Source organism: Dermacentor silvarum, chromosome 8 (genome assembly GCF_013339745.2).
Source record: "Dermacentor silvarum isolate Dsil-2018 chromosome 8, BIME_Dsil_1.4, whole genome shotgun sequence".
NCBI lineage: Eukaryota > Metazoa > Arthropoda > Arachnida > Ixodida > Ixodidae > Dermacentor > Dermacentor silvarum.
In genome coordinates, this window is record NC_051161.1 from 36,573,566 (window position 1) to 36,814,815 (window position 241,250).

The window sequence follows — 241,250 nt, forward strand, 5'->3', positions numbered from 1 at the left end:
TTGCTCTCCGCTGTGCATTCGCTCTCTGTGAAGGCGCGCGTCCCCCGCGGGCTTTCACTTACACCGCGCGGCGACAATTTTATCGCCCTTGGACTCATGCTCCACGTCTCATGCTCCTCCTCTGCATCGCCCTCATTGATCTCCTCTCCCATTGGTGGGCACACCTCATTGAGAAGTGTGCTTGCTACCGCCCTTGACGGCGAGATTTTCCCGCGGAAGCCGCATTATAACCGGTATTTCGTCTCACGCGGCTGCGCTGTAAGCGGTATACATATACATGGTGTGCTATGGGGAAATTAACGGGAGTCTGAAAAGACTGTACTATATCTGGTCCTTCACTATAAGTGGTTACGTTATAAGTGGTCTATACTGTAGTAGTGTGATTTCAACATTCTGATGTCATACATGTAGAGTCGGAAAGTGAGCTGAATATAAGTGCCTCCAATAGGTAAAATGCTTATTCACTCGCACTCATACATCACCTGGCAGAAGCATTTCACTTAGGACTTCTATTTAATACTATACTTGGATACAGTATTTGCCCCCCCCCCCCCCCCTCCCTTCCCTTTCATCCAGAATAAATCAAAATTACAAGCTATGTGTGGCGATGCCAAAATGGAAAAAAAAAAAAAATAGCACATGCAAAGCTTCTCAGTGGAAGGAATAGCCATGCTGTCTGTTCTACAAGGGCAAAGTATCTGCTCTTGTGAAGTTAAAATGTGGAGCAGCTCTGTTTTTCTGGTGACAAATGGTGCCGATGTTGCTTCTGCTGACACAATCTATCTGTTCAGTGAAGCTGTTAAGGGAGTTCCCCGTCTTTAGTGCCATGTTAGTGGCTGGCAGCGTGGCTGGCATTGAACGTCAATCAGAGGATAGCCTACGTCGTCCCATGAAGTGGCCATATTATTGGGCATAGGGTGAAAATGGGCAGAATACAGAAACAAGTGTTAGCTATAGCATAGACTACAGTAGTACTAAGCTTGGATATAGACAAGCATTTGAAAAATCTGGAGTATAGCGGTGAAATTGCACCAGACATAGCAAAGTGTTTGCATAGTCTTGGGTAGATTATATGCAGTGGTAAATCAGATGCCTAGGACTTCCGAGGTATTTGAGAACTGCCTTATACAGGTTCACTGCCCTTGATGCATGAGTTGCTTGGATTTGCATACGTTTTTTTTTCATCTGGCATAACAATGCAAATAAGCAAGTGGTTTTGCTGCAAGAAAAATTTATACCAGGTTCTATTATTGGTGCAACATTAGGTAAATGAGCGACACCATCATTAGGATTCGGTGTCAGCAGCATTTAACACATCGGGTAAACTAACAAGCTCAACATATTGTACATGCTGTTAAAGGTCTTCAGAAGCATGCTTTGACTGCATTTTGCTCATGAGCCAAAACAGTTCACATCAACCAGACAGCATCCGGCAATCGCCTATTATTCAGTCCCTTTTGCAACAGTTCTTTTTGTCGGCCACATTAAGGAACGGTTCTGCTAGCAATCAATCATTTGCTAACACCACAAGTCTTGCACCCTGCCATTTGATTTGCAACTAACTTTGCAATTGTTCCATCACACATTCTCCCGGTGGGGCTGGTGCTGCTGGTTCCAGAGCATGCTGTAGAAACTGGATGAGTTTGCCAGAAGGCTGCGATGATTTCCTCGCTCGCACACTTTGCCATCACTGAGCACCAAGATCTCGTCGGCGTCCACCACGGTGGAAAGGCGGTGGGCAATGCAGATGGATGTACGACCTTGTGATGCCCGCTGGAGTGCCATCATAATTTTCTGTGTTGACGGGTTTCAACAAAAAAGAAAAGATATTGTCATTGTTATGTTATATTCAACAGGTAAAATTAATGTGCAACTGGGGGAACTTGTTTGCACTTTCCTTAAATAAGGTCTCGTGTAAAACCTGCACAGTGACTACTGAACACATGCTGCAAGACTGTTGGCATGCTTTCATTGTTATCACAAAAGCATAAGTGTCACAACACATTGTATCCTCCCTGAATTCATATGTGCGCATTGAAATCACATCATTTTGTGTGGCCTGAGCCTGTATCTTGGATGCGAAGGGTAGATTACCTGGTGGCGCACCAAACGCTTGAGGCTGGTTACAGTGCTCGTGGTGCATCTTCTGTATTTAAACTAGCGATAGCAAAACAACTTTCAAATGTTTGGGCATTATAATGATTGCGTGTCATGCCCACAGCCCGATGAACAGATGTGGTGTTTGTGACATTGTGCAGTAGTCAGATGAAAAATGCACGAAAACAGCGGTGACTCTTGACGCAAAAAGCTGGTCAAGGAAGAACTGCTGGCCAATCAATATGGTCTGGATTATCAAGGTGGTCATCATCCACGTACAACTATATTTGAATACTGAGGCTGGAGCAATACGTGTAAACTCGCTGGCTTGTACTCCAGCCTTGGTCAAGCTAAAGCCCCTCCATATAAGTTTTCGCCGACCAGGTTAAGTACCGTCAACCTACCCTCTTCCTCTGAGCCCCTCCCTTATTCTACCCTCGCTCACCCCCCAGTTTCCGGCGTCAAGCGAAACTTACATAGTCCCAGCTTCTGGTTTTAAGCGAAAGCGACGTCACTGCTACGTAGAGGTGCGTGTGTGCAACAAGCAAAAATTCTGGAACCAGAAACGGATATTGCTGAAGTGGAACTGGTTTGAGCGACAAATCAGGGAACAGCGGCACACATCAAAGGTTGGCGCTACTTAGCAAAAGCGGCGATGACACATGGAGGAGCTTTAGGTCAAGCTGTCTATCTGCTGCATCCATTATTACAACCACCAATGCATTGCCGTTGCATCACTGATACAATCATGAGGGCAAGTGAACTTGCGTACATTTAGGGCTTTCTCTGGTCGAATATAGATCAACTGCATTTTTTTTTAAAATCCTTTTCCATGTTTTCAATGTTACTTGCCCCATTTTTCGAAATATTTGTCAACCCTTTGACTGCTGTTTTTCTTTCTTACTCCTTAGTTCCTGCAGTTTTTTGTGTTTATTTTCGTTTTTTGTGTTTGGTTCAGTGGACACTTCCCGCTATGTACATAGAAGCTGGTTTTTCGTTGTCACTTTTTCCCATTTGAACAGTTCATAAATTCCTTCGTTTGTCATAGTCTGGACCGACGGACCTGCCACCATGGATGCTTATGCAATAATTGGCCCCAACCGCTTCTTCCGTTCTTTTTCTTTTAATTTTTGTTGTTCGAGTATTTGTTCAGTGGATGTTTCTTACTACATAAATACTGGTTCTCCATCATCAGTTTCTTCTGATTCAGAATTTAACAGTTCATAAATATCTTTGTTAAAGTGTGGACGGACATGTCACACTCGTTTGCCATGGCTGCCAGGCAGAGCACTGGGACATTTGCTCCACCCGCATTCGGAAATCTAACTCACAAGTTTTCGTGTGTTAAGTGACCTCTCCATAGATGGCACAACAGGTACACAATATTCTTTTTTGCACGGATTACTTCTGGAGGGACAAAACGAGTAAGTGTACTACTTGGGAGCGGCAGGGGTTGTGCAAGGATGGCTGGCCTGAGTTATCACGGGAGTGACAGTGAAAGGGTTAATATTATTATCTTTTGTAACAAGAGCTTGTTGGTGCTAATGGCTTTGTTGTTATAGGCACTGAGGTTCCGACACAGTGGCCCAACCCAATTGCCCACGAATCTGATACAACAAGGATGCATGCATCGGTGCACATTTTACTGCCCTGTCCAAGACTGAAGTTGTGTTATTTCTAGGACAGCCCTTGAGGAGGACTGTTGTAACAGTACTAAATCTTGTCACTGACCATAAAAATGATGAAATTGACATATTGCTGTCTCTATCGGCACCTTGTTCGCAAACGCGGGACAGTAACCACTGAAGCAGCTTGCAAACTAACTGCTACAGTGGTACCCTCCTTGTATTTCAAACAAGGTGTCCATAAAGAGGACACATGAAATTTAGATTTTTTTCATTCTTATGGTCAGTGAGAATAATCAGCTGCATGAAGACATGGAGTGGACAGGGTGAGGATGCAGAATGCGTGAAATGAACAGAAAGATGGAGCAGCTTAACAAGTCCCACACAATGGGCATGCTGTTAATTCATTCCTGAATCAGACAGGCAGCCACACCATACAAAATGATAAGTATACACAAGGAATGCTACCAGTCACTTTCAGCAAATTAAAGGAGAAAGTGTTGGACTACAACAGCTGTGATGGCATACATGATGTTGAAAACCTGCCACTAATCGCAGCTGTCATAGCTGAAGTGGCTGGTCCACTAACTGTGTAAGAAAATTTCAGTTCAAAGCTTACAAAAACAATAATAATCAGATTTTCCAGCACAACAATGGTCCTGCAACATTTTTTGAGCATGCAGTTCCATGCTCAAGTGTAAGAGGAAATAAAAACATTTACAACTGCTGCACTTGACCGGTTGATCCCAGATACATCGAACTTGAAGGGATTGCAAAATAGTTTGGTACTATATCGGTAATTAGAAATATAAAATCTGTCTATCTGAAGCTTATCTGAAAATTCCACGTCTCAGACTTGAGATCATGAAAAGCAGGAATTTAGCAATTTGTTTCTCCAAGGCCGTGCCGAAAGCATAAAGTTACCTTATTTCTTGCACATGAATATAGCAAGTTACTCAAACTGCGGAATGGTCTTTGATACTATACTGATTGCAGTGCTAACCCTAAAAGTTTGCCTCGCCTAGCCGCGAGACTGCAGTGCATCCCGGGCAAACTAAGTGCTTGTTGCAAGTATTTATTCTGGATAAGGTAGAAATGGATGCAGTGTGTAAGCAAATCAGCCTGTATGGACATGCATCTTGCCACCATCAGCAAACTGGTACTGCAAATAGCGCATGAATGTGTCCGGCTGCCCGTCCGTTAAAATACACACTTTGAATGGTCGTGTATCATACGCCAGCAACAAGTCAACCAGGCAGACACTGTTACATTCGAAAATGGCTTTCAGCTTGCGGAACATCGTAAATCCTTCCGACTGATGTGTAACCCTGCGAGCACGAATGAAATGCGTTCAGCACACACTGTGGGCCAGTGAATCACACAGTCATGAGTCTTGTGCGTTAATGTGGAATGTGGTGATTTTGGTAAATACAAACTGTAATGTATAAATCTGGCTAAATGGGGGTTAGGACTGGATTTGTTTTGGCTGCTTGCGGGAACCATGAAGTGCATTCGTGGAATCTGTTAGTATAAAAGATAAAACCCGGCGGTGCAGACAACTTCAGTTTGGCATTGCATGCTCAGTGCCACTCGGTGAAAAGATTGAGCATCATTCACACTTTTTTGTGGAATGTTCGGACCAGGAGGCCTTTTGCATTCTTGAAGCAGCGTTGTGATATTCTCTAGCCGATAACGAACTGCTGCAATTTGCGCGAGCCATCCATACTTGCAACGAGTAATACTGAGACACACACCCTGCTCATCTTTCCTCAATGGGACGTACTGACCTTCAGATTCAATGCCTTGTTTGACAGCACCTGCCACAACAGTGCTGTTTCTTTGGCATGGAATATTTCCAACAGCATCAGGAGTGATCGCAGCCCTGTTAGGAGAAGCGCACTAGCAAGGGGTGGTGGGGTGAAACGTTCAGTATATCGAATGTGTGAACGGGAGTTTGATATATGCATAGTACAGGTGCTATACTTTTGCATGAGATCTTTAAGGGGGTGTTATGACTGTTAGATATATACAACTCAATATGTCCAGGTTTTATTTATCCGGGATTGACTGTATAATTAAAGATGCACTTTCAATGAGTAGAAAAATTAATTTGTAACATATTAGAACATGTACAGCCAACGACAGATTTTTCAGGCGCCCGCTTTTTCAGACATGACCGATAATTCGGATGCCTCCGCGGCACCACCACGTACGTACCCCATAGAGCCAATGTATAAGAACGTTTGAAATTTTACACGCTGGAACTCTTAGCCATTCAATTTTCCGGACTTTTTGCTGCGACTGCAAGTCTGAAACAGCATTACTCAAAGCCACCACAGCCGCCATTCTGATTATCTCGCAGCCTTGAACCAGCACTCTCGCATGCCAATCCGCTAGCAGCCATAGTCACCACCACAGCAAAGCCGGCACTAGCTTTTTTGACATTTGCTACCAAGCTTTCTGCTGTTCGGTGCCATATTTTTTATAGAAAGAATTCTTGGCTGTCAGCAATGGCGCCAATTCTGCCTTTGTCATCCTTGCCGATTGTTTTGAAGCGTAGAAAGCACGGCAAGAGACAAACATAGCATGATACCGGTTTCGCCGCAATACAGCTGTGTTATGCGGTGAAGCATATAATAGAATCGAAAGGGGGCTTACTGTCATGGGACACAGTATGTATTCCTTAATTATATGCGCGTGCACCCGCTGTCTCCTGTCACAATACGAGCACCGACAGGCCTAGTAAGTATACCGGCAGTTCAAAGCTATTCGAGACGTGCCTGAGGTGATCTGAGCCCTTGGGGGCAGTAAAAGACACGCAATAATTTTTTCAAACTGCCCGATTTTTCAGACGTTTTCGCGGCTCGTTGGGATTCTGAAAAATCGGATGTTGACTGTAGTATGAATGTGTGAATGTAATGTGGAGATGCAATTGGTGATCTAAACTGTGCGGTTAATACAGAATGTTTCAGTACCATGATGCACAATTTGCTATGCCGCAACAATGTGTCGCTTTGTGGACCCACGTGTGCCCATGCCAGGGTCCTTGCAGGCATGCACCATGATAATGAATCACCCATCAACAGAGCCCTTGTACGCTGCCCTAAGGGCCCATATGGCAGCTGCATTCACACAGATGAGACTGTGAAATTGTCCACTGTGACAACGGACTAGACCAGCGGACAACTTCTCCTCATTGCCCCTCTCATTGCATTCTCCTTCCCATGCAGACAGGCACCCCCTCTTGCGCATGCACAGTTGTGCTCTTCCTGGATATCGAAATGCTGGCTTTTGTGTAAAGCTTTGTCGCTTGGTCACTGAGCCTGGTGCACTTCGAAACATGAAGTTGTAGAAAAAGAAATATCCTGGTTATATTCAGAGCACGGTTACAAATATGACATTATGCGCTTCTTCAAGCTAGTAATTTTACAAAATCCAGTGTGTTATATTGGTAACCATACACTGAAAATAACATGAGCATGACACGAATGCAGCATTTATGGTGTTAAAGTAAATATATCACTGCATACTTTGTAATTTCTACAAAAGTACATTGTGTTATATTAATTCAAACACTGTATATTCAATGTGTATATTGAAGGCATCTTTTAATTTGAATTTGAGTGATTCAAGCCAATTTTGTATGTGCCAACAATGTTCAAGCTTTCCACAAAGTAAAAAAAATTGAAAAGAGAGAAAAAGAAGCAGCGTAAGGGTACGACTCACATGCTCGGTGATCGAGTCGAGGGAGGAGGTGGCCTCGTCAAACACCAGGATGGGGCTGTTCTTGAGGATGGCACGTGCAATGGCCACACGCTGCTTCTCTCCACCAGAGAGCTTGAGCCCCCGCTCCCCAACCTGGGTGGCATATTGCTTGGGCCAGGCCATGATGGAGTCATGCAGCTCGGCCATGTTGGCTGCCTGCCGCACATCTTCCAGGGAGCGCGAAAAGTCGCCGTAATGCAAGTTGTACTCAATGGTGTTGTAGAACAGCACTGCGTCCTTCAATCGGTGAGGGAGAAAGAAAAAGTGAATGTCAATTTTTTTGTTCAAAGTGAAGTTGAAGCAATTTGCAATAATAATTGAATAATTGAATTATTTTTTAATTGTAATTGAATAATTTCAAAGCAAATACAAAATGCCTTGTTCATACGTAGTAGAAAGAGTAGAACCTCGTTCATACGTTCTATAAAAAAATGCAGGAAAAAACATACTAACCAAAAAATGTACAATCCGAAGTATCTAAATAATTTTACAGACTCAATCGCAGTTTACAGCTACATAATGCGAAGCGTTGCGTGAATCATTGCAGCATGAGAAGCCAATGCGCGCCGAGCTGGTTGGGCCTGAGCAGCCTGAGATGCGCATTGTCGTTTTGGCAGCTTCGGCAAGCGTAAGTTTGCGCTCATAGAATTCTGCCTGAGTCAGCAGCTTCTTCAAATGGGGAATTTTGGCAGGAAATTTTGACGTGCCCACACGGCGCAAATTGTTGCGGCACGAGATGCCGACACGTGTCCAGCTGGTGAGGCTCGAACAATTGGAGACGCACGTCCTTTTTCTATTGCGCAGTGTTCTAAGACTGTGATGAGAAACCAAACCGAAATCGAGCTGGTGGGAGAGCGGAATACGGTGGTTACGATGCCTCCAGAGGAAATCATGACGCTCACTTCCCGCCGCGTGCAGCAGGGAACAGCAGCGTGTTCGGGTTATCGCCTATGAAAAGCGTGCAGTACGCTTCCAACGGCACTATGGCCCATGTGCTGTGAAACAGATAGTTGAAGATGATTATGACAATAGGGTTGTCGGCGATGGCTGTCAATGTGGCGTGCAACGACCTGCAAGGAGATTTGCTGGTACCAGAATAGGAAACTTAGTGCGCGCCGGTATTTTCGCGCGGGACTGGCATGCAGGTATTGCGGGGAAGCTGCTGCAATAGCCGACTACTGCTTGCGATAGCGTGTGCCTTGCGTCTTTTATTGTTTACATGGGATCTAGCAGCCAGAAAATGTATCATACGATCGCAGTTTGAATGAATGAATGAAAAACTTTATTTCACGAGCTTTTCAGCGCATGCGCCGGATGGAAGTGGTTCCCACTTCACGGGAATCCATATACTGCTCTCGCCGCCTGGCCCCTGGTTACGAGCCAAAGCTGGTCTTCCAGGGCGGGGCTGGACAGCAAGATCTTCCACCGCTCTCTAAGGGGTTGGATGGGTAGGGGGATCATGTTGGGGTTAGGATTGGTGAGGAGTGGTGGGTGTTGTTGGTTAAATTTACATTCTGCAATCATGTGTTGCAGTGTACCTGGCTCGTGACACACGGGGCTACGCAGTTTGGCTATATAACGAATGTTGGTTCCAAAATATAGCAAGCTACTCAGCAAATGTGATCTCACTCAGCAACAGGATAAGAGGAAAGAGAAAAAGTGATGATGATAATTAGGAGAGAAAAGCAGGTAGACAAAGGACTGGAAGTACTTAGAATTGCAAACCAAGTTCAATAAACGAAAGAAGAAGGGGAACCGAGGGGCTCGATTTCGTTAATCATAACCACATAAAGCCAAGAGACAATGAAGCCAAGGAAAGCATCGGGGAAATTAAGTGTGGTTGAAATTGGAATGAAGAAAAGTGAAATGAAAGTGGACGAAAAAATAACTTGTCGCCGGCGGGAGCCGAACCCACAACCTCCGCATTACGCGTGCGTTGCACTACTAATTGTGCTATGGCGACGACCATCAATTCGTCCACTAACTTGGGTATTTATGTTTTACTAGATCTAGCCCTAGGCGTGTTAGCCAGCACCACTCAGAACCATGGTGAGCGGATGTGGAACATCCTTTTTTAGCCCGATGGCATCACGTAACATGTGATCTTGGGAGAGCAGGCACGTGGCTAATAAATCCTCGCATGCTACCTAATGACATCAAGGCTGCCAGATTCGAGACCCTCGATTTTGTTAATCATAACCACATAAAGCCAACAGACAATAAAGCCAGGAAAAGCATCGGGGAAATTAAGTGTGGTTGAAATTGAAATGTACTGGTGCTGGCTAACACACCTAGGGCTAGATCTAGTAAAATATGAATACCCAAGTTAGTGGACGAATTGATGACCGTCGCCGTAGCACAATTGGTAGTGCAACGCACGCGTAATGCGGAGGTTGCGGGTTCGGCTCCCACCGGCGACAAGTTATCTTTTCGTCCACTTTCCCCCATTTCTTCATTATTTTCTACATTCCAATTTCAACTACACTTAATTTCCCCGATGCTTTCCTTGGCTTCATTGTCTGTTGGCTTTATGTGGTTATGAATACCAAGTTCAATGTTTCTCAGAAAAGCTTCAATGGCCTCATGACCTGACAAACAGGATGTTTCATCCACAAAACCAAAAGAAGACGTTCAGAAAGTCGCCCGTCAAAATGCACCAAAGATGCAGTCATTGACCGTCTTTGACACAAAGCATGCATTTAGAGCAGTCATTGACACAAAACATGCATTTTACATGCACAGCACTTATTGCACCTGAATATGCAACAGTACAGCAGTTCAAACGATGATATGGAACAGCACCATAGATTATCTACAGGGATTGCGTAAAGGAGTCTATAGAAATCTGCACTCAAGCATTCTAGGTTGATGACAATGCCATTGCATACAGCCAATTTATCAGAGAAAGCTGCTGGAACAATTTTCACGTTGACACCTGCCATTTTTACATCAAGGCATGTGCGTCCTTCTTCTGCAAAATGTACTAATGTAGGCAAGAGAAATGTGAACAGGAAAATTGGAACATCTTGGGAGAGCAATTTTGCACAGCTGTAAAGCAGGATAGGAGCTGGGTACAGCAAAAATGACTACTGTTTTGAACAACAACAGCAAAATAACAGCACAAAACAGTCGGCTTACTTGAGGCACAACAGCTATTGCTTTCCTTAGGCTGTCAAGGTCTACTGTCTTGATGTCTTGGCCATTGATCAGGATGCGTCCATCTGATGGGTCGAAGAACCGGTACAACAGCCGGATGACAGTTGACTTGCTAGGAAGGAAAATTAAGAACACAGTGAGATGTCAGTTGCCTGCTACAGTCAACTGGAAGAACAATTAAACCACTTTGTGGTAAACACTGTGAAATAATTGTGTGGCACACCATATAGACCAGGGTACCTCAGCAAACACAGACTTTGAACAAAGACTTCACAGTATGGTGTTGTTACAGTTGCTACTGTCTTGTTGCAGAACTGGCTTTACAAATTTCTAAATAAATTATGTATTTCATGCATTACAGTCAACATTGTTGTTCAGTTGTACCACACAAACACCTGTATTCTTGAAGCTGTTCCTCCACTCCACCAGGTTGAGCACAGCACCGCTCCTCGACTAACAAGGACGCTACGCTTTCAAGAATTGCCATGGGTGATCATGAAGCACAGCGATCACTCTGCCGCGAGGCAGCGCTGCTACCTACTGTCTCGAGTTGAGGTGGAATGTTGAGTGAAGGAACATTCTAAAATACCGGGGAGAATTTACATTTATTTGATAAATACTTTACAGTTATATAAGTATCTTCTTCGAGCTTTCAATTTCTTGGCATTTCTTCGAGCTTTAAATTTCTTGACATTGTAAACAATGTTTGAAGGAAGAACATTGGGATTGTCTGGTGATGTTCCAATTCACCTTTTGCATCTTGTAAAAATGTTTTGGCCACAAGCAAACAGTGACAATCCACAGCTCGCTCCATTCCAGTTGTGATGAAAGCTAAATTATACACAGTTGCCTTTGGTAATTGGTGTGTTGCTCACATTATCAATCAATACTTGCTGCGATGTGAAACATAGCTTGGGACACTCAAGCACAAATTAAGGTGTACTTCTGACGAGATGCAGGCAGAAATTTCTCCTACTTAGTGCTAAATATTTTAGATTATGAAAGCGCCCCAAAACACATTGTTTACAGTCAAACCTCGTTACAACGAAACGGGATATAATGAATTCATGGATATAAAGAAGCAAGTGAATTTCCCCTATATAACTCATCATAGAGATTCATGCTGCAGAACACGCAAAATGAATTTAACGACTTAATGGATATAACGACGTAATTTAGGCTCCCCCTTCAACTTCGCTATAACGAGGCTCTAGTGTAGCTCTTTCTTTTTTTTTTAGAATACATTTTTCTTGGATATTTTAAATGAAAGATTCCCCAGTTCCTGCCAAGGCAATTTTCTTATTTATTTATTTACTTTGTAGTGAAGAAGAGGGACGATGCAGTGGGGCATCCTTACCAGCGCTGTCTAGTGGGTCAGTCTCTCCAGCGCATCGCTCGGACTATGCCGCTCGTGCTCGCGGTTCCCTGAACTGATCGAACGGTCAGCCCTAACGCTTGCGTGCAATAAACGCCTTTACAACTTATTTCCTTTTTTATTAGCTTACCTACAGCATCATTTAGGCATTACAGTAGGGTGTTACAGAAAAGTGAGCAAACTAAATAGCAGTACATATTCAATGCTCTGTAGAGAACAAAAAGAAAAGGGGAGGGAGAGGGAGGGGGGGGGGGACAAAAGTAACACATTTGAACAGTAATGCACACTTCCAATATAAAAAATAAAGGAAGCGCATAGGAGCTTTGGTAAATCGAAACTGCCATTATGCAACAATACAAGGACACTATTCAAATATACACGGTGGTCTCTAGATATATTGAAAGGAAAACATCAGCCACAGTCGAAGTCGGAAAGAAGGAAAATATGATTTAAAGAACCGCCACAAAAGCTTAATTGTTGGCCTCATGTTAAAGTGTGACTGTGGAGCAGACTAAAATGGATACACTAATTCCGAGCAGCATTCTGCTGGAAAAGCATCAGAAATATATCCCATGCAGTTGACGCTTTCCATTTTCCCTGAAAGATTTCAGGTTTGGGCACTTTGGTAAGCTATTCTTGCAGACAAGCATGCAACAGTATAAGAATAGCAAAAGGATAGATAAGGTAGAAGCACTGATCTAGCCAAGCCCTAAGAAATCCTATGCCAGCACTTTAAAAATGTGCTGCCTACCCTGTGCCGCTGCCGCCAACTAGTGCCACTTTCTTGCCAGCTGGGATGGACAGGCTGAGATTGTTCAAAATGGGCTTCCCCTCGACGTAGCCGAAAGACACATTCTCGAAGTCCACTGTGGCCGTGCTTGGAGTGACTACCAGTAGGGGAGCTCCTGGCTTAGACTGCAGTGGATGAAAACGAATTAGCAATGTTCATTCTCCCTTGGTGGTTCTAAGAAGTCTGTTGAAACTGATCTGAACTTAAATGTCACATTGTGCCTTGCATCACTTTGCTTAAAGCATGCCACATCGAAATGGAGAGCCGGGCATACCTCCATTTAAATATACAACCTACATCTATACTCACAGACCAACACTATGAAATTGGAATTTTTTTTAATATTTCATGCCTCAGCAAGTTTTGCCATTGTGCAAGAAATGCAGATATTCATAGGTTTTTGTTTCTTCAAAATTAAAATAAAAAGTAACTGAAACTGTAAACATGAAATTCTGTACTATATGTTCCACAAGTTCTTTCAGAGCTTTAGCAGTTTTAGTTGTAATCATGCTAAACATTTGGGTTAATTGACCTTGGCTGTCACCAAATTACTTGAAAAGTGAATATCATAAAAGTACTCTGACTGAATAAACTTTATTAAAACCAGCAAGAGGTGGTGGCTCTAGGCCTCCCACAAAACTTTTTCTACGTGCTCGCACAATGTGTATCCTTCATATACAAGCAAGGGGAAATCACTTAAAGGGCCTGCTTTACCTGAATTGGCGTCTTTAGCTTCATGAGAACAAACATTGTCTGCATGTCAATCAATGACTGCTTCACTTCCCGATAGACTGAACCAAGGAAGTTCAGTGGCAGTGACAACTGGAACAGCAGCCCATTAACCATCACCAGATCACCTACTGTCATAGTGCCTGGAACAATATTGACAGGGCAACAAAGTCGAGTTTGCATTCTCCCACAAAGTCACCTCATAGCTTTACAGAGTCTATTAGTGATATGCCTAACACCTAGTGTACTAATTATAATAAAACCTTGTTAATCTGGCATGAATTCATCTGAATATTCAGATAATTTGTACAAGTGAAATGGCCCCATCAAACATACATAGAGAAGTGCATGGCATTTCAGTGATGAGGAGCACATAAGATGCATCAATATTGCAGGTGGTAGCATTGCAAAACCAGTAGTTGACAACACTGCTGATGCAACCCAATGCAATCTAATATGGAGCATCTTGTACTGTGTCACACACATGAACTATGCTGAATAGGATATGAATAGCAGCTTTTGTGCATAGTTGATCAATTTTGGGATGCGTGCATTCACATGTAATGCAGCACTCACAAGCTGTCTGTGCAGTTGACTGCATCAGTTATTTCTGAACTTCTAAACAGTTACAGTGCGCCCAGAAGAAATTACATAACAGTCGAATCTTGCTAAAGGGAACCTCAAGGGACCGGTTAATATGTTCCGATTAACAGGAGTTCCCTTAACTGAGAAAGATATGCAGAGGGGCAGCGCTATATGTGATACGCCTTCTTAACACTGGTAGATATGTTAAGTGTGAGGAAGTGAATGTAGCAGCTAATTTGTCCCGGGTTTTGGGCATGGACGACAGCTGTTGGATCGACTAGACTTCGCTAGTTTCGATTTCGAGAAGGCACCGGCGACGTAACAAAGCAAAAACATAGTTCTTGCTGCTCCAGTTGGCAGTCGAATAACACATGCTCGTGCAGAGGGAGTCCCTATTATCGAACGGCATGCTATAAGGCATCCGAAATTTCGGTTGTCCTTATTTTGGTCGCCTATAGGGCGAGTGGCAGTGCTGCGAGGCATTCCAGGTCACATGATGTGCATTAAATATCAAATTCACTACTTTTTAAGGAGGGCTTTTTTAATAGAAGAAAGGTGAAGCCAAGAAAGATTATTTCAAATTCTGCCTTTTTTTGAAAAAAATTATTTAGAGCTTGCTTCTGTTCCGTTTACAGACAGTTGCAACAATTTTGGTTCCCAAAAGTTTTTTTTTTTTTTTTATGTTACCCAAATACAAAACCAACCAATTTAAAGGTTGTTCCATTTAGGCAGTAATTCCATTTAAGCGATTTCTATTTACCGAGATTCTACTGTATATAATCAAGTCAACCAATTCCTACACCTATCATTACTTGGTATAGGGCCACTTGACATGTTGCAAATTGTCTATAATTCTGTCCGCAATGCTGCAGAAACTGGTCCTGCATGACACTTGTGGTGGCTCCAGCCAAGTTCGAACTTGAAAGAAATTTTGAGTGTGGAGGCAGCGTGTGATGCAAACATACGTTCATGTGCCAGCACTTGCTACTCAAAAGAGTGGTGGACACTACAGTGGCGGACACTTGAAATTGAAACAATGTGAACCCATTAGAATACAGTGGCGCTGCACTGCTACTTGAAGCATTTTGCATCACAAAATTGCAGCATATGAAACAGGCTAATTAAGTGGTCCAAAATAAGTGCTGGGTTTCGGGCAAACGTTTGCGCACTCGTCTATGATGCCAGTGGTTAAGGCCCTGAACCACCCCTCTGGCTTGGTGAGAAAACACCACCCACAAATAACATACACTGCTGTGAACATCTCAGGCAAATTTTGCACTCGTGTTTGGCACGTGGGGCTCAGAAGTGGAGTGCAAAGTCATGTTTTTCTCAAAAACGCTCTTTTCAATAGAGGCCTTGTCCCTACCCTTTCAGGGCTGCTGGCGACAGCCTTTTGATGTCAGCGGGCAGATTCCGATAAAGTGCTGCCATTGGCTGATAGTTGACATCAATCAATAAGCATGTTTAGACCAGTGTGCTTTTTCATGCTGTTACTATGTGTATTTATTACTGCAGTTTACTAAACAGTCTGAAGTAAGTGAAAATATGCATTTTGAATGTCAATAAGAATTATGTGCTTCCTGCAGAAGCTATCATCTGCTCACGCTCGGGCGCAGCTGCCCGCATAGGAATTAAACTTTGGCAACACTGCTTACCGTATTTACTCGAATCTAGGCCGACTCCGATTCTAAGCCGACCCCCCAAAAGTTTGAGTCCGAAAAAAAAAAAAAAAACTTACCTCGAATGTAGGCCGAACGAAAAAGGGAGAACAGCATTCGCAAAATGAAACAGCATTTATTGAATTTGAACATGCCGAGCTCATTCTATGTCACCATCGCTGCTAGCCTCGTCGCTATCTTCCTTACTGCTGACATCTTCAAACAGTGCGCTATATTCAGTACCATCCAGCGCATTAGAGATGCTGCATTTTTGGAAGGAGCGCACGTTGCGACGCACGCAAAAACCATCTCCCGTGGCCCCCTCCAACGACAGACCGATGCCGAAGTTCTGCCCGGTTTGAACGTTTGACGATGCCTCTACGGCTAGCACAACTACCGTATTTACTCGATTCTCACGCTTCCTCGATTGTAACGTGCGCCCGTTTTCCGTGAGGAAAAATTTGGAAAAATGGATTTCCTCCCGATGCACTGATGTTGCGATGAATAAAAAAAGTTGCAGTTTCGCCCTAAAGGCGATGCATCGAATGCGGTAGCAAATTAGAAGACTGCTATTAACAAGCACGGTGTCACGCGCGCTCAAGCAAACATGAACACACACCTCGCTCGTTGACCGCGGAAACGAACTGTCAAAACGCTGGAGACGAAGCGCGCCTTCGTGCTAGCATGCCTCTCGCTTCAACGCGGCGAGAACACGGCGCGCGGCGGACTTTACCAGTCGCAGATTGCTTTCAACATAGGGCCAAGCCTGATCGTATCGCCGGAGTGGATCGTCGCAGATTACGTCCTGCTTCGGGCCACTGAAACCGTTCCGCATTGCTTTGCTGGCGAAAATCCTCTCCTTCTGTTTGCGCCAGTCCCGCTCGCAAGTTTCGGATTCTCCGAACGCCCGTGATGCGGCCCGATTTCCGTCCGTCTCCGCACAGATGATCACTTTCCTTTTAAACGCGGCATCATGATGAACTCGGTACTTCATGCTGATAGATAGAGCAGACGCTGAGAACGTGAAGACAGACGGTAGACTATTGCCTAAGCACGTGTACTGCAGCACACGGAGGAAGCTTCCGCATGCTACGGTAGCTAGGCACGACGCGCGTGCGAGGCGGCCATTTTGAAATGCCGACGCAGATTTAGGGTCGTGTTGAAAGTGCGCGTTAGATTCGAGTAAATACAGTATTCGTTTAGAAAGCGGCACTATAGTGGCATCGCCTATTTGGTGCCATTACGATAACGCCACACCGCGCGCCGATGCTGCACCATACCGATACTACCGATACGACGCAGGTCAAAAAGGCGACGTCGCTCGTGTACTTCAGCTGGCTACTGGCGCGGCTAGTAGCGGCTGCGATACTGACTTTTCTAGATGGCGCTAACTATGCACCATATTAATAGTCATGCACCATATTAATAGTCATGGCTAGGTGGCGTATGCCACCGCCCGGTTTAAAGGGTTCAGCCTCATCCATCCATCCATCCATTTATCAGTTTCAGTTAAAAACTGGCGCGTTTTTTAAAATCCTCGAATCTAAGCCGACCCTAGAGTTTCGTATGTGATTATTTGAAAAAAACTATCGGCCTAGATTCGAATAAATACGGTATCAGTGTCGTAGCCATCGTGTTTCACTAATTTCTACTAGTTCTGAGTACTCAACTAGCCTCTAAGCGCGAAACTTAAGGTAAGACCACATGTACACTTGCCAGCGTGTGCTCACTCGTAACTGCTCCTGGCTAGATGCCTTGGAATACATCGCTTTGTAGTGAGCTATTGACAGCACTTAAAAATGAGCAATTTGGATGTGGCTACTATACTACTATGTGGCTACTATAAGTTGGTGCAGGACAAAGTCAGTCCGCACTACATAGCACACCAAGACTGGAGCTCAAGAGCACAAACGTGCACTCAAGCCCTGTCGTACGCACTACAGTTAGCCACTACAGTTGCATGTAGCTGCCTAGCTAGATACTGTGGCCGCTACGGGGTGCCACGACGAGCCCGCTCGCTGAGCTCGCTGCGGCTCGCTGAGGACAACCATGTGCTCCGATTGGTGCTGAGAGTGGCACGTGCCCGCGTTAAGCCCGACTGTATCCGCATCTTTAAGCCCAGGTGCACACATCCGACATACTTGCACGAGCGAACATAAAGATGACACTTCCTTCGGCCCTCGAAAATTGTGTGATTGCTGTAGAGATAAGTGCTACAGGAAATAAGCTACTCATGCCACTCAGTGCAAGAAAACACAGCCACGAGTAGCTATCTCGCACACTGTAGCACAGCAAAGGGTGAGATACCTGTGGCGACACCGTGAGCTCAACTGTAAGTTGATGGATAGCCTCCGAGTTTGATGTGTCATAGGTGCCACAATCTGAAGTAATGTCGTCTACGTGAACATCCAAAAATCATTTGAACTGCGTGCTATAGTGACGTTCAGTAGGAGGAGAGTTATGGGCACCTCCCCGCTCCGCCATAGCCTTCGCAGTGCAAGGCATTGAAGGAACGGGAGCACAGCTAAGGGGATCAAAGGCAATATTTGACTGCTTATAAATCCACTTTTACTGAATGCATTGAAGTACTTTTTACTACAAGGTATTTCTGAAATAGTCTATTTTAAGTTAAACTGCATTTCTCCACTTAGATAAAAAGTGTTTCAGGACCCCTTTAAGATGGTGCGGATGGTATAGGCCTCATGCTTACATGTTACTATTAGCAGATATCAGCTCTGTGCAAAATATTTTCTTGAAGTTTTTTTTTTATATACTATTACTAAATAATTTCACATTTTCTGGGCATTCCGTGAAATACAAACTTACTGTACTGTGATTTTACTGTACTACCTAACATACCTAATCGTAGTCTGTAGTATGCCTTCCATCTTTAAAATATGAAAGAGATGGCACCGCAAGGCAGAACAACTAAATATTTTAAGCTGAGTGGTTCAGAAGTGCGCATAAACCGGACTACCAAATCGGCACTATGGCACAGATTAATTTAATACTGAGAAAAAACACCTGCTGTGATGGACATAATGACCTAGCAGTCCCTTTTGCTGTTCGACAAGATGAAGTGGTATTTGGAACACAGGGACTTGTACAAAAAGTGTGAGAGAAAGCGGGGAGGAGATGTTAATGTGTGGTGCTTTGTGTAACAAAACCCCACAGGTTTTCTCAGTTGACAATACGGTGACACACTGTACAATACAAAAAGAAGTACGTACCATTCAGGATGTTCTGACTTGCTAACACCATGACTGCCGACAATGATGCACTGAAAATGGCATTCTGACCAAAGTTCAGAAGTGCTAAGCTGGTGGTTGTCTTCAGGGAGGCCTCCTGATACTGTGCCAAGAGCCTGTCATAGTTTTCTACCTCGTATTTCTCGTTGTTGAAGTACTTGTTTCATGTAAAGGAATCAAAACACAAAGTTGTACCAGATGTGGATGCCATAGGCTGCGTAATGCTTGCCACACTTCCAGCTTCAGATCGTGTTTCAGTCAACACAGTATAAATGTATTTAGCTTGAGTACTGCGATCAGCTAGCAATAACTGAACTGACACCTATTGTGATGCCAGGTTTCATAGGTGACAGTGTGCCAGTTTGGCCTTTTTGGTGGAAAAATATAATATCAAAAAAATAAATGGGTAGTAAACAGTGCAGATCAGAATATAAACTCTGAATAAATAAATAAATCAAACTAATTTAGTGTAGACGAAATTGTATGCCTGCAAGTAAGCAGGTGGTTACCTAAAAAGGAGACTGATGGTCAGCGTACTAGAGACACCTAAGTCTGCAATAGGCATCTTTTGTAGTGATTGGACTACCAAATGGGTTAAAATGTAAGGCAAAGTACTAAAACAACAAAACAGATATGGTCAATATGATAAATACTACAAGGTCGTCGAATCTCACCTTCACTGTCTCGTAGTTTATGAGCGAGTCGATCGACTGTGCTCCGGCTTCGTTCTCTGCTTTGTTCATTTCTATGCGGAACTTTGTCCTGTTGACCAGGGTTGCAAACACATAAAATATCCAACTCAGTCTTTCAACCTTTTTTTTTTCTTTCGAACAGGCAAAAATGTGCGTAGAGTTTTGATTGCAAGAACCAGCAAACTAAAGAAACAACACTTAATTCAGTCGCAAAGAAACAGCGCTAAAATGGGAGAGAAAAAAGACACGGACAGACAGTGCTGCATCCATGTCTTTTTTATGTCTCCTTTTTGCGCTATTTTCTTCATGACCATTCACCAAATAGCTCACCTTTGCTACCCAATTCAGTATATTTTAATGCGATTAGCATTCTTTGGGAACTTCACCCAGTTTGCCGTATCTAACCCTTCTCACGCCAACTTGGGTCACTGGGTATTTGCCAGTAGGTATATTCAGACACATGTGATGTGCGGACTTCGCGCTGCCGCGGCTAGGTGCTGCAGCACGTCCAGAAGGAAGCAATAAAGAGAAGCCCGGTTACAGTACACGTGTCATACATGACGTGTTTCAGCAGTGGCAATACGGTGTCACTGCATTGCTTCAATGTTAATCACATTGATGTCGATGGTCATCTTGAGATGGTTTCTGTCGGAATTTTCTTAAGACAATGGTTGATCAATATACAGTATGAGGTTTCATGTCCAAAAGCACCACAGGGACCATGAGAGGTGCTGTAGTGGAGGGCTTCAGTTAAATTTTGGCCCCCTGCGGTTTTTTTTAATATGCACCTGATGCCATTGTACACCCCAGGACTGAAATTGCCAGAGACATGCAATCAGACTAGCCGCATGCCAGGTGGCCAGGAGCCCCGGAATATAAGCAGGGACCATATTTCATAGTATTTTTTTTTGCTTCGTTTCTATTCTTTTAATGCGATTAGCATTATTCGGGTACTTCACACACTTTTAAGGGGCTGTCAGTCTGGTGATGTCTTTCACCATTTTCCTGCCAAATTGGGTAATGGGTATGTGACATTGCATATGTGCCACTCATCCCTTAACCAGTTTCACGCCAACCTGTGTTACTGGGATTGGGTAATTCATAATCTAATGGGCAGAACGTCTGGCTGCTGTGCTGTTGGAACAGGATTCAAAACCAATCGTCGGAACAACATGGTTCCCTGGGTATGTGTCTCTGCATATGCGTCGCTCTTTAGAGGGACACTAAAGATAAATACTAAGTTGACGTGGACTGTTAAAATACCATTCCAGAAACTTCGCAGCACTTGTTTCGTGCCAAGAAAAGACTTAGTTTACGAGAAAATTGCGCCTGAAGGGTCCGCATACCTTTAGTGCAATTCAAATAGCCTGCCCCCAAGTGGGGAGTGGTGACGTTATATATGCCATCACGGCCCTTTACTGCCATCGGTGAGTAATACGGTGCCTGACAGACGGTGCTATGGTTTTCTGCGCAAAACACCAACACACGGCCACGTAGAAACCGAGCCAAGACAGAGCGTTGGATTCGCCACTGCAGTTGCTCTTGGTCAAGTGACATCGACCATTCGGGAATCCCACGACATCACGTGAACGTGGCATTCTCTGCTAATTGCAGTTTGTGCGAGTTTCGCGAGCCATCAAAACCAGCGCAGCACTATGCTATAACGAAACTACTGAAACGTGAAGGCGCGGGGGGCACAGAGTGGAGAAAGCAAAACCTTCCGACCGCCCGTGTCATTGTCAAGGGTAACGCCATCGAGTTATTTAATAAAGAAAATCAAATATAACTGGACAAGTAGCATTTTCTTTCGTCTTATAATGCAATACAATGATCTTTTTATTACGAGTGGTTGAGTAGCAGTGAAATAAAGATATAATGGGAAGTGCTTTCGTCATTGGGCTAGTTATACTTGAATGTCCCAAGGGAAGTCTCCTGATTGTGTCCTGCATTTACCTAAATTTCTCGATTAGTAAAGCTCTGTACGCGATAATATTAACGCCTTAGACGTTCTTGAGCACTAATCTATCACTTTAGCTTGACTTAATATTTGCCTTTAGTGTCTCTTTAACGAACCTGACCCTAAAGTTTGCCACTAGGTATTTCTTGCTCTTTACTGAATCTCTTTACTGAGTCCAACTTGGGTCACTAGGTATAAGCCACTCGGTATGTTCCACTCTTGAGTGAACCTCCTTGACGTCAACTTGGGACACTGGGTACATGCAACTGGGTATCTGCTGCTCTTCAAGAAACCCCTTTGATACCAGCTTGTGTAACTAAGGGCAACTTAGTATGTGCCATTCTTTTACCGCCAATGCTGGGTGGTAGTGAACCTGCCTTATAGTGCATAATCACACAAACTTGTCTGAATGTTATAGTATTCACTGAAGCGCCACGCGCAGGCTTCGCGGCGCTGAATGACGCAGCATGTCCGGGGAGAGGCGCCAGAGAGGAGCCCATCTGCATACATGCCCGATAAATGACATGTCTCTGCGGTGGCAATAAGGTGTGTCGCTACATCGCTTCAAAGCTAATCGCATTAATGTCGACATTCACTGTGAGACGGCTACTGCTGCAGTTTGTTTTTATCATCCGTAACTGAATGTGAATGTCAGCGATAATGGTGGTGTGCGAGCCAACGATAGAGAAAAAAAAAAGAATGGATAAAGAATGCAATTGATACATAATCTGGGCCACAGATTGCCTTACCCATCTTATGGCTTCTCAGACTGATGGCAGTGACATGGAAGTCTTAATGAGTGACATTGTGAAACGCTCCGCAAACTTCAGTTAAGCACCATTGTGGCTGGCACATTTTGCAAAGAATGTATATTTTGCTGTGTTTCAATAAGCACATGTACCAAATGGTCCACTGTTGAAGGAAACATTTAACCAGTAATAAAGCAAATATATAGTCTGGACATTTCACCTTTGTCGGAAAGAAATGTCTGATATGATCTATCGAGCATAATTCTTATATGTACATAAAAATATGAGTGCCAGACTTTGTACCATATTTCAGTGGTATCAATGACAGATTACTACTAAGGGCATGTTCCCTTTCAACAGTGGACCTCACTGTACGTAAGTCGGCAACAACAACGATGCACAAATAAGCATGAGACACACTCAAGTGTCATAGGTACCAGATATTATGAGAGGAATGGTTTCACTGGCAGAACAGCATTTTTAAATTCAGTGCTCTGAAATGCTCTCAGACATACTTCTGCATGCACCTGTAACCTACAAGGCACAAAAGAAGATATTGCAAAATTTACGAAATTCCTATGGGTGATAACTGTCTTTGTGCTTTTTTACATTTGGATTCCTGTCTGCACTTTCACACAACGCAAAACATAGGAATGAGTGGTGTAAAGGTGGAGCCTGTAATAATAAAAAAGTAGCTTGGTGTATTGCAAGCAACAAGGAACTATCTAATTCCGCTAAAACAACTGACAGTGGTGCCAGAACAACTAATTGTGTCAAGGAAGCTTAAAAAACGTAGTGATTGTGATTCCTCTAGTTTCGAACACATTTACTGCAACAACAGAAGTTTCTCGCAACAAAAATTTCCACCTCAAGAACAACTTTTTTGTGGTGTTCACAATGTCGTCTTAGTCTGCTACGGTAGTACCTGCTGTGGCCTTAGAAATGCTACGTGCTATTGCAGTAAAAGCAAAAAATATATTTTTTTGTACTGCATGACTGTACTGATGGGATGGCGAATTGTCTGTCTTAGTTCAACGGTACTTGCACATGTTCTCAAGGCCATAAAAAGAGAGCAAAGGTTCTACACAACAATGAGTGTCGCCTCGTACTTATAGAAAAAATGACTAAGGGAAGTATTTCTGAAGACAGCAAAGACACGCAACAAACATACAAGGCAGCAAACGGTGACCTTCATTTGGTGCTATTCAGTGAACTAGTTTCTGTTTGAGGGTGACACGTACCTCCAGTGGGTTATGGCGAACGTGAAGACGCTGTATGTCCCAATGCATCCCAGTGTCACCGCAGCAAACTTCCCTCCGCACTTGTAATACTGAACATAAAAAGAAACAATGCATAATCCATAAATATTTACTTCATTAAAGAAAGATACAGCTGTTCAATGTATATGCTAAGTCGCAATTTATGGTGAGCGTATCTCACTTAGACATAACATTTAATTACTCCTCCCCTGATTAAGGCCTAGAATAGCTGTGAAGGCCTGTTGACACGTCTTTCACTAATAGAACTGTGCCTCACGTATCATATCAGCCCCTTGTTCTTTTGAAGAGGTAAATAAAATGCTAATTAAACACTTAATCAGTCTAAATTCATTCGTTTTCAAAAAGTTCTATTTGTAATTTATAGCAGAATAAAAAATGCTTATTACTAAAGGAGATGGCATGAAAGCTTTGTTTTTGTTAATATTGCACTCAAGTGGTGCCGATGATGCCATGAATTTCACAGCATTTTTGCATATTCTGGACATTTTTCTCCAGGATCAGTTACCAAAAGCTGTCAGGTTGAATCTGATTATCCAAATGCAATTTAATCTATCTCCACTTATCAACGATTACTGACCTGCAAATAAATGCTGTCGAAGTCGATATTACAGGAAGCGGGTGCAGATATTTCTAAGTATTCTTGGTAAGCCCACCTTTATTTTGTCAGACCTTTCTGGTATATCAAGTTGCCCCCAATAGCAAGACAGGCCTGTCTAGGTGATACCTAGACAGGCCTGTTAACAGCTATGTTAAACAACTATGTTAAACCTTTACCTACCAAGATTTTTGGCCAAAAATAATATAAAATACCGATTTTTTTATTTGCCTAATTAACTCTACGTATCTTGAAACAACCAAAATATATCCCTAAAGACATTTTATTTCTAAGATACACGCGAAATATATATATTTTTTAAAATATGGATAGAGGGTTGGCTTCACTGCACTGCACGGCGGAGATTGTCCGATTTTCTGAAGTAATACCGCGCACAGTTTCCGTCCTCTATCATGGGTACCTTTATACCAGGCGTGGCCATGAAAACAAACCTAGGATGCGGCGATGGGGGGTTCTTTACATCTATCGGCGTCCACTGCCGACATGTCGAGACGCTGTTGTCATCAGAGTCCTATGATTCCGAGAAGATATGCTGCTTAGTATCCTCACTGCCACTCTCGGAGAAGAACCAAACTTCTTCACTGTCTGAGTCTGACAAAAAATCCGCAAACGAACGTTTTTTTTTTCCCTTTTTTCCGGAGTGGAACCGTTGCAGGCACGCGCACCCACAAAGCAGGACGCTATTTTTAAATCCCAGTTGCCAGCATCGATACATTTTTCGGCAAGGAAGCAAGCTTTGAGCGCAGTTTTATTTTTTTACTGCGCCATCTGTTGAAGCCAAAGAGATGTAAGCAAAATTTATCAGGGTAGCTTGAAGGCAGCAGTGCACAAGTGCTTGTTTCAGCGTGGAATAGCTCAGCTTGTCTAAGGTAGGGAAAGGGTTGAATTACCAATCTAGTTTGACGTTATATTTCACTAAACACCATCTCTTTAAACAGATGTCAGAGCATACTGCCGGATTCGAATAATGTGTGAACATACAGGATAAACTGTGAAAGTGTTTTACTACTTGTGGCTGCAGTGCGACAAAGGTCCTATATAAACTAATATACTTAGCCTTAGCAAATGAGCACGCGCATAAAAACATCCGTAATGTCCCATCTGTAGATGTAGAAAGCCAAAGGAAGCATGCAATGTGTTGGCTGCAAGAAGCACTTATGTGAAAGGCTCAAGATTAGTTTTGACAGTCTGCGACTCTCTAGCATGTGCCATACTTCAACACATTCTGCAACAATTGGAATCTGGCTGCTGCAGATGGGAATAGTATCTGTGAACTTATTCTCAAAGACAGTATGCCATAGCCACTGATAAACATAAGTGAGTGAACGTTTCTGTATTAATATGCATCGTTTGTACTAAGTATTATATTAAAAAAACCAGTGTTTGCTTCCAATGTTGTTTTGTTAGTGACATACAATTGCATCTCTACCCTGCGAACTGAGTGTGCATATCAAAAGCTGAAGGAAGCAAACAATGAAGGCCGTGAACATGGCCAACATTTCTCATTTCACAGTGCAATCATTAGTGAAAGTAACTGTTTTTCTTAGTAGCAAGAACTGTGACATTTGTACATGATCAAGGAAAAATTGTACCACTAGAATCAAGTGGACGAGCGTATCCTTAATAGTTATGTGTACCTCAATTCATAATTCCTTGTTTTCTATGCCGATAAGTATTTACATTTGCTGAGCGATCACTCAGAATTTGCTTCTTTTACCCTACAGATGCCCTCAACCAAATAAAAGCAGGGCTCTGCCTTTGGGAAATTTGTAGTGTACAGCCAAGGACTGAAGATAAACATCTTGTACGATGAATTAACTGTGTTCTCCTAGTCGTACTGGGCTTGAGCATTTGCTTTCAGAAAGTCCTTCACAAATACATTTTTTGGTTGACTACTGGCAATTTATTTCAGAGGTGGTGGTATGCTGTGGAAACAAAACAGGGATCACCATTGCTCAGGAGTAGTAAAAGTGGTGCTACAAAGCTTACCAATACAGTGCTAACGAGTGCTACTTCGAAGATAGTTGGCACAATGTTGAACAGCAGCGCAGAAAGGACAAAGTTGATGCCTCTGGAAAGTGGAGAGAGAGAGTGAGATGTAATAAAGGATTAAATAAAGTTCCTTTGATTTGGAAATACAAGAAAAATAGTGTTGTGTCTGCACAGCTACTGGTGGCTGCTGATGATTTATTAAATACAAAGAATAAGGAACATAGCAGCAGACAGTAGCTCAGGCGTTGGAACAAGCACTGGCTAGCATTTTTCGTTTGAGGCGTGCCTGTGCAAAAGTGCCTGTGCAACTAGCGTGTGCATTTCATTGCCGCCGTCTTCTGAGATAATACATCAAATATTAAGTGCAGATGCAGATTACTTTTAACGAGTACAGAGCCACAAGTATTGTTGCTTCCAAGTAGTGAAAATATGCCTGTATGTAGACTCAACTGCATTCTCTTGGAAAAAAAAAAAAAAAAAAACAAGTTCATTCTAAATGTAAGTACATTCTACACTTGGTAAAATAAAGCTCTTCTACAAATTTCTGTATATTGACACTTGTCGTCCTTCTACATTTAACTCTATAGTAACCGCCCAAAAGTTCCTTCTTATTGTGTCAGAGCTTTCTGCAATGCATGTTTGCTGAGCACTATACCTCGTCCCACGGTCAATGGCTTTGGAGAGGGCACCTGTCTGCCGAGACAGGTGGAAGTTCAGGTCCAGTTGGTGGAGATGCAAGAAGAGTCGTCGGGCCACCTCTCGTATGGAATGGTGGGCCACCTTGGCGAACACAGCATTCCTGAGTTCATTGAATCCCGATGCACCAGCCCTTGCCAGACCATCTGAAAGTGCATAGCAGGTGCTCAAAACAGATTTTTGTTTTTAGTTTTGACTCTTTATTGACATTGCAGCTGTTTAGGAAATGCCGCAGCTGCAAAGTATGTGGCACAATGTGGAGAGGATAGAAGTGTTCAAAAAAAAAATTCAAAAGACCATCTTCATAGTTTGAAATTTTCACGAGTCAGATTTCAAGGAATTGTATGGTCCCTTGAATGTATATAATGTAACCGACCACGGTACTTTGTTGACATCAAGCGACAGTAAAACTTACAGCCAACAAGAATTGCAAAAGCTGCTGACGTTAGAGTGCTTGATGCATCTTCGAGAGAAAGATGACTCCCCGTTTGTTCATTGAGGTAATCAATAGCAGCTTTGAAGATAAATGGCACTTCGATATTGATCACCTAGAAGAAAAAAAAAAAAACAGAAGAAATGGTTGTCTTAAATGAAAGTTAACACAAGCTTGATATCTGATGGCTTTCTCATTTAACGTCATGACACCAATACAAAGACATGTTTTATCTGTAGTGCTGCTTGAAATATTTTTCTGAACCTTAATACTATCCTCATATTCAAATTATATATATATATAAAGAAAGAAAGACACTAAGATATAGTTTCCAGTCATTTGGACAGCCCTTCATCATCACTTGAAATACAGGTTTCATGCTTTCCAGAATGATGCAAACGTCTAGTACCATTTGCATAGCATCGAGAGGTGTTATCCCTTCCTAAGGCAAAACTAACTGGTGTTGCAATGTAAAAAGGCAATAAATTCAGCAGCAACAAAAACATTTTGAAACAAAAACACAAAACGAAAGGCATGACGTACCTTAGCCAAGACTAATATACCCAAGGCTACGATGACTCGTTTTCGGATCTCCGGCTTATCCTTTGGCCAGAGATAAACAAACATCTGTTTGATGATGGACCAGCTGCTGACAGTTTCTAAAGAGACGCCGATCTGAGCGGGCAATAGCGTCGAAGCACCAGGGTGGAAGCATTTCCTCGGCTTGCCTAGCTGAACGTTTCTCTGAAGAAGCTGTGCACAATTAACAAAACAAACACGCAACTCAAGCAAAGACATCTAGTAGCAATTGCAAGCACTCTACTCGTTGTTCTCGTTGCATTCCGCAGTAGTTACAATTAATGCAGTTCTACGTTTAAAGTAAAGAACAAACTCGACTACACGTACTTGGATTTTACCTTAACGTGCGGCAATTGTTTCAGCAGAGGGTTATCATGATGACGACTTGGAAACTGCCATGACACACAGAAGGTGCACAGAAGAAGAAGAACGGAGAAAGAACAGAGATGTTAGATACACAGAAGCGATCGCGTTATTACGAGACAGATTAGACTGAGAACGAGGACTCAAATAAAACACAAACACAAAAAGCCATAACGTGCAATAAATACAGCAATCGTCATCACGTGATCCTTTTGCGGCGTTGATACAGATAACGAAAGCAGTTGCTAGCAGTATGCAAGCACCTGGCAACGTTTTGAATGACCTATCCAAGTCATTGAATCGAATCGAGATGACAACTTACCAGCTTTTTGGGGCAAATCAACCGTACCGCGGGTGGGTAAGAGAGCTTGTTTGATGAAACGTTTAGATACCTACGCCATACGTAAATAGAATTATTACCATGGGGCCGTAAGATCGAATTAATCCTTAAACTACCTGCAGAGCTAAAGCGACCGATCACTACATACGCCGCCATGCTGGCAGCAGCCACCTGTCGATCGCAGTGCCGCCTGCTTGCTAGCAAAATGCTTCAGTTTCGTTTTTCGACAGTTAGCGTTTCTCTCTCGTTAGGACAGCACATGTATCGTCGCTTGATATAGACTGATCTATACACCTAGCTTTCGATTATTTTGGTCATTCAAATATCTTTTATACTGCAGGTAAACCTTAATGACGGCTTCTTTTATTGTAATGATGCACAAAATATTTCACCACACGCGTACGCATGCGTACCAATGAATCAAGAAGCGCGAAAGCAGTTAAAGAATAATTATGACTTTGAAGCAGCGCCTGTTTAGTGTTTAGACCTCATAAGTTTATAAAAGCGTAACGCAAATACATCACTCGCACAAGAATGTTTGTTCCTTCTCCGTCGGAGGGCGACACGTGCGCGGTTTCGATTTTCGGATTCGCACAGGCGCGCTCCCCGCGACCCTCCCTCACAGCTCTTGCGCACTCCTTCTCCAATAAGGAAAGCGAGCAGCCCAGCACCTACTCGCGCGATGTCGCGCTGGCTCGGGATGCGGCCCGGCGGCAAGCGCTCGCGGCGGCACACCCCGCGCACGAAATGACTACAACAACGACCACAACCCAACCCGCTGCAACTCGATCCGGCCCCGCCCTGCGTTCTCAGACGACACCATGACGTCCGACACGGTCGGTCAAGTCGCTACCGCCACCGTCCAGCGCAAGAGCCTACTCCGCGCGCTCCGTAGTCGCCGTCGTGCGTCTAGGCCAAGCTGACTTCTTCACTACCGCTTCTGACTGGGGGATCGTGCGTGACGACGTGAACGTGGTCAGAGGGGGGCAGAGTGATTCCGTGCGTTACTCGGGAAGGCGTGCACGTGTGTGTGAGTGCGTCCGTGGCGCTTCCGGATCTCCTCCCTGCGCGACATCGGCCGGCGGTGCCCCGATGGGGGAAACGCGACCGCCGGCGTGTCTTCTCTTGACTCGGCGGCGGCGTTGGTGGCGGAGCGGGCCAACCTCGCCGCATTCGTCGTCGCGGGCTAGCGTGCTGCCGACGACCCGGCGAGTGGTGGCGGCGATCAATACGGCTCGGAGAAGAAAGACGGCCGGTCGCGGTTGTTGAGGGGCCGCACGACGAGCAAAGCGAGCGGGAAGAAGGTGGTCGCGATGCACCTGCACTTCGAGCGGAGCTGGTCGTCGCGCACCGACTGCTCGGTGCTGTCGCTCACGTGGATGGGCAAGGTGCCTGATGAGCTGCCCGAGGAGGACGGCTGGCGACTGAACCGCGTCAACTACTACCAGGACGGCTGGTTGGCGTCCGGCAACGCGCGCGGCATCGTGGGCGTCACCTTCACCACATGCCATTGCCGCAAGACGGCCGAGCACCCTCAGCGCACAAACTACAACCTCCGCGGTCACCGGTCCGAGGTGAGCGAGCCAGCTGAATGGGGGCGTACACGGTGCGCGCGCGCCACATCACGTGCGTTTCTACGGTTCGGACGTGCTCGGTGCGTTCGCTGTTGACGTGCGAGTCCGCGTGCTCATAGCGAAACTGTTCGAACATCGCCGCTCGTCGTACAGAAATCCCGTAATCAAACATATCATGGCAAATCAAACGATATCATGCTGCGTCAACTGAGCGCTTTTCGTTTCTCACACAACTTGTGAAACGAACGTCATGACATTCCCGAGTTTCTTGAACTGGCAACAGCCGAGCTCATTATGGCAGTATATTCTCTGAGGCACCGCTGAAATGAGAAATTCGGGCGAAAATATGCAAGCATGGCTGATTCGGTCACTCGATCATCAGGTCTCAAGTTATTGCTCCTGTCACATAGGTGCTTTCAAGCGTACTTGAGCCAGTGCAGGTCGAACTCAAAGCAGATCGAATGTTGCTACATCTTATCTTCAAGCATGCTTGACTTGGATAGTGCGCACTAAGCCAGGCTTGTGCGCAATAATTCGATGGATAAAAGTTTAATGTAGATCGACGTCGCTGTAGATTGACACTGCTGATCATGAGACAGTGCATGGTTCTTTGATATATTTTTTAATAATAGCTGACAAGGAAATGACAGCTTTTTAAGCACTTCGCTGAAATAATGTTCACATGTTTATACGCAGCAGACGATAAAAGGAAAAGCCTGTGGAATTGTGCTCGTATTGTACCATGGTATTTGGCTGCGCGCATGCACGCAGGCATATATGTTTCCTGTGGTCTGTTGCTCGCAGCCAGCATATGATGTGCCTCGTCATCTGCCTTCTCCAACTACGTCACTGTTTTGTACTGAAAGTAACAAGAAGACTGGAAATTTGCTCAGTTTATCTTTGATTCGACCGTCCCGACCACAGGTTTAGTGCACTGGGGACTCGCTGAATGCAATGGACATATACTTGCACGTGTGAAGATCTACTTTATATCAACTTCTTTGTTAGGGAAGAAGATGAAATGCAACTTGATATAAGCAACTATACCACGAAAGCTACAAATCAAATGTATTTTAATGTCTGTTCTTATAGACATATATAAGAAAAATATTGGTTATGCTTCAGGTCAGCCAGTTATTGCATCAATATTCAATGAAACAAGAACGGATAGGTTATCGCGATTGAATTACGTATCGCAGTTTATTTCGCTAGAGCATTTCGCTGAAATTGTTGCGCCACCGTTTCTTTGTAATGCTCCTAACGGCCCTGTTCGTTACTTTTGAATAAGTTCACCTTTCTATTTTAACTGTATACTCTTAATATATGATGATAGAAGGGGGACGACGACTAGTATGACCTCAGATTACTATAAATGTATTTCCAGCGTAGTGAGATGAGAAGTCACAGCCAGGAGGAATAAATGGCTTGCACTGACGTCATTGTAGCCGCCATATTGGTGCACCGACAGGATGATAAGCTGGGTCCGTAACGTCCATGGAGGAAGAAAAATATAGGAGGGAGCATTACGTCACGCAGCCAGCCTTGGCAAGCGAACGCTTCGTGTAGCCAGCAGTGGTGGCCCAACAGGTGACCTCTTGCGTCGAGATCACGGAGAATCGAGATTTGCCGAGACGTTTGGTTACCGGTAGTTTTTATTCGGTACGCGCTCGGCCGGCAGCTGCTTACATGCAGGAAGAAAAAAAAAGATTTTTCCTTGGTTTTGTTTTTGTTTATTTCAAGAGTTTCAAATGGTTTCGAATGGGCATTGAAAAAAAAAAAAAAAATCAACCGGGAGTACTGAAACCTACCGCGCGCTCTGACGTATCCTCCGTGCTGTGAGGTTTTTATCCAGTGCCTCCCCTACTAGGCGTTGTGTTTTTATCACGTGTTGGGCCACCACAGTCGGCGACAATCGCGTTGCGGTATGCTCCCTTCTATATTTTCCTTTCTCTATGGTAACGTCACATGAAAGCTTTAAATAAGATGGATTGGACTGAAGTGCTCGTAGTCGCCATGTTGGTGCCCGAAAACGGTGATAAGGTGGGTGCGTGACGTCACGTGAAAGCTATCAATTGCAAAGCCGTGTTTATTTCTTCTCCCTAAAGTTACCCGCATTCATAAAATAAGAGATAGTATGAATACATCGTCAAATGCCTGGTCACATAGGAGTAGAGAAAAAAAAAGTGAGCTTAGAATATTGCGAGAAAAAGCAACGAAAGCATCACCCGCCGTGGTTGTTTAGTGGTTATGGTGTTTGGCTGCGAAGCAGGAGGTCGCGGGATCAAATCCTGGTCACGGCGGCCGCATTTCGATGGGGGGCAAAATGCAGAAAACACCTGTGTACTTAGATTTACGTGCGCGTTAGAGTACCCGAGGTGGTTCAAATTAATTCGGAGTCACCATAATCAAGTGGTGGCTTTGGCACGTAAAACCCCATAATTTAACGAAAGGATCAGTAGAAATAGAGACAAGTTAGGATAATCCGTGAATATTATTTATAAAAATTGTGCAACGCTCTACACGGTACAACAAAACAGTCCCCTGTATCTACATAACATTTTAGGGAACTGTAGACCTTAGCGAAAGTCTCTTCTCACATTTCTTTTATCTATAGTACCAGTACCTTGGCTTATTTCCGATTCTTTAATTTTAAAAAGCCATCGCTAAAGTTGTGGCGACAACGGCGAGGTACACCTTGGGCGCTTTTTAGTTCATTTGAGCCGACTGACGTGTAGCTTCACAGTAACATCTAGCGAGCGACCCATAGACACGGATATGGGCCTCCGTCATCTTCGCTTAGAAGCAACACGCTGCGCCGGAGATCTTGGAGGTCATGTCGTAGTTGTCGTGGGCATGGGTTTCAATCCTGGCCGGGGTGATTTTTTTTCAGCGTGCGGCTGATATTGTGCGCGTTGTCACGTTCTCGGGTAATGTAAAAATGAGCAGCTGTTCTCAGTACATAATAAATGACAACTATGAAACAAGTACGTATGTCGAACGCTGAAAGTGGAAACATAAAATCAGGACAAATCAGAGAACGTCTAACACGACACGCTGTTGAAGAATATTAAATGCATTTAAGCAAGAGCCCAATAAGACCTAGATATAGGCTTTCCACTCGTGATAGGGAAAGCTTTAAGCAACAAGGTAGACTGGGGTCACGTGTCATGCGGGAAATGGGAATGCGCTATCACTGGCGCACGAAATAGGTACGAGAATGGTAATTCTGGTAATTTTGGGGTAAAGCTGTACGGGAGACAAGATAAATCTTACTGCTTTTCTTTCTAATTTCTCTATCCATCCTGTCTTGCAATGTGCTTTTAACAAGATATGACCACTGATAAAAAATATCACAATAAAAGCAAGAAACAAGAAGGCAGTAATGTTAAACACATGCTTGCTCATCCAAAAGAGACAAAAGTGTAATTTATGGAACTGCGTAGAAATTTATTGAAATAAAATTCATTTTTGCTTAGAGAAGTCAGGCATCAGGCTTCTTCTATTGCTTGTAAGCAATGCAGAGAAGATACATTTACAGAGCAAATGTCTTCAATGTGCAACTTAAGGTGGATTACGCTTACATTCCTCCTCTCAAAAATAAAGAACTGACCGACACTGTAAGAAAAAAGATAAGAAAACCGAAATTCACAACGATATATAGTGGAACATTTTATTGTTTGATTTTCTCCTTCTTAATTTGCTGCATACTTAACTTCTGGCGATGCAACTATGACGTCGTTAAGTCCACTTGGTGTTACTGTTTCAAGATCCAAGTTGGAACGAAACCAGCAATATTCAATTAATTACTAAAATCTCGCAGCCTGCTTTTGAAATGCTTCTCGATAAACTTTCGCGTAACCGGACATTGTTACTGGGAGGTTACGTTTCAGCGAACCGCTAGCGCGAAAATGAGAAGTTTGACAGAATGCCATTCTTCTTTTCTAAGCACGACCTCCTGTAATCCTAATTTGTTTTACAATTAAAGCACCACGAGCGTGATCAATATCATTTGCATAATGCAATTTCCGGCAGACCCGAAACGCCCGTTATGGGTCGTGTTTTTTTTTTTTTTTTTTTTTTTTTTTTTTTTTTTTTGCTAAGAGCTGCCCGAGTGCACGGGCTACGCCAGCACCGTGCTTTACCGATATAGCTTGTAGAGTTATAAATCGAGCGTATTAGCAGTTGCGGAGAAGTTCTTCGGTGTCTTTGACACTTTAGATAGTGGGATATGTGAAACTATGGTAAGATTTTTTGTTAACATGATAAGAGTCTCCTAATTTCATCTTGACACTACAAAAATTTAGAGATGCTTTATACAGAAGCACTAAATAAGCTCTTACTGGATAAAGCATTGTTTTCACAATTCTATTTGTGTTATACAGGGTGTTTCAGCGAACACTTTCAAAATTTCTTAAAGATTGCCTGTGGCAGATAGCACAATTCTAGTTCATGAGCTGGTCTACTTGAAGAGGCGGACATTACTTGCTCAAGAAATTGAAATGTATAATCAAATAATTAACAGAAATTCACTAATTAAGTTTTTAACTCATTACCTGATGGCCCATATTGCAATTTACCAATTGTAGCCGTGAAGTTCGCAAGGCGGAACGAATTGGAACGAATTCTCAGAATGACAGCAGTTTTGAGATATTAATTCCCGAACTTTGCGGAGAAATGCATTGGCGTTCCAGTTAGGTTATTAAGAAAACGTCGCTTTATGCATTGAAGCACAAAATTAACTGGAACGCCAATGCATTTCTCCGCAAACTTCGGGAAGTAATATCTCGAAACTGGTGTCATCCTGAGAATTCATTCTAAGTGGATCCGCCTTGCGACCTCCACGGCTACAATTTGTAAATCGCCATATGGGCCATCAGGTAATTAGTTAAAAACTTAATTAGTGATTTTTGTTAATTAGTCGATAATGCGTTTCAATTTTTTTTTGCTTGTAATGTCCGCCTCTGCGAGTAGACCAGCTCATTAACTAGAATTGGGCTATCTAGCCACAGGCAACCTTAAATAAATTTTGAAAGTGTTCGCTGAAACACCCTGCATAGTGGTAAGAGGTTTATGATTACAAGAGACATGAAGGCCAAACTTCAGTTTTTTGTTGCAGCTTTCACGCCGCAACCCCATCGCCGATACGTCAGGGTGACTTTATGCATTTCAAGGTATTCTTTCCCATCGTGTTTGAGGGCCATTGTCGCGCAGTAAAAACTTCTCGAAACTTGCTATGTTCAGTCTTCGGCTCCTTTGGAATACAGTTTAGCTAATCTTTACCAATGAGAAATTAACCAGGCCCCAGCAGACGCTGTGAAAATCTATGACGTCACGGCGAGTTCGTGCAGGAGGTTCAAAACGGCGTCGCCCTCTGTCTCGTTGTTGCGTCTTCTCTCGCTTACCAAGTCTCTTCTCACGGTAAGAGAGCTTTTCTTTTTGATACGGCAGAAGGACAATTTACTAATACAACTTATTTTTCGTTTTAGTGTCTCTTTAAAGGACACACTGATAGGTTAGTTGGTATTACATAGTTACCACTATAGCATACCGAACAACATACTGTAATAAAATAATGCTTAGCAACTACGATATTTATTCCTTTTTTTTTTTTTTTGCTGCATAACATAGCGAAATGACACCCCATGTGTAACAGAACAGAACACCATAGTCTGCATGACTTACATGTCGTACGGGCATGGTACCATGCCTAATGCAATACCGACTATCACAAGCAGTCTGTCGTTTGACTTCAAAACATCTGAATTCAGTGTCAATGTCTTGTATTTAGATGATAGGCTTATGGGTTAGATGGCATTGTTTTGAGTACAGTAACCTGTACTGTACACATCGCCCCGTAAGTTATGTACTTAACGCAAAAGTTTAATTATTTTGTCAGTAATGACACTCAACTTCTTTTGTATTCGGTCTCATTTGTGTGGCTACAGAATTCAGACCCATGGAACTACTTTGAATTTAATGTCAGGATAACTAGAGACTCTTAGAGCAATGGCCGAGTGAACTTCACGATTTCCTTTCTAGTCAACAGCGTCACGTCTTCTTCTGTTTACTGTTCCTTCTGTGAGTCGTATTTGCACACTACTCTACAAATGGCAAAGGCGACTGCGAAATGTGCGTGATTGCTTTCTGACGCAGTTGCTCCAGGTCTGGAAACAAAGCCTCCAATCGGCCGCGCCAAGTCCACTTAAGTCTGCGAAGATACCCCACCCCCATCTGCAGTCGAGAAAAGTGCTTGCGATTGCACAAACCGGCTCTCTCTACTTGTCGCCCAGGTTACAGTTCGAAGTGTTACTTTCGACATTTCAGATGACATTCCCAAGAGCATCGATCGCAGGGACGTTTGATGGACGTCCACCGCGAGCGTCAATACATTGTATGTCATTAGCTGTGCACTTTACGAAAGAAAGAAAAAAAGAAAGAAAGAGAAAAGAAGAAAGGAAGAAAGAAAGGAACAGAAAGAAAGAAAGAAATACTAGAAGTCAAGCACCAAAAAATAACGAATGAAACGTGATGCGTGTTCCTTGATGTAGCTTCAGTTCCCACCTTCATTATTGCCAGTTCGCAATTGTACCCACTCGTCTCTCAGCTGCTGGTATTCCACAGCGCTGCGCTGATGTCGTGGGATTCTATGGCTTTAAAGCAATCTTTTACCCAGATAGTCTTGGCGACAGACATCACGAGAACGTCCGTCATCTTACCTCTGTCATACCACTCAGGTTTCTTAAGAGATGACAGCTTGTAAAGGATAGCAAATAAAATCGACAAAATACCCGGGCACAGAAGGGTTTGGAGCCATATGACTCCTCCCAGTCAAAGATTGTAAAACTATGCTCTGTTTAGAGTCAGCTCTGCGGAAATCATGCCTGCACAGTATGCAGCTTGCATTTGACAATCAGATTTCCCGTCTTAAGACGGCAGGGTTTCCTTACTTGATCGTAACGCCAGTGGTGGAAACCCTCCTGCAGAAGGCAAAATGTTCTAGGAGCAAAGCAAGGGTAAGGACGACTACTATGGCCACTATGGCCTTAAGATCTGAAGTGGTACCTTGCGTTCATAAGGTCACTCACAACCTAAGGAAGGTGGCAGGCAGGTATGGCGTCCCCCTTGTCTTTTCAGTGCATTTTAAGCTGGCGTGGTTCTGCCCTCGCACCTCCAGAGAACCTAAAGGAAGGCAAGGCTGTGCCAAGAAGCATGCCAAGTCGTATGCCAAATGCAATGTAGGAGTTGTGTATGAAATCCACCTGACGTGGGGCAAGTCTTACATAGGGCAGACGGGGTGGTGCCTGAACGATCGGGCCAGGGAACATGAACAAACATTAGACGAATTGGCGCACTTTCCTGCACACTGCAATGAATTCCCCTGTGAACCACGTTTTGTGGAAAAGCCAGTACAAGACTGCACGCGAACTGATGAAGGCATATCATATAAGAAAGAAAGGCCAAGGCTGTGTTAGCGATACCTCCATTAAGCTGTTTCAATCGGCGATAGTTTTTTTTTTTTTTTGATAAGTGGTTGCCTCGCTAGGCTGATGAGCGGATTTGTTGCTGCGTTCTGCGCATGTCATATTTGTCTATATATTGCTACCTGTTGCCGTGAATAAATCAGTTGCAAGTTACCGCCCGTGTCGTCGTTTCGTGTTTTTCTTTCTCTGTCTTCGTCTTTTACTAGCGGTCAACATGACATGCAGTAAACACCAACTAGCTGATAACTTTTCGCAATAGGTGCTTCTTTCACGGTTTACCAAGAATAACACAGGCACGCATTTTTTTAGACTGTGGTGCGCATGTGCAGAAGTGCTGCATGTCAGTTCATTTTAGTTCCATGCTCTTTACAGTTATTTATGTTTATTAGGATGTACACTTTCATATTTTTGTGCATCTACAAATTCACATGCCTCACTTCGGTCAAAGCAATGTTTATATTCGACAAATGTTCTCAAAACCAATGCACTTTTATCTTCTGTTTTGATGTTTCCGGACAATGATGTCAATACGTTTACCTTTAAGAGCTGCCATGGTCAAAACATATCACTTTATCGAAAAAGAAAAAAAAAGAGAGAAGGAAGAAGCGCGAACAGACAGCAACAAGAAAATGGAGGTCAAGTACATACACAGTGTGGTGTATGTGGTTTTTGCCCCTCTTTGCATTATCATCTGCATGTGGGTTTACTTATTTTTTTTCTATTTTTTTTTCTCACAAAAGAGTTGCCTAATTGACTCGTCGAAGAATGGATCAGGGCACTACTCTCACAGCTTAGAGTCGACCATGGGTTTGGGTACCGTGCCCTTCTTGAAAAACCCATGGATCGTTCCAAGAACAGCATATAATACTGCTTGGAGTAACAGAGTGTACGCTGGAAAGTTCTGAAGGCTTCCTCCGCGGTGTGGCAGCAAGCAGAACTACGTGCGGACACGTAGTTCTTACCGCAGATGAGAGGTCGCACACTGCATCCCTTTGAGGTTTATTTCAGCATTCGCTGACATACAGTGGCTACATTTATTTCTTTCTCATAAATCATCTCGAAGCACTCCAAACTTGAGCCGCGACAATGATAAATTTCTCATAGTTGTACAGTGGCAACGCTTTATCTCCGAAAACGCTGTCTCGGCTATCACCTTCTTTGTTTTCGACACTGTATAACACCACCCGCGTTTACCTGTTCTACAAGTCCTTTATTTGCGATTCTTTAAGACAGCTTCTATCTCTTTCCGACGCACGTATCTCTCAAGCCACCCGTAACTTTTCTTAAGTTTCCTGCAGCTATACGAACCGTTATACATGTTCTACAAGTTCTTTTTAGGTAACTCATTAGCGCACCTCCTGCAAAAGGACGTTAAGTAACCGGTCACCCTTGCAAACTTTTCCATTCGCAGTTGTGACTTCCTGCCTTTTCAGTGTATTTTTCTGCTGCTCATTATTCTCCATTCGCCATCATTTGCCCGCTCTTATGTGTGTGTTAAATGGGACAGGTCACCTTATTACACATATGCGACAAAAGCGGCAACTTCTCGTTTTTTTTTCGTTTTTTCTGAAGCGTCCCTCACGCAACACGAGTCACCATACCTTTAAAGGAAAAAAATAACAGTGAAGTGACGTTCGCGCTAACGTAGGTAAATATGTTTGGCTTGATTAACAGTCTTTATTTTCTGATCTCGCACTACCATCGATTTCTTCTCAGTAGTCACAGTGATGTGTGGACGTTCTCTTCCACAACTGAACGAAAACAGGAATTGTTTATCGAAACGAGGATTTCCTAGCTTTTTTTTCTATTTTTTTTCCTTTGCACCACGTTGTCAATTATGAACGAACAATGTCATTCCTCGATCCGTGGTCCCAGCGACGATGACGAAGCTCGCGTAGCAGGGCTCGCAGTGGTGCGACAATGACTCTGACAGCTCCGAGTGGCCCGCCGCGCGTACGAAGCCACGACTTCGATGCGAGGCCGACAGCTCGCAGCGCTTGTCACACAGGATGGGTGCGGCCCACGTCAGTATAGTCCGCCCCGCCCGCAGCTGACGGTGCCATGCTGCCGGCTTCAATTATGCAAGAACAAAGCAACGTCCTTCTGACGTACGAAACTGACCGGTATACGTCGGCGCGTTCTCCGCGGCCGCAATAAGGAGCGCAGTATGTGTGAGACAGCGAGAGTGTATCATTCGGATTCGCACTTGATCGATGCTGCATCACGCGTTATTGCCACGGCTCTCGGGAATGGGTTCCACGCCGCGACTTATCGCAATGTATGAAATGCGACGACGTGCTCTATATACGTATACGCCTACCGCTATGACTCGCAGGTTATGATGATCTATACTGCCGAGCTACGGTCTCACCGATTCGATTTTCGGCGCCTGCGAGTTCCCCCTCATGCCATTCGGGGAGGCAGGCAAAATCGACCGTTTTCTTATACACTTTGGTCCGCATAAAACGGGACCCCGGGTGGTCAAACGTTGCGGATATTACAGAAGTAGCTTCAAGAAGAAATTTTCACTCGATTGAGTCGCGTAATGAGAAAAAGCGAGAGCTTCGTTGGTGTAAAAAGGCAGTGATCCTTTCTGACTTTTGTGGCAGGAAGAAACGTGGTTCTCTTACGATGAGACGACAGGAATACATCCACAGAATTCTGCGAAGTGGAAGAAACACGTAAGAACAGCGAGACCGCGCATAACGTTGGGCCATCACTGATATAATATGGAGATAGAAAACCTATGGTGGTTGCACACCATCATAAACTCATCTGTTGAACGCACACGCATAACAGCTAACGCAAGCTATCTTCAAACTTTCTTTAGAATTTCGTTACGAACTCGTTTTCATTTTCGTTCGATTTCTCTTTCTGCGGATGTGTCAGGCATGTGTTTCGCCGAACGCGTTATTGTTCCAGGCGTCATTTAAATACGTATAGCTTCCTCGATATATGCAAAACCGAAGACTCGGCTATTATTCGCCGGGAACAATATCGAGAATTATTTATGCAGAGACGCCTATGGAACCCGGAGTTAATCAAACCGGAGCCTTTTTGCCGCGCCAGACTAGGAGAGAAAGAGCGAGCGAAAATGAATTCTCTCGCGTATATATACGCTTCGCCACGGGAACCTCCGTGTTACTGGATCCTGCAGAGAGCCGCCGCCGCACGCCAGAAGATCATCACTTTCTCATTTCGCATACAGGGCAATGATCGACATGGCGTAATGGCGGGCGAAGGCAGGGCTGCCGCAGTTGAAGCTACGCGACACTGATTTGTCGGCGTGAGCTTTCTGGTTCGTCGCAGAAAAGAGAACACGTCGCTGAAACGCCGTAGTGGTATATGTGTGCGCTTGTCGGTCACGTCACACGCGCAGTTATATGGGACCCGAGCGTGAAACAACCCGAATCCAGGCTACGGAGGGCGATTGCGATCTGCGGCCTAATGGTGGCTTCTGCTGGACCGCAGAGTTTCCCAATACCAAAATGGCCGGCGACACGGCATCGCCGTGGCCACGGACAGTGTTATTAAAAATGGCGCTGTTTGATACCGACCTGTACCAGAGCATCTGCGGAGAAGAGCGTTTTTCTCGGCACATCGTTAAAAAAATTTTCGGTTAGCACTTCACTGCTCTTGCTCGAGTTTCGCAGAAAGGTCTCATTTTATGGTTGTGATTGTTATGGTTCTGATTGTTTTATGGTTCTTATGGTTCTGACTGTTACTTTCCTTGTTTAATACACTGCACAGTTTCGAGACGTTAAACACTACAATTTAATTTTTATTACTGTTATCATAGTACCATCGTACTATGGTACCATAAGAACATACCGTTGTACCATAGTACCAGCGATGCAAACTGGAAAGAATGGCCTTGGCGTCTGACATCTTGTGGCGTTTTGTGCAACCATGCAGACGCTTTCCGTGTTGCAGAACGCATTTTGAGAGTGAGCGCAAAAAATAAAGAGGACATATGTCCTTCAGAAAATTATCTAGCTGCGTACGCGAGCATATTTACAAAACATGCAGTCGTTTAATGCAATAAAGTTCTTGGGCGCTCTCATTGATTACAGCGCCATAATAGCTGTCTTCTTTCCGTCTTCTTTTCCCGTATATTGGTAATAGTGTACTGGCACAGGCGTCATTATAGAGCCCTTTGTCTGTAGAAATAATGTCATGTGTGCCATGTGCTTATTTTTACATAAGAGCGTGTAATGCGTCGCGTTTGCTTCAGCAATCTCTTATGCTTGTTATTTTATTTCCTATGAACGAACAGCTAAACTGAGAACTATAAAGAGATTTCTAAAACAAAAGCGACTCATGAGGCAAAAATAAACTAATGAAATACATGATGATGAATACGGACAGAGGGCTTTCTAATGACGCCTGGGTTCGTCCGTATAGGTAACGCGACGCCTGGTATATTTCCAAACCCATTTTCACGCCAGGCTTGTAACATAAAGCCTGCGGGAAATGTTGGTGCTGGTACGACTGAAAGACCTGACTCGTGCATGTCCAGCGGCGCCTATATATATATACATACAGGCTTGTTGGCAGGACACGCTTGCGAGAGGCAGCGCCTGCAGCGACATCCTGCACGGAACGCACGAACGTTGAGTTAGTTACTCGTGAGATCAGGTTTTTCAATTACGATAAATTGCCGAACAAGCGTTGGAAATACCACAGGTCGTGTTCGTTTCCTTTCGTCGTGCCTGCGTCACTAGGCAAGGTAGTGATAGCGCTAGTTTTTCGCGTCTTGCGTTCAGCGTGTAGTTGCCTAACTTGTCACCGTTCTTGCCGCGAGGAAAAAAAAAAGCATGCGAGAAGACGAGAAGAAGCGGAAACAAAGAGAGAAAGAGAAAAAAAAAGACGAAATATAAACACAAGCAAGAAAGTAAGTGTAAGTATACAGAAACGAAGATAACAGAGACTCACTGGCTCACAGAAACGGGCCAGAGCATTATACATCGGCACCATACTATATAGACACGCGTATTTCTCAACCATTTTCTGTCCACTGCAGGGGAGCTGCCTCGGGAAAAATATTTCATAGGCTGACCGGACAGAAAACGGCTTCTGTAATGGAGTCGGGGAGGGGGGGGGGGGGGGATTCGCGGACTGCGCACCAGGTTCGAAATAAGTAATACGCGCAAACACACGACACGACGAAAGAAGAAGGAAAAAGGACAGAAGCGGACCGGGAATACGGAGCGCGGACGAAAACGAGAGGAAATCGACTGTAGGAGCCGGTGCGTAGAGATAGCAAAAGGAAAGCACGAATAAGGTGCCATCAGCAGCGGACAACGAAGCTGCAGTGCACGAAGCCACCTCGTCCAGCGGCGGTTCGGCTGTTTGCGCAAGGCGTGAGCGCCCTTCCACCGGTCGCCTCTCCAGGACAAACCGGCCGGGGGCCAGAGTAGATTGGTTTGGCACGCGCGCGCTCCCTGCAACTGAAAGGGCTGGACCCTCTTACAAAACCAACGAGGTGGCCCGCGCGGTTTCCTCGCTACAGGCTCTCTCGTGCGCGCACGCGCGCACGCACGCACGCACGCACGCACGAAAACATACTATTGGAGAGACCTATATGTGGCAGGAGACCCGTGTGGCATGCCCGGGGCCTCGCCACACAAACACTGCGCGCGCTGCTACATGCAGTGCTCGCAGCGACGCCTCCGGCAAGTTGCGGTATAGGCATGAATCTTTCCTTTCCCATAACTTTTTTTCTTTCCCTTTTTCTTGTCTTCTCTCATGTCTCGTCATGTTTATCTTTCGTTCTCGCGCTGCTTGTGTGTACACGTCTCTTCCCATCTCCCGAACTTCCCTTTCTCTCTTTGCCAAACCCATCTTCATTCGCCAAGTAGGAGCGTTTGCCCACGGAACCTTCGTGTTGTGCCGATGTCTCCTTTATCCTTTTAGTCCCTATTTCTTCTTTCGATGTTGTTATTTCTTTTTTGTTTTTTAGCTCGGTCTTGCCAAGTCACTCTGGGCTGTTTACGCTCCCATGTTTCTTGGCACTCTCTTCGAGAAGAGTAAACTGCAACATCTTTTCTTCGCGTATCTGCCGCCACGTTGGGTGCCATGTTGGGTAGAGAACGTTGTAAAGAAGGAGACAGCGCGGTGAATTGGAGCGTTATTCGTTGGGCAAATGGAAGAACGGAGATAGCAACATACGCGACTTCTTTGACAAGTTCTGTAGACACCCAGTTGCGATGAGTTATGTTACCATTCCACCTAAACCGTCATATACGCACGCGCTCAACGTTGGGTGCACTATCGTGTACTTGGTGCTTCGTGTGATAGCCAATGCGCTAAGGAAGAACTACACGTGTATGATTAACGCGCTCATATCCCGGATTTGATCTGTCGGTACAGTCACTCTTCCAACATTAACGAGAGAGAAAGATAGAGATAAAAGGAATGGCAGGGATGTTAACCATTGACGAGTCCGGTTGGCTGCCCTACACTGGAAGAAGGGGAGAAGGAGAATAGATAAAGGTTTGCTGAGAGAGTAGGAGGCCGCTATACAGCTTCACAGCACAGGAGGGCTGGACACACCTCTTGAACGAAGTGAAAGTTGTAGCCGCCCAAAACGTCCCTGGTTTGTTGAATTCGCTATATTTCTCAAGTTCCGTCGTCGCCTGCAACGCCATAATGGTGGGGGTACGCTTTGTTGTGAAAAGCTTGGGCAGCGACAACAGACCGAATTATGGACCTCATTATGGCAGAGCGTAAATTAAAAGTAAACTTCGGTTTAAACTCCAGAACACCAACAATATCAAATTAAAACAGGATATCGTATCATGCATCTAACCTAACGCAGCGTAACCTACGCTATAGCGTAACGTAAACGACACAAGACAATTTATGTTTTTTACGATCCGATTGGATGGTAAATGCCTTTCTGATGTCCCCTCAATGCCTTTCTGATGTCCCCTCGACAGGTCTAACTCCAACAATGGTAATTTAAAGCACGTTCGTATCATGCAGGGACATGTAAAGCCCACCGATCTAAGTAAATTTAAGTAAAATAGGCATTCCTTAATTTTATAGTGTAAGCGCGACCCATGACTGACTCTTCATCTCTGTACATCATCATCACTTATACAAACTCCTCATCTGTATTTATCGTCATCAGCTGCACAGCTTGTTCTTCGTAGCTCGAGCTCGGCTGGAATAAACGGTTCCTTATAAGCAGTGGAGGTGCTCTTCTATAGTTATTTTTTCTTATTTCACATTAACGTTCGCCCTTCTGGACCGATTGTCATTCTACAAGAACAGCCCTTCTACTGTACGACGCGATGACATACGGATACGCTACCAGTGGAGCTGGAATGTCCTTATAGCAGCAGTCACTGTAACGTGACTGCGAACGAGAATCCACTCGACGGCGACAAAGAGCAGAAACAGTTGACGCGCGAAGTCGAAGCTCAGCAGCCGTGCTATAGGAATGGGCCAGAAAGCACCACGAACGCGATGTGAGAAGCGCGACATGTAAGAACGCGAATGACTCTCTTTTCAAGCGGAGGCTTGGAAAAAAAAAAGCAAGGAAGAAATTGATAGGGCCGGAACCGTTCCAGGTAGATAAAGAGGATTTAAGGAAGAGAGAAAGAAATATAAAATAGGCAAAGACAAAGTGCTAGACTGATCTATGAAGAGAGAAATAAATATAAAAGAGGCATAGACAAAGTGCTAGACTGATCTACGAAGAGAGAAAGAAATATAAAAGAGGCATAGACAAAGTGCTAGGACTGATAAATATCTATAGATTACTTGACAAATTTCTTAAGGCGCAAAAAATACACGGCACAAGAGGAAGGTCAAACGCGGGACAAGAGCCTGTCCTGTGTTAAACCTTCTTTTTTTGCTGTGTCTTTCTTGCGCCTTAAAAAAATTGCCAAGTATGCACTAACTAGGCCCACAGAAAGTTCTTCTATTTTATATATTACTTGATTAGCTCAAGCAGGCTAGGTGACTATTTGTCGCCGCCCCGTTGCGACGGGGATGCCAATAAATCATCATCATCATCATCATCATCATCATCATCATCATCATCATCATCATCATCATCATCATCATCATCATCATCGGCTTACGGACGGCTGGCTCCGCGCTTCACGGGCACGATGCGTGATCCACCTTAGCCCTCTTAACGTAAGCAACAAGTGTGCGCTGGCGAATTAATCGTTCACTTGGGATTCTCCGAAACATAATGGAACGAAACAGGCGGCGTCCAAGACGAATAATCCTTCGACATTTAGGCTTCCACATGTGAGCTTTGTTCGCAAACATCGACCGTGAACAATGGAGGCTCCCGTGCGTCTTCAGAAGGGCCAATTTGCAATTATCTTTTACGGCGTTCGCCCCATTTCATCACGTTTTTTTTTCTCGACTAGACGTGATTTCACCAAACTATAGACTTCATTCGTCAATGCGGACCGCCAAGTTTCTTTGAAGCGACTCGAGGGTCTTAGCAGAATTGATGGCTGGACTATAGATATTTGTACGGTTCTGATACACGTTATAGTTCTCCTTATTTCTTTTCGCTTCTCTCTTCTTTATTGTATGTTCGATGACTTCCTCATTAAAAAATTTTTTTCTCTCATATTTTTCTACATTGGGTTACAGCCATCAGAAAAATGACGCTTGATGCATTATAATATAGAGCACTGGGCGAGTTGGATTAGATCCATAATTGTAAATGGCGCAAAAACATTGGATAGTAAAAAAATATTGTACACACAAATGCGCACTACCAGCTGAACTCTACATACACACCCTCTTATATGTGAGCCATAGTCATATAATTTGCTGTGCGCAAACTGGCCAGAAGAAAGAACAAGGCAAGATAACCAATAGAAAGAACATGCACTGTGTGTGGAATGCCTCAGCCATTTATCTCGTGAATTGATCTCTGCGCTTTATTAAGACTTTGGTATCTTTGAACACAAGATAACGGGCGCGCTTAAGATAATAAATTGCGAAGTTAGAATTTTCTGCACCTTATAGCACATACTGAAGAAAGCATCGTCAATATAAATTCAGACTACCAGAAAGTACTTGCCACACGTACTAACACGGTTCTTCCTTCTTTTTTTCGCTATGCTTTCAATGTCGCAAATTGAAACAAGAAAAAAATGCAAAAAGACGAGTTACCTTTAATCAAGATTAATGGGTCTACTAGCCGATCGTCCAAATCGTTCATAGGGAACTGAGATGTGTCAGCGTTACGGCAGCACACACACGTTGCATAAGTTAACAAATTCTGTGAGGTATGATTACCGTGCGCTATACCGGATATGGCCGGTGAAGGCGTCATGAATTTTTGAATTCCTGATATGTTTCGTTGTGTCTTACGCTACATTCCTAATCTCCGTACAATTATGTTCCACTAAGTGGAACATATCTGAAAAAAAAATGGCAGTTTTGCCCAAACGGCGAAGCGGTGACAGTGATAGCAAGGTGTAGAATTGCGGTTGAACTCCTTGGAGGATGTTCTAAATATACTCGAACGCGACGTACGCGGGAGCGCCAAAACTTCTGGGACCTTTAAAAGCTACAGCACGTCGTGTAGGGCCTGTAATGGCATTGCACCGGAATCACTCAGCTGCCCGCAAAGATCGGCGCCAGTTAATTACATCACTTTAAGATTGTGAGTACTAGTAATGTTTCGCACTTTTAGATTGCCTGAGAAAACTTAAGATAAAAGGCACATAATCATCATCATAATCATCATTAGCCTATATTTATGTCCACTGCAGGACGAAGGCGATCTCCCTGCGATCTCCAATTACCCATGTCTTGCGCTATAGCTGATTCCAACTTGCGCCTGCAAATTTCCTAACTTCATCATCCCACCTAGTCTTCTGCCGTCCTCGACTGCGCTTCCCTTCTCTTGGTATCCATTCTGTATGTAACTCTAATGGTCCACCGGTTATCCATCCTACGCATTACGTGGCCTACCCAGCTCGTTCTGCGCTGTGCTCACGAGGGTTGCGACGGGAATTGAGGGCGCAGGCTCCTTTCCCAAGCGTATCACACCTGAAGGAAGCCGAACGCCAGGCCGGGGTACGCTTGTGCCCATTTGAACCAGTGGGTGCCCGGCGACGGTGGGAATCGAGCCCACAACCTCTTAATTTTTTCCTCTTCATGTCAACTAGAATATCGGCTATCCCCGTTTGCTCTTTGATACACACCGCTCGCTTGTTTCTTGACCGTTTGCACGCTGTCATTGTAAAATATTCTGAGGAATAATTAAGTCAAGTCTATAAAATCTTGTCTGAGCAACTATGTCGTTTGAATAATATAGCATCTACCTTGCATATACGTCATAAGTAAATATGTAGCATGCATATATATATATATATATATATATATATATATATATATATATATATATATATATATAGGGAAAATCCCAGCGATGCCGACGGATAAAGTTTGCCTAGGGTGTCCATATGATTGTTCCACTTACTAAGTGAAACCTGTATGAAACAAATGGCCTTGAGCCCCGACTCTTGCTTCGGTCGAGCTACTTGCCAGTGTTACTGTATATCGCTCTGAATGTCCTATGGCATAAGTTTCACTAATTAAGTGGAATATCTTAATGTAGTTTTTCATAAGCTGCATAGGCTACAACTGAAACAAGTTTCCATGAACGTTCCACTTCGTGAAATTTATGCGGAAGGAGTTTAAGAGCGTAGCAGTTTGGCCGTTTCGTATTTACATCTGTTCACGTTCGGCGACTGAAAAGCAACGGAAGCAGCGTGTTTTTTCGCCGCGGGATATCTTCTTACGAAGGTGGTGTTTACCTGCTCCAGGGTATTTGCCTACTGCAGGCCTTACTTGTTCAACGGTCAGAGGAAAACTACAAAAGACGATAAATACGGGCTCCCACGTGCTTTCCCTAAAGAACACCAGAGTCAAGACCAGTGAAGTGGCGAAGCCTGAACTTGCTTTTATACAAATTAGCTGTCCTTTGTCCTCAGAAGCTTCTCGAGTGCGAAGACGCGCTCAATTAGTCGCCTTGTCTCTAGAAGCTCTTCATTACGAAAGGCGACAAAGAAACAAAAGGAAAGCTAAGAGGTGGGGGACGGCATTAAGTGCACTTGTGAGTCGCCCGAGGTACAGGCTATTTCCTTTCCTTAAGGAATGGCGTGGCTAGTTTACGTACAGAAAAGGGGGAAGCAGATAGAAAATTGAAGAAGGAGGCTGGAATCTGGTAAAACAGGACGCAAGAAAAATAAATCACCATCGTAATATCACCGTCCTCATCGTCATAACCATCGTATTTTATGTTTACAACACGACGAAAGTTTCTCCCAGAGATCTGGAATTATCCTTGTGTTGCGCACGCTGACACCAGGCTATGGTGTCAGCTTGGCGTACCCAGGGTTTGTTACACACTGGCTACGCCACTGGCCACCCATTTCACATTTTCATCTGACCCATTGGATTCAATCCGTGAGACACATGCGGTTATCACGGCGACGTTGTAAACGTGTGCAGTTTATTAGTAATGAAACGTCTAGTACAGCGTTGTGATATTTACACTGCGGTTACTATAAGTCGATTATGAAGTTTACGCCAATCAAATCGGGTTTAGTAAATAAATGAGGTGGTCATGTCGCTGTAAAATTCTGACGGTTACTCGCTTTCACGTGGCAGTGATAAAAAAAAAAGAAGCCTCACCAGTTGCAATAATTTGTAGACGCACATAAATGTGAAATTATGCACCTTTATTGAACGTTAGCGGCGATAAGAGTACTGCGTGAATTTCAAGTACCACCATGATGCGTATGAGCGTGAAGGTAATTTCTAACTCGTTTTCTCTGTTAACATGGTTGCAGCGTGCGATACCTTATAGAAAAGCGTAGCTGCTGTTTCAAAGTACTTCATAAAACGTAGCTATTAGCCTACTTTATACCTATGTTGCGTAGCTTCTTCTTACGCAAAAGAAAAAGGAATCTTTTCCACGTACCCATATAGCAGTTCTTTCGGAGACGGGTCGTGTTCGGTACAAGGAACGAAGCTTAGCGGGAAAGAATTGTGCACCCGGCGACGAACCTGCTCGAAGCCGTTCAAGCGAGACTCGTCCCCAACCGATCAGAGAAAACTGCCGGGGCTTCGCACGGTCGAGGCCGCGCGCCGGGATTAAAGGCGCGCCGCGCACTTGGATGTCATCGCAGGCCCGTATATCCTCTGTCGCAAAGGGCGCAAGATTTGACCGGACTGCGACAGTGCGCTGTGAAGCCACCGCTGAACGTCTGTGTGGCCATTGCGCTTATAGAGCCCGCCGCGCTCCGGTTACGAAAGAAAGAAGGAAGGAACATGTCGGCTTAGGCTCATCTGTCTCAAATTCACTTCTATTTTGGTCGCCTTAAGCTCATTCGGTGACGAAGTAACGACAGAGATTCTGAACTCAAAAGCAGCAGTGAATGCCAAATAGATGAGAAGATAGAGGAAAAAGGGATAAGATTTTACACGTGCGCATGTGAACATAGGGTAGAAGTCTACAAAGATAAATGTTGTCTGATAGCGGTAAAATTGTACAAGTTCTTGCCCTGGCCGACTCTAACGAATGTCCAACGTCAGATTTGCGCACGTTTTCGTAACGAGCCTCTTAATTGGAAATATGTCTTGCCATTTCCCGCTGAACGCCATCTAAAACAAAGAGTATCAGTCTAGTCTGGAGAGCTTACGCTGCATTTGCGGAATTATGCATTATTAATCTGTGAGGTTCTTATTGAGGCCATATGTATGCTGTGCAAGCGAAATTCTAATCTCACGAAGGTAAATTCTGCAAATTTCTAGGTTTTACGATGATACCAAGATTAAAAAAGATATGTCAGTGCGCTTTATGCATTGACAATATGACCATACAAGCTAAAGGCAATCCTGGAACCCTATATTAAATTAGCGAAACAGCGCATAAAACTTGTGTGCACATGGTGACGAAATGAAGCCTCATTGCGGAAATACGTTTAAGGCTGAGTAAGGCTTGCCTGTGTGCCATAGAGGAACGTTGTCGTGGTATTCCATTGATATTGGATGTCTAACGGTGCGTAAAAAGATGCCCGATGTAACGACGCATATATCAGTGTTCTCATCAGTATGCCCGGTTTTTAAAAGAGAGGTCTTATTGAGGCTTTATGGTCTTTACGAAGTTCACGGTAAACACGGCAACGCAGGCAGACGTATACACAAAGCAAGGGAAATAGGACTTGCTCTGACCTGGCCTTACGTTTTTTACTTGTGCAGTGGTGTTCATGTCACTATGCACGTTAACAAAATCACCATGTTTTCTATTCTAACGAAGTTGAGTTCCTTAATGAGACATCTGAATAAAGCAATGTAATTTCGATGCCATCGCATTTTTCGTGTAACTCGTGTATCAGAAACTTGGCGGCTTCAGTTATTATAGCCCGTTGCGCATTCCTGCAGCCCAATTGATAAAACTGTATTGCAACTAGGGTATTGTATTTCAATCTAAAAAATCATCCTAGCGTCAGCATCCATGTGGTCCGGCTTGTTTTTTCTCGTTTTACACTTAAAAGGAGAACCCATGAAGTTAACAATACATCTTCCGCTCGGCTTCCTTTCTAAAACGGCTACCATTCAGCGCGCTCTCTGTAATCTTACCTACCTCAAACTTTCGCTGGCAGTTTTGTTTCATTATTCCTGTGCTTCATCTCTTATATTCGTTTCTTTTCGCCCCTCTCTACAGAATATAGAGATTCCCCAATCTACAGTCTACGCACGTTGCCCCATTGGCAGAATAATAATGCCAGACGGTCTTTCTTCCATCAAGGAAATTGAACAAATAACTAAAAAAGGGCGAATGGTGCGAGACAAGTGTCAAAGTTGGCGTGGCCTTCAGAGCAACCGAAACCCGATGAAGCGCACGGGTGGAACAAAAGAAAAAAAAATGAAAAGAAAGAGAAATGAAAGAGCCAATACTAAAGATAAGAAGGGAGACTCGCGCAAAGAGGAGAAACGGAAACTTTGCTGTTACTGCGGTAATAAATTAGCCTAATACATCGTGAGCAAAGCAAATAAGCTGACTTTATCGCGGAGCACGGAGAAGGGAGAGGGAAGAAAAAAAATACTATCTAAAACTCGACAAGACAAGAACAGGCTTCAAGCTGCAGAACTGCGAAGAAGCCGCCTTCGGATCATCGACGTGGTCTCGCCACGGACGATAACAAGCCAAGATTAGATTAGTCTGCTCGCGGCGTCGTTTGCTCGCGAACTTTCAGCGGCACCAGACGTACATGTTTTCTCCCTGCTTGGGTTTGTTTTATACGAGTATGTTTTCATGCCGGGGCGGGGTTAGCTAGGGAAGAGAGCTGCTGTTGCTCGTTCTTTCACGTCCGCTTGTTTCATCGCACCAGGCTGTATGGGAGGCGGCGCGTTTACCTTTGTTTCGCCTCAATTAGCCCTGTGTAATTACTGAGTCGGCGGTTGTTAATAAGATTGCCCGGCGGTCGTCAGGAGTCTGTCGGATGTTGCCGTCTCTGTGGGTATAAACGTGTCACTAGGTGGTTTCGCCTGGCTCACCCGAGTGGAAGCACGTCTGTCAGCATTTCGTGTTTTCCGGGCGGCGCGCAGCGTTCCAGACGCTGTGCGTGAGCGCATTGAGCTGACACGCCCGAGTTCTGGCTTAAAAAATTAAAGCCACGAAGGCGCTAATTGCCCAATCCCCTTCAGAATTGATAAAGCGAAGCGAGTACCGGTTCAACCGAAGCGAGAGCCTCGCTGCCTGCCAGTTATTTTTTTTTTCGTTTTTGCGTTAATACAAGGCTAATAGGGGGGCAGCTTCTGCCTTTAGAATACTTATACCGCACCGTCATTGCCAATCATCACGACATATGCACTGCAGAAATTAATGGCTTAGTGCTCGTTCCGGAAGAGCTGACTGCTTTAGGAAAACGAGGGCTCCGAAGAAAAACGTCGGAAAACTGCCTGTGTAGAGATAACGGTCAGCGGTTGTAAACGTCAGAGACGGTTGCAACTGCTTCTTTTACATCTCTTGATACCACATTGAGCAGAAAATGGTTTGTTCCGTGCTGTTATCACAGATTCTTCTTTTAAAGCTGTTATCTGGAGGTTGGAATTACTAACGAGTGTGCGGGAGATATAGCATGCGGTGGTGCCGTGAGAAAATAGAGCTCGTGTCCTTGCGTTTCAGGAATCGAGTCAAAAAAGTGTCTCGCCTTGCAGAACGCATATTGTTACGTTTTTGGTACGTCGTGCGCATGTTGTAGCTTCGCTAACTCAGTAATATGTTGCGATCTTATCGCCTGCTCGTGACGACTGCAGGAACCATAAGCTAGAATATTACTAGATCTTTAGCATGCCGTAAACGTTAAGAGACAGGAGGAGAGCGGTGTGGATCAGAGAGCAAACGGGGGATAGCCGATATTCTAGTTGACATTAAGAGGAAAAGATGGAACTGGGCAGGCCATGTAATGCGTAGGATGAATAACCGGTGGGCCATTAGACTTACGGAATGGACATCAAGAGAAGGGAAGCGCAGTCGAGGACGGCAGAAAACTAGATAGGGTGATGAAACAGGAAATTTGTAGGTGCAAGTTGGTGCTAGCGCAAGAAAGGGGTAATTGGAGATTGCAGGGAGAGGCCTTCTTCCTGCAGTGGACATAAATATAGGCTGATGATGATGATGATGATGAAACGCGCGAAAGAGGGCGTATACAGGGATGTCAGGAGCTTTCCGTTAAGCAGCCCTGACAATGACGTCTCGAGACGCACGCTCCATCCAAAGCGCACAGAACTATCATTTAAATGCGTGACAGCATGCCACTTGTATGTTAGCCTAAACTGTTTGGCAGAGACATAGTAATCGCGGGGCTACTTGCGAATCTATTCAATTTTTTTTAGAGAACGGGACAAGAAAGTGATTGATTTACTGGTTGATTGATTGATTGATATGAAAGAATGGCATGTACCCTGTTTGGGAAAGGGGTAGGAGGGGGAAACGGTATACCAAACCAGGAATGTCCATCTCTCTGGCGCATTTGAGGAGGAATCTGTCTTCGGCTCTACCAGCGTTGCGAGGTCCAGTCTACGTGTCTCCGTCTTCTGTTGTCTATGGCACAGAAGAACATTTTTGAAGTTTTATGATTGAGCGCATCGTCGAAAGATGTCGCCACGAGCACTGTTGCTCCCGTCTACGTAAACCGCTTCCATTCCGGTTCGGTCTTCGGGTCGTGTCTTGATTACTGCACTGGTTCTCTTCAGGGCATCGTAGTTACATAACTGTTATTAATCAATACATGGGAAGGAGACTAATGGCATCTTCGGCTGGTTGTGTTACAGCGCTCTGGTAGCGCTACAAATGTCGTGTAAAACGGTTACTAAGTGTTACCGTTTGCAGAAACGGGTCCCTCTGATGATAACGAAGCAAGATCATCCCTTCCATACCCGGTTATTGTCGTAATACAGCGTTAAAGTCGTTTTTCACCACTTTTGTAGCACGGCCAGAGCGCTCTGAAGCGAACACTCGAAGATGCCATAAGTGGACTTTATGGCGAATGCTGATAGCTTCATGCCGCGGAATGAGTGCAAGGCCCGCATTCACAAAAGACGTTCTTACGCTTGAACTGCTGGCAAGACTAGATGATTAACAGTGGTATAAAACAAGGAATGTCGCTGGAGCCATCGTTTTGACAAGGGGACTTGCCATTGGCCTTGATAAAACGCTGCCTAGAGCGGTATTCGTTGTTCTACCATGTTAAACTCTTCCAGACTCCTGTGTACGTTTCTTGTTCGCAAGAGTCAGCCAGTCAGTCGTCACGTTTTGGACATATTGCCAAAGACAGCCGGCCAATAGCAAGCAGCACTTATGACTGAGAAGTTTTGTGAATTCGGCCCTATCTTGCCGCCTTGAGCGGGATTGTTACGGCTTGTAGCAGCAGGAGATAGCATCCTCTCACAGCACTTAAAATCACCATATATTTCTCTATTCGTCTACACTTGTACGTCAACGCTGCGACAAAATGCATACTAGCGTAGTTAAAGTTAACGCAAGAAAGCAGCCAGGATTAGAATGCAAAACAAAGCTTTGTCCTCATAGTTTCGTATTTATGGAAAGCTCCTATCAAGACACTATGCATTGCAAATCATTTGGCGACTGCATGACTCGCAGTTATGCATAGATGGCTACTTGACGTCTGATGGACGTCGCCTCTATATGACGCTTCTAGAAGTCATGTAGCCATGTCGCGCGCGGGCGCGCCGTGCTTTTGGTGGCCCGACTTCACTCATATCGACACGGTCCCCTACTCTTGCTCTCAATGAGAACGGGTAAGAGGAGGCAGAAAAGAGATAATATACTATAGTGATGCAAGGAACTAAAAGATCGCGCACGTTTGCCCATTCCAGCGCGTATCTCCAGAATTTTTCTCGCCTCGCTGCTCATCCTATACCTTTAGACAAAGTGAGCGGAGATGGCCTTTCTTCGAGCGACGTTTCTTCTTTCATAACGTTCTAAAAAAGCTGAGAGCTCAGCGCAAGTGGCGGAAGATTCTCCTCTGAGCGCAGTCACTCGAAAACGACGGGATCAGACGGAGGCTTTTCCTGCGACGCGCATGAAGTGCTCTAATGTGCCATGTTATAGCGGAACCATCGTAGTGGCTTTATCTTATAGTACACTTTGAAAGAGACAAGACAGAACAAAGCAAAAGTACAACGACAACAATGCGTTTTTGCTTCTTGCTTTGGCGTTCCTGCGTCGTAACACGCCTGGGCTCGAGAACTTCAACCCTGGAGAGACGTCAACGCATCACGCACAAAAGGGTCTCTCATTGCCGACGTGATGATTCTCCGGCCGGAAAATGGGGGGCGTATTATGAGCAGGTCGCCCCTGATTTTCATGCTTTTGGAGTTGATCTTATTTTTCATCTCTGCGACTTTACGGTTCAGAGAGTGGGAAGAATGCTGGCCTCTTTTTTTTTAATTCTCTTTATTTTACACGCTATGGTGGATTGCTTTTCAACGTGGTAGTCGCTCGTGCGCTCGGTATTTAGATGACCCTAATGATAGGAATATGTCCGCACATTAAAACGTAGCCTGCTGCATAACGCGTGTTGAAAGAAAAAGAAAAGTCGAATTGGCTTTTGGACATTCTTTTAGCCTAAAACCATGTACATCATGCGCCAATGTATTGCCTGTGGTCCCGATTACTCGCTCATCTATATTTCGTTTCCAAGTTTCCACATTATCCTTGCTTATTCGATCGATAGCAGGATCAACGTTTGATCAAACACATCGAACGATGTGTTTGATCATAAGCGCTGAATCTATTTTTGGTGAGCGGCACGCTTCTATAGTGAGCGGCACACTTTGGAGGTACTTAAGGAGGTACTAATTGCCGGTGTGCGTCATAAGCTGAGCGGAGGGTTAAACAAGATACCCCCTGGATTTGTTATCACGTGAGTCGTTGTCATGAAGGGCAACTGCCAGAACACCATTCAACGAAGAAACACTCTACTGTATAAGAGAAGTTTTGTGAAAAATCGGGCTCAGGTTACGAGGAGATGCCAAACGAAACATCTTTAATAACGTCCTAGAGCGGTATTGCGCAAAAAAATATTATTTTATCATTCTTTTCCACCTTTCTCATTGGCTGGCATAACGTCACGTTTTGCCAGCTTTGGCCATTCGCTGCGACGGGTGACAAGAAATGAATATAACAGAACGAAAATAATCACTACATATAGCACGGACCATGCCTATGCTACCAAAACTATAATCCAATTTAGTACCTGTATAATATTATTTACGCATGCACGTACTTCCAATGATAACCATAGACGTAAAATTGCTACTTTCGTTGCTCTATAGGCAACTAGCGCTGTTGAAACTTCGTGTGTCAACAGCAGCACCTTAACACACAGCCTATCGAGCGTAATAAGTAGTTGTAAGTAGCACATACTGCAGATTCGCGCCAATGAATTCAGCGTTCATCTTGAGGCACATGTTTCCATCTTGTGACTGGACTGCGCATTGGCGCGCTAGAACATAGGAGCACACGGACTGCTCCCAATGCGTACGGCCGCGGACAAAGCTTGGCTGGAGGCATTGGGTTAAAGCAAATGTTGACACAAACGCGCGCCTATTATCGTTCAAAAGGTCTTCCAATTTTCGTAGCCTGCCTACCGGACGGTGTCAGCATAGCTTAGTTGGCCACTCAGACTGGTCCGTGCACGTGCTCACATTCACCGCATTCCTTTCTCTCTCTCTCTCTCTCTCTCTCCCTTCTTTCTATTCACCTTTTCCCTTCCGACAGCGTAGGGTAGCCTAACCGAACTCTTGACTGGTTAACAGCTCTGCGTAGGTTTTCTCTCTCTCACTCTCAAACTGCCGTAGCGCCTGGTGGCCGGCACTGAAGCTTCATAGCAGTCGTACTGTATTTAGAATCGCTTCTATTACGTCGTTTAGATTGTTGTACTGCGCCCTAGTTTGCCGAACCATCCCGTATCGCGGGACACAGCTTTTTGGAGCAAAGGTCGAAACTGCCGCTCGACGCCCGCCCGTATGTATAGAGCGTCTGGACGTGCGACCCAGTGCGCACGCGTGGACAATGAACCGTGGCACGTATCCCTAGCGGGCCCCGGGGGTCGTCGATTCGTCCTCAGAGAGGCATTTGGAAGCGCTGCAAAGTTCCGGCGCCCGCAGCCAACCGTGCAGTGGCTAGCGATCCGAGATTGGAAATTGCAGGCCGGATCGGTTGAACGGGAAATACATCAAAGGGAAAAAAAAGGAAGCGTGCGATTCACGTTAGGAGCCGTTCAGCAGGAAATGGAACTCGTTTATCTGTGCACAGTAAGATAAGGAGCCGAGTGGGCAAAGCTTCTCACGCGTACGAGCCCTTCGTCATTGGGAAACCGACTGCGCTAAAAATATCTTCGCTGTCACTATTGGCTAGCCAGAGTGATTCTTACAAATCGCTTCGGTTAAAGCTGTTTGTACCTCGAACGTGAGAACGATTGGTAAGAATCACTCTCACATACTGCTTTGGACCGCTTTATGAATGCCGGTCAAGGTTCGCGCAAGAAAAAAAAATCCACTCATTCACAGTACAGTATCTGCAGGAATATAAACGAATGCTCCTTCAAAAAAATGTATCCTCGAGAAGTGTTTCGCGTTGCATTGACTAAAGCGCGCTTCGGACATAATGCGAGAGTCAACCTTAATATTCAAACCTTCAAAACGTGATATGCTGAGCCATTAAGCCATTAGGCTATGCAGAAAAGAAAGCTTTACAGGCTTGCACAAAGGATACAGACGTGCATGAACGGGACGGGTGTGTCTGAAAGGATGCGAGATCGCGAAGCGTAGAGAGAGAGATAGAAGAAAGGGGAAAGGCAGGGAGGTTAACCAGGGGGGGAATGTCCGGTTTGCTACCCGACGCTGGGGAAAGAGGGGAATGGGAGGTAAAGTGATTGGAAAGTTGAGATAGAGAAAGAAAGGGAGAACATTTACACAATCACAGTCGGTCACTGTCACCGCATACAATCACTGCACGGCACAGTAGCCCTTGTAGTACTGTAAGCATGAGTTCAGGCTACAGCCGCTTGTCTAATTCTGTAGTCTTTAAAAACTTCAACAGAGCTCTCGTCGCCACCGAGCAGCATTATCGGCGTGTTCATTGCCTATGACACCGCAGGGACTTGGAAGCCACTGAAATGTCACGCGGCGTCCTTGCTCAGCCAAGGTATGGATTAGCTCTCTAATCTCGAATACCATTTGTTCGTGTGGTCCGCGCCGCCGCAGGGCTGATACTAAAGACTGCAGGGCTGCCTTCGAGTCACTGAATATGACCATCTTCGAGGTTGTTCTTGGCTGACGAGACGAAGTACAGCGCGAAGAGCTGCAAGTTCCACAGCCGGTCGATGTCGTTGGGTGACAGGTCTTGAAACTGATGGTGGTGGCTCTCGCTGGGAAAACCACAGCTCTAGAGGAACACTGGAGTGTTGCTGATCCATCTGTATAATTATGTACGTGGTCGGCATATCCTCTCGTGCAAAAGGAGCAGCGTTAGCTGTTTAAGGGCAGGTGATGACAAATCAGATTTTTTTTTGGATTACTGGTACGGTGAGGTGCCCTTCAGATCCAGCCAAACACCATGGAGGAATGAATGGCTTAATTGCGTGGGTGAAGCCTGATGGAAGGTGGGTGTAATAATCCGAAATCGCAGTACAAAATGACGCCTGCGGCCTTTGTGATGGTAATGTTGCAAGATGATGGGAACGAGCACGGGCAAAGTGCCTAATGTGCACTCTCATCACTTCCACCGCAATGTGTGTTTCTATGGGTTGATATCGATCGGGCAGTTGCAATATAGTCACCACTGTTGATGCGCATTTAGGCAAACCAAGGCAAACTCTAAAAGCCCGAGCTTGAAGAGCCTGTAGAGCACAAAGATTTGTCCTGCAAGGGTTGATCAATACGGGGAAAACTGAGGTATGGCAGTCAAACATGGGCTAGAAGGCGTGGTCTCCAACAAGCACGTGCGTTCACGTGCTGTCATTCGTGTACCCGCGGATTCCTAGTTACGTGATCATGACCGTTAGGAGCTCAGAATCTCGATCGTGTGCCAAGTTTTAGAGCAGAGCGATGAGGCGAGCTGGTAACTTGACTGTTGTCGCCGAGTGTTCCCGTGCAACTGTGTGTTGCTGCGGCAGATCACGTGGCACGCTATGCTAAAAAGTTCAATATTAGGACTCGGGCTAGGGTTTGCATTGCAAGCCTAACATTGATTGTTTTCTGGGTCGTCCAAAGTCCCACTTCGTGGTACGTTCGTGGCCGCATTAAAGTCTTGCAAGTACGGTATGCACGAGAGGATACAGACCAGGCTAGCCAACTGCGCTAAAAATTAAGTTCTCAGGTGCGTTGCTTGTGCGTTGTGTAACCTTAGTATCGTGTCCCGCCCCCTAGCGCTGGTATTGCGTAATCAAAGAGCCACAAGCCTAACGCAATGCGTTAGCATACAACCGAAGACATTGACATATTGTAATGAGCCAATGTGTTTGGATTTTGTATAGTTGCAACACAATGCAATCTGCTACTTTAGAGTGGACTAAGTAGCGAAAGTTTGCTTGGACCACAGTTTCGAAACAAAGGAGATTAGCGGACACTGCTGATATAAAACTACATGACAAAAGAGCACACACTCTTTTCAAATCTTTCGCAACCATGACTAAACTGGTGTTCAATAACGGGGATGGTTTATTCCTGCAGCGACACACTATTTTTTCTCTGCTTACGTTAAACAGCTTGCAGACTACGAGCAACCCAGCAGATATGTCTCTAGAATGTTTATTTCTGTTAAATATTTAACACAGAGGCAAAAAAAGTTAAGTAAGCACAACTTGGCTCTGGTTGTGGTTTTGTTTAACAATCTAGAATACCTCGGGAGGCCCTAAAAATTTAAGTGCAAGGCACTGCCGTCACCACCGCACTTTACCCACAGCGCTGGCGCAGTGGCGGGCGATCACATTAACCTCGACTATCAGTGCCCTGTATTGAAAATGAAGTGAATCTTTAAAGGATTTGCCCATGAGGTAGGTTTGTGCGAGGTACCGGAAGACTAACAGTAATGGAACACTTTGTGGTTACGATGACCAGAACTTGACTAACTATCTAAGCATTTTGTGCCACTCTCCTGGAATAAAATATGACTCAGGCGTTGCCTCAATTGTGCGCTAAGAGCAATTTCTGCGCGTCAAAGAAAAAAGGAAGAAAAGAAGAAGAAGAAAAAAAGATACATTATCCGTACACTTTTGAGCGCATGCAGGGTCATGCACAACGAAAGAGTTACTTTGCCCTGCATCCCTGCGCAATATGCTGCAATGTTGTGCATTATTCTACAATTTTGTGCGAAGTCTACTTAAATCCCGTGAAATCTCGGGGGTGCATGTTTAGTTAAGGTGCACTGATCCCAATATAGTATAACATAAAATCTCTCGTTTACTAGCCTGTCTTGATAGGTACGCGTGTTTTACGTTTTCCAATGCTGAAACCAGCCTAAAGAATCGAGAATGTTTTTAAAAATAATTTTAATGGATACATGCTTATAATCTGATATCTTTCCGCCGTCAGTCTTCACTACCACAGACAATGCACTCGGTTGATTATGAAGTCATTGCATTCGGTGATATTGGTAAGCAGCTATGGAGCACTCACAGACCATGCAACGAGCCTCTAAAAGTTATTCGCCTCTAAAATTACCGAGAAGAAGGGAACAGTGCTTGAAAAGCTTAAACTTCGTGCGCACTTTATTCTGGAAGCGTGCACCTAACTTGACTGTATGAACTCAGGATTGGAAATTAGGGCTCGGTCTCCTGAAATATTTCGTGGCTTGGCTCGAGAGAAATGAGAACTCAAATGCGAGCCAAGGAGAAAGGAAGCACTTGAACCGAGCGCCTGAAACTTGGGAGGCGTCGAAAGAAAAGCTCATGTATTCACGAAGCTACGAAATCAAGTAAAAAAAGATCGCAGTTTCGCCGGAAAGGCGAAGCATCGATGGCGATAGTAAATTAGTAGACAGCTATACGAAGTAAGGATAGTAGTTTTATCGGAAGTGTAAACTTGGGGAACATTCTCTTACGCACTAAATTAACAAGCATGGTGTCACGCGCACATGGTGTCACATCTCACTCGTTGACCACGCATACTCGCCGGCAAAACGCTGGAGCGAGATATGGCCGATCGAATTGACCTTCGTGCAGCAGCGAGTGAATTGACCTTCGCGCTGCCTCTCGCTTCAACGCGAACAAAGAGGCGTGAACACAGCGCACACGGCGCTATCAGCACGTACTCAGTGCACTCTATCCCGGACATCGCAGATCGCTTTCTAAATAGCGCCCGTGCCATACGCAACCGCCGGAGTAAAACGCCCCCTCCCCTCCCCCGGTGCCTTGCGCGCGATGGAGGACGCCGCGCTTCCTCCCCGCTTTCCTCCGTTGCGCGCGCGAGATTGAGCCACCATCGTCGGCTCACCCTCGCACGCTTTCACTCGCACATACAGCATACGGCGCGCGGCGACGATGTTATCGCCCTTGGGCTTGCTACAGAACATCACAGTGACGCCGACGGCAGAAATGCGCCTGGAGTGTCCATATAATGGCTATCGCAATAAAAAGCAGAAATCAGCGCAGTACTCACGTGTCAGTGGCACCCACGCAGAGATTCTGCGGAAAAATTGATAAGCCTGTTCAAGTTAATCGCTTCTTGCATAATAGGATGTCTTAACATGTCGAAGATCGCGCGATTATATGCCTCGATAAATAGATAAATGTACAGCTGACCGTGTGTTTGTGATGTAATATATTAAAAACGAAGAACATTTTGGCTTTGTTTGGACAGTAATATAAACTTATGACAGATTCATGAAGTCCTTCTTACCCAAGTGCAATGCCAAACTGCAGACAGGCTGGGACAGATTCATCACACGGCGATGCCTGAGGGAAACAATCAGTGGTGTATCGTAACGTTTATAAATAACCTGCTGGCCATGGAATGCAATACCTGCAGGTCCAGGTCTACGATAATTTTTTGTTCCACTTTTTGCGTGTGGACAGGCGATGATGATAACAGCGATAACGACAGTCGGGGTTACGCGTTTTCCGGTGAAGTTTACGATTGAAGGTGTTGAACGGCGAACAAGGTACACGCCGTGATTGAAAGATTGGATATGTTAAGGATAATGGTCACGGAATTATACTGCAGTAACCATCAGAGCCTCAGGCTGCAGATATTTCATACGGTATTTTTTACCATGAAAACTAACTTGCCGGCCGTGCTTGCCGGCAAAGCTCCGTTTGTTTCCCTGACAAACGTTTAAGCGACGTGGTTACAAAAAACGTACAGCGTTGTTTAACTCTAGTATGACTACAGTATAACTGTTATATAGTAGAGGTAGCACAAAGTGTGAGCTAGTTTTCCTATACCGATCAATCTGTTTTAGGCTACGCTTTGTTAGGTTTCGTTCCCTGAGGACACAGCTAGTTAGCGTAGTTTCTACACTTTCTACATGATCGATGACACGCAGTTTAGGTTTAGGTTGACAGATGCTGGTACTCTATATAGCTTCACTTATGCATAAACTTTCGCGTTTTGCTAATCCAGCGATGTTTTACCTTCTGCTGCAGACCATGCGCACTACTAAGCTTGCCGGTGTGCGGGTTTGTGCCCCTAAGGTACACGAGGCAACCGCTCTAACTATGTATAGTTCCGACGCGCTGGTAGATGCTTATGGTGTAAACATGAAAATACATCTGTTGTTGGGCGCAGCAGGTGAGAATTGCACTTAGAACTTGGTAAGCACGGAATGTAAAAATGTATACAATCAACAGTTTATTGTTCTTCCTTGACAGCGGAAAACTAGTAGAATATAGTAAATTTGACTAGTAAAGCAGTAGCTGTTGCAAAAGTACCTGAATAAGCAAATTTGGCACACAAACGCACATTTGCGCGCACGCAAAGAAGGTTCTGGAACACGCAAAAAAAAAAAAAAAAAACGAAACATAGTGCTTATGCAGTCTTGTCTACATAGACCTTAATTAAGGGCAGCGCTTTGTCTCAGCGATTGTTTCGTTATAGCCAGGAAAAAGCAGATTTAAGCTTTCCGCAAAATTTAACGGTGTCACTAGCGTGCAGTGCTTTAGCACTTTAGCATAGCAGGCGCTGACACGACCACTGCCGTTTTATTTATTTATTTAGAAACGCGCTACAAAATGTTCTCCACGCACACTGCTGGACTCCGCGGAATCGCACCTCATCAAACCGGTCGCCAAACTTTAAAAAACCCATTAGCGGCCTCTTCGAGAGGGCCAGCTCTCGAAAAGCGAATGATTCGTTTTTGACCAAGAGACGAGAAGTCGAAATACGAGCCGAGCTGCAGGCTTCGGAAATGCTACAAAGCCTGCAACAGTGTGTCTTCGTGGCGTTTCCGGTTGGCCTGCCCGGTCAAACGAAGCATCTGGGCACACTACTACTCGGCACCCAAGATGCCTCCTCCGCGTGTCGCCGCAGATATCACTCTCCGGGCAGGCGTGTAATAAGAAGTCCATCCCCCCTTCGCACCCCCCCCCCCCCCCACCCCTCTTTCCCATGCCCACTTAGCTTCCATGACACAGAAATGCTCTTTCCGAGTCGGTTTCTCTCTGGGTCCTTCGGTGCAAGTTTAAAATTTCTTTCTTTCGCTTCGACGACGCAGATGCGTCAGGCGCACGCCGAACTCTACGACGACGGCAATGACAACTGCATTGTGTTCGTCTCCTTATAGCTTCGCTGCTGTCGCCGCTTTCACAGTTGTTCGCGGGGATCCTTCCGCCCTCGTTATACTCGCTGACAGGAAGCGAGAGTGTCTCAGTCCGACAGGGCGCGCAGGTTTAGGAAGGAAGGCGTCCGCTGCGAGGGGACCCGGTTGGTGTCAGATTGGAGGGAGATGGAGGCTGAGAAGGTTGGAAAATAAAACGGAAAAGAAATACGGATGTAACGTCCAGGCAAAAGTAAAAAAAAACGAAGATAGGTGCCGGTAACGACTGCCGAGTGCGCTTCTGTCGGTGTCATTGCTTTTGGAAGAGCGGGACAAGGCGGAAATTGAACTTGAAGTGAAGGACCAAAACACGAGGTGTTAAATAAAGGTAGAAATACGTAGTATCCAACGAGAGAGGCCATCACAACTGCCTTGGGGCACATTTAAAAGTGAGTCGGGAAGAAAAGGAAGCAGTAGCACAAGACGGAAGCGTCTTTATTTTTCGGCCGCACTGGAGTCCATTGCGAGATAGCCATTGTACCGAACTTGGCATTGAAAATCGGCAGCATCGCATCGTGCACAGCCTCTGTGATGGCGTCGTGGAAGATTGCTGTTGATGCCTTCATTATACTCATTCTTTACAAGTAGATTCGCCAGGCACTTTGTTTTCCCCGTTATTTGTCTGAAATGCCTTTGGGCGAAAGACCATCACGCCAGGAAGGATGAACGAAGTACTACGTCGAAGAAGTGCAATTCGATTGGCTTCACACTGAAAGGCTACGACAATAAAGGAGATGACTTGTGATCGCGTAAGGCAATAATATCCTGCTCCCTTCAATTTTCCTATTTTCTTGTAACTAGCATGAATTGTATCATTTGTCAGATCTAGTGATAGGTACAACTATAAGATCGTTACCTGCAATGTTAGATTATCAACATAAGCGATCTGGTCTTCAGCTGAAATTCGTTGAAAGCTGTTCTTATGGTTTGCGAAAAGCTATGCATTTATTTGAAAGCGTAATGATTTAAAACTCTGTTCTTTCCTTACGGAAGAACAGCGGGCGCAGAAAGCTATTTGCGCCTATAGGTGTCAGCTTAGCTAGCTTTGAAAGTATTTCTGAGTGTGCGCCAACTTTCAATGACGATATCTGATGAAAACCGGCTACGTGCGCATGCGTAAAAGAAAATCTTCTACGGTGACCAAATTTGGAAACACGTTGTGACAAGGAGGAGAGGGCGTTTATTCAAGCAGTATTTAGAACCCAAGACAGCCTGGTGTTGGCTGGTAGTGGCACGCGAACCAGGTACGGTTGTTTGTTAAGCCTACAGAAAATAAGGAAGAATGGCGGCTAGGAAGCTAACTGTTGGTTTTATTTTTTCCTTGTTTGGCGCAACAATCCGCATTAGAAAAAAAAAAAGGATGAGAAAAACATCAGCGTCTTGTTACAACCACCTCATCGTAAAACTTTTTGGCCGCAGGCTTTTCGTGTAAGCCTGATTTCAAAAATGTCGCATAGGCAAGCGAAGCGCAGGTGATGAAGAAACGAGAGGGAAAAGAGAGACAGAGTGAATGAGAGCGCAGGGAATACTTTAATGAGTCTTCCTTCGAACAAGGCAGAAACAGGTCATTAGAGGTCCCACTTACCCCTTTTCATTTTTCTCGCTTGTATATTCACACTTTATGTGCCTTGGCCGCACCCTCTCACGATATTATTCACGAAAGAACAATGCGGTTCGTAAAATAAAACCATCAACTCTTTTCCTCTTTTCCTTGCCGTATATATATAAAAAAAAGGTAATATCTTTTGTTGGGTGTTTTGATAAGGCGTGATCTTTACGTTATAGTTCAAAAGCAACTGGCATAAAACCTTCGGCTAAGTTTGAACGCTTTCGAAATTCATGTACATTCTTTAAAAGAAGGAACTTGTCCGCAATAAAAGTAACACAGCTCAGAAATTAAATAACGGGTTTTTACGTGCTGATCTGGTCGTAGTGAGGAACTCCGTAATTATTTGTACCACACCTTTCTTTAACGGGCCTCTAAATGTAAGCACATGAGTTTTCTTGCATTTACTCTCCTTTCTAAATGCGGCCGCCGCGGCAGATATCAAATCCACGACCTCGAGTTTAGCAGCACAACACCAGAGCTAAGCCACTGTGGCGGGTTTAGTCACGCTCAAGCCACTGAATTTCAAGAACGCGAAAATTACGCGCGTTAGGAAAGTTAGTCTTAAAGAATAGCTGAGCAGGTTGAAGTAAATTTCGCAAACAAAAACGCAAAGCAGACAACTTGTTTGCAAACACGCACCAACAAATGATTTGTGTGTTGAACGCCGACACAGAATGTTAATAATTACTACCAGTGAGCCAAGAGTGGTAGTAATCGATTGAGTAAAACACCGTCAACGTCGCACTCTCAGCTAGAAGATTCTTTGACGATGTAAACATACATACGTGACTAAATAGCATCGTTATCATCATCACCGGCTCGTTTGGTTTTATGTCCACTGCAGGACGAAGGCCTCTCCCTGCGATCTCCAATTACTCCCGTCTTGCGCTAGCCGATTCCAAGTTGTGCCTGCCAATTTTCAAATTTCATCCGCCCACCTAATTTTCTGTCGTCCTCGACTGCGCTTCCCTTCTCTTGGGGAAGGAAATTATGAGAAAGAAATGTACAGAAGAATGAAAATTGGTCGGAGCGCATACGGCAGGCATTACCAAATCATGACCGGGAGCTTACAGCTATCGTCGAAAAGAAAAGTGTGCAATCGTTGCATTCTACCGGTACTAACATACGGAGCAGAAACTTGGAGGTTAACAAAGAAGCGTCGGAACAGGTTAGGGACCGCGCAAGGAGCGATGGAACGAAAAATGTTAGGTCTAACGTAAAGAAACAGGAAGAGGGAGGAGTGGACCAGAGAACAAACGGGGGCATCCGATATTCTAGTTGATATTAAAACGAAAAACATGGAGGTGGGCAGGCCATGTAATGCGTAGAGCAGATAAATGGTGGTCCGTTAGAGTTACAGAATGGCACTAAAGATAGACCATGATTTAAAGAGAAGGCATCACAATTTCTAATTGCGCCATGTTTTTCTGCGCCTCCGTATTTGTCTTTTGGCACGTTGATAATGATGCGCGATTGAAACTAGTCCCGCTTTCAGCTCCTCTATGGATGTTGAAATTTCCCGACGTCAGGAAGCGATGCTATGGTTCCGTGTTAAGAGTTACGCATTGCTCTGAAATTCAGTAAATGTGCTGAAATTTTTGTGGACGCGCACGCAAGTGAGTAGTCAACTTCTTCGAAAAAGAGTAATTGAAAACGACATAGGTACGATTGAAGAGTGACTTTGGCGAAATTTCATTCATAGGAATTTCGCTTGGCGAAACTTCTATAAATTTTAGGAAGCGGACAGGTACAGATGAAGCTGTGCAGGGCAAACGGATGAGGCCGTATTCACAATGTTTTCTGTTCGTAAGTGATCTTTGCCATTGGCCAGCCTAATTCGATAATAATGTGTTTGCCATCAAAATTGAATGAAATTCGCTCTTAATTCGTTCTATAGCATATGAGCGTTTTGTGAATACGGGCTCAGAATACCAGTTCTCCTCGTAAATGACGGGAACTTCCGTGAAAAGCCGTAGTACAAAAAAAAAAAAAAAAAAAAACCCAGGAACTAAGTGCAATTGTTTTGTCATCTTTCCGGTGGGAGGTACATTGCACGCGCCCACGTGGACAAAAACTTGTGAAATCAACGCAATTGTATATAGCTAGCAGCGGCGACTGCACAATAAGCGAGTCTTGCCAAACGCTATTTTACATCGGCGTATCCTGTCGCATTTCAAGTTAAAGCGCCACTTTTGCCAAGACTCACGCGTTCACATTGCCTGTTAAAATTTAATGAATGAATGAGTGAATGAATACTTTAATAATGTTCAAAATGCCGATGCTGGACGTGGTACACCAGGTAGCATTGGTCTTGCTGTGTCTTGGCGAGCATGAGCCACTCTGGGTGTAGGAGGGCGCGTGATGAAAATATTACGTACTTCAACTAGACGAAGACGTAGTAATCAGGAAAACTATAACGGGAATTCGCAGCCAGCGAGGCAGTGCAGAATAAGCAGTCAGTCACCTCGAACTTATGGTCCTTACACCGAGAGAACCTCCCCTCCCCCCCCCCCCCCCCCCCTAAAAAAAAAAAGAAAGGATTAACTTATGCAATAAAATTAAGAAGGAAATGAATGTGTAAGAAGGGTTGAGCAGACGATTGCCTGTTTTTTTTTTCTTCTTCTTCTTTAACAGAGGGGCAGAATCGTCGTTCTATAGTTGATGTGTTCAAATGTAACAGCCGGCGAAGCTTCTCTAAAGCCACGAAATCAGTCTGTAGCTGAGCTAAAGAGAGAAGACAATGTCAGGCTCCTGGAATAAATATTTCCTGCTCAGTGTCTTCCTTCAAAGCTTGCTGTTTATCGCAGCATTGCTGTTCCTTCCTCGGGAGAGAGCGGTACTTGCCCACTGGAGAAGAGGAGTGCTTTCGTGGTGTATTTATTCGCTGGCACACAGGGATAAACTTCTGCGGAATTTGCTTTTCAGGGAGGCGGCCTCGTTCGGGAATTGCCCGGGTGCCATTAATCATCTAGTGAAGCGCGCAACCCGCTACGACGGTTAGAAAAGGGTTCGGAGAGCACTCGAGGCCTTTACTACAAGAGGGCGGTGCGCTGTATTTAATGTTTCAGGAGAAAGAGTCCGCGTGACTTTCAAGGCCGAAACAAAATTATAGAAAAAAAAAAGCAAACTGAGGGCGGTAAATAAATTCGAGTTTGCACCAGTGGTTGACTATTGTTTCGTAGCAGACTTTGGCTGCTCACATTATCCGACGGACGATGAATTTGTTTGCCAGGTCATCATGGCACTCTAGGGAGTACTGTTGTTGGACCAGCACATTTTGTTGCGCGCTTGGTTGGGCAAGGTGCAGACGATCTATCATGCAAGAGGAAGGTGATGCAAGAGAAGATAAGGATATTTGTCGCTGAGCTTCCGCATATGTGTGTGCGCGCGCACGCATAGCCTCTTAGTCAAAGTATCAATATGTAGTAGTTTTTATGACCTACGCAGTGATTCAATAAATAAAAAGTATCATGCATTAACAGAGCAGAATTTCGTCGCGGACCGCGTGTCCCGTAATCGCTTGTGGTCGTCTGTGCTTACGTACTAAACTTGAGCAATACGGCTGGGAACACCCAAATTTGCATTCAAGAAGGCACTGTAGCTCATGACATACGTTTCCAATCATAAATATGTCTTTCAAAGCAAAATATTGAGCTGGATAACTGCTTGTTACTTACACACAGGTCAGACTCGAATACACATGTCACTTGTAATTCGTTCTTGAAAACAGTGTAGCTGTTACTTCCCCTTCTACCCACGCGTGTCTGAAGGTTGCGTGCGTGTGTACGTGTAAATAATATAGCGTGTTCATGAATGCACACAATAACCAGCTGGATAAATGTGGGACATAAGGATGTAGCGTTCTTTCACCCCGCGCCCCCTCCCACAGCAGTTTTTTTTTCTTGCACGGTTGTTTTCCTCTCGCTCTGAAGCGCGGTTTCAGATGTGTAATGCATGAAGTGCATTGCACTGTATACGAAACACAGCTGCGCACTTTCCCAACCTGTCTCCGCGATACTTGTGAAAGATGTCTACAACGTTTCAACGAGACGCAGCATTCGCGAAATTATTGCGGCGCTTTCACTACATAAGAAGACCTTGATTTTCTTGTTGCTTCATTGTGGCTATCACCGGCGGGTAATGAACGTATTATCCACCGCTGATAGCCAAAGCAAATGGAAACGCAGATTTAAGTCAAGCGGCAACGCTATTGCGTGTGCGGCGACTACGTCGTAGCGTAGAAAAAATGGGAAAGTGGGGGAGGGAATAAACACAAAAGAAAAACGAGTTTCAGGATGGCGCGGCGCGATAACCTAATTGCTCTCGTTTCTTATAATCCGTTTCGAGGCCGAAACTACACAACATCCCTTTCTTTTTTTTTTTACGGTCTATTTACTATACTCTCCGTTTTATTTCCTCCGGCAAGCCGGTTCCGCGCGCACACGTGTTCATAAGGAACGTCTCGCCGGGCCCCTTCTTTGCCAGGCCCTCTCGGCGCTCCTAATATCCTCCTGGACCCCAATTGAGGTCGCTGCGTTTGCGGAGCAAGCGAAACACACCAACCCTTCCATTTTCTCTCTCCATCTCCATAATCCACTTCCGCTTCGCCCGTTCGCGCGGCCGCGCCGTTACATTACGATGTATCGCACACCCGCCCGCGAACATAGCGAGTTGTATAGCGGCGGCTGCTGCTGGCTGCAGCGGGCATGTGTGTGTGTGTGTGTGTGTGTGTGTGTGTGTGTGCGTGTGTGTGTGCCTGCGTGCGTGCGTGTGTTCGGTGTTCTGCACGATGCAGCCGCACTCCGAGGGGGGGGGAGGAAGCAAGGGTAGGCACGGTTCAGGCCTAGTGGCCCACTTCCTCTCCATCTTGACCCCTTCCTCGGCGTTGCCGCATCGTTTGGCCCGCCCTCCCCCCTATACCAGCCCCCGAATCCTCTCTGCGCGCGAGTGGGTATAGAGATGGAGAAAGCGAGCGTGTGGCGATCGATAGACTGCAGGCCCAGACGCGTCGCCAGTTGCTCCGTCGCGTCTGTCTGCGCGAGATAGAGGCGCACGCTCGGTTCTTAACGGCGCCGTCGCCGCCGCCGACGACGACGACTGATGCTGTCAGCGGCGAAACCACTTCTCCAGCGAGCCCTATACGTGTGTGCGCTCACATGAGTACGGGCGCAAATGAAGGCGCTGTCCGCGCCCCGATGACTCGCTATCGCAAACAACACACTCCGATAAACAAGCTTGCGGACGGGATTTGTTTCGTCGGTTTGGGAGTCCGGCGGTGTCCGATTTGTTAGCATACATCGCCGTCGTGCATTTAGTAATCATACGGGTGAGCGATCGCTCGCTCGCACGCACGCACATTGCCCACACCCTCAGACACACACGCGCACACACGGCGGAGTTGTTATTGAGATCTGAAGTGCTGTCAACCATAGAGGACCACGAATATGTCTGCAAAACGCCTAAACTATCCGAAACGCCTTCCGCGTGAAAGTCCGCACATTAGATTGACATTATTGAAGAAAAAACTACTTTTACATACAGACCGAGAGCGCTTGAACATCACCTCGTCTGTGCTGCCATCGAACATTCTATGTAATCGCGCAGGTTGTCGAATGCATCAAGGAAAAGCGGCCGAGATGACCAAAGAATTATCAAAAGTAAACGTACATTCGTTCAGTTGGTCTAAAGTACTTCCAGACGTATTTACTTCGAATCACAAGACAAATGACTGGAGACAGAGGCTATCTTCATTCATTACACTTACAAGGCATTCGGACATTTGGACATTTGCTGTGTTAGGTCTGGAAAAGAACGCCGCTTTTGTGCTATCAGATTCAGCTATGCGTTCATGTATTGATCACTGGATGTTTGGTGTCCATTTTACATTAGTTGAGACAAATAGGATTACCGGTACAAGTCACGCAAGCTTCAGGCACATAGTGTCAAACTGACTTTGTGCATCTGTAAAGTTCAGTCGAAGGTGTCCCGAATGCTAAAGGAATTAACTTTGGCCTTGAATACAAGAAATATGCGGGATTTTCATGGTCTCTTGCCATCAGGGCATGACATTGAGGCTTGTGTGATACTCACAAGTGTAATCAAAGGCGCAACCCTGTAGTATATACGGCCTGAATAAGACAGCGAATGACCTCTTAACGTGTTTCTTCCGTCGTGCCTTGGGTTGTCCTCATCCACCGAATTTCTTAAAGACATCGGTAAAATTGTGGTGACGACGGCGATGAGCGGCTCGGGCGCCTTTCTTCTTGGTGCTCGGATGATCATGATGATGTGGATAATGATGATGATGATGATATTTATCGGCATCCCATTTCGAACGGGGCGGCGACAAACAGTCACCTAGCCAGCTTGATTTAATCAGGTTTTACTACATATATCACTATCTAGCCTTTTGCCTATTTGATCTCGATCTTCACTTTCATATTTACAACCCATATCACTATACTGTACCATTACCTATACACTTGCAATGACTCAGGTCCTATCATTCTCTTCCCTGCTTTTCCTCCATTCTTATTTCCAATCGTCTCTTAACTCTTCTCGACTGCTGACCAGTTAATCATTCCACTTTCTTTGAATCCCAACGCTTTTTGAGATGGACTCTCCCTATACGTGTGGCGTCGCGGTGGACTCTGGCGAGCGCGACACCATTCACAAGCGCAGGCATGCAGCCTTCGAGATCTGCAGTGAAGAGCAACGAGACGCGCCGGAGATATCTGAGGTGATGTTTGCAGCTATTTACGAGCTCTATAGAGGACTCATCTTCCATGGCGCAGAGACAAGTTCGAGACATTGCCTGGGCGACTTTTTAAAGCGAAGCTTTGTACCTCTACCAGCCAAGGGTTCTGTCGTGTCCGTCGTTGTAATCAAAAAACGATCCCGACGAACCGCTAACAATTGCAGGTATAGCAGTATAGCTTACTTGAATTCAGGCATTCAGCGTACAACTAAGCACTCGTTTTCGCAAGAAAAACCACAAAAACAAGCTTCAAAGTGATGAGCCAACATGATGGATGATAAGGGCTGCGGGCAAACAACGGAAACAGGCTCGGCGCGGTCCGTAAGATTAGATTGCAGCTGTTGCAAAGCTTATGCAGCTGCTTGAAAGAGGGTTGACGTCATTCGAAACCCTTCCAGCTTAGTAACTGCTTCGGTTCATTTTCTAGACTACCCCACTATGGGGTAGTCTAGTAGTGTATATCACACCGATCATAAAGCAGTAGTGAACATTGTTGTGAAGTAAATAATAATAAAGGCCGTGGTTAAAGTTACGTTGTAGTGTGTGAAATATCAAGTGCGCCGCAGTCACCGTGAGGGTGGCGTAAAAAGCTTCGCTTTCCAACCACCTTCACAGGTTGGATTGGTGGGCAATTTTTTTTTTTTAGTTGTGCAATCGACATTGTACCCATGAACACGTTCTTACGTTCCAAAAAACAAGATAACGTGGTATAAACTATTACTCGTTGTAAAATGCTGCTTGAATCCTCGAAAGCAATGACGAAATTCCGAAGCGTTTTGCCGTCAGAAAAAGAAGTCCCACCAAGACGATGGGTCGTCATCATTGTAGTCTTTGCACCTACACATCTTGCGAGCGGTGTGCTGTGAGGGAACGCATTTAGCCTGGTAGCTGAACTTGTCGAGCCTATCCAGGTCGTCGACGTGCAGATCCCAGGCGCCTGTTGCATTCACGATCCAACCGTGCACGTCGAAGTAGGCGTACGGCTTGGTTTGGAACGTGACACTGAATCGCACCTGAAGAGAGAGAAAGAAAGAGAAGCTGGTTGTATGGGACGCACGTTAAAACATTGAAGACACATTCGGGCATATTGGTTAGTTCGTGTTTTGCAACCAAACTAAATGCGTGCAGAAGTAAGTCACTGCTGATGGACCTTCGACTAATGCGGTCATTTATGTGGAAACGACGATACATACGTACGTCAGCTGTGGAGTCAGTTCCGTTAGGCGCATGTAAGTGGCGGCTTAGACGGATAAGTATTTTTTTATGCCTTCTGATAACGTGTGTACTCTCTAAGTAACAGTGAAGAAGTCCGGCGGGGCTGTAGGCGCTTGGTGAAAGAAGGGTTAATTAAGAAACAGCAAGTGATATCTAAGCAGTTGATGGAGCTTTATTAGTTTCGTGGCACAGCTGTGGAGTGAATAGAACCAGTGATATTCGATTATTTTATTGTATCATGTTTGCATTTTATTCAGTGATTCAACGTGCGTCTGCTTTCGTTATCGAGAACTATACCCTGTAATCTATTCTCTACAAGACCCATGGTTTCTTCCACACTTATATGACACTGTGAATGACGAAGACCACAGTTGGCGTCGGGTAATCACAGGCGGGATCACGCAACTGCAAGTATTTTAGAGTTTTAAGGACTTATCAGTTTACTAGGTATTCCTCCTGTGCTTTCCACAGTGCCAACAAGAAACTTAGGTCCAATGCTATGACAACCGCGTGGCAGGTCCACAGCGCATTCCCTGTGTTTTCTTCACTGTTCGTCATCGCTTCCTGAGAGTGCTGAGCAAAACTGAAGAATATACAGGTGCCCTTATGTCCTTATACTATGCGTGTCCTTTGATGCCATAACGTTTGTTTTCTCTGGCTGTGCCCAAAGTGAAATTACATCTGCAGTTGTCTCACGGGCTTTAGTGTTTATGTGGTAGAAGTCTTCGTAAATTAACAAGTTGGCTCTCCGCCGAACCAGAGGCGCCGCCACCTACGCAAGGTCTCGGCCAAGCATCGATTTGTGGTCAAGTGCGATGGTAGTAATTGGGGGAGCTATTGAGAGCCTGGCGACTGAGAGATTATGGGATATATAGGTGATCAGTAGGAGTCGCTAGGGGTCGCTACGAGCCACTATAGGAGCCGCTAAAGGCCAGCGAGTTCCGCTTGCAGAACAGGGGTGCCCGGACTGCATGAGGCTGTTCTCGAGTCTTCGCTGCCGGCTATACTGCATCACGCAGTCACGGTTTGCTACGATATAGACACGTGCGATATTATGCTAGCTTTACGTATCTTTACGTATCTGGCATTGTGGAAGACCATATCAGTGTGTATCAGCAGTGAGAGGACAAGTTCTAAAACACCGCCAATAGCGTAAAGGTTTTAAGCTCCATTGTTTCCCCTCATCTCTTTAAAATATATGGTAAAATTAAAGTACTGCAGCTCTTCGAATACGCCTGCTTGGCCGCCACCTTCAGTCCTCTACAACGACAACTTGATGGGACGCTGTCATAATTTCCGCAGGAATTGATGGAACAAGCGGGAATACATATATACTCAGAAACGCTGAGGAGAGCGTTTGCACGTGCGGTTTTCACCAGCGCGCAGAACGCACAGAGCACACTTGTGATCGGGCCTTAAATGATGACCCGTCCTTCTCTTGCGAACGCGTCCGTCAGGCTGTTCTTGGTGGTGCCATCTTTGTTTAGGCATCAAGCAAGCGGCATAGAACGTGACAGAAAGAAGCGACATGCACATGCGGCTAACCAACAACAAAGTATAGCACGCGTTATCAGAGCATGTGCTTATCCCTTCTTCCTGTCTATAGCCTTTTGTCGTTTCCTTGGCGTGTTGTGCGAAGAAATAGGTTACAACCACAAAATCGCCGATACAAGTACAATTGGTGGCGACGCTGCATTTAAGTTCCCGCGCAAGCTCGTCGTGACGTCATGGATTCTGACGGCGCTTGAACGGGCCCAGTTAATTTTGTGTCGGTATATACATAGGCTGCATCGGTTCCCTGTTCTTCGAGTTGCCGATTGATTCGGCCTCGCCCTGCGATCAGCTGGTTTGGTCATATGGTGGAGCGGCCACCCTGGAAATGTCTTGATGCCGGATTCGTGCTCGGACCGGCACAGATTTTTATTCAACTATGAAGTTTTCTTTCTAAGAAACTTTTACAAGTTTCGTTTGTAGCTTTGTGCTTCAGTCGGGCAGATGGCAATTTTCCCTAGTTCGAATCTTACTCCACCTTGCCAGTTTCCGCAGTACTGAATATATTACCAACAAATTAACAAAAATAAAGAATATTCATCAATCTAGACTGATTTAGCGTTGCCCTTAAGTTCGCCTTTAAACATGTCCGTGCGCACCTCTCGCACATTACCGGCGCGGTGGCTTAGCTAAGGCTGTGGTGTTGCGCTGCAAAGCACGATGTCACGAGATCAAATCCCGGCCGCGGCGGTGGTCGCATTTCAATGGGGGATAAATGCAAAAGCGCCCTAGTCCCGTGCATTGGGGGCACGTTAAAGATCCCCTGGTGGTCAAAATTAATCCGGAGTCCCCACTACGGCGTGCCTAATAATCAAAATCGTGGTTTTGGCGCGTAAAACCCCAGAATTCATTCATCACCTCTGTCTGGCCCTGCGTGCCGTTGACCGTCGTCAGCCTGGCCTCCTCGACGTTCCTGAGGCGCCATTTGACGCATTTGCCGGGAAATGCGGAGTCAACAGCGGCGTTAATGTAGGCCATGGTCCGCCTCGACCAGCCGGCTCACGTCTTCCGGCTGGGCGGGTGCACTGTGCGAATTATCAGCGCAAGCGCAGAAGTCTGGTGGCACCGCCGCGTCGGCGCACGTCCTCTGAGGCGAGATGCCCCGGAAGAGGCTGATGCCGCATGTCGGTGACGACGGGCTCGAAGCGGGGAAGCTCCGCGAGTGTCAGCAGAGTCGCGTGCACGTCGTACGCCGTGGTCAGGCGCCGCTGATTCACCTGCAATGCCGAGGAACGTGGGTGGAGGACCTTCGTTGGTTTTCGAACGCTGTCTTAGAGCACCGCGAAAATTATGACCACTTTCGATTGTCTCTTGCGCCCTGCTGGGGTAACTCCGTCACGTGTGCCGCCGTGGGGCTGACCATAAAGAGTTACAATTTGTGGCCCTTGCTGTGAGATAGATAGCGCTCTCTCTCTCTCTTTCACCATTGTCTGCTATGTGGCGAAGCACCCTATACTTACTTCACATGGCCGTTGCGGAAGGTAAGTAAGTGACCAGGAGTGTACCGCGCGGCAGTTAAGAAACGAACGTTGCATTCAAGAACCGCGTTGCTGGGAACCTTTTGGAGCGCTGCTCCGTCGTATTCGTGTTATATTTGTGTTGTTATTCTTGCCGTACGTATTCTTGACGGTGTTGGCGCGTCTATCTTACATGGCGCGAATAGCGCAACGCCATTGTGGTACCTGAAAAGAATTCCAACGGGTATGTTCGGCCATGGCTCTCTAGATCGCGGAAGTGAACCAGAAGCACGCTCCACACTGGTTGTGATTCAGTTTGGTACGTGAGCACATGGGAACAAGTTTCAGCCGTTAGTGCAACGCCGTCATCGGGCGGCGTATAATGAACGCTGTGACGCCCGGGCGCGCCACTCGGAAAAGACGTCGCAAATACGTTTCGTGTAATTTCCGCCTGTAGAATGAGCAATAAAGGGACGATGGAGAAATGCGCCCGTAATCCCTGCAATACAATAGATGCACATAGACTGAGCTTTGGCATGGACCTGCAGGTGGACCGCGGCATTCGGGTGCTGCCGGAGGAAGTGTTCCGGCAGTGCCAGGAAGAACGAGGGCGTTAAGTCCTCCATGCGTCCGATCTCGGTGCGCCGCGGGTCGCCGAAGCGCAGCCCGTGGTCGCTGATCACGAGCAGCGCGGTACGACGTAGCACTCCGCTCGACGACAGGTTCCTCAGCAGCGACTCGAGCTGCCGGTCCAGCCGGCCGGCGCCGTTGAAGTCGCCGTGCGTAAACTCGGTCAGCCACACGTAGGCGAACAGGAGCTGGCCGTCCAGCGAGAACAGGTCTTGGACGTACCTGAACGCGAGCAAAGTTTTTTTTTTTTTTTTTTTTTCTCGGAGTGGACGGAGGCGCGCGCAAATGTGGAGTATTCGTGACGTTCAAGGATAGAAAGTGCTATAGTTTGTTCGCAAACATACTACTCTTGCGGAATACCGTTATCCGAGACGTAGATGTCACGATTATTATTATTATTATTATTATTATTATTATTATTATTATTATTATTATTATTATTATTATTATTATTATTATTATTATTATTATTATTATTATTATTATTATTACAGTTATTATATTATCAATGAATCCTCTCGTTTTGCTTACAAGCGTGGCGATTATGTTGGTTTATATGATTTCTTGCCCACCACCGATTGGTCACTGGTCACAGACAAAACCTATGTTGACGACCGTAGATCAGCTTACGAAGCTCGTTTTGAGCAGTATACGCAAATACTTTCCCCGGTACAGTCCTAGACGCTTTAAACATTCCCCCCTGGTTCTCGTGTGAAATAACTGCCCTAAAGTATAAAGATCCTGTCGGCCGTATATCCAGAAGTCTTGTGCGTAATGAGTGGAGTGAAGAATTTTGCTTTTTTCGGACGCTCTTCAAACGCCTCCATAAGCGGGATCACGACTGAAATATTGCTTTCTTGGAAGAGAGTGCCCCCGACCGGAGGCACGCACACACAACATACGTGTGGGATCAAAATTCACTCGCCTCTTCAGTCAGTAATAATGCCATCGACTGTACCTAAACCATCCTGGTCGTCTCACGTACCTCAGAACAGAACACGTTGGCCTTGTGAAATGTTTCATGATCGCCCTCGGGTAGTAATCTGTGGGCGCCTTTTTGAACCCGAACCGTATGGGATACGTGAACAGGCCACACTCTGGATATTCTTCTAGAAACAGCGTACGGTATCCTCTCTTCCGGTACACGGACATCAGATGAGGTAGAACATCGAAGTGCCTGTCAGAAGTCGCGCCAGAGTTGACATGTCAGAGGGACACGGGTCTGTTTTTTGCTAAGTGTTTGCAAGATTATAGAAATAGAGCGCTGGATTCATTATCGTACTCGGTTTTAAAACCGGAAAGGTTTTTGTTTTAGAAAGAACGCACGCACATATGCACTATACACGAAAGAAAACCGACACAGGTGCAGCACAAAGCTTATGCATAATTACGAGTTAGGCATCAAAAGGACACTTACATTCGTAAAGATCATGAAAGACTAAAAGTGATGATTTCCTGCTCCCAATATGTAATGTAAGTTTGCAAATACTCCCTTCTAATTCGCATTTTCTACAGGTTTATGGCAGGAGCTTTTGTCTTTTGAGTATTTTATTTGTTCCCAACATGGGTGCTATATCACATGGCTAATCATAATAGCAGTGTCTATGATTATGATATCATATTTAATGTGCGTAATTACTTTTTTAAGCTGTTGTCGCCATATTTCGTCCTATCATCTGATCATATTTGTAACTTATTTCACAATGGCTGAGCCTACTCGGGAACTGGAGGCTGGCGGGGGCAATGATGCCGACATTGAGGATGGAGAGGAGGGTGAAAATAAGAAAGGAGGTGAGCTCTCAGCATCGCAGACGGCAGATATGATGAAAGACCCTAAGGTGCTGGCAGCGCTACACTCAAAACTTGGTGTTAAGTTTGGCTAAAGTTCCGGTTTCATAGAAAGCCTCCAGGGTTTCGGCACCAGTTTATAGAATAAATGGTCATGGCCTATGATGAAACACAACTGTATTTACATTATTTACAGTAAATGGATCGAATGCAGTCCATGATGGATGCTGTCTCCTTCTTTTTTGTCGTCTTTTCCGTGCGTCCGCGCGCTCGAGTGCTATGCAGTTGGCTTCTTTTTTTTCTCTAGCTCTTCGAAGAAAGGGAAATATTCAATAATATTCACTTAAGTACGTTTATCAATTGTATACTTAACAACGGTCGCATACGCGCTTCATGCTGGCCCTGCCTAAAAACCGATGTTTGCACATTACTTGCAACTACATCAATCAATCAATCAATCAATCAATCAATCAATCAATCAATCAATCAATCGATCGATCAATCAATCAATGTTTAGTGCAGCGTTCAGAAACAATCAGTTGGTCTTGGTACTGGCGGACTTGACAATGCCTGAGAATATGCATTAGATGATTTTGGGACTATATATACAAGTTGCTGGAAAATAAAACGAAGACGATATTATTTCGTCACATAGTATACAACATATGCCTTACATGTTGGATATACTGTGCGCTAGTATACACAGGGACGACAATATTTGCTATAAGGTATTCTGTAAAGGTTGCGTTTTACAAAACACAGTATGGAAGGATATCGTACACAACAAGAATATAGGCACATAAGAAGACAAATGCGTAGCACGAGCAGTAGATGCCGTTAAACTAAGCAGCCGTCACGGCGCTCTACGCAACTTCGTTGTTGACGACAAATCGCGCAATACGTGTACAGCTTCCTGAATATTTAATGATTACCCGCTGGCGTCGACCGCATGCACGGTATGTCAGCGAACGGTGAGTAGCGGCACAGAGTGCGAGCGTCGTCTGCGGTAAGCGCTATTCACTTCAGGAGAACTCCTCACGTGTAAACAAAATCAAACCCCTGGCAATGTTTTTTTAGGCGTTCTTACTTGCACAAATTAAAAAAAAAGAAAAAAAAATGGGAAAAGACTTGGTATTAGGTGGAACACGCGAATACGATGTGTCATCTGCGGTGCGTTTTTCAAGTTTATGTCGTACTGCTGCGTCCACGCATACGCCTGGAAATTGAGATGAAAAAAAAGAAGGATGACACTTTATCAGCACGCGTGAGACATTGTCAATAATATATGCGAATGATGGGGCATCACGGATAACAAAAGTGCCTCTATGCACTCCGCGAAGGAAGAATGTTGCAGACAACGATCCCAGTGTAGATGATAATTTTCAGCCCTTCTATAGGGGGCGGGGCGGCCATCTTTTACCGGGGATTGTGGTAATGGGCGGAAATAAAGAAAGTGCAACTAAGATAGCGCTGCTCGTCGTGGCTTTGTCGTGAGCTGCCCCTTTATCCATCCCGCAGCCCGTCGCAGGCTACGCTGACATCTGTCGACGGGATTCAAGATTTAGAACGCTTGCTCTATAAAGGGGTTTGCGTGAGTAAACGATTCAGGACCCATATTCTTAAAAAGCTCTTACGCTACAATTGTTCGTAAGAGAAAATTTCAGCCAATACTTATCCAGGACGTAATATTAGCGAACGCGGCCAGCTAGTGGCCAGAGCACTTACGAACGAAAAGCTTTGTTCTCTGGTCAGTACTTTGCGCTCTATGCGATGACGTGCCGAGCAGTCTAGATTCATGGAATGTTAAAAAAAATCGGCAAGCTGTACATTTCTCTTTCTTGAACGATGTAAGCCTTGTCAAAGTCGGCGAGATAAAAAAATAACAAGAAGAAAAAAAAAAGTTACGTACATATTTCCGAACAATCTGTCGATGGCGTTCGACGAGAGGCCGGTCAGTAGAGGAAGCTGGTTGGGGAACGAATTGAAGCCGACCTTGTTGTAGCCGACGAACTCGAACGCGTTCAGCTCCCGCTCCAGGTAGCGCCTGGTGAGTGGCATGTGCCTGATCGTGGCGAGACGCGACACGGAGTCGATGCCCAGCATGAGCACGTTCAGCCTCTGTCTGCGCGCGCTCTCGTCGAGTCTTTGAAGGCCGCTCTTCTTCTGAGCCAGCAACGAGTAGCGGCTGAATATTGTACCAGCACCGGCCCGCTCGCATCGCAGCAAAATGTACTCGCTTCCACTCAGCGGCCTGCCGTTGAATGAATGATTGAATGAATGAATGAATGAATTAATTAATTCATGAATATTTTAAAATATTTATTTTGTCTTTTTTTCAGTAAAGTTCTTAAATTTCGGCATCGTCAGAACATTTGTCAACGCTACGTGCTCCCATGAAAAAATGTAGACGAAACGGAGGCTTCGCGATAAAGCCGATTCTCTTCTCCGCCTATGAGGGCAACTTGAAATTGAGGGCTGCAGTGCGAACTTGGCATTGCAAAGTTTCCAGTGCACCGGTCTATTTCAGTTTGTGTGCCTAAATTACGAATGGCGAAAGAAACTATTTCTTGTAACAGTTAGTATGCTGCTTGTCACGCTCAAACAGTCAAGCCCAATGTGGTTTTGGCAGGCCTGACGAATGTACTGTCACGGCCGCTGGATAAAAAAAAAGCACTGTGTTCTCCAGAAAAAATAAATTATTATTATTATTATTATTATTATTATTATTATTATTATTATTATTATTATTATTATTATTATTATTATTATTATTATTCTAGTAAGCCAGAACCATGGACCAGCCGTGGCTTCAGGGAGGCTTGCTCGCCTCGCACCCCGGACGACGCCCGAGTTCGATTCCCACCACGAGCGAAATGTACAAAATTTTCTTTTCAAAGCCACTAATTTACTTTGTTTACAGAGACCTCGTTGAGAAATGTGACGTCAATCCGAGCTTTTCCGGTGGCGTCGGCCACTTTTAGTCACGGCCCAGTTTCGTCAAGGTCACCGCCAAGGGCCCGCAAAGGGCACCGCCAACCTAAGGCTTTCTCCTTTAAAAATTGCATACCGTTCGCCCCTTACCTGCCGAACTCGACTCTGCTCCAAGGTCCAACTACCGTCGCGTTGTCGGGAACTGGGGCACTCGTGTTCCTGCTTATCTCGGCATAGAAGCAGGTGATGTCCGCGACAGTGGCGTTGTACCGGCTCGCCAGTACCCGTTCGTTGAGCACGGGCGTCGAGCGGTTCGCGAAGGTGACGAGGTATCCGCTCTCGTCGCACGGGTCCTCTCCGCCGGACTGGTTCCGGTAGTGCAAGCGAACCGTCCAGTGGAAAGGGTCGTAGTCCGGCAACCTGCATCCGGGATTTTCCAGGACGTAGCCTCTGTGGAAGAACAGCCGCGTCTTGGAGACGCGCATGAGAAAGTGCAGCTCCAGTTTCACACTCAGCCACAGGACGATGACGGTGAAAACAACGTAAAGAACTTTCCGTGATTTGGACGAGCGTGGGCAAAGCTGCATTATAATTCGCTGCAAGCTTGCTGTTTTCTTCCAAGACAGTTGCCCGGTCCTGCTTGCTTGCTTCCGGTGATGATGATGATGATGATGATGCCTCAACACTTGGCACAACCCACTGAGGGGGATAGGCCACGAACCGGGTGGTATTATGATAGAAATTTGAAATAAATTAATTTATAAATACATAAGTATTTGCTTCCGACGCACGCCTTCCTCCGCCTCAACATCTTCTTCTTCTGCCTCTTAATCTTCTGATGGAGTCGCGCATTCCACAGAGGATAACGGCGAAAGAGATGTGTAAAAAAATATATATTCTTATATGTACTTGCGGCAGATAAGAAAAAGAAGTTCGATGCGAACTTACAAGAAAATACTGCTGATTTCCTAAATAATTAAATTCATGGACGTAATGGTTTACCCCTTCTCCCCGCGCGCGCTTTGCTTTGCTCGGTTTTGAGCAACCACCGCTTCCAGTGCTGGCATGTGCCACTCATGAGGAGTCTTATAAAGCAAGAAAAAAATAAACATGTACCTCTCTTAAATTCCTTGTAGGAAATGAATATATGTGCGTACAGGTTCGAAAGAGTCAGCATAGACACTTTACAAAATGTAATTATCACCAACATTGCATCGCTGCTCTATTAGTGCAGTGCTCAACGCGGTCATCGCTCCTCTGTGCCGATGCGGAACGAGGGCAGCGTTGCTGCGCAGGTCAGCGCGCGAAGCTTTTGTTCCAGCATGGCGTACGATATTTGTCTATCGCGCCACCTCGTCACAGAGGCTGTACTATTCGGTGCAGTGGTAAAGTTATCTGTCTCGAGGTGGTATTGCCGCTTTGTCAGTCGTGGTATACTGTCGGTAGCGTTGCTTAGCCGTGACGCCTGTACAAAATTGACGAATAGTCGCTGTGCTTTATCGGTGCATCACAATATGCGCGAAACTTGGTGGTGATTGCAAAACGGTGATGGAAAGGGCGAGTGGTCTTTTAAGCGAAATTGGTTTTCTGTGCACGGCTCCGATAAGTTCTGACACGTCCCTTTCAATGAACAGTGACGCTTGTTTGTGTTCTATTCTCTGCGCGTTGTCTACTTCAAGCCGTCAGAAGAAATTGGTGCTTTCTGCTGAGTGTACAGAAACAATATGCCACTCAGGTGTTCATGAGACCATTGCATAAAAACTCAGAAGGCTTACTTGCCATGCTCAGATAGCGTCGTAAAATCCTTTTGGGAGCACATCGGCGATATAAAACCTTCAGCTAGATTTTGTGCGCGCAGTTCCGGCGCTTGAACTGATATTATCGGACTTCTTGAGCTAATATTGCTAACACCACACAGCCACTAATACGTGCAGAGAACCATCTGTAACCCTTTGACGTGCAACGCGTTTCGCGTCCGACCTTTCGGTCACGTAATTGCTACATGATGTAGACGTAGCCGAGAGCGATGGCTCGGAAGGCGCGAATACAAGGATCTAGGGGAGGACACGTCGTTCATCTAATGCCGTAGCTGCTTTCATTGGGTATGCGTTTTGAACCCGACTGAAAGAACAAAGTTGTCGAGCCGTCGTTCGATTGCCACGTTGGTTGGTGAATACGCCCTTATTTTATTGCTCTTCTTTCGTTGTCCGTCTCTCTTTCTTTCGCCACGTTTTTGGAGCGATCGATCAGAGAGAAGGGAGGATAATGCTTTCGGCTGGCATCTTACTAAAATTGCGCGCGGCTTCATTTTGTCCCGAAATTCTTCTCTCTCGGCCCGTGCGTCTTGAAATGAGACCTTTTTGCGTGTGCCCCGCGACGGCCGGTCTTCGTCGAAACTAATGACTTCGGCGGCCGCCCATTACAAGAGTTTCACTGGAGGAAGCAATGACGTTGATGGCTCGAGGCGTCGCTTTATTTTCTTTCCCCCGTTCCCTTGTAGCGAAACGATCCCCCACCGAGCTGTAATAATTTATCAAGCCCGGCAAACATGTGTCTGCGCGCCACAGGCGGGTGGGAGTATAAGTGAACATGATTACTACGTAAGAAGCACTCGGACCATTCGAGCCGCGACCCGGAGATGTGGCCTGATTTACAACGTTGCATCAGCCGCAGTGTTCGATTTTGGTGATTACTCGGCACGTTTAGTGTTGAAATACATCGAAGACGTCGTTAGAAAAAAGAAAGTTGAAGTGATTCTTTCGTTTGATTACAGTCGAAAGGACCACTGGCACAGAGTCTCAAATTAGGACCTACACGTCGTCAAGTTCCTGAATCATTAGTTTCATTTATTCCACGAGAACTACCCCTTTCGATTAATTGCGCAGAACATGTCAGTCCTTTACCTAAGAAAACACTAAGGAACTAGAATGAATTCCATGCAACCGAGCGTGACCTTTAAAAATTTTAGTTACCTCATAAAGCGTAATGTATATTAATTTTTAGTAGGGTGTGCTGCGAACAATGCGCGCACCGTCACAAAAGATGTGATCATCTCGTTTCTCTCAAGTAATGGCGTACGGACTAAGTGTTTAGCGGCTGCCTATTCATAGTAGTGTTAAAAGCTACGCTACACGACTCTGTTAGCATAATGCACGGGGTAGGCAACATTAGCGTTTATTCTACGACAGAACAGTTGTGAAAACTAACCCTCGCATTCTGGAACGTTGCTCCACTCATCACTTCATCTAGACTCAAAAAAGTGGATGGCAGCGCTGCCTTTCGACGGAAGTGGTCATTCGCGCTTCAATGACAGCCCGCGCCAATGCTTAAGAAGTGTAGCGTCTTCATTAGTCCAGGGGCGGCGCTGTGCTCAACCGAGCAAATACCGTCTGGGAAACGACCACGTACCAGAAGCGCTGGGATTCAAAGCAAATGGAAGCACTAACTGTTCAGCGGTCGGGATAAGCAAAATACGTTTAGGATAATAATGGAAAGAAATCAAGAAAGAGATTAATAGAAACGAGGTCAGTACAGCCATATAGTATAGAGATAAATGCCAGACTGCAATCGATGTAGTAAAACCAGATTAGCTCGAGCAGGCTAGGTGACTATTTGTCGCCGTCTCGTTTCAAAGGGAACGCCAGTAGAAACCATCATAATCATCATCATGAATTGGAGAAAGAACTTCGAGCCGGGGGAGCACCGTTCGAGAATACGGGGGGTAAGAAACAAACCTAAAATACACCAAAGAAACTTCCCAACAACATTCTATCGCTGGCAGGCTGTGCAGAGGATGGACGAACTGTTAGCGGCGCGAGCATCCAACAGAGACCTCCATTCCCGGGAATTACCGCCACTAAGTCCTGACGGAACGGTTTTCTGAGCCCTGCGCCATGGGCCCGGGACAATGCGGCCACCTCCAAACGAGCGGGCGATTCTGCGGGGGCCAATCGTCGTTCCAAGCTGGCCGTCGCCGAGAGTAATCCGGCTCCGCATCGAATTTTCGCTGGCCAGCAGGGCTTCCCGGATACTTTCACCGAGTGGACAGTCGGAAACGTCCGATCGACGCGACTGTCGATAAACTCTAACATAGCGTCGGTTCGGACCCACGGGTGGGCTTTAGCTTAGTTCATTATGGCTTTAACTGTCGCCGCGGGAGCTTAGTTACTCACGCGAGTGAGGTCGGACATATCTATTCAGACATGTCGCCTGCGGACGCTAAGGCGCTTTTAAAAAGGCCTGAAACCTTATTGCTCGATAACAAATAACGCAATCATATGATGATTCGCCTCTGAAAACTACATGCGGGCTGCGAAAGACGCATCGGGGTGTTTGGGCTTTCGGGTTACTATAAGTTAGAACGCAGCGCGACTGAGACTAAAACAAGAGAAAACAAACACGAGACAAGCGCTGACTTGCAACTTGTGCTGTGACTTTGTGTTTTCTTGTCTTGTTCCCGTCGCGCTGCATTTTAACAAAAAGAACGAATTCGCCCGAATCAAGGTTTTACTTTGGGTCAGTTTTGTCTATTTGGTTTTCTTTGGCATTCATTGATATTTCAGTGCACTGCCATATCCGTATACCTTCGCCATCGAAATGCAGGTCGTCGGGTGGCTGGGACACGAACGCAGAACCTCGAGCTCAGTGGGTGACAGCAAGCTTTTGTTCTGAAAGGGAAAGTGACGACAAGGCGCCAGACCCCAGATAGACTCCCAATACATTGGTTATACCCCGCAGCTTGCACAGTATGGTCCATTGTTAAATAGAACACCTAATACTCGTATGTATTTGGCTACTAAACCAGCTGAATTATGGCACTAAGATATGGCGACTACATTTTCACGGCTAGGTTTAAGCCCAATGCGCTATCAGCAATTCCTTCCTCTCGCTAATGTAGAAGTGTTTCAGCTATGTCGGCTTTATTACCAGCAAGGTGTCACCTTTATCCCTGTATTCTTTTTTATCTCTCTTATTTAGGTGTCTCCTTTAAAAGCAGACTGCACTGCACATGTCTAATAATCTAGGGTCAATAACTACCGGAACATCAGGTCGTCCGCACGAGAGGAATTCGTCACACCTATATGACCAAAGCGGCACCAACATTTGCAGCTCGTCAGCTGGCTGCCTTCATGACTGGGTTAGTCGATGAGCGATGCACGTCTTCTCAGCTTTTGCGTCACAACAGCGTCCGTCTCACAAAGGCGCGTATAACACACGCAAACCCGAGCCCATTGTTTTTTTTAATTGCACAGTGTACGTCCACCACTGAGACGTATATTCATCACAATAATGTGTTTTTGTGTACAGACACAGAAACACTGGTTTACGTGCAGAATAGGTTGATCTAAATTACGCACGGCTCTCTGGTTAACCGTCTACTTTGATATTGATTCATCTCTTCCTCTCTCTAAAGTAAACATTTGCTTTGTTATTGATCCTAATATTATATATGCGTACTTCGCGTGCTTACGTGTTACACGCACTCTGGGTTTACATTCTGCTGTAGTTTCAAATACGGGTAGCTCTTTTGCCACTCGATCACTGCGCGCATCGCATGTGTTACCCGTACATGCTTGCATGTAACACAAATTGGACGTGCTTTCCTGTCTTTTTTCCTTTATTCTTCCTTTATTTATTAATATGGCGTCCTGACCATAGATTTAATCAGTCCTCGTCTTTCTGTAACTTGTTTTAATAGCTGTTTCTTAGAGATTAATGGACGTTGTTTGTTATATGGACAGAGCCTTATTATCACTGATTAATGTTTATCGCTTATGTACTATTAGCTTCATGAATAGTGCTTGTAGAAGGTACCACGCATTGGGCATGCATCATGTATGCCACTTTTTTCAACGCACTTCAATTCTCCAGGTCAAAGAAATCTAGTCTGAATTAAAAAGAAACCGTAGGCGAGGCATAATAATGATCACAAAGAATCTGGCTTAATAATCGCAGTCATTCATAAGCGTTTGTATTCCTTATTACACTCCAGAAATGCTGCTAGCATATTGAACTAAACTGTGACATGAAAAAAATTTTTGGACGATCTTCCTAATTAACCCTGATTGGAGAAGGGGCTCGATGATGAGTGAATACCAGGCTCTCGAGCTTTTGTACTCACACACAGAAACATATTGTTAATCGGCCAATGGGAAAAAAGAACGTAGCATTTTGAGGTATCCGTCACGATGCAGCCACTGAGATCAAAGAGGATGCCATCGTTTCGAAAATTTAGGGCGCGATGAATCCCGTACAGGTCATTGTATCACGCACTTATCATATAAAAGTACCACCGACACAATGAGACGTTTCGAAAATTTAGGGCGCGATGAATCCCGTACAGGTCATTGTATCACGCACTTATCATATAAAAGTACCACCGACACAATGAGAAGTTAAGTAATCATGGAACTTTCCAATACTTTTGAAATTCATCTCTATGTTGTCAAGTGTTACTAGCAATAAGACCCATCAGACAAGATTAATTTTCGCAAGCTATGTGGCATGGAGGAACGCTTATTGAATGAAGCGTATTGGAGCCGAGAAATGAGATGAAGCCGATTCTCCGTTTAGCGATATGGGATCAATGTATATAGGGGTGTTCTAAAATGGATACAATGTTCGTCAAGCCTTGCGCAAAGTTCTAGACGTCACATTACTTGCTACTCATTCTGACTCAGTGTATGCATGAGCCAAGGAGGAGTGTACAATGTGGCCTCAACTACAATTTTTTCTCCTCGGAAGCAGCTATATTATGAAAAATAAAATCAGTGGTGATTTAGCGATAAGAGGGAGAAAAAAAATGCATTCGCGTTATGGGTCACACCTCTTAGAGGTTCCGGATTGATGATTGAATATATATATATATATATATATATATATATATGCAGTTCAAAATACTTGTTCGTGGAATCACTTTTACTCACACGTGGGCGATCTACGGTGAACACATCACCCTATAACTGAGACGCAGCTCCATGAGTTGCAGTGCTTCTCACGACATCTAGTGAGATTACGCTAAATCAAAATGTGTGATCAGCGAAGGCAATCCGCAAATTATCGCTTGAAAGCAAATACGCCAGGTGTTGCGAGTGGTAGGGGCGCACACCCGTAAGTTGTGGTGCGAGGATGATTCACTGTCCGTAAAACATGCATGCGGACTGGCACTCTATGCCGGCGTCACGTCCGTGTATCAAAAGAAATTAGAGTTATGACGCTCATGATAATGTCATCATGACTGCGTTCACTTAACTATCTTTCTTTTTTGAGCTTTTTGATACAACGCCAGGGTAAACGAAATATAACGAAAATAAGGTATAAGGTATAACGAAAATAAGGTAATGAACGTACGGAAGTTTTAGCTGTCCGTTTAGCTGAAACCCTTGCAGGTTCTTATATCTGTCATCCGTCATATACTCGATATGCTTTGTAACACGGGATCACGCAACTGGTACCTAAGTACTTTTCATGTCATTAGGCGCGATTACTGACGCTATCGCTGGTCGCTTATCACTTGCAGAGACTCCAAAACCTATTAATAAATAGTACAAAGCACTAGACATTCAGCGGCTGTCTCTAGCCGCAGACACTGAAATATTTTTAATGGCTAAATGGCCTTGGAGTTTTCTTTTTCTCATGCTGTACGCTGTTGTAAATACGTATGTCAGTGAGGGCACACACTTCTTGTTTTCTTTCTTTGTTTCTTTTTTTTTTCTTTTTGGTCTCGCAAGTTTTGAAGGAAAGTGCTTTGTGACGGCACGGGTTGCTTGCGTACAGTAACAATGAAGCAACAATGGCCACGTATATCAGGAAGACGAAAAAGGAAATTGTTCGCATCTAGAAGGCGTTCTTATGCTAGAACTGTTGGTAAGGTCACGTGCCAGCAAAGCGCGCTGTTGGACGCATATCATTACCGAAAGTGGACGGCCAATGGCAGTCTGCGCTGACGGACGAAAAGCTTATGGGAATGCGGGTCCAGAAAATAAAGCGCGGAATGCAAGAAGGCGGGGGGGGGGGGGGGGGGGTAAAATAAAAGAAAAGTTGAGCAGACGACGTGCGACATTGACCCGCAATAAATGAAAGCTTGGAATGAAATCGCTCATTGATCGGGAATTGAGACAAGGAGTGCGTACTGTCGGGCGAAGTACACGGGCCGCAGTGGAGGATTGATCGTTCCATGGCGCTGTGGGCCTGCACGGCAACACGACCTCAGCTAGGCGGACGGGAATATTAATCAAAACCAAGGGCTCGGCCTGTCATCTCTTTGCGTTCAAGTCTCGACAGTCTCACATTTGTTTTTCATCTGTCCGTATTGGTCGTCTGACTGCTTCTTCTCTCTCTCTGGATTCGTTTGGGTCTCATTATTTCGAGTGAAAATGTACGCCGCGAATTGCTATTGTTTGCCTTAAGTGTTACGCCTGTGCTCATCCGAGCGGTCATTGCAAATGTGCTTGGAAAAAAAAGAAACAATAAGAAAGAAATCGAACTGTCGTTGTACGCGGCCATTTACTATTTACAATGACTTTCCGCACTAGAAGTGATCTTCTCTCGACAGTTCACTACACGCGCGCCGGAAACTATCAATACCTGATAACAGCAGATATATCAACACTTTCAGAAGAAAAGAGCAGACGTACTAGGCCTCCAGTCAGGCAGCACGCTTCAGTTTCTGTGCTTTAACCTTACTGGGTTGCATATGCTCGCCCACATACATGAACGTTCGAACAGTCAAGGTACTTCACTACAAGCATAATTATAGTGTGGCGGTGCACCCTTTACAGGCAATTGTTGTGAGGCGGACACGCTACCTCTTCGTCAAATATTGGCAATTCTGTCAAGATGGCTACTTTGTCGACGTTCTTATGTTCAAAACGTTACGCATAAATGGACAAGGCAGCTGCCATAAAGAAGGTTAGAGCACATCTAAACGAAAAAATAGACATTTAGTACAACCAGCTCATCAATTGAAAATAAGCTCTCTCTTGTTACAATAACCGACGAAAGAATGTATAGGCACATTGAAGTCCAGGTAAAATTAAAAAAAAAGAAAGGCAAGAACATTTCTTAGTGCGGGAAAGAAAAAAATCAAGTGGGTTTTGTCGCTTCAAACGCTCTACGCGTATCTGGTACATTCGCTGCGTTGACTAATAGTAGACGCTAACACAAAATAGCTTCCCGTTCATTCCGGGGCACATTCTACAGCGAGGTCACATCTTCTCGCTGCTTTTTTCTTTCTTTCTTTTTTTTTTTTGCAGGTGAGCTTTGGAATCCAAGGGCTCATTAGGAGAGATAAATGAGGTCTGCGGGTGAATCTGGAGGCACGTGCACGATAGATAAGGACGCTGTAAGCCGTCTTTTCCGCGCCACAAGCCCCATTCGTTCTGATGTTAAACCCAGAATCTAGCGTTAGTGGTGTAAACGACTAGAAAAACGCACTCTCATCTACCGAGCCACGGTTGGCTCGTTTGACTATCTGTAACATCTCACAAAAAAAAGAACTTTCTAGTGTGATTTAGAAGATAAACTTTGAGGCGTTGAGTCAAGCTCCTTGTAAAATACAAATGAACATGAACGTGTGAACTTGTGCACAAAACTCAACTACTTATAAAAGCTTGCACTTTTAGGAAGAAGCAAAAAGCTGCAATCATGCTTTCCAGCAACTAGTGTACTTGGGCCTTTCGGCCTCTTGTTGAGTACGCCACAACTGAAGAAAAAGAAATTTCAGCTTTATTTCTGTAACATGAAAAAATGGAAGCCTAATCTTAATATTGATACGCGTTATATATCTCTAATAATACGCTGCAGTTGTGTTCGCGAGTTCCCCAATATGATCAGCCAAGTTTCCCAATTGAAATTGTACAGAACCGATGGTTCACCTAATTTACTCAGCAGTGCCGTTTGTATAGCGCTGAGAGCAAACTAATGAAGTTACTGCTGCATGACTCAGCTTCATTCACTTCCACTTTTTGTCAATTTCTCCAGAGTCATGCGAGGACTGAAACGCGTAATATGGCAAAAGCTTTAAGGCATGTAAATCATACAAAAACACGGAGAGTGAAACGAATGAGGACATACAGAGCGCTACTTCCAAACGAATTTATTTCGAAAGAAAATCCGTATATAAGCATTCACCATTCATATCTACTTCTCATGCATCAGAAGCCGTTCCATATGTAGATAGCTGACTAACACCACTGCCCACCGCGGCGATGCCCGAGCCGCACACTCCGGTCAAAAGCTTTTTCTCGAGGAACGAGCTTGATTATCTGCAACCCTAAGTGATGCAGTGCACCAGCGTCTCTGATTAGGCCTTTTCTCTTCTTTGTTTTCGCCTGTCTCTTTCATTCCTGTTCCTAGAATTTTTGCACATGCACTGACGTTTTGGTGCCTCGGTTTTTACACCACTTTTGCCACCTGTTCTAACTTTTCATTCCCCGGGGAAGTGGTTAAAGCGTTTCATGGCGTTGTTTTCCTTTTATGCAATATTTTTGCATTGTTATTTTATCCTTTTGACGATACAATATCTTTTTTTTTTATGTTGTTCTCATGGCGTTGTTGTATTTGTGGGCGAGTGTTTTTTGCCAGAGGTGGGCGGCTCGGGCGTCGCCGCGGTGGGCAATGGTGTTAGTCAGCTATCTACATATAGAACGTTTTCCGACGCATGCGCTGTGGTATGAATGGTGAATGATTATAATGGATTTTCTTTCGCAATAAATTCATTTGGAAGGAGCGCTCTCTATGTTGACATTCACTGTCTGTGTGTCTTTTTTTTTTTTTTTTTGCACTTTACCTGCCCTAAAATGCCACCGTACAAAATAGCTCGGATACAGACCCTATGGCAAAAGCGTCTGTCGCAAGCAAGTCATAACGACAAATTTATCTGTAGGCTCAACAAAGGAATCATTGTCATATCGAAAGTGCTTAAAAGCTTCTACGGAAATCGATGTTGCAGCGGCAAAGTTCTGCTTTGTCATGACAGAAGGATGCGGAGCCCCGACAACACCTTGCTAGAGTGCGGTACATGTGCGCTAAGGGCGTTTGCATCTTTTAACATAAATGACTGCTTCGAAGAAATTTTCGTTCAAATTACGTCTCCTGCGGGAAATTGGCCATGACAAGGCTTTTGGCCTCCCAGCTCAGGTAGAGCGATGCGAAGCAAGTATGCTTCACCGAAGTTTCCTGGATGTCGCATTCAGTCGACGCTACGCTATTCTTTATCGACCGTGCGGACAGCCCGAACTGGGAACACTGCCAAATGCCTGAGACTTCTGCAACATGCGTTTTGCGGCTATACTCTCAGTACGTTCGCAGCGGAAGACGGTGGCTTCTACTCTTGCGGGCACCGGAAGGCAACCGTTGTCAAAAGGTACTATTTTGCCCGCAATTTGTGAAAACACGGCAGCAAAAGCAGGTACCAGGGCTATCAGAGACTATTTGCAGAGCACCGGATTAGATTGATGTCTATAAAGAATCCGCTGTGTTACGTGGTTATTGCATACACGTATCCCTTCTTCCTGTCCTTTTCATTATCTTTAATTATTCTTTTTCGTCCCCCTTTTTTTTTCCTTCCCATGTGCAGAGTAGCAGGCCGAAGCATTACTAGCTCAGGCCAACCTATATGCATTTCCTATAATAAATTCTCATCTCTCTTGCGTCGCCAGGTGGATTGGTCACCGCTTATCGTGACCAATATACCTGATTAGTATATATGATTAGTATAGTATACTTGATTAAATCAAGCAGGTTAGGTGACTATTTGTTGCCGCCCCGTTTCAAAGGAGATGTCATTAAATCATCCTCACCATCATTATCATCATCGTGGTTCTCGCTATACAACTGGCTTTCAATGCTCCCTTTTACAATGACTCCACCTTGTGCCAAACTAGTTTCGAATGTCGGCATGATAAAAAAGAAAGTGTGCTTCATCACCTTGCGTGAGCTATTTCTCAATATAGTGTTTGTCTTCGCTGTACAGAGGACAGCACGTCTAGAGGTGGCCTGTAAATCAGGCATTTCTTGATGAGAAGGGACTTGTCCCGTTCCTGGGACCTCCCCCAGGCGGCGTAATTGTACACACTCACGCATCGCTACCGCGCATTAGATAAGTGTTCTGTTAGCTTTACTGCAGGGTCCGAAGTCACAAAATGTTTTGTTCGGAAGTGCTGTTAGTCATTGGCCCGCCACCTGTGGTGATAATATGCCCGATACAATGAACAACAGGCAACAAGAATTGCCCTTACGAACAGTTCTAGTGTAAAAAAAAATATTGTTTTGTAAATACACAAGAAACACTTACGCTAAAATTGTTCGTTATAGCAAATTCCAGCCTAGATACTGAGACGCTAGAAATTCGGCCTCTGGAAATTTTCGTTGCTGCGGCAAGGCTTTCAGAACTAAAAGGAGCGCTGCAACCCAGATAATGTCAACTGTTCTCCGTTTGATAAGCAATAAACACACTCCAGATTGATTTTTCAAGTTGTGATGCACGCCTGTCAGCATACTTAACCTTCCTGGTCAGCTTGTTTTCTTCTCGCGAGGAGGCTGCCAGATATATCGCGAAACACTCGGTACCAGCATGCGAGTTCAGCTCCGGCCTGGTTCATTTCGAAGGGACCCGATGCTGATTGCGGCGAAAGAACAGGCTGCCAAGCGGAAAGGTTTTTCTCAGAGACCCATTGTCGGCGCTTGCGCACGGTGCCGGCTTGTCGCTTCCTCCGTCCAGCCCATCTTGTGTCGGTTCCCCCCCCCCCCCCCCCCCCCCCGAGCTAGGCAAATGAACGCGAAGGAAAAACGAACTGGCGTTCGCGAACGGCGCACCCTGTTCTCTGGCGTGTTCCCGAACACGGCGCTAATTTCGTGAACGGTCCAGCCCACTAATTAACAGTTGCTCTGCGCCTGACTCGATACGCGCGTCCGTCAGTGCAGCTTTCCTCTCCGCAGAATGTCGTCAGCACGCCAGGCCACCTTTACAAGCTCATGTTTCTATTTTTTTTTTACTTTTTTATTTAATGTTCTGTTCGAGTAAATTAAACGCACGCGCGCAAACGTTGACCTGTGGCAAACTGCCCGCAGAATTGCGTCGTGCCAATCCTTGGTTATTGTTTTTGTTAATTTCTGAAGCCGAAAGCATTTCGCACCAGTCGTGGTGAAAACAGTGCAGAAGTAAAAAAAATAAATAAAAATAAAGCACGCAAAAAGGAAAAACCGAAGGAACTATTGATTCTGCCGTTCATTGTGATGCTGCTGGTTGGCAAAGTGTTCAGAACAGCACTGCTTTTACATTAGCTGTTCAACTATCCATTTCGAAAGCCTGAAAAGAATGTCACTTCTACTCAAATTACTGTGTTCGCTCCCACAAATTTACCCAGCCGGTAAAATGCAGGAACGCGACCATGCCCGGTCACCACACGCCAGTGCAAGCTAGCATTACCGAAATAATTTTTATCACATGTTTTAATTAGCTATCATACCTATTCAAATATCACGCACGCGAACACAAAGACAAGCTCTGCAGTGCTCGTAAAAATGTCAATGTATATAAACAACTTTTCTTTTTTTTAACGATGTGCGGCACAACCTCTATGAAGACGAATGTGCAGCTGCCTTTATGTCCACGCGTGACGTTCCCCCTCCTTTCGATTACATGCCCGTTTTATTTTTGCTTTATCTCTGCTTCCTTGTCAAACTCGTTCGCCGAAGCGCCTATGATTATTTCTATCGCCCAATAAAGCCTAATACCGCTTCTTCAACTGTTCGCTTCGTTCGACGAAGTTCTGCTTACGGGGCTCCGTTTTTCAATCCGTTCCCCGTCTCGCTCTTCTGCTCCATCATTCCCGTAAGTCGTTTTTCAATCACCTGCACATCGTAGCGGCTTTAGGACTGACGAGGCCTCCAGGCTTACTGATCCGCGGCATAACTCACGCGTGTCGTAATGAAGCTCTCATTTTTAAATTTTTTTGATGTTTTGGTTACCTTGTGTCCACCGCAATATTTCATGTTGGTTCTAGTGGCCATAAAAAATGAAGAAAGAAAAAAAAAAGAAGGGGAGAAAGGAAGAAAGAGAGAAAGAAAGAAAGAGAGAAAGGAAGGAAGAAAGAGAGAGAGAGAGAAAGACAGGAAGGAAGTAAGAGAGAAAGAAAAGAAGAAGGAAGGAAACAAGCGATAACCAAGCTGGGTGGTAAGGGAAGTGGAATAGGCGCAGCCATTTCGTCATGGTGAATGGAGACACACTTCTATAAGCAGTTGCAAATAGGACGAAAAGAAAAGAAAACTATTATGCGCATAAATGGAGTAAACGAAAGTTGAAATACGGCGCAAGGGGATAAAGTATTACTTTAAAGAAGCAAATGGTTTCTGCATGCGTAGATCGCGCTCAAGACAATCAATCAGCTGAAGCAACATAAAGACTGCGCAGAACAGCGCGGAGGTCTCGTAAGCTCCTTCGCCGGGTGATTAGAACAAAGCGACTCGAAGTACTAACTGCCTTTTTTTTTTCGGCGTATTGATTGAGTGTGTAGTTAATTCGAGTTGATTCGAAGATACACGACGCTTTATTTCTTCGCTGCTAAGCCCTTTCCACCGCAACCGTTCCCAATTTCAATAGTGCAACCGATTTTTTGAAGAATTTGCTTTGTCGCATTGCGCGAGCCCGATAATACGAATCTGGTTATTATTTTTTTTTCAGCGTGCGTAATTATCAGAGAGTGTATGTTAAGCCAGGTGCTATCATCGCGTCCGCAACTGCGTGCGCGTTTGCAACGTGCAGTGACTATTACAGCCACGTACTTACGACGTCAAGGCCTCACACTTTCAACTGAAAAATGTGCAGTGCTTGCCTTCACGCGCAAACAAATGACTAAATATCCGATAGTCGTTAAAGGAACATCGATACCTTACGTAACACACCACAAGTTCCTTGGTGTAACCATCGACCGTGAACTATCCTGGTCAAGGCACGTCACTGCACTGAAGTCAAAACTGAAGAGTTTTGTCCTTGTGCTTCGGGTGGTGGCAGGAGCAAGATGGGGCCCGTCGGAATCATCTCTTCTTCAATTGCACCAAGCCCTGTTCGTAGGCTATATAAGATACAGCATGCCGCTGCTCTCGAACATGAGACCCAGCTATGTGCGGACGTTAGAGAGCATACAAGCTCAAGGTTTGCGCACGTGCTTGGGCCTACCACGCTGCACCTCAACGAATGGAACCATTGCGGAAGCTCGGGCTTGTCCCATCAACGTATATATGCTCTGCGAACCTCTTCGAGTGCACCTACGCTTGTTGACCCGACATAGGCAACATCCCCTATCAGCACTCCCTGCCACACACCCAAACTGCAGTTTTTCAAGAACTATATTGCGTCATGAGAACATTCTGCCGTTTAGATTCTCTTCCCCATGCATTCCTAGTGCACCTCCGTGGGTCCTACCTACACCGCTTGTTAAACTTCAAATCCCTGGGATTACGAGGAAGTCCTGTGTTTCATCCATTGGCCTTAAGCAACTTACCCTATCGCACATTTTTACAGCATACAGTGGTACTTCTCACGTGTATACCGATGGCTCTGTTACCCCATGTGCCTCCGCTGCAGCCTTTGTCATCCCGCAAATGTCCATCGCTCGACGGTTTAAATTAGACCACAAGTCCACTTCAACTGCTGCAGAACTTGTTGCTATCCGCGAGGCAATACGATTCCTTGCAAGAGAGCCTCCTCGCATATGGACCTTATTTTGCGACGCCAAACCCGCTCTTCAAGCCATTGAGTGCGTTATGAGACAAGGCCCTTATTATATTTTAGCTCTAGAAATCGCAGAGCTTCTCGACATTGCGACCAAATGCGGCCACCACGTCACCTTTCAGTGGATACCTGCACACTGTGGCGTGATAGGAAATGAACAAGCAGACGCTGAAGCTAAAATAGCTGTAAATAATTCGCCAGAAGTAAGCATCGCGTTCTCACGAACAGACACGAATGCCCTGCTTCGGTGCGTTATGCGGAACTCTACATTTGAGTACTGGACCAATCCTGATCGACGACACAAGAGACTGCACAAATGGGACCCAGAAATGAAGTTCCGCATGCCTCATAAACTGAAGAGGAGCATAACAAGTCTGCTACACCGGATTCGTCTTGGTGTTGCACTCACGAGGCGTTATACACATATCATCGGCTGCAGTGACACTGGTCCCAACTGCGATCACTGCCCAGTGCCAGAAACACTTGAGCACATATTTTGCTCATACCCAGCGTACGCGCGAGAACGGCAGAGCCTCATTTCAACTATTCAGCGAGTAACTAAAAGACCAATGTTGGACGAGATTGTCTTAGGTCCTTGGCCTGACGCCAACAGCGCAGCTGTGGTCATCGAAGCGACGGTAGCCTTCCTTCAAGCCACTGGACTCCATGCACGACTATAGTATGACCTCAACGGGATGGACATGTACATACGCTCCTCCTAATCTTATCATCATCATTCATCGCTCTTTTTATCCCCTCCCCCCTTCCCCAGTGTAGAGTAGCAGGCCAGAGCAAACTAACGCTCAAGCCGACCTCTCTGCCTTTCTTCAAATAAACCTCTCTCTCTCTCAGGTGCTATCATCTGTTTCGATCAATGCATACCTCGTCGAGCTAGTTTTATACACTCGAATGTGTTAAACAAATACTAAGTAATCCAACCATAAAAACAGTGAGGCAGAAAATGAATCCGTTCTCTTAAGCGTGTTGGATAATAAACGATAGAACAAATGACTGCTACAGAGTGGAATCTGTGTGGGCTATCAGCCGTCGTAATGGAAGTAATGGAAAATTTCTTGCTGCTGAAACTGGGAGATGGAAGCGCGCTACAAGAACTCGAAGTGGGTAATCAGAATGGCTATTTTAGATTTACTTCCGTGCCCAAGGATGCATAGAATGAAATCATTAGAAGATAGGAGAAGAAAAAGAAACGAAAGACAGAAAAAACATTATTTATTTAGAAGTCTGGCACATGCATTTCAGATGGTTAGATATAGGTACCGAGTTAAGAAGGTTAGAGTTGCTGCGGAAGTGCTGGACGCTACGTTTTTATTTTATTTATTTTTTTAATCAGGAACTTGCTCCGCGTCGTCGTGCTTGTCTACTCGGTTAGTAGTAGAGGGAAATGTAAAATTATTCCCCTGCTTTTTTTTTTCAGAAGTACACGGCGTAAACCGGGTAAAGAACAGGCAGAAAACAAAATGCAGTAGAATGGTTAAATGCGTATTAACGGTTGCAGATTGCCAAAGCAGCTTTCGTTGCCCATAACAATGTCATGGACGCTCGGTGGATGCACTTAAACAAGTTTAGATATTGCAATAACGCTTGCTTATCGTCGTTTATAATTCAGAAAGCCTTAAGATGCTGAAAATACCACACGAGTCAACGCTTAGGAGGAGCATACGGTAGCTCTTGCGTCGGCGACAAAGCTTGAATTCACATTTCCATTCGTTTAACCAGTGGTATTCCGTTTGAAAACGATGGAGTCATGTTGGGTTTGCGTATTGATTCTGAATCCGCTTTTCCAGTTCACGCAAAAATGCAGTGCGTGAGAACAAAAAGTTTGTAGCCTATATACGTTTAAAGTACGTTGGCTCGCAGGATCTTCTTTGCAAAATAAAATAAGAGAGAGTTAGAAGTGCCGAGTGTATAGTCGGGGACTGTCGAGGCCCAGAACCGCAACCGGTAATTCTGCGGGCGTGTGCCGTAGCCTCTGAGATATCATGGTGGCGGAAGAGCATGACAAAATGGATCCATGTAGTGAGAGGATTGTGGGCACAACGCGCTGGCTCTTGGCTTTGTCCTGCCCTTTCGTTATGTGCGCGTGTTTGCTTACTGTCTGGCACAATGCGAGTACCCACCTATTGGTTCAACTTTCTCTTCTGCCGAGTTCCCGAAAAGCTACCGCTATGACCGAATATCACGTTCGCATGCTTTTACTCCGTTCGCATACTATGTGCTGAGTTGTTTTAGTTAATTATTGTTCCAGAATACTACAAAAAAAAAAGAAAAAAAAAGCCGCACTTGCAGCGAAAAGATACTTGGTAAGCGAGAAAAGACGCAAGAACACGAAACAGGTGGCCTCGTCGCCTTGAAGTTCACGCATTAGATCGCCATGACGTCATGAATTTCGACGCCGTCAGCTTGGGCCTATAGGTGAAATTTAACATAGAACTTAATACCTTGAAATTAGCTGAAATACACTATTTAAATAATTCTATATCAGTCTAAAAACCTAGACTGTGTTGGTGTTCCTCTTTAGTGCCCATATAAGAGAATTAAAAGCTACCCGCCCGCCATAAAAGCTACTGGAATAACGTGTAAATACAAATGGTGAGTCGACTTCAGACCAGCCGACTTCAGAAATTGCAGCAATGGCTACATTGCTTACTGAAAGCCTGTCGCATAAGGCCACAATACAAATAATGTCTCTGAAAGATGAAACATGAGTTTAGTGTGTTTATCACTTTATAACATGAACAAGAACATAAGAGGTGTTCAATTGCCAACTGACATCGGCATGAGCCGCACATAAGCTTAACAGCCATTTTAATGAGGAGTGGTTAGGACATTGAATATGGCCTTTAAGAATGCCAATTCATATACGCGCTGCGCATCGCTGTAGAAGTGCCTACGCGGGGAACCTGTGGCTTGTATGAACTGATTTTTGTTTGTTAGGCGTTATTTCTAGTGTTTGCGGCATCAGTGTTTTTTTTTAATCTGTTTTCTGCACGTGGTTCCGCAGGGCTGACCAGGCAACAATTATTTCTCAGTAGTTCATCATCGTATGTATGTCCGAACTTTAAGCTAGATCTAGTCACCTTCTGGGCGTATAGTTTCAATCACCGCGTGTAAATACTCACAGCGCTAATCAAGCGATGGGCGAAAGTTGATCGTATGAGGGGACTACGTCACTATGGAATGCTCGACGCACACATTACAGATCGACCTTCTCAGACCCGAGGACAGTTCAAGGACATTATCCTTTTTCAAGTAGATTTTCATTACTGACCGGTATGTAACCAACGTGAAAAGCCAACTTTTAAAGCCAACTCCCGGAACTTCCTGACCGTGGTTGCTGGGTGCTGTCGCTGTATTGCTCAGTAGCTCATATTTGAAAAAAAAAAGAATTATGTGCCCGATGATGGGATTGAACAGGTCGATGCTCTAATCATTCTTATATCGCCCCAACGCTTACGAGCTTTTCGCCGCACCTGCCACATTGTGTAGCACGGCAGTGGCAGAAAACATGCGTGCGTGCACCAATTTGCTTTACGTCCACCATGCAGGAATGTAATGGGCAAATTTATAGCATTTGATTAACCGCTTTACGAAAGCTTCGCTGCACCATAGATTTCAATATGTGAATTGGATCTGAGTACTCTTTTTTTTTTCTTGTCTGAACACGACGGGTACATGCAAAGAGTAGCATCTCCAAGTACGCGGAGAAAGTGACCGTCTCGCCGTGTTCTTTATCACGAAAGTCGGTTTTATTGGCCCGAAAGCAGGTGGAGGTGTTGCATAATGTGGTTAGCTGTAATGTTGGTGATGCATTCTGGACGTTCATGACAACTCGGTCTATTATAAACGCATTTCACGGGTGTTTTCCCGCTTCTGTGGCGACACAGCGATGTTGATCAAGAATAATGCCAATTTTCTCGAAATCTGACCGAAGTAGCATGAATAAGCCGCTACCATAGAGTTCCGCATGCGTCCGATATATGCGGGGTAAATATTTTAGGCAGTCGCTTTCGAGTTATATTTGAAGAAGATTGGAGACAATTTGTTTAAGGAGTTTCACGAGATTAAGTAGAACTTTCCTATTGTAATTATTTCTTAGCGTAATTTCTAACAGTAATTTCTTTTGCCTCTTGACTAAAGGCATAAAAATCACTGCATACATAACGCCGCCTGGCAACAACGCGCAGGAGCTACCTAACTTTCATAAAAGAAAAAAAAATGCGATTTAGAGAATTGTTTAGCTCCTGTGAGTGTTATTGCGAAGCGCCCGTCATCTTTTTTTTTTTTTTTTAAGGATTTTAGTCGAGCTTCTACCACTGGCTGAGGTGGCCTCATGAAGTCACTATTAAAAAAATTACTGGTCCATTATTCGCAGCTATTGAAAGTGTGGGACTACTTTTAATTAATGTTTCAGTGAATTACCTGTTTCTTTGTTCCCAGCAGAAACTATTCTCCTATATAAATTAGTCCTTGCTCCTTCTTCGTTTTTAGCCAACCTAGGCAACAATAGGGTCACGTTTCGGCCCCCGTCACATTATGACTGTGCTTCATTGTGCTGCAGAACTGCAGCTCCTTCTTTTTTTCGCGTGCAAAAAAGAAAAGAAAGAAAGAAAGAAAGAAAGAAAGAAAGAAGGAAAGAAAGAAAGAAAGAAAGAAAGAAAGAAAGAAAGAAAGAAAGAAAGAAAGAAAGAAGAAGAAAGAAAGAAAGAAAGAAAGAAAGAAAGAAAGTTGCAACGAGAGAGAAGGTAATTCAGCGAAACACTGCAACTTACTTTAAAACAAAACGTTATTGCCATTAAGACAATGGCAGCTTCGAGCACTTGTGGCGACATATTACATCTCACTCCCTTTCTTTGTGCTTTACTCCAATCAACAATACCCCACGTGATATTATAGCCGTCTTTCTGTGATACATTTGGTGAATGGAATAGCTACAGCGGACCTACAAGGGACGACGTACAGTGGATGGCTGTGAATAACCGTACTCATTTTTCACTGCAATGACACCTTTATATTATTATTTATTTTTGTTTTACTATTCAGGACACTTGGAAGTTCGGACGGCCCGTAGGGTGAAATTGAAGGACTGACTCGTACTGGGCAGAGACTACGGCAAGCTTTAGCATTTCTCCACTAATCAAGAAATTAACGTGTATCGCAACGGCACATCATAGGACTCTGCCTTGACCACAAACAGCATGCAACTACGCCTGATAGACATGCATAACGGAACACCGTTGCGCACAGAAAAGAAGGTGGGCAAAGCTGAACCAAAAAAACACTTTGTCACGAAGACGTCACACTGCGCGCAAATTTTCAGAATATCGCTTCTCTGAGCGCCGTTTGAGCGCTGCGTGCGTTGGCAGTAAAAGACGAGAGAAATTCGTTTAAACACCTTGCCGATGCATGTCATTCGAGGTTTATAAATAAACAAGAAACACGCGTTTCTTCTTTGTGCTCGTGCAGGTGAAAGCGCCCCTTATGAAATATGCTGCCGGCGATCGCCATTATCCGGCCGTCCTATTGAAAAGAAGAAGGAAGGGGACGGGACGGCGTAACGCAAATATTGAACGCGAACAAGAGACGACAAAACCGGCAGGATAAGAAGGTGATAAGAACGAAGCGACTCTAGCTATATGCATTAAAAACAAAGTAGCGCAAAAGCTTCATCCTGCTTCTTTCTTCGGCTGCGTCTTAATGTAAACAGAACAAGAAGCGGTTGCGAACGTATGCGTGCAAAGCGAGCTCAGAAAGGTGCGAAAGAATCGCCGTGTTTCGCGAAGGTGTCAGGAGAGGCGTCACGCGAAGCTTATGAAGAGGAAAATATTCTTTGCAGATTTATTTGCCCGCTTTAGTCGAGAGAATTTGTTTGCGCAGCGGAGCTTTTATTCCCGCTTCTCACGCCGCTCGTATGCAATCTCGGTACTTACGTTTTTTTTTTCTTTTTGCCCTGGCTCAATATAAAACGGGCACCTTAACAATGGCGGATAATGTCGCCTTCATGCGTTCATCCTTTCTTCGTCTTTTCTAAGAAAGTTGCAACCATTCTTCTAGTTGACTGCGTCCGGTGTTCTGTGCTGTCCTTTGCACGCATCTCTTATTCTTAGCTCACTGAAAAACTCTTCCTTTACTTTATTCCAGTGCTGCATCTTATATTTGTGACGCGTTTCTGGTGATCAGTGCTTTTTAACAGTGAGGAAATATTTGTTTGATCCTACTCTATAGAGGACAAAAAGAGAAAGAGGGTGATAGGTGACCTGTCGGAAAGAGCTGGCCAGACGACGTGTAATTTTTTAATTTTTTTTTGTGACGACACCGGGAAACACGAAGTGAGACGCCGTATAGATACGGCTCTGGATTAATTTCGATTGGATGTTATTCTTAAACGCGCACCCAATTCTCGCTGACCCCTCAGCAGTTGTTTTCAATCTTGTGTTACACTCAAGTTCGCAAGTGCACAATCAAAGGGGCCCTACGTGAACTTTCACTCTTCGTAATTTAGCCGCAATGAGTCGGCGAGAATTCGATTTCGCGTAAATGTGAGGAAATCTAGCAAAAACCAGAATGCGTGAGAAAAATGTGATGCCTTTTAGGTCAGGGAAAGCGGCTATATGGCTCACTTGTTGCGATTTCTTGGGCCATTGATGATGGGTAGAATTAGCTCAGAAGTAGGTTCCGAAAGAATTAAGCCACAGGCTATAGTTGATAAATTCTTCTTAAAAACTGAGTTTGTACAGTGAAAATAGACTGCACTTTAATTAAGCAAGACAAAGAGCGCCCGTCTACTTCTTTTGTGTTCCTTTATGTCTTGTCTATTCGCGCTGCACAAACTCAGTTTTGGGTACTTCAGAAGTCCTATCTAACATGATTATACGTTTGTGAAGCCAACAGAGAGTGAAGCCAGCGTAATCACAGAGGAACCTAACTGTTATTCTTCTATGAAGCGAAGAAAAAATTAGGATAAAAATAGTAAATTGATAAGGTAGTGCTAATGCGGAAGAAGCGACGGGGTTTCATATCACGAGTGTCTCTTTTCGCCCACTTTAGTTTGTGTTTTTGCAGATTATTTGTAAGTTTAAAATTAAACAAACAGTTCGCGATTGCTAGCTTTTAGTGTCATTTTTTTGTTGTGTGTTTCATTTACTTATGCCATCAAGGTTCTAAGGCATTAAAGAGGAGAGCGGTTGGACTCAGAAATACATGGAAATTAATTTCCATGCATGTATCATGAGAAATTACTGGTTATGCAGTATTAGATAATGATTTACGATAACAATGTCTTGCATAGATTTCTTGGATATACATGCAATTCCTGGCTATAAAATGTTACCTAATAATTCACGAACACGTACAGTGTCTTGCATGCTACTGATTGATCCCGGAAAGCGATTCCAGTCTGCAGAGGTCCTTGGGATAAATAAGTAGGAGCAAGCCTTTGGGCGACATGCGTTAATTCCGCCGTTACCACTGTGACCAATACATGAAGAAATATAAGTAGGTGGGGAAACTAGATCAAGTCGGAGCTGTTGCATATAATAATAGGTTTTGTGAAACAAAGAAAGCCTGGAAATATTGCGGCCTGATGTAAGTGAGGGCAGTTTGGGGGTGCTTATCACAGACGTGGCAATAGCCGTGCGGTTATAGTTGTTAGTAATAAATCTGGCGGCCTTACTCGGAACGAGTTCAATTACAGTAACAAGTTCATTAGAAAATGGATCCCATAGAGATGCCACGTATTGAAGTTAACTTCTAGCCAGAGTTTTGTAGATGAGTAGTTTTAGAGAAGAAGGAGCGGAAGAGAAGCAAACATAAACATAAAGACAAAGTTCCTTTAAGATTTCGCTCGTTTTTACCAAAGGATATGCGTGCGGCATTACCGATCGTACCATCGTGGAGCGTCTTCGCTGTTCACGCATGGGAAAACTGAGAATCACTCACTTTAGTGAAACAGCAACCTTGTTACGGGATGTGGTACTAACTTGCTGTATATGCGCGCGAAATGGGGCTCGAGGCAAAGCGGCGAAGCGCCCCGGACTAAACAAACGCCGCGAGGAGGAGGCAAGTTTGGGAGGCATGCAGGCTTTCCCGCGTGGCACGCCTGCTTTGCTGGATATTTTATGAAGCCCGCTCACGAAGCGGCCGCTTGCCTGTTACATATGTATGGACCGGAACCGGGTTGCATAGCGACGCAAATTGGCAGTGCGACGAATTCGCGGCGCATACCATTGTAGGCCTGGCTTTATACGTGAACGCCTTAAGGCGAAGCGCCACAGAAGTGCCAATGGCGCGCCTAGACGCGACCTGTGGAAGCCAAATAACGCTAGAAAGAGGCGCCGGATGTCTTGCTTCCTCACTGGCGAGGTAAGCAGCCTCTGTCGGCCCCGCTTGGAAAAGCAGGAAGCGTCGAAAGCGAGAAAAATGCATGGGAATTCGGGAAGCTTGCGCGTGGGAGATTTATTGCGCATGCGCGGTATGCCGCTACTTCCGTGTACCTAAGATTGCATGCTTTTTGCACGTGCCTCAAAAACCAAGAAAAGGAATAAACGTGCATATGTAGGAACACTGCTGAATACTATAATGCATCCGATGCATGTGGTTGTCTTATGCCCTTTTTTTCCCCTGCGAACGTCCTCGTCTACGAGCAGGGATGAAAATGCCGTCCACGGAAACATAGGAGAACGCTCGTTGACGCGTGATGGAGATGTACGTACGAGCCTCGCGAGCACCCAGATATGCTGCGTGTCACGGCTCAACCACTCTATTGGTCAAAACCGCCTCGACTACAATTTTTTTTCTAGATGCGGCCCAGTTGCGTCCAGCCCGAAAGCAGTCAAACAAAGTGGTCATAGTGGAAAAGAAAAACTGCGCGTAAATAAAGAAAAACAAAATATGAAGAGACACTCCAAGGGCGTTTTTTTTTGTTTGTTTGTTTGACACGAAGAACACGCGAAGTTTCGCGCGCTTTTATTCGTTTTGAGTAACACGGTTTCTTTATTATGACTGTATATATATATATATATATATATATATATATATATATATATATATATATATATATATATATATATATGTATGTATGAAATTAGCAGGCGCAAGTTGGAATACGCTAGCGCAAGACAGGGGTAATTGGAGATCGCAGGGAGAGGCCTTCGTCCTGCAGTGGAGATAAAATATAGGCTGATGATATATATATTGCCACGAGGTCTCGAGCTGCGGCGAGCACGTGCCAGTATTCAGGCAAGGAGAGAAGAAGAAGAGGTTTTTCGTTTTTCGGGTCAGCCATCTTCCTGGAAGGCCTTCTGTTGCACGTGACAATATATATATATATATATATATATATATATATATATATATTAAGAAGAGGTTTATTGGCGGTGTCCTTCAAGGAGGCTAAGAGTTCCAAGAACGGCGAGGCAGCGTGGAACACCGTCTTCAACGACACCAGCGACCCGCAGCGCGAGCAGAGCGGGCCGAGCTTTAGCGATGCCGCTGGACGGTGGCGCGTCTTCTTCTTCGCAATATATATATGTTTCATATGCACGACAAACTCGGCCCGGCTTCCGCGTTAATAAAACAGCCACTGCGATAGCACGACATGGCTATTCTTGCGAGTAAAACTTGCTTTAAAAACATCTCCCTCTGTAGTGTCTTCAAGAGCACTTCAAAAGTGTCTTACTACATAATAATAGTTCATAAGACTGCGAGAACTACTGAACGGTAGCGACGTGCTACTTCCCATGAGGGCGGATAGCGCCTGGTGGAGTCAGCTATTAGCGAGGAGCGAGGGACATTTATGAACGTCAGGTATATAGCTTTAGATAAAGGTAAACTCACTAGGCAACTGCTTGGGAGCGAATGGCAGAATAATGAACAGGCAATGAAAGTATACGACAGGGTTCGCGGTATAGGGTCTGTCTTGCGGAACGATTTCAAAACAATTCGTCCTGGCCCTTCCTTGCATGAGAACCTTCCGCATCCCACAAAGAAGGAAGAAGTAATCTGGCGAAAACTGCAGACGGGTACCTTCCCAAGCCCGTATATCCTTCACAAATGGCATCCTGAGGTGCACTCTTCGAAATGCAAAAACTGTGAAGGCATAGTGACCCTAAATCACATGCTCTGGGCTTGCCCAGCACTAAACGGTCTACATGGGAACAAAGAGTCATGGGAATCCTCCCTTCATAGCCAGAAAGAACAAGCCCAAAAACAAGCCACCTGTCCAGCCCAGGCCGCCGCCGGAAGCCAACTGATTCCGGCCGACGTCTAGGGGGGAGGAGGGGGGTGAAAGGGGGAGCTGCGTCTCACACCGATCACCCATACTCTCTGACGGGAGCAAATAAAGTGCTCTCTGTTTTGCCGCGCATGTGTGGCTTGGCTATATATTGCGATGTTTTCTCGGAATAAAGTTAGTTGCGAGTGACGCCCTTTCCTTTCGCCTGTCCTTTCCTCGGTGTGTTGCGTCTTTTCGTTGTATGAAAATGATGACTGTTTCCATTTTTTATGGATATTAATTGTTCTCTACTATAGACGTGTTTTTTTTTCTTTTTCCTTAACTTTTAGGAAACGGGTCTGTTTAGTGGAAAACATATTGCACTGTCGCATTTATTGAACAAACCAACAACAACCCCGAAAAGAACGAAGAAAAAAAAGCGCATCCTTACTCTGCGAGGAAAAAGGAACGAAATAAGTTTCTGGCACAGAATACACAAGTCATAGGGGAGCGGAAGGTGAATGCGAAGGATTAAGCGAGAGGAGCTGTTGCACATAAGTTAACAACGGAAAGAAAAGACATCTCACGCGCTCACTAGTCGCCAGTTTCCCAAGACCGCAGAGACTTATGTATGATTCACCTTTCGGGGTCTGCATCCGCGAGATTTCGTTCGATGGTACGGAAGCAAGTAGTGTTAGGATGTTTCCATTTCTTTTTTCCCCCCTTTTTTTTCGTTTTTAAGTCAACTGGCAGCGCATCCAAGCTCCGTCCACGCAGTCGCTTCTAACCGAACGCGAAAGTATTTTGAGATTTCGCGGAAAACTCTACTCGGCAAATTTCTTGCCGTTCCCTCGTGTTTCACCAAAGTTGGTGGCCCTATTTTATTACCCGCTTCTCATAAACTTCTCTCTTTATGACGCACCTCGTAACCCCACCGGTGCTGAGACGGCGTTTTGATCTAAATTGTGTTGACGCTGTTACCTGCTAAAACCAGCAATAATATTTTTTCAATGAACAAAATATTGCGTGGCTGCTGAAGTTGTTGCTTATAATTCTTTAAACTGTGTATGAAAAGTGAAATCTTAAAGAGGCCATAGAGTTCAAACTTTATGCTGTGTTTTTAACAAGTCAGTTTAAGGCACATGACATATCATACTTCTGTCTTTTTTTGTGTGTGTTATATATTTTTGATTGGTTTCTTGTGTTAGGGTTGATAAAGGTAAAATAGCTGGCACTTGGGTGCCATTTATTTCAAAAGCTTTATTTTTTCTTTCACTTAATCAAAAGCATGACGGCACTTCTGCGCTGTGCGATAAATACTGTATGCGCCGCACAATTTTCTGCGGTTTTCAGGTTGGCTGGAATTTAAGCGATGGAAGGAACGACTTAAACTTTTTGGGCCGAATTCATAAAAACCTTTGTTCGTAAGAACTTCTTCTGATTTTTCAGCCACCTTTGGTAAGAGTACTTTTGCTGTCATAATTGGTTAGATTTTGTTCTTACGAAATTCACTAAAGTAATAAATGTTTGTGAAAACGGACCGTGTTTGCTTGTGAACAGTAAACTTGTCTGTACCTTGCACATCGTCATTCCTCCATCTTAAGTACAATAACGCTCGTTTTAAAGGCGTTGTTATTTTTATTTGTCTGATTTAAATATTTGTGGCATATTTCATAGCCCTGAAATGTGAAAAAAGAACCGTAAATTGGAATATAGCACGCTGGAGGAAACGATAGCGTATGCAGGTTCAGGTTTGAATACGGCGGATTCCTTGTCTCATTTAATTAAACCCGTAGCTGGATTATTAAAAAAGATCAAGCTAGTTCTAAACGAGATTTCTCGACGTAGTAATTGCACTGTAGAAAGGAAATAAAAAATGAGAACGGACAGGTAATGAAGAACCTATTACCCTCGAGAGCGCACAGTATATACTGCAGAATCTAAAAGAATGTTACGTAAAAAGAAGCTTTAGTTTTGGTACTATGGCTACATCACACTAAGTAATCAAACTGCTTGTGTTCCTTGCGAGCAATTAATAAATATTGTCTTGGTTAGAAAAAATAAATTAATACAAAGTTATTTCAAAGTGGCAAACTTTGGAATCCGAGGTACGAGGCGGGTGGTTAGAAAATTGCAATAAGATAAATGCGTGTTTTACATGCAGCTTTTGCAGTGGTCGTAAAGGGAAATTGTCTGTAGCATTCTTGCGTGAGCTATAGGTGGAAGTACACAAGCTATACGATTGTTCAATAATCTATTTCCCATTAGAGAGCACGCTTGGTTCTTTTCACTTGCATAGTGTATGCGCTACAGATACGAAACGATGGGTGTTGCCGAGAGCCCTCTCCTCTGTAACTTGGAACAATGTTCAAAGAAAACAGTGAAATCAATTTTTAGCAGAGACGCGTTGCGGGCATACCTACGTGCACTTGTTCATTGTGTGGAGCTTCACGTATGTTTTAAGAACTTGCATATGCTGTTCTCAAGCACCGTGTATATTGTGCTCAGTGCTTGCTTCCCTTCTTTCCATCTTCAACTTCTTTTTCTATTCTTTCCTTCCTAAAGAGTAGGCAAGCGTTGTGCCCCTTTCGGTGGCAGTTACCAGCCTGCTCCCTCCCTGTTTCTCTCTCTGTCCGTTGTATGTGCTTGCTTTCAAATGAAATAATGATAATGCTCCGCCTGCAGGTTAAATATCCACCACTATAGCACCAGGATCTTAGGGGACCTTCAGCCTCTGATGTAGGTAGAGGCTATTTCGTCACCCACGAATTCGGATTGCATTGTTGTCTCTAAAGAGAAGCAGTGTACTGATCACTAGTTGATATCACAAACACTTAAATTTTAGCATCGAAACCTGAGCAGTAAATAGCTGATGAGAACACCTGTCCAGTGTAGTTAAAAATAATGCGACGTGCAACCGCTCCGTAGCCAGTTTCTAAGAATGGAGTAGTCTCACATTTGACGATTTGGAGTCTTAGTTATAGGCCACTACTACCAAGGTAGGGGAACCTGGAAACGCAAGAGCGTATTCAAGTTGTTTGTACAGGAATTTATGCTTATAGTACATCTGCAAATCTTAAGCAGGAAACTGACACTCAGTGGCAGGGCGTTTTGAGTGTTAGTACTTAAGTACAAACACGCAAACTGTTTCGAACAGATTTGTTCGAAACAGTTTTCTCGGAAGTTGGCCAGACTGTCGATGGTAGCGCTAATTTGTAAAGTCTACTGTTATTAAATAATGGGCTATTGCTTGCCAAAACCACCTCCTGATTATGAGGCACGCCGTAGTGGGGGACTGTGGATTAATTTCGACCACCTGGGGTTAGTCTAAGTACACGGGTGTTTTCGGCATTTCGCCCCCATCAAAATGCGGCCGCCGTGGCCGGGATTTAATCCCACGACCTCGTGCTCAGCAGCCCAACACTATAACCACTGAGCAACCACGGCGGGCCACCAGGCTACCGTGAGATCCTTAATACAATGAACTGGATCTGAGCCTTTGGCCTAGGTGTTCATTCAAGTCAACATATTCAGCCCCGTTGAGTGCATTTTTCTCTATCCTTTACACTCGCTCACTTTCTATTCTTTTTAAAATTTTATTTTGTTTTATTCGACTGACTTGATTGACGAACGTGTGTTCAACTTAAAAAAAATAATAAAAAAAAACAATGCGCAGAACATGCCGTTTTATTCAGGTTTTTCTATCTCCAATATTACTTGTTTAAGAACGTTTGCAAAATGTGCTTTATTGCCAGAACATTTTTGTATTATCTTATTTTTTTTCATATGCACCTCTTGATTCAGCTCACGTCTTTTGATCACTAAACAGCCTATGTGGATTGCGTAAAGCCGGCGATATAACACTTGCCAACATTTAAAATTTCAATGAAGCACTCTTCCTATACCTCATAGCTGGGCAGCTGGCCATAACTCTCGTTCCGAACAACCTCTCGGCTTTAAAAAATTAAATAAAAAGAAACCGTCGAGAACGGAATAAAAACGATGAGAGAATGGTTCTTCGCCCCCTGTCGTCGTGTTTTTTCTATGAATCTGCTTCCGTGGTCATGTATTGCCCAACTTCCCACTCTGTTGTATAACGCTCAATTACCCACATTTGAATACGCTCGTATTCACAGCTCTCAGTGGATTGCCGCCTCAACTTTGAGGCGGATAACCACTGAGGTGAGTCTAGAAACCGCTGTGGAAGTTGTTCCACAACAGTTTCTACGCTCACGCAGCAGTGCTTCTGTGCTCGCGCCCACTTACGCACTTTCTGAACGTGAGCAAACATAGACGAGAGCACTTTTGAGTTTGCGGCTGACCAGTGACCACCACTCCAGAGGAAGGGAAATGGAAATTATGCTATCTGTTAGCACAGACCCGAGCGTGCTCATCTCGAGAGCGTCTGCTGTGGTTGCGAAATGCCTATGTTTGTACCATTTACTGTAAACCACTGGCTCACTGGTTCGTGACAGTTTGCTGTGACTATGGATTATTAGAATGACTGGCAATCTCTATTCGTGCTTCTCACTCATCTATTAGAGAGCTTTAGCTTGTCCGCATACTTCTTACTGTTTGTGGGCCATCGGGTTATCGGAACCTTGGACGGCAGTAGCCAATCTGGTGGCGGCAGCTAGTGACGCGTGGCCCAGCTACAATGCGCTTGAAACAATTTAGTGTGGTGCGAGTGTTCTCGTCCTATGAAAATCGTAAGAAGAATGTATGTTAACGATTTTGTCAGCCCCAAAGCTTTCCTTAAGCAGTTATATAGGATATGGTGGGCCACGGTAGTGTTAGTTTTGTGTGCTTTCTGGCTAAGCTCTGCGTCACAAGATGTTGCTAATAGCGTTGTTGATTCCGCACAACTCCTTGGTAATTCGGTACTCCGCAAACGCTACCACATTTACGGGCAAGCTAAAACTATGTATTGGCGTTGACAAACTTTCCGCTGTTAGTTTATTTAGCTACACCACTTTGCGCAAGGTGATCCTCGGCAGTCGCAAATACGCAAAGCGAAGCCACTCCTTTTTCATTTTCTCATTGGCACGTTAAAACGGATATGTTGGCACACAGATATGGTGTCGCCCACTCCTTGCCTCGTGAAGATTAGTGTTTTTCACATACAGTGCATGCCACTCTTGTGTATGTAATTAATTGTGTATGTAATTAATACATAAAATAAACCGTACGTATATAACACCTGTATAGTACACTGCATATGCGTATATCATGGAGTCTTCTACGTAACTCATACATTGGTTTGGCAAATCGCACACTACAGCGGCAGCCCTACTACAGGAGCTCAATTAGATGACGCAAGCGAAATTTTCAAAGTACCATTACCACGCTCTAGACAAGTCTGCTGCAGACTGACTGCTTGTACTAACAAGTTTCGAAAAATCACTTCGAAAATCTAAGATTGTGCACAGAGCTTATAAAAAAACTGCCTTTTGCCGTTGTTCCTGTGACACTTGAAGAAATTGATACAAATCTTCCGGCAAAAAAAAAACAAAAAAAAACATCTCGATGTCTTATCTCTTAATGCGATTTAAGAGTAGCCTCAGTGATTCCTTTATGCTGTATTTTTTGCCGCGTAATATGAAAAGGGTGCACTAGCGCTGAGGGTAAACACGAAGCAGGTGCCTCAAGCGAAACAACAATCTGATTTGTTTGTTTTCGTTCGCTACTTAAGTAGCCGTTTAAACCACCAGCTTATTTTTAAAACGAGGACGGATTAACGCGCAAACCTTGACGTTCGGGTGCTTTTCTTTGTTTTTGATTCGTGCCTAGAACAAAATGAAGGTGGAGCGAAAAACTACGTAGAAAGAAACTTCCGGCTAAGAGGCGAGAAATGCCTGAAAACAAGCCCCTGATATAAACATTTCACAATGGACTATGTACATGTTTCCTTTGCTTTGTTTGTTTGTTTTGAACACAAGTCAATAAGGTGCACGGAAGCGAACAGCCTTGCGTTGTATGACTTTTTTAATTATATCTCTTTGCCTTTGATGACATACAGTCATTGAGTACGCAAATAATGAAAAATGAAAATTCGGCAGAGGGAACTGCTAACGTGTGGGAAAGCGAAAACATTGTAGGAGCTTTGGTGAAACGTTTTCGCTTAGGTATTCATCCGCATGTCGTCATGCACGTTGTAAACTTGCACGGCGTTCCTTTTGAGAGATGATGGCGGTGGTACACCTCAGTTGACAGTTCATACACTCACGGTTTGGCGTCGAGAGTGTTGTTGTGGTTATTGTTGTTGTTTCTTGTCACGTATATGGCTTTTACCCACTATGGGGGATGGACAAGGGGATACGCGGAGCCAAGCGGTGCCATTTCGTATTGAGGGACCATAAGTGCATGATAGAAGACGACGATGACGATGTCGACTCGCACACCATCAAAAAATTCATCGTTGAATCGAACCGGTTCCATTTTTAATCATATTATTCCATTTATCATTAGCTTATTGCCTCTTGTACTAGTATGCCTACTTTTTATATATTTATTGCTCACTGAATCGTATTAGAGTTTATTCGCTTTAGTATATTTACCAAATATAAACATTTGCTAAATTTATTCACTTAGCACGTATATAAAACCTGCCCGACTCTTGGCCGATCCCCGTGAGTGGGTATGCGCCAAAGAAAATAAGGTCATCATCATCATCATCATCATCATCATCATCATCATCATCAAAAGCTTTTGATGGTGTGCTGGTTAGTCCGTTCTGCTGGTTTTGTGCTGCGCCTGCGCGCATAGACGACAGCAGCAGAACGGACTAACCAGCGTTTGTAGATATCGTCAGTGTATTCTAAATAGCTTCAATATAATCATTTTGTGCCCTCGCTGTTATTCAAACAATAAGAAAGCATTCAGGACACAAAGGTGGGTTAGTTGGTTACGAATATTATTGCAATAGCAATTATATGGACCCTCATAGCGGATTTCTGTCACTGGCTACGCCATCGCCGTGAGGTTCCGTATGACGTCAACAGCGATGAAATCGTCGCCGCGCGCCGTATGCTGTATGTGCGAGTGAAAGCGCGCGAGGGACGCGCGCTTTCACGGGGAGCGAACCCATGGCGGAGAGCTAACGCGCGTTCTGCGCCGGGCTCCATGATTAAGGGCTGCAGAATTAAGCGTCTCTTTCCTCCTTTACAATCACCATATATATATATATATATATATATATATATATATATATAGAGAGAGAGAGAGAGAGAGAGAGAGCAAACGCGACTTCTTCCGTCGCGCGAAAGCCGTGAGGGGACGGGAGGGAGGGGAGGCGGCGTTTAGCTGCGGCACCAAATGGGTAAATATATAAAGAAGTTGTCGCAGTTTCACCTGAAAGGCGAAGCATCAATTGCGATAGCAAATTTGAAGAGAGCTATACGGAGTAATGATAGCAGCTTTATCAGTTGTATAAACTTGGACATGCAGCAGCACCGGCAACACGCAAAACTGTTGTCGACGCCGTCGGCGTTTTGCCCGCGTTCGCTCAAAATGCGTGCGACGTTGGTGACTGTTGCCGGAGCCTCTGATATAAATAGGCACTTGGTGCCGCAGCTAAACGTCGCCTCCCTTCCCTCCCCCATGGCCTTTCGCGCGTCGGAAGAAGGCACGTTTGCTCTACATATATGGTGATTGTAGAGGAGGAAAGAGACGCCTGCTTCTGCAGCCCTTAAGGGAGCACAGCGCAGAACGCGCGTTTGTTCTCCGCCGTGCGTTCACTCCCCGTGAAAGCGCGCGTCCCTCGCGCCCTTTCACTCGCACATACAGCGTTCGGCGCGCGGCGACGATTTCATCTCAATTGACGTCATACGGAACCTCACGGCGACGGCGACGGTGACGGCAACGGTGACGGCGACGCCGACGGCAGAAATCTGCTTTTGAGTGTCCATATAATTGCTATCGCAATAAAACATGGCGAGGCGAGAAGCTGGTAAAGACTTCCGACGCTGCTCGACGAGTGTCCCGTTGTGATCTCGGCGGAAACCTCCGAGCCGCCCCCAGAGGCACCGGCAACAGCCATGAACGACGTGTGCATTCGGTGCGAACGCGGTCAAAACACCGACGGCGTCGGCAACAGCTCTTAGCGTTGCTGATAATGCTGCATGTCCATGTTTATATAGCTGATAAAACTTCTATCCTTACTTCGTATAGCTGTTCACTAATTTGCTATCGCAATTGATGCTTCGCCTTTCAGGTGAAACTGCAACATTTTTTATGGAACATGTTTCAACTGCGCAAATTTAGACAGGACTCAGCGAGATACACAAGACAAACGCCGATAAGTAAGCACAACTTCCTCAACTTTGTTACTAAAACAAACGTGTGCTTTCTTCACGGCGTATCCATTACATGACGTTATTCTATCGTTGGCATCTCATGCATAACTCTCTGATAATGAAGCAACAGAAAATAGACAGGGAAGTGCCTAAATTGAGAGCACATCAAGGAGGTTTCAAAATTTCAAACCTGCTTCGATCACCCGAAGTTACCCATGTGTGTTAATTTCAGCCGCGCACAGCACGGAGAAGTGTCGGGCACGATCACTTGTAGCGAACGTATAGGATAGCATTATCACTGATTTGAAAAACGAAAAGTAGCGAATTAAACTTTTCGGAAAGTGAAGAAATGACCTGAACTGTCAGCAATTTGGAGATGACTGCAAAGTTTTGCTCGATAACAAGCATGTCTGCTGAGACCACGAAGAGAACGTACTAATAGCAATCGATAATTCAAAATACACAAGGCACAATAGCGCTAATGAACATATGAGAAGGTTCTCGGCTGAAATAGTTTGAAGCAGAGTCCCTTAAACGGAAACAGCCAGTAATGCTTTTAGCGATTCATCGAGATATGGAATGGCAGCAGTATGGGACCAAAGGTTAGAGGGAAGTAGGTGATATTGAAGAAACAAATGTGGAGTTAAGCAGACCATGGTATTGGCGTAAAACGTCCATATGGCTGTTCGCTGGATAAATTCAACTGGTACTGAGAAAAGGGGTAGGCAGCTATCGCTGCGTGGGACTTAGATCAACTGAACAGATTAGAATTACACTTGGTGCAAAATAAATTCGATTGGCGCACGATTAGAGTCTTGCGTTCTGGTGCCCTCTGGTGATGCTTGGCTTTTAGATAACGTTTTTAGTTTAGCTTGTTTTCTTGTTTTTTTTATTGTCTACCTACATGAAGCAGTGATTCGCGGCTACAAAAAATGTTGACATTGATCTGATTAGGGTGTCTGTATGTTTTTCCCGTTGTTTATAAACGCGAATACGTAGTTACGGTCCTTTTCTACCTTAAACTTTTAAATTTGGTCGCGCAGCTCTGCAAACGTACGCGCACACGGCTACAAGCTCCTTTGAAAATGATAGTCAAACTTAGTAAACGCCTTTTTAACATCCGTTGCTCTTCTAGATGTTAGCAATATCGCATGTTTGTGAAAGGGAACAATATCTTCACGGAGAGCCATATCAACAACATACGTATGCAAATGTGACGTCATTATACGCATTGCTGAAGAAGTTGGGACACAGTTGCACCTTAAATCAAGTGGCAACTGCCAGAGCAATATGGAGATACCACCCTGTTAAAGACAATGAGCTCATGTATGCCTCACATAAGGCCTATTCTCGTACAACTGTTTTTTTTTATGTTATATTTAACATGCAAGCACAGCACGCATCGTATGCTTACGCAATGCAGCTCTCCCATATCTTTGTCCTCCGCACTTCACTGTCTGGCGCATCGTGGAGCTCACTGCGAACGCATCTCGTACTTCGTTGCAGACCCTATCGCGATGCCGAGGTAACGGGCAGCCGAATAATATACAGCTGAACAGCACGCTGCCAAATGCACCAACATAACTTACGCTCTTGTTTGCTGCCGCTGTCTCGAACGCAGAACACCGCATATATTCGACGTGGAAAATTCTACGGGGCCTGGCGTGTTTCAGGACACGTTCAGCTTTCATTTTGTTGTTGCATTTTGTTGATACTTTGCCAGTTCCTTAGAGTCCAGTAAGCGTACTTATAGTTCAAGGTTCCTTTTCTAATTTGCTTTTTCGTAAACAGCCTGGCATTTTACGGCACTCTGGGGCTTCAGAATGATGACGTCCATATATTTGCAGCGAACGACGTTGCAGGTCCCGGAGGAAAATTGCAGTTTTTTCGAGGTCTTTGCATAATAGGCGCTGTTCCTTTATTTTTTAGCTCTTGTTCACGAGGTGCTCCCTGTCGGCTTCCTTTCTGTTTTGGTGCGATCGATTGAAGAAAGGCCAGCACTTGGGCTAGCGGTTCGTTGCTAGGTCGTCATATTTGTTTAGAGAATAATACAATGTGACATTGTGTTATCAATGTCCATGTATAAAATTACATGTTACAAGGTCATGCTTGAAACCTCTCCCGCGGCTTCAAAATGATTCAATAAAACAGAATAAAGGGCTTTGTGAATACGTTACACCAGAAAATAATTTCCAAATGAAATTCTGACTTGTTCAAAAGCAGTTTCGAGGCAAAGAATGAAACTAGAAACATCTAACTTGAAGTGAGTGAAAGTGGAAGACGCTACCTCAAGAAATACTTTTGTTTGCATTATATCAAACACTCACCCTGTTTCGGATCATATTGACAGAAGTGCTGTATTCAGCATAGAGTGTGGTATTTTGTTTTTCAAACATTGCCTTTTGTTCACCGGCTGTAACGAAGCTGCTTTGGCGATGCCTTGCGCACAATATGCTTTAGGGGGACCGTATTAGGGGTGCCTTTAAGTTATTTCTTTGACGCAGAACATGTTGTGAACGTGAGCGAAAATGTTCAGGTACGGGGAAACAGTCAACTCCTATAGCATTGACGCTATTGGACTAGGCATGTAGTTGCGAAATCTGGTAATCTGGCTTCTCGTCGAAGAAAATGCGTCGTAGAGCGCCGGCGTCTGCTATAGCGCTGCCAGTGTTTCAAGAGGCGTGAGAGCAGCCATGAATGCGGTGGGGAAGGCTCTTAAGCACTCAGCGGCTTCAAATAGCCTCTTGCGAAAACATGTTATCTGGCCCTTTCCTACAGTAGAAGGTGGTGCGCTGGCAGGTTTATTCCGTAATTACAGGGCTCACCTAACGCGGATTCGTCGGAACCAGCGTACACCAATAACGAGTGTCCGCGGAAGAAGTGCCTCCCGTAAGCGGGCGTTTAATCTCACACGAAATGTGTGCTGAGAAGCCTCGCGCGAATGGACTTGCAGATAGTACCCGGAAACTGTATACAATACGGATAAGGCTTAGTGCCGTGTCCTCCATTCCAGTGGTCGCGGCCGCGAGAGCTCGGGGTTTCCTCGAATCCCCGCCTTCAAGGAACGGGTGTTGCGCGATATCACCGAGCCATATGTAGTACTTCGGTGAGGCCGGCATTGAGCATTGTTCCTTCTTTTTACTTTTTTTTTTCACACGGCACCAACGCCGGGGGTGCGTTTGGAGACTCCGTCAAATTCCGCCGTATTTTTGAATTTGTCATCGTGTCAGCGCCGATTGACTCATAGTGCAGCTACGCCCTTTCTGATTGATTTGAAATGCCAAGATGGCCGAATTTGACAATATGTCGGTTTTTGACAGTTTCCGTAATGTATGACCCCGGCTAATTGTTTCGGGAATGGAGACGTCACTACCATTGTCTTGCTTATGTTTTATTCATCTTCGTAGTCACACTACTACAAGCACAACGATGAGACAGTTCTCCCCATCTTACAGTTTGAAAATGACTAGGATAGAAGCCGGTTTATGTGACGCTTTTTTCTTGCATACACGGTAACTCCCTTTGTCTATTCCCCTGACGCAAGAACGCGGGGATCGATTTTTGCGCGTCAAGCCGGGTAGTAAAGCTCCCGGTCCTTAAGGTATTTTCTAAAGAATAAAAACGGAAGTGTCATGAAGATGTTAATAACAAATTCGGAGAGATAACACAGGGCAGCAGGCTTAGTGTATGAGCTAAGTGAAAGTAAAAAGAACGCGAGAAGCACCGGAGTACAGAGACCAGACATATGACTAGGAAAGTTGCACAATCGCTTTAAAGCACACTCCTGCGCTTCTTTCGACAGTAGGCATGTTTTCAGAAGCCCCGGCGGCAATATCAGCTTCCGTTCGCTACGCGCACCTAAGCCTCTCAGTTGCGCAGCTTTACGGCGCCTTCTCTTACATAGCTACACTTGCACGCCGTTACAGACGCAGCGACCATTTGCAGATAAAGCCATCGCCACGTGCGTCGTATTAACCGCCGCTACAGGAAGCAAATAAAGGGGACGCTGTCATGTTTCTCCACTCGCGAGAGGAGAGCCGAGAAAATTCGAAAGCTTTCATATTAATTCCTGTCAGCAGCGTCCGCCCCTTAGTCGCTTTACGGCCATCTCATCGCTCCTGTTTTTCTTGGCAAATACGCGGAGCGTCTTAGTGAGTATTAACATTCGCAGGACTCTTTTACCGTAGACGCTAAGAGGGGCACTACTTTGTTTTACTGATTTTTGTTTTCTTTAGATGCAACACATTTTGTGCGAAACGTATACAATATTCCGTACTGTGCCTTTCAGTGTCTCTTGAGGCCGAATTAACAAAGCTTTTCCTACGTATGTGCCGTTCGAAGGCGGCTTTCCTTCGGTATTAATATCTCAACATCGCGATTGGCCTAGCGTCTGTTCTTAAGAACAGTAGTGACGTAAGGACATATTTCTGAATACGGGCTCTGTTTACTGAATGGTTGTACCGCGATGTTCTGTTTACACTGTGTGACTTCCTCGTAATCACGAGGCTAGGGATAAACATCGGGTTGAGGCAAATCATTTTCATTTGCAATCGAGAAATCGATATCTGAAGTGGACAAGTTATGCCGCACGCTCAAACTCAGTAGATTGTACAGTTTTTTTTTAACACTTTTTGAGAAAACCTGCGAAGGTAACTCGAATTAAGTCGCTGCAGGTTAACTATCGGCGAAGTGGGCATCATTTACGAGAAAACCCAAACAAAACAAAAACAAAATAATTATACACCAATTAACTTCCTTATTACAAAACTTACGGCACATTTTTATATTCGAAAGTTGAAGAGAATTGTCATAAAAAGTCCAATTCGGTGTTCCTACATTTCAAAATGAACATGTCGATTGAAATAACTCCCGTCAAATTACCGCGCGTTCTTTTCACTTCTTTCCTCAATAGGGATCGCGAAGCGCGGCTCGTGGTGTGAGCCGACGTGGCACAAATCTTTGCGACGTATAAAATGTGAATAATGAAGGGGAAGACTGCCCTACACATGCGCACCTTGTTGCACTTTTTGTAGTGCCATGTCCTATTCTGCGGAAACTTTTGATTGAGGCCGTCACGGAATTCAAAGCAGTATTTTTGAGAACACTTTAAAAGTCGACTGAAGTCCTGTTGAAGTGTACATTTGACAAAGTGGCGTGCGTTCCGTCAAACATTGGCATGCTGACGCCTTTGAGCTGAGAGGAAGTGACTTTCGCGCGAGAGAGGTTGAAAGGGGAAAAGCAATGTTTAGAGATTGCTTCGCACCGAGCGAAAGGAAGATAGACCTTGACGTGAATCAAACAAGACTGCCGCTAAAGTTTCGCATCAGGCGAAGTTCTCTCGCGCTGGTCGATAAGCGTGCTATCCTCGAAGATTGTTTGCATAAAAGTTGCTGTCGCGACAAAGTTGGCGAACTTGTTCACGCATTGCCAATGACGAAGTCAAATATAAACTTCTGAAGTTGTTTCTCAGTAGAAAAAGTTGGTACTTCGACGAACAGAATAAAATATCTCCATCTTTGTTTATTTTGCGCGAGAACCCTTTTCTTTCGTCTTTTTTAGGTCCTTGGCCATGACACAATCAATTCAACCGAAGTTTAGAAAAAGAAAGGATGTTTTTCTGCAACGCCTGCAAATTCCGGAACCTCGAAGAAGGCGAAGCTTCTTTTTTATTTCGTGTCGAGAGGGTGCGAGTTTGAGTACAGCGTTCGCTTATTCGGATGCTTAAGGACCTCCGTTGATTTTTTTCACATGCAGCCCTTTCACTGTTACCGTTAAACAAGCGTATAACGTAGATTGGTGCTCAGAAAACTACAGAACTCCTCGTATGTCATATCCTACATTTTTCGCGTGTTCATTGCGAGAGCATTGCACACTAAACCAAGAACGAGGAATACGCTTTTAATACGGGTCTAGGATGTCTGCTGGAATACTTCACAGCATTTTATCTTTAATTTATTTACTTCATGTTCATCACCTTGTCTTTCTCCGTTTATCGTCTTCAAACACTGCGCTTTGAATGTCAGCTGACCAAGTGCTTTGACCATTCCCTGGTGGATGAAGTTCTTTTTTGTTGTCTTGCATGTTACGGCAACTTCACTTAAGTAGCGCGAAACAGCACAGCCTAGCGCATAATTTATCTTCAACCTGTTGTGTTGTACCTATGGAAGCATCTCGAGGGCACTAAACACATTACGAGGTTTGATGTGCATAGTTTTTTACTCATAAAATAATTAACTGGTGTAGCTTCTGGACTTACGGGCCACAGAAGCTTCTGCGAAACGCTTTGCTGGCTGGATAGAGAACCTCATATACCATTTGTGTCTTCTGACACATATGACGTAAGAAGCTGATCACTGTGTTTTCTCTGTCCAGAACTGTCAGGAAAGCTGATATTAGGCGACGAAGCATTGCTTACCAGATAGACAAGGTCACAATACGAGTGCCAGACATCGCGACGTTTGTGGATTGTCCTGTAGTTTCATAAAAATATCTGAATTTTCAGGAACACGTGGAAAATTTAGACTCTTAAATAGCTTGACCACAGCAAGTGCTCAATGAAGCTCATGCGATTATGAGCGCAAGCGCGCTTATGAGTTAAAGTAGAAGGCTTCTTCGAGAGAGCTACTGTGCAGAAGCCGTAGTCAATGTGAAGCTTTTCATCTCCGTCTTGTTCCTTGTAAGAACATACAAAATGCCTGTCCACAAGATATGGACAGTGTCACAGCTTCAGGTCATATTGTGGTGAGGTGGGGGAATTTCTTCAAACTCGCGTTCTGTTGTCTACTTTGGCGCAATGGTGATGTACCACGTTAAATAGTAACCCCGGGAAAAACTCTAGTCTAGTCGGTGTTCTGCAGCTTGCGACATGTGTAAACGAATTAGATAATTTTATCGGCGCCGACCATATGATAATTGTTAGCAACTTAAAGTACAGACCACCTCCTTTTCTAGAATTAAGAAAAAGAAAACATAATAGTCAAAGCTTCACCCTCTCTCTCTTTTTTTTATCCCTATACCCCCTTCCTCCAGTGCAGGGTAGCAAACCTGACGTGCGTATGGTTAACCCCCCTGTTTTTCCTCTCTCATATATATATATCTCTCTCTCTCTCTCACACACACACACGCACGTATATCTTATTAATCAAGACTTCGCGCATGTCTCTGCTCACATTGGTACTTTTCCACGACGACGCTTGTCCCATTTAACCCGCCGTGGTTGCTCAGTGGCTGTGGTGTTGGGCTGCTGAGCACGAGGTCGCGGAATCGAATCCCGGCCACGGCGGCCGCATTTCGATGGGGGCGAAATGCGAAAACACTCGTGTACTTAGATTTAGGTGCATGTTAAAGAACCCCAGGTGGTCCAAATTTCCGGAGTCCCCCACTACGGCGTGTCTCATAATCAAATCGTGATTTTGGCACGTAAAACACCATAATTTAATTTAAAATTTTTTTCTTGTCCCATTTGCGCTTATTAAGCACTTACGCTTCTACGTCACATGTAACAGCCACTCGCCACTAACTCGTAACTCCCTGATAATCAGAAAGCCCGCTATGAAAGTTTTGTGAGGAGAGTCTATAGGGACTGCGTTTGATAACTAAGTGATGTTGAATGGTATTAAGTCCCTTTTGGTGCCCACAAAGAAAAGAAGAGTATAACATGATCCTCTTACTTCATAAAATAATCAGGTAACTTCGACAGGTATCTTACAAAGTCGGACACCGGGTCGTGTGTTTCCAGAACTCTCCTTACGTAAGGGCGTTTCTACATTGGCCGCCGGCGTGCTGACGCCCACCACATTGTAACAGCAATCTACGTGATCACAAAGTGATCGCGGCGGCACTATCCACTCGAGGACGACACTTGCGTAAGAAATGTTACGTGATTACGGGCTAGGCACTTCCGCTATACCTTGCACTCGGACATAATTAATTTTAACGTTAAGCAGGTACGCAGATAGCGCATTGAAAATGCCACTAGCCGGACTGTGCATGGACGCTACCCACTAAGGGCACATTGAAGAAGGTGTTGTTTAATTATTGTTGTATTTATGTCTGGTTGAGTTTATTCTTGAAGTTGTTGGACTTGTCGGAGGGCCTTCGCGGCTGGGGCGTCAGGTGCTAAGCCGTTTTGGAGGCTTCTATCTGAACGCCAGCGCAAGTTGAGGCTCAAGTTGGCAGATTAGAGAGATACGATCACAAGGAATCATCACTCAGACGAGTGCTGCCGCCAGCAGTTGACAACGCGCGCGCACAGGCGCCGCTGCTCAACACCAAGCAAAACAAAATGAAGGAAATCTTCGGTTGTGTAAACGTGCGCGAGAGTGTTGCGAAAGTTAGCTCGCAGGCTCACTTGACACCTGCGGTGCCCATATGGCTCTCGTGATGGTTCCTTTCTTTCTTTCTTTCTTTCTTTCTTTCTTTCTTTCTTTCTTTCTTTCTTTCTTTCTTTCTTTCTTTCTTTCTTTCTTTCTTCTCTTTCTTTATCTTTTCTTTCTTTCTTTCTTTCTCTCTTTCTTTCTTTCTTCTCTTTTCTTTATCTTTTTTCTTTCTTTTTGTGATCTACGTGGGCATCAGTAAGAGGATGGTAAGTCGCCTTACGGAGGTGAAAAAAACAGAGTTATTTAAATTTTTGATCGCCCTATTCATTCATTTTTTTGTTATTAGTGAAATGAAAACAAGAAAGAAAGTGTTTCTATATTATTGATTTGCGGCGTCCTGCTGGATGCGAGAGAAAAAATGTCTAAGGTCTTCGAATCAGGATCACTTTTCACACGTGGCTTTAGCGGTACTCTGACGCCTACAGAGCTACCTATGATTCATGGTTCAGAATGGACTAAAGTCTTTCTTTTTAAAACGTTTTAGGCTGTAAAACAGTTACTCCTTCACTCAAAGTGCTCAAATGTACTCAAATTTCTGGGCACTCCAAACAGTGCCCAGAACTATATTAGGCGTGTAAAATGTTTCAGCTTTATAAACAAGGTCCATGCGTTGCTGGATGCTTTCTCTAAGTGTCTAATGGCTATTGTATTGGAGCGAATGGGGCCAAATAGAAAGAATAAAAATGACTTTTCTACAGATTCGCCTAGATTTGCAACGAATGTGGCCCTCTGAGGGAAGCTTTTCTGGTATTTATTTTCTTGCTTTTTTAAATATTATTCGTAATTTCTGTTTCGACCTATCTTTAGGTTAATATTTTCCGCCACACCATCTCCTCCCTCTTACACATGTATGAAAGAAACGTGTTTTCCAATATATCCAAACATAAGCCCGATATCACCTCATCACGACTTCACCTGTGCGCATTCTTTGCGTCATTTGCCGCAAAACTGACTTACGAAACTGCTTACGAAACTGCGCTCTCCATCACCACTACACGTGGTGCCCTATATTGCAGCTTCGCCCAGGCTTCTCAAACGCCTGCGCACACCATGTGCTGTAGGGCGCGCCATAAAACAATCGTATTCACAGGGACGAGTGACATATTCTGCGTACATTGAATACTGTCGCATGTTAAAAGCTGGCGACGAAAGAAAAAGCTGAGCGTTTTGCTTTCCTTCGGCATGCATGGCGCATATACGGACGGCGTCACATTGAATTTAACTTTTCGCAGATTTTTTCAGCGCGCACCCATCGTGGTGACTAAGTGAATACTGGTTTTCGCAGCGGAGCACTAGGTCTCGGGTTCAAATGCCGGCCACAGCACTCATAGTGGGACTAGCGTGGAATTCGCAATATGACAATATACTGAAAAAAAAGAAAGAAAAAAGAAAGGGGAGTCATGCCTACATAAACAATGTAAAGCCTTCAGACGCTTCCTCTCTGATACAGCCGAGACGTAGCTTCAGTATGGCGGGCCCTTTCAAGAATGTCTCCAGCGCGCACAAGACAACGCCGCGCAAAATTCAGCAGCCTGAACTCGTTTATAGCGAGAGCTGCAGGCTTTTTCAATCTACACCTTCACCTTGTTCTTCATTTTCATTGTTGTGTGATGTGTTGCGACGCACATAACACCTCGCCGTCCTCCGCTACAATATTGACCTGCTGTAGCCTCCAAAATTGGTGCACAGACGCCACCACTCTCAGAGTCTTCCAGGTGCGCAAGAACCCCGTACAAATTGCGAGGCGAAAATGCGGCTGCGCGAAAGCGCGTTGCTTAGCACGTCTAACTCCAAGCTTTACGGAGAGATAACGTAACGACGACGACACGATAATGATGACGACTTGACAATGACGATGACGGTACGACTAACAAAATGTAGCAAGTAGGACGGGCAAACGGACACATAAAAACCGTAATTCGAGATTTCTTAACTGCATTCGAGAGTGAAACGAAATAGCGCTCTTCTGCCTTGGGCAACTTTCAGCGTATGTGACAAACAAATGAAGATAAAACGAATGTGGTAGGGCAACGTCTTCTTTCATCGTTTTCAAGACGCATATATAAGAGCCCAAGAGAGAACGGCGACAGCAGGATCGAGCGGGTACACACGGTGGTGGTCTGAGGGGGCAGAAACTGCGGCGCTATAAACGACCTCTCCTCGAGTGCACCGCTGGGGCACGCCTATTAGCCGCGCTCGGAGTAACGCCTTTTAAACTGTTTACACGCGCCGACAGTCCGGGTCGTGCTCCCATGTATGCGTATACGTGGAGCGCGCCCGCGTGTTGCGAAGCTGGATGGCAGGGAGAAAGAAGGTTGATGGGTTGGTCGACTTCTTTCATTTCTTTAAAGCACTTCTCATTGCGCGAAGGAGGTATACGGCAACTTACAACAGGCAAAAAAGAAGTAAGAAAAAAAAAAGCGTGACACCAAGACATGTACAAACGTGTACCCTGAGCTGTCGGCGCAAATTATGAAAAGCCGTTTCATCCAAATTAATTTGATACAGCGCGATCCTCTCCTTCTAGCAGTGTTTACTCGCTCCGTTCCTCCTCTTCACCATGTAGAGCCGGTTCGCTTTGATGCGATATAGCATCTGCCCGTCAGGCTCTCTATCTCATCACATAACGTGCAGCAAGTTACTTGCATTGAGGAAAGTTTGAAAACGCTTTTCAAGGAGCGCCGCTAGTCTACCCTCGGCCCTGCCGCAGCGAGGCGTCAAGGTCAGCGACCCCTGTGACAGCCTAGCAGGCGTAATTTTAATACAGTTCAGTAGCTTGCTCTGCATGTTATTGCGAGACGTCAAGCAAAGTGAGGTCAGTGATACGCATAATTAAACATGCGAAACCTTGCTACATACTGAGGCAAGGAAATCAGTTCAGGAGACAAAACAAATGACATAGAAGAAGAAAACAATCTACACAACACAAGCGCTTCCTATGTCTCACATGTTCTTTGTCTGCCACTCTTTCTTTAGTAGCATCCTCACCAGTTTCAAGTATTAACCCTTTAACTCCCGAGTTCTATCTTTTAAAAGTGGAGAAGATTAACCATTTTTCTTGTCAAATAATCAGCCAGATGACTATAGTAGGACAGAACTTAAAAAAAAAAAAAACTGCAGTTGGCAACAAAGGCACACGGACCACGCGGGTTGTGTTACTCTGCCAGCTAATCACAGAAGCAAACAGAATCATCGTCCTGCGACCTTTTCTGAACGGCGTCGTACTTGATGCGACTGTACTTGTCGTACTTGTACGTTCCGCTATAATAGACGAGTGAAAACGTATAAAATTGCGCGCTGGTAATTTAATTTTATTGCGATAGCAATTATATGGACACTCCAAAGCAGATTTCTGCCGTCGGCGTCGCCGTCGCCGTCGCCGTGAGGTTCCGTATGACGTCAATGGAGATGAAATCGTCGCCGCCGATAAGTGGTTCTTGAGGGAAAGGGAAAGGTTGGCGCTATCTTCTGCAGCCCTTGAGGGAGCACGGCTCAGCGCCGCCGAACGCTGTATGTGCGAGTGAAAGGGCGCGAGGGACGCGCGCTTTCACGGGGAGTGAACGCACGGCGGAGAACAAACGCGCGTTCTGCGCCGTGCTCGCTTAAGGGCTGCAGAAGTAGGCATCTCTTTCCTCCTTTACAATCACCATATATGTAGAGCAAACGTGCCTTCTTCTGACGCACGAAAGGCCGTGGGGGGGGGGGGGGGGGGGGCAGGGAAGGGAGGCGACGTTTAGCTGCGGCACCAAGTGCCTATTTATATCAGAGGTTCCGCCAAAAGTCACCAACGCCACACGCATTTTGTGCGAACGCGGGCAAAACGCCGACGGCGTCGACAACAGTGCTGTGTGTTGCCGGTGCTGCTGCATGTCCAAGTTTGTACAACGGATAAAACTACTATCCTTACTCCGTATAGCTCTCTACTATGTTGCTATCGCAATTGATGCTTCGCCTTTCGGGTGAAACTGCGACAACTTTTTTTAACACGAAAGTGTTTTATGCCGGGGTCCACCAAGACTTCACTGACGTATTTCCGTCACGGAAATACGTCAGCTTACAATGTACACGAACATAATACAAAGAAAGAAACCAGAAGAAAAAGTTCCACAAACATGCAAAATTTGGAAATCGAACCCACGACCTCTCGGTCCGCGACGATAGATCGCCGAGCGTTTAACCCATTGCGCCACAAACGCATTTGCAGAGAGCTACACAGACGCGCCTTATATATCTAACACTCCTCCGTGTACCCGCGCTCTTGCTCGGGGCGGTGCCGCCGCCTACGAGCAGAAAAGAGAAGTACTGCATTATGACACTAACGCGCACCGACAGTGAACGCTTCGGTGGTCTCAGCACTACGACGCCTCGATGCCAGCATTCGAAGGGACGCTGGCATCAAGAAGCACTACCAACGCCACCGGCGTTCACCGTACTCAGCACAGCGGAGCGTGGCCTCCGCAATTAGCTCTGAAAATGTTTCTGAAGTTGATCGCGGAGGCTGCAATTACGACGCGCTGTACGCGCTGATTTGACTCGGTGACGATTCAGTTACGTGCTTTGTCTTGCGCGTTGTATTAGTGTGTCAGTTACGTGCTTCGTCTTTCGCGTTGTGCTAGCGTGTGCAGCGTAGTGCAGCTTCCATATGCACGACGGTTGCTCATGGTCATCGACGTTGGTAGTCGTGATGGAGGAGACGTGCCACCAGGCGTCAGCGTGGGTGCATCAACGCCTAAGGGCGCTTTAGCCACAAAACACCAATAGACATTATATATCAATGTGCAATAAACATTACACTACTTCTGTGAAGACACGTTTCACTTTCGTGTTCTATACCGATTCCTATATAAGAGGGATCAACCACATTTTTTTGTGGTTACCGCCTTATTTAGGTAACGGGGAAAGTTTGAAGTGTGAACTATTTGCAGCTTCACGGAGGAACAGTGGCTGGCGGTTATGAGGGCGTATACGTGGGACTTCACTGCAGACTTAAGTTGTATCCGTTTATATGTGTAATCACAGCTGCTTTTTTGGCTGTGCAACCGCCAATATCGAAATCGGAAGTTTGCAGATATCAAGGCGCAGGAGAGTGAGTGTGAGTGAGTGAGTTTGAGTGTGAGTGAGTGTAAGTGAGTGAGTGAGTGAGTGAGTGAGTGAGTGAGTGAGTGAGTGAGTGAGTGAGTGAGTGAGTGAGTGAGTGAGTGAGTGAGTGAGTGAGTGAGTGAGTGAGTGAGTGAGTGAGTGAGTGAGTGAGTGAGCGAGCGAGCGAGCGAATTGTGATTGTCGTGAATCTAAAGGCATTCCGATCGCGTAGGCGAAAATAAAATAGGCCCACTACCCGCACAGGAAACAAATAGCCAGTGGTTAGGATCATTACCGCTCCCAGAGTCATGTTCATAAATTTAGGAACGCGATCCAATTTCTCTCTCTCAGCATGCTCAAAGCGCCGTTCCCCAAGATAAACACTACCCCACTCTCAGAGCCACGCGGTCAGGACAGCGGGCGGGATCTTCGGAGTGCAGCAGTAATTAGTACGGCCGGCATTTCCTCGCGAAAGCCCCGTGAATATTTAACGTCCTTTCACAAATGGGGTGCGTTTTTCAGCGTGCTCCTTCGGCGTCGACCGCATTCCACGGGAACCTTTTTTTTTTGTGCGATCAATTTACAAGGGCGGCGGGCGTTTCCGCTCGGCAAAAAAGCTCCCGCTTGGGATGCCGTCGGCAGAGGCCTTGCCAAAGATGAATGCCTTCACGCTGCGTGCGTTCGCAACCCAGATAAGCAGGGCAGAGCGATCAGGAAAAAAAAAGGTAAAGTGCGTGGGAGGGACAACTGGCAACGACCACTTTTCGACGCTGGGTAATTACCGACGCGCGATGCTTTCGCTCGACTCTCGCCCGCTCGACCACCAACCATCCCACTATAGTACTTCCTGAAACGTTCTTCAACTCGATCTTCGTTCTAACTGCAGAAACTACAAAAAAAGAAACATAAAAAAGGCCTTGCGATGAAGGGCCGTTGCTCGTGTTTTGGCGAACGCCACCCGCGCTAATGGCGCGAAATGGACAGGATGGATGGAGCGTGGGCTAGGCACTGGACAAGCCAGTGCCGGTGCTAAGTACAGCTCAGTGCCTGATATGGGCGCTCGCGTGGAACGCTTGCGATCCGCCGAATCACCTTGTTGATGGCCGGGTAGTCGAAAGGGCGGATCTAATTTCACGTTCAAACTCGAATAAATTGCCTTGCCGGCCGTTTAATGCGAGCAACGAAGACGTTTAACCTGAGCACCGTCTCGGATTAAAATGTTGAGAGCAGGGTCAGGAGGTTGCGTTATTTATCTCCCTCCATAAGTGCTTGTGATCGCTTGAAGAGTAACCTGAACACACAATCGACATGCGTTGTTAGAACATTATTTCTCTGTTATACAACTTCGCACGTCTTACACTTCAATTTTAGGTTTCTTGGGGCGTTCAGTGCGGGATGATTGAAGAATGATTCTTTATTTCGTTTTATTAGATGCCGCGTGCAGTGACAATATCGAGGGACCTCAGAATAAATACACGTAAGAATGATTTTTACGTAGTGGTCATCTCTCCGAGGAAAGCACATGGATACTTCGTTGTGCCTCAGGAGTCTCCTTACAAAGCCCCGCGTCGTTGCTTGTGTGATAAACTGTATGGGTCGCACTTGGATGAGGCTGAATGCAGTGAAGCTGTCCGTTTATTCAAATTAGATGCATGGTGATTTATATTCAGGTTTCAGAATTTCAGGAGGTCAAAGTTTGTAGGGTGACCTCCAATATGCGGCTTCTCGCAAAGCTCGTATGTGATTATACGATAGTCATTAGGCTTCATGTAATAGTAATTTATATTATTCTATATACCATTTAAATACTGCGTGACCTTTTACCGTGAATTGTGTCTCTTAAGAGCAGAACATAAAGGTAAAAAAGCGAGCTTCGTGGTACTTGCTATTAACCCGTTTCATACGGGACGCCCACAAAATTCGATCATCACATCCATCGCTTCATACATTTCCTGGCATTACGCGAAAAATATCGTCAGTTATTATTGTATCCGGTGAATACCTATTGCCAAAAGGACATATTTCAAGTTTTTCAAGCTCAAATTTACCCCTACGTCTTGAAATAGGCCCACCGGAACGTAGGCCGCAAAGCTGCGCCTTTCCACAGCCGCGCGTGCAGCTTCATCTTCCCGTCACAAGCGCTCGTTGTCGCCTCCGCCTCTGCAGTAGGAACGACCGGCTTCTTGCAAGACAAAAGATGCCGCTGCTGCGGCGACGTCGGGGGCAACAGGCCGAGAAAGTTTGGGTGAAATGGCCACCCTAGATAAGCGAGGTCAATTGCCAAGTGGCACTGCGAAGTTTTTTTTTTTTTTCTTCTTTTTTAGCTTATCTTACACAAATAGCACTGTATAGCTTTACGCACGACTGCTGCTCTAGCCTCCTTCTTTCAGTTTGCCCTATCGGCCACTTCTCTGCAGTGGTGGATGACGGCCACCCTTTTGATAAACAATAACAATACAGGAACAAAAACAAAAACACAGATGGACGCCATATAATCATTCGCTGGCTGGTAGCAGCGCCAACGATAACTCGAACTGCTTCCAGTTTATGATCCTGACTCACTCTTTCTCTCTTTCGGGCTCTTTTCGCTTTCATGGCGCAATGTCTCTATACGCTCCCTAAGATCGTAAAGCTAAGCACGAAAAGATTAAAAACAAAACAAACAGCGCGGACACAGAGCGAACCCGTACAAGGATAAAGGCGTGACTCGGTTACTGCGTGACAAGAAGGCCGCGCAGCATGAAAGGCCGTAGCATCTGTATGGAGATGCAAGCAGCTCCGAATACAAAAGGCGAGTCAGGGACGCTTTGAGATGATGACTGCACGAACGATGTCGCCCACTCTCTCTTTCTGTCTCTCAACATGTTCTTGCCAACCCTTTTCTTTTCCATCCCGTCTCCCGGTATCCTTGTTGTTCTCCTGTTTTTCCCCCGTTCTGCTTTCGGCTTGGCTCCATCATCAATTATTATAAGCGTATATGCTGCAGTGTCCCCATTCTCTTCTGCGATCCACTTGTGCTTGCGACCACGCATTCGGTATCGCAAAAAAAAAAATGATAATAACGGACCTATGCAAGAGGACGCCGCCTCGTCCGTCCACCCACAAACACTTGCTCGACACTGCAGCCGACGTCAGCGTTTAGCGTCGACTCTGCAATAACTGCACAAAAAAGGAAGGGAAAAAAAAAGGAGCATAGCTAAGCTAGTATATCCAAGCAACTGCCCAACGAGCAAGGCCCACATATAGCTAGCTCGTGTATATATATATATATATATATATATATATATATATATATATATATATATATATATATATATATATATATATATATATATATATATATATATAGTGCGCTGTTCGCTGGCCCAGAAAGGCGAGCGCAGTCAGTCAGAGAGCTCTGCGCATTATATACATGGCGCCGCCAGTACTTCAAGGGCCCTACGTCCAGGGAAAGGGAGGGGCGGGAAATGTCAAGCCCGCTTACGTTGTGGGCGTCCGCGCGCGTCGAGCTCATATAAGTGTGCGGTGGCGAGCTCGACGACGACTCGCACTTAACACCCAGGAAAAAAGCGCTCTTCTCAAAACGGTGCAGTTCTTGGAAATGTCCTTCTGCAATCTTTCCTCAGCACACGGCCGAGGCACTAACACTCTCCATACTCACCGCTTTACGAAGATCTCCACTTTATTCACCTGGAGTGCTCATGGAAGAAACAGGGAAGACCCACTTACACGTTGGCAAGCTTAACAGCTATTCACGGCACCTTGCACGACGAAGCTTGATAACACGTTTCTAGCAGGTTGCCGTGTCTCCGAGCTGCGCGGATTCTCGAAGCCTTTTTAGGGCGAATTTCGCGCACTTGCGTATTGGTTATTGAGAGTAAGTACGGTAATTATTCTCGTCTGCACCATTGCCTGCGCAATATTTGGAAGTGTATATTTAACATTACCTTTTATAGTTTTCGAACAAGGAATGTCGCTGAAGCCAATGTTTCGACACGTAGGGAAAACAAGAGGTGAAAAGCAGAGAGGTCAACCAGATTGAGTGTCCGGTTGGCTACTCTGCACAGGGGGATGGGGTAGGGGCAGAAAAGATAAGAAAACAAGAGAAGATTTAAAAAAAAAGGGGGGGGGGGGGCTGCATCAGTTCGCACATTTTATAGTTTTTACAACGAAGCTGTATATGGCTAGGATCTGGCGGATCGTCTCCGGCGACATAGACCAACAATGTGGGCCGATCCTGGTGATTGTGCAGAAAGGGTCCAAGTGCAATGGCACGTACCCTTGTGGACTACGGATGATGGATATATGTCGGTTTTGACACCTGTGCCTTAGCACAGGTGTCAACACGGATCATGGAAGGCCCATTCTTATACCCCTCGTCTCGGCCTCTTTCACAAGTGTTGCGATACTCGGCGGCGGCACTTCCCACTGTTACAAGAAGGTACAAGAGATGGCGCCACCATTCCGTACGTACAGTGTTTACAGGTAGCACACTGGCCGCGCGCCCCTTCTGAAACCTCCGCTCCCTCCGTTGCGGCAACCCTCCTCTTCTATGAACTTGGAGCAGACGAAGTGTCAAGTTGCGTCTGGCCCTCCTGCTCCTCTCCTGCTCGTCGGCCTCCCCGTCTACTCACTCTGTTCTGTGTACCTCCATGTAACCACACCCATTCCTGTGTACTCCATGCTTAGTAAACCCAGTTAACCCCGTTAGCACAAGTCCAGTGTTCTATCGCCCACCAAAAGAGACAACGAAACACCCACCAATCGTTGGGCCCCTTTGTCTCGTCACGTAGAGATCACGCTCGCGCAGCAGTTGCTCTTTGGGCTCACTATGGGACGGACGCGTGTCGTTCGCTCGGAGGAAGAACAGCGGGAATTGAAAGAGTGCCAACGTGCACAGAAGCGCGAATGGACGCTTCTGTGCACGTTGACGTGAAGCTGCTAGCGCCACTTCCCTCTTCACAGAGTGGAAGGGCTCTGGTTTTTTCAGTGAGCCCAGATGTCGACACAAGTCGCCTTGTTGAAACGTTGGCTTCAGTGGCATTCCTTGTTCAACTACTGCTCATAATTTGAAGCCTTCATTTTCCTGCCAACTTAGGTTTTGTTTGGACTTTTATAGTGTAAGCCATTTGTAGAACGTTTACAGCCAACGAAGTACGCTGCTCCGGGCCATGTAGGTGCAGTCACAGAGCTTTAACGCAAGTTGAAACGCATTCGCTGTGGCTGCTCACCAAAGAAGACGCCGTGTGCACCTGTTGGTGAGCGGATATGGAGTAAGTTATTCCATCACGTCACCTCCGAGATTTTCGAGCATGACACGGGCAGCCGCGATCGGCGCCCATCTCGGAGGTGATGCCGAGGAGCGTCACGTTCTGAGACATGCGTCACTTCCGGTGAGTGATAATGGAGGCGTTCTTTTCAGTTTCGCTACCAAAAACGTCTAATTTTTCGACGTGGCGCATCCACTCGTATTTCAAAGGTATAACTTTGCGCGGAGGCTGTTCCATATCTACAGTATCTGAAGCTAGGCGCCTTACGTGGCCCAAAATTTCGATGAAGTTTTCTTTTAAGCTTCCGGTGTGCCAGAAACGTACCCTACAAGTGTTCACAGTAGGGATAATTGGATTGCGTTGTGTGTGCTCTTTACCTTCCGCCTCCTTTACGAGATCATATCATCTATTTTGGGAATGTCAGCACCGAACCATCTAGCCAGAGACTGTCTCTTATTATTTTTTTTAGATCAATCTCGAGCCGACGTTTCTCCGTATGCGCTGAACAATACCAGGATAATCACCGCCATTACGCACACATTTAAATACATTTCAGTCGCCTGCATCTAATGGAGGTGGCATCTCAAACTGACGTGCATGCCCCCCATTTATACTCCAGCATGTAAAGTCTATTCGACGGCTTTCACGTTCTTCACTGCGTTGTAGCGTGTGGCGTTGTAAGTTGTCGTACAGGGTCGCCATCTTTTTTGGAAAGCGCCTCATTAGCATCAGAGCCGATGTAAGTGGAGATGTTTCTTCTACTCCAGGGGAAAAGAAGTTGCCTTTACAGCTCATTAAGAAAATACCTATTAATTAAACATAATGGCATCATGCATTCATGTCATAATAGGAATGCTATTAGCCCTTGCAAACTAATTAAATGCTTCCCAAAGAGAGAACTACATTTTCCTGCTCTGCATTAACGAACGGCACAAATAGTAAACAGATACACCGCGAACTTTGTGTGTTTCACTTTATAGTGTACACCTGGGCAAGAATGTCAGCCGCCGTACCACGTGGAACCTCTATTTTTAGACTTCTGTTTTTCAATTTCGCCTAGGTGTAGCGCTATGCTTTACCTACGTTTGTCTTTGCAGATACTTTTGTGGCGAGCTTTTAGTAATGAGCACAGATTGCTTCAGGACGTCCCACGATTTATTTATTTTTTTCTTCCCGGTTCCACTTTTTTTTTTCATTTCCGGGTACAGCGAGATCTCTGTTCTCGACACGTCTAGGCGAAAACGTGCCGTCTTTTTCCCCTTTAATTAATTTGATCTGCTGATGCATAATTTTGTTTATCTCAAATTTTGCGCTTCTCTTTTTCTATAAGCACGTGTTCAAGGCCTTCCCAAGCTTTATGACATTCTTGCTACGTCTATTATTTTTCTGGAGTTTTCGCACTTTTCCGTGCGTAAATCAGAAACTTCCCTTCGTCCAGCACTTCTATGCTTTCTTGTATACTGCGGTTATATGCTTTTGTTCTATTTTCTTGCTGCTTGGACTCACATTATGCTTCATAGCTGTGCACCGTTTAGACCATTCGCATTTTACATTGTGTATGGTCGTATAGCTTCTCGGTATATACCGATATAAATCTCTGTTTTCCCTGGCTGTTTTTTTTTATTCATTCCGAAAACTGAACCATGCGTTTAGCTTTTAATACCTAAGGTCCATCGGCTCCACCGCTTCACTCGGCCGCCGTTGGCGATTTTGCGTTCAAAGATGGCTCCTTTCGCTTAGGACAACGTCTTTCGACCGGGGGCAGCGCATTCAACGCCGCCTAAAAGCTGTCAGGCCGATATTACGGCTGTAAACACATTTTAGAGTGGACAGCAGCAAACAAAAACAAAACAAAACAAAAAAACAACGGAAGAAAGTATAGAGAGCAATAAAGGAAATGCGTTTCGAGCTTTAGAACTCCTCACCCGGGTAAATAAAAATATGATAAAAAAGAAAGGTTATAATGGCCTTCAGCAAATAACCATCTATCGCATCCGAAAATTATGGCACGCTTTGGAAAGAAATGAATGAAATAACAGAAGAAAAAAAATTGATAGCCACAGCTTTTTAGTGTTATCGATTTTCTGTTCACTCTCTTCTTCCACCCCTCCCAGCTTTTCTTCATGGTTCGGACAAATTTTGCCCACGACGAAAACATCCTCTAGGAGAATAATACGGCCGTCTTGCTTTTTACGTCAAACTTTTTTTTCAGAGCTCTCACTTTAATAACTTTCCGTGGGGTATAGGCTCGCTTGTCGAAGACATTAGAGCCTCGTATTCTCGACGTCGTGTGTTCGTCCTGTCGCGTGTAGTTTTTAGTGAAATTTCTTTTCCTTCGATGACATTTCTGGGTCCTGAGCCTCGCGTTATACGGACAATGTTCTCATATGTCTAAGGCTGTGTGCGTATTATAACATCCAGCTTTCACACAGATTTCATAAATTGCAGAACGTTGGCAAGCTTATGTATCGGTGAGCTGTTAGAGTTCAGCGTATAACCCGTTTGATAATAGCTTTCCAAAGGCGACATAAGCACGTATTTCTCTGTACGAATGCCGAAGACATGTTGCTGGCCCGAGCTCAATACTTAGGGTAATGGACTCTTTTACCCGCCGTGGTGGCTTAGTGGCAATGGCGGTGTGCTGCATAGCACGAGGTAACGGGATCAAATGCCGGCCGAAGCCGCAGATTTTCGATGGGGCGAAATGCAATATACTGCATTCGGTGCACGGTAAATAATTCCAGGTGGTCAAAATAATCCGGCGTTTCACACTACGGCGTGCCTGATAATCAGATTGTGGTTTTGGCACGTGAAACCCCACAATCTGAACTTAATTGAACTCTTGTAGCTTAATGTTGCCTCGCGTCGCCTTAAGAAAAAAACTTGCATTTTTTCCCACCACTACGATTTACGGAGTAGTTATGCCCTTATCGCAAATGGTAATGCAGGACAATATAACACGCTATAAGTGCTTTGATAACGTATACTACCGGATCTTGCCTACGTCAGTCAGCACCATGCACCGCGACTTCGACATTCAAATTGTTTTGTTCTTGAAAGTTTTCTGGCATTACAAGAAGTAAATGGTGGCAAGCGCATGTTGTCTGAGGCTGTTATCACTAATCTGAAAGCAATCTGGCATGACACTACAATGGTAAGATTAAGCCTTCGGTAAGTAAATCTTCGCTTTGAACCTTTTAAGATCACTCGCGCTTTTTTTTTTCTTAATTGCTATATTTCTTGATTTTCTAGAATACTTATATGCATCTACAATAATAGCAATATGAACAATTTTTGACGGAGAGAGATTTCGTATGCCTTTATTATTACTTTCTCAGGATGCAGAAAGAAGTTTCAAGCTAACACGACAAGGAACACGAAGTTACGACGCGAGTTGCGTTATTTCTAGTCAAGTCGCAGATAACGCTTTGAGGAAGGTTAGTAGCCAACCAGGCTGCCGAAGTTGGGGGTCTGTTTATGCCTTCCTGTTACACGCGAAGTGTGTAGTCGAAGGCGGTAATTTGATTTGGTTATCGCGGGGACTACCGGCAGACCTAGCGAAAGAAAAACGGTGTAAGAACTAAAATCTGGGGCCGAGCGCGTGCAGTTTTCGCATGAGTAGATTTTATGACACGTACGGCCAGAGTGGAAGAAGATAACGCCCAACCAGGCATATGTTCGGCTCGGTCCCAAAGTCAGCACTATGTTTTATTCTTCTTCCCGACTTCATCCGCGCCTGAAATTTTTATGAGTGATGAGCGTGGACTTTACGGCCGAGACGGGTTTTGCTGAAAGGAAGCGTGCATTGAGATATGGTTATACTTTGATCTTCTAGCTTCACTGAACGTAGTGTTCGCCAACTTCACTTCTGAGCGGTCGTGCGTTGTAAAACCTGCCTTTTGATTCCAATAGAGCGCTCTGAGAAATAAACAGAGCAATCACATTGACATCGAAATGCTCAGCTGCTTTATAGTTTCTACGCCGGATTTTACTCAAGGAGGGCAGAAGTGTGTCGTCTATTAATTTGCGAGTGCTTGAGTAGTGCCTGTGCTTTTACGACTGCCTTCAGAGCAGGGTCGCGCGTCTTTCAAGTTTTAACGACCTGGGACGGTATTTATGAAGCTGTGTGTGTCTGTGTGTGTGCTTCTTTTTTTTTTTTTTTTGCTTCGTCTCGTTCTTCTTCTTTTAGTGCAAGAGAGGCTCATGAATTCAGGTTCTGTTGACATCGATCCCTGTCATCTTGGTCAGCGTCTGATCGCCGGTCAGTTTGGAAGCAGTACTTGCATATGAACATTTTTTCGATTCGGGACCGAGGTATTAAGATCTGGCAACAAAACATACCTGACTTGCGTGCAAGATACGGGAAGACATAACCCCCCTTATTCTACTCTTGCAGCCTATTCAGATTCTAAAGCACAACCCTAAATTTCGCACTGAACATACATCAGACTGTCACGCTTTTAAACTAGGACACGTGCTTCGTCCATGGGATAGTGCTTGCTGTCCATTCCTTGCAACGAAAGTACTTTCACCCTTCCTTCGAGGGACACTTGTCTCAGTGAGATATTGAATTAGTTTGTATGTTAAGTGTTGTGGTGTTCTTTGTGTATGTTCTTAGCTGTGACATGCACTGCGTACATCAGTTCATTTCTCGCCACTCCCATATGCAGAGGCATTCTAGGCATGCCGCCTGAAAAACCTTTTCAGGATTCATTAGAGCGCTCCTCTCTCTTTCTCATACCGCCTCCCGCGCTTACCAAAATAAACTTTGCAACGCTGTAAATGTGGGTAGACATTTATCTATAAAATCTGTGAGCTGTCAAAGCCACAAGGGAACGCGTCGGCTAGTTGGTTGAACATCTTGAACTAGGAAACAGCGCGAAAGACGAGGACAAAGAAGAGGCACACAACAGCCACACATCGTTACGTGTGGTTGTTGTGTGCCTCTTTTGCGTCTTCGTCTTTCGCGCTGTTCTTTAGTTCTAGACCACTATATGTGTATGTTCTGTGGTCTATAGGAGCTTGTAGCCTTACCTGTGCATTTGACTCTGCTTATATGCTTGTATGCTTATGCTTATATATTACTATGCTTATATATTACGTAACGAGAGAATAAAAATTCAATTGAGAGGCAACGCGACCTATAAGATGCCTGCAGGCATTCAGTGTGGTGTTTAGACCAATATCTATGACGGCAGACAGTATAGTTTCTGAAAAGTAATCATTGCTGTGCTTGGTTTTCTCTTGCATTTTTTTTTTGTTACTGGGGCTTGTTTTTGGTATTTGGTGGGATAGCCGCCCTCTTGAGTCGGCTGTTTTCCCAGGCAAACACAATGTGAACAACAACAACAACGACAACAACTACAACGACGACGACCATGCCTTCTCCACCAAACCTTTGCATTGTGTAGAAGCAGTGCGCAAAAAAGTTAACCCCGAAAGCCAGTAGAGTAGCTTGCGAGCTTTTATTTCCCGCGTCTCTTTTCACGTTTAAAGATCTTCATCTCTACATCGATCGTTGAGCGCACTGACAACTTTTACAACCGCAGCAACAGTACAAAAGAACACGCATTTGGGACGCGTTTGGGAAGCGATGGTCGATTCAGATATCTACGCCAAACAGCGCGCCTCCAACTCGACATCTGCGACTGAATTCTGGGGCATCACGCGCTTCACATGACAACGGCTTTTTCTTCACGGCGCTGGCGCATACATCGCCGAGCCGGGGGAAAAAAGCCGCGGCCAGTACACGGAGAGCCTTCATGGGCGACCACAAAAAATTTTGAGACCCTCTCTCACGTCGGGCCGTGGCATTCCGACGTCTTTCTGATATCGGTTTCATACGACCACGGCCTTTCGAAAGAGAATGAACTTTGTTTGGGCCTTCCATCGTCAAGAACCACATTTTCTTCTCTTTTCAAAATGACAAGAAAGTAAAATAGGAGGGAGCCTGCTATACGGGGCCGCTTCCTTCAAGGGAGGCCAAATGACGGCTTCCCGTTCTTTTGAGTCGTCGTATCTCAAAGCGAGTCCTAAAGCCACTTCGCGCATTCTTTCTGATTTTTAGCGCGTCGACATCGATAGCGCGCCGCCTCTGCGCGCTCAAATCGCCAGTGTGGGCGCCGCTTCCTTCATGTTTCAAAACAGCTCAAGAACCACCGCGCGTTCGCTTCTATAGCTACGCCATCCAGGCACTTCCTTGTTCCTTCGTAAAAGAAAAAAGAAAAAAGGAATTTTTTGCTCTATTATTTCAGTAACATGCTGTGTTGATGCCGTTGGCATCTTTGAGGTTACTGTGTTCTAATTTTATTCTGCTGCTACTTGACGACTTGCCGAAGTTCTCGACGGAATCGCTGTCGATGGCTATCGCTCGATTTTGCTTCTCCGCCTCAGTCATATCTGAACGCACAGCATGACCTCGCTTTGACGTGGATAGCTCCGCTGAGGCGCCTGGTTTCTCTGAGACTTGAATCTGTTAAAGCGAAACGCTCTTTGCCTATTTCGCTCGTTTTCGTGGCTGGTGGTCGGTAGTCGGACCTGCAACAAGACGCTGGTGCAAAGCGCTCGTGGTCTTGCGCAACCGAGGTCGCGTTCGACGCCGAATGAAAACATTCGTTGTTTCGTACGGTTCGGTTCGGTTCGTGTGGTTTCGCTCGATATTTCCTCCGCGACCAGGTCAATCAAACTTCCTTAAGCAGTATGAGTACATTCTACCGCATAGAACTGTATAACAATCAGAAACGTAGTTTACCGAGACCTTGCTCCCCCGCGTTAACCTTTGTTGCTTTGCTGTTGTCGCGGAATTTCGTATGACATGATGCCTTGGCCATGACTGTGACATTCAGGTGCGAAGCCATCGGGTCTAGCTGTGTGTCTGCAGACATTTCAGATCTGATATTTTACTTTCGAATACGTCCACGTATTGGTTTGTCTAGCTTTGTGTTCGTAACTCTGCGAGAAGAATAACTTCGCGAAGTGTTCCATTATCCGTTTCGATATTACAACAAAAAATTGACGGCCCTGCGAAAATGAATGTCCAGCAAAGCTGTGGAAACCGCGACGACAACTGCTGAAGGAAGTATTCTTTATAAATGCGAAAGCGTTAAATGGCCCATGAAGCGAAAAATCCGGCGTTACCATCTGATGGTACCAAAACCTATTGTGACCAAAAGGTGACGAAACATTTCACACGATGACGTACCGTGATTAGATCATCACGTAAAACGTCGCGTGATGACATCACGCGTCAAACGTTACGTTACGTGACAACAGTGTCTTCACGTGATAATATCGCACTATGACGTCATGTGATGACGTAATCACTCCAAACGTGACTGTCACGCGATGACGTCATCGTTTAGTGGTGATGTCACCTGGTGACGTCCTGTGATGCCTCTTGGCGAAGCCACACCCTGTCGCACTGCCTGCGGGATCGGTACACATTTTTGAGCGAACACGCCGCCACGAAAAATTCCGACCAACTAGAGGCTAACAGATTCACTGTAAAACGTAAGAGCACACTCAAGGCACGTGTGAAGGTTTATGGCAGTGTTACCAAGAGTAAAGCAATAAATGGGGCGCATTAATTCATTGTTACAACTTCCTAAAGAGCATTGAATCTAAGAGCGCGAGACAGAAACACAGATACACGATGAAGCGGGTGTTTTTGTTTGGTTGGTTTAAGGTCGGACATGTCAGTTCACCACTGTGCAACGAGTGCAAACGGCCTGATCATGTTGAGCACGTGTTTTCCTTGTCATCGGTACACCACCGCGCAGTTTGCACCAAAGGTTAAACTTGTTATACGGGGAAAGAATACGGGCTAGTGATTTCTGAGGCCCCTGGCACAGATGTGCGGACTCGATACGTGCCACGAAGGCCCTAGACATTATTTGACCCCTTGTTAGTCATCCAGGTTCGATTTCTTTATTTATTCCTGGTTTCTAATGCTTATTTTTGTTTTGCGCTCTCATACTCGTGTGTTATGTTTTCCTTTGTGTCATCTCACACACCACATCTGAAGTAGCAAGCACTTCACATGGTTAACCTCTCTGCCTTTCACCTCTTATTTTCCTTCCTTCCTTCCCCTGCATATTGCAGGACTGGCATCTTCAGATTGCAATAAACTCTTTCTTTCTCTCTTGCTGACTGCATGCGCTCAAGAAGCGTAGATAGACAAAATGGAGTTGCACGGATGTCGTCTGTGGACAACTTCTTGGGAATTATTAGGTTTAAATGTGCAGAAGCAAGCATATAGTAGAATATCAAGCATGTAGTAAGAGAATGTTAACAGTGTGAACGAGCAGTAACAGTGACGGCCCCCATTTACTGTTCCCTAAAGCTCGTTTATCTCCCGTATGTCCGTGCCTTTATCTGCTATACGTCCACGTCACTTCTATTATGCCCGTTTGATGTGGGAACCCTATCATGGACAATTTTTTAGGCTCTGCTAGGTGATAATTTTTATGACAATTAGGAGGTATGAAAGGTGACATACACTCGCACTTTTTTTCATCACGAATATATATAGTTCAGAGTTTTTACGAAGCCTTGATGTGTAAATGGATGGTATAAACGTAACTACGCTCGCTTACTTACGAAAAGAACATAATAGACAGTAGCAGTGGCACCTAGCTAATTTTACTCTCATTGCGTGCTTTCCCTATAATTTTCTAAAGCATTTCTGCCAAGGTCAATGTTGTTTTTCTCGTTAAGATTGGGATATTAGGGAGCCAATTTCGTTGTTCACACCTCTGTTGCGTCACCATCGCCCGCCTCCGATTTCACGTCCACGTGGACACAGTGTCCGGCTGGGAAACTTTCTGGGTGCCAGGATATAGCAGCTGCCACGGCGAACAATACATAGGAGGAAATTTCCGCTCGCACGTTCGAGAAACGCATCGATCGGCGTCAAAGCCAACGTGCAGCGAAGGCATTTGGCCGAGGTGCGTGCCTTCGCGCCAAACGGAGAACTTCTGCAGCGCCGTGCGAAGGATGACAGATAGGTATACACGCACGTGCACAAGCCAGAACTCCAGGGAGAGTTAACAGGATAACGCACTACTACCCGAGGGGAGGTTAGAGAAGAGGTAAAATAAGGAAATGCCTAAAGGAACAAAGGCAAAGAAAGAAGCGGGGAAGAAATAGTAGGGTGTAGGGTTGCCATATGGCTCGAGGCACTGAGCCCCCGGGTTCAGCTTGTAAATTGGTGGGTGAGGGAATAGGCGGCTGCTACCAAAAGAAAAGAAAGTCGAACGTAGAGAAGGATGAGTTTCAGGGGGGGGAAAAGCGAAGAGGAGATAGCCGGTGCATAGGGAGAGTGTTTCCCCCACGCTCGAGGCGAAAGGATAAACAGGAGCAGAAGAGAGACAATAAGGTTCAGTGCGAAACTACGGCGAAGGCAAACAAGTATGTAAGTTATGGGACGTGGTGAGAGAGAGAGAGAGAAGCGGCGATGAAGAAAGTTGTAGGAGAAGAAGGAGAGGTGGTGGTGGTGGTGTGAGGGGTGAGCCCGAGGGTTCGTAGGAGTTGGCGACGGCGCATCGTCGCTCGCTTCCCACGTGGTTCCTAAGATGCCGCCGGCGCAGTTCGGATGCTCGAGTGCGTTGCGGGCATCGATCGCGTGGCTGCGAGCGAGCGAGCGAGTGAGCGAGTCAGCCTCGCATGGAGCAGCCGTTGGTAGCCCTCCTAATCGCCCGCAGTTCATTCCTGTGGCAGCGCCTTCCTCTGCATGGGGAAGCAAAAGGGTTAGGAGGTTGCTAGGGAGCGAGAAAAGCCAATTTACCGGCCCTCTCGCTGGCTACACTCGCGCGAAACAGCGCTGTTTCCAGGTTAACCGGATTCCGGCGCACTGTTTACGCTGGCGCGCACGCGTGAAAAAAACGAGGGTTTAAAGTTACACTGCGCCTCGGAACTTGATGCAGGTAGTAAGCTGGGCGAATTGATAACAATTCATGATTTGAACGCAGGCGCTGGAATATGGACACGGGATAATCGAAAACAACTGCACGAACCTTCTGTGTCGGTGTTTATCAATCTGCTTTTACATTATCACTTGCTGATACACACGCTGTGGTAACCCAGTGGCTATGGACGTATCGCTGCTGTGCTCGATGTCGCGGGCCGCGGCGGCCGAATTTCGATGGAGACAAAATGCGAAAACGTTGATGCACAAAGGCTTAGAGGCACAATAAAGCAAACCCAAGTGGTCAAAATTAATCCGAATTCGCCTGTATGGTGTGCCTGATAACTATTTCGTTGTTCCGGCCCGTAAAATCCCAGATTTTAATTTTATTTTTAACGTACTGTGTAAGACTAGTGTATGTTCTATGTTCGGCCTGCAAGAGCAGATGAGTTCAGGAGGACGTTTCACACTGTTTCCGAGCGGCACAAGTATGCCAGCCCATGCTTGTAATCGGTAGGGTCGTCGCTTGAGTCAGGAAAGACGAAACCTCTGAGAATCGGATATCTTAAATGCTGCATTGTCGGTAAACTGACTCTCGAAGTACGGAACACTTTAAATGAAGGCGACCCGGATGTCATTAGGGGATATGCCAAATATGTCGCTCTTTTGCCTGGTAATCGAGTTCCTTTGCGCCTCCTCTGTGATGTACAGCGTGACCAGTTTGCATCTAAAAGCTTGTTCACTCTTTCTGTATACAATCTCTGCAGAGACCGCGCATGCAGGACAAACTAATCACTGACGTCAACTACCTACATACACACATAGTGTAGGCTCAACGCTGTCCCAGGGGCGACAGTGACGTGCGGCAGTGGTTGCTAATGCACTGCGGCATAGCGGCTAATATGAAAGCTGATCGAGCTACTGGGACTGCCCACGATGTCTCCTCCGCGCAGGCCTTCATATATATTTCTCTCGATATTGCGCAGCGGCTCATATGTCTGCTCTTGCGTGAAGTGATGCGAGAAACCATTTCGGGCTCCTTCGCAACATTGACCCAGACTGTGACTTTCTATTGCCACGTGATCAGTACAGGAGTGAATGTGCTTGCTTGCATCGCATTCGACTCAATTTTGTACTCACTAATAATTTCCTCTATATATATATATATCTATCTATATATATATATATTATATATATATATATATATATATACGCGAACTTTTGCAGTGAATTACTCTAAAGTGCCACATATGCACTGTTCGCGATAAAGCGGCACACATACGACCTGTATGCTTAATCGTTTTATAGTTTCAAGAAATGAGTTAAGGAACTCGTTATACCTTCGTCAAGATACACGCTTTAAACCGCTAGATGTTCTCCGACCTAAGGAAAAACAGTGCTTGTGATTTGTGCGCTGCAAAGGCCATTTTGCACTTATTCCGTGTTGAGGCCTCAACCACCTCCTGTATGTTTTACTCCGTTTTATGATAGAGTGCTTTCTTTATTCAATATTTTAGTTCTTCTTTCTTTCATGAATGACCATTATTGCAGTTTTCTTTATTTTTGCTGATTGATTATATTCCTTTCTTAAAACTCTAACTGTCTCTTTTTCTCATTTCTACTTTAATGATCAGGAGAAGCAAGTGAGTGTTTCGTTAGGATAACATCATCAGGTCTTATGAAAGTATTTCTCTCTATCTCGCGCGTAGGAAACTAACAGTATGCGCAACAGACTCACTCAACACGTGATGCAGCGCTATAAAAATCTATATAGATAGTAATAATTTTTTGAAATGGAACAAAGTATGTTCTTGCTGCCTCACCGCCAGCTGTTTTACTGCGGTTAATTTTTCTACTATTCGGAAGGTCGCTACGAAGCGACGCATACTGATTAAGGCGAACGGTAAAGGTCAAACTGCCGCACGCGCACACAGAGCTCCGCTCGCGCTTTTACGCAACCACCAGGGTCGATGCGTCCGTGCAAATCAGCGCGCGCGGGCTGCCACTATGGAGCCGCTAATGATCTTACGTAATGTTCACTTGCGGGCGATTGTTATCGGGATGTCGCGCGAAACTGTCTTTGCACAATCGTATCAACTCCTCGCTGAGGAAAAATAGAGACAGCAAAGAAAAAACAGAAAGGAAAAGCCAGAAACAAAAACTCCAATGGCGAGGAAGAGATTACCTGAGCTGTCCCGAAGGCCCGCTTAACAATGCCACGCCAACGCCCGTGCGATTCCTGATAAGCATGGGAGCAGGGAGGGAGAGTGAGTGTGGAGGACAGGAAAAAAGATCTGCCCATCAATTTGCCACCGTGCGTGTTTTGCGGGCATGTTTTCAGTCGCGTCGCAGAAACGTCAGCAACAGCGTTGCGGAAAAATACGTCCTCAGGGGACTCCGCCCAAACTTTTACGACTTTCTTTCTTTCTTTCTTTCTTCTCTTTCTTTCTTTCTTTCTTCTTTCTTTTTCTTTCTTTCTTTCTTTCTTTCTTCTTTCTTTTTTCTTTCTTTCTTTCTTTTGCAAAGAAAGATGCACGTTTTTTCACACAGCCTGCCATTTGGTAACCTGCTATATTTAACACGTCCCCGAGCTACCGGTGACACGTTCATCTACTCAGCCTGCTGGGCTATGATCAAGAACGTGCTTAATTTCGTGGAAGAGAGTAGTCTCAGAAAAGTGTTTGCAGTAAAACCCAGAATATCAAGAGAAAAAAAACGCCAATTTAACAAGAGGGGCAATTTTCGGTTCGCAAAGCTAGAAAAAGAAATTATCCGTGTTAAAGTGTGACCAAGAATAAACACCTGGTCTCCGGTCACAGAAGACCACAAGAAGCGCTTAAATTGCTAATGTATTCGGTGCCAGAACACAATACGAGAATCACTTTAGATATGCCTAAGTCATGAACGAAATGCGGGATTTTACATCTTGTGGCTTTGATTACACAGAAGAGCGTCGAGATTGCATAAAGACAACGCTTGCACCCTCATTGATGTCTTTGATGGCAAGTTGAATGTTTGCCTACATTGGAAGCGCGTGCGGAGTAACGTTACAGTAGTAGAAAATAATAATTTTGTATGAGGCACGTTTTTCACACGAGACAAACATACGATTAAGAACGTGCGTGGACAGCCGTCTTGGAGGCGTAGAGGCTGTGGCATTGCGCTGCTAGGCCTGAGAGCGCGGGTTGAAATTCCGGTCACGGCGGCAGCATTGCGATGTGGGCGAAATGCAAAAACGCCCGTGTACCGTGCGTTGGGACCACTTTAAAGAGCCCCCAAGTGGACAAACCTAATCCGAAGTCCTCCACCACGGCCTGCCTTATTATCAAATTGTGATTTTGGCACATAAAACCCCACCAGACATGTTACTTCAGAGGCAAAATCACGCGTAAATAAAGACAAGAAAAGCTTACTTGGACAAAATAAAGGAAACACAGACAGGCGTGTTCGAAAAGAGACACCTTTTTCTGAACTCGGTTATCCGCACAAAACTTGCATTTTGATATGTCCCCGGGACAAGCTTTCTCCTAGAGCTAGTTACTACGATGGCTAAAGAAAAAATTTCAGCCGTGCCACCTTATTAGGCAGAATTTACAGTCTGCAAAGGAGATCTGCAAATTTCATTTTTACCCCAACTGTCATTCCTGGCTTCATTTCCTCAGCTTCTGCAGCTTCGATCCTCCTTTCTGAAATATTCCTGCTTTTTGCAAGAACTAGCTCATCGACATTTATAACTCTCCCCAAAGAAAATGAAAAAAAAAGACGAGTTAAAGGAGTCAGGAAAAAAATATAAATAAAAGAACACTGCTTGTCTCGTCTCTCAGTGCACCGCGCTGCTTCGCAGGTATAGGGTGACCCGCCTTCATTATCCAACGAACGGTTTTGGGAGGCGCACGATGCAGACTTCCCTTGTTTTTTCTTCAACTTTTCTTTCTCGCCGAGCGACGTACACTTCATGGCACGTAAAGTATGTATTAGCCACGTTAAGGCTGAAACTCGAGAGTCCAGGTAAATCTCAAGAATCAGGGAGTGTAAACTACGAGCCTTTAACTAAGCAGGTGACGCACCCTCGAGTTGTCCATACTCTTCTCTCCAGAGGGGCTTTTTTTTTTTTCGTGAAACCTGCTGAAAACGAGAGGGGGTTGTTTCAAGTTAAAGATAAACTTACTCTGCGCGATTCTATTCCCGGCTGTGGCAACTTTGACGCTTCGTTAGTGGTCGTTCAAGGCAGGCGTGTTCGGGTCCCAGTAATGTTTAATGAAGTTCTTCGCACCTTTGTGAGTTGCAGAGCTCTTCACAGTTGGAGAAGTTGCCCTACCGAGCTAAGAATCAGTGCGTTAACGTCGATTCCAGTGAGTGCGACGTAAATCTAACGTGTCGCTGCAGCAAAATAACTGTTTGGTGGAATAGTTGGTTCATACCTGAGAGAAACGCTATTGCGCGAAAGCTAGCTAACACAGAATAGGCACATTCAACGAGACAATATACGCAAAAAGTGGTGAATATGATGAGTGGTAATACTTAGTTTTGAAATGTCACGTTATATATCTGATTTCTGTCCTCGGGCTTTTTGGCACTCACTATTTTTCCAGCCGCTGTTTTTATTTATTTTTTTTCATTGAACCAACATCAACAGCAAAAGTGAAAGCCCAGGAGCGCACCTGCTAAATAAATTAGCAGTAAATAGTTTGTTGTTAAAAATTACAGTGTGATGATACTAAACATCACTGGGTAAAGTCTAGATAGGCAAAATCACATAACATTTTTTTATTATTCTGTTCTTAAATAATTTTTCCTAATCTTGCTATTTCAATGTTTAGTAACTCTGGTACATTAATTCTTCCAACCTCTTAACAAGCGACAGCCTCACTGTAAAGCGTGCTTTGCCTTTAATAGCCCTTTTGTAGGTGAAGCCAATGTTAAAGTACTTCACACATGGAAATATGTTCGGGGAATTCCTCTTTACGGAGGAAAAGACATTGTTCTCATTGCGGTGGCATCGAAAAAGTTAAAGTACCTTTAATTATTATTGTAATGTGAAATATCATAATGGTAAAAAAAATGTAAGTTTCCAGTCCGATTCAAGCAAGTCCCAGACTCAAGTTACTCAGATTGCTGTAACTCATTTATGTCAAGAAGCGTTTGTAAGCCCCGTGCTCCTCGGTAGACGATGTCACCGGTACTCATGAAATAGTTTCGGCGAACTTCATTGCCGTATGACGACTTCTTTTGGAACTCATAGAACAACGCCGACGCTGCAACACATTCTACAAAAAGAAATGCCGTGTGAACAGAAAAAAAGTTCGCGACTGCTTCTCTCAGCACCAGTCGCGCACTTACTGCACCAAAATTCATTAACTGGCCGGACATGCAAGACAGAGCCGGCTAACGGGCCCCTCGCGAAGTGACGCGAACACATGCTCCATACTGCAATCACTATTAATTTCAGATACGATAAAGTTAAGGCATTAATAATTACATAATTTAATAAGTTCGTGACACTTTTGACTATTCTCACTGAGGACGTTTCGTGTTGTAAGAGAATTATATGGAAATACATGCATTATCTCTTCGCTTGTGCGTAGTTGCTGTGGCGTAGTGTTTAGAGCGTTCGGCTTCAATCCAATTTATGTCGACATCTAGTATAACTGCTCGGATGAATTTTACTGCACTACGCCGAGCAAATGCCTGAACCAGTGTCTGAAGTATCAACAACGAATAAGATCAGCCTGTCTCGTCCGTAAAAAAATGGAATCCATGACTTAAGACGTTACCTGGTTTCGTTACCAGTGAATTCCAAATTACAACCATACTTTGCCAATTCTAACTATTAAAGCCTCTAACGCCAGAAAAGCTACGAGAAGAGTAGAGCACAGCCCGCGCGACGAATATCACAGCCGTGTTATCTCACATGACTTTGCAGCCATCCGAATGACTGCTCCATCGGTCTCGCTCAATGAAGGCATCGTTTCCCTTAAGAGGCACAGGCTAGGATTCCAGCGGTGTCTTCTCGGAACAACAGCAATGGCAGAAATAAAGGATGAAAGAGTGTCCCCGAGTTAAGGCTCCCTTTAATTACTGTCCCCTGGAGCGAGAATCTTTCGCAAGGCGCGAGCAGTCGACGGTCTTCTCGGAAAATCGGAGCCACCTTTAATTATACGCTCGGGATCGCCGTCGATACGCGATAGCCGGCACCGAACAAAGCAGCACCGAGACGGGTATACTCGAGAGATTGCCAGGAAAGAAAAACAGAGACTTTCGTTCTCAGGCTGTCTCGAGTTCGGGACCGAATCTGTGCCCCTGACTCGGATCGGCACGCATCAGGTGATGTTGATAGAGAAAACGAGAACCACTGGCACGAGTTGATGGCGCTGTCATACTCTATTTGGGACTCGATGACATCCCAAGTGTCAAGGATGCGGATGGCACTGGTAGGGGCTGACAAAGTGATTTTAAAAGGAGAAGGATCCGTCAGGCGCCGTAAAAGCGTACAAAAAGAAAACTTTATTAGACAGCTTGTTTAGTGTTATGAAATTTCCCTCTAGATGTCAGTATGGGGTCACATGCGCGGATGCGGTTGTAACGTACATATATGCCTGTCATTTTGATGTAAGTAAGGTCAATGTGTAACACAAATTAAGTATATAAGAAAAACCTAAATATGTAGGAATGTGTTATGATGGAGTCAAATGGAACTATATAATTGTGCCGGCCATATTCTTTACCTACTGCACATGCTCAATGAGTGCAACGGGACCTTCAGGTTAAACTAAACAGCTATGCCTACGTCCCCTCCCCCTGGATACTACACGTAACTGCGTCAGAAATAAACATTTCATTTACCATTTGCCGGCATAGCAGTAGCGAATCGATGCATCTGAAAACGCGTGCCGAGTCTAGGTAAATCTTCGCTACAACGGACTAAGCTATCCACACTAAAGATGTCAAAATATATTTTCTATCTTCGTTGTGAGTGAGACAACTTTAATAAATATCCGGCAAATTGATGGCCTGGGTCTAGTTACCGCTTCCAGTTTACAGGCACGGAATAAAAATTACCTCCCTTGTCGCATCCCAGCTATCCCTGCTCTCGGCCAAAATGACTGTGCCGTTACAGTATCAGCTTATATTCTAAACCAATGTCCTCACTAAATTCTCTAAAAATTTTTTCTGGCTGTTCCATGTTGTGAGATTTATTGTCCCACACTTTGATAGGCAAGCAGTTACTCGTTGTGGGTGACTTTTGTAAGCTCTCTCGATGACCTTTCTCTAAAGTCTTCGTACTGTGAAATCACCGCGCAAAGTTGGTGACGTTTTAGTGGTGCATTTTATATACGAGAGTTTGCGAGTTTGCTTAGTACTTTACATTTTCGGTCAAGTTCTCAAGACGGGATTTCGCCTTTCCTTTTCTACTGCCTTTCTACAACTACTACAGGGGTCTTTCATGTGCACACCCTACTCAGCACGATCCGTTTAGGTACTCCTAATCTAAACTGGTGGCCGAGCACAGGGTTCGTTTACTGCCCATGCGTATATCTAAAAAAGAAGTGCGCTTGGGTGCTTGGAAAACACAAACCTCTGTGCGTCTGTTTGATTCTCTTACTTCATAAAACTATTGGGAACGATATAGCAGCGATCATTAATTCGTGATTCATGGATCGATACAGTACTGAACTGTGCATCGAATGCGACGGCGAAACACACAATGCGGGAAGTATTCCTTGGAACGGTGATCCCACGCGAGGTGCTCATTATTAATCAATGCGGACGTTTTCCAGACCGATCGCGCGGAAAGTGAATCTGAAAAGGCACGCCTGCAATGTTTCAACCGCTGCATTTGGGAAACGACGAAAAAAAGATCTTCTCTGTGACTGAATCCGGAGGTTGAAATTTACGAGGCTCGTTTCCCCTTGTGACAGCTGAAGCTAAAAGAAGCAAAAGCGGGGTGCTACAGCAAGCGATACCGAATTGGGATAGAAAGAGAGACGTTCTTTAATGGATGCTCGAATATTCAGGTAGAACGCGTAGGCATCATTTATATTGGGACTCGGTTTGCTTTCAGAATACGCCCATGGGAACAATGAGATACAACTGCCTATTTGTTAGGCTAAGTATTGTGGTGCATACGAACAACGCATACAGATTTCAATGCCGCCAAATGCTGCTTTCTGGAAGTGCAGAGGAGAATTTAGGTCTTTCTTTTATTAACATATAGCTATACAGAAGAAAAAAAAATACTAAAGACTCGGCGTATAAAATTACGTCTGAAATTATTTTCGATAGCAAGTTCGGTGTCTTTCGCGTACCTTGCCGCTGACATGCGTATTCTTTCTCATTAATCAACGCTTCAGATGCGCTTTGACAAACTTGGGCGTGCAAGGCGCCGATACTGCGCGCCTCAGGGAAGCCTCTGTGGTCATTGCGTCACGGTATTGGGTTGGAGTATGGGATGCGTACAGCGAATAACAGCTGCTGCGTCCAAAATTTCGAGGCACACTTGCATTTTTTAAAATTTTGTTGTCCGTTAGACATATGACACACTATACGTTCCGTGTAAAATGGTGCTACGACTGCAGATAGTGAATATAACTTGTTGTTGGAAGAAATAGTCCTTAATGACTCATATTACTATACTTAATTGAAACGGCCTCTGTTGATGGACTGCTGTGTGTAAGAGAAAGGGATCTGATACATTGTCAAGCATTCGTAACTTTTTCAGCCTGCTAGAGACGGGAAATTTTAATATATGTCGTTTAATATATGTTGCCATACTCTTCATAAACAATGTGAATGAATGAATGAATGAATGAATGAATGAATGAATGAATGAATGAATGAATGAATGAATGAATGAATGAATGAATGAATGAATGAATGAATGCGGCAGTCAATATTCTCACAGTATACGGATGGTAACACAAGTAATTCTAGAAGCTGGCTCGGTAAGCACCCCTCGTTACTGCTCCACTGCAGCAGCGTATCCCTTCACGAGCGCTGTGCTGTTTGCGCTGTCAATAGTCTCTAAAGATAACCGGTGTCCCTGTTCTTTGTGTGACCGTTGCCTGTGCGTCTCCAGTATCGCGCGCGCTTGTCACTTCTCCGTGGGACGCTGCACTCAGCGAGACGCTTGGCAAACGGTGTTTCCGGATACACATGCGCGTGTCTTCGCGCGTTCGCGCATGTTCTACGTGTTTACGTACATGAGACGTGTTTGCGTACATGAGACGTGTTTGCGTCCGTACATTTACTCATGTATCTAGGTCTTTATACGTGTGCCTTCGTGCGTGTGAGTGTGCGTGTTTGGCTCAGTCGGCGACCGTGTTTTATCAGGAGTAGTTTACGCGATCTAGGCCATACCAACGCGCGCTAACACTGTTCCATGTGGAAACATTGTTAGAATCTTGGAATAAACATTTATGTGGTAGAGTTGCTCCGTGTAAACAAAAAGACTAATCGAAGCTGCTTTTAGAGAATGTAATCTTCTTTTAGCATGTGAGCGTTTACTTAAACAAGTGCCACATGTAAGGTATCGCTGATATATAAAAGTTAACATTGCGCTGACGAAAGCGTACAGTTATCGCGTAACATGCGTCCCATTTGCTATTCTATGCAAGTAGAACAGCAGTAAAGTTAGGCGCTGCTGATTACGAGTATTAGAGTTAGATTTATCGGAGGTTATTGATTCTGTTCTATTTATGTTTAATGATTAGTGTTCAATTTAGAATAGGTGCTGCACTCAAACATGAGTGTAGCACCTATTCTTTCTGTCGCTAGCGAATGTGTCTATTGGCACTGTACCATATCGCATTGACGCTGTTATTTTCGTCTCCAGCGTTCATACGTAAGAGACACAAATTTAGTTAAAATTTTTATACAATTTTTAACTTTACCTCTTTTGCCAACTTCACGTATCAGCGTAAATATATAACAATATATGTCTTTGAGTGCGGCCTCCAGTGTTTGCAGGTGATATTTACGTAACCGACAGTAATCTTTTTAGTCCCGCAGAAGCGTTTGCAGATATTGACTCCCGTATTTTGAGCATTTAGAGCCTTTAGACCTACATACTTCTTTAATGATAAGCTAAGCTATGCTAAATGTTTGAATAACACCACTGTAGAAGGTACGCCTTCCTATTTTTACATGGTCTACGTTGGCCATAACACTTGAGGCTTTCCATGATACATAGAGACAGCATCTTTTTTAACACACATAAGTATACCCTCTCTTCTTTTTGCATGTTACAAAAATAGGCTGTTGTAAAAACTCAGGTAGTGAGCCGTTATTGTTAGATTTATCAAACATGAGTGCAGCATCTATTCTTTCTGCCGCTAACGATTATGTTTGTTGGTGCTGTATCATATCGCATTGACGCTGTTATTTTCGTCTCCTGCAGAATATGTGATCGCATCTACAATACGTAGAATACAATTCGCTCAATACAGTACGTGCGGCAAAATTCTACCACAATGATAAAAACCAGTATGGCATGCGGGCGATCGAGTACATACTACATATATGTCGAATGAGCCCGTTGGACGAACCAGAGAAAAGCAGTAAAAAGCTCAGACTTGAACTGAAATATTTAACTCACTTGAACATCGTTGTCATAAATACACCCTTTCCTCACCTAATTGTGCCGTTTTATTGCAGTTCCTATATTTTGATCCAACTTGTGTTTTATTTCCCAGTTGAACACGTCTGCTCAATTGTCATATTATTATCTGTCACTTTGCAACATATTGAAGGAGACTGTTTGTGTCAACAATTGCAGTTGGGAAACAGAACTCGCTGTTCGTATATAACGCGCTTTGATTACTAAGCCTTTACTAAGAGGATTCTTTATCTTTCTCGCAATACAAACGAAAAGAGTCTGGTAATGCTCAGTACACTTGCACACCCAGAAGCCCCATTCGTATACCCTTACTCTGTCGTTCTACAGTTATGTGCAGAGCAATAGTGCGCAAGCTATAGCTTTAAGCGCAATTACAAAGACACAGAATCCTCCACAAAGTGAGGACTGCTGCACCATAGACCGGTCCTTTCGCTACGCTCAAGCAATGCTTCAAAAGCTGTGTAAGACACCACTAAAGCTTCATTGCTATAATGAGCGTGTCTAACAGCTATAAAATGGCCTCATAATTGACTTTAAGGTCCACGTTTTGTGGCAGTAAACCTTAGTCCCTTTCCTACACCGCCAATGCTACAGGAGGGCTCTAAAAGTACAAGTAAAAAAAAAAGCAGCTTCTTTCTTCCTTTCCTTCTTTCTGCTCTCCCCACCTTTTCGTGTTCGTCTCACCCTTATTGCGGCCGGGCGCTACACCCATGATAGTTTCGTGTGTACTTCGTCCAATCTGTTGTTTTTATCATCTGTGGTCTCTCGTCCATCATGCCGGGTGCTCCTTACAATTAACCACACATGCTGCTCAGTCCCTTACTCCCCCTCGTCCTCCGTTCAGCTCCTCCCCCGTCTTACCTCCAGCACCCACTCTTCTTGAATTTGGGGTCTCAAGGCGTGATGTGCATCACTTTTGACACTCCGGCTGCACCAGATCAGCTGGCCTGCCGGCGTTCCTTTTTGGGATCTTGTACTTGCAGCAGATCGGTTGTCCCGGTATTCAGCTTGATAGGGGCGTCTGCGAATAAAATGCTACTGGAATCTCTGAAATCCGAAGCAAACACGTATATATTCAACATGTCTTCTTTTTTCACAAACTAATTTTATGTTGTGTCCATTTTCTGTGCCAAATTGTCTGCTTCTACAAAGAGAGTCACTTAATATCAGTTGTGTTGCTTTTCCTTAATTTTTATTTATTTTCGCACTACCCTAGTTTTCAAAAATCGAGCAACGCTGAAGGATTCTTTTGAAAGCACCTGCCACCACAGAGGACGCTTTGTGTTCGTCAGCAGTTGAGAACTTAGTAAAAATTGTTGGTGGTTGTACGAGTGTGCCTACGGCAGAAAACTGCTGAAACTAATTTCCTGCTTCCTTCATAATTGGTGTTTTGTTCTTACTATTTTTACCTACTGTTGAGAAAGAAGCATTAGGTAAATGGCATTTTTGCATCGTTTTGATTAATGCCATCAGTCCAACCTTAAAGTAAACATCAATTCTTAGTGAACAGCGTCGAGTGGACGGAAGCATCTTTACTGTATGCCAGCAGCTCGGTTCCTAAATTATGGAAAGCTACATATTATGATTCCCGTCCCACCTCAGTACCGTTGTTCCGCTTCTTTTGACATTTTTATTCACGTTGCTACCATTTCATATACGTCGTTCACTCTTAAACAACGAGTAACGAAGGAATTTGGGAGCACACTCAGTACATAGCAGAAAGCTCTGCTTCTTCGCCATCCTAGTCGAATGCTGAGCTCGAAAATGTGTCTTTACACTCTTCCGCCTCTTCACGCTTTGTCCCGCATCCTGCGGTTAGGTTCGGGCCAGCCACCGCGTGAACGCAGGCGTCACGGAAAAGCCGCACCAAAAAAACCGCACCGCCCCCAATCCCCTTTGCAGCAAACAAAAGAGCGGCGGCCCGTCAAGAGCGCAAAGCCGGCGAGATCGAGCAAAAACCCGCGGCGAAGCGACTGCCGGAGCTTCGAAGAGAGGCAGCGGTACCATAAAACAAAGGGACAGCCAGCCACGTTCTCGCTTGGCTTTCCGCGGGCGGCACAAAACTGATGGAGAGGAAGCAAGAACGGCCCCGGAATGGGGGTAGAGATGGAAGCGCACGGGGCGGGGTGGGGGGGGGGGGGGGGATGGTGTTCGGGAACCGAGTTGGTCGAGGCAGCTTTCAAACAAAAGGCCGTCGCGCGCGCACCGAAAAGGCAGACGACAGCAGAGACCGGGAATCGATTTTTTTTTTGCCTTCCTCGGGGCAGTGATAAGTGAAAGGGACCGCGAAAGGGAAGAAAGAACAGAGCACGTTCGGTCCCGAGATCGTGCACGCCACCGGCGTGCCCGCCTTTGCCGACACAGCCGCGGGCTATGCCACGCAAACGCGACGCTTACATTGCCCTTTTGTGACGTATACGGCGTCCTTTATGTGGAATTTGTGTGCGCGCTCAATCAACACTATGGGCGCATGGGAGAAACCAGAGCCTGATCGGAGGAAACGACCCGTCTCGCCATTTTCTCCCTTTTATAGTGACACCTGAAGAGAAAGACTAAACGCGTTTAGACTGCTTAAGTGTTCTTTCAAAACGTCGTGTTCGTTAATTTCGCGGTAATAAGCCGATTACTGGAAGAGAAAATGGTGGTCGAAGCTCCGTTTTTTTTTTCACATTTCGTGCCGAAATCTCAGCAGCGTTGGTACGTCAATGTGACGTCACAGATTTAACAGTATTTCCTTTTTTATGTTTTTTTCGATTTTGGCCGTTTTTGACTCGTTCAATGTTCTTGAAGCTCGCTAAGTTCAGACTTTACTAGCCTTAGTCTGCATTTGCCGACGAAAAATTATTACGCCGGAGCTGACGCCGTCAAAATTCATGACTTCACAGTGGGCTGGTGCAGGAATTTTAAGGCGGCGTCGGCACACCAACTTTTCTTCCGAGGTCTTGGCTAGTTTAAAATGCCTCCTCTCATGGTAATAGTGGCTCTTTTGGTATTATATGGTTGGGCAATTTGCTAAAGCAGCTCAAATTACTTTATTCCCCAGTGTCCTCTTAAGGCCCAGATATTGTATAAGTATAAGTATAAGTGTGAAATTCGGTCATCGTTTGATAAGTAGGTAAGCTTAGTGTAATTACTTGCTGGATTCTGGCACATGAACTCCGCGTCCGTGTGTGTCCACATAAGGAATAATGTACGCACATACACACACAACAACACGAAACGTAGCCCAGAGTAACGCACACCACCTTTTTAGTTTTCTCGCTTTAACTTGGGACAGCCATCATTGCATTCTCTTTGGCTTTTCGTTGACATTAGAGATGCATATCGTAGACATATTGCGCTGACGTCTTTCAACTTGCTTTTGTATATCAAATTGCTTTCGACAACTTACTGTATATTTTCGACGTGTTTCCTATTACAATTTACAGCTAACTAGGTTGAACCCTCAATTTGTTTCCATGCATCCTCTCTTTAAGATCATCCGTATACCTTCACTTGCCTGTGGTATTCTTTCTAATTTATCTTGGACCCTTCAACAGCTCTGCAGACACGACATTAAGTCATGTCGCAATGCCGGCCAAGTTTACTGCTCCCGCCGTTACATTGCGCTCTCTTTGACCACTGTCATCAACACCTCGGACGAAGCGTCTCTTCAATATTGTAGTGAAAGCGTTTTCTTAAGACGCGTCATCAATACGAGATGAGCATGAGAGAGACAAGCGCTCGATCGCGTTACACGCTAACAGAAAAGATAGAAAAGAATAAAGGGAACCGAGCAGGGTCGAATTTTTGTTACTACTACCACATGCACGCCAACAGACAATGAAGACAAGGACAACATAGAGAAAGTTATATTCTTCGTTTTAATTGAAAGGTAGTTACAAAAAGAAAAAGGAGAAGGAAAGTGGGGTGAAAGAACTTGCCGCCGCTAATTATAGAGCTGAACCAACATCTATTGCATTACCCTGCGTTGTTCTACCATTAAACTATCACGGCCGCGGTCGTCCTTTCGTCCACTTTCTGGCAGCCAGCGCAATCCCCGGCTCTGAATAGAAATTGGATGGTTTTGCTTTCTGTACGCGATTGACATAAAGACGATGTGTTTGCGGTAAGCTTTTAGTTGTGTGCAATTTGTATAGTAGGCTCGTTTGAGGGAAACGCTGGTATTCTTCTGGTAGACCGTAGAAATACAGTACACCTGCATTAAGGCTGACTTCTCGTAAGACATGCACGTTTTGAAGGTTACCGTCGCTACTTTCCCCGGTACCCAAGAAAAAAAATTATTCTATTACCTTGAAAACAGTGTGTCCTTTCAAATTCAAGTTTTTTGGAATGCTTTGCAAGTAAGCTGAGGCTGTACTGCGCACCGGTAGGCAGTGCGTGGCTGTTCTTCTAAATAACGAATATTAAAATTATTCTACATTCCTTCAGAGACGTATCAAAAGTTCCCAAGTCTGCCATTGACGACCTTTGAATTTCGGAACTATAATACCATGAATGACAGTGCAGAAATGCGCACGACGTGTATCGCACGCTTGCGTGGAGTGTGGCGTGCCCCGTAACATTGAGCGTGTTTGCTTATTCCTTCGCGCCTGTAACTCTGTTCATATCAACCCACGGTAGGACGGGGCGGCATCCGGGCTGTCACTCAGTTGTCGCCCCGCCCCGGAACGTCCAGTGACTTGTATCGTGCATTGTACCATTTTGTGACAAAAAGCAAGCCATCCTCCTTCCGGTCGTGTGTGGCGTGGTCGTGAGAGCGAGCTATGGACTCTCCGAGATAGTGTAACGAGACGATGCTAGCATATCGTGCTTACACGTTTTCGTCTCGTATGACGGTCCATAGAGAAATGAGTCGTTGGGCTTCATCCTCTTGTATCCAGTGCCTTGCACGCAAGGCGAGCGACTATACCTTTCAGTGCTTCAGTGCTAATTTTTGTAACGCTAAGCCTCAAAGCAGTGCCAAGTGCTCGCTTGTGGTCCTGGTACACATAACTACACTGATATCGTAGTAGGGCCGCAGAGTGTCTTACGCTTTCGCTAATCGGCTCAATGTTCACTACGAAAGCATGAAGCTTGTTATGATTTCGTGGCGCATACTTGGAAGCCTTGCTGTATCATCGACGTGCTGGTGCAGCGCGTTCCGTGCATTCTCCATCGGTGCGGAGACCTTTCCTCCTCGTACCGCTCTGGTACTGGCGTGAGGGTGGGTGTCCCTGAAGGTTGAGGGTAACGAAACATCTCCTCTTTGTCAACTTATGTACCACTGTGTTACGTGTATACATAAGTTGACATGTACCAATGTGTACATGTACCAATGTGTACATGTACTATATACCAATGTTTTACCACTGTGATACAACCTACGCAGACCGTGCACGCAATGGTACACCAATATTCGCGCGACTTTGGCTGACACGGCCCTACGGCTCGCCAAGCTCAACCCTGTGATAATCGATACCTTTCCATACAACAAAGAGATCACGCGCCGAACCTTTCATGTCTGTGAACTAAACCGTTTATATTTTCTTGTTTCTCTGCGCCACTACGCTACATATACACTTTTTTTTCTCTTTCTCTCTCTCTCTCTCTCTTTTGTTCTCTGGGGGCCTTTATCCAAGACTGGAAGTAAGTAAGGACCATGCGCGGACGTGACCGAACTAAAGTTGGACGCAGCCTCTCCTATCCTACTTCCACTGAATTGCTGCCTGGCGTTATAGCGTACATCATTCATGTTTTGTCCTCGCCGAAGTATAGGCCTCGGTGCGTCTTGCTGAAAAACCGGAACTCGAAAAAAAAAATGCAGAGGGACCGGGCATGAAACCTTGTTACAGGCAGCGCGGATCGTCTGGTGATTTTTTATTCCCGCACAATTGCGTTTTCGCACTTCCTAAACTTAGTTAAAGAGGCTGAGCAAACAGCCAGGAACTTTTGAGAAGAAAGGAAACGTGTTTCCGGGTTCGTATACCAGAGCTTGCGAGTGTCTCTACAAAGTGACGTCGGAGATAGACTGAGGAGAAGTGACAAGTCAAGCTAGATAGGTCGACTACACTTCTTGAAATTAAAATGCGAATATCATACAGAGCAGACACTCGGTAAACTAGTACGTTGAACGCGAAACAATAGTCTGGTTGCCTCACGACCATTACCATCGGGGTACCAGTTCACCGTGACGTCATGCGGCAACGTCGTATTGTGGCTAGTTAACTTTTCACAAGTAAAAAAAAATAAAGAGAAAAATTAACGAAGTTTATTGCTCTACACAGTAAGCAAGAAATTAAACCTTACAAAAACTGAGATATTTTATTACACAATATGCCAAAGCAAATTAAACAAACACATACAATGTTAAACAAAGCACAATCCCTATAGTTATCTCTGTGTCAAATTTCAGCGTGAACGGTCGTAGTAAACCACCCGAAAACATTTACAGACGCTCAAGAGCGTCTTTATAGGAGTGCGTTTCCCTGATCAACACGAGAGTTGCGCTTTACCGAGCTTGACTAGTTGCACCACGAGTTTTACGCGGAAAGCAGACATCCGGCTCTACTCCCTACAGGAGCGTATGCTGCCACACCGATACGCACTAGATGTGTAAGCAGAAATTTGGAGCAGATGAAAGTCGATACTGAGGACATGTTGTTCCTTTTTCGTGCTATCTTTTCTTCGTTATCACATTCCCAAACAACAGAAACTGAAAGCCGTACTTCAATCATTTCGCATTCTCCACTCTCCGGTCACCTATCTTTGAGTCGTGGCGTAACTGAAGCCGTTGTATCCTTCGCCAGCAGCGCGTATCTCCAAGGGGCGCGCCTGAGCAATATACGTATAGCATACACCAGCAAGGATGAATATATCAACAAACATAAATCGTATCTCGGCGTCTTCAATGTGCCAACTTATGGTGCATTTTTTTTACCTCCCTCTGTGAGTTCCGAGTTTTATCGATGGTACCCGGCGTTTTCTGCTCACGGCCCGCTATTTATACCAAAGATTCACACCATCTTACCATTTATGGGGGTGCTTTTGCTTTAGCATATGTTTGATCGCATGCATTTTTTCCCTTTCCATTTATATTTCCACTTCGGGCTTCTCGGAGCGGAAGTCGTTTTTCATACTGTCGCGGTGCCTGTCAAAATCTTTTTTTTTTTACTCTTTCTTTCTTTTGACTTGATGATCAGGTCTCTTATGTTGTTGGAACGCGATTGTACTGGAAGAAGACAACGCTGTCATTACGCTTTTTTTTTTTTGTATCTGAATGTACGACCAAGTATTTCCGTAATGCCATTTTTCAGCTCAGTTGTCCGATTGTAACTCTAAGCCATGCCTGAAGCCCTACTCCGGCGACTGTGTATGTGAGTGCCTCCTTCTGGACCTGCGTCTTGGTTTTCGCAGGTTTTTTTTTCTCTTTAAGCCCTACTATTATGTATTTTATAGGCTTTTCTTTAGTACACCAGCTTTCTTATAGCCACTGTAAATAAAACAAGGCGTAGGATTATCTAAAAAAAGAAAATGAAAGGTATCCCATGACTGTGTTCGCTGATGTTAAAGCACTTCATCCTATAGATGCGATGATCACTTCGATTGAACGACGAAATCGAGGTAGCCTCGACAGACAGAGAGTTAAAGTACTGAATTCGGCAAATTGTTGATACACTGCATCACTCGCTGAAATAAAAATGCACCTGTGAGACAACGCTTATGCTGGCTTAACGTTTGTATTTCTTATTTATGCGAAGCCGATGTAAAACGCGTCAAGCGAGCAATGTCGAAACTCGCAAACCGTCCACAAACGATTCGACAGTGGCTACTGCGGAATCGGCTCGTTATTTTCTCACTAATGGTTTTGGCTCAGTGCGTACTGCGTGTGAGAAGTTACGTCTTGACTTATTGTCAAATGCATGTAGAATACTTGTCAAATAATCTCACATACAGCGTATAGTCGCCACAGTATCTTCGCGTTAAGCGTGTGCTACGTGTGAGAGGTCATGCGTAGCTTTATTGTCAAATTGTATGTCGAATACTTGTCAAATATAGCCTTTACGACGTGGTCTAATGTCGCGTTTCGAAACAAAGAAACAAAACAAAGCACGCAGGCAATTGTTTTTACGTTAAATTCATGATTTTTTTTCTTTTTACAGAATCAGGAGAAGTCATAAATTCGTCTACCCCAAAGAAACACTCGAAGAACTTTGTGGGCTTACACTCGCGGGAAAAGTGCTTGGACACGCAAAGGCCGAGGCATTTGCTCGCACGCCGAACAGCTACAGCCAATCTTGGCTGCGAAGATCAACCCCTTCCGTAAGGAGGACCCCGATCGCTTGCCACCTCCCGGGGGCGCCATAGATCGGAAAGAGGCAACAGAATCCTTGAGAGCCAGGAGAGCTCTTCTGCGAACGACACGCAATTTGTCTGTTTTGCCTCACACCAATGGCCCATTTCTTTTTCTTTGGCAACAATAGCGCGAGCTCTTCGAAGCTCTATTTCACAACGCAGGGATCAGATCGTGTTCTTTCTTTCTTTTTTTTTAGTTTTTCGTATCACACACTCTAGATGAAGGGGTTGAAATGAAAGTGACTTTTCAGGCTCTGAGCCAAGCAGTAATACCGCCGGTCTTTGAAACCGACGGCTGAATGTCGTAATGCTGAAAAGGAGTATAGGCAGGGGAAAATGTCTCCCTTTCTTTCGTTCTTCTAATAGTGGTGGAGAACGTAAGACTCCCCCTGGCACATGTCGAGCACTAACAGACGAAGTGGTTTTCTTTAGAAATTTTTATTCCCACTAAATGGCGTCATAGGACTTCCATGACCATCTATTCGACGTTTAAAATAGACGAAGCCTATGGAAACAAAACGGCAAAACTAATAACACATAAGAAATAAGTTGCAGAAATAAAAGTTTCTAACGGCACAACACAATTGCTATACTTCTTCCCTTAATGAAACGATATGGCGCCCACAAACTTTCTCCGCTCTATCTTTCTCTCTATAACTCAACGACTGCCATATTCTACTACGAATTTCTTTGCGCAAAACGTCGAATTCAGAGGGGTCAAATGGGTCGGAAAGGCCTGCGTTTCGCAAGTCATGTGCAGCAGTGAAGGCGTAGTTGCTAAAGACGCAATGATGCGCCGAACAAAAGAAAGTCTGAAAAAAAAACTAAAACACCTTAGTATTGTACAATCAGAACTGCACAAAGGTGCGCAAACGCGTGGGTAAGCGTTGACATGTGTAACTGATATACGTAGGTCATGTTGCGCAGTATATCCCTACTATCTTTCTCCTGCACGGTTTAACATTGTTCGTGCTTGTAGGTTCTTCGTTTTTATTTTATAGTGAAGGCTGTTAGCCTCTCGGTGGTCGGCATTTTTCGTGTCCGCGTCCGTGAGCAAACATGTGGGCCGATCCCGCTGGCTGTGCAGGGCAGGAGCAGTGACTCGTACCGCCGTAAGGCAGAAGTTTCAAGCACTCGGCAAAGTGAAGCGAACAGTGCATACATTCTTTGGAATCACGCATATAACATACAGAACAGCATTATGTTTCAAATAATGAACAAGCACAAAACAAGCATCTTTAATTACATATCTTACAAAAGGCCACAAAAGCGCTGCTGCGATTTTTGAAAACTACCGGATCGAGCGACCATCTGTGATCCGGACTGAGTAACCGTCAGTGATAGAGCAGAAATCTGTTGCTGCGTCGGCGATATCCACAGCGGACTTTTAATTCTTCTCTTAACATTTCTCTCCCCTTTTCCGTTCCCCCAGTGTAGGGTAGCCAACCGGGCTCAGTCCTGGTTAACCTTCCTGCCTTTCATTTATCATTTTCTCTCTCTTATCTGCTGCCCTTCTTTGATGACGAGAGAGAGTATTCGCGTGGCCCTTTCAGGCCGACTGGACGACATGGCGTTCAGTTGGCTTGAAGTCCCAACATAATGTTGGTACCATTTACTCAATTATCATATGCACAGAAAACCATCAGAGCCCTTATTCACTTCTTTAAAGATTATTTGGCTTAGCGGCCGTCTTTGAGTGAGGGGTTAACGCTGTCGTAAGTGCACGCGCATCACTAGTACTCATCTCCTTTCCCTTATTTTTCTTGCCCATTCATCCTGTCTTTGAGAAGAGAGAGAAATAGAAAAAAAAAATTAGGGGCAGCTTCACACTAGAGTTGCGAAGACTGGGCAAACAGCGAAGCTGGCGACCCCACCTAGCTTTTTCTCGGTTCGGCCAAGCTTTTGCGAGTTTAAGCTTTGAGACTCGGCCACGTTTTACGCAAGATCACCCAGGAATCATCGATAGCCCTGGGTGAACGCAACGTCACCCAAAGCTACTGATAATGCTCAAAGGCTCTTGCTTGGTTTTGCGGGCTCGTAACTCCGGATCTTCTGCGAATCACCGACGTTTCGCCGCCGCTTCGGCTGCGCGATGCTCGGGATCGGACCGAAGTCGTCTCACTCGCTCTCGAGTAGCGGCGCGGCGGTTTTAGCGCCGCGCGCCGCGCTTTCTCTACTTCGGAAGTGACGCTCTTCTTCGGCCGCCCCATCTTCGCGGCGATGTGCTCGGCGAGGAGAGAGCGGGCCTTTGGTGTCACCGTGGCGACGACGCGGAGCTATATATCCCGTGGGTCGAGTTCTTCCATGGTCAAGGACACATCCATTTCGGGTAACCGAGATGCATGGAGGTCACCTACATTACTGTTGATGTTGACAGGCTCGCCAGTGACTCTTGCACAGAATTTCTCCGTCACATCAAGCTCGGTGCGGCCAATACGCAGGGCCAAAGCTGCGAATGGGTGTCGTTGTTGTGGGGATTAACGAAGACCACGCACTGTCCTCCAGATCCGGGAAAGAGGCTTGCGAGGGACCAGTGATTCACAAATTGTCTTCCATCACTCACTCTTTAGTTTGTTTATGCGACGCTGAACTTTCTTCTGAAGGCGTCATGCTTCTCTTAGATCATAAAATGATTTAGTGCATCTGTATCGTCGTTCTGCACGCCGTCGAATCGCACGAAGTCTCCCAAGTTCAATGTCGAAATCTGTCCATGTTTGACCATAACGACAATGAAGACTTGGAAGCTTTCATTGCTTCTGGGATGGTGTCGTCGACATCCCCGGCGAAATCTCCCCCTCACGCTTCTTCCATAAGCGACGTAAACATAGTCCAGTCAGTGCTCTTCAAGACACCACGAGAGAAAGAACGAATGAGTCCATTAATCGTTAAGTATGTGGGAATGTGATCACTCCCATGAGTCTCGATGTCGCAAAACCATTTAACATGTGATATGAAGCAATAAACAGAATAGCATGTGGTGTAATACAAACCACATCGTGATCAGTCATATGGGCTGTACCATACTAAAGTAGTTCCAGAGCTCTTAGTTCTTTGCGATCTTGCGAGAATTGAGGGCATCCATAATCAAGAAGTACGTGCGACGAATTCAGTAGCCGTGACGTTAGAATACATAGCTGAAAGTCTGATCAGATGGGTCTGACCTCTTCGTATTGTATACCACTGCAGGGAACTGCGTAGCCGGATTTTAGAGTTCCAGTTTCTATTTTTTTCTTCTTGCGCGGACTCTAGATGCGTCCGCTGCTTGCCACGCAATGTCAGCGCCGACGTGCAGACAAATACTCACATCACAGAGAACGTCCGCTCTCTTTTCCGTCCTGCCAGCGTGGAGTATTTTCTATGCCTAATTTATACGTTTATTTTTTTGCACGGTTTGGTGCCTCGCGTGGAACGGCACTGAGAGAGAGCCCTCCTTGATTCGCTTCCACTTTTGCTTCTCTGTCTTTGAAAATTTGCTCAACGTTGATACGCGCTCAAGTGGAACGCCTAGCCTGCTAAAGTGCTCGCGCGACGGGCCTGTCTTTCAGCACATATGAGCAAGCTGTTAGGGCGGTGCATCTCTTTCTGTTATTTCATTTTATTTTCGTATCATGCGACAGCAGCGTGACGTTTCTTTCGCGTGTTTTCAAGCACGGGCCTGTGAAATTTAGTCCCCGCTTACTTCGTGTGTCGTGGTGTTTTGCGCCGCTCCTATACGCACCTTCTTGCAAAGCGTTTTTGAAGCTCAAACGGCCGGAACGAACTAAAATGAGACGCAGTGTGTCCCGCGCTCTGTCGTTTCGTTCGAGGGAAAGCCGCAAGAAATGGAAACTAGGTATTACTTCTCGGCGACGAATGCAGTGACGCGAGTAGCGCGACGGAATAGAGCCGTTATTGCGCCAGGTTATGTTTTTTGTTCTCTGATGTCCTCTTTCCTCTTTGGATCGATCAACTTTGATTGAAAAGCTCGTTCTGAAAGAGGATGTTGGACAGCAACAAGGCTGGGCTGGATTAGTATCCGGTACAGAGCGAAGGTAATACGCTCAGCGGGCATGGCAAATACCATTTGCAAGCAGATCCATCACAGACTATGATTTTTCCTTCTAGAAAGCGATTACCTGCACACAAACACTTTAAAAATAAATAAAATAAAAGCAAGTCTATCCATACACACATACGTGGGCGGACGGAGGGACGGACGGACGGACAAATAAAGAGCATGCCATTTCGAGCTGGCAGTGACAGCTGTTTCATTTATTATACTTCCTTTCTCAGCCATCCTCCAGCTGCTGACCAGAAAAGAATGAAAAGGAGCCGAGCTATAGTAAACAACGGCAACATGAACGCATGGTGCGGCAAAGCCCTATAGACTCGCAAAGTGGCCGGAAGTTTACCGGAGTAAATAGTAAGAAAAAAAAATCTAGCCCCACCGCAGCTTCGTTACCAGCCCTTTTCAAAACCTATACCGAAACCTATCATTTCGGAAAAGTGGCGTGACCCGATACGTAACGCACGCGCGGGTGTGCTCCGCCCCGGTCCAAGAATGCAAAAACGCAGCAATCGCATTCTCCCCGCACTGCGTGATGCCGACCTTCATTGAAACTTTGATGGAGCCCTTTAAACATGCAAACCTTTCGGTGAGCGGCCACGCAGATGAAACGCAAAGAAGGGGACAGGGTTGGGATGCGCGGTAACCTTTTGCACGTACTATAAACGCACTTCTATGCAGCCGTTTTTTTTTTTTCGGGCTTTATAGGCAGTGCTTTTGTTTACGGCTCGCGTTATTCCACCTATCCCAGCGTCTGACGCAACTTGCAGAGTGAAATATTAAGTAAGCATCGGCACCTTGATTTTTTTTTTCATTTTTTTTCTTTCTTTTTATCGTTTAGCGCAGACTTCGTAAAGGCACTTCATGCTAATTTGCTCATAGTGCCGGTATTGTGCTTAGAACTATATAGCTTTCATTCTACGCAAAAGCGTCATCATATTCAGGACGCCCTTTGAGTTACACTGCCCAAACACCTCCTCCGTTTCAGTGCCTGGAATATATGACGTTTATTGCACTATTGCAGTTTAAAATGCTGCTGATGCTACATGAAAAGACCAATCGCAACTGCTTCTTGTATTTATCACAAGCTATATAGTGTGCTCTCGGTGGTTATTCTTGTATTGTATTTATCTAAACGTACCGATTTATTATCGTTTTATATATACTGTGATTGCCATTTTTACGGTTGTTCCTAGTTTATTGCACTGTTGTATAACCTGTAGTTTCTACTTTCATTATAGAATCAACATATCATTGTTCAAACCAGTATTCTATGAAACATTGTTAAAATATCCGTGTGACTTATTATTTAGGTGTATTTGGAGTAACCCCTTTCGTGGTTTAATTTCATGTGAGATTGGCACTATTCCTAAATAAAAAAAATATTTTTATACTGGTAGATTTATTGTTACTGGGTCCCACAAAAATGAAATCCGTCAGTGCACCTTTTATTGAATTAACAGCAAGTTATTGAACACTCGTGCCAAGTGTTCAGGCTTTGGCTTAGTAAGCAGTACTCCGTACATGCCGAGGTTCAAGAATTATTATCACATTCTACTCAGTTTTGCTTTTTTTACAAAACAGAAAAAGTCAACCGGGGGAGCATTTTTGCAGTGCATGTCTTTTTTTTTTTTGAGACCTTAAATAACGGTATTATTCTACGTCTCGCACAACTCATAGAAGCTGCGACATTTTATTGCAAGTGTGGATTATAGTATAGCACACTATGAAACTACTTTAATCCTGACAAAACGACACTAGGAAAACAAATTATCGTGAAACTGTGTCAAATTTGTAAAGAGTATCATATCGGCAATCGTAAAACACTCGGAAATGCAATCGTAACGAACCCATACACCGCAATCTAAGCACAATCTAACGACATTCATAAGACGCTCGAAACACAATAATAGTGACACTCGTAAGACACTCGAAAAGCCACTCGTAGCGGCTACCCGTAAGACGCAACAAAATATAATCGTAATCGTAACTGCAATCGCGGGGACAAGTGAATCATCGCATACCATTTGCTGAACGCCTCATCTATAGATTTCAACATGCTCGTTAGATGTGCATAACTTCCTCTTTCCCTTCCATCCCTCTCTCTCTCTCTCTCTCTTTGCTCTGGTTCTTTACTTTTGCTTCTTTCATGCCACCAGTACACGTGTACACGTGTTAACAGCATGTACACGTGACAGGACACATGAGCACTCGTGTCACTAGCACATAGTTTCAGGCTAGCGTGGAGAGCCAAGCCAAGCGCGACGCAAAGACCATTCTCGTGCCCTCCGTCCTGTCCTGTCGGAAAAGGATCCGCTTTTCCGCAACGCGCGCCGGGATTACGCAAGCCAGTGAACCGAAGCGACGAAAGCTCGTCACTCGCGCAGCGGCAGCACCAGTATATTAACAGCAGCTGCAGCAGATCGCGCGGACCGGTCTCTGCAACTATACGACCCCGCAGGTCGGATCGAACAAAGCGTGGCGTTAAAGGTACACTCTGGCTCTCTTTATGCAGTTCTTGCGCCGAGATGGTCGAGCTTAGCGCTCACTGCGCAAGAGCTTAGTTCCCGCTTGCGCCACCAAAAACAGCCAGGAAATTCCCGAACGCCCCCGCTTTAAGCAGACGCGTATTCAATCACGTTTGTTCATTTCCTCATTTTCCTCTCTCTCTCTCTCTCTCTCTCTCCTATCTTCCCCATTCTCCTATTCTGTTAGTTTACTGTTCACCGGCGTGCCTGATTAAATCCCTCGACGAAGTCAACATTGGTTGTCCCTGGCGGCTCCTGTCCCCTGTCTATACAAATCCGAAGTCCACGCAGTGGATCCAGGGAAATACCGCGCCGCAGTAAATTCCGGGCAATATAGTCGGAGTGTGGTAGCGAATCCGTATTAGGGATTGGAAGACAACGTCCGCCGAGTTGTTTCGCACAAAGCGCTTGCTCTCTTATTTTAACGCGAACAAAGGAGCCGATCGCGCTGCGTGGCTGGTGTTAGGTGAATTTTTGCTAGCTTTTGATAGACATTGTCTTGACTACTGCGTCGAGTGTCACTGAAGCTGTGGCCAATTCGGAGCCACCGCTTCTCTTACAGTATTAGCTGCAACACCTTGATCTGGGCGAGCTGGTTTATTTCGCTGACAGCGTTGTCAGAGCGCAAAGGGCACAAACGACAAGCAGCACATAAGACTACCGCCCGTCCTGTTGTGTGTGTTCCTTTCCGTCTGTGTCCTTTGCGAGCCTACAACCTAGCAATATTACCTTGTCGCGTGAGCCAATAACTCGGTAAAAGGCAAAAACACCTCAGATCTCGAATCCGAATCGAATAGCAATGAAATTGCAAGAGCTGACGGTGTTCTTTCCTTGTTACATTGACATCATCGTTATGGTGTAGCATATAGTTGAAATCAGTAATATTTTATACACAAGGTCCTCGATTGAACAGACGTCCAGTAGCGAAAGACAGTTCAAATAATCTAAAAAATAGTCCTTTTTATTGTTGTTGTTGTTAATCGGACCGACTGTACGCAATTCTTACTTTTTTTTTTTTGCAAATTAGAACATATTCGATATTCGCTTCGATATTCCGAGGTCGTTTTCTCGAATGTTCTTATTTGGTTTGATCCGAAAATTTCGCTATTTGGGCATCTCTATTCGCGACCATATTGTCATTAATTTCGCGCTAAGAGGTTCATTAAAAGAAGAAAATTCAGATCAAAGTTTAATTTTTCATTTCGTACCACAACTTTAGCATCAATACTTCAGTGTGATGTCGTAGACTTCAAAGTTGTTGTTTTTTCCTCGTATTTCGGCCATTGGGGCTCAGTAAATGTTCTCGAATCCTATTAAGTTTAATCTGGCCCTTTTATATTACAACTTAGTCCACCTTTCTCGATAAATAATTAACTGCGTCTGATCATACATTCTCAACATTTATGACGTCAAGGTGAGCGGGTGCGGGAACTTTAAGGCAGCGTCGCCACTCACCTTCTTTATTTTTTTTTTTAGCTTGTTTTCCTGGCTCATGAAGCTTCCTCTCACGACAAGAGTTGTTTTCTTTCTTTTTTTTTTCTTGTTGTTGGAGCCTAATTTTTCAATAGAGCTAACTCACTTTTCGCTTTAGCGTTCCTTTATCGTTATTTTCTTCGAAATGCCGAAAAGTTCGCCCGGCCTAACCAAAGAATTCAGGAAATAGGGCACGACACGATAACGACTCGGACGTGTCCGCGAATGTCAGTGCAGCTATCCGACCAGCTCGAAGAACTTAGCTCTCTGTGGCTTTTGTGGGCGTAAAATATACCACTGGGACATTTGCGAGAGGTACGCGGTAAGCGAGGGCCACGCCGCTCGAGTCGCAGGTGCGTAGCTAATCGCACCGCGCAGCCAGCGTCCACTCGCGAAGGCGTAACTCGAACGTGACCTCACTGACACAACGAGAACGACAATGGCGGACCAGATCCGCCCGGCAGAAATAAGAGAATGGCAAGGGCGTGAGAAAGACATGGAGAATAACCAGAGGTAGTTCCGGTTGGCTACCCCGCACGTGGGCAAGAGGGTACGTGGTTAAAAAGATAAAGAGGACGTAACGAGAGAGATGAAGAAAGAGATACGAGCACAAATTTCAACCACGTACAATATACAGCGGAAGCAAGCGGCGTTCTTATAGTCTATTATGAAGGTCCGCAGATCTCAGGAACTTGTAATTCAAATAGTATAGCGCAGTAAGGACAAGGGAGAAGTAGAGACAGGACACGAGCTGAGTTATTTGTATTACGGTGAATAACCAACATGCCCAAACCTATTCCCTTCCTCGGGAACTTGAATAGCACAAACACAGCCTTCTGTGCGGAGTTTCCTTGGGGACAATGACCCAGAACGTTTGTTCTAATAATGTACGACTGTTCAGTCTATCCAACCTCCTAGAGCATCACTAGCCTCTCGTCACTACAGCGCGGGCAGAAACAGATAAGGTGTGCGAGTGTCTCATCACAGCTGCATGTGTCTCACGTGGGGCCGCCTGTCAGCCATTCCAGGTGGAAGCAGAGGGTTGTCTATAGCACACGGCGACATGCATGAGAGATACACTGGTGTGAGAGAAACACAGCAGCGTTCTTCACCTCGCTGTGCAGAGCGCGGAGGCGCGGCTATAGCGCTGATGAGCTCGAAGGGACGTCGGCGACGCCCTGATCGCGGAAAGGGCTGCCCCGTTCCCCCTCTTCAAATATTCACGAGCTTTCGGCCAGCCTTCGGTTCAGACTCCGTGACCCGGTCAGTCCACCTTGCGCCTTCTCGCTGCTTCGCGTTCATCCCCGCGCGCCCGCTTCTTTGCTCTCTGATTTTAATTCTTTTACGGCATTGAGCGGCGCCTCCTCGGGCTGCTTCAGCCAACCGCGCGCATATTTTACCGCTTTTAATCTCTCAAAAACTCCCGCTGCGGCTAAATGAGCTTATAAAGCAGAACAGCTTGGAAGAAGAGAGTCGGAGCTTTATGGAGGCTGCAGTCGCGGCGAATGGGAGGAAGACAGCGAAGCCTGCTCATCAATTCAAGCGAAAAAGTTTCTCTCTGTTTGAAATTTAATATATTTTTTTCTTTTTTTGGTGAGGCCGAGAGGAAAGGCGGGGATGGAAATTACTTCGCGCGCTTTAAAAAATTAAGCCTTCCACTGCTGTAGTTTCCTTGTGGGTTTAATCTCATTAGTCGTGTAAAGTTTAGCACTTTACGCATTTCTCAATTATGCCACCCTTGTGGAGTATAAACGCTTCAGCGCCGTTGAAGAGATAACTCTTTTCATTCTCCTGTTGTGTTTAAAGCTAAAGTAAACCGAGCTTGGCGGCAGGACTTAACCCGCATATCACATTAATATAGAGGGTTATACTGGGTGTTTTTTTACAACAAATTAATTGATCGAGGACAAGAGTCTTCACTCTGGGACAACTTGAAATGTTTGTGAAGCGTTACAGGCAAAAAAAAGGGAAATTTTCAGTCCTGGCAATGTGATGACGAAAAAAATTGCATTCCTTGTGTGCGAAAGTGCCGTACCGATTTTCGTTTTTCTCAATCCACGCGTGGACGCATGTCCGTGTTGTTATGAAAACGCACTGAGCTAATCTATCGAAGTGCCTTTTTGTCTCAGTAAATGATGTTGCAAAGACATTTCAATTTACTCTTTAGTGTGCCGGGTTGCAAGATGGTTGGTCCGTTCCCACGCACGAGAACTATCGGTCGCCTTTATCTGGGTAATAAACAAGCTAACAGTTAACATAACATCCAATTAAAGGAACTAGGAACATGACAATGCAGGTCATTATAGAAGGAAAAAAGCTTTCTTTAGAAGTATGTTGGACTTAAGAGTGCACAGTCTTTTTTTTCTTCAAGCATGTTTGTTGGACTGCTGCGCGTGACCGCAATACGTTTCCTTTTACTTTCTAGATTTTGTATCAGTGATTTGGATGGACACAACCGTGTTCCATTTGTTATTTTTTTTCTTTTTTGGAGAAAAAGTGTCAAATCTTTACACTTGACACAGTTCATGCAATCGGTTCTGGAGAAGAGACATAACACTATTTGCTCCATTAATTTCAATGAATAAAAACACTCTTAAATGAACGCACGTCACGTGCTACAATGTCTCTTGAGTGAATTCACTCCCGCGCGCGCGCGCACACACACACACACACACACACACACACACACACACACACACACACACACACACACACACACACACGCACACGCACACGCACACGCACACGCACACGCACACGCACACGCGCGCACGCACGCACGCACGCACGCACGCACGCACGCACGCACGCACGCGCACGCACGCACGCACGCACGCACGCACGCACGCACGCACACACACACACACGCGCGCACACGCACGCACACGCACGCACACGCACGCACGCACACGCACGCACACGCACGCACACGCACACGCACGCACACGCACACGCACACGCACACACACATCCCACGCGCGGACCTCCACGCAAGCGCGCTTGCACACAAACAAGCTTTTAGTGCGTCTCGATTGCCACAGCTTTCACGATACGTTCTGCTCAGTAATGTCACAAGGTCATTCCTTTAAAGCGAATACGCGCATTAGCACATTGTCAAGTCCCAAGAAATCAAATAAAATGAAAATCTTGATTAACACTTAACCTATCTTAAGCAGCCATTTCGCCTTGCAAAGATACGTCGAATTTGCATCCGCGGGCGCCATAAAATGTGTGTCGAGTCACGCCATCGGTTGTGCAAGCGAAGCGAGTGGAAGCGCGCGAACCTGCGTTCCTCGCCACTGCCGTGTTCAATATGCCTGTTGCCAGTCTAAACATAGCAAAGTGCCCTCTCGTGATTCACGTTTCACGTCGTCGGCTTTAACGACGACTCCTTGTTTCACAAAAGGTAATAAATTGCTCAAAGCTGTGGCGAAAAACCATGCTCGCTATCAGTCTAATATCTTATGCCACGAACGCAGGCACGCAGATCGTTGTTGCCATAAAGAACGGTCATAAAGAAGACGGGCCATAAATAGATGCTTCGTACTAGACGTGAACGGTAAGCTCCGGTATATTTGCCCGAAAAATTCAAAACGTTACAATGTGCAATGCGGCGATCCATCTGCGAGATATGGATATTAGGTAAAAACATACATTCAGACATGGTGGCAGACAGCGTGCTATAGGTACGTTTTGTGCGCAGTGAAAGAATGCATTGCGAAGTGGGGCGATGCAAGGGACGATCATGAGAACCACTACACGCGCGGAACATCTTGCAGTAAAGGACACAATGGTCCTAGCGATCAGACATTTAGTTGAATTTTGGTTCCTGTGATCATCATTACCCAAGGTTGATAATGCGTGGCCGCTATATCCGCCCGGCTACACCGAATAGCAACAGGTGAGTCTCCAAGATCTTTCTGTCTAGATTCTGATGTCATTAAGCTCCGTACATTGATTGATTGAGTGATTGATTGATTGATTAATTGATTGACATTGCAAAGGAACAAATGGATTTTTGCGACACGGTACTAAAGGGTTCAGGAATAAATTTGCACCACATGGGACCAGAATTATTCCCCCTTGATCTCATTGGGCAGGCGTTTTCGCTTGAATATACTACACTAGCCGCATGCGTAAGGTAGCGACGTTCACAGTAGTGGCCGTGCCATTTCGGGTCTATTTGATGGTTTTCATTTTTTTTCTCCTCTCTGTTGTCATCATTGTCATGCGCGTAACTTCCCGTATATATTCAACTCATAGGACAAAATGCATAACAAGCTTATACCGCTTTGAACAATGCGATGGAGAAAAAAAAACAGTGGTTGCACCAGAAGCTCACACAGTGGCTCAAATAATGAAGATTGTCGTCCTCTAAGCCAGGGATCAAAATTTTAGAAGCGGGTATCCAACCCAGACATGAACCGGGGACCAAAATTAGCCTGACCCAGCAAGCCAGAACTCGCATCATGGTTGACCCCGTACCGCGAAACATCCACCCAGTGCATAACGAGGGTAGAAGATTCGCGAGAGCCAAGTCGATCCTTAAAAAGATCAATCAACACAAACTAAGGGCCCTCTTTGTCGATGCTGCCAGATATGACAGTGGGGATAAGTTCGCCGTCTCGGTTGTAGACGCGGAGGGCAACCTGCTTAATGCAGCTTCTGTCTATACTAAGTTTGCACATGTGGCGGAGGAAGCGGCGATCGCTCTGGCTTTTCACAGCGCAAAAGTTCCCCCTATCATCTTCTCGGACTCACGCACAGCAGTTAGATCCTTCTCGGCCGCACTAGTGTCTGAACAGGCGAACAATATTGTGAACAAAGCACTTGAAAGAAATCGGGAGAGCAGCGAAGGAGGATACCACATCTCGTGGTTCCCAGCCCATATAGATGCCTCAGTTAACCCGCTCGGATGTAATCCTAACGAGCAGGCCCACCGGATAGCGCGCGATTTCACGTACCACGCTGTCGGGGGTAGCCAGGCTCGGAACGAGGTCAACATCCACAAAGATCCATTATGTACCTTCCACGAAATTGTTTCCCATTATCGTCTCGGCAGGAGGACATTTCCACCCCCCCCCCCCCCTCCACCCCAAATTGAACAAACCTCAGGCTAGCACACTCAGACTTCTGCAAACCCGTTCGTATCCCACTCCCCGGTCCCTTAACAGGATAGACCCTGACCATTCACAGTCGTGCTCCAAATGTGGTCATGACTCATGCTCTTTTGATCACATGCTCTGGTTGTGCCCAGCCCTTAACGCCTCTCCACCCATCACGAAAGAGCAATGGGAGGAATCCCTCAAGAGCAACAATCTTCAAATTCAACTCCAGGCTGTCCAGAGGGCCCACGACATCGCGATGGGACTTGGTCTCCTGGTCCCATCGTGGGCGGAGCCTCCGACTTAATCTGGGGGAGCCTTCGGCTCGCCTAGATCTCAGTTCCTCAGGACTCAAATAAAGTTCTTGTCATGTCATGTCATGCACCGGGAGCGTCCTTTATATTTGTCTCCCTCATCGACAAAGCAGTCTATACAAAAACGTTCTCTAGGTTGGTGAAATACGTAAATCGTTTTTGGATACCTTAAGTAGCTTCTTTATTACGGCAAAGTTGTGGCCGACAATAGTTCCAGAGTTCCCAGTCCTGCACGATTTTTGTATTTAAAAAAAATGACGCGCACTATAAAAAAAATAACGTGCAGGAAAAAGGACGTGCTTCCCACCGGCGACATTTCCAGCTGTCCATTCGGCCCATTCCGCATCTTTCGCGTTGTTCTTTTTGCCCATTTTCTCCCGTCGCATTCGCCAGCGCGCACATATAAGCCGTGAACGCGATAAGGAACCGTCGGGTCGGAATGTCGCCGCGAGAAGGGCAACAAGAGACCATAGGAAACGGACTCTTTTTCCTCTGCGCTCGCTTCCTGACGTCTCCATTCCTGCCCCGATTTCCCGCGAAAAAAGCCAGTTGGTACTTTTTACTCATGGCTCGCTTTAAACATACGGCATTTTTTTTTCATTAGCAAGCGCAACAATTTGCAGCGTCTAAGCTTAAAGTGTAAAGAACTTGTCAGCAAATGTACAGTATGGTCTGCAGATAGAGGGAACACCTAGCTGATAATAAAGCCAATATACGGATACACTTCTATTTTACTGATAAAAGTAAGGACTGAGAGGATGCAGTTGGCTTATGTCTATATGCATAAAAATAGTATGGATGCATTCATATCATGATTTTAAGATTTCATTGGTAGCCAGATAACAATTAGCGGTTACCCGTCCTGCAGAACAGCTCTACCGCCGCTGTCGTGATTACAGAAAAAGCCACCAGTCTCAAGATGAAAACATCTCACTTGACAACGTCGACGGCAGCAGAACTCGCAGCGCTTCGAGTCGCACTACACTTTATTAATGACAAACCAACACACAAATGGGCCGTTTTCTGCGACTCGAAGACGGCACTGCAGAGTTTACTGTCAGCCTTACGGCATGGTCAAATTTACGTTGCTGCATGTACAAATAGTAGAAGGACTTGACCCGCGAGATCACATTTTGACTGCCGACGACTGTGCTCACTGCTATTGGTGTAATCTAACGACTGCCTGTGCTTTTTGGGCACAAGAACGTCCTATAATGTGTTAAATTATTAACTCACGCTTTTATCGGCGTCTTATACTTCACCGTGACTACAACGTGACAACATTAGCAAAGAGAGAGAGAGAGAAAACTTTAATGATGCGAAATGCAGAGAGGTCAGCCTGAGGTACATTCTTCTAGCCAGCTACTCTGCATTGGGGGAAGGGCAAGAGGGAAAGAAAGAGGGAATAAAGAGGCACATGTTGGATGACGTTAACGAGAGAAGAAGCATGTAAAATATTTAGCAAGCAATTTGATCTACTCAAAGCCTACAGTCCAGGCCCGTACTTTTTAAAAAGTCCAGTAACCCTGAATGGGGTTACTGGACTATCAGACGTGTTAATCGGAAGCATCTCAGCTCGACCCGGTATTGCTTGTGGCATTACTGTCTCGTAGAATGGTACTTTTATTTTTATTTCGACCGGTATCTTCACGTCGTGCACAAATCTTACCTGATTAAAAAAATTAAAAAAAAACACGTTTCAGCCAATCTCAGTTGCAGCACAGCCAGCATAGCTTTGTACTTACGTCTCAGCGCAAAGGTGACTTCCCCTTGTCTGCGCACAAGCGTCAAACCTGCAGGCGCTTGAGCGGTACTATGCGGTGCACGTTGTGTACAAACGAAGAAACGCGGTACAACCAGTGACGTGTGCAGCAGTGACTCAGTCGCTGGAGCTGGGGAAAGCCAGCGGGAAATGGTCGTTCCGGAAACGGGTCTCTAGCGATGCTAGCGAATGCCGCGCGTCACGCGCCATCGTGGTTATCGGAATGGGCCACTTAGGAATCGCGGGCAAGAACGCTCCCGAGGCTCAAATTATGCACAGGGTCACATGCGTAGAGCTAATTAGAGGAGAGGGGAAAGGGGGCTTGACGACAAACGCCGTAAAAAAAAAAAAAAAAAAAACGAAAGGCAGAGAGAGTCAGTGAGTACAAAGGCAGTTCGATTAAGCGTTTGCAGGCCACAGAACCTGCTGATTTATTTCGTTTTCAGCGACGACACGACATATGAACACGCCCTGGATCGGGCGTGGCCGAACGAGCACGGTCCGAATGTCAGGAGCCTTTTAACTGTGACTGCCACTTACGAGCCGAAAGAATTAACAATCATGAATAAAACACTCGGAAAGAGTTGGCAAGTCGCTCAGAACAGATAGACCGAAAGATTCAATGCGTGGCGTAAAAATAACTATTTATACATCGTATGCGCCAGGAACCTGCTGCTGTTTGCCTGTCTATTTCCTATTCAGTCTTTCGGGGTAGTGAGGAGGCATGCGACGCCGACACGCTACCTCGACACGATTATTCTACTGGCATTGTTTGTCATTCGGGGCTGCCTAATGAAGTTACAAGGAGTGGCGTGACATAGCGAGAAAGACAGAAGCGTGCATTCGAAACAGCTGTCAACAAATCAGCTTACTGAGTACGTTACCTGTCAACTTATCGGCGTAATGGCGAGTCCTGTGGTGTTTCACGCTGTCATTACCAGAGGAAATTCTGGCACCCGTGTCTAAGCAAGCCGCCAGTATTATTCAGCCAGCATAAGGTTGAATACTCTTTTTTCTTTTCTCGTCCTTAATTTGTCCTTTCGACGTCCTTGTGTCTTCTTGCATTTACCTGTTTTTTTTTTTTTTTAATTGTGACACGAGGCCGTCAAAGATTAATTATTTTTTGCTTTTGTGTGCAAGTACTCGATGGTCTTCAGCGCACTGAAGAATGCACTTCAGGGAACTGAAGTCGTTCCGACTATGTTTATCTCCGTTCTGCGTTCACTGTCTGCATGTTTTCGCATATAAGCCGCAGTGTGCTGCAGCTCATTTCAGAGTATACGGAAATACAGGAGTGTTATACGGCCCTCTCGTGACCTCTGTATATAACGATAGCGTGTTCCGTGGTTGTATACAATCTGCGTGCACGCCATTTATTTGCAGCTGCGCGTGCTCTGGCATTGCAGTCACACCAGTCAAAAAACCGCTTAGTTGTCATTGCTAGTCGGCGGGTTTCGCCCTCTGAACGTTGTGTCATGTGCTCATCACTTACTGCCGCCGCATAGCTGCTCCATAGGCAACCACAGCTCCGTGCAAGGGCGCTGGGGGGCCAGTCATGGATTCCACACACAGCCCAAAATTTTAAACTGCCGGGGATACAGCGCGCGGTCCTCCTCCGTTTCGCTGCGGTGTGGAAGCACGATTTTCGGCGCGTGCTGGACTGCGCGCATAAACTTTACGACGATGGTTTGCCACAGGTGCTTTGTGTCGAAGGACGTGCACACCCTCCGAGCTGGATCAAACTTGAACAATTATTTTCACCGTTAAAACGTCGCGAGAGCACAGCTATCCCTGCATTGTTAAGTCGATGGCGCGGGCAAGTCCTGATAAAAATAAAAGTGCCTGTGCGAAGGAAATGCGCGTGTGTCGAGCATTTTCTTTCTTTCCTGCATTATCTCAGTACATTTTAAATATCTCTAATTCCTAATGTGGACTGTTAAGTAATTTGAACCCATGGCCTCGTGCTAAGCAGCGTGGATTAGTTAAGTCGACCAAATGTGAAATGAAAGCAGTGAGTCCGAATTCGGGGGGTCTCTTCATACATCTCACTTTCTGTTATCTTTTTAAAGTTTTGTTATAGCTTGCTTTTTAACTCCCAGGACAGTGTATCACTTCTTCCTGTTTTCACGAAAAAATTAAGTCCCAGGGATTGACTTGGCCTGCTTACACTTAAAGATTCTTGTCTCTTATGTATTCTTACTTGAAAAAATCATATATATCAATATTACCACTATATAATTAATATAAATATATCAACATTACCACTATATAATCAATATTACCACTTGAAAAAATCAGCTTCCCCCTCCCTTTCCGTTGCTAACACAACTAAACACCTTCGTTTTTGAACATTTCAACTCTTCTGTCATCCTACTCCACACACGGCATCGAGAATCCGTGGCGGTGTTGCCTCAACCAAGACAAGTCCCATTGTTGAAAGGCTGGCTCGAGAGACATCTCTTTTTCAACCATTGTTGATCTTTACAAGTGAATTTAATAAAGAAGTCGCCACGTGCAACGCTAGCGGGGTGCAGCTAGCCAAATGATATGTGGGGATTATGGGCGCGAGCACCTGTGTGAGTTCGCCTTGCTCCGGTAGGGGCAAGACAAGCGCGACAGATATAGCCTACGTGCATGGCATGTGCTAAGCACGTGACGTTAACTGGCGAGGTCACACAGAGGAGAGCAAATCAACTTCGCTGCTGCGCTGTCATCGGGCTAATTTCCAAAGGTCCCGTTCATTTCTGGTCTTATCGTCGCTCACGTTACTGACGTCACACGGGGCAGCGGAAGATAATTAAGACGCTGCAGCGCCGCATCGACTGTACAGGCGGTTGACCGTTACCCTCGTTAGGGCGGTGACGTGCAACGGCGAAAACTTTCGCTAGCGGAAGTGGAAAACGCTTAGCGCTGGCCCTCCTGTGTCGCATATGCGAACGGACCCCGCGGACACGATGTTAACGCGCGGCTATTTTCTCCCGCGAGCACAATTAGGCGTCATCAGCGTTTGCCACGTATTATCGACCGTCACAGTAGCTGCGTTTCCCGCAACTCCGCGGGGGCGTGCGGGAGGGTGGTTAAATTTGGGACAAAGAGAGGAAGCGGGCTGTGGTTAGGATGCTTGCCAGCCATCGACAGGTACGGTGGTTCACCCGCTGTTCCTTTTCGTGCCTGCTCATTACCACCCGTTTACCGGGACGAAGGAACGTTCTTTCGATTCTAGCGATGCTTTCGTTGTGCAGTATTTTAACTAGATACATTTTGAACCTGCTTTATTAGCTTTGAGCATTGGGAATGGTCGGCTATTAGGTAGCGTAACATGAATATGTTTGTGCCTGTAACAAGCGCCATTTCAAACATGGTCATCGATTCATCGATGAAGAGTCATCGATTATTGGCTATGGTTTATGGTTTCGTTGGTTTAAACGACTTGATTACGCGGGCTTAGGAAACACGTTTATTGGCGCCGTATTTTTATCTAGACTTCCATGTTCAAGTTCGTGTGTTTCTTTATCTGGCTGCCACGGCGTCTGTGCGCACCATTAATGCGTCCAAAGACGCGACTGCTTTTTTGTGAGTCAGTTTCGAGGTAGACTGGCTCACAACTACCTCGCTTTCGAAGGAAGGAACTCTTGACCAGCAATTCTACTCCACTCGCCTCTTCTGTATAGCCTGTACGGAACCCTACATCATCATAATAATGACCTACCAATGTCTTAATATGAAACTAACAAAACCAAGACTACTGCACAATCAATACTTCAATGCTCGCTTGGCGAAAAAGCGTATCGTAAGCATTTATATGGACTTCATCTTCCTCATCTGTATTTAACTATCATCATCGCTTCGCGTTCTCGTCTTCTGTGCGTTAGATTTACTATTGGGTTTTGAACGTTGTACTTTCAAGTCCCAATATACCTACATGCTGATTATCTGCTCAAGTATAAAATAATTCTGTAAGAAATGTAGCCCTCTCAAGAGTGGCAGTGTGATGGACAGAACTTCCGAAATAACTGCGTCGCCTCAGACATTTACACTCCTGAAGGCGTCTCTTATAGCGGCGCTTTAAGATAGTTACGGTTTCTGTTATCTCAACGGCAACTCAGTACAACCCAGGATTAAAATTTGCTTTTCAACTAATGTGACCTTATACATCTGAAACAGCGACGCTTTCGCCTGTAGTTTCAAGCTGCACTTTAAAATGTATTGGCGTTTTACGGGCCAAAACCACCTATTATGAGACACACCATACTGGGGGCTCCGGATTAGCTTTAACCACATGGAGTTCTTTAACGTGCGCCCAATGCATGATACACGGGCATTTTTGCATTTCGTCCCCATCGAATTTGCATTTCGCCCCCATTGCATTTCGAATTCACTGCTGCGTCCGGGTTTTGATTCCGCGACCTTGTGCTTAGCAGCCGCTACCACCACGACGGGTAAGCTGCACTTTAAAAAAGTCACAGGCCAGCGCGGCCCACGCAGCACAGTCACAGCGTAAGCTGGTGGAGCGGCTCAAGAGTAGCTCCAATTTCGGCACCACGTACACAGGGTCTTCGCGGCAAAGTCTCTTCGCCTTGTTTTGAGGAGAACTATCTGAACAGTCCTACCGGCGTCTACGGCGAGCTGCGGCTTGTAATGCTCTCTGTACAGCAGTCTGCTGAGCCCGATGATGCCTGGTTGTAGCCGCGCACGTAGCCCTACGATTCGCTTCTTCAGCAGCGGTTCGTACCTTGCGAGGAGACGCCATAACGTGTACCGAAGTCCGAAGAGGTGCCCAGAATACGTGGCGCACATCTCACATCGGGATCGCGTTCATTGCGCGCCTCGTCTGAATCGCATCTCGTCGTCTGCGCCTGCGCACGCTGCGTTTGGAGGTACCTTAACTAGATGGCGCCATCATACTGACGGAGGCTGAGATCGCGTTGATTGCGCGCCTCGTCTGAATCACATCTTGTCGTCTGCGCCTGCGCACATGGTGATTGCAGGCGCCTTAACTAGATGGCGCCATCAAGCTGGCGGAGGCTCGGGTCGTATGCGCCTCCGCGCTTGCCTTGGGCGCGTTTACAGGGCATTTTCTGCTGCATGATAGCAAGCGCTTGCGTGGCTCAGTGGTGAAGTATCCGGCTCCCGCGCAGCAGGCCTGGGTTCGATCCCGGCGGAGGCCGGTTACTTTTTTTCGCATTTCCGGCGATAGCGGTTACGTGGCGGCGGTGGCGGCGCCATCGCGAACCGAAACGGCTATTGGAATGAGCCCATAACAGCTTGCGCTGTAATATTGACCCTTTTCGCGGCGCTCCCGTGAGCGCTGCCATGTTTGATCACGTAGTGACGTGTCCATTGCTTGCCTCAGGTGCCTCCGTTGCTTCTGCGTTTACAATGCAAGCGCGTGACGCCGGCGCGGCGCAGCAAACCTCCGTTTCGACGCATATCGTAGACGGTGGCTTTGTGCACGACACGATCCTTTGACTACAGCCACGGAGGACATGTATGTGCTTTCAGAGCTCATTATGCCTTGTCCAAACGGCGTGAGCAGCGTATACGGTGTTTGTACTAAAAGCGGGGCTGGAAATGTATTCCAAGCTGTCCAACCTTTCCGCATATGAATTATATCGGGATCAATGTGCTTTTCGTTCTTTATTTGGCAAACATTTTGAAGCAGCGGCTTGTCATGTTTCTGACTCAGTAAAGTTCCTCGGTTCCTCCGTGCGGCCATATCTTTTTTCAGCCTAATCACTCGTGGGTGTGCTCTGCTGAAATAGATTTGTTCTTGCTGCGCACAAAGCTTGGAATGCAAATGTTCTGTACTTTGCGCTAGCTTGTAGCAACGACGTATTATCGCTAGTCCTTCGCTTACTCTGTGGACCGTCACGAAACGTTCAGCTTCAAACACTCGTATCTTGTCGGTGTAGTCGCCGTCAATCATGCTTCGGCACATTGATGCGAGTGTTTGCCCCCTCATTTATTATTGATACGTTGGCGGTAGGCTGGGCATAAGTATGCGTGCGAGTAGGCGTGGATGTGTGTAGATAACGTGCGAGAAGCTTACTATGCCAGTAAGTGGCGCTACTTCCGTTTGTGACGAGCGGTACTCCCTCTTAAGTGCCGACGTTCCGGAGTTGAAGTCCTTTCTTTGGAGGTTAGCTATACAGCACTGGCAGATTAATTATCTTTTTCGATCCTCTAGGAAAGCCGTGCATCGCGAAGGGCGGCAACACAGGCAGTCCTTATGTAGCAGCGGCGACACAGGTTGATTTCATTCCTATAGCTGTGAATCACTATTTTTGCAGCAAACTACCGCACGCGTCTTTCCTTTGTCGTACACAGTTTGCAGCATGAATTGGGCACAGTGAATAAGCTAACCCATTTGCCAAGCCATTTGCCATAAGCTAAGTCAGTTTGCATTTCCGACAGCTGGTCGCACAATAGCAGGGCAGAAGCAGTACTAGTTTCGTATTCGTGCGCATTCGCTGAGACAACGTATGGCGCGCCGCCGAAAGCGCCGTCTCGTTCCTCTAGAGCAAACTGCTCCGCGAAAAGGGTCAATAGGGGAGAAAGATGTGTCTATGAGAAGGCGGGGGGTCTTTGATGCAATGTGCACAAATACCACTCTCTAACGGTGAAACGACCAAAAGGACAAACAACCAAAGAACTACTCGTAATTTACAAAACACATTCAAATGTCCTAAACAGCAATACACAACTTTCTCAATTAACCAGTGCGCGGCGGTAGTACATGTTCGCATTACTCATCAGAGCGCGCGCCCTTGGTGTTCGCAGGTGACGCTGGTCAAGTGGAACGAGCCGTACCAGAAGCTGGCGTCGTGCGACAGCAGCGGCGTGATCTTCGTGTGGATCAAGTACGAGGGGCGCTGGTCCATCGAGCTCATCAACGACCGCAACACCCAGGTGACCGACTTCGCCTGGAGCCACGACGGCCGCATGGCGCTCATCTGCTACCGCGACGGGTTCGTGCTCGTCGGATCGGTGGCCGGCCAGCGGTACTGGTCCTCCACGCTGCATCTGGACCGCGCGGCCGTGCTCTGCGGCATCTGGACGCCCGACGACCACCAGGCACGTGGCCGGCCCTTATTGTTTGTCTCCTCCTGTCCCGAATTACCGTGTACTTTGAAATAAGGTGTCGAAGTTGCATCATTTTATTCCGAGACACTGCTGAGTGAGACAGATGAAAGGGTAAATGCAGGGAGGTTAACCAAAACGGAAGATCCGGTTTGCTACCCTACGCTGGGGAGAGAGGGGAAGGGGAGGTAAAGTGACAGGAAAGTAGAGAGAGAGATAGAAGGAGAGCACAAATACACAACCATAGTCGGCCATTGTTACCGCGTGCTAGTGCTTATAGTTCTATAAGTAGCACTTATAGAACTATAAGCATCAGTTCAGGCTACAGCCGCTTGTCCAAGTATGTTGTCCTTAAGAACTGCAACTGTGCCCACTTCCTTAAACAACAGTCAAGGTGGTATTAGGAGCAGCAGTATTTTAACTATGGGATACAGGACCCTGTTCTACAAGAACCACAAGACCAGCGCTCCGTCATACTGTTCTTTTCTGTGTCCTGTGTTGCGTTGTTAAAATTATGGTGATTAACAAGAGTTACGAATTGACCAGCCCAAGTGAAAACGCTGTAGGATGATCCTTTGAGTATTTTCCGACACGTTCTCGTAATCACAGAGAGATGAAGTATAGACTTAGGCCAGAGTCAATCATGTCACCTTCATTCATGCGATAAATTTAATCAAGGAGTGAAAGCGCATGCACAAATTAATTACTTCCTACACGCATTACGAGAAAAGAACGATATTCCTGAACCATTGCTGGCCGAATGCAGCTCATCGAGCATCTCCTGAAACATTGCAGCGCCTTCAGTCAAAAATACCTCGCGTATGTACAAATGTTAGCAGAGTCATTGAAGGCGTTATCGATGATTATCACCAGATCTCTTCAGCAATACCATTTGTGATAGTCCACATGAGCCCCACGTTCCCAAACAAGAGCGCAATATTTGTCGAACAGCGCAAGGGCCAGCTCACTGTCGCGTCACCTATGGAGAACAAACGTAATCATAAAACGCCACTTCATAAGCACAACTGAAAGAGGCGCACAAAACGTGGACTGCAACAAGAGAGACACCCCGCACTAGCGCTGACTAAAAACTGTATTTGCTTGTTGGTTTTCGCAGTAAATAGGCTCCATAACTACACGTGGTTTGCCATATGACATCAGGTTATCAAAACAAGCTAGACTAAAATCTTGATGCAGACTATACTCATTAACAAATAAACAGCATTTTATATCACCACTTTTTTTTTTCAGCCAAACGAGACATTTCAAGCACTTTTTAGCATGGATGTGCGACGCCTAGTTTCAGGTTGTCGCTCACTGATGGTGTGTCAGTCAATTAACCGCCGACCCAATAGTGCCCGAATATGTCTGGCGTTTGAAGTGGAGTATCGGTATTGGCATGGTTTAAAAACTGGATCACTCTGGCTGCGTTTCAAAGGCGGCGCAAGACAGCAGCAATAAAGGTATAATGTGTGCATTAGCGATCTCCATTGGTAATTATGAAGCATGAGTACCAATTTTAAGTTGTGTTATTCTCGTAACACAGCTTCAAAGCTGCCTTGTGCGACGTAAGTGGCATTGCCAGAGCGCTGTGAAGCAACCAGTTGGATATGCCATCAGTTTAAAAACGGCGTCTGCTTCCGCTTTATCATACGATGGGGCTGATACATCCAAAACACTTAATGGTCGTGGCTCGTACCACTAAATAAGCAGAAATAATATAATAAAGAACGGCAGAGCAGAGTCATAGTTTGGAAAGCGACGACCAAGAACGCAGGAACGAAGGCTTGACGTTTCCACGGTTCTCGAAACAATCGGCAGGCTTCATAACCTCCCCATATGAAATATGAAGCGTATGGAGGAGGGGAGGGGGGGGGGGGGGGAGCGTAATCAACGAATCACCAAAGCGCGCTATCATACTCGCGTTTGTTCTGGCACACCATTTCATCCCTGCTATTAGTTGTACAAAGCACTACGAGATTTTCATCTCGAAACATTTCGAAGAAAAGCGTTTTTGACGAAGTTGTCGTGATTAGTTGTACCGCGCAATCTTCAGCGAGTTATATGACCCCTGAGCTTCTAGAAATTATCTCGCCGCTTGTCTCTCTGTGCGCGTGTGCTTTAATCCTAGAAAAAGTGCGTGCACGTTTGCAACCACATAGCCAATTTTGCTTTGTGTCATGTCGCACTCTCACCTTTCGCAATACTGTGAGCACATTTAGAGCATTTTTCGAGTGATCTCGTTTGCCTATTTTAAACAAGACTCTCCATGAACCCTATATTGTTAATACTGGTAGACTTCATTCATCCGTTGCGGATAGGCAGTTTGTTCATGGGCTAGAACATCGTGAGAAGCAGTCCTGCGGTGGTTTACGCTGCGTCGCACATTCTTTTAAGCAGTTTTCTCCCCCACTTGGGGGTAGCATTGTGAACGCAATCATTTGAAAGCTGAAGAGTATTCTTCCCGCCGCGGTGGAGCATGAGAATCAACGTGCACGAACAAAAACATCGACGTGCTACACCGGTTAGCATACAAAACGAACAACAAAAGTGCTTTGCGGTTAAAAGAGACAGTGCCGCCTGTCTTATGACATGCTACGCTCAACTCCGCAGTGTTCCTTGCGCGGGCGTAGGCGGAGACCCATAAACGAACGTCTCCTTCGTCCGTGTCTCTCTGCATCTCTTCTCATTTTTCTTACGAGCAGGAACGTGTCCTTGCTCGTTCTTTTCGTTCGCATAAATATCGCCGTTTTGTGATTGGGCAATAAAACGTCGTTAAAGGACGCGTGGGTGCATAAGGACAAGATAAGCGCAACGTCGTCCCGATTTTCTTTTTCTCTCCGTTCATACATATTATAACGCTGTCAGACTTGCAACGTTGCGGACCGGAATTGTCGAGATATGCAGAAAGGGCTGTCATTTCGCTCCCGTGCGCGCGTGGGTTTCTTTTGCTTCAAGAGCACACGGCACAGTGAGTGATCTCGCTGACTACTTGGTCCGTTTTTAGCTCATAAAGCATGCAGGTCTACCCGCTACCGCTGCTACGCTAGACGATTCGTAAAGAAGAAAAAAATTGAATGCTTGAAAGCTTGAAGAGCAGTACGAGTGTCTCCTCAGGAGGCTACGCGGCGAGCTCTGCTGCTTTTTAAAAGACTGCGTCGTGTGTAGTCCGCGTTTTTTACGTATTTTTTCTTTTTCTTGTTTTTTTTTTCAACACTATACTTACGCTCTTTTCTTAAGTGTTCAGTAAACGCTAGCTATACTATAGTTTCTTTCACGCGATTCTTTTTAAGCTCAATTAACTTGGCAAATTGAGAAGCTTGAAAAAGTCTGAGAAAGATGAAACCACGCGAATGTAATTTGTAATACACCTTTTCGTTATAAGCTTCGAATTGTCATCTTTCATTCTGGGAAGTTCCTGCCCGAATCACTTTCGTTGTTTTTTTGTTTTTTTTTTTTGGGGGGGCATGCAACCGAACTTTTGAAATTTTGTCCAATATTGGCTGCGAATTTTTAATGTATGAATGCGTGTCGTTTACAGAATTTTTTAATGGCAGTCCTGTATAGCCAGCTGCTAGAATTTAATGCGCACGACTGCGATTTTAAAGTGAGCAAACGTCCTCATCAGCTTAATAAGATGTATTCGCGTTAATTGTGCCTTACATTTAATTGAGATCACTATGAAAGATGCTGGTGAACTTAAACTGCGCTGATTACCATTCCTCTATGGAGACACTTAAGTACAACACACAGCACTTAGTTTACATATGCAGATCGTAACCTTTTTGCGGTAATTATATAGTGGGCTGTCATGTGGCGTAACTTCATACTTAGCCGTCGTCCTAGAGAAATGAATGGGTCACGTGGCGCACGACCAAAGAACATATAAATGTGTAGCTGGAGGGAGCGAACATTCAAACTTTCACATTGAACTTCATAAATAACCAGGAATAGCTTCCCACGCTGCGCAACACATTGCACAGAAGCCATACGAGATAAACAGTGCGAGTCGAGGCCTTTACCTTCAATGGCGATATCAACTCTGCTTTCTCTGTTGAAATATTTTGTTGTTTCTTGCTTAGACCACAAAACACACCCCGAAAAAAATTCAAGGCGGGCGATGGGCGACATAAATTTCGGCGACACCAATCGTGGAATAGCGTCGCCATGACTAAGTGTCCGGAAAAGCCGTAAATTTGAAACGCGCAGTACAAACCGCGTCAGAAGAAACGCAATTTTACGGTAGGAGTAGCACTGACGTAGTAGATTTTTTTTTTTCATTTTCTTCTTACTCAATCTCGAACACTCTCGAGAATAAAGTGCATCCAAACGCACAGGGTTCGGGAAAGAATGAGGTTTCGTGGTCTCTTTTCGCGTCAACACCCGCCAGACGGAAGAAAACTGCGACAAACATAGTTGTCGCTTTGAATTCCCGGTGTGGCCGCTCAGGAGACCACAATAGAGGCATTCTGCTCACCAAAAGAAATCCCCTGAGGCGAGAAATCGGGAAAGTGCTATTCTTTCTTTATTTCATTTTCCTTTCTCTCTCTCTCTCTCTGTCTCGTCTCTTTATTTATTTATTCATTTTTTCGTGGAGTGCGCACTGAACGGCATTTTATTTCTAGTGTTAAGTTTTCTAGTGTCTTGTATTAGAAGTTTTTCTGTAGAATTTTGGAGCAAGGATGACGAAGACGTACACTGTTAAATGGAAGTAGGAAGAAATTGAAGTAGGGAACAATTTTACGGCGACAAGCTTTTATCTAAGATAGAGGCACTAATTAGTCAAACCTGGAGAGTATTGTTTGGTGGCTCATTAACATGACATACGCGATAAAACGATGGTATGACGCAGAAAGCGCAGCACTTTTGCAAAACATACGCCAACATGAACTTTAAAAGCTCGTCAATGTATGTAGTTGAACGCAGTTTTCAGCAGGGAACCTTAGAGCGGCTTCGTAGAACAGTACACAGTGGCGATGTTTTTTGTTAGGTTAGATTAGGTTAGCCTCGGTTAGAAAGGTTAAGTTATTCAGCAGGGAACAATAAAGCGGCTTCGTAGAACAGTGCGCATTTTTAAAAGTTTCCAAGTACTAGAGAGTTCCAAAAAAAGTAATCTTCTAAAGATGATAGTCTAAAGACGATAGTCTACAGATGAGAAACGGGTCCTCGCATTGTCCTTAGGTCAGTAAGTCATCAAAACTCTACGTTGAGGAAACGCAATCCTTGTCGCCGACAGGGTTTGAATAGAATAATTTTCGGTTAGAATTTCCTCCTAAATGTTAATCTAACGCGCACTACTTCACTGCTGCTATGATGTTGGCAAACGAGACACCTTTTCTTGTCCCGGCAAGCATCAAGGAAAACTTAATTTAGCATGAATCTACAAGGTAATTTTCTACTGCGGCCGCAAAACACCTACGACTTTCAAGTTTGTTCCCCATGTTCCTTCTAAAAGAAACTTTATTCACATTATGTGCCGTCACAGTATGCCGAAGCGCTCAGAAACGGTGCGCTCTTCTAATGCGCAAATAACCTTACTTTGAGAGAGAGATTCAAGCTTTAGTGGTATGGCTGGAGAGCTTAGGCTGGCATGTCACCCGGCACTGCTCTCCAGGTGCTGTGTGATAATTATGATACGCACGATCACATAAACACATAAACAGCACAAACAGAACAAACACTCAGCACATAATTTTGTTAATTTCCTACAACTCTCCACATAACCCCAAACACTCATAGCATTATTAATGTATAATCTTTGGAATGTCGAACATCCCTCCATATTTTATTTTGCTACATGAAACGGTGGTTTGTCAAAACTTTTGTTGACATTTTGCATGCACATCTCAGAGTGGGCGTTTTTCAATGCGCCGAGTCGCCACAACAACTTGGCTGTTAAACGTAACTGTAGGCATGCTTCGTTACACGTTTTAGAATTCCACTTAAAAAGCGCATTGTGCAACAATCATTGGCTCTACTGATTTGAAAGCCAGCACAGGTATCCTTTTGAAGACAGCGTTTGTTTCTAGGGTGATACTTTCCTTAAAATAAGGTAGAAAACAACTTTGACAACTGCTACTGCACCTAACACAGTTGGCATTGTTATAAAAAAAGAAAAAAAGAAAAAGAATGGTTGGGCCGGTTGGAAGCTTACAGTGAATGATTCACTGAGCGCCGAAATGCAGTCTGAATTTTAAATCACTCTTAGGCGAACAATGGGCGCTGCTGCCTGTAACTTCATTAAACTTTGCGACTGAGTTAACATGGCGTCGAGAACCACGAAATTTGCATATGACTCTAGTCGGAGAAACTGAGCCCTGCTGGCGTCGCCATGTCTCCACTTGCTTCCGCGTGTGTTAGCTTGTGCCCTATCAATCCGTATGGGCAAAGAACCTACTGAAATGTAAGCTTAAAAGTTTATTCTGTACAAGCACTCCACATATCAATCTTTAAACAGAGACAGCAGTAGCAAGCGTCGAGTTTCACTAAATCAATAAATGATCTCCAGCGCTTCGAACGGATTCAGCAGTGATTTCCACTCCGCAGAAGACGGATAACTACCAGTTTATTCGTGAAAAATTCAACTAGATGTGCTCTTTAAGGAAACAGTTCTGCAATAGTTTAATCTATTTATACTGATGCGAGCTCTTGAACAATGCACTACCTCAAGACTGCTCAACATATTCGTCTTTACATGCAAGCACCATTTGTTTTACACCCAAAGCAATACGCACGAATGATTTTGCGGGCTTTTCGACATTACGTCTATGTTTCGCTTTAGTGCTTGTACTTCGGAAGGCGCAATACGCATCCGCCTCTGAATGGAGGCTAGCATTCATTGAAGCAGTATGATAACCTTGAAAAAAAAAGAAGAGGAAAAACAATGTTTTGCAGTGCTTGCAACACATTGTTGTGTTTAAAAGCTTTTTAGTAGACTCGGGGATAGCTCAGCTTTTGTGATAAGTGGTCCTGTGCGGCTATTTATGATGTGGCGCACTTGTTCTCGTTAATGACCTCGAACATATCTGTTAGGGCCTACCATCCATGTTAGTGCGGATGACCCTTGCGCCAAAGCATGAAGACTGTAAAGTGTCCATCATTTCGATAGTGGCGAGGGCAGACGTTCGATGTCGACTGAAGTCATCGTTGCCGGCATTTTTACCTTCATTATTATTAGCTTCTTAAAGAGAAAATGAAACATCCTCTTAAATGTAGCAATTGCTACAAGGAAACCCAAACGGGTTCCTCGAAAGAAAAGCGCCGCAAAAGCCTCGCATTGTCACTAATTTGTTTATATTTTTTTTATTTCTAGGTTATTTTGTTAGTTGTAGTTATACGACATAAGAAATGTAGTAGCCAAGGTGCTCTCTACCTCAATATCTCAACAGCAACCGCCGTATAGCAGAAAAGAACGGAACAGTAATCTCCTCTGTTTTGTAATCTCATTCTCCCGTGCGTTCCAGAAGCGCCTTCGCTGCGCGTAGAATCTCTGACGAGAAATCGAAGGATCGCAAAGAAAAAAAAAATCAAGAGCCTCCCTCAGCACCAGTCTCCCAAGTGCCAAAATGTCATTTGTGCGGGAATATCCAAAGTTCAAAAAGCTGCGCCGCTAGCGCGCAGGTGTTCGTCAGACGTTTTCGTAGGAAGAGGGGAGTGTACGAGGCGCTTTTATCTGTGCCTATAGGCGTTAGTCTATCCCTTCGTGTACTGTCTCCCTCTCCTTGCCCTCTCGGTGCCTGATAGATGAAGCCGCCCTCCAGACGTCTCCGGCGTTCACTTCATCCGTTATCTCAGGCGCGTGCGGATTCCCTCGCGGCTCCTTTTTCACGTGGCCGAAGAAAAGTAGCGCTCAGTATCGAGCTATTTGCGTGCAGCGCTGCGAGTTAGCCGAGCCGATGCAGGTACAGCTTTGCCGCAGGCGTAATCGCGCACGATATTCCCCGTTGCTGATCGTTATTAACGGGTGACTTCTCCAGCAGGGCGAACTTTCATCTTGCGCGGGTGTTGAACGATGCTTTGTTTCATACCTATCGGTATATGCAATTTGAAGATGTTGCAAAACGGGGCCTTTTGCTACCCGCAAAAAATTCGGTTAGCATGACTGCTTTAAAACATTCAGGATTGGGAGAGAAAGTAAAGTACACGGATGGGTCTATCGTGTTTTGCGTGGCAACCCAACACTGAGGAAAGGAAAAAAAAGGAAGGAAAGGTATAGTAAAAAAACTGGAGTGGGAGGGTGGGCGAAAGGTATCCAATATGTACACGGATACGGACGCACATGAGCGTTTACTGCACAGTCACAGGGGGCCGGAGAGTCTGGCAGACTTCGGGAAGCGCATCATTGCTTAATAACTTCCTGCGTGCGAATCTTTCCTTCCCAAGTTCCCAAGGCCTTACCGCTTAACCGACCGTGAGTATCGCGTATGCAAGCTCTTCTCTCACCGTACAAACCCAAGTGACGCAAGACGTGTCCAGCGGTTTTTTCGCAGTCGCAATCGAAGAGGCTGATGATTATGAAAACCGCTGCAAGTCCATTAACCCGATATTAGGCGGCTTCAGGTAAGGCCCACAACGGTCTCATCGAACCAGGAGACTAATAATACGATCGAACAACGTTCTCTGACAAGTGCTAGCAAACAGAAGCCACAGGTTACGTCGAGCTGCACACAAATGTTTGCACTATGTTTCAGCCGAAGAACAGAATCCGCTCTCTCTGGCGTGTGGGCTCTTTTACCCTTGGCGCACCCAGCAACTGCCGGGAAGTAGCAACACGTCCACACACTATAGCAGCAGCAGCGGCGGCGGACCCAACACTAGCGCCTGGCTCTAGCATCCTCGCCGTGTGTGCAGGATAGAGATGGATCGATGGGGACGACGGCATAATGTTGCGCGGCCGTTCATCATCCGTCGGAGACGACGCAGCGTCCGCTGCGTTCACCGCTTCTCTTTCTCCTTCCGCGCGCATACGCGTTAGAGCGTGAAGAGAAAACAAACATGCACACGGTGGGCCTTGTTCGCAGGTATAGGAAGTAGATACGTACACTGCGTCTGAAAAAAAAAAAAAGCTCATACAGTGCATCCAGAGGTACGAGAGCTGGCTAAAACGCTGGTAAGTGCGCGGAAGAACATAACTTAGTGCTTAGATCATTTGGCTGGAGCGCATCAACCACGCCTAGTAACCAGCCCGGCGACGGCCTGAGCGAGCGGGCAAAGGGTTTGCGCTTGATGCTGAGATTCGCGGCAGGCAGCTAAAAAGAAGAAAAAGGCTGAACGAATGCGCTGTTTCGAGATTGAAGTTCGCTAAATACTCTCGCTACAATAAACTTGCAATGACCGTAAAACTGCATAAAAATTTCATGAAAAAAAATGCGAAGGCAGGAATCATGCCACACAGTGGCGTGTGTAATGTGGCAATCTCTGTGTAAGTACGAATGATGGAACCTGGCTACCCCAACTTTGTTTGTGAAAACAGATTGAACGCGAGTGTCTTTGAAACAGCGGAGCAACATATTTGATGCCCGCGGGCCCCTTTACTCTTGCAACAACCTCCGCGTTCTCTTCACACGACCGCAGGTTTTGTTCGGCACATCGAACGGCCAGATCCTGGTGAACGACATGCACGGCGAGCTGGTGGCTCAGGTGACCCTGAACGAGGATGCCGCCATCGTTGCCATGGCGTGGTCCTGCGAGAAATTCAAGATGGAAGAGGCAGACGACGACAACAACCGAACAGCGGCGGCCTCCAATGGAGACGCCTCCTCCGTCCCGCCCGCACAGGGTAAGTGTGATCGCGTTGCTTTGAGTGCAACCAAAAAGTGTGATGGAACGAGTAAACGAATTAGATGGTGCTAAAGACAACAGTGCAGCAGTTAAGGCTGACCTCCTTGGTGCGCTTGGCACTCAAATAGCTCGCCTAAGCGTCATTTGGGCGTACTTTATATGACGCCGGCTCGTACGTGTTTTCGCGTGCAGAAGCCGAACCTGAAAACATCGCTCGACGCGTGCGCGTCAGAATTAAGACACCAATCAGCGTCCTGTATAAAACGACCTTTGCGTCTTTTGAATTCGCCAATCCTCAGAGACGTGCCCGAAACCAGATTACCCTCGTTTTAGTTCTAGCATGTTATTCGACCGCGAATCAGCCCCTCCACTGCGAGCTGGCCAGTCGAATTCACCGAACGACGGAAATGCATACCGCGGTTTCGCTTGAAACTTCATAAATACTAAGTACGTTCGCATACTTGCCGCGGTGGCTTAGTGGCTATGGTGTTGGGCTGTTAAGCACGAGGTCGCGGGATCAAATCCAGGCCGCGGCGGCCGCATTTAGATGGGGGCGAAATGCATAAACGCCCGTGTCCCTTGCATTGGGGGCACGTTAAAGATCCTCTGGTGATCAAAAGCAATCCAGAGTCCCCCACTACAGCATGCCTCATAATCAGATCGGGGTTTTGGCACGTAATTCCCCAGTATTCAATTAAGGTACGTTCGCGGACGGTGCCGCTATTACGCATAATATACGTTATCCTTAACGTGCTTTGCGCAGGCAGCAAAGAAACGAGAGCGCTTATGTCATAGCAACGAGATAAGAGGAAATACGAGCTGATGATCCAGCACATGATATGAGCACCGTGTTGTCTTCTTCGTAGAATAAATGCCTGCACTCCTGGCTTCCCTGGCGTACATAATTCCTTACGTGCTTGGCATCTTGCTCGATCGCACACACACACGCAAAAAACGAATCCTATTTCTTTTATTATGTTTTGTCCATCTGGGATTCTCTGATCGGTTTCTTTCTGCATCCTTCCTCTGACGCATCTCGGTTGCGACACGTGGCCAGACGAGTAGACATGGGCTTGTGGTTGCCGAGTGCCTTTCTTTTCCCTGTAGTTTTATTTAATAATTTTTACTTGCCTCGAGACGTTCTCTGTAGGCAGATGAGGCAGCGCTTGCGATTTCTCTTGGCGGTGGATAGCAACAAGACCAATTCGTAATACGGCCTTCTGTGCTTCGGATTCTGAACCAAATCTTCTCCTCTAGCGCAAGTTCTTGGAAGTTAGGCGCGCCCGTTCACCAACTGAAGACTTGATTTGAGTGCGTTCTTACAATGCGTCTCAGTTTCTGCCAAAGAGCTCTTTGCTACGTTGAATGGTAGGCACGCTCTGTAGCGCCAACGCGCATGCCAAACAGAGGTATTGTGCGCTCACACTCAAGGGAGCGGCGTTTAGTTTCTATAAAAATGCGGATGGTGGATCATTCAAGTCTCTATCATCAGTACTCAGTAAAGAAAAAAGAAAAAGAGAAAAGCCGACTTCAACTATTGCTTTCGCTGTGAACTCGCACAACCTGTGAGGTTCAGTCTATGAATTTTTCACAACCTTCTGCAGTCCAGGGGTGCATAGAACGCGTCGAGTAAGTGAGCAGTAGAAACTCATGGGCGGAGGCTTATATGCATGCTGACTTAACCTGAGACTTAAGTGTATGCGGCGAGCGTGACGCCGAGGCTTTACGTAAACACTTTCTTTAGCTCTCCAGCAGAATACAGATTGGTACCGAAGTAAACACGTATCAAAACAACTCAGGCTGCTTGAACTAACTCCCTCTCATGATTTGGAGTTCACGTGCTGAGATAAGCATCGAATATTTAGTTGCATACTTTAGAGGAAGCTTTAGTTCGGCGGCTCCGATCTAAATACATGGGAAAGGAGAAATCGCTGCTCTCGGCAACCACCTCTCCAAATTTTATGTGATTTGTTTCAGTTTTAAAAAAAAGTGAAAATATAGTGATTGCTGGCAGCGAATTTTCGATTTAGGCTGTCAATGTTTTAATCACAGTGAAAAACGATAACACAATTATGTAAATTGCGTCTAATGGCACGTTTAAGGTGGACAACATTTATTGTAATATAGATTACTCTCTAATTACCCACTAATATGTGAGTAGGACTTTTGTAAAACCTTTGTCAACAATGTGACACATTCACGTAAGGTATAAATTGATATATCACATTTGTCCGCTTTGGATGCCTTAACAGATGCAGTTTCCAGAACTGCAAGATGTTTGGTATAGACCTACAAATTTTTAAACTTCGTGCTTCCATTTTTTCTTAAACTTACCAATTTTTGAAAATTCTTTATAAAAATGCAGGCCTTAAACTGAAATTTCGCTTCCAAGTGTCTCTAGAATATCAATTTCTCGCTCAAATGCAACATATGTCATCAAAGTCAGCCCAGTGGTTATCTCAGAAAAACGTTTCTGCGTATTCCATTTATTTTAATAGATCGCATCGGAGTTGGCCCCAAGCTAAAGCTTGCTCTTAAGAAAGCTTTAGCTCGGGGACAAATTCCTGTTGAACTGCCTTCTTTTTCTCTTTTTTTTTGTGTGTGTGTGTGTGTGTGCTTGCGCGAGCTGAATGCGATCCAGCCCTTAATGCCATCTTCCAGCCTTACTGTACCATAATACCAGACGGAGGATGGAGTCATCTTCGAGCTAAAGACACTGATACCTTGGGGAGTGCTCATTACATTGTGCACATTCATTTAGCGGTGCTTCCCACCTTTTTTGTTCGCATGGAGAATTGAATGCCGCCGATATATAACAACGATGGTTCTAAAGGGGCACTAACCGAATCAACTTTGTCTTCGTCCCTTTCTCTCTCACACCACACGCAGCTCCCGAATCCAAGATATCCGTCCTGGCCGTTTGCTTCAGCAACGGAGCCATTCATGTCATGAAGAATTACGACGACATCTCGCCTACCATCATCAACACCGGTCTCAAAGGTATTGATATTGAATAGATATTCTGTGAATAGGAGCGATCTCGGCTGTGCGTTGCTACTCAGTAACAACGCCTCGCACTGCCATCTCAAATCCAATTGTTTTTGAAATTGTTCTTATCTCTTTTCGTATGCTTCAAACGGGCGCTAAGGACGTCTATTATGGTTTCATCGCTTTCAGTTTTAATAATTTCCACCTCTTCGCCGGCAAATATTTAACAGACTGCAGAGCGCGTCTTTAATGTCGCCTATTTGGCTGCTCTCTGCGACATTACTGACATTATATGTCACACCTAGCGTGTTAAAAAAAACACTGGTGTTTTACCTCTATGTTGAAACGGTTAGATATCATACGGTCTCTTACCAACACGTCTATGTGCTTCAGAGATACCTAAGCTCCATCTGTGTATCTACAGATATTATATGGGGATTTATTGTATCATTATGGAGGATAGAAACGCAATTAGATGGATAATTGGGCTAGTTGGCATTTTATTATCGGGAAACTATAGTTGTGAGGGAGCACTTGTTTTTGTCATCTCGTAAGTTTGGCGTTGTTCCAGAGCTCTTGTTTTCCAATAACAGAGATAGATGAGCTCGCTCACACTATTTTCTGGTTTGACAAGCCGGTTAGCTGGGGCTAGCATTTCCTGCAGCATGGGCGGTGTTTGCACGCAAACGTGTTCCACTGTCAGTTGCACCAGTTGTGCATTCTGTAAGTGTAACTGTAGTCTCAGGAATTATAATAGTTAGTCGAGTGTTCATGTCCGCGCTCAGCCTGGTGTCGTGTGACTCGCCTTGCTTGCAAGGCCTTGGCTATTGGGGGGACGAGGACACGCGTAACTAGTGGTCAAAAAAAAAAAAAAACAGACGAAGTGAAACACATTTTGTCCTGTGGTGACTTTCACTGTCCCATATATTGGGCAGCACATATACAGAATTAAATCAAGGGCATCTTGGATTCACTCCACTGGTGTAATTATAGGCCGTTTCACCTTGACGTACGGTGTACGTTCCTTTCAGGCTATTGTATCATAACAACTTGCACACGCGTTCTCAGCAGGAATGCTTGTGGGTGTGCGCACAACGCTTAAGCAAGCAGTAAAAGGCATAATTGATATCTCGCTCCGCTGTTGAGCCAATTGGGTGTAGCGGGACGGTGCGTCCCTACGGTGCGACCGCCTGGTTCCTTTACTTTATTGCAGACCAGCTGACTGCAAGTGTAACGTGCCACTGCAAGACGCACTTATAAAAAGGCGAAGTCAGCGCAGTTCCCTGCAAGGTCTGAAGGCCTGAAATGAGATTGATTGCTAGCTAGAACTCGTAATAAACAGTGACAACGAAATGCATGCAGCGAAACCCTCCGTGGTTTTGAAGAGCATGAGAAGTTGCTTGCGGAAACTGCGGGTGGCAGCTAATGCACGAGATTCTAATGATCCTGCCGAAATAAAAACAGCGCAAGTTGATTGGCCACGTCTTACGCTAAGTGAAGGCGCTCCACGTAGCACACGAATAGAGTCAATACAATATATATGTCGTTCAAAAAACTGTGCTTCTATTATTTTGAACTATTGCTGTGCCGGCTCCTGTAATTCCTTGCTTCACTGATATATATATATATATATATATATATATATATATATATATATATATATAATTCACCACTTACAAAATATTCACAGCCTAGAACTGCGTAAGAGTGGAAGCCAGCTTAACGAGCATAATAACCGGCTTACAAATGAGCTATTCACCGTGAACCGGCGTTTTCTTGAAATCCGCTAACTTCCTGTTGCGTTCTGGCTTCACTGCAGTAAGCTCCATCTTGCAAAAGAGCACGCTTTACAGGCTACCTATAAATATTTCGAGCAGTTGAGAACGCCGGAATGACACACGCACACTGACGACTATGGACATTTTTTTTAGGGGCGAAGCTCCTTATAGCGGCACCCGTTCCGTCCCCGTCGTCGTAGTAGTAGTGTGTAACCAGTCTGAGAAAAAAAATTACGAAGTTGTGTCCGTAGCGCGGAATCGAACCAGGGACCCCTCGCTTCCGAGCGCGCGGCGTTAGCCCACTACGCCACGAAGCGGACATGGACACACGCACCACGATGGCAATAAATACCCAACATTAACGAAAGGCCGCGTTTCTAGCGCGTTTCTAACGCGTTTGTGCTAGCGCGTTACGGCCCGTGTAAGAAGCTGGTGTAAGACGCTATGGCCTCTCCGCCTTACCTTCAACGCGTTTCGAACGCGCTGCCCAAAGCAGTGGCAAGTCAAGTTCAAGTCGAGGAGCGTTTATGAATACGGGGGGTATGCTCTCTCAGCAGTCATGTGATGGCGTCGGCAAACGCGGTGCACGTTCCGGCATGTGTAAATGGCTGCGTAAGACGCTGTGGCCGCTCCCCCTTACTAGAGAGTACTGCACGTTTCTAACGCGTTTGTGCTAGCGTCCCCTTAAGCGGGAGATCCGATGATTCCCTCCGGAGCTTCGCCCACTCATCATCATTCACCCCGTGGGTATGCTGTGATTTTTTTTTTCACCAAACACCTGAAGTGGCATGCCAGAGCATCTTTCTCTCGCACCCGCATGCGCATAGCGGAAAAGAAGGCATAAATATCACAGTGCCCGCTCATCACTCTAAACAGTAATATGCGGGCGCTACATTTGTTGCCTCGGGATCGTATCTCCATAATCTAACGTGCTTGAAAGGATGAAAGGGACGTGCCACTGGTGTAAATGACCGGCCTTTTCAATGAAGTACTGCAGGGTTCCTTTGAAAGTGCAACGTTCTGCTCGTTTGTGCGCGCCGCGGCTGCTTTTTGTGTGTCGATGTTTTGTGAAGTGAAGCCGACATTTCCGAAACAATGTTGCTGGCTTCTTTTAGTTCCGATAGAAAACTACTTTATTTTATTTTTTCAGGACCGTTATTCCTCGCGCCAGCATATTTACCGCTTGTGCAAGCGGTTAAAACACAGCAGCTAAGAAAAAAAAACATATCTCAAAGAATTTTTGCGGCAGAAGCCTTAATCACGTTCTTTTTTTTTATTTCTTTTTTTTTGTAATTGCTCGGGCATCCATGGGACTACATTTATCTTCTTTTGTGTATTGAAACGTTATTTATTAGGTCTTTCTCAAAGAGATAGGGTGCGTCTTCCGAGTGTTTTTTTCTCGCCCGCAGAAAGTGCTATTTTGTAAGGTTATTATTACTGCGGTGCAGCCGCCCCACAACAAGAACTTTCGGGAATGGAAATTTCGTGTTATTGTAATTGCAAATTCGCATATGTGTACCCGATTACAGTGCCAAATCTAATAGCTTGCCGACGCGTCCTTCTCACACTTCGCCGCGTCAAGCAGCAAGGCAGAAAAACGGAAGCTTATAGTTACGGAAAAAAAAAATGAGCAGAACTAGACAGGAAGGTCACAGAACGAGGGCATTGCATATCATGAAAACGCGTTCATTTGTCTTTTCGAAGCTTTCCGAGGAGAGTAATATGGACGAATAGCTTTGTCTAAGTTAAGTTAAATTTAAGTACCTTAGTTGCATTCATTGAGAGGACCCTCGTAACGTTGGGCCAGCATGACTTTGCATAAGCTTTACTGGCGGTGGTCGATTCCCGCGTGCTTGTCCCCGCTTGCGATTACATGGGTGCAACCATAGCTTAAGGCGGGCGACAATCCGTGGTAATGTTTGCCTTGCAGGCCATGCCACATTCCTTTCCTGCGAAAATGACGGGAAAGAAGCGGGTGAAGGGTTCCTTGAACGAAGGGCTAAAGTGAGACAGTTTGGAAACACTGTTGCGCTTCCCGCGAATAGAAGCTAATGCTACTTCACTTTCGCTAACCAATTTAGAATCATTCCTCGGTCCTAACAATGCGGGAAGGTGTAACGGTAGGTTAATTCTTTGTAACGACGCTGCATAAGTTTTCTCTTTTTTCTCTCATTGTTAGGTGCATGCCTGGATTATGGATGTTTATTATACTTAGCAGTTCAACAGAGAAACACTTGACGGGCCGGAATGCATTGATTAACATAAACAAGCTGTACCTTGTAACTTATACGGTCATCTTCTTGATATGTTCAGTACCGTTTGAAAATAATTGCGAGTTAGGGTGAAAGATCGAACGACTCGAAGCCCAGAACTGGAACTCGCTGGTGAATTATACTCTTCTAAGGCACTTTCAAATTTTAGAGCCGGTAGTTTAGGGAAATGCAAGGGTCATTGAATCGCTCCCTATTGCAAACTTAAACAGTGCGAAATGGCGTGGACAAAGGCACACGTACACACAAAAGCAGTGCTGTTTTATCAATCGAATTTTTATTTGCTCCTATTTATGTCCTTTATTCATGCATGAACTCGTGTACAGATTATGTATACGTTCGTGTTCTTTGACTGTATGCATTATTTATCTCTATTCTTTGAATTTTATTTTGTTTGTGGAGTGACTTGGAGCAGCAGAAAACGCTTAAAGGTGCTAATCGTTCGTATACTATCTTGTTATTTGAAAAAAGGTGCCACTTGGATATAAAAAAATTAATATATCAGCTTCCTGGCAATGTCAACTCACCTGGGTGCACTTGTGCATTAGACACGGTAAGCTGAATCTAAATAAATGGCAGAAAAAGGTAATCTCAACCAATGGAAAATACAATAAAAAGATGTTAGGGCAATAGAATTATAGAGAGGTTTATAGACTGATCAAAAGCAACCCGAAATAGCTCTAAACTAGCACAGCGTATTATGGTAAAAGACAAATATTTAGCAACACTATAAAACAAGAACACAAACACACATTTTTGCATTATTATTAAACATAGATATGGCATGTCTTGACTTGCCACGAAAATACGGTGTATTGGTTGTTTTAGCTGAGACGAATGCTTTTAGATTCTTTGTTTATTTTGCGAACAAAAAAAAATAAAGAATTTTCGTGCGCTCTTCTGCAGACATCAAAGTGGAGTGGTCTAACAGCGGCGAAGTGCTTGCTGTTGCCGGCGTCGCTTCGGATTCTACCGACGGAGACTGCCGGAACCGCATCCACTTCTACACGGACGCAGGGCTGCTTCGTTTCGTGGCTGCCATACCATACACGCAGGTAAAGTAACCGTAGTACAGGCTATATATCTGATAAACTATGCATTGTCCTCTATATGGGGCTCTGATGCCTGTTTGCAATTAAGCGTATAACATGTGTTCACGTTGTATGAAGCGTTAATAAATTCACTGCCAAAAACGCAGCAATTAGGATGAACGAACGGGTCGGCATGCGCGGACTGTATGCTTGCTCCATTTCAAACGTACAACAGAGTGTAATCAAACAAGCGGGCGCGGTCTGCATGCTTCTTCCATTTCGAACGTAAAACAGCATATTCAAACAAAGACAAAGTTGAAGAAAAAAACGCTGCACTGCTTGTAGCTTTAGCGCCTAGATGTGTGGTATATGATTGATTGAAGAACTATATTTTAAAAAAGCCGGCAGATCCCACGCCCTGTGGGAATCTATGTTATGCGAGCCAGTGTGCGGGGAATCTAGCAAGTTAACGAAACGACCATGAGAGCACCAAGGCGTAGGCGGCTCTTTGATGACCTACATGACACGCATGTCATGACATAAATGTCATGAGTCCTCAGGAGTTCCTTTCGCTACACCTAAGAGACCTTAACGCGAAAGCCTTAGTCATGTTCATGACTTTTATCATCAACCTTTCGCCTTTTCCTTCACTTAGTACCACATCCCAACATATTCCATTGGTTTTTGAGTGTTAATCTTTTTTTACTGAGTCATTCTCATTTTTGCTGAGTCATGCTCTTGATTATGATTTGAACCATAATCATTCAGTGTTTCCTTCACTTAGTACCCAGGTCCGAACCCATTTCAGTGGTTTTTGAATGTTAATCTTTTTCGCTTGGTCATTGTCATGACCTACATGACACGCATGTCATGACAATCATGTCATGACCTATCACTTATGTTCATCATACACTCCTGTCATACTATGCCAATTTTCATAGCTACCAAGTTAACGAAACGACCATGAGAGCACCAAGACGTAGGCGGCTGTTGCATGACCTACATAACACGCATGTGATGACATTCATGTCATAACATATCATTTAGGTTCGTCATATACTCTTGTCATAGTATGCCAATTTTGGGACATACCAACTTAACGAAACGACCATGAGAGCACAAAGACGTAGGCGGCTGGCTGGCTGGCTGGCTGGCTGGCTGGCTGGCTGGCTGGCTGGCTGGCTGGCTGACTGGCTGCCTGGCTGGCTGGCTGGCTGGCTGGCTGGCTGGCTGGCTAGCTAGCTAGCTAGCTAGCTAGCTAGCTAGCTAGCTAGCGATAGATAGATAGATAGATAGATAGATAGATAGATAGATAGATAGATAGATAGATAGATAGATAGATAGATAGATAGATAGATAGATAGATAGATAGATAGATAGATAGATAGATAGATAGATAGATAGCTAGATAGATAGATAGATAGATAGATAGATAGATAGATAGATAGATAGATAGATAGATAGATAGATAGATAGATTAGATAGATAGATAGATAGATAGATAGATAGATAGATAGATAGATAGATAGATAGATAGATAGATAGATAGATAGATAGATAGATAGATAGATAGATAGATACTGTCAAAGTAAGAAATGCATTAAAAAAAAGCACCTTCAGTTTAGCGTCATCCTTGACTCCAGAGGATGATGATGATTTATTGGCATGCACGTTTCGAGGCGGTGAGAAATAGTCACGAGTCTGCTTAAGTTACTCAGGTATGCTATACTTGCTTTTCACTGTAGCATTTTTGTATACAACTCTATAGTCTTTTTTCTCTTCCTCAAAACTTGTCTATTTACCTTGTATCGCTATCTATGCCTGTAAGGGATCCGGTCGTATCAGTCTCTTCCCTGCTTTTTTTTTATCAATACTCCAAACGTTCTACCTAAACACCATAGATGGGACGGCAGTGCCTCCTCTGGAGTGAAGCAGTAACTTCACTTCAATAGTCATGGCATCCGAGATCGGTTCCGTGCTGTAGACAGCACGCGCCTCCCGACCTCGGAAGCCGTGCAATGATCCTCTGATGCAATGATCCTGAAGTGTTCCTTAAAAAAATGTCACTCGACTTCACTGTCCTTCGTTGAACGATGAAGATGCTGATCTACGAAATTTTATCTAGCAGTGGTTGAGGTATAATGACAACTTCAGTCGAAATGTAGCACTGTTGAAATCTCGCCACCACTCAATATGGTGATCAGTCAAACGGAAGTCGAGCCTATATAAATACAGTTGCTAAACTATACACCAATACGTTCACGTTAACACCGCGTAACCTTCTGTTCTTTTCTTCAAGTAATCGCCTTCGTTTATGGCCCGACACACGTAGAGAATTATATTCGTAGTTACGAAAACAGCACTTTACAGTTTGTTTTGCAATTAGGAGAGCCGCTATAGTTCCGCTAAGAGTGGGACACATCCTCAGCAAAGGTCATATAAATAAAGTTCCGCTTCGTTACAATTATTTATTGGAACTTACAAAGTTATGCAAACGGCCTATTAGACCATTTTTCATTATTGTAAAGCTAGCTTTCCTGCGAAGCAGTTTGCCCAGCTAATGACAGCGTAGTGATTTTTTTACAAACAGCGTCGTGTACAAGCATTGTTTGCTTGTTATATGAAATGGAAAATATAGACGTGACTCTCGTGATGAAACCATGCGCACTAGCCAAACCCTAGCATGTGCCAGCTAGCACTCAGTCTTCGTTCGAACCATGTCCGGCGCCGCCATTAGTTGGGCAAATGTGGTATGCAGAGAAGCACACTTCCAAGTTAGGAAAAGGGTCTGTTCAATTAAACGAGAAAAAAATAATAAATACGCCATATCAAGTGCACGAATACCCTCTCACCGCTTCCGCGCACGCAGAGCCCAGTGACGGCCCTGACGTGGGGTCACAACGACAAGCGGCTGTTCGTGGCCACGGGAAGCGTGATCCACATTGGCTGGGTGACGCGGCGGATGGCCTCGCTGCAGCTGCTGTCCCGGTTAACGCTGCACCGGGCACTCAGGGACGAGGCGGCTGTGCACACGCTCCCTTTGCCTCGAAGGTTGCGAGCCCTGGTTGCCAACCTCTTCGGGCAGACCGTCAAGGTGGGTCACGTGATACACTAAGCTGCCGCATGCCCCGAAACTCGGCTCACTCTTTAAAAACGCACCGAAATACTCGGCGAAAGTATATGGTTCGTTGTGCAGAGCCTGCTTAGACCGTATCTATTGTTCCCGAGTGACTTATACAAATGAATGAATGAATGAATGAATGAATGAATGAATGAATGAATGAATGAATGAATGAATGAATGAATTTGATAACTATTTGGTTAAGGGTGTAATGCTTGTGAATGGGCTAGTTGATTTCGTATGTCACAGTCAAGGTTGCGCTACATGGGTAGCTAGGAAAAAGAGCGAGGAAAGGATTGAGAGTTTTACTTCAAATCAAATTGTATTTCCGTCAATCTTTTTATTCTTCTAGTAGTTTCTATAATAGAACGATCACTATCGTTGATTGAGTTTAGCGTTCCAGAGCAGCACTTGAGATATGAGAGACGCCGTCGCAGTGGGAAGTTCTGGTATGGTTAGTGTGGTTATCACAGCCTGATGCTGCTTATTGAACTGTTATATTATAAACAGGAGCGCGACATAAGAACAAGGCGAAGGACGGTAACGTAAATGCAGTGCTTTCCTGTCCATGCAAGTGCAACGAGCGCCGGCAGCAAAAGGTTTAACTGCAAAAGCGTTTGTTCCTGTCCAGACGGCTATTGTTTTATGAATATATTTTTAAAAAACTTGGTGGACGCTTAAGCTTCGCCTTTAAGAGTGTAACCCGACAGCGGCAGTTCAGGGCAGAGGAATGGCTCATACCCCCGTAAGCAAGGAAATAGGGGTTTGTGTTTGAGCTTCCGCGTAACAGAATTATGTTTTCTCGCATATTCAATTTATTTTCTCGTATATTAAAATTACAATCCGACGTTATCGTGCCTGTAGGTTGTGTACAAGTCGGGCTTTACGAATTTTCTGACGTGTTTTACTTTTAGAAATTCAATTAGTTCAGTAACGCCTCTGCGCCACGCGGATCTGCATGGTTGTGGTTCGGGATCATTTTTTTCTGATGGACAACGCCGCCAACGGTGAACGCCGACACCGTATATTCTGTGAAACGGGACCCTTAACGCTATCGCGTTAATGTACCCTGCAAGATAACATTAAGTATGGTCGTATTAGCAAATTACATTTCTTCAGTTGCCGAACTATCACTCCTAATGGGTCAAGCTGGCTTGCTAAGTGAGAAAAGACACAAATATGAAAAACCCCTGGCGACAACACCCTAAAGTTCACACACTACCTCACCGGGACGTCAGTAATTTTGACATCCTCTACTTGGGGTTACATAATTAATTGACGGTAAAGAACGACTACATTGCATTAAGAAAAACAGACTCGACCTATAGTAGGTGTCGAAAAGTTTTGCTGTGCCAGAAACATTTCAAATATGAGAAAATTATTTGTAATCCACCCTGACGTATCAGCACTGAGGCTTTGAACCCAGTGCTGGTACGCAGAAAATATATCTTTAGTACAACAAATCTCTCGTTTATTCATGTGTGGTAAACCTCTTGCCTCAAAATGAGTGAAACTAGAGGTTTGAAAGAAGAATTTACACTGCTTAAACTTCATTATTGTGGCTTTTTAGTATCGCTTTAAATCAAACGTGCGTAACTTGCTTATTTTATTTATTTTTTTTAGCTCGCCTGTTTGGCGGGATCTGTCTGGCGCCAGACCGCCGACTATCACGTCTGACAAATTCAGTTTCTCGTCTATTACCGGTGTTGCCAGAACACCGATTAAGTAATTTACTGCCTCGACGGGTTCTCGATCAATTAATTAGGCGAGTATTCGTCTCCCCCAGCGGCGTCTTCCTTCACTCGTGCTATCAGTCCGATCGGGGCTCATTCTCGCCGGCGCGAAAGGTCCCGGACTGCCATCAGTACGGCGACTCAGCGCTCGTAACCACTACGGAGAACTATATGGGATCCACGAAGGAAAACGACCGTGCAACGCACAAAAGGGGAAGGGGGGACGTCCTCTCGCGCTTAGCTTTGCGGCGAGTTACGAGTCCGCCCTCTCAGACGCAGGGTAAAGACGGGTTCCCTACGTACACAGATGCGAATCGTCGTAAAAGGGGAGAGCTATTCGCCCAATCCCTGCGCAAGCATAGAGAGACTAGACGGGCTGTACACTCGCCACTCCTTCGAGTCTGCGTGTGAGTGAGTGTCTGCGTGCGCGCTGAGCGAAAGCGGGTAAGCGAGAGCGTTTGTCAGCGTGTGTGTGCCGCGACGTAGGCAAGGGGAGGGCGCCATCAAACAGTGCGGTCTTCTGAGGCTCGTCGCAAGGCATACACGTTAACGGTCCATAAAAAGCCGTGCTGTACGCTTAGCTCTGTACCAGGAATGGGAGCGATGAGACCGAGCGTACAGGAAACGTACATCGTCGGGCTCGGTCTCCATTACCGAAATGCGCACTTTGCGCGCGTGAGGACGAAAGGTTATGGCGACGGTTACGCATGCGTCATCCCTGTGTCAGCGTTCGCGTCTTTGTCTTTCTCGTTGCGGGTGCTCAGAGTTATAGGGAAATGTCCGGAGGTACTTGCACCAACAACGGGGTTTAGGCAAGATAGTTTTGGATATTAGTAAACAGATCCAGAACACTGTGAACACGAACTTTAGTACGCTGCAGAACGAGGATGTTTATCTTTTGAGGAAGCAGGCAAACGTCAGCGTTAAGGACTCAGTTGTTGTTTTTCAGATAGTGCGCTGGTTAGCCGAACACTTTTTATTAGCTGACATTCGGCACACTGTTGACTTGGTCCCAGATTTATGGTATCTGTGCTAGCATCTCAGCTACGCAGCTTTTATGGTCAGCTATCGGCAAAGCGCGCAGTAAGTTGAAGTTACCACGTGCGTCCGCACCTTTTAAGAAAAGGCAGCAACTTCATGTGTACGGTGATTTTAAGCTACCCTTACCTAAGCTCATTGTCATTTCGAAGGGCAAACTTAAGCTATCTCATGAAAACAGTTAAACAAGGAAAGAACTGGCCAGCATTGACCCTTAGAAGCTGAAGGAAATACGCGCACTCCTAGGGAGATTGAGCTAGGTCTAAAGATGTTATCATGACATAAAAGCCAATCTGGTTTACAGCACTATGGGAACTCGGTTCTACATAGCGATTTTGTCGCTATCGTGAACGCTCAGCAAAGAATTAAGCTGGTCGCAGATGCAACACAAAAGATCAGTAGTCAGCTAGATTTATCATCCCTACGTTTATCGAATGCAGGTTTCTCGCGGATGCGTTATGTGTTCATTTCACACAACATGTACACAACATTGTACAGTAGAAATGGCAGAGAGCGTCACCATATATACATTTGTGCTATACGGACCAATTCTGTTGTTTGTCCATGTCCACGTTTAGGGCATTAGACGGATTTTGTTGAATGGCAACGTTTCCTTTCTTAGAAATTTCACTTGTAAACCGTCGCACTAATTTATTTCAAGGGTTCCGTATCTCAGAGCCATTTCCCTGGGAAAATATATCCGAAAATTTCCTCAATTGTGTAGCCACCCACGAAAGTGGATTAACCGGCAGCACGTTGCTGTATAAAGCAAGCACGGACATTTCTTCAACGTCTGATTGATTGATTGATAGATAGATTGATTGATTGATTGATTGATTGATTGATTGATTGATTGATTGATTGATTGATTGATTGATTGATTGATTGATTCATTCATTCATTGACTGAAATATTGGAAACCTTCGTAGGTGGTTTTTCCTCAATCGATTGTCAAATGAACAGACAGAAGTGACACGCTCACGCACACATACGCGCACACACACATGAGCAATACACAGTTTTAGTTTAGCGGGCTTAGCGGAATAGCGGGATCAAAATGCGCATGCGCAGAACGCTAGATTACCCATACCGCTTACCGTACCGTACGTACTTTACGTAAAACATGGCGGCGGTCCCGGCCGCCCGCTTCGAACTGAATTTGGCGTTGTTTTTGTAGAATTCACTTCGTTCGTAGCAAATGACTGTATAAGCGGCTTTCGCTTAGTCTCAGGTCGCTTCGACGATAGAGTATTATAGATAATCTTGAGGAGTTTTCGAGATGGCTTCTCGTTTCTAACGCGACCAAGCCTAACAAGAGAAATCTCTGAGATGCCAGCGTCACTTGTCGGTGAAGTCGAGAAATTGGTGCCACAATGGCATATGGCCTCTGAGAACGGAATGTTTCGGAGGCTATGGTAGACAGCATGTACTGCTTGTCTGTTTCGCCGCAGATCGGTGGACATGAGAAGTACAAATACAACGCGCTGCTAGCTTCCATTGCGCTGCCTCTCGCACTTTCCGCACGCACACACAGATAGAATCACTTAGGTGCACTATGTGTTGGAAATGCCAAGCGTAACTGAATAGTGTCCCGCACGTAAATACGCTAGCTATCGCGCTAAACTAAAACTCGCTTTCTGCAAAGTTCTTTGCGGAACGGTAATGCTATTTCCCTTAACCCCGATATTAAACTAACGTTAAACTAAAGCTTTCCTATGACTAGCACTTAGTAGCAACGCGCTTGAGTGGACTAGCATTGTAGCATTGTAGTGGGTGCGTCAAGACGTTGCTATGCGCACATAGGTGTTCAGGTAAGAAAAAAATAACATGCAACAAAAGCATCAAACAAGAAACAAACAACAACAAACAAAAATGCAAGGCAATGGAATATACAAAATTCGTATCAATGCCTAACATAAGGAATTAAGCGTTGAGACACATTGCCCAATGAATACAAAAATAGTGAACAAATACAAGCCGTACATGCTGAAAAATGCATATAAATGGATAAACGAGCCAAAAGAACAGGAAATGAATGAATCGATCAGTCGGAAGACAAAATACACAAAGAGACTTTATTTCATTTTAGCTTGACACTATATTCAAGTATCGAACGTGCGCGGTGCCCCACTGTACTGCTCGATATTCGGCATCGGCAACCTAGACTTCAAACAAATACATATATTTATTCTTTTCTTTTCTTTTTGAGGGGGCCGTGTTTCGAATTCTTATGTGACATGCCGTACAACTTTTGTCAATACTGGACTCATTTCATGCATGTCTACAGCTGTCTTTAGCACGTACTTGCAAAATAGCTCACACACTAGAGCAACTCGTAAGAACAGGCGCTGGCCAATCTTGACAGCGAGTATACCAGTCAAAGCAGCCCACCAATAAAAAAAGATGATTGTCACGAAGGATACGCTATATCTAAACTTGCTCGGTGAGTTATACGGCGATGCCTTGGCGTCTTCGATCTCTTTTGAGTTACGGTGGGAGTCCTCCTCACTCAACGGTGCGCTCGTGGTCTTGTATAGCACAAGGAAAGCGGCAAACTGTCCGGAGCGCCCACGCCCGATGTGGGCCACGCATTATAGACCAGAATTTTTTACTTTCACATACGTGTTCAGAGCAAGCACACAAAATGCTGATCCCCGTTGCTATGCGTCTACACAGCTCGCGCGAGGGCTGTCTGTTTAATTGGTTTAATGGCGGAGCAGCTGACGACAAACCCATAACGAGCGAACACTAGTGGCGATCATGCTATAAGAACAAGCTGAGGGTTAACGCAGTGGCTTTTTTCCGCCAATATACGTCTTGCCAAATAGTGCGCGCCCTGGCTTGCGCCGTGGCCCAACAACAAAATCTGGTTAGAAAACAAGCTCGATATCGGTGATATTTGATGGCTGCCCGGCCAGTTGAGTCACTTGAGTTTCACGATATAGTGATAACGTGGTCTGGGCCAGTATTTTGTAGCGATGGCTTTCCGATGCTAATGGCTTTTCGCGCTTGGTCAGTGGTCAGAGCGATGGCTCACGTTATCAGCGGGATCAGCCGGCCGTGAGCGGTGGATGATATGACTAGCATATAACGCATCGCTACAAAATACCGGCCCTGGGACGCATGCGCTTTACTGCTGGTCTGTCAATTATGCTGTCTTAAGTTTAAAAAAAGCAAGTGCGTTGGCGCCTCTCTAGACAACTCATTCTGTTTCTTAGAAAATTGAGGAACGTCCAGATAACCACATTTGGTTGGGAAATAATTTCCTCGCGCATGCGCAGCATGTTTCTGCAGACGGTCTATTCCTTCAGTAACTGGCAAAAGATGGCTGCCACCTATAGAAGCGCTGCTAATTCTGGTCTATGCAAGGCACGCTGACTTAAATGCATCCTTTCTGTAGGACGTAGGTCACACCGTTGTGCGTCAAACGGTGAAAGTTGTCACTGTTTGACACAATTTGGATGCTATAGCCTGCGTGAAGTAGTGCGATTGCATTATTGACAGCTTCCATGGTTTGCGCGTGCGCAGTGCTACCTACCGGAGGCGCACCAGCTGCGCGAGTTTGTGTCCCGTCCGCACCACGTGCGTCTGCACTGCACCATGGTGCGCCACGACACCGAAGACCTGGTGTCGGGCAGCGCCACCTACACCCTGTTCCTCGAGTACCTGGGCGGCCTGGTGCCGCTACTGAAGGGCAAGCGCGCCTCCAAACTGCGGCCTGAGTTTGTCATCTTCGACCCCGAGCAGCCGGCCGGACAGGCCAGCAATGTTCGCCAGGGGTCGTCCTATGGCCGCAGCTCGCCCGGATTGGGTGCCGAGTCGGGCACCATGTCTACTACTTTGAGGGACGCCAGTGAGTATATTGTCACGCTGTAGGCGCGCCTGTAGGCGCGTCTACAGTGTGCGGACGCTCCGCGTAGGCGCGTCTTGTGCCGAGTGATAAGCATGTAACAGTGGCTACACGGTGGTTAAATGCGTGAAGATGGTCATTGGAAATAGATACACAATGTACGGACGCCAATATATAATATGTTATGAACGGGACACTTCCAGATTGACGTCGTTTGGGAGGATCAACACCTTTACTGCACACTTCACTTCAGAAAGTGATCGCGCCGCGCGTCGCCGACTTCCCCGAGATAATGTTGGGGCTGTCAGCCTTACCACGTTACGTCATAGCTCGAAGTGCGCGGGTCTCCGCTATCCGGGTGTATCGTAGGCCATCACGGCCGAGACATTATGCTGGCTTCAATAACGGGCTTTGGAAAAGCATAATTGCGCCAGATATTCCTGCTAGCTTGTCCGCGTTCCACTTTTATTGCTCCGGGTGCTGTCATATTTCTCTGTGGTGCTGTGGTCAACGTGTTATTTAAGAGGCGTCAACTCGGTACGGTGAAGGAGCATTAGCAAAAGTTCGACACTCTTTATGCGCTTTTATGAGATGTTTAATTATTACAACAGTGGCAGAATGCACAGTCCCTCGAGCCAATGTAGTAAAACTGCAGGGACATGGTCGACATTCGTGACGCCACATAAAATCCTTGATTTAGAGGCAGCCGTTCTCTCGTTTCATTTTTCTTTTCTTTTCCTTTTCCTTTCCCTTTCTTTTTTTTTTTTGCGAATGCGCAACTTAAGGCTGTTCCGCATAAAAAGGCATGATCTTGCTCCCTCGTTTATTGATGCCATAAGTCTATTCGGAGCTCGTCGCATCACGGTCAGGCGAGCAATACCGCAAACGCGCCTCTGGTCATTTACAGTGTTGCGTCATTCTTCATCATCAGCCTATATTTTATGTCTTTGTTGCGTCATTCTTATCGAAGTCCGAATGGCCTGCGTTGGCAACGCTGGGGTTATAAAAATGGTCGCTGCGCCACTTGACCGGTGCATTGCACTTGTAATGTTCAACATGCTGCCATAACTAGTGAAACCAACAGGATCTTGATTTTTTTTCAGCATTGCCAATTATTAGAGAGCACATGATTAGCCACGCACCGCGGATGTTATCAATTTGCGCCGGTGCTCTCGGTGTGCCCACTCTGCCGAACAACAGCCGACTCTGTGTTCAGATGCCAAGGGTGGGCGCTCATGTACACTGTCGGAAAAGCCGAACTGTCAAAAACATGACTGTTCAAATATACGCTCTAACGCATCACACATGGCACTTCACATTTAAAACTTTCCTATTAGCAAAACGGTTGAGTTGACATCAGCCGAAGGTTAAAAGTGAAGTCCTCTACAGACAAGGAACGAAGTTCTTCAGGCATCCCCCTCCACCCCCTCCCCCCCACCCCAATTTTTTTCTTTAATAATATGAACTGAAAGAATATGTTGACACCATTATTTGCGCCGGCTACTCCTTTCGTGGGGCAAGCAAAACAAAAGCGCAGAAGAGTGATATGCACTGGCGACGGTCAGGCAGTACTAACATTTACAATGTTCTGCCCACAAAAGAAAATAAAATGACGCTAAGAGACATACACGGTTCCGTAAACAAATGAAAGATCACAAAAGAGTCTGAAAACACGCACATAAGGTCAGTTCATATCTACACAGCCAGACACATAACAACATACAACAACGCCAAACGTGAGATGCACACATACACCATACTATACAACCTCTCTTCCACCACCACCTCTTTTAGAACTACACAGTTGTGAAGCAGCACACGAAGTTAGAGCACCCATTCTTTGTCATCCGGTGCCAAAGTTTGACAATGAATGGTGTTTCCTTTCTTTTTGTCTTGCAGCAGTTGGCGCGGCCTTGACGTCCGACAGTGACCCGGACGAAGGCTGCGCCTCGTCTCCGGGCCGCCGCAGGAGAGCGGCGCGCAACGCGGCTGCAGCGGACGCAGCTCTCGCAGGCGACGTATGTGTATTCGCTTTTGGATCTTACGTGGAATGGGTTGCAACTACATAGTAGCAGTGATCGGATCTAAAGACATGCTCGTGCGCACGTGTGCGCATGCGCGACTGCGTGCGCAGATGTAAAAATAAAAAAACAAAAAGAAGCACTTGTAAAGGTGGCTTCACCTGAGCATGAGATTATCTGCGGAGAAGCACGCTTCCCGGTTTTAGCTCATTTCGCAGGCTATAGCGTATAGCACTGCTTGAAAGTTTCGTGTTTCGTGGGTGGTTTGCGAACGTGTTGTCGAGAACGCTACGTGCATTGCACGCAATTTACAAGCTACGCCCTTCGTTCGGCAAACGCGCAAGCCGACACCTCACTCTGTAAGTAAGCGTCGCTCGATTCTCGTTTCTCTTTTTTTTGTTTTTTTTTTCTTTTTTCTTTTTTTTTCCGCGAGGAAATGTGGTAGCTGGTGTCTTTGTTGAAGCCAAAAAGCACATTTCCGGTTAAAAGTCCTACCGAAGCCTATCGCGTGTGTAGGGCATGAGACGGTGATGTCGGAGCAGTAGTCTCAGCCGTGCATAGATTCCATGCACGGGATTCTACTCCTAGTTTGCGTCGTAAACAGCTATTTGAGTGCGCAACTGCGCCCTACATCGATCGATGTTAACAGTTGTAGTAGCAAAGCGTTCGCTTCCCCCGGAGCCTTCCACGTACTCCCGGTACCCAATGCACACGTCAGGAACGACATCAACGTACACAAGATGCGGGCCATATTTCTGCGTTTCGAGCATGCGCACTACTCCCCGCCCGAGCATTACGTACGCAAAAACACTACCATTCAGACCTACAGCACCCTTGGTTCGAATCTCATGGTCGCCATGACAATATATTTTTGTATTTTAAATGTGGAGGCGTTACAATACGCGTTTCTGCCAGACGAGTGGCATCACAGTAACCGCCAGTATCCGCCACCACCTCAGTAACCGCCACCATCGATGTCACGGCCCGCACGTGAAGGATCAGAAGGCCTTCCGAAACGCGTAATGCGTCCGGCTGAAAATCTACGAAGCCCAGCGGATGCACCGCCATGCTCCGCTAAATCGGTATTGCTGGATCTGGGCAGCATTCCGGATGTCGCTGCCGACATGAGCATTCAACCGCTTTGCTCATCACACCGGGATGGCATACACTGGTCCGAGCAGAACGGATAATGAATGCCATGGTAAATCTACCTAATCCCTTCTTTGGGCGCTGAAAAAAAAATCCCGACGGTTTTTCTTTGCCTCAACTCGTGCACCATCGAGGTGCAATGCCTGCAACGCCATTGGCGACGTTCCTCATCGCGCCAGCGTTCTGAGACGCCTTGATCGCAACGCTAACTGTTGCCATCGCAGGGCATCTCGCTATCGTCTCGCGGTGGCTGCGGCGGTGCTGCGCGCCGCGAGCTCCTGTACACGGACGAGCTGCCGGAGAGCGAGAAGATCGTGGCCGTGACGTCCAACCTCTGGGGCACCAAGTTCAAGGTGCTGGGCCTGGCCCGCTGGCTGCCGGCCACGCTTGGCACGGTCACGTATCGCACCAGCCTGCTGCACCTGCAGCCGCGCCAGATGACGCTCCTCATCAAGGAGCTGCAGGGCCCGCAACCGCCGCCGGCCGCCGCCGCCGCCTCTTCTTCCTCTTCTTCCTCTTCGCGCTCGCTCGTTCTCCACAACGGTACCACCGTGGCGGCGGCCGAATCGGCTGTGGGCTCTGCGGCGCAGGTGGTCGCTGGCTTTTCGGAGGACGAAGACGACGACATGTGTGGTGCGTGAGAAGAAAGCAATCACGTATTGGTACCGACCGTGGGGCACTTTATTTTATCTATTTTTTTCCTGTGTTGATGTATAGCTCCTCTCAAGGTGTCTAATGATTCCTTTTGACCGTTTGCCTTTACCCCTTTTGGTATGTTGTTGGGAGTTCGTTTCAAACCATCCAGTGTGGCCGATCCCCCTCGTGGGTATGAGCCATGTTTTGAGACAACAACAGCATCTCATATTCTTTTCACTGCGAACCTTCGCCAATCGCCCTTCGTGGGTTCGAGCAATATTTAAACGACGACGATGACGACGACGACAACGACAACAACAGATTCAGTTTATCCATAAGCCTGATCGCTTCGTCGTAGAAAAGCTTCTACGGTGAGATGGTACACTAATCATAGTTCGTTTTCTTCGTTCTTAACCGTAAGTTCTTAAAGTATTGCAGTATTCTTACCGCATGTTCCGGAAAATCTATGCACGTTTTCTTATTAAAAACCAATACCTCACGAGCGCGGTAGTTTCTTGTGTTGCGCTCGTACTTATATGTTTATTCCGAATGCTGTATTTACTGTATCTTTTTCTAGATCTCCAGATTTAAGACTTAACTGCTGTTTAGATTATTTGTATAAATACAACTACACTCTTCATTTGCTGCTACTGATTCGCATGCCCAATAGAATTGTTTGTTGGGACTGTTTTACGATATTGTAAAAGTAAAAGATATTGTATTGTAGAGGTTACTCCTTTTTTGCACTCGAATAGAATTGCCCCTAATAAAACAAATGCAAACTCAAATTCAAAACATGAATTAATACCCATGGCAATTTCTATAAGATGTTTACCTCCTTTCCTGTGGTGCTATTCGGGAGGCTGATCAATTTCGCTTTTTAGTATGAAATTCCACTATGTTTACCTTTCGAGCCAATCAGAGATTAATTATTCGTCATTTTAACTAATGACAGCTGACAGAGGATGAATTCGACAAGAAAGCGGAATTATATAGTTCCCAGAATAGAGCAATAATGCCTTTTTTTTTCAAGACAATTACAACGCACCATCATCATCAATTACAATACAAATAATAATAATAATGATAATAATATAATATTGATGATCATCATAATAACAGAGTAAGAAAACTTAGCCGCATGTGAAAATGCAGAGAGATGTTTTACGACCACTTAAGAAGTTCAAGGTACAGTGATGTAGCATGTGAAGCAATAGAAACACATACTCGTGACTGGTTCATTGATTGATTCATTCATTCATTCATTCATTCATTCATTCATTCATTCATTCATTCATTCCTAAATGAATGAATGAATGAATGAATGAATGAATGAATGAATGAATGAATGAATCAATCAATCAATCAATCAATCAATCATATAAAGGAAACACGTGATAGTGATGCTACCGTATCAATGTATGTTATTCTGAGATGCGACTTCCCGGCGCCTTGGTGCGCACGCGCAGACCCTGTGGCGAGCGAGGAGACCGCGGCGCCGATCGCCCCGATGACGCCCAAGAAGAGGTGCGGCATGGGCCGTAGTCCGGGCCTGCCGGACCCGGAGACCGGCGTGCTGCCCGCCGAAGGGGAGCAGGCCGTGGCGTGTTGCACCGGTGGCGGCTGCGGCGACGAGGAGTACCTGACGCTCGAGACGACGGCCGAGGCCGGCGTGCAGCGACTCGCGCTGCGCCAGGCGGGCCACCGGCCGCAGGGCACCACCATGTCGCTGCACGCCGACGCCCTGCCAGGAACCTCCTCGTCCGCCTGTCACGAAGAGGCCACGTCGCCGTCCAAGAAGCCACAGGCCGAACTCAGGCCCGAGTCGAGGCCCGGGTGAGGAGGTCACTCGAGGGCTTACTCAGGAATTGGGAAAGCTGAGCCGCGGACCGCCCTCATATTCTAGGACGCTGTAGAACATCTCAGCACTTTCCTGTGCCGCCTGTGACATGCCTTTCTTCTTTTCTTTTTCTTCTTTTTTTTCGTGAGTGATAAATTAGGATAGTTGGTTGAACACCGACATATTGAAGAAACAGCGCAGACAAACAGGACTAAGGGTTGTTGTGTTGCCATCTTCCCTTGATCCTATTTGTCTTCATGCATCGTTTGTTCATGTTTCTTTTTTTTTCTCACTGACCTCTCCTCACACAAAGCTCAGCCAGCGGGCACTGCTTGGGTGAAGAAGAGAAAGTCACACCACTTGCTCGGTTCACGGTTGGGTCTCTCATGACCGCTACAATTAAAGTCGCACATTCTATAGCTGTGCCAAATGAGAACGTGCCAAGATTATAAAGCGCAGAACCATTTAAACCTTGTACAAAATATAATTTTGTATGAACTTTCTAAGAGCTCCAAGTCAATGCGAGTTGAAGTGCTGGAAGGTCAAGTAGGCGCAAATATTCTCCGGCGTTATATCACGAGAAAAATAAGAAGACGCCATCTGTAACGACACCACGAGCAGGGCACGGACCGGCACCCTTATTTTTGCACTATTCATACAATGCAAATAATGCTTAGTTCAATTACGGATAATTGACGTGTATGTCCAGTACGGTAGAAATTGCGGTTTTTTTTTTTTTTTTCACAGAAGCGAGAACGGTTACAGAGAAAAGCTCATATCTGTCAGTATGGTTGAGTGCGCATTAAACACGACCTACACAAGGAAATAAAACAATAACGAGCACAAAACTTAAGCTCGTCCTGTCCATGCTTTTTGGTGTTATTTGTGTTCATATGCGCAATCAATCATGCTATCAGAAATACACCATCTAAGTCACCAGAATGTCCTAATCAGAGAGTGAGAGAAAGAGAAGTCATAAGAGAAAAGCAGGGAGATTAACCAGGCTGAGCCCGGTAGGCTACCCTGCTCTGAGGAAGGGGGAAAGGGGTTTGAAAGAGGAGAGGGAAGAGAGAAGTTCACACTTTGCACACGCAGTCAAACGTGCATCGCTGAGTTAGTCACAGATGGTCGTACAGGCTGGTACATTTCAAAAAACGCAGCAGCACCTTTGTGGCTTTGCACATAGCAGACGCACGAGGCCACGAGCCCAAGATCTTCTCCTCTGTGAAAGGCCTGTCATCTAAATGCCCCAAGGCTGTCCGAAGGGCACTCCTCTCATCTTCGTATGTGGAGCACTCACATAGGAGATGTTTGGTGGTTTCCTCAACACGACATGTGCTGAAATTGGCACTGTCCGCCATTCCAATTGGGAATGAGTATGCGTTTGTAAAATGAAAATCTCTACAGTTATACGCGTTCCCGATGTGGCGTCCGAGATGCGTGATTTCTGAGTTCTCGGGCTGTTGTCGCAGGTTGCGGCGCGGCGGAGTGGCGTCGCGCAGCCGGCTGTCCCCCGAGCTGTCCCCGGAAGGCGACGCGCCCCTGTAGGGGGAGTCGGCCCCCCACAGGTCTGGCGCGGCCCCCGGGGCAGCAGGAGTCCGGCACCTGCTGGACCCGGTGCCCCGCTGGGCGGACAAGGCCGCCGAGCTCAAGTACATCGATGACGAGCAGCCCGACGAGGGCGTCGTCGGCGACGTGGCTTCGGTGCTGCTGCTCAGCCACCACCGAAACCGGAGCAGCATCGGGCCGCCCAACGCCGACTTCCTGGTCGGCGACCCGCGAAGCCGCGGCTGCGACGCCCGCCGGCTCACGCTGCGCTCGGGCTCGTCCGCACCGCAGCAGCTGCAGCAACAGCAGCAGCAGCAAAGTTCACACGGAGTAGCACAGGCGTCTTCCTCCTCCGCCAGCTCCAGGAGCAGCGATGACGCCGCTGAAGCGGCGCGCGCGCTCCTCGCCGAGAAGGTGTGTAGAACATACTTAATCCATAGTTTCTCACAGGCGTGGCCGGAATGAGTAATTGGCAGCAAATGCTTATGAGAAACAAAGAAAACACATTCAGCACATCAGGGGAATTTCACAACTACAAGGTGCCGTATCGCAACGCCGGCAACGCCGTACCACGAGCTGGTGTCTCGGACAAATTATGAACGGCTTTTAAATCATGTAAATACATCTCTCTCTCTCTCTCTTTCTCTCTCACGAGTATGTCAGTAAATGCCGTTTGTTTTCCCCAATAAATGCTCACAAAAGAAAATCGTGTAGCCTCCTTCCCCCTTTCTTTGTAACACTTTTACAGCGAAGCTGTTTCTGCCGACCCTGTGCCGTCGTAGACGGTTCGCTAAAAACCACGTGACCTAGCGGGAGAGGAGAGGAAAAGAATAGCTCAACCCTGTGAGAATGCTGTGAGAGGGTGCAGATGAAAAGGAGAACGGGGATGGGGATTAACGTAAGTCGTGCTGTCCAATACTCGCGTTGGAGGGGGAGAACGTGAGGCGCGCCAACCAATGGTGGTGTACGAAAAAAGTAGGTCAACGGAGGAGTGGGGCGTGAGAGGAGTTCGCGTTAGCGTTGGTTGTATATACGGAGCTTTGGTCAAGGACTCTTGTCTGGGAACGTCGTAGAAAAAAAAACAGCATGAGGAACGTGCTAGGAACGCCGTCGCCCGTGGACGCCGACGCGTCCCATCTCCCACAAGTAGCGCCGTTCGGGTCAGTCAAGCGGTCGCGAGTGCACAGCTTCGCTGTTAGACCATCTTCACGGAGTGGATGGGGGGGGGGGGGGGGCGGTGAATTTTTCGCTGTTAATGTGGACACTACAAAAACAAGACGTCAATTTTTGTCCGACGAATGTATAGTAAATTCTTTAAAAACTGTGTAACAGTGAAAACTCATGAAGTCGCCCCCTGGCGGTATAACTAATGAACTATGGTAATAATGAACTCATCTATGGTTTGCCTTAACCAAAGAATATAAGATACACCTGGACATTTAATAAAATCCACGCAGGACCTTTTATTAAGAATAGCGCCCGCAAGAGCCCTTAATTCATGTGGATTGACGAAATTTTAATATCTTGTTCCACGCAGGAGGCAATTTTTGTATTCTTCATGGCTAAGTGGCGAAAAAAACATTCACTGACGATTGCAATACTCCCTAATGAGAAATTTGAGCACTGCTCTATACGTGTTTTCATTTCGCGATATATTGGCTGGCGCGGACAATCTGTCTCGTGTCGCACGTTGGAAACGGAGCGAAGTGTGGCGCGACTGCCTCGCTGATCGGGAGATCGCGGCACTACGCTTTTCTTCTCACGCTTTCGCCATACCCTCCTCCTCCAGTTTCCGCCTCCCTGTTCCGCTGCACCTCCACCTCCGCTTCTCTCGTCGCGCTCTCTTCGCTATCACCCTCTCTCATCTCCCGCATTCAATCTTTCATCCTTCGCTGTGCTCGTTCTTTCGGTTATGAGGGAAACCACCGCCGACGACGACAATGCTAGCTGCAGCAACGGGCGCCTAAGAACTGCGCTCTCAAATTTTATATTAGCCAACGTGCGCAAAGTTCTAAGATTACTCGTCTTTCACGTCTTTCTCTCTCCCTTTGCGCTGTCATTGTCCACGTTGTTTTTGTTTTTTTTGAAGAGGAGGTTGCGATTAAATTTAATTGATACCATTAGTCGAAAGGTTCCCAGGCATCAGAAAATTGTTTTATGCGTCAAGAAAACAGCTAGAAAGTTGTATTTTTATACATCCTGACGCTCAACAGTCTCAGCCACTCTCTGCTAATAGCCTGTCTTTGCCCTCATCGGTATCCTTAACTCTGGCTTGGGCAGTTCTACTTTTGTGCGTTGCAACAAAGTGGCGGACTTATGTGTTCCGAGTGCCTATAGGCACACCAACTCAGTTCCGAGAAGTGCTTACGGCGCGTGGCATTTCTGCGAAACCACAAATCACAAAAATTGGGCAACGAGACACTACCGAACAACCACAGAACAAAAAAAATATTTGAGAGGAAGAGTATAGTGCGGTCCTACTAACAGAATTCTACCCGTTTTATTCCACCCAACAGCGTATCGAACGTAAAGACCATCGCCAGTATCTTTTCGCACTTGTACCACTACTGTTGTTGTTTGTTTCGCAGTTGCAGCACAGAAACACCGAGGAGCCTGCCTGCGTATGCGAGGCATCGCAGAACTCCTCGCCGGCGACGGCGCGCAAACTGCGCTTCGCCGAAGAGAACCCTTTCGTGTGCACCACCACCTCCGCGGACTGCGGCGGTGCCTCGCTGGCCATTCACGCGGCGGGCAGCTCGCGTGGCACCGCGCCTGGTAACTCGCTGTCTCCGCAACCGACGCTGTGCAGCGGTGCCTCCGAGGACGAAGGAAACCGGACGACGAGCCGGGAGAGCACGCCATCGGCGAGCCCGTGCCGCCAGCCCCGACGACACCGGGGATCGCTGCCGATACCCAGTGCAGGTGTGTTTAAGGAATGCGAATAATATTTGACTCTGCTGCATGCAAACCGGACAGACAGTTGAGCTTTAATTACTTGCAATGCACCTCTGTCCTAAATAGACGGGAAATGTGCAGAGATACAAGAAGTTTTGGGTTTCAAGAGCAACGAAGGAAATATTGATATGATAATGGTGTGGATAAGTAGCAGGACTAGAGGAGTAGTAGTAGGACTAGAGAACAACACAAAGTATCTATCTATCTATCTATCTATCTATCTATCTATCTATCTATCTATCTATCTATCTATCTATCTATCTATCTATCTATCTATCTATCTATCTATCTATCTATCTATCTATCTATCTATCTAATCTAATCTATCTAGCCGGTGGCGGTGCGTCAACACCAGGGCTGGGCGCCGTCGGCACGGGTGACGAAAGTGGTGGCTCGGCGCCGTCATCGCCGGCGCTGAGCCGTAGTATCCCGTCGTCGCCGGTGTCCGGCCGCAAGAGCCGGCAGCAGCAGCTGCGCACGCTGCTCTATAGCCCGCTGCTTCTGCGCAAAGTGCGCGGCGGTCGCGGGCAGCGCAGCGGCGCGGTCCTGGACAGCTCGGACGAAGAAGGAGGCCAGAGCGGCGAAGAGGTGCTCTCGGACGGCTTCCGCGACCTCGAGAGCATGCAGAAGGCGCACATACGCAAGAAGGTGCGCGAAAAAAAGTTACTCCGGCGCTGCCGGTTTTGTAAGCATGTTTGGGGAGCTTTGCTGGCGAAGAGTTCACAAGGAGCGTTCAGTTTTACGTTCTCGTGTTCCTGCATTCTTACGATAGCGCGAGTGTGATGGAACTTCACAAACTGGACCAGTTTCAAGTTTAATTTACAAGTGATGACAACACTTCCGTATGCTTGGCGATAGTTTGTTTTGTTTTCTCTGTTATTCTTACGCAATATTGTGAGATTCTAGCATGTATTCCGCATTACATCCCTACAACAGTACGGGAAACCTAAATATTTATTAGAGCCTGTGTAGGGAACGCTTCCGTGTAGTAATCAGCATTCGCGTCAGCCCGAAATGCGCTTGTGCGAATCTACCTGCAAGACGCGCATGTTATAATCTCACATTAAAAAAGAAGGGCGTGCACAGTTTCAACGTTCCAAAAATGTTTGAAGGAACCGCCAGATATGATACTCTACGTCCACGGTATGGTGTCTCCCTCTGGCTTGCAGTTGAAGAAGCGCCATGGCAAGGTGCACCAGCAGGAGATGCTGCCGCCCAGCAAGCCGCCGCCCATGTACCGCGAGTTTGTGCTGCACAACAAGGCGCCCCTGTGGAACGAAGTAAGCCAGGTCTACCAGCTGGACTTTGGCGGTCGCGTCACCCAGGAGTCGGCCAAAAACTTCCAGATTGAGTTTAAAGGAAACCAGGTAACCACCGGTCTTGCACAGTTTTTTGCATGATAAGGTTTCTTATGTTTCTTAGCGAAATACCTAAGCATACAACGGTTGTGTTATTGTTGTGCTTAGAGCTACAACGATATAGTATTACACGTTATTTTTCCCCAGGCTTTTGTTTAAAATTCGTTCAGTGCTAAATTTCATACTTTTTTGTAGAATGTATGACATGCAACAAATCTTTGGTCTTCCTTTTTTTTAGCATTGGATGTATCCTGGCCGTGTTACGCGTAATTTAAACATATGATCTCCATTATTTTGAGCAATTCTGCTATGGTGGAGCAGATTTCTACGCATAAATGAAACTACTAATGCTGCACGAAGGAGGAGGAGGAGGAAAACAAGAGGTGAAAGGCAGAGAGGTTAACCAGACTAAGTGTCCGGTTGGCTACTCTGCACAGAGGGATGGGGTAAGGGCAGAAAAGATTAGAAAAGAAGAGAAGATAAAAAAGAAAAACAAAGGAAAAGGAACGCATCAGTTCACACATCCTAAAGTTTTTCAATAACTATGTTTCTTTTGAAAAGCACACCAGCGCTTTTAAAGCAGTTCATGCCGACGTCAGCTGGGACCAGGGACCAAGAATTCTGGCTTCCGTTAGGGGACGGCTGTCAATCTTGTCGAGCGCGGTGCGGAGGGCTTCTCTTTATGCACTAAAACAACGACGATGACACAGAAGGTGCGCTATCGTCTGTTTGCACCCGCAAACTTCACAATTTCAACTTATGGCCATTTCCATAAGGTAGGAGTACGCGATTGGTAAAAGCTACTCCAAGCCATAGGCGACAAATGAGAGTTACATCCCGTCGTGGTAAGCCATGTGGAAGGCGGAGCTTCAGATTCAGGATCCAGAGAATAAAGGCGCTGGTTTTTAGAGTCTGCTGAGATTCCATTTGGCTAAGGTAAGCTCCCGAGCAAGCGTGCGGAGCTTTCCCGCTGCGTCTGTTCTGGACATAGGGATAGCTGACGCAATCGACTCTGGTATGTGAATATCGAGCGGCTGCGTCTGCTTGCTCGTTTCCAATGATACCACAGTGCTTGGCAGCCATTGAAAGACGATGTCATGTCCTTTGTCAACCGCCAGATGGTAAATTTTGCATGTGTCCGCGACAAGTCGTTCGTGGTGTCCATGGCGTAATGCAGAGCGCAAACTCTGGAGGGCGGCTTTGAAATCGCAGAAGATGGACCATTTCTGGGGCGTTTCCTGATCGTTTAATTGGATTGCTGCACGCAGAGCTGTAATTTCGACAGCCGTCGTTCATGTCAGGTGCAATGTCCTGAATGTTTTCACTGTAGATTTTGCTGGGAAAAATACTGCAGCTGCTGAACTGGAGTGCATGACCGACCCATCGGTGTAAACATGTAAGCGGTCACTGTGGACCTCAGGGAGTAGCAATAATGCTGCCTGCTTCAATGCTGCTGACGGCTTTTGTGCCTTCTTGTTGATGCCTGGTATGGTAAGGCATACTCGAAGGGAATGCAGAGACCACAGTGGTAACAAAGGCCATGCTGCTGGGACGTAAGTCGATGGCAGCGATGCTCTGTGAGTAGTCAGGAGACGGATTAAACTCGTATGCGGCCTAGTTGTTGGCAGGCAAGCAAGATGGTGAAAGGGAGTCCTTGCGACATGTCGACTGTGCACTCTTACAGCGTCGACCGCAATATACGTTGCTAAAGGGTGGTCACGCGCTATGGCGATTGTGGCTGCTGTGCATGCACACTTAGGGAGGCCGAGGCACGTCCGAAGAACTTGGGTTTGTATGCTCTGGAGTGTGCGAAGGTTTGTTTTACTAGTGTTACCCAGCACGGGCAGGATGTATCTTAGGAAGCCCATAAATAATGCATGGTACAGCTAGGTCACTCTAGCTGTAGCATCGATTGTAACTATGCGCCCCAAGACTTTCCGCCGACAAACTTGAATAAATGGGCTATTGCAGTCAACCTCTTTTTCATATTTGAAATTTCTGGCGTCCAACACAAATCATGTTCGATGATGACTCTAAGAGGAAACGGTGCTTTGTTTCGTAAGCAATTGCTTGCCCATTTATGCGTATAACATATGGAGCCATTGTTTTGCGTGTAAATGCGACTAATCGGCATTTTTCTGAGGATAGTTCAAGGCCTTTCATATGCAGGTAAGACGACGTTTGTGTGACCGCCTTCTGCAGTCTCGCTCGTATTTGCGATGATCGAACAAGGCCTAACAGTGCTATGTTGAAGAGTGTGGGGGTTAACACTCCGCCTTGTGGCACACCTTTAGTGGTTAAATGGTGGGATGTCATTCCATCCTCTGTAAGCACGAAGAATATGTACTCCAATTAAATAGCTATGAATCCAGCGCAGGGCACGGCCACCAGTGCCCACATCGGTCAAAGCATAGAGGATTGCTTAATGGTGTGCTACATTATCATATGCGCCTTTGACATCAAGAAACATCGCCACCGTTATTATTTTCATGCTCTTTTGATGCTGAATAGATGCTACCAAATCAAGCACGTTATCGATCGATGACCGACCGCCCCGGTAGCCCGCCATTGCATTCGGATAGACCTCATTATGTTCCAAGTACCATTCAAGGTGCATCAACACCATCCTTTCCATTAGTTTCCCAACGCAACTGGCAAGAGCGATGGGACGGTACGATGCCAAGTCTAATGGAGATTTAGAGCTTTAAGTAAAGGTATTAGGCGGCTGACCTTCCATTCACAAGTAATCAATCCTTGGCGCCAGCAAGACAATAGAAACATGGATGTTGCCTCAATGACGATCACATGAAGTTTTTTCATGTTCTTCACTCTATAAAGGATTCTTAACAACCCATCGTCACTCTTAGCATACATTCACATCTTGAAAGCCTGAAAATTACTTTGGGACTGCCATTGTAGGAGCAACGTTCGTGCAGCGTACAACCTTGTAGCCTTTGAGAATGCATTGATTTCTAATGCCATTGTTCCTGAATAATTACATAACTTTTTGTCATGCTCTCAGGGAAAGTCGTGTCTCTTAACGCCATCCCCTTACGGAAAGGACAGTCTCTTTTTTTCTGGCCTTGTGAGCTCTTTAATTATTTTTTTTTCAGTGTTAACATCCTCGCTTTCCATGCTTTATCCGCAGGTGATGCAGTTCGGGCGCATCGATGGCAACGCCTACACGCTCGATTTCCAGTACCCGTTCAGTGCCCTCCAAGCATTTTCCGTCGCTCTCGCCAACGTAACGCAGCGGCTGAAATGACACGCTGCGCTCTTCAAGAGGGACCGTTGAACACTTCCCGTCATAGTGCTCGCTCCATATTTTTTTCCTTACTTCTTTCTCTCCGAGTGCAATCTGTCCGCGGAAATGGAGACAGGAAAGAAAGAAGCCAAGCAGGAAGCTCAACTCAACTTTGGGCAACATGATGGACAACGAGCAACGAAGAAAAGGCCAGAACAGGAGAGCGACGGTGGCCGAAACAGGCCGCAACACTGATGGATGAATGTGAGGATTCGAGGCATGACCTGGGATCGCGGTGTTCCAGTGTCTGAGAGAAACGTCCCTGCTCGATTTATAGTGGACAACCAGGTAGAGTGAAGAGGCTGCAAACGTTCAATCGTGAGAGTAGTGCATCCGGAGCTTCCACCAGTTATATTCTTCTTTCCTTTTTCTTTATTTTTTTCTGTGTCTCTCTACGGGAAAAATGTGCTAATGTTCTTTTTGTCGATCGCTGGTACCTTCCCCTCCTGAGTTGTCCTGACAAAGGTGTTATTCGCAATCTCTCATATGAGAATCTCACAATAGGAGAGGTTCACATTGTCACCCATTGATGTGGTGTGGAAAGTAAGAGCTGAAGTGTCTCTTGGTTCACTCAAGGTCGCCGCGAATGACAGACTAAAAAACACCGGCAAAATCCGGCTTGATCTCATGACACAATGCAATCGGATGATAATACTGACCATAGTGCCATGGCTGTGCAAGCAGCCAGTGAAATTAGCTGTTCAGATAGGTGGTAGGACGGCGTTATAGTGCTCAAATACTTAAAAAAATGTGCTAGTCATCCACTATAAAGGGGGAGGGGGTAATTTTTAGTTATCATTACTTTTGGAATCGGTAGGAACACTGTCAAGCGATTGTCTTGTTTCATAACTGTGAATAACAGCGAGAAATGCGCGTTACCTAACAGAGTAATCGAACATTTCTTTCATTGATCGTGTAGGCAGCTAGAAGCGCCTTTCACAGTAGGCCTGCCCAGCTAGGAACCTTGTTCACGCTTTCATCGTAATAACGACAAGGTTCGAAGACTTCGAGCCAGAGAGCAGCAAGGTATCGCCGAATGCGTTAGCTGCGCGTTTCTTTTTGAATGCCCATCACATTTGGATCCAAACCTTGTCTGACTCTTTAGTTGCACTAAATTTGCAAGCCTAGATTACGTCGAGTTTATAAAGCAAGCTGGAGCAGGCTTCGCATACACTTCGTACAACTTTGAGCACACGTTCATGCATAAAAATGTCTTTCATACGCCTGTGCATATGCAGTATCATTATATTTCTCAAGTATGCGCAGTGCCAAGCAAACAACACATTTATCAAACACAATAAGTACAGAAAATATACAGCAGTAACTCGCAGTTCCTGCAAACTGTAGATTCGCAGACCTGACCTAACGCGTAACGCAGGCTTTGCAATAAATGCAGCGGAGAAAGAATCTGATACAAGAAACGAACTTATCTGTTGTCTTGGGAAAATATTTGCGATAAGTCAATATGCTGGCTCGAATCACACTTCTGTTTGATACCAGCAGAATGCTGCTTCAGTATTCGATGGCTCTAAGGATTCAATCACCGCACTGGCGTTCGGCTACTTCTATATATGGTGATGAGCAAAAAACAATTTGCTGCAACTGGGAGTATTTAGAGTCTCTGATTGTACTCAAGGTGATTCGTAAATGAGCTACCAGGATACTATTTCTAACCTGCGATAAACTTCACATGGTTATTCATCTACAGTGTAAGCGCTGTTTAGAACCACTAAACACTTCGACGTCACATATAAATGCTCCTCCTTTTTCGCTCTGCGCAGGCGCATCGTGTCAAAACAAGCATTGTTATGTCTTCGCTTGCGTTGCATTGTTATCTGTACTGCCAACCGTAGGAAAGACGGTATCGCTGAGGCACACTCAGCGACGGCTAATCAAAACTGGAACGTAATAATCAAAGCTGATAAACCATGGCGTACTGCGTTATTATTGCATATGAACGTGTTGTCGGCAAGTCTTGCACGTTTTTGTAGTCCTCATCTCTGAGGCGAGCGAGTGGTTCTATTCTCAGCTATGCTAATACCTACGCCCGTCAAGGGCAAAAGCTAATTGAGCCCAAGCTAGAGAGCCTGTCTCTAAAGACAAAATCTCCCAGCGTGACGATAGTTTTGTTCTTGTGTTTAGGCAAAACGAGCTGCTTTAGCGCAGCTGATTGTTTTTTTTTTATCGTGTTCCCTGACCCTCGTCTGCGTGCCCCCTAAATATCTTGTGTTGAGGTGTTTTCCAGCGGGTGTACGAGGATCCCTTGGAACTTCTATCGAGAGTTCGCGCTGGCCTAGGTGCTTTCTGACAGAAAAAGCACTTTCTCAGCGATATCGAAAAAATAACATGGGATCTCGAAAAAAAAAAGATTTTTCGAGCTGTATCGGTTCTCCCATTGTAAAAAGCAGTTAAATGCTGCCTAGCTAGTGGCACCTTCTTAGAGAACCGAACACAGGGAAGAATAGCCCGATTTTGTTCGTAACTTTCCGGGAAGTCATGTGCACTGACGCTGCAGTCATGTGCTAGAGCAAGCGCGAACAAGTATTTTGTTCAAGAGAAGAAAACTATGAGGATATACTACGTTGTTCTTCAAACGCAGACAGAGTTGAATTTGAAATTGAACCGTTGAGAGCAATTGCTGCGCTGGGCCTTCGGCACCTCCCAAAAAAAGACTAGACGCGCCTACAGTTACAGACTTCGTGCGTCAATTTTTGTTGCCGTTTCTTTGTCGTTGACCTACCATATATAAACTCAAAATTGAGGAAAGCAGCGTTGCAGCAGACGAAGCTGGTTGTCCAGTGGTTGTCGAATGGTCGTCAAGTTGCCGCTACCTTTTCGGCGAACTTGGGCACGAACGTCTAGAGTGACTCGGTCAGGTGTATGTCAACGAGAACGGGTCCCGGCTTTTAGCGTGCGTACTAATACTCATACTCTATACCCATAACAAGCCTGCATGCGTGCGTAACTCAGCGAAGAGGCATTCTAATATTTATGAAAAGAAAACATGAGTTTGCCTTCCACGCTACAGACGTAGAAGATGAAAAAAAAAGTGTGCATAACTTGCCAGCATTTTTTCTATGTGTAACAGCCTGTTGCCACTGCGAAGCTAAGAAGAGGAGAAAGAAACTCACCGTTCTTTAAGCTTCGCAGCTTTTCGTGCTTTCTACTGAGTGTTTGTGTTTCACTCGGTGGACACGTTGTGTTTGTCTCTCTCTGCCCGGCGGGAACTGTGCAATGATCAGTATAGAGACGGTGGTGTGCATACGTGTGCGCGCTCATGGAGTGCGACGACCGTACATATATATTTTTTCCCCTCTCTCATCTTCAAATGGTGCAATCACCTCGCCCGTTGCCGCTATTTTGACGCCACGTTGGTGGTTTGTTCCACTGTTTGTTTGCTGTCGCTCGCTTGTTTCGGTTGTGTACTTTTTGCCAAAACATTTGTGTGCGCGAGTGAATGTGTGTGCGTGTGTGTCTGCAATCCTGTGTGCGAAGGCGTGCGGCGTAGATGTGCGCCAATATTGCCCCCCCCCCCCCCCCCCTTGCGTGTTCGATGAGTACAACCGCGAGAACAGCAACACTTGCCTCCTTTCTGGCCGTTTCCTTCTCTTTTCTTGCCCAACTCCCCTCCAACCCAACAACACTTCACTCTTTTCACTATACAGAGCCTATAGGAGCATCTCAACATATGCCGTAACTAGCTCACGCCATATTGTAACTGCGCATAATAATTCTCTTCCCACCACGCCACTCTTTCAGATGCTACCTTGCTCGTCTGTGACGTATAACGCGTTTGGATGCATGCAGGCGTCGTTCTTCTCGTTCGATAGCTATCGCGGATGTTTCTTCTTTCGCGTGACGTCACACCAAGGTAAACGCCTCATTAGAGGAATGGGCATGCTGCAAATACCTTCGAGAAGAAAGACAACTTAAAATAGCGCTGATGGAGCGTGTTCTAGTCATGGCGTCACATTCCCTTCTGCTGACTTGATAATCTGGAAACTGATACATCCAGAATACGACCCCAAGTCCTGCAAATGTACAGTCACTCAATGCTAGCGCACAGTGAGCCAAGCATACATGTAAGCAAGAAATCAAAATCAAGTGAGTGCCCTCAACGAACGGAGGGAAACTTTCGACCACGAAATAAAATTCCAGGTAGTCTGTGCAGTCACAACACACACAATACTATGTTAAAACTGCTTAATGCAAGGACTCAGAGGTTTGTAACACTATTAAACAACGACTGTTGCACCCTAGGTAAACTGGTTCTTGCCCTAACAGACCCAATGAAAGTGCTTGTTTGCCTATTAATGAATACTCCTAAAGGCGTAAACTTCACTCGTATATTATAAAATAATTATTATATATTTCATTATATATTAGAAATAAATGTGATGGCTAATTCACATCTTGGCATAATACCATGCGGAACAGTTCACCAAGACAAATAATTCTGGTTATGCGTCGCATATTATGGGTTTACATTGTGAAACTGCCCAAAATTCCAAAGCACTCTAATTTTTTTTTGCTTCACTTAAGTACTTGTTAAAAATGCTACGCCGTACAACAATTTCGGCACTTGCAACTGCAATTAGGAATTCGTACCAAACCTCAGTTCACAACCTGCTTTCGGCTTAAATTCATAAATTAAAGATTGAACGCGAAAAATTGTTGGATGTATGAAAAAGAAATGCACACCTTGAACCCGACGGTGAAAAACCAATCCAGCAGCACGTCTCATTATCTCCTCCCCTGCAAATTCCAGCCAGCCGAATACGCTTGTTCTGATACTGGCTTAACTGTGAAAATAGTCAAGTGTCACCGTTTAAAGCTTTTCTGCAGCTGCCTTTCTTTGAAAAGGGGGAAAAAAGGGAGACATTCCTAGGATGTTACTGAGAAAACTTTCTGTGGAGCCTGTGCGATACGAAAACAAGGCTCGAAATACACCGCTAACGATGCTTTCATTTTGGAGTCTGGAGTAGCTCTCTAGGGAATATACTCATCCCAATTCATAATGAAAGTTCACGCCTGAGAAAAAGTATCGGGCACAACAGGTGCACAGGTGCCATTAAAAATTTAAAAAAAGGAGAATCCCTTTGTAGTTTGGACGCCCTGTCCGAAATTCAATGGTGAACATCTGTTTACATAACGCGAAGCTATGGCTGAACCTATCGTTTCCAGGCCGAATGCAGTAACCGCGAAACACTCCTGGTCCGAATACTTTCATTCAACGGTGTACGTAATAATAAGTGACATAAAAGTGCAACTTATTCCTCTATACGAGATGAAAGGTCTCGCTCGAGTTTAAAGAAATAATAATGCGAACCACCTTTAGCTGACACTAGGATAATTCAATCTAAACAGCGCTCTGACTTAGCAGCACTTTGTTTTTTTGTTTAGTTTTTTTCCTCCTCTGTTTCAAATACGCTAAATTACTCTGTGCAAACAATGATTCCCTTAATAGAGTTGACTGCCATGTTTGTAAAGGACTGTAGCGGTGTCAGCACGAAATGTACACTGAACAAAATGGTATTGTTTGACTTTCCTCTTGTCTAGTGTCATTTTGCGCTACGACCATCGCATAATGTTTAGCCTTTTCTTACCGTCTCGCAGTGTCGCAAGACAGTATAGTTCCTGACAACGAGTCTCACTGATGGCTCTGCCTTGTTATTTGTACGAATTTGAGTTCTGAGAACAGGTGTTTTAGCAGCTCGCTGTGCAGGAGATAAATTCTGGAGACAGTAGGCTCTCTTTACGCTTATCTATAGCGATAGTGCCTCCCAGAACACAAAAATGCTTTGAACACCTAATTTGTTGGCGTAGTAATAGAGATAAAACCCTTAGACCTTATGAATTCAACGATAACATGGATTGAAATCAAGGTGAACGAAAAGAGATGAGGCTATTAAGATAGCACCGATGAACACTGCGGTAGGGGTTTTCGTCGATGAGGCTTGAATATATGACGCTGAGATGTATGCACGCACGTATTTGGTGCCCATTTGTATTATACAGAAAAACTATCGAAACGCTACCTTAGAAAGAAATTCAGAAAGCGCCTTAAAGAAACGAAAATGAAGAACCTGTCACCGGCTTTCACAAGAACGCAAAAACATCAGTTTTTTAATGTAATTGTACACTATTTTACATTTTCATTGCATAATGAGAAAGCTCTGTGACCACATCTTCGCAGATTCAATGCCGTCGAACCTTCAAAGGCGTCTAATTGTCGAGCATAATTACTACTTTCCTTCGCTCTAAATTCCTGACGTACATGTAACTTAACAAACAATGCAAACGTCGATAAAAAAACGTTGATAATGCACCTCTGCAGGTATGTTTATCGCTACAGAATAAATATTTCTCTACGAGTTAATGTCCTCAGAGATTTCGGCAGCTATCGTGAACAGTAAAGTAATAATAATAGTAATAATAACAGTAATGGGGGAGGGGATACAAAGCACGTGAAGGTGACAATTTTGAGCGTAGCAAGTAAGTATTTAAGCACAGCAGACAAATAAGCAGTAGTTAGAACATATTTTGTTAAATTTCATCTTGCCTAGCAGACTACGATCACACGCTCAAATTTTCTTAGTATTTATCCTAGAATTTCACTTTGTTGTAGCAGAGGATGGTTCACCTTACGCGTAATGGCTCCAGAAATTTAACCTGTGATTGTAGCCGTTCATAACAGTTACCTTAGGAATAGATCAACAAGTCCGTCAATTCTTCAAAGGCCGTTAAGAATTTCATAAAAGAAATATCACGTATAGTTTTTCAAGAACAAAAGTATATTTTCTCAGTAACTGATGTGCAAGGACACTTAAATACAGGTCTCAGCTGTGCATTAAGTATGTCGCTATAGAGGAGGCAGAAGCTAGAATTGCGAAACGCAGTGGGTAAGCAAAAACACTGAATCTGCAATGACTAAAAAAATTAGAGGTCGTGCCATATCGTTCCATAGAAATGCGCAAAGTACAGTTTAATGCCGCCTTTACACCGTTGGCTATTCAACCAGAAAACGTTCGTCTTGTCGCCCTGCACAATAACTTCATCCTGCAAGTTACGGAAACAATTTATGATAACCAGCGCTAGCTCTTTGTCGAGAAGTCGAAACACTTCAAAAAAAAAGATGGGAACTCGTTTCTAAAGCTTTGTCAGGCCTTGTGTGAATGCTCTGTTGAACGCTTTCCTGCTGAAATTGAGGTAAAAGATTGTCATCATTCATACCACGAATGATCTCCTCGAAAAAAAAAAAACACTGTGCTTGTAAAGCGCGTCAAGTCATATTCCACACCTGACGATGTTCGGTACCCGTTTGAACACGACAATGCCCGTGTTTTTGTTGCGCATGTTTCACTTCTGTCTTTCGTTTTTTCACTGCTAATAAAGTGGAGCCAAGCATTTGCTATTGCTCAGTACTGGGTTCATCTCTTCTTTGCACCGAATCGAAAATTTTCAATTTCCAATCAAAATGTTCGATTGGAAATCTCAGATTTCGTGCTCAAAACAAGAAATATCGGTCAATAAAACATATTTTTTCGTAAGCGTACGATTTCGTAGCAGGATTACTTTCAAGGACGTACGCTTTTAGAGCCTTATAGGGATGCATAGATTTTTTTTCTTCATATATTTCGTCGTCGATGAACGTGGGTGTGCTGTGTGCGTGCGTGCGTCAGAAAGAAGATGCGTATTTCTCTTGTTTTTGTGGTATCTGCTTTTCGATATTGAAAATAATGTTACAAGCCTTTAAAGACGTTCTACAGGTCTTTGGAATGAAGAGGTGGCCAGCTAAGAAACTACTGGCAAGTATCTCGCGTGCAGTGCGTCTACGCCTTTTTAGTACTATTACAATGTCAGTCGTGTAAACTTGAACTCTAAATATAATATTCACGATGACAAACAGTCGCTTGTGGACGCGTGCGTCTGCAGTGGTCTGTGTGTGTTGTACGCATCGCGCCATTGAATATAATGTGATAAGCTTGTGAAGGCGTTATGAAGATACTTGGCTTGTAGAAATTTCTTTCAGCGCATCTCACGTGCGGGTACGTTTAAGTAATAATATCAACTCAACCTTTAAAAAGTCAAGCTCCAAATATAAGGCAATGAACGACACGTGATGATGAAAGGGACGCAAATCGTGAACTATAGGTAGGGGGCACAAACATATGTTCATAGCTCACGAGCGTATCCGCTTCCAATAAACGAAGTGGAATCGTGGGAGCGCCAGAAATAAGAGACAGAGCGCAGAATAATATTGAAACGGGACAGCTAGTTTTATGTATCTGATATAACAGAACACTGCAGCATGTTCAAAAGTGATAATACAGGTGAATGCGGACGACAACCGCCATCTGTACGTGTACCATGGAGTCTGGAAATGCTACTTCAGTATTTTTCCCGGAGGTGGCGCGACAATCAGCTGTGTTGTACTATTTCTCATGTCCTGATGAAGAGAGAGAAAATATTTTATAGTAATAAAAGCAGAGAGATCGGCCGGAGGAGCATGTCCTGGTCGAAGCTGCGCATACAGTACGTAGATGAACTGTAAATCCTGCCACAGTTTACTTCTACTGCGGCAATATTCGTAAAGTACCGCGTGGTAGTGGCAGAAACGCAAGAAGGCAGTTGTATAGGAAGTAAGCTGAGGAAACTTGAACACGCAGATTATGTGGTGAACGACTGTCCGAGTACAGTATTTTTGCAGTGGAGGTAGAAGCAAGCAAGGTAAGTGGTCATGTGGTCGACAAGGATCTAATGGGAGTTTCATAATGATCACTTTGCAATACAGTTGTGTAATGAGGTGAAGCATACGCAATGTATTGCGGTGAAGGGAAGTGAGAATTTGTGCAGGTGCTAACTGTAAACAAAGTATCATTTAGTGTACATCAGCGATGCGTCCGGTACACCAATGGGGCAACGGGGATGCAAAAGCTGGAACCAGGGCTGGTACGTGGGTTGAGGGCTCGTCGACTCAAAGGACCAGTCCGAGCTCCAGTTTTGATCTCCCTGCCACCCCTTGGTTTCCCGGAAGTTCCTGCGCCGCCTGCTTTATTGTAACTTCAAATGCTCTCCTGAGACCTCCGTTGGGCAATATGATATTTCTTTCCGCATGCTAAATCTTACCAGAGTTCAGATATGTATTGCGCCGAAACTTACAGATACGCTATTATTATTAAACTCCACACCTGACTATGTTCGGTACCCGTTTGAACACCACAATGCCCGTGTTTTTGTTCCGCATGTTTCACTTCTGTCTTTAGTTTTTTCACTGCTAATAAAGCGGAGCCAAGCATTTGCTATTGCTCAGTACTGGGTTCATCTCTTCTTTGCGACAAATCAAAAATTTTCAATTTCCAATCGAAAATGTTCGATTGGAAATCTAGATTTCGTGCTCAAAACAAGAAATATCGGTCAATAAAACATATTTTTTCGTAAGCGTACGATTTCTTAGCAGGATTACTTTCAAGGACGTACGCTTTTAGAGCCTTATAGGGATGCATAGATTTTTTTTCTTCATATATTTTGTCGTCGATGAACGTGGGTGGTCATGGTTTTTTTCGCCGTGTGATCAACCTTTGCGAATATATCAAATGTTTTTTTTCGTTTTTTTTAACGAAGATTTCTTTGCCTCCATCTTCAAACTCGTTCTTAAAAAGTGCACGATAATAACAGAGCACTTCAAAAAGCCGGCAGATCCCACGTCCTGTGGGAATCGACGTTATGCGAAGCAGAGTGCGTGGAGCCGACCAAGTTAACATTAGTGTTAGTCATTTTTCGATGAGTCATTGTCATTTTTCTTGCGCCATGCTCATGACTATGACTTCTACCATCATCCTTTAGTGTTTCCTTCACTTAGTACCCATGTCCGAACTCATTTCAGTGGTTTCTGAGTGTTAATCCTTTTTCGCTGAGTCATTGTCATTTTTGCTGAGTCATGCTCATGACTATGACTTCTACCATCATCCTTTAGTGTTTCCTTTACATAGTACCCACGTCCCAACCCCTTTCAGTGTTCGAGTGTTAATCTTTTTTTCACTGAGTCATTGTCATTTTTGCTGAATCATGCTCATGACTATGACTTCTACCACCATTATTTAGTGTTTCTTTTACTTAGTGTCCACGTCCGAACCTATTCCAGTGGTACTTGAGTGTTTTTTTCGCTGAGTCATGGTAATTTTTACTTAGTCATGCTCATGCTCATGTCTATGACTACCACCATCATCCTTTAGTGTTTCCTTCACTTATTACCCATGTCCGAACCCATTCCAGTTACATACCAAGATAACGAAACGACCATGAGAGCCACCAAGACGAAGGCGGCTGTTTCATGACCTATACTTGACACGCATGTCATGATCTCCATGTCATGACCTATCATTTATGTTCGTCTACACTCTTGTCATACTATGCCAATTTTGGTACACACCAAGTTAACGAAATGACCACGAGAGCACCAAGACGTAGGCGGCTGTTTCATGACCTCCATGACACACATGTCATGATATTCATGTTATGACCAGGAGCCTCTGTCAGGCCTCGATGCCTTTTGTTCCTGTCACCGTTTCTGTAAAGCTACAGAAAAAAATAAAGACTTTCACTTTCACTTCACCTATCATTTATGTTCGTCATACACTCTTGTCATACTATGCCACTTTTGGTACCTACTAAGGTAATGAAACGACCATGAGAGCACGATGACGTAGGCGGCTAGATAGATAGATACTGTCAAAGTGGCAGATGTTCGCCAAGAGATGCTTCGCATTTAAAACAGCCGAAAGCTTTTGTCGACACGCTGCAGGATTTTACCCCGTGTCGCAGAAAATCCGGCGTCGGCGTCGGCATTGCCGCCCGCGGCCGAGAAAATCAACCCCAACCACGCAGGCCTTCCAAATATATTTTACCACTAAAGTTGCTCACACTTTGTCTTGCATTCTTTACAAGGTTATTCCTCGGAATTTTGAGAGTCACAGCCCACAAACAATTGTCATGAAACAAAACACCGACAGCGCATGCCTTTTATGCTAAATCTTCTCAGGCTGAAATATTAAAGGTGCAAACAATAAAATAAGGCCGGCCCACGAAAGAGGCCGCGTTTCTACAAGAATGAATGAATGAATAAACTTTATTGTACTAAGAATGGTGTGGTTAATCTCGGGTGGAGCCCTCTTGTAGAGCCCCACTGGCCGCGGCGGTTCGCCGGGCCTGGTCCAGGGTCGCCAGTTGGCTTCCCAGTGCCAGCTCGGAAAGTCGTGCCTCCCAAGACCACGTTGTGAGTGTCTGTGATGAGCTCACCAGCCTGGATACTGCCTCGGCTGGGCGTTCCGTACACTGGTATGTAATGTGTGTCAGTGTGGCTGTGTGGTCGTTGCACCAGGGGCATACACTGGTTGTGTATACCTCTGGAAACATTGCGTGCAACCTTGATATGTGCGGTTTGATATGTGCGTGGTTTGAAGGCGGCGCCAGTCCCTGGCTTCTTGGCTGCTTAACTTGGAATGTGGAGGAGCGTACTTCCGTCTGGTCAGGCGTTGGTCCTCCAAAATCTGTCTGCTCGTGATGGGATCTTCATGGTGGTTTGTGAGGGGCCTCGAAGAGTCTTCTGCGGCTCGGCCAGCAAGTCCACGAGCTACGCAGTCAGCCTCCTTCCAGGCCTGTGTGCCCAGGGCACCAGACGACCCCATGGTCCTCAGTCAGCGTGGCGCCCAGGATATCGGTGACGCACCTGGGAAGTGTGCCTCTGAGATATAGCCGACAGGCGGCCTGTGAATCCGTCAGGATATATGCGGAGCGACCTCTTCGTTCTGCTTCTTTGATTGCGAGGGCTATGGCTGCTGCCTCCGCGGTGGCGCTTGATCTGGTGCGTATAGATGCGCAGGCCACCACTTTCCATTGGTTAGTTACTGCCGTTGCGTATGCCGTTTTTCTGGGGCCTTGAGGTGTTGTGAAGCAAAGGCTAGCGTCGGTGTAGTAAGTATCAGGATCGTTCCTTCTCTGGAGGAGTTTTTGTGCTCGCGCTTGCCGGCGCTTTTGGTTGTATAGCGGATGCATGTTCTTGGGGATCGGTTCCACGATGATGCGAGCCCGTAGGTGCATCGGTACGATGACTGTGTCGTCTCCGCAGTATTGGGGGGTGAGCGGGTATCCCAGCCTTTGCAGTAGTTTTTTGCCCTGGTGTGTGGTGTTGAGTCGTTCTCTTTGTGCGATTAGCGTTGCGGCTGCCAGTTCTTCATCTGTGTTATTTATGCCGATCGACATAAGTCTGTCTGTGCTCGTGCAATTCGCAAGTTGGAGTGCAGCTTTGTATGCGATTCTTATGAGCTTGTCGATGTTTTCTATTTCGGTCTTGCGTGTACCTTGGAAGGGCAGAGCGAAGGTGATTCGGGTGAGGACGAAGGCCTGTACGAGGCGTAATGTCTCGCCTTCTGTCATCCCATCTTTACTTCTAGCTATTCTAGCTATGAGGGTTGTAATACTCTTTACGGTGTGTTTGAGTTTGTCTATTGCCGTCTTTACGCTGTTATTTCCTTGTATGTGCATGCCCAGGATTCGTGCTACCGGGGTTCTGTTGATGCCTTGTCCGGCGATCGTCAGGTGAAGTTTCTACCCGAAAGCGCGCCTTCGTGCATATCGTTCCCCGCCAGCG

At 45.4% G+C, this 241,250-nt stretch overlaps 2 protein-coding genes across 4 annotated transcripts; one reads left to right on the plus strand and one right to left on the minus strand.

Moving 5' to 3' along the window:
* Positions 1 to 1,529: 1,529 nt before the first annotated feature.
* On the minus strand, positions 1,530 to 28,886 carry LOC119461018 (iron-sulfur clusters transporter ABCB7, mitochondrial-like). 3 transcript variants are annotated; one of them, XM_037722189.2, is made up of 14 exons: positions 28,708 to 28,886; positions 28,361 to 28,414; positions 27,987 to 28,196; positions 27,426 to 27,558; positions 26,970 to 27,156; positions 26,312 to 26,393; positions 23,668 to 23,756; positions 19,703 to 19,790; positions 19,011 to 19,185; positions 13,523 to 13,680; positions 12,770 to 12,933; positions 10,626 to 10,755; positions 7,449 to 7,724; positions 1,530 to 1,794 (listed from the first exon to the last, which is right to left on the minus strand). In XM_037722189.2, the coding sequence occupies exons 1-14, from the start codon at positions 28,879 to 28,881 to the stop codon at positions 1,579 to 1,581; spliced, it is 2,136 nt and encodes a 711-aa protein (XP_037578117.1). In that variant the 5' UTR covers positions 28,882 to 28,886; the 3' UTR covers positions 1,530 to 1,578. The 3 variants fall into 3 exon arrangements, with proteins under 3 accessions (XP_037578117.1, XP_037578119.1, XP_037578118.1); XM_037722191.2 differs by having other exon boundaries at positions 28,350 to 28,414; positions 28,708 to 28,729; XM_037722190.2 differs by lacking the exon at positions 28,361 to 28,414.
* Positions 28,887 to 29,380: 494 nt separating this feature from the next.
* Positions 29,381 to 236,020, plus strand: LOC119462076 (tubby-related protein 4-like). Its single transcript, XM_037723423.2, has 16 exons — positions 29,381 to 30,299; positions 185,902 to 186,195; positions 195,775 to 195,979; positions 198,871 to 198,981; positions 203,924 to 204,072; positions 206,918 to 207,142; positions 213,469 to 213,793; positions 215,690 to 215,808; positions 217,185 to 217,593; positions 219,066 to 219,432; positions 219,750 to 219,810; positions 220,985 to 221,398; positions 223,573 to 223,906; positions 224,271 to 224,587; positions 225,109 to 225,306; positions 228,446 to 236,020. Exons 1-16 carry the CDS (start codon positions 30,039 to 30,041, stop codon positions 228,560 to 228,562), a joined length of 3,906 nt encoding a protein of 1,301 aa, XP_037579351.1. The 5' UTR covers positions 29,381 to 30,038; the 3' UTR covers positions 228,563 to 236,020.
* Positions 236,021 to 241,250: the final 5,230 nt, after the last annotated feature.

What these genes read in the sequence shown, in the direction of transcription:
- LOC119461018 (XM_037722189.2), bottom strand. Translation starts at nt 28,881, where the DNA reads ATGGCGGCGTATGTAGTGATCGGTCGCTTTAGCTCTGCAGGTAGTTTA. An exon ending in CACTCGTTAGCACTGTATTG is followed by an intron (nt 23,757 to 26,311) that starts GTAAGCTTTGTA and finishes TTTTATGTTCAG; the next exon opens with TATTACAAGTGCGGAGGGAA. An exon ending in TAAACTACGAGACAGTGAAG is followed by an intron (nt 19,186 to 19,702) that starts GTGAGATTCGAC and finishes ACATGAAACAAG; the next exon opens with TACTTCAACAACGAGAAATA.
- LOC119462076 (XM_037723423.2), top strand. Translation starts at nt 30,039, where the DNA reads ATGCACCTGCACTTCGAGCGGAGCTGGTCGTCGCGCACCGACTGCTCG. An exon ending in CGAAGACGACGACATGTGTG is followed by an intron (nt 217,594 to 219,065) that starts GTGCGTGAGAAG and finishes GCGCACGCGCAG; the next exon opens with ACCCTGTGGCGAGCGAGGAG. An exon ending in GCTGCCGATACCCAGTGCAG is followed by an intron (nt 223,907 to 224,270) that starts GTGTGTTTAAGG and finishes TAATCTATCTAG; the next exon opens with CCGGTGGCGGTGCGTCAACA.